We start from the raw sequence: 288,358 nt of genomic DNA on the forward strand, positions 1-288,358 counted from the left end.
CCTAGAAGACATAGTAAATTAATTAGCACCATTATATGAATTACAGTTCCAAGAAAACTACCCACTACAAAGTGATTCCTCTTCGCAGGCACCATTTAACAGTTAATCTGGGTGATTTAGAACTTGATCACTGGATGTTGCAATGGGTTGCAACGTTGATTTACTTAAATTCATGTCTAGATCATTATATGAACTTATGACTACAATAACTGTTACTGATTTATACTATGAGAAATAAATATAGGTGCATAAATATTAAATTTGGCATCATATCTTCATTTCAAACAGACTTTTTTTTTTAATAGAGATAAATAGTTCATGAAGATATTTTGACTCCTTTTTCAAAAATTGTGATGAATGTGTATCTGGTGAAACGTATTCTAATAGCTGCATTTATCAAAAATGAAAGAAAAAGAATAAACAAATGAGAAGAGACTACTTTCTCAATTTCAGGAGTCAGTCTCTGTAAAACAATTCATTCCTATGTTACACTAACTCTTCCAGGTAATCTTCATGTGAGAATAGCTATTCATTTCATACTTAATAAACTCCAAGAAATCTGTTGTACTAAGCTCCTAGCAGCTAGGCTGAATGATTTAATAATGCAAAACCATCAGGAAAATGCCAAACAATCCTCTCAAGAAGGTGTTCCTTCCATGCACAAAACCAAGTTTTCTATGCCTATAAAGATGCTAGGTCATTAGATTGAGAATGCAGTTTCCCTAACAGAGCGTTTAATGATTTCTTTAATTATCTATCAATGTTTAATGTTTTCCATGTTTGATGATAATTAACATTATAACCTAAAGTGCACAGACAGACATTCATCTACTTAATAATTTTCAGACAAGGAATACATTCACAGTAACTCCCATTATGTTTTATGTCTGAAGCAGAATTTTCACATAACCACCTTCAGTTCTAATCTTATCGTGCTGAGGCCAAACACCATTTTCTTATGTTTGCAACAAGCAAAATTACTTACTTATCCCTAATTAGCAAGGCTTAGCCTAATTCGTATGTACACAACAGGGAAAATATCCTGCACTTCATCATCCTTCTCTACACTTTCCATGTAAAAAGATCTCCATATAGAAACTAGACTGATCTTGCTTGATAGGACATTATCTCGTTCTCCTAGCAATTTCTTTTCTTTATTTTTGCTGCTTTAACTCTTAACATACTTTAAGCCTATTTTCCTCTTTTATGAAGAAAATTGAATTCCTCTTTGTTCATGTTTATGAATAAAAGATTGTAAAAAACAAAAACGGCCAAAAGTTGGACTAAAAGTGCACAGAAAATCAGCCAAATACCATTTGGGATATAAAGTATCAGAATTATTAACTGTTTCTACCAAAATATTATGGATATATCAGTTCAAGGTTTTGCATTTTGTTATCCTCCGTATCTCCTGATTCTCAAAAAAATACTGATATTTTGGGGGGATGAACTGACTGGTATGTGGAAGTGGCTTAATAAGAAACTGGATATACATTACTTATATGTGAAAACACATGAAGAGCTCATGACAGCAGCCAGAAGCAGCAGAAAGAACACAGAATCACATATCAAAGAACAGTTTATTTTCTCATGCACAAAAATAAATTACTGACTTGGCAACTGATTATGCTCCTGTGTGTTTCAAACAACTGCAAGTATCTTCATGACTCTGCAGCAAGGATGTGAATATGTGTTGGCAAATTTGCTGAACAAGGAACATAGGGATCACACATTCAAGTGACACTACGGATCATCTAACATGCTGAAGAGAACATTATATGCGACTAAGTATGAACAAGTGGACAAATTACCCCATCCATCAACAGAACTGATTGAATAAGTTCAGCAGAATAGTTCAAATTCTTTGCAATACGTGGTCTAAGAAACTGAGGCATCTACTATCCTGGAAAACTATTCAAAAAAGGACTTCTGAAATTTCTTACATAAATATTTCAAGCAAAATGTATTTCCACTCTGTGAGAGCTCAGACAGCGACTAGACAACCACAAACATTTCAAACTTCTGGTATAAATGCACATCTTCATGTGAATACATACCATAACTGTCATTAATATTGTCTCACATAAGATAAAGAGTGAAAGTACCCAGGACTGTTCTCTACTCCTGTCTGGGAGTCAGGAAAACAGAGAAAGGACAGCCGAAACCACTAAAGTGTCAAAAGTACATGAGAAACATTACACCATCTGCTGAAAAATGTGAATTCTGTTTGGAGGTCACAAATAATTTTTTTATTTCGTCAGCATTTTGCCTGCATGAGTTATGTTACAAGTTAATTTTTAAGAATAAGCATGAAATTACACAATAAATATATTGGCATGTGGATAACAAAATAGGGAATAAAAAATTGAAATCAAAACAAGTGAAAGTTGGACATTCATAAGCTCCAATTAATACTGCACTAAAAGATTGTTTTTATATGCAATTTAGGAAAGAGAGAAAACTTTCCAAAATTCTTGGATTTATTTTATTTGTTTTTTAAATTTGAATTTCCAGAGGACTGGAATTTTGCTTTGATAAAATATAAAAATATTTGAAGGGTTTTTTTTTGTGTTTGTTTTAATTAGCAACTAACATGTTAAGCAGTTATGAGAAGGCATTTAATGTCTTCTACACAACAGGTCCTCATAGACTTTGAGAAACAACATATATTCAAAAAAATATGTCACCAGGAAGATAATCTTCAATATCTGTTGAATTATGTTGGTCCTCTTTTCTACAGCTATTATTGCCCAGCCAGACTCAAATATTAAACATACATTTGAGCTAGACTAAATCAGGACCTATTCACTTTCAGCAACTCTTTAGAATTCAGTTTTATTTTCTGAAAAAATGTAGGAAAAATTCAATTTGTTTTTCTATAGTTAAAAATTTTAATTCCATATTATTAAAATAATAAATTCTGGTTATGATATCATATATAAGTAATAGATGGAAATTAACTATAAATATTTTACATAAAGTACATGTTATTGAAATATGAAGCATCAGTGTCTTAATGTCACAAACTATTTAAAAAGATTCAGCACAATTTCAAATTCCCCTAGTGACTCAAATCTTTCTGCATTTGAGAATTATCATACTGTGTGTATTATGAAGAACAAGCATCACAAAAACCTTCTGGTCTGAACATGACCTCTTGCTGCTCTCCAGAGATAGCCTATGCCAGCAGTAACAAAACAAGGCTGATAGGCTTAGCTTGGGAAAGATACAGGAAAGTCAGGTCTCCATTGTTTTCCCTTTGACAATTAGGGCAAAAATGAGATGGAAGAAGTGTGGATGGAGTAATGACAAAGATTAAATTCAGGTTCCCCTGTTCAAATTAATTAATCTTGCTTTTTAATCAACTTGTCCTCCCTGCATAAAGAACACACCGTTCCTTCCCATTCAGGTCAGTAGGAGTTTTACATATAGCCGTTTGTCCCCAGAGATCATTACTTAATTAATTAAAACAAAAATGCTATGATGGTGTTCATTAATTTGAGGGCTAGGTCAGTGTTTAAAATAACATAGAAATAACAATGGATTTTGTACTCATGTCAGTACTGCATATTTAAACCTCAGGGAAGAACTGTCATGACCTACATGTCCAACTGTGAAAGGTGGCCTCCTCGAGCTATGTTTTGAATCACTGTCATAGAAGAGCAGAGTCTTCTTCAGAGCCTTAAGGTCCCTGACTGTTTAGTCTACCATGAGGGTAAAAATTCAGAGGAGATATTTGAATGAAACACTTTAAAGTTACGCCTGTGTTATTTTGCATAAATATAATTTCACTCTTTGTGTCAGCAAAATCCACTTCTGAATGTATTTGAAACAAAACTTCAGACACTAGAAGGGAAAAATATGACCAACAAAAATACAATTATACTTTCCATTTAGTATTGATGCAATGTATGGTTTAAGGTGAATATATGGTTGAATATAACTTAAATGTAAAAGACTTCTTGTATCAAACCCTCCCTAAAATATTTGTCATCCCCGATAAAGGAAAACACATTAAAAATATTCCATTAGCTAACAAATTTTAAATCAAATATTAATTTTAAGACCAATATTTTATTAAAATACGTATTTTACGATAAATAATGAAATTTACATTTCTATATACAGAAGTCTCCCAAAATTGGATTCTTTCTATGATTTTAGACTATAAATCCAGGAGCCAGACCTGAAGCTGCTGCTTTTTCTCTCAATATTTTTTTTCTATTGCAACGAGCATCAGAATTGCCTTCTAATGCATCAAGCTAATAGATTCTCTTCCTGCCTACCCACATTTCTGTTCTCTGGACAACAACCAGGCTGAGATGAAAGGACTTGAAAAAATTTGGATAAAATATTTAGCACACATTCCACAACAGAACTCTTATTTGGTGACTTTGGAAAGCAGAGAAATGAGCTGAACAAATGATAAGCACTAAAGGCAAAGCATTGACCGTACCATGCATCAATTTCTTTCCTGCTTCTTTAAGAGCATTTGTCTACTCTTTCCCTTTTCTTTATGTTGGCACAAACTAATGATGTTCATCTTAAGAAACCCTCAACCATTCCCACATAGGATTTACCTTTTGCTCTGTTTTCCCCATTTCTGCTTATAGGACAATATCCTTACAAGACACAAAAATCTTTCATGCTCATTCTATACATCTCTGGTCAGAGTAATAATATAGCAACACTGAAATGTTCAAAGCACAAGTAAGCTCAAATATGAACTGCAGTAAAGCAAGAGAGGACAGTTCCCATTTTCAGAACTGTTGGTATGCCCATTAAAAAAAAAAAAAAAAAAAGATTTGTTTCTTCAGATGCCTCATTTCCATAGAGACATCCAGGGTGTTTTCCATTCAAAAAACACTAATTGTTATCCCCTGGAAAATTTTTCCTACTGCTTGAAACAGTGTTCTGCAAAACAAATGTGCTTTTCAGTCTCAAAATATTCCATTGCTGCCTTTACAACTGACTTTTACCCTTAAAGTGTCTACAAGTTCTTGAGCTTGTAAATCTGACTATTTTCAAAGGAAGAAGTTAATTTTCTTCATCATGTGTATTCATATTTAGCACAGATATCCATATATAATTTTTGAAAAAGCTTTTCAAATTAACGTTTCAGTTTTTTACAAACCCAAAACACTCAAAAAACTACTCTTAAAAACATGTTTAAGGGCAGATTAAGCTGTAGGCAGGTTAATTATTTTTCTCTTCTGTGGATGATGTTGAACAACAATTTATCTCCTGAAGTAATTCTTTATCAAAACTGAGCATTTTCTAATGATCTGATTTATTCCAGTCCTGACTCCAAGCCAGTCAAAATGGTAATGCTTAGGTTAGGCAAACCAAGATGAATTCCTTTTATAGTGGTCCCACTGCATTCTGTTTTTCACTTCTCTTTCCTACTTTCATTCTGCTTTGGTGATTCTGTTTCAAATGGCATCTGCCAACATATTGCCTGTAAATACATTCAGGCCTGGAACCATCCTGCAATATGCTATGTTTAAGCCTAGAGATTTATGTGATCAGTTTGCACTTCTTTTTGAAAAGCAACTTCCCTTCCAGAATTGAATTACTTTCAAAAAATGAGATGCACAATAAAAAAGCTGTGTACATCACATAAAAGTGGACGGATAGTGATTGACATCACATGTAATAAGTATGCATTCATGCTCATTTACAAATACAAATGCTGTCTAGTTTTGTACTTTTTCCAGAATATAAACATCCTTCATCAACACATTATAGCAAACTGCTTGCAGCTGTCATGACTGCCGCAGCACATGAGCTCTTCTAATTCCAGAGTTCTGCTCTACCTCAATCTAGTAGCACCATGAAGGCATGTCTTAATCTGAAATACAGGACTGATGGCTAGACAGGGTGACGTTTGGTAAAATACTTTTTCTTCTCATAAAATGCAGCTAGAAACTATGCTCCAATTTCAACAGTCATTTCATTTAGACAATGAAATACCCAGAGGTAGACTAACTGCAGTTCAAATCCTGATCTCATCTGTGTATACAAATGCAAGATTATTTTCACAACAGTGCTAATATATGAGAGACACTGCAATCATCTGATGCATATAATTTCAACTAAACATGGATTTGTCGGAGGACATAAACAGTCATATCTGTAAGCGGCTGAACAACAATTCAGTCAGAACTTGCCTTTTTCACTCCTTACTCAAGGATAATAATGTAAAATACAACTGAGTAGGAGGAAAACAAATATTTGACTTCTAATACCATACTTCTTGCCTTGACTTTTATTGTGCCTGACAGTAGAAGAACAGTAGCATTCTGAGCAAAGCCTTTGATGCTGAAATGAACAAACAAAATTACCAAACACGTAACTTACAAATCTTCAGTTTATTTAGACAGATATTGAGATTTTTTCACAGATACAGTTATCATCCAAGGTGTGAATCACAACTACTGAAATGGTACTGGACATGACTGAAGCTTCTTAGCAAGGGCTGTGGCCTGTCCCAGGAGTAACCAACCCAGGCATGCCACTATGGATGACCTTGCTAAATTGCCAGGTAAACTTTGAAAACATACCAAATATAAACTACATGGGTCAGAGAATATGATACACAGACTAACTAGAAATACAAATGAAAGATCATTAAATTATAAACAACTGGGCAGAAAACAAGAAAAACTAACAAAGACTGGAGGACAAACAAAAACAATCATTTACCATTTGCACTTCCTAACAGCAATCTGATTTGAATCTGTTCTTAATAACTCATGGAGCAAGTGTGTAAAAAAAAAAAAACCAAAAAACAAAAGCATCAGATTCTGTGACAGGAAAAAACTCAGTAGCTAAGAGTCCAGAGGCCAGAAATGAGATGAAAAGACTTCAGATGAAAAAAGCAGGTAACTTATTGCTCTCATTGCTAGTAACTACACATTTTGTGCAGGAAAATCTCTAGAACTTACTACTTAGATCTGCAATGTAGCAAAAGACAGAAAAGAGAAAATTTTTAAAGTACTGTCATAGTTTTGGCTTGGAAATATTTGTTTTTATTGTGTGGAGGCTCATATGATGTTGTGTTTTGGATTTTCAATAAAAATAGTGGTGATAATACCAATATTTTAGTTATTGCAGATCAATGCAAATTGATTAGTTCAAACTGTCTGGTATTTAATGAACGTAGAGTATCTGCAAAGTTCATTAACATTAACACCTGTTTTCAACCTATTGAATGTATATTTATCTATATTTAAGTGTTTCTACTGTTCTTCATACTTCTTGAATGCACCCCTAGAGTCCTCACGAGCCAGATTTTTGTCAAGAGGAAAATATACTTTCCTGCTGATTGAGTGGTGGCCCACAGTGATATGCTTACATTGTAAGAAAGAGACTATATATTGATCCTGAACTTTGGAACTTTAAATTACCTTTCATAAAGGTAATTTAAAAATCAAAAATCCACCCACTGAATCCTTCACCCCCATCACTTCCCAGAAAGTTGCCCTTTTTGGAAAACACCAGTTTCTTTCCTCTGTGCTGTCATTAATCTCCATATTAACACCTATCCACACCTATCTTTTTTTTTAAATCTTGTTTCTAATCTACTGTATGTTCACATCTTGGAAAACGAACACTGATTTTTTTTTTTTTAATTATTTGAAATCAGCATGAATTTGAATGATAAAGTATATGTAGTCACTTTGGTTTCAAGCCTCTTGCAAAAAACAAAATCAGCAGCACAGTGTATGGTTTACAGACACTTAATATCCATTTACACATCCACTTACACTGTGCAATATCAGGAAAGAGGATCTCACCATTTATAATAAATTTGCAGTTTTGTTACTGAGGATGCATTATGCCATTACAAAGTTTGAAGCTATAAATGCAAAACTAAAAACACTCTAGCAACTTACAAAATAGTTAAATTATCACAAAAGAAGAGCAACAGGCTTAGATGAAACCTATTCAGAAGTCTGTTAACACTTTTACAAGGTCACAATATTTACTTAGACTCAGGGAGAATAAATTAGGTCGATACAACTACAATAAATACTATCCAGTACAAAGATAGCAAATTGTGGAAAGAAGAATTTGGACTATAACTAATATTCATCAACAGCAAGTACAAAAAAAATCAGTACAACAGATTTCAACTGAAGAAGTGCAATCATATACTCATGCACAATTCATAAATGATATCAAGCCACCAGTCAGGAAGACTAGACTTGCAAAACACCACACAAAAATTTTAAAAGGAAAAAACTTAGAACTCAGCCTTTACACTTTACACTTGTCTGTTCTAGAAGTATCATCCACAGAACAGGCACAAAAAACCTGTTGAAGTATGAAAATATACATAAATACAGTGAAGACTCAATTGTATATGAAAATTATAACTCTGCTTATTAAAAAAAAAATAAATGTAGCACTGCAGTCAAGGTCAGGAAATTCTAAAGTATCATTTATTTATTTATTTACTTGTCTTCTCTCCATTATGTTGTATCCACAGAAGTTAGCATGCATCTTATCTAACCACCTAGTAAGTAGCCAGAAATTTAAAAATAATAAAAATAGATAGCAAAAAAGAAAAGTTCATCAAATTTCTTAGAATTTCTACATTATGATTATCAAAACCAAATAGGACAGAACAAAACCAACAAAGCAAAACCACAGAGAAAACATATACAACAAGAGAATATAGGGATATGTTTCTCTGGAATTCTAGTAAGCTCTTCAAAATTCAAATTAACTACAGTAAGGTTTTGGCTCAGCATTTACTATATTTTTAATAGTTTTTTTTTTTTTTTTTTTTTTTTTTTTTTTAATGTACTACACACATGCATGACTGTTCTGTTGACTTCATACCCCTGTGAAACTATAGATACTTGAAATAGTAGATCATAGATTTGTAAATGAATTAATAAAGTAGCAGTGAGCACTGGGACTGTTTCCAGAACTCTCCTATTCTCTTTCTCCTTAAGCTCTTCTTAGTATCCAAAATATATTTCAGAAAGAAACAAATTGTAAAATCACCCAAAAAATCCTAATTTATTACAAGAATCTGTTAGCTATATTTATCAAAAAGAAAGTAATAAAGCAATCCACATTGAGCTATTTAAGTGGTGGGATATTAATTACCCAAGATTCAGTCTCTAGCAAAATATTCAAATCATGTTACTTTGAATAGGTGATAAAATATGCACAATAGGCACAGTGCAAAGCTCTGCCTATGAGCATTATTCAAGCCTAGTGTAGTGCAGAGGCGTTCTTTGAAAACTTCATTGATCCTGAAAATTAGTGATCAGTGGAGCGTGTGGAATATAAACAACTGAAAATAAATGTTTTTTCAATAGTGGAGAAGAAACAGATGGATCTCGGGATGAATATTTATGACATATTTGTAAATTTTCTAAAGAGAAAAGTTCAGATGGTTTGTAGTTGAGTTAAACAGAATTGATTTTATTTTGCATAATCTCAATCAACATTGTTTTGACAGTCTAACTTGCAAGCCGTTTAATTTCAGGGCAATTCTGTCACTAATATAAAATTAAGGTCTAGCAGTGATAATGCTTACAGGACAACATAAGGACATTATCTAGAAACACATTCTCATAATACTGCTCTCCAACTGACTGTTCAGAGATCAAATTCTGTTCTCAGTTTTACATTAACAAGTGACTATTTGATTTTATTCACTGCTTTCCAAATTTCCAAGAAAAAAAGATGATTAAAAACAAAATAAAACAAAAAAACTACTCTGCCTACATTTAGAATAATTTATGAAAGTATGCACATTTAAAAACAATAGAGGCTGGAGATAATGACACCAAGTCAGGAATGGAGTTTGGAGTGAGGCTTGAGTGGTAGGACAGCACAGATCTGGTTTATAGCGTGAAAAAGATGCAAAACAAGTGTCACTCCCACACACACAGGCCTGGGAACTTAGATGTGGGGTCATTTATTTTAGGAATTTCATGTTGTCTGCACAACCAATTGTATCACAAACAGTACCAATAATCTAGTGGTACACTTGGCAAGTAAATAATAATTTTACTGTTGCTTAGCATGCACAAGTACTGGGCCTAGAAGTACGAGTATATCTAGCAAAGAATAGTTTGATTTAATCACATTCATACTATGTTCCCATGTAACATTTCTTGAGAGATTAAATTGTACTGCTACAGAAAATAATTGCTGACATTAAATTCTTTAAATCAAAGACAGAAGTATCAACTAACATCCTCTACAGTGAATAACTCTTTTTAATACACTGAATGTTATAGTCACTATGTTATCCATTTAGAAATACAGAGAGACAAAAACAGTTTAGTAATCAAATTGTAAAACAAAAATAAAAACAACAGAAAGCATAACTGGGAATGTCATATTGAAGAAAAGCATATTTGTGCCTTACAGTATCAAAATCATAGCACAGAACCAGGAAGAGTCGAGTTAAAGCCTGTTACAAGATATCTCTATTGTAAGATCCTGTGTCCAACTGTACTAACTGTTGGACATTTTAAATATTTTCAAATAGCTTTCTACAAAGTCTTGTATGATATATAGGACTCCTTTATTAATCCCTACCAAACCATCCTAGCACCACAAGCCATTTCAAATGTTCTATCTTCAATATCAGGTGCTCAAACTTAAGTTCAATGGCTAGTAATAGCATAACTTGAAGTTTTATATTATGTAGACCAGGGAGGATTTAGAAAGGACAAAGTTCTCCTCTTGAATTACATTCAGCTATGCTGTTCTGTGCTGCTGAATACACTGCATTGCATTTCCACTGAAACCCTTAAATGAGCAGAAAATCACATTAAGTATTTCCTGTTGCTGAACTTATGGCTGCATCCACCTAATCCAGAATTTAATTATTTAAAAATAGCTTTTTACTGTACGTCACTAAAATACAGGAAAAAACCTGGAATTTCTGTCTTTGATTAAAAAAAAGAAAAAAGAAAAAAGAAATCTTAAACACTATTCATAGCAAATCTTCACACCAATATTTTTGAGTGGAAAAAAAATGAAAAATTCAGATTATGACAACATCTGGAGCAAGAATGGATGTGTAGAAATAATTCTAGGACAATACATAAATAATTCACTTTTCTAATATGTCTCCCTAAATGGGGATATTTGTTTAGAGCATCAAATCTAAGTAAACTTGCAATGAAAATCTCTTCAATGAAAGAATTTACTGGCTTACATTTGCTTTTGGCCACAGAATTTGATTGTTTATAATGGAACATCAATTTTCTAGTAAACTTACTTCTAGCATTGAATATTGGATGCAGAGCACATACATCATTTTCAGCAATCTTGTTTCAAAAGGTGATTATGGGTAATTAGTCATGAGGTGAGCTATATATACAGATGAGAGCACCACATGCTGTTCAGGTAATCTATTGACAAAGTCATACTGAATCCACTGCCTAAGGGCAACACCTTTCCACGTAGTTTTGTGATGAATTACCACTATGTTATGGTATAAATGAGGGCATAAAACTGGAGAAATACAGAAATCCTATCAATTTTAAGAGTATCCATCCACTCTTTTCTATTACAATAATCCATCTCTTTTAGTTATGGTTCTTCCTTCATCTTAGGTGTAAGGGATGATTTCTACACAAGAAAAGGCTATTGCCTATACAGTGAAGGAAGACCATGCATTTATAGTACAGCACATATAAAACAATTTTTTTAAGAATGGATTCACTCTTAGTCAAATATCTGAAGTCCAAATTGCAGCATGTCTTGGCATTATTTCCAGTCAAAAAGTATACCCTGTCCTTCAGCAGGAAATGTCTGGTTTTGTCATTATCAGTGGATTTTTCTTTTAATGCTAGTGCACAAAGTATTTCAGAGGAGTAGCTTATTAGGTGGAGGGACTTAACTGCTGCTCATCATTACTAATAAGCCTGTATGGGATGATGTCATGGCCTTAGCATATCAGGTACAACATGAAAGTATTTTTTTCCCAGCAAAATCAGTAAACACAGCATCTGTTGTCATCCTGAGATAACTTAGCAACAGCAGCACGTGCCCACATGACAGAAACATGCAATTAACACACACTTCACAAGGTTTACAACTCAGCAGCTCCACTACCTGCAGCTTATTTCAAATGCCACAGCACTTGAAAGTGATTTGAGCAGCTGATTTGAGATGCACACTTTTTTTTTAAATATAAAGTACTTCATAAGTTTAATCAGCTACCGCTGCTTTGTATGAGTTCATGTAAACTGGATATTTTTAAGGAATTGTAATCATTTTAAGCTCTTAATCATCTCAGTATTTTTATACCCCTTTTTAAGAGCAAAATCACATTCATCCTTGAAGGAACAATTGTTGATTATCCACCGTTTGCAAGTTGGTGCATTCTCAGAACTTGACAAAGCCAAACAAGCCAGAGTGGCAAAACTTAAACTGGCCAAGTTTATCTCAGAGAGTATAAATACAGACTTTTTACATCATTACCTACAGCCTGGCTTCTCATTCTGCTTCCCCAAACTGTACCTGTCAACAGTAATCCTAAGCATCCTTGAAGCAAAGCAGTCTTCACTTGTGTCCAGGTATGTGCTATTCCTAGCCAGGCTACCCATCTCCCCAGCAGAGGGCAAAGACTACAGCTGAACTCCTCATGACACATAGCAAAGTAAGAATATCTTTTTAACGTAATAAAAGCATCCTAGCAGAAGAAAACCATGCAAAGATGAAGTATTTCCTCTTGCACAACCAATTGAGAAATCTAAAGAACCAGAATGACTTTGAGTTTCTGTATTTTAGTGAAAGAAGGAAAACTATACTAACAAAATTCTTGAAAATTACCAACAGCAGATGCAGGAATAAAGAATATCTTTACATATTCTAATGCAACAAGGTAAATCTGTAAACATCTTTCTGTTCTTGAATATGTAGATTTTCCAATAAAAATGGTGAAATAATAAAATTGACACGCAGAGTAATTACAATCTCTCTTATGTGTCTTCTTAAACAATTTCCAAGTTATAGGCCTTACCCAAGCTGCCAAATTTCAAAGCTAGGGAGTTATAATCCCATCTCAACTATATTTAAGCTTTCCTTCTTCAGTTCTACTATGACAGTAATTGAAAATAGTAAGGATAACTCCAACTATGTTCTCATCATAAGTCAACCGTAATAGAAAAATGAACATTCAACTGATATTTAGTTGTCTAAACAAAATAGATTGCATTCAACAGTACATTATATTCAACTGTAAAAACCAATGGATTTAAGTCCACTTGCAGGATGGTCACAAGCTGTAAAACCCAGGGTTCTTTCTTGGGATCAGTGCTTTCTATGTCAATCTCTTGGTTTGTTCAGATTGCAGAAGAAAAAACCTCACCAATCCTGTCATCTGTCATCTTTTTCTATATTGCTTGTTTTTATTTTTCCAGCTATGAAATTCTCAATTATGGTAAAAATGGAACTTGGTTACAGAATAGCCCTGATGAATTGAAAAAGGCTGCTTAAATCATTCAAGTTTGACCAGCAGCTAGGGCACCCTTGAAGTAGCCCAATTATTACTATCCACTCTACACAGACAGTTTTTATAAATGAATAAGGTCAAAGTCATCTTTATTAAAAACTTGGCTGCTGCTGAAATATGTAAGATGCATCACCAGAAATTATTAAAGCTATCTATAAATGAGGGAACAGCAGGAACTCACGCTTACTTTCCCTCACTCAGAAGCCAACCACATACACTTAATCTCTTAATTCTATCCACAAAAACAGTTTTAGCAAGTTTAATACAAAAAGTCATCTTCTACAAAAACAAACTTGCCTTTTATTATAGTTTTTAATAAAATGATTACTACTGCCAAATGCAACTGCAGAGAAGAAATCAACAAAGTACATATGGTACATATAGACAGATTTTCTCTCCTTAATGTCAAAATACGTAGTTCAGCATAGCTGCATTTAAAGAAAGGTGCCTCTTCCTAGTTTCCAAACTGCCAAAAGGGGTACATTTCAAATCTTATAAATAAATCAATATACAAAGGCTCGTACTGACTTTCTTATCACACATACAGCTGTTAAACACATAGGCATCCCTGCTATTTATTTCCATGGAAACTATAACAGATGAAAGGTAATAATAATACTATTTGATAAAGCAAATTCTAGCTACAAAACACCTTTTTTTAATGTATCATTACTATTAAGAGATTTATATGGATCAGCTGATCTAGATGTTCTTCATTTCATCCTATGAAAGTTGTATACGATCATCTAGAACATGGCTTGTCTTTCATGCCATTGTTGCCCCACTGAAACACATCACTCACCCACCATCTCACTGTGCTCACAACCACTGACTGTTCACCATAAACAATTAGCAAGTATGAATGAATTTCACTGGGTGCAGTTTTTTTCTGCTTTTTCCTGCATGGAGAATTCAATGACACCCCTTTGCTTTATACACACTCCTATGTCAGATACCATTCTGTCAGACTGCCCCTTTGCTGCCATCTGTTACACAGCAATAAAATATAAAGAAATATCGTTGGGAAGGTTTAATCTCTGCTGTCATACCACAAACATCTGCCTCTAACATCATGGGCCATCATTGTGAAACAGGAGACATTGCTTTCAGGGTAGTCCTCATATATTATTTGCAAATATTTTGGACATTATATTTGGAAAAAAAAAATAATGTTGAGTTTGACTTGATGACTTTTATTACCAGGCTTTTCTTTATATTAAATAGCTTGCAGTCATTCTTCTGGAATGAAACTTAAGGGAACAACTAATAGATAGAGGCACCTAAGGGAAGTTCATATAACAAACAGAATTGATTCAAATGTAAAGGCTGAGATATAAATCAATTTGCACTTTCCTATAGAGATCTTCACCTTGCTATTTTTGGCAGAAAATCAGGATTCTGATTATGTGGGAGTGGATGTACAGAAAAAAATACACTAAGTATTTTGATGATGTTTTCACTTTTGTAAAATAGATCTTACTGTTGGAGGGTCATTTGTAGATATCATATTGTTTTATGATGAGGACATGCATTTTCTCAAGCCAATTAGCTAGTCTACAGTGGCAAAGGCAAATTCAGAGCAGGGGAATAAAATCAGCTGAAGAGGCAAATATGGACATCATTGTAACTCACCCTGAGCCCAAACAGGGAAGTACAGTTAGAAACCAGCGCCTACCAATGTTAACCATTAAAATACTTATCCAGTGAAAACATTATTTTATAGAATATTCATTTTTAGCATTAGCCAGTTGCTGCGGTTTTAATAACAGGCAATTCTGTTAAACCAACACAGGGATATTAATCTAACTAGCAGCTGCAGTAGTTATAGCTAACAATACAGATCTCTTCCCTCTTCCTACAAACAGTTGCAGATAAATGCACATTTAGGTACAGACAGCTAACTCACGTATAACTGAGTTAAATTATTCACACTAGTTATTAAAGGGAGAATAAAGATGAGTATTTCGCCTTCATTAATATTTCATGCAACAGAACACAAGGAATGCAGGTGTTGTATGATTTAAATATAGCATAAAAAAATTCAGGATTTCCTAAAACCTCTGATTTTGCCATGATAGTAAAAATAAATAAATAAATCACTATTTTTATCCCAATAGCAAAAATTTGAATACTTGCATGTTTCCTATTATTTGATTAAAGTAATTTTCTAAAATGAAACATGTAGATATTTATTCTATTTAATTGTTTGAAACAAATATCTAAAGAAAAAAAAACAAAACACAAAAGTAGTATCTGCTACTTAATACTCCATGATACCGAGCCTATAATACATTAGCTGTTATTGTTCTGCTGGAGCTAACTGACAGAAGTTATATATATATGCCTGCACAATTTGTCAATGCGTTCATTTTCCAAAAAATATGTTCATCCTCACATAGGAAAAGGAATTTGAACCAGAAAACGAGAAGTAAAAATAAAAAGTTAAACGTCTTTATTTCTACTTCATGATTCAACCACCTGTGAACTTCAACAAACTTCCTCATGAAAAATCAGTCTCCCTCACTTAAAGAAATGTACCAACAGCATAAGCTTTGCTTTGTACAGTTCCTGATATTCACAGAAATTACCTAAAGTCTACTAAAGTTCTCAGAAAGCATAATAGCCATGATGCTAATTTGCTATCATCAGAGAGAAAGTGATGCTTGAAAGCATGCTATGAAGGAGTACTCTGAACAGCTCATGACTTACTATATATCAATCCTCTTGTATTATAAATCGTCTTGCATAAACATCTTCTCCCTAAGAGAGGCAGCATCATTTGGCCTTCTGTCTCATCACAACCACTTGCAGCCTATTACCATGTTCAAAAACAAATTAGAAAAGATAAGAACTGCTAAATAAACCACAGAAAAGTTTTAAATCTGTGAACTTAAAGGAAAGTTCATTTATTGAAATGGAAATTATTTTTCCATAGAACACAGCATCGGAATCAGAAAAACTTATCTTGACTGATAAAAGAAATAGAAGAAAAGCCTCTGATCGAAGAAATTTTTCTGATTACATTTCCATTCACCTATTCTTCATCCTATTATTTATATTCTGAACACAGATTTTGTGTTAATTCAGAGGACAGCAGCATTAATTTTTATTTTTTATCTCCTTCAGATTCCCTTAGAATACTCAGCTCTGGCTGATGATGGTTATGAATTACTTTGTGAAAAGATTATAGCTTTCTATAGTCATTTGAAATTATTTTTTCATTTTTTACTATTATTGCTAGAAATCATATGAATATCCATTTTACACAGGGTGGTTTAACTTCAGCAGAAGGTTTTTCAGTTTTGTTTTAAAATTATAAATTTTACATTAAAATTGAGTTTGTATTTATAACACACACCATGTCATAATTCCGCATAGATTTGAAGCTGTCTTTGTTAAATTAATTTACAGTCCACAACAAATACTGATGGAACATTTTCTAGATCACTGCAATTTAGAAATACATGCATATACACATATAAATGCAAACATGTATATGAAAAAGGTGCACAAAATAACTAGCTTCTGATTCATCTGACAATGGCTGCAGCTTCAACAAAAACAACCATTTATTAAACCAAAAGTATAAAGGCTGCAACTAATTTATAGTGATACAGTACAAGTAATCTTTCACATTTGACTTGCATATTAAAAAATTATCGACTTAGAAAATTAATAGAGATTTGTCTCTAGAGAACTTGAACTGCTAACTTATCTCTCAAATGAAGGATTTTTATTTCTTTTTTCAGCAGTATCAATGAACTATTGTTAAAAATTCTCTTAAGACTTCTGGCAAATTTTCTTCAATTACAGAGCAAAAGCAACACTGAAAAACATTTCTCTAGTAGACATTCTTTCAAACTTGAGAAAGCCTTGAGCTAAGTACACACAATGAAAAGAAACAAACATATATTCCCTCTAGACTGGGCTGTGGAAGGAGTGGGACAGTACAAGAATGTTGCTGCACAACCTCCATTCCCATTTTCCAGTAATAGAAGGAAAAATAAGGAAAAAGTCTCATTTTCTTGCAAAGTACATCTTATCACAGAATCACAGAACTGTAGGGGTGGGAAGGGACCTCCAGAGATCATCGAGTCCCACCTCCCTGCCAAAGCAGGTTCCCTACAGCAGGTCACACAGGTAGGCATCCAGGCAGGTCTTGAACATCTCCAGAGAAGGAGACTCCACCACCTCCCTGGGCAGCCTGTTCCAGTGCTCCGTCACCTCACTGTAAAGAAGTTCCTTCGCACATTTGTGCAGAACTTCCTATGCTGCAGTTTCCAGCTGTTTCCCCTTGTCCTGTCTCCACTCACCACTGAAAACAGCCTGGCCTCGCCATTCTGCCCTCCACACCTTAGATATTTATAGACCTGGATCAGGTCTCCTCTCAGTCTTCTTTTCTCCAGGCTGAACAGACCCAGTTCACTCAGCCTTTCCTCATAGGAGAGATGCTCCAGGACCTTCACCATCTTTGTGGCCCCCCGCTGGACTCTTTCCAAGAGATCCCTGTCTTTTTTGTACTGGGGAGCCCAGAACTGGATGCAGTACTCCAGATGAGGCCTTACGAGGGCAGAGTAGAGGGGGAGGATCACCTCCCTTGACCTGCTGGCCACGCTCTTTTTAATGCATCCCAGGATGCCATTGGCCCTCTTGGCCACAAGGGCACACTGCTGGCTCATGGCCAACCTGTCGCCCACCAGGACACCCAGGTCCCTCTCTGCAGAGTTCCTCTCCAGCAGGTCATCCCCCAACCTGTACCAGTGCATGCGATTATTCCTCCGCAGATGCAAGACTCTACACTTGCTTTTGTTAAATCTCATCCGGTTTCTTACTGCCCAGCTCCCCAGCCTGTCCAGGTCTCACTGAATGGCAGCACGACCTTCAGGCACGTCAGCCAATCCTCCCAACTTCGTACCATCAGCAAACTGCTGAGGGTGGCCACTATCCCCGCATCAAGGTCATTGATGAAGATCTTGTGCAAGACCGGACCCAGCATCGAATGAACTGCAGCATTTTAAATTTTCAAGAATTTAATTACAATATTCCCAATTTCTTCAAATGCTGTCACTTTTATGTAATAGATAACACAGTGCAGATTAACCTTCACTTGTCAGATAAGATGCATGAAACAAAGGGTTTATTGTAGAATCCGGACCTATAAACATCTCTTTCCTGTATATAGTTTATGTAGCATACGTAGATAAGAAATGACTTTTTTCCAGCAAGTGCTTTTGTTGGTTTCACATGGTTTCAGTTCTTTATTGTAACTCTTCAGTGATACCAGACAAGCAAAGTCAAATTCTGACTCCCCTCCTGCTGCCCTAGGACATTTTATCTACAACTGAACTATAGGGGATTAACCAAATAGGTTCAGTTGTCATTGTTGGCTGTCAAATATGAGGAAGATGATTTAGTGAAGGAAGTTGACTTTGCCAAAAGCAATGGCAAAGAATGGACATCAGAAAGGAAATAACTTTTTATAAAGAAAAAAAAAAGTGTGAGAAAAAAAAAAACACATTGCTAATTACAGACAGATTCTCAGTAGCATATTTCATTAAAAGCAAAATATTACACTCTCATATGACAGTTCAAATATTGTGTGGACTTCTAGGAAGAGATTAAGTGAAAAAAAGTACAGATTTGGATTGTTTTATTTACCACATGCTAGAAAAAACAATCACAAACAATAGGTGCCAGTATTCAACAAACTAAATTCAATCACACCAAGATCTAAGTACATATTCTGCTTTATCTCTTTTAAGCCTGAACATAAGTAGTATGAAATCAAGGTTTTGTAAAGCTAAGTTTAGTAACACCTAGATAACAATTTAAGGTACATATCAGAAACAGATAGTATTGCATATGAGGATAAAGTACAGACACTTTGCTGCAGGTTTACAAGTAAGAAAAAAAAGTAAAAAAGCCTCTAGAAGATTTCAAGATACTGAGATTTTTTTTTTTCCCCCCCTCAGATAAAGGTAATTAGCATAAATTCAAAATTGAGAGTTATTCTACCACAAAAGTATTTTCAAGAATCTGGAGGTAATGTTACTTTTATTTGTTTTTTATTATGTTTACACTGTTTTGTTAAAAAAAAAAAAAGTGTATATAAAAAAATAAATAAAAATAAAATTAAAAAAAAAAATGTATATGAATAAGGAAGTTGAATTTCTTCTTCAAATGACATCTCCAGAAGCTTTTTGAGATTCAGACTTTTTTTTTCCACAGCATCAAGAATTTAAAATCCTAAGCACTGAAGATAACACTGTTTTAAAGCCTGGAAAGAAAATCCTCTACTAATAGCAATCCCTAGAGCCTTGTTTATAAATGTTGTTGGTACTAGGTTTAGAAGGAACTATCAGGTTGCATTTCCCAAACAGACCTTAACAGTTTTAGAGATTTCAGCATCAAGAGGAGTGATGAAACTGTCCACAAGAACTCTATTCTCGTGTACCTCCCATATTAGATAGCTGATTTTTTGCAATCTTAAAAGTGAAAATGCAGGCATTTTTCATAGAGGAACATTTGAAAAACAAAATGAAAAGCAAATTGTTAGTCATGTTAACGTTGCACTTAAAATTTGGTTAAAGTAAAGGTAATCTTTAAAGTTACTCTTGGAGTTTTCTACTCAGAACAGTACCATACACACCAATATTAATTATTAATAATTAAGTACTATAGCATCAGATTTCTGAAGACTAATGGAATTTTTTTTAATCTTATAGCTTTACAGAAAGCATGAAAATTTTGTCATGTAGAGCTAAGTACCATTATGAGAATTTTTGACCTGTAAAGCTGTATTTTCACTCCTTAAATTCCTTTAACTGGTTGGGACTATTGTAATTTTGTGATATGATCTGCATAATAAGCTGGAATTCATCATTTTCAGGGCTCAGACAACAATTTTTTATACTATGGTAAATATTAAATATAGTTATAGCCTTAAGATAAATTAATTTTGTTTTTGAAGTTTAAAAATGTTCAATAAACATTGCTTAACTACCAACATACAAAAAATAGTGAACAAAAAAACTTTCTTAAAGGAGTTTAGATTTTCTTTTAACTTTTAGCTTTTCCAATCATGAATAGAATAGTCAATATAACCAAGAGAATTTCTTAATCCTCACTTATGAGGTCAATTATTGGGTTCAGTAAAACAAAATATTTCAGATATGGGAAACGGTCACATTTGTCCTTGTCTATAGAGGACTGCTGCCTCTACAACTGAGTGTCTAGAGTCAGAAAGGTGAGCATTTTTACAGAATAAGATACAGTGTTTGCAGTTCTTTCTAAATAAGGGTATTAATCTTTTTTTCATGCTTTGATCAGATTTTTTTTTTCATAGTCTCATCATATCATAGCAAGCCCGTAATAATAAAATACAGGATCTCCTGTGTGAATGCAGTGACACAGCCCAAAAAGCACATATTTCTCACTTCCAAGTATTTTCAATGGATAAAATTTTCCCAGTCAGCAGAGAAGAATGTTTCCACTGCCGCAGTACAGATTTGAGAACTCATCCACTTCCCACAGCTATTTGCTTTCTATTTCACTGAAATATTTCTCTTTCAAGAAACAAGGGTGATTCTTTTTTTTTTTTTTTGTTTTGGTTGGTTGGTTTCTTGATCATTTGAGAATATGTTTATACATTTATCTTTCTCTTCAACAAATCTATTACTGGCTGAGGCACACAGGTCACAAGTCAAAGTTCTAGAGTCTGCAATTCTGCAAGAAGCTCAACACATCAGCATAGAGTATCTTCTTTCTTCGTCTCTCCAATTTTAAAGAATTTAATGAAGGCTACAATAGGATTGAGGAGAAAAAAAAGACTAGGGAGAGATAATGTTCAGAGTACTCAACAGCTTGATAATTAGAACAATTCCTTGGGTAATCAAACAAAATAGGCTTATTTACTGTCATGATTTAAACCTCTAAGTCATGTTAGCTTAGACCCAAGATACAAAAATTTCAAACACATCCTGAATGTTTAACAACTACTACTGCAATTAATAAAGAAAACTGTTCAGCTACTCTACAACTTGTTCTTGATCTTTATATTATACATTTCTGGGAAAATTCATGAATTCATGAATTAGTTGAGTTAATCATGACTTATGCTAAAAAAACAAAACAAACAAACAAAAAAAACCCACACAACTATGTGTTGAAAAGAAATATCACCCTCCAAAAGTTGAAACATTGAAGTGAAAGAAAAACAGCAGTTTTTCTAAAAGTTAAAAATAAAAATCAAGACCTAGAAAAAAAGAAAATATTTACTTAGAAACTCAGTGTAAATGAAAGAAGCTAATCATCATGACTCACACATCCGCACTGAGCTCTAACATATTTATGATACTGCTGACATCTCTCCAGCCCTACAGTCTTTAATCTGTGGTCATGTCTAAAATATGCCCTTTAAAACAGTCTAAGGAAATGCTCTAGGAAGGACTGAATAGTATAAACCCTGATTTAAATAACTACTTTTACTGTAAAGCAACAATACAAGTAATACATCCATATAATTGTCAGACTATAGAATAATAAACAACAGTTTCTTTAGAAAACTTTTTCTTCTAATTTTTATCTTTTGCAACTTCATAGATTGTGCTCAGAGATAGACATGGAAATGTTATTATCATCTGAATAATAATGGGAAAAAATTATCTTCCTCTTAAATGTCACTAACAAGCCACAAGCACAAAAGAACATTTCTACATTCAATCAATAAAATCTTTCAAGAAAATAAAATAGTAGTAGTTTTGACACTTTGTAGACCTTCCAACCACTGTCTTTATGATATTTTAGAAAGGAATAATTTTGTACAAAGCTGTGAGAAGCTGCTTTCTGTCTAAATAAACCAGACAGATACTGGTTTCTGTTTTTGTACATATTTTGCAGTACACAGAAAAAGATATTTTAATCCAAAAACAAGCCATCTAGCAGCATCTTATTATTCTGCCTCTGTATTATTCCAGATTTAATAATTTACTGCCTATAAGTTACGTCTAAAGATACTAATGAAAATATCCAATATATTGAATTCATCTATGAAGCATTATAAGTAAGTTCTCTCGTCACAGAAGTATCTATATTAACTCTGGAAACACAATTATTGCATATTAATATTCATAAAGTAGCTAAAAATACTAAAAGCGCCAACTAAAGCAATGTAGAGGCTTAGGACATTTCTTTCTGATCACTGACAGTGTATTCAGTGATGCAAATCATTTGCAAAGACTTGCCATAACAGCTGTTTACCTTAAAAAACATAGGCATTTATCTGTAAACAAAAGGGTAAGCAAAATTGTAATGGCTGTGTGACAGAACACAGAGCACAAATGTCTATTCACAGCATAAATTATTTCCCATTCTTCCACTTGCTTGCAGACATGTCCCAAACTAGTCACAAATACATTGGCTCCTTGTGTTTTCAGTACACTTAGGCTTCCTTGCTGCTAGCCCTGCAGCATCCTATGTCTACATCCTCTGGGTGCTCCAGCTGCTCTCCAGTGCCAGTACCCACATCCCTTTGTAATCGTTTGTTTCCCTTCCCACTCAAGTTCTTTCTAGCTTGCTCTCTCTCTCTCATAGCCTCAGTCTTTCAGCTGCTTTTTGCTTATATTTTCTATATTTGTTAACCTCACAATAACATGAGATCCATAGCTGCTCCTCATTAATATCTCCATAATCTTCCTTGTCCATTTCAGGCCATCATCCCTATTCATTTTCAGATAGTCAAATAAAAGCAGCCATGTTATTCATAGTTCCAGCAGTTCATTTGAGAGAATCATATAGAAATAATTTTTACCTCAAAATCCTTGAATCAGCCTTTGAATTCTTCAGAGAGGTACTGAAAACCCATTTGTTAGGAACTTTCAGACTCAACTTACCCATGCAGAAACTTCTCCTCAATATTGCACTCTTCATTGTGTTCATTCCACCTCATAATACCTCTTGTATGTAGAATAAAAGGATGCCACTGCAACTAACAAATTACCAATTTCACTGGTGCTTTCCAAAATTCTTTGTATTTTCAGACTAATCTTTTACAAATTTGATTCAGTAAGTTCAATGAATAGAAACTGTAAAAAAAAAAAAAAAAAAAAAAACCAAACAGCATTTTACCATGTTACAAATTAACTTGTATGTTGATACGAAACCTGCTAGTTTCTTTACCAGTTCTCAACAGTATGTAGAACCCAGAAGTGAATACAAAAAAGAAATTTTCTTGGAAACTATCAAAAACTAACAAAAGCCATTTTAATCCAGCAGTACTTCATTTGTAGTACAAAGAACAATTACTACCAAGTCCAGTACTCATCATATTCTTCCTTGTAAACTACCAAATTCTGAGTCAACAAAAACCTGAACACTCAGTTATGCATAGCAAATATCAGAGAAAAAAAATGTCTTATTAGCATTACAGAAAGACTTGCAGCTGACTAAGAGATGAACATACACAGCAAATCTTAGAGCAAAACGCAAGACAGAACTTGTTTCAGAGAAGCACAGTGTTATTTAGGAATGAATTTTCAGTTACACTCTTCAGGCAATTACTCCAGGTGATTTCTTATTTTCCAGGGGAGAAGGGAATGCTGGAAGTAAGACTAAGTAGTACATAAACACTACAATTAAAATTCATTAGTCCTGAAATATTAATTTTAGCAATTTATTGAATAAACAGAAAATCTCTCAAGTATGCAAATCTTGATTTCTATAAGTCATTTTCAGAATTAAGCAACACCAGAATTTGCACATTTTTGAATGAATTATATGGGACATAACTGAACCAGGAATAAAAGTGGATTTGACTAGTCAGTAGGAAGGTTTTTTGTTGTTGTTGTTACTTTAAATGTGACGGAGAAACATTTAGAACAAGTTGTTATGTCTGGCAAGATTTTCTTCTGTATTTTCAGATCTAACTTCCGAAATTTATCTTCATATCTTCTATAACATAGGTAACAACTGTCTGGTTAAATTACATCTTCAACTCCTTTCTTATTACGGTCTAAATTTTATGCTTGCGTACCACTTAGGGCTTTTGCTATGCTAATGCAGCATGTCTGATACAGACCAAAAAAAATCTGAAGACTATGCTACTAGATCATGGAGTCATGAAACAAGCTGAACAGTATTTTTACCACTTACTTTTGCTGTCACATGGAATTATCCTAAGGCACTGAGAAGGACAGTAGCACTTAAATACTCTTGGCTGTTTTAAAAGAGTCACTTTTTACGTTGTACTCTTCTCAATTATTTTTTATATAAATCACGCTGATTTCTCATCTATTCCTCCCGTCCTCCCCTCTCGAGGTCATATCTGCCATCATATAGCAGACTAGATCACAAGGTGGATTTTGTACTTTAGTAACCCCTTACTTCTCAGACAATTAACTCAAAATGATCAATTACACAAGCTTCATACAATTCCATCTCCCTTTCTTAAGATCTGCCATCCAGACTAATACAGTAGTCCACCAGTAAACACGCATCAACTATTCCCTTGTGATACAGTGGTTTTTAACTACACATTTTAGAACTTTTAGCTACTAAATTGTTCAGTTAGTGCAATATAATAGACTTAACGGTTTTAGTAGTGTTTGAATTGTCTTGTGCTTTCACCAGTAAGAAATATTCAAGATAACTGATATTCATTGAACTTTTATGTGTATTACATCAATAAAATTGATGCTTCAGTCCCTAAGACATGCTCACCATACCCTAATTTCTTCTTTTGCAAAAATTATACATGCACAAGACAGGTTTGAATTTGAGATCTGACTGGGTCAGACCATAGACGTAAAGTGATTCTCTTACTCTTGAGAACGTAATTTTTCTGCTCTAGATGTGCTTCTTTTGACAAGGGGCATGACTTGCAAATAGGACAAAAGTCTCACATTTTGCTATGACAATATTTACATTTGCAAACTTCAATTTGATAATGTTAAAATTCCTGTTTGAATATCATAGGAACTCACACACTTTCTTTTCTGAACAATAGATTACATTTGGCAATGAAGTTCATGAAGTACTTATTCTCTTACTGATAATTAAGGAGAAACTTTTTAGGCAAAGTCTGCCATCAAAATGAATTTCTGTACTCAACTCTTTTGCAGATTTATTTTTGTTTCATTGAAGAAATCTTTGAGAATAGAAAAGCAATCAGATTTGCTCTCCAAATGGAGGAATCCACAGGGCTACACGATCCTTTATGTTCAGTATTTCTCAGCTCAGTTTAAATTTTTTTGATGCATCAGTGCTCTGTCAGTACCAAAGTGCTCCAGAAAAGAAAACTACTGCTTAAATTTCACATCTTTATGAACAGACTGACATGTCAGCATGTCTTTCTTACCAGAGGATAAGATTTCTTGCTCATTTTCCAGAATAAGCATTTTATATTTGAAATTTCTGAAGGTAGACTAAAAAATTATTTTAAAATGCATAAAAGGATTTGAGTGTGTTACAAAATAACATTGCATGACAATACTACCTGTGCCAACAAAATTGGGCAGAATTTATTTTCCATTGAATTTCACAGGAAATAGGAAAGAAAGGCATAGCTTTTCTCATTGTACTGTAAATTCTAGTCTCCAAGCTCAAACTACCTAAAAACAAGGCAAGGTAGAATTTTTTCCTGGCTGTTCTTGTTCCATGCATGTTCCAAGGCAAGAGACTACAAGATGTTGGGCAGAATTCTACTGTTCTTTTCCCTTCAAAGTAATAAATCAGATTACAAAGAGAGACACCGAAGTCCTTTCCCATAAATGATGCTCTTGGTTTTCATTTAAGATATACACAGTCAGGATTTATACAACAAGAAGTGAAATATCCAAATATTATGAAGTTATTAATACATTATTAAAGGACAATCTTCTATTTCTAAGTTTACAGATCTCAAGTTCACCATCCTGCAAGATTAGGAAGAAAAATATTTCCTTAATCTCACAGCAGAAAAGGTGACTGGAAATGTTAATCTCAAAAAGCCTTGCCTTTTAAACAAATCTTAACTAGTACTTAAGGACACCATCCTTGTGAGTTCATCCCCTGCTCATAAGACTCAGTCCGTGAGTAAATGAAAATCACATCAGTGTTTGAAATACACATACATAAGTGTTTCAGAATTAAATGTAGGGAGTTCAGTTAAACTGGACACATGCTTTGGTTCTTAGTATTCAGTATAAAAGAAGGATAAACTTTTAACTTTGTAGGACCATGTGCAATCACTGGAGCACCCGCTCATTAATGCTGCCTCACCGTATGCATGCTGCCAGGGTACAGAGCCTTTGACATGCATTGTTTCAGGTTATTATTATTGCTGCCAAATGTGGTCACTCCATTTCTGAGATACTCCCTCGGGTGGTGATTCTATATAAGCAAAAAAAAAAAAAAAAAAGAAAGAAAGAAAAGGAGGATACTCTGCAGTAAAAACAGAACAGACGAATTGAGCAATGACATGGCAAAAGGAAACAAATAATATAGACCCAAGGCAACATTCAGTCTGCCACAAGTCCCATCTTCAGTAGCATCATAACTAAGCATTAGTAAGAAGGAAGCTTTGAAGAAAGCTCCCAAGCTCTGGCTCCCCGCCAGAAAGAAGGACTGGCAAAAAATAAATCTTATTTACACCTTCTTATTTATAGATTTCTGCTTAACAAATAAGCATAAGCAGACATGAAACTTATATCAGATATTAAATCAGTTTTCTTTGTAAATAGTACAATTAATTTTGAAATAAGGTGAATGTTAGGAAATAAGACCAAACATTCATAAAATAACTGCATATATTTCTTGCAAATACAACAGCCCAAACCAAAAGTGAGTCTTTTAAAGTCTCAAAAGTGTTCATGCTAAAACCTACTCTATTTTATGTACCATTGTAAATACTTATTAATTCTAAATTTCATGGAGTTAATCTCCTGCAGTTATAATGAAGAAAAAAAAGTTTTAAGTCAGAACAGATCATGTAAAATGGAGAAAAAGTGCCATCGTTTTTTTTTCCACAAGTTTTGTTGTTTGTTCTTAGTTAAAACATTAGATAACTATTAATTTTCTACAAGCTTATATTTGCATACAACATATAGCATAACTAACTACAGTGATGTCTAATCTTTTTACTTTAGCTTCTGAATGGTGAAATAAAACTCAGTATAAGATAAATGTATTTATTAGTTTAATCATCTTGACACTGTATATTAAACTCAGTTTTTGATTTTATTATACATGTAATAGAACATACAATAGTTTTGAATTATTCTATTCTTGACCCAAGGTGCCAAATTTTAGCATTATTCTGTAACAATTAACATACTATATTTTCTGAAATTTCAGTTTCTCATGTATTACTTATCAGAACCTTCTAATTGTTCATAATGTTAAGTGTCTATTGAAGGAAAAATGCTTTAATTAAATCAAAGATGAATATATGATCCTTACTTAAATCCTCACATCCTTACTTTTAAAATCTTTTTCCAAAATGCTGCTAGCAATTCTGTAGTCTGATGTATTTTTTTCTAGCTTTTAACACAGGCAAATGACATCTGAACCCTGCAATCAAGCTGCATCAGTATGTTTCAGTAAAACAGTAGAATACCTACTGCCAGCTGAAAATATTTTTCATTAGAATGGTATATGCATTGCTATAAAATGCCAAAACCTGTTTTACTTGAGCTAGTTCAATTAAAAAGAAAGCAACAAAAAACACAAATACACTCTTACTGAAATACCTGTTACATCTATAGTATTCCAAACAGCAGATGCTGAGATCTGGCCTCTGCTTTCCCTTAAGTAACACACATTTTTAGATTTTTAAATGCAAATAAACCCATGAGCCTTTTAAACTTATGCAGCAGTCATTCTTCAAGATGCATATAAAATCTATGACTCTTTCCAAATCAAATCTAACTCTGAATTACATTGGCTCTAATTCAAAGCTAGTAACATGCTACAAGTGCCTGTCCACAGGTTTTGGCTTCCTACCTCCTGAATGTTTTACTTTGTAGAAGAGGGAGTATGTTATCTGCTGGAAATGAGATCATCATAAGCTTGCACTCATTTTCCCTTCATCACCCAAAATCAGGGCTGCCAACCTCCAAGATTAACCATTTACCTATATTTATCTAAGATCACTAGACAATTTTAGAATCAGATGCCAACAGAAGTAGGTGAATTTTGCAGGTCACAAGTTCCATCTGAAGAGACCTACACATAACTTTCTGGATCTGAGCCACTCTGCCATCATGTTCCCAACATTCTGAAAGTAGAATCCTCCCCCAAACCCACCTCTATTCCCAACCCTAACAGTGTTTAAAAAGCAGAACTTTTCAAACATTTTTCTAATCACTGACCACTCAGAAGACTCAAACAGGATTGTAACTGTGGGAACATAAATTTACCTCAACTTCAATTAGTAGTTCTTAAAACTTCCTGATTAATAAATAATCAGCTATTAAGATATGATTAAGCCATGACTCACCACACTATTACACACATCTGATCATACAACATGTTTCTTGTTGAACTTTCCTTTTTGCTAGTGGCTTAAATGGAAAGGAATTGTTTTCTCCACCTCATGCACTTACACACTCCAGTGTAACTTTTAGGGCAGAAACAAAAAGCTGACCAAGTAAAATTATACTTACACTAACATCTACACAAAAATATACTGCTATATATCTGCACAGCACTTCAGCACTCGATATACAGTAAAAGCCCAAATATCAGCTACGAGTTTTAATTTTTCCTCATGTACAGAACACTCTCCAAATTCTACAAGCTTATTTTCCCGGAAGATGCTTTTATCCTTAAAAAGCAAAGTACTGGCAGAATGCTGCTGCTCAACACAGAACTTCACAGTGATTTAGTAGATGATGTATGTGGCTGTCAGCTATGTATCATTTTATGAAGATGCACAGTCTCCATTTATTACATAGAACTACACACCAAAGAAGAATTGCAACAAGTTCTACTGATTTAGTTTGTAACAGTCTGAGAAACCACTCTGGATTTTGATAGTTTATAAGGAATATTTTTCAGTAGCTAGCTAGACACCACCTAAAATGGAATTTGCTTCTCTTTTTGTGTATTCACAGCATCCGGATGGAAAAAGACCTGGTGGCAAATATTTCCATCTTTAATCTGCTTCAGAGCAAGCAATAGAACTGCTTATTCTCCTCCAGTAAGAGCTTTGACCTAGCCTTGTAGCAAATCAGGTCAAAGACAATGCAGAAAGAATATGACATTGTCAGACTGACATGCAAGCTGCATTTAATAACCCATATTACAATGAAGTTCACTGTGCTGTTGCTAGTCACTTCAGATTATTTTGACGAATCTGGATAAAAGCAAATAGGAACACATTTATGTCTTTCCGCTTTTACTACAGTGCATAACTTAATGATTCCATAAATAGCTCCAGAACCAGTTTTCAAGAAGAAGAAATGTATTTACCTAATCAGAAAAGTCAGGTTAGTAGTTGGTAAGAAACCATTTCTCTCATCATTACTTCTTTGTTGAGTATGGTAGGCACACGAGCACTGCTACAAGCAATGAAAGCATGAAGGGCTTCAGCATCGATAAAGTTGCTTGTAGAAATCACATTGCAAAACTAACTTTATTTTCAGGAGTAAACATCCTCGAACTTGCTTATTAGTTTGTTCAGAAATATGTTCTATTTAATTCTAACAGTCCTAACAACAAGATACAAAATAGGTAAGATTCATTTTTTGGCTCATCACCGTTCCCTTCTGCACTACATGAAAGCAACATAAAAAAAAAAAAAAAAAAAAAAAAGAGATCTTCCACCAACTCCTCTACCTGAAAAACACTTATGGTTTTCTCTTTTTTTCTTTCTGCTTCCACATGTCTTTGTGCTTAGGTCATCTTTTGGTCATCTCACCAATACTGCCATAAGTTCATATATATCCTATATAACTTCACACTCTACTGAGAACAAAAAGCATTCCCTGCCCTCCTTGGGGACAGAATAAATATCAGCATCATACAAAGCTCATCAGTCACAAAAAAACAAACAAACAAACAAACAAAAAAAAAAACAAAACAACAACAACAACAAAAAACAACTTTTATTTAAGATGAATATGCTTAAGAAACAACAATCAAAATGACTCTTGGTTGTTTTGCGTTTTATTTAAAGAAAAAATAATATTTTGGTTTTGGCTGGAAGATAATTACTGGTATCTTAGCAACAACCACTTAATGATAGGGCTGAATTTCATATTAACTTGGTGGTATAAACTGACATCTCATTTTCCTGTTATTCAAAATACTTGCTCCCAAACAAAATATAACCACCAAGATTAGAGAGCTGAGAATTCTACCTCGTCTCACAGCAGGAACAGAGCAGTCCCACTGTTTCAGCCTGCTGTTTTTTTGCTATTTACTTCCTCTTCTAGATAAAATATCAAGAGAACTAACCACAGGCCATTAGTCCAGATGCTTCTAACTCTGCTCCTAACTCTCTTGCTCTTTTTCCTTTTCTTTTAAGTGTTAGGTCTGCTGGTTTTAAATTAGTAGGCCAATAGATCTGTGAAGACAGCTCCATAAAGGGAAATTTCCCCAACCACCCACTCCTATGTAATTCTGATCCAATGCAGCTAGTGCATATATAATTCTCCCCTGTCACTCTTCCCAAGCTGAAGGGAAACTTGAATGGGAAAATCATTTATTAAATTACTGTTTGTAGCTGTTTAAATAAAGATAAAAATCACTGTTTTTCTGTCTGTGCTGTTCACATATGGAACTGTGTGAACAAGAGTTCTACCATTACAGCTCATGTCCAAACAAGTCCCTAACTGCATACAAGATGGCAATACAATCTGCGAAGCAGCCTGTGGCTAAGAAGCTATTGTGAATGAGTAGCCTAACTTCAGAAAAGGACAAATTTAGGTAAAGATATTTGCAAAGCCTTACAAAGAATTTCACATGCAAATGATGTCTATAGGCTTAGAAACAAGCAAAAAACCCACCATACTAGCAAACGTACAATAACAAATTCTGTTCATTATGACAAATACTACTGAAAAAGTATTTTTCTGTTCACCATCTCACAGGCTAAAGCCTGACTGCTGGTTTGCCCTGGTTGCATTTATTACTTCCAAAAACAAAAGTTATCTAAACGTTAGGCTTTTTCTTTAATTAAACTAGTTTCCTAGTTACCAAGTAGCAGTTCAAGCTTCTACAAAAAGATATTGCTACAAAACCTTTCAGCTGTACTGGAAACAGACAAAGAAAAAAATCACACACTACTAAAATATTAATGCATCTTTCAGTACAACATTCTTATATTAATCTCATTGCTATCCTTTTGATTAAAACATTGTTCATTTGTTAGAATGTCATCTCCTAGGGAAAAAAAAAAGTACAAAAGAAAAGCTTTAAGGAAATATGAAAACAAAAAGATGACAAAAGTGTGATCACAGGACGCATTTCCACTGGCTGCAAAAGAAGCTCCAAAATGATCTGTCTGGTCATGAAATGAATTGTCTTTGAAATTCATTAAGTCGGACACTATCAGCCCAATCCTGCAATTCTGACTCAGGCAAAACTGTCATTGACGTCAGTGAAAGCTTTGCCTTCATGAAAAAGCGAGAAGAGAATTCAGGACTGGAACCCAGTTGTGTTTCATTTCATTACCATCTTATTTCACAAGCAGAAAAAAAAAAACAAACAAAAGAGAAACATTAAAATCAGAATGATATTCTGTTCTTTAAGAAATATTGCATATCCACAGAGTGTACAGGGTATGAACCGCAGCAGAATTTCGTTGTGGTTTTTATTTTGACTTTCCATTACATGTCAGAATGGTGCAGAAATCAACATATATTTACTTTATGAGTGTTGGCTTCTCTCAAGCTGATTTAGGAAAACAGATCTGCTACTAGAAGTGCTGTAGGGTAGACAGAAGGTTTTAAGGAAAATACCAACACACTGAAAAGGCTAAGGAAAAAAAGGCAAGAACAATGCATAAATTAAAACTGCAGGAATAATCAAGTATTCAAAAACTTCTTAATATCCTTATTAACATAGAAGACAACAATCCATTCACATTTGAAAGTAGAAGGAACAAAACATACATTAGATATGGAACCCCAAAGGACTTTTTTTTTTCCTTCTTTTTTTTTTACTATTGACTCTTGACTTTTTTTTTTTAATGTTACCTAATTGACACTTGGGATTGTAATATGCAAGATACAGGTGAGGGTTTACAATTTCAGGTTTTACCTCTGAGCTTATTGAGCAGTTAAATCTGATTATTGTGAAATTACTAACTTCACAGAGGTGCAATAGCACACTGAATGATGGTACAGAAGAACATTTTTTAAAAAAGCAAGGTTTCGCAAACCAGACTTGACAAAGCCAGGCATCCATATCTTTATTCTTAGAACATAAGATTTTCTAAAAGATTTATTTTTCAAGAAGTTGTTCACATTTTCTAACTCTATCTCAATTTTCCTTTAGAAAAACTGTTCCTTAATAAGAGGCAATGAGAAAATGTTCAGACCAGAAGATAGGTTTAAGTCTAAAATTACAAATTCCAGAGATTTGAGACTTTGTACCATATAACTGGAAAAAGCTAAATCTACAATTTGTTGTATTTATGTAGTAAAATATCTGAACAACCAAAAAATGTAAAGGAAAAAGAAGGTAAATTGTACTGGACTAAGGCTTCACTAACTCCTGCAACAAAATTGAGTGCATTTATGTCCTCTTCAACTCTGTGTTTATTTGTACTCCATAGAAGCATTCTTATTCATAGCTAGATGGATGCACAAGGTAGCTGACTTGCTCCCACAGTGCAAGTGGCTGACTAGTTAATTGCATCCAAGCATTGGTTTATATCTAGAAGACGCATAGTACAACTTACTGTTCCATATAAACTTCATAGTTTAATGGAAGAAGGTGTCAAGTTATTCTTCTACTTCAAAAATTCCTCATGTAAGAACTTTCACAAGTATTTCACCATGTGGTTTCTAGTATTCATCTTACTGTTACTGCCAACGTACAAAGACAGAAAATTCACATCATTCTCATCTCTTTTCCCAGTTGAATTTTTCTCAAGTCAAGGACCACTGCAACTACTTCTGACCATCTAGGTCTGAAGACACTCAACATTTGGCCAAGTTCTTGGTTAGAGTTTGACTTTAATGGTAGACCCACTGTTATGGAAGAACAAGTGAAGCAATCTCCAACATTAATACAAACATGGCAAGGGTACTAAGTTTTCCCCTCTTTGCCTCTCCTTCCCAGCTGCCTCCCACTTCTGCTCTACTTTTACCCTCCAAGTATCCTCACCACTGAAACCAAATTCCTGTTGGAATTTCAAGTGCCAATACTTTCTTCCAAAATCAGATTTCTAAACTTAGACTTTATTTACCATTCTATTTTGAGTATTGTAAAGCTATCAGTATTCTGGACATCTTCTGTAAGACACTGAAACGTTAATATATATTTCTTTTTGGCCTCTCTTATAAATTCACTATGCACTAACACTGCATTCAAGAAAACAAACCTTGTATGACCTGGAAAGCATTCACAAGGCTGCCTATCTTATGCCCACCCGTTTTATTAATGTCTGTAGAGTTGAAAAGCAGGGGAAAATAACAAGGACTGCCCCAAAGAGGAAAAAAACCTGCTGATGAATATTCTAGTGCATCTCCAATATTTTTAAACTGTTAAAATTGAAGATACTGAATACCTTAAGCGTGCATGCCATTATGATGAATATATGCTCTTATAAAACCTGTTAGATTTGACACAAATTTAGGATGTATGTGAGCAATCAAGTCTGTGATGTCTTGTACAACAATGTAGCTCAGCAAGTAAAGCATCCAATGCACAGAGAAACATATGTGCTGTCCCAGGATATATTTTATTACTCACTCTATTACAACAGTTCTACCTTTCCAAATACCAACTGCGTGTGGAGAAAATGCAGGTCTAAACTAAACTCCACAGTATTATTATTATTAAATCTAGTCATCATTCTATCCAATTCCATAGGATGTCAGTCAATCACATGTGATGATTTTAGTTGTGGCAATCAACTCAATATTTCTACTGTAAATTAGAGTTTCTGTATTTTCTTTAAAGTTTGGCCAATTATTGCAGAAATGTTGATGTAGAACTTGACACCTCAGAAGACACTTTTCACTCTGTAAATATACAGGTAACAAGAGAGCACTAAGCAAAAGTTGTCTGCAACTACAATAGCCAATACAGCTAAATAACAATATCTCACTGCTACCAGTCTATATAAGCCATGTTTCCTGATTTGAAAAGGAAAATGCATTAAAATTTTTAAATGTAACTTTTCTTTAAATCTACAAGGAAACATTTTCGTGCACATCTTACATAAAGACGTACTTGTCTTTAGGCAATTTTCCAGTGGGAATACCCAAAAGAAATATATAAAATACAGAAATAATGTAACACAAATGATTAAGCACTTGGAATCAAGCTCGTGAACTACTAAACAGCATGTTTGCTGTAAGAAGTGTTTTGAAAGTTGCAATGAGCAATAGAAATCTTGATGAATTTAAATAATGTACTTGTCAACTTAAAAAAAGAAAAGCGAATATCTCTCCTGGAGGCTGTTCTGTTCTTTAGACAACCTTGTAAAGAATTATTTCAGTCCTTAATACTGCCTGGTGTTCAGTTGCTTCTTTGGTTGTTCTCTCTCTTTTTTATTTCTTATGTTTAATCTTGTTGTTGTTTTTTAATATAATGCATTCATTTATTTGTTTTTAAACCATCTCTCCTCCCCTTCCCCCCCCCCCCCCCAGTATCTTTTGTAGGAAGAAAAGTAGCAAGGCTTAAAAACAACTAGATATTTTCAGCAGTCAGATGATAATATCATAGGTGGATTGCAGTAAGATTTACTACAAGATGATATGAAATATTGATTTTTATTTTTTTAATGAAGATCTTAGAAGTTGAACTAAGTTGTTTATTAAAAGATTAGTTAAAGTTGTTTTACATGTCAAAAGACAGTTTCTCTCCTTTTATTTCATTGCTAAGAAAGACATCTTATAAAGGTAAGGGTACATACTAGATACCTATAAAGATAAATCTCCAATACCCACCCAATAATCAATCTTAGGAATATCTAACTTTGATATCATAGTAAGTTGCTCTTTAAAGCAACCTTCAGTCACCTAGTCCAACTGCCTAACAGCTTCAATGCTAGAAAAGGGCTTGCTAAAACTTAAAGCATGCTATGCTATACAATGAAAGGCACGGGGCATCAACCACCTCTCTAGAAAGCCAATTTCAGTGTTTGCACATCCCCATGATACAGAAGTGTTTTCTAATGCCCAGTCTGAACCTCCCATGGAACAGTTTTATACCATTCATATCCTGCCACCAGTTCCCAAGGAACAGAGCCTGGCACCTTCCTCTGCTTTCCCACTCCTGCAGGGAGCTGCAGGAAGCAATGAGGTCACATCTTGGTCTCCTGTTCTCTAGACTGTACTGGATGTTCCTCCAACTCTATTACCAGTTTTGTTATCTTTTTCTGGATGCTTTCAAGGACTTTAACATTAGTTTTGTGTTTTGGAGCCCAGAACAGCAAGCAATACATACATACATTAAAGTATATGTCTGTGTGTGCATGTGCAGTTATATTTCCGTTCTTTTACTCTGTTACTTCTCACCATAACTAGATAGATATCTTTATTCATCCCAAATTCATTTGTTCAGGGATTGCCAGGTAGAGGATTCGCTCAAGCAATCTTAAGCTGTAATGCCATACAAATGTATTCATATCTGTGTGACCAACATGTGACCACTAATTCTTTAAACAGCGGTTTGCCAGATATTGTTATAAAATAGTCCAGTACTTCACTGTAGTCAATAAAAAAATTACAAGCAGATTCTCTTCCAATAATCTTTAACCCAATTAAATGAGTTTCATTATGTTCCACAGCCCTGGGAATTACTGTTCAGCTCTCCCATTCTGAGCACAAGAAAGCAAAAAATTTTGTGTGTCCAACTGAGAATTTGGTTTATTTCTGTAACAGCTTTACAACTAGAAACTGTCATAACACCTGCAATATGTAATCTGCCAGTTTCATTTTTTTTAACAGGTCTGATCCCACTTCCTGAAGGAAGTGGTGGCTTCATCCACACATATTGCTAAAGAGGTTCTTTTTCTACTTAGCACAGATGCTGTTTAGCCACCATCCGTGGCCAGGCATCACACTGAAGAAATCACTTTAGATAACAACCCATCAATTTAAAGCAATTTTGTATCTCTTTAACACTAGCACATTAGCAGTTTTCCCTGTACAACTACAAAATTGGCAGTTAAGCAACATGGTGTCAGTAATCTCAAGTGCAACACCATATGTCAGGACTCTGTTAGAATTAGCAATAACAACAGATAAACGCTTGCAATCTCTAACATGCATAAGTTCCTGAGTGCACACAGAGTCAGTACACATAAATTTTTACACGCTTTGAAGAAGTCTCTCCAAGACTTGGGTGAAAGTTTGTATTAAAAGAAAAAAAAAAAAAAAGAATTACACCATCCTGAAAAAACAAACAAACAAAATATATATATGGCTAAGGCATTTGAATTTTTGCTCGTATTTTTCCTCAGCTGAGAAGCTAATACAATTGTAATGCGAATTATCTCCAGAGATATCATAAGTGTATGACAAAAGAAGGCAATGACAGCACCTTCAAATGGGATACAGGCATTATGAAGCTGATAACAGAGAGGAAAAATTGGCTTACCCCTTCCAACAAGTGACAGCTTAAGACAAGAAACAGGATCTCTCTTCAGGGAGATGGCGTTCCCTTAGCTGCTAACCATTAAACAAACACACTAGGTATTTCCTTTATTTTTAATCCTCCTGGATACCATTGCCAACTTATGCGGAGGTAAAACTCAGCCTCTCTGGTGTATATATTTTACTAAACCCGTGACAAATACAGAAAATGAATTAAAAAAAAAAATTGGCTCACTCCTTCCATTGATCAAGCTTTTACCAGTGATAGTTGAGAAGAGTGTAATCTTAATTCACAGAGAAGCTACTCTCTCAGCTGCTAACCCTTAAATGAGGGTGAGGAGGGGTGGATCCTGAATACAGCCCTTCTGATCACTCAGGTACATTGCTCACACCTGAGCTCCCTGGGTTAGCCATGCCTTTTCACGTGGTGCTCAACCATTGATTCAGGATGTGACCTTGCAATTCCACTGCAGTAAGCCATTAAAAATTAGTGTTGTTTTCTCTTTGTGTAGAGATATTTTGTGAAGACAGTGGAATTTTTGGAAATCATGTCTTACCTGATTAAAGACAATACCAAAAAGGAACCCATTACAAAGATCAGTTTTCTGAGCATAAACAAATTTCTATCACTGCTTAATTTTTCAATTAGATTTCTCATACATAGTATCTAGACAACAGAACTAATTAGAAAATTAGCCTATAATTATTTGATTTGAGTTTCTCACTTCTAAATTTTATTTAGAATATGTACATATACTTATAAATTTCATCAATAGGCTATCTTTATTTTTATCAGAAATAAAAGATATACTCATCAATATAAAACTTGAAAAGTGTAGTCAGTATTTGGTTTCCTTTTTTTCACTGAAGGAACACTTCCAGGGGGGAAAAAAAAAATTGAGGAAAGTTATTTTCCTGGTCTTTTCACTTTTTCAGAAGAAGGGACAAATTTCACGTTAACTTGGTGCCCTAAGTAGTTTCATGCAAGAACATGGTTTAAAAAAATTTCCATAAAAATTTAAAAAAATATATGGGAAACCAGCTGGCACTATTTATAAGCAAGAGTAGACAACTGTAGCTTTAAGCTTAGTGTTAAATATCAGCGCTTAATATATTTTTAATAGCAAATCCTTTACAGCCTTATTTGTATAAAATGATTTTAGAGATCTTGCTGATATCTTCTATAGTATATTCTGCTTTTAACTAGAATTCAAGACAGCTGAGAGACCAAACAGTTTGGCAGGATGATGAGGCCAGAGGAACCATCATCTATTTTAAAAAAATATTCTTAGTCTCCAAATTAAAGGCATAAAGCAAGATTTTTGAAGGTACTAAATTATCAATCCTAAATTCTGAATTATATTATGAATACTTTAATATCTGAAGACTTGATTATGAATCCTATGGACTCCCTCACTGCTAAATAATTTTGCATTTCTTTACTTCATAAGCAGCCTCGAAAGGTGACATCAGGCTTTACCCAGATTCACTTCAACTATCACAGAATGGTTGAGGTTGGCAGGGACATCTGGAGGTCACCTGGTCCAAATCCTGCTCCAGCAGGGAAATCTAGAGCAGGCTGTCCATGCCCATGTTCTTTTGAACCTGTCCAGGCAACTGAAGTATACATATATATATATATATAAATTGGCAAGGAGGTCCAGTGAATTGGTCTGTCAGAATGGTCCTGTCTTAGAGATAATCAACTAAGTAAATTGTACAAGTTTTTCCATAAACAAATAAAGCTGACAGAAAACTGATAACTTGTGGTGTGTTTCACTGCCTGGAAAATGAGTAATCTCATGCAAAGTATTTCAGTCACTATTGGTCATAAATTAGAATTGATCTTGACCAGTTGCCATAAAATAAAGGTGTGAAAATATTCTTTTAAGACAATTCTAAGACTCTTGCCTTACCTACATATCAATAAACACAAATCCTTCAGAAGTCACTGACAGTGAGCATCAATATCTGAAAATGTTTAGCCTGAGACACAGTATGACAAAATTCTTGCAAAAGCTAAATATTTTATTCTAGGGTATTCACACCATGCTGAAATTCCTCCCATTTGCCTCTTTTCAACATATAGCAATGTTTCTTTTACAAGTGTTATTTTCAATTATATAATGTTTTTAATATAATTAATTGTAAGAAATTGAAATATTCACACAGCTTGATTCATTTGCTTCTAATAGCCAAATCTTGATAAAAATGTGAACAACGCGCTGAAAAAACCTGGGAGACACTGAGGCATCTTACTGACTGCACTCTTGCTCATCAATGCTCCATGAGAATAACTTACTTTCAGAGAAATGTTTCAAATATATGACTTTCACCTTTCTTACTGCTGGAAAAATTCAGTTCACTGTCATGAATCTAAAGAAATTTGTTTATTGCTCAGCACTAACAGGTTTTGCCAGGCTCCAAATGTCTCAAGGTTTCCAAGGGGAGCTTATTTTCCCTCCCTGGACTTTGCCAGATGTCTGCACTGTATTTAACTTCAGATGTTATTTGTATATGCACCATTTCCATAAAGGATTTTGTGGCTAGCCATTGCCTATAGCCATTAAGAAGCGTTGTTATCGACTCTGATAACTCAAAACTTTTTCCATCTTATATTTGTTGACATATATATACTTGAATATATACTTCACTTATTCAAGGCAAGCTCCTGCAGGTGTATAGAAATGCATAATAATTAGGAAACATTTTTCTGCAGGAATAAGCCAACATGTGCTATCTTTAAGAAAGAACACTTTGAATACTGATTATATTGAACTGAAATACTCTTCAAAGAATACTGCTTGATCTCACCTTTCACCAATTTTAAATACAATAATTAAGTACTACATAACAGTGAAATCACAAGTGACAGGATAAGCTCAAATGTGTTTCTGAAGTTTTTACCCTTTCTCTGCACCAGAAACAAAACTACGGAAAAGTTTTTGCCTGGTGTTTTAGCACTGAAGGAAAAATAATCATTGTAGTTGAAGTCTGTATTGTTGATAGATTTATTCAGATATTCAGAATGTGGGAAGTGCTTACATCTGATTTTTAAGCAAAGTTTGAGATATACACATTTTAGTAACATTGGAGTTACATTGCTCTAATTCACTGATGATTTTTGTAAGATTCAGAATTAGATTGTAAAACAAGTAAATAATTTACTGTACCTGAGGAAATGTAAGATTGAGCTGTTTTTAAGAAGTTAGCAGAAGTAGTTTGGGATATATATAATAGATATATTGCCACTTCTTCATGAACACAGCACTTAATTCTGATTTTCTCTAGTTGTTCAAGCCATGCTCCTGACAATTCATCTGTTACTATTGCTACTGAATTCTGCTCAGATTAAGCTGAGGTCATTTTTTCCTTAAATGAATTTTATTAATTTACCTTCCAACAAGGAGTTCTTAATAGCTTTTGTAAAAATGTATAATGCTACTAAAATATTTTAATACAACAAAATTATTTTATATTTCTTTAGAAGGTGGATCCTGACATTCAAGAAAAACTAGTAGTATTTCCAGCTTAAATCTGTACATTACAAATATCTTACAAACGTGATCTCATCTTTACATCCATTATTGGGGTTGTCAGCAAACTGGACTGATCTAACTTATATCCAGCCATTCAACTATGTCAAGAAGCAGATAAGAGAAAGGAATCATTCTACTCCCACATTAGAGCTTGAAAAGAATAAAAAAAAAAGTACTTTTACTATAGGATAGATTCTGAAAATCTCTATCTATGTCTTACATACATTAGAGAGTATTGTGATATCCAAAGGATTTGCAGACGTTTTCTTTCAAGGAGTAAAATCCAGCTCCTTTGCTGATTTTAGTATTTCAGCCATTTCCTTAAAAGGGGCAGGAATCAGTGCCATAGAGATTGAGACAAGAAAAGAGCTGCTGACAGAAATGGTTTCAATTTGTATTCATGAAGACTGTATTCCAACTCTACTGAGGCCCAGGAAATGCACAGCAGCTTAATTTACTTTTTGCCATTACTACCTTTCTGTTCCCTTGGTAATAGGCCTCATACTCTTAGTTATTCTAATTGGTGAACTGACATGCTACATTTGTAGTGCAGGGTTACTGACATTGCTATTACAATTTTTCATCCGACTTTGCTTATTCCAAAGAACAGTTCCCAGGCAGCTTGTGCTCTGCATAGTCACATCTCCAGACTGACAGTATGAATCACTCTTAACATCGGTTTTGCATATAGACCAATTAATGACAGATCTGAACTTGATCCACCTGTTCCAAGATCTTCCTGTTCCAAGCCCAAGAGAACTACATGTCTATTTCACAGAATCACAAAACTGCAGGGGTAGGAAGGGACCACTGGAGACCATCTAGTCCAACCTCTTGCTAAAGCAGGTTCCCTGGAGTAGGTTACACAGAAAAGCATGCAGATGGATTTTGAATATCTCCAGAGGGGAATACACAATGTATATAGGCAGCCTGTTCCAGTGTTTTGTCACTCTCACAATAAAGATGATTTTCCTTCTCATGTACATATGGAACTTCTTATGTTCCACTTAGTGCCCAGTGCTCTGCCACTGTACACCATGGAAAAGATCTTGATCCCACCCACTTGACACCTACCTGTTAGATACTTATAAGCACTGGTAACATCCCCCTAGCATTCTCTTCTCCGGGCTGAGCAGTCCCAGGTCTCACAAGCGATATGCTCCAGGCCCCTCATCATCTTTGTGGCCTTCCTCTGAACTCTCACTAGAAGTTCAAAGTCTTTTTAAGCTGAGGAGCCCAGAATTGGTCACAGTACTCCAGATGTGTACACAGGACAGCGTAGAGGGAGATGGTCATTTCCTTCAACCTGCTAGTGATACTCTTTAATGAACCCCATTGGCTTTCTTGGCCACAGTGACATAGCTGACCCATAGACAACTTGTCCATCAGGACATCCAGGTTTTTCTCCACAGAGCTCCTCTCCAGCAGATCAGCAAATTTGTTGAGGGTACATTCTGGATTGGTAGAAAATTGTCTGAAAATATGCTATGGATATGACCAATCATTAACTCAGAATTAAGTATTTGTTTTTAAACCATAAGAAAAGCTTAATTAGAAAGATTACCAAATAGTTGCATTAAATGTGCCAATTAAGCCAAAAAAAGACTGTGCAGAACTGCCTCTCTTGAGGCTTTCCTTAGTCCCCTCTCCTTATAACATAATTTACTACAGATGAGCAGAAGCTAAACAGAAAGTCAGAAGTAGAACTTAAAAAAGATATCCTGGGATCAAATACTGAAATAAACTTCTCCCACTGTCAAGCTATTGTAAGGAAGAGGTACACACACAGCCACTATTTTAGTCAATACATTTCAGACCATTTTATGTCTGGTCATCGATAGAGTGCCTGTATTCTGATACCAGGAAAGCAGAGTCTTCCTCCAAACCCTTCTTACACAAGTAGAACACCCGTGCATCTACAAAGCAGCTGAACCAGCTCCCTAGAATTCAAATCTTGAATGAGATTTTGTAAATTTCAAGACACTTCTGGATTTTTCCAGAGATGTATGCTACAAAGAAACATTGAGCTTCACTAAGGTAAAAACATCATTGCTAAACTTGGTGGGTCAGTAAGAAAGGCATGAACAATCTGAGTTGGCTTACAAATTTAATTGTAAAAGACAGAAATACGAGAAAAGATGATAGCAGTCTTACATCCTTTCTGATGCAGAGTGTGGATAGAGCCCTGAGATAAGGCTGCATCAGGAGCATTAAAACCCACTGATGGAGTTACAGTCCTGAAAAGTGTCTTCAGAGACACGCCATTTGTGGCAGTTGTTGAGAGGCCTGACATTTTACTCCTCGCCTACTCAGAGTTCAAAATCATTTGAAATATGACAAATAAATTAAAATTAATTAATGAATCTTAAAGTAATTCTAATGCTAACGGTAGAGAAAGTTGTTATGTAGCTGAACTGCCTTCACTTTAATTTGAAAAAGGCCCTGAAAAACTGTAGCAGCCTTTTTTGCATGCCTACTCCATTTTCCTCTGCTGACAATCTCACTAAACTGTAGCAGCATCAATATATGTTCTCACATTTGAGCTGTTTTTAGTAGACCAGAACATCAACATTTAAAGCAATGTAAGAGTATCTCCCAGTTCTATGTTAAGCATAATCTTCCTGATTCGAGTGCAGGCAGATCAGGAACAGGCAAAGGAGTCTTGGCTGTCTTGCTTTAGAAAAGCTTGCATTCCACTTGCATTCAGAAACTTGTTAGAGGAGTTATACTGACACTAAAACTGACATTAAACAGAATAGCTAGAAATCTATATAAGTAGACCATGACCTTCATACAGTACATTTAAAAGCCATTGAACCTTGTTGAAGCTTTCATGAGCTCTGAAGAACAAAGATGAAGGACCAAGACAAGCATGGCACCTACAGTAAAATCTAAATATGATCCAAAGCCTAAGAACAGAGATATTTCTGTTTATGTTCTTTTATTTCATTCCAAATGTATCTGTATTTGTCCAGAACATATCTTGTGTTTTTTTTTGGTTTTTTGTTTTTCCCTCATATGTTGGGAAATATTCTTTTTTTTCTTTCTTAAGGAAAAATATTAGTACCATGGTATAAAGTCCTAAACTGACCTTATTCAGAAAACTATTATATTCTCATCATTTAGTTTTGAGAAAGATAAATTCAAACTGGAAAAAAAAAAAAAAAAAAGGTGAGAAAAGCTACTCAAGAGACTGAGAGAGCTCAGTTCGCCTTGTAAATGCATTTCCTGAGGTAAACACAAAGTAAAAGAATAAATTTGTTAGGAAAGAACAAAAACAAACCAATCAACCAGAAAACTTTATGTGAATTTAAACTTAGCAAGAGTAAAGCAGGGTTGGGAACTAGAAAAAAAGTTTATTGTTTTCAAAGCTATAAGATAGTACATCTCTAAGAGGAGACAGTAGCCTTCTCAGACCAACGACAGAAGAAAGGTTAGATAATTTCACTGCAGAACTTACGGTCATCAAACTGTAGATCACTTTCCACACTGTGATTGTCTGAAGTAGCTGTGGACTGAGCCTAATGTCTCAGAAGTTCATTTTCAGACCTGTGTTCAGCTTCACAGTACTCACAGGACCTCATTAAGTAGAGGAATTAGCATTGTGCAAACAGATGTATATCCCATTCCCTTCCCAGTACCTTCCCACCTGACTAATTAGGCCAAGGCAAAGCACTGCAATAGCACGTTATGGTTGCCAATTTATTTAACCTTGGCTCAAGTATCTAAAATGAAATATGTAGAATCACAAGTAGTATTCCTTTCATTTTATTGGTCCTTGGACCATTTTGTCTGTGAACTTCAAAGGGTATTCCTCCTCTCTGTCCCAGACAGTGTTTTTCCATTCACATTCAAGATTACTGAAAGCACTCTGAAAATAATTGAATCGAAGATAGGATAAAAATAAGATAAGATAAAAGAACTATGGACATGGCTCATCATTCACATTTCAATGCTGTGTTATTTTTCCAGCTTTTAATGCATTATTGATTTAGGAATTAATTGTAAAATTAATAAATAATAATAACATGTGGTAATTAATTCCACCTGTGAATTATGCCACTGTATGGCTACACTAAAACCACTGCTACAAGAAACATTGTTAATTGTAAAATATGCAGGTTGCAAAGGAAAATTTTGAATCTTTTGCTAATACTGTTGCAATCCTTTATCTTAAAGGCCTGATGCCAGAGATTAGAATGATTTATGAGAAGCTGCTTGCTGTTACATGTATAATTTTGAAAGAGCGTGCACAATTGACTTTGATGCTTCAAATCCTTTTCCCTGACAACCACAGATTCACATTAAGAACAACTGTTGTCTTTCCATAAAAAGTAGATACAAAAGTAGAATCTATATTGATTTTGTTCCTTTTGAGCTGCACCTTTTCCTCCGAACCTTGCTGAGACGCACATTCATCTCTGAGTCAGCCAGCTGGAACTTGTCCCACCACAAGGAAATATAATATTTTTTAATAAAATAAATTAAATTTCTTACTGGTTTTATGACAGCGAGTAACACTGGAAATACAAATATTTGTACAATAATTGAGGTTACAAATTTTAAGGTCCATTTGAGAGTTTAGAATCATAGAATCGTAGAATGGTTTGGGTGAAAAGGGAACCATCAAGTTCCAGCCCTCCTGCCATGGGCAGGGTTGCCAGCCATTATATCAAACAATAGATCGGGCTGCCCAGGGCCCCATTCAACATGGTCTTGAACACCTCCAGGGTGTGAAGGGCATCCACAGACTCTCTGTCAAGCCTGTGCCAACACCTTACCACCCTCTCAGTGAAAAACTTTCCCCTGACGTGTACTTTACTTTTTACTTTTAGGAAAAAAAAAAAAAAGAAATGGAAGAAATTATCTGGGATCACTAAACTGGAAGTAATTATCTCTGACTTAGAACATGAACAGATTCAAATCTTGTGAGCTATAAGGGATCTTATGGTTTATGGCAATCTAATGTATTATGTGATTAAATGCTGGGTTTACAAGGATTGAAGAACATTAAAAATGAAACTGGTTCTTAAGTCCAGTTTTCTTTTAGATTCTTTTTTCCAGACTCACTCTGTAGCAAATCTGAGGGGTATGCATCTTTCTTTGAGAAATTTTCACTGGTACTCCAAAGTTCCTTTGTGGAAACACTTCAGCAAGTTTAATGAAGATTCAGTTCACATTTTACCCTAACAGGATTACTCACACTAATACATTTTCCAAAATCCTAAGGTATTAAGACAGTGTCTTAATGGTAGAAGGAATGTTGGTAAGGATGTATTATAGCAATACACTGCCTGTACCATTTTTCATACTAAGTCCCTGTTCTTAAATTTTTGTAAATCATATTTTGTCCAAAATGGAAATGGCTAATAGATCAGTTATTATACATTAAATAAAGTATGATTCCACCTTGTTCTGTTTTTCAAATTTGGAAATAATGTTTATTGCAATTCTTGAAAAAGCTTCCAAATGCAGGATTCTTGGGTACTTTGGTGAAGAGGTGAGGTCAGAGAAATGGGCAATTACATTTCAGTGCAAATGATCCAGGGGGCCAAGACATTACAGACAAGTCAAAACATGTTGTCAACCACTAATTCCATACAAAAAAAAAAATACTATTCATAAGAATAATATTATGTAATCACTTATCACAATGAAAATATATTTCCCAGCAAATTAATCAGCTGAAATACCTGTTAGATGTTAAAAGTAGTTTGAGAAGAGCTATTCAGGAAAAAGTAGATGTAAATAGTTTTGTTTTCAATAGCAGCTCTGAAATTCAGTTTTGAATAGAAGAGTTTATAAAGTAACAGTGTGTTACCAAACTAAGCTACCTCTGTTTGAGGCTTGTCTTTAGAAATCACGCTCTTCCTAAGTTCCTACCCATGTCTGTTGGTTTCCAAAACATGCTGCAAAACCTGCATTCTCTCTAAAAGAGAATGAGAAAACTTGGATAAAATGTGTCAGGTTGAGAAAATCTGGGGTCTCAGGTTTGGTTCTTGTTTTTTCCTGTATGCCTGCTATAACCATGACTTTGCTGTTTGTGTTTCTGGGCAGAACATGCTTATTTGGAGAGATTTTTTTAAACTTCAATTTAAAATATTCCAATAGGAACAAAGGTAGTTCAATACTAGCGGATTTTGAAAATGTCATACCTAACCTATGCTTTCAAGCACAAATATTGATGCAGCCTAAACTACAAAACTCTGAGGTATCATCATTATAATAGAAAAGCCCACAGATGTTTTCAACTGTATTGTTAAAATACATGCAAACAAATATATATTTAGCATAAAAATCTATGTGATTTAATTTATGTGTGATTTTCTTCACAAAGGCAATTATTTGTACATAACTATCCCACAAGTGAGAAAAAAAAAAAAAAGCACTCAAAAGATAGAAGAAACTTGATAGAAGAAACTTGATAGAAGAAGGGAAAATGGCAGACCACTCTGGGTATTTAAGCATTGCTGTGCTATGATCACAATGAGCAATTACCAAGGAAAAAAAAGAAGCACTCACTACCTAGTAGGCACTGTCTCCCCTGAGGCTCTTACCACCAAAATACTAATAAGGCTGCTGACTCCAGGAGAACAGCTTACTTGCTTTGAGCTAAACACAGTATTTGAGGGATTGAAGCCTTGATTGATAAATTGAGCTAATAACAAAGTATGAAATTAATTTGAAAATCTTTTCGATTTTGACAGGACTCTGTATAATGATTCAGACATTTCTGCATCTTTGAGATCACTATTTGTTCTATTCTTTTTGGAATACAGAAAGAAAATGCTCATTTTCCATTGATTGTTATCTAACACAAATTCTTTGTTTACAAGCAAACAAAGAAGAGATCAAATTCTGCTCTAACACACTATGCTGAATATAAACATTTCACCTATTCCTCAACATTTTTTTTCAGTGTTGCCTGTGGAGTACAAATTTTGCATTCTACATAAAACCTTGCTTAGTCGTATGCATATACAGTGACAGTGTTCTGACAGTGTTCTAATCACATATTTAATAATAATGCTGTATTTAGATATCAGACAATTTCAGAGTACTATTTTTACATATATAAATGCCAATTAAAAGAATGTGATTTTTTTGCTTGCAGTTTCCTATCTGTTCTCCATGTGCTGATTTTCCACATTCTGCTGTATATACATTTGATATTTATAGATTATACATTATTACCCTAAAATATACCACTCATTAACAGAAGATGAGCTCTAATAGTGAAAATAAAATATAGATCATTTATTAGCATTTTAATTTCTGTTACTATTGTTATCCCATCAGATATTTGATTCTTGATTCATTTAGCACAGATCTAAAGAACATCGTGGACAGAGGAACATCAGTTGTCAATGGATCTGGGCAATTCCATTTGCACAAGAGAATTAATGCTTAATATGTGCATAAGTGTTTGAGAGGAAAACTTATCTGAACTTATCTTTGATTATTTAAATTAATTAATATAATGATTCAATTAAGTAACAATTTCTTTGCACGTATGAAGAATATAAATGCAGCAGCCAACAGTTAAGCAAAACAGACAAAAATTTTGCTCATTTTTGTTAGCCCAAGACTGACTCTTGAGCTAAGACATCTTGAAGAATGTTATGTTTCATTTTTGTGGTGAGCACCTATACTTCTAACAGAGAAAACTGGGAATTACTCCTATATTGACTCTTCACTTTATTTTCAGAGAGTAGAATGTGTTGCTAGGTATTTAGATACTTACTGAGGTAGAGCAAATAAATATTTTTCTTTTTAGTGACAATTACTACAGTAGTTTAAGGCTGTCCTTTCTATTTTAAGGTTGTGATTCTCAGAAACACAACAACAACAAACACTGCTCTATTTGTAGTTTTATGTTTAATAATAGCTTAAAGCCTCTGGGGTTTCACAGTTGAATGAGTTACATCCTGGGGAATCCTGTGTACTGAGGAAGCCAGATTAATTAACATAATCAAACATGTCTCTGTAAAACCAGGATCTAAAACAACAGTGATGTCATATCCCATCATAACACCTTCTTAAAATGTTGGAATGTACAAACTGGCAATACAAGTGTGGTAAAGACTGCACACAAGAACTGTATACTTTACCATTATGATGTATTTCTCTTCCAGCATTGCCACTTCAGAAGCAATTCAATGTTCAAAGGTTGATTTATCACTTTTCTAAGAACATAAGTATCTTTAACTTTTTAGCTGAATATATCATGACAAAACATTGTGGTTTTATAGTCATGTTTTAACACTGCAAACATCATGTGGTTTGAGCTACTGAATCACAAGACTCATCAAATTTTACCCAGTGGCTTCTGGATCAAATCCAGAACTTACAGTTGACCTGGATTTAAAGACCTTAGTGATCAGCTCTGCTCCCTCTTTAGCTGTTTCAAGCTTTTATTTTCTCCAAAGTAATATTTCTTAAATTATTATTCTGAATTCATATTGTCAGTTTCAAGTCTGGCTAATTTGTCATCTCTACTTGCTTAAAGAATTACCTTAACCTCACAATCTTTCATACAGGTATATAAAGTGCATCTCAACCTTTCTGATTTAAACAGGCTGAACTGCTTTAATTTTATGTAAGAAATCTATTCCAAATTGTAGTATTCTTTTAGCTCTTTTCAGAATCCTTTTGAGTTCATTAGCATCCTTCTTACAGAGTGATTATTTAAACATTATGAACTATAACATATTCCAGGAATGGACATAATCCAATGATAATAACAATTTCAGATGAATACTGCTACAACTAATTTGTCTTATCCTATTTTCTACAATGACTTTGTCACACCAAAAAAAGTACATTCAGTAATCCCTTAATCCATATCTGCACATTAACTTCTCGGTATGATTATTGTTGAATAGCAGCATGATCTTGCATTCAGTTGTATAAACTGCATGTTATTAAAGCAAGTTATTCTACAAAATTGACCAATAATTATGTCTTGTTAGATACACATACAAAAAGTTTTTCAAGTATCCCCACCTTCTAGGCAAAAAAAAAACAAAACCAAATCAAAACAAAAAAACAAACCCACCACCACCAAATGATCTGCTGTAATAATACACACCAGGTTTGTGTACATCCAGCAACATTAAACCATCATTGACTTCTAGGCTACCATTTCTGAAGAAATCTCAAGCTCATAAATACAAATGTTTCTCTTTTAAACATACCTGAATACTTTGCAATAGAGAAAGAGTAGCCACTATACATGTTGCCGATTGTGATGAGAATCACAGCTTGATGTGAACTAACATATTTTGGTGATAATTTTTCATTTTGACATACTAGTGTTTTCCATTTATAAAGAACGTACTTAATCAACTTCCAGTGCTACTAAAAGTAAATTACAGAGCTCAGTTTTATAAATATATGGCACATATGCACCAGATAAATTGTTATGAATGAAGAACAATATTTTATGATGTTGTTATCCAGATATATGAGGCATCTAGAAATAAATAATATTAGCATTGGACATAGGGTAATATCACGGTCACATTATTTTTAAAATGAGTGTTCAAATCTTTGAGTATGCAATATCTAACAGAAGTATCTAGAAATACCATTACTATCTTCTACATTGGACACAGCCATGTATTCTGCTTTGTATAATGGTAGTCAAATTTTCCAGTAGTAATATGGAAGAAATAAAAAGATGGTCTTTAAAACAACAGTGAGTTAAAACACTTAAAATAATCAGGTAATATTTTATCAAAGCTTATGATTAAATACAGAATATGCTACTAGACTCACTAATCTCACTGAAGTCAATGGTATGCACTTGAGTGTTTGTTGAACTGGAACATTTAATAAGTTATTGGAGGAGTGTTTCAATACACAAAGAAGTGAGAATTTTATTATCCAGCACTACTTACATGGTAATTTTCTAAAGTTTGAAGACCATATTTGAATTTTGTAGAACGAAATGATGCAACAGAAAAGTTGCTACTTACAGCACAAGCATGTGTTTTTCCCACAGAGATTTCAAGAAGTTTGAACTTGACATATCTAAAGGATGGCCTGTATTTATAATTCATAGAACTGCTCCTGTTGGAGAACAGGAGTATTCATGTGGGTAACATAGAACTACTTGCATCACCAGTAAAGGCCTCTTGCCTCAGTGCAAATGACTGAAATGTAAAATCAATTCACTGTTGAAGTACACAATGCACAAACAGCCTTAAGGAACAACCTCGCTAAATATCTATCAAAAGGGAAAGAAAAAGAGTCAACTGTTCTGAACACACAAAGTACACTGATTCTGTAGAATGCATACTTTGACAAGAATGTGTTTGAGCAAGTAGAGGCATTCTTTATTTTGATCGCCACTGTTAAAGGTTTGAACAGCTTCTTTTCAGGACCATTGTCATCAATGCCAGAGTAAGACCAGGAACAAAAAGAAAAACTTTTTGCAAAGTAGATCTAGAAACTTAGAGTACTGAATACAAAGAGTATGTAACCACTACTTAAAAAAAAAAAAAAAAAAAAAAAAAAAAGCTCTGAAAACAAAGAAAATTGATAGGAGAAATTCTATTATCTTCCTTAGATGCACTTGATTGGTATCAACAAATAAAGCCAAACTAAATCTAAAAAGGAAATAAGAGCCATAATTTACTGATGTCTGTTTGAATAGCTTTGAAGAAGGAAAACTAAAGATATAGGGAAAATAGAAAACCTAAATTGAGATCTGAATTGAAAACTACTTCAAGGATTTTTTTCTGAAGCAGAATAGACAACAGACAATATTCCTCTGTAAAGATTTCCGATGAGAAATATCTGTATCTAGCAGACACTCTAACCTTAGATAAAAGGAATGCAAATCCCCCACCCAAGCAAACAAAATACTTATTCATTTCTTATTTCACTTCACGACCTTTAGTCCATCTTTTTATGGTTTTTTTTCCTATTCTATGTAAAAATATTCTTCTATATTTCACTTTGTATTTATTTTCATCTTCTGTAATGAGTTTATTATATTTCCATCAAATTTCAGTTTTTTCTTCTACCCTACTTCTTGTGTCTAATCTTGCTGAACCTTTGCTTTTTTTTCTACATCACCTCACTTCTTCAGCACTTGAACTTCCTGTGGCTTTCTCATGGTGTAAGTAAAACTCTGGCCTAAGACCATCATGTGATTGCCTATGAATCTGTGTAGGTAGTAGAGCTGCACAAGTAGTTGGGCTGCTGTCCAGTTATTAATCAGTGACTACAGGAAAAAGCAAGCCAGTGGATTACATTTAAGCAGACAGAGAGATTATGTCCAGCCATATACATTTGTACATTATACATGTGCAGAGAGCTGTCCCTCTGCTCCCAGATTTTTTCTTCCAATGGTCCTTCAATGTTATGTGTAGGTCTTCAAAAGTTCCTTATTAAAAAACCTCTCAGAGTATTCCCAGTCTACACTCTCAAGCATACTTTCCTTATCTGTCCCCCTACAGGTATAGCCTTCCTCATACATTTTTTATCTTCCCTCATGGACAAATCATACAGATTTTCTCAGTATTTATCAGTATGAGCTTATAAATCTTTATTCTTTTTTAACGCAAGCAGCTCCTGGCTTTAAAAACTGAATTTGTTAGGATTTGACTATTAGACTGCTATATGTTACCTGATCTCTTTTCACTAACGATTGGAATAATACTTTTCCAAATTCCATCGGCACTGCAGTTGCAAAATAAATGAGTCTGAAATACGAAAGGCTTTCCCCCATTAATTTCATAAGAACAAGCATGCCAACAGCTCAGCAGGCAAAGCAGAGTACCCACCACACACACGCCATTCCCCAGCCCTTTCACGGACCCAAGACTCTGTGAATACCCCCAGCACCCGCGTGCAGAAGGCACCCCACAACCCACAGGAGGGAGCGCAATGGGGCAGGGGCTGTTCCGAGCACAGTCCGTAGCCTACGGCGAGACCAGACCATCTCCCCTTCCAGCCAGACCCCCCGGGGTTCCCTCCCCGCCGCCGTGCCCGCTCCTTCCCATTTGGCTTCCGGGGAGGCGGCGCGCTCGGAGGGGGGGGAAGACGAGGGCCGGCCCTCACCCAGCTCCCGCCCGCCCCACCGCCGCCGGGTCCGCGGGGCCGCACGCACCCGGGATGCGGCCGGCGGCGGGGCGCCGGCTGTTGGCAGGCGCTGGGGGCAGGCGGACGGGGAGGTGGGCTCCCGCCGCCGCCGCGGTTCGGCGCCACCGCCACTCCTGGGATTAGGCTCCTGCTCGGCTGCCATGCGGAGCGGCGGGGACGGAGCGGCGGGGCACAGCGGGAGGGCGCGGGGCGCAGCCGGGCGCTAGACGGGCGGCGGGCGCGGAGCCGCCGGAGCTCTCCAGGGTCCCGGAGCGCCGCCCGCCGCGGCCGAACTCGTCGCGTCGATGCCGCGGACACGGGCGCTCCAGGGCTCCTCGGCGGCTCCGAGCAGCATGACACGGCTGAGGTACCTCCGCGCCGCCGTCTCGGGCTTCTATTTGTGGGAAGCTGCGGTGCTACTCAGGTGAGCGTCTTTCTCTGGGTCGCTTTTCGCTCGCGGCGGAATGCTTGTCGGTGTCTCTCTTCACCACTACTAGCGGCAACAGCTGCACTCTGGGCACGGAACTACGTGCATGGGGTCTGTGTCTCGCGAATAGTATTGCACTGCATTGAATTTCATTAGCGTTGGGGAAAACAAGGGCTCCGTATTTCCGTTGCCTGTTCACAGGTAGAGTCTCCCTGTTTCACCCAGGAATTTTATCACTATGTTTAGCAGGAACTGTAGCGCTATTGATTCTGAAAATTCTACACGTGCAAATTGTCCATGCATAGAAGTTATAGGTGATCAGGGATGTAAACATATAGATGCGATCTATTGCTACCAGTTCTTTCTTAGTAAGAAGAAATTCAGGGTCTGCTCTAGGTCAAAAAAAAGTCCTATCCAGAAATAGAAGTGAAAGTAGAGAACGTGATCTATGGGATTTCACTCAAGACGGAAGGCACTTGCTCTACGACACTGACAATCTTGGATGTGTATTACAAACGATAATGATCTATCCATTAGTTGCAAGTCATGTCAAAGATTTAGGTTCATAAGGCTTTTCTCCACTTTCTGCCCAGCACACTTTCACTCGCTAAACTAATGTTATGATATCAGTGGACATTTTCTTTTGATACATAGTTCTGGAAGTGTGGTGATAGCAGGCTACAATAAATTTGAGTCCTCCATTGACTCAAAAAGTGAAGGGAATCTTAGCAAAATCCTGCATACAAAGAAGCAGACGTGTTATCACAGACTTAGTGCTGATGGTGAGTTAATTGTGCTTGTTATCAACAAACAGCTGTAGTGCTGGATAAAAATAAATAGAATCATGGCATATCTTATGGCACTGATAGATTGTTTTTACATACCGTGTTCTTATTTTACAAAAATAAATAGAGAAACTTAAATTTGAAAAGGGGTTGTCCAAAGAGAATTTGTGAATTTTAGATTAAAGGGGTTTATAACTAAAAATTTAAATGTAGTGTGTAGTGCCTCACAGATTCTCAATTATCTGTTTTGTGTGAACATGCATAATATAAATATAATAATATAATATTGTGTGTGTGTGTGTGTGTGTGTGCACGAATGAGATTTTGCATAGAGCAAGAGATTTTAAGAAATTGGGTCACATGGGATGGGATTAATTGACATTGGGAGGAAACAGTAAATACATGTATATGATAGTTTAACTTTTCCAGCTGCACTGAAAATTTAATGTTCAAAGTAGATAACTAAGCCCCTGGGTAGGCAAAGCAAACAATACTGTTATCATAATTTTGTTTCAACATGGTCATAATTAATATTTTTTCTCATTATATTATTTAAATACCATTCTACTGTAGAATGATTAGTCCTTAATCATACCAATCCTTAATATTTTTTTAAATTATTAATAATAAAAACTCCCTTTATGAATGTGAATAAGTAAGTTTTGGAAAGCATACAGGTATTTTTCATCATATAATCTTGGTCTAAGAGTGACTTGTTTCAAAATGCATACATGCAACTTATTATGCATAAATTCAGATTATCTTCTTCAGTGTCCAGAAATCCTATGTATTAAAATAACCTCATGCTCTTAAGTTTTCTCATAATGACAAATAATGTTCCTGTGCATACGGATTCTTTCATGTAGTGTCTGAGAAAGACTTCAGAAAACTTCTCAGTCTCTCAATACAGGGATTGCTGGACACGCAATAGGACTTGAGAACCCCAAGTCAGTTCTTTAGGATCCACAGGAGTCTCCTCCATGCCCAAGACAGATTGCTTTACAATTGCAAAAGTGTATACGTGCATGCACATGCACACACACACAAAGTTTAAAACATTAAAGACTACAGCATTCCCAAGCTTTTAATTCCAGTTCTCTTCCAATTTCAGCCCTATGAGCTGATGATGTACATCAGAGCAAAGAGAACGGGGAACACTAGGACACCGATTCCACTCTAAGGCACAGAACGCCCAGCCTACATGGATCTGCCAGGAATTGCTATGAACAACCGAGTCTTAAGTTTTTGACTTCTTCAAACACTATGGGAAAAATAACATATCTTTTCTTACACTGTACAGCACTGAAACATTTCTGCCCTTTGTTAATGAGCATTAAAAGCTGTATGAGAGAGAACTCTAATGGAAACCTATGAGGAAAAACTTTCAATTCTTGCCCAACAGATGTGAAGCTGAGTAAAGTGACTGTTTAAATACTATGCCTACGAAGCTAGTTGTTCAGTTTTATGTTCAGTAGAGGTTAAAGCAAAAAAGGATTTTCTAAGTATGGGCATTCTACTTTAATGAATAAGGACTCTGGATTTGCTCACTTTACAAGAGGAAACAGATTTTTCTTTTTTGCAATAATTCATTTTTCATTTCATATTTATAAGTTTTTCAGATTGGAGTGACTGAAACAAAATGTATATTGGCCTTTTCAATTATTAATTTGATTTCTGAAAGACATCACAGAAAGATAAAAAATCATTAATTGTAATTCATAATAGTTTTAGATTAATAACATACTTATCAATAATACAACAATATATTATATATAAGGAAAACAAGAATTTAAGCAGATAACACTTGATTATATTTTCACTGTTACTTATGAGGACTGGGAGAAAAGCTATCATCAGACTACAAACAAACAAACAAAAAATTATTAATTAATGCCAGGCCAAGTGCAGTGCTACATTAAAATGTGGGTAGAGAGGTAAAAAATTAGGGTGAGAAATTAAGGGAAAAAAGAATAATGGAGCCTAAGCAATAACTGTAATTCACTACCACACAAGGAAAGTAAACATTTCTAAGGCAGAGTTTGACATCATAGTTATATCTAAGACTGAATATTCCTCTGAGTTTTCATTAAAGAAATAAGGTAAACACAAATTCCTTTACCTGCTTGGATTCCAAGGGGTCACGCTGAAAGCAAGGCGGTTGTAGAGTCACACAAAGATCATATTTGTGAGCCAAGGAGGCTTACAACAGTTCTCCAACTTGCATGGGCTTAGAATGACACCATCATGGACTGGCCAGGAATTTTTTCTTTAAGTTTTCTACTTTCAGAGTACAGTATATGCATTTTGTATATAGATCTGTGAAAGGGGAAAATGGTATCAATAAGAAGGTGCAGAAATGCAAAATAGATTGCCTCTATGTTTATTTAGATAACCATATTAGCAGAGACTAGGAATCATGCTTGGTTAAGTTACTGCCTCTTTTCTTGTTCTTCTCACTGCCCCATTGGCCTTTTGTTGGAAGAAACAGTATCATAGAGACAGCTAATTCTACTTTGAAGCCAGATTCTTGTTTTAAAAAATCTCCATGGATGCTAACTCTGGGGCATGTCTGAGCTCATAGTTAAATGATTTTGAAATTATTCTTGCATTGCATTGCAAATTGATTTCAGATGAGTAGCTTTAAGAAGCAGAAGTCAATGTCTTTTAAGCTACCATCGTTTGTCTCTTATACAAATAATGAAAGAGACACAACACCAAAGAATTATTAAATCTGAGTTAGCATCATTAACATCTTAGAAAATAGTTTACCTGATGCTTTAATGAGATTTCAACAGTTTATTAAGATGTTAAGTGTTGTATCTATCATAGTATTCAAGAAATAAAATCAGGATGTGAATAAAATAGTGTGTGGAAAAAAATAGTGAGAGCACTGAGTCACAGGATCTTTCCATAGCAGTCTTGACTCAATTTGAAAAGTTTCTGTGGAATAGATCAGACTCCATATCCTAATGAAAAAGACCTGATGCAGGTCAGAAAGCAGCAAGAGAAGGGAAGGTGAACAGTGAGTTCAGAATCACAGCAAGTCAGACAGGAGCCGGTTCCTGTCAGTAAGGTTTGCAATTCCACAGAACCAGCACTAGAACAGAGCAGATCCTGTCTACACACCACTTTGGATTACTAAGCCATGTCCACAATGGTGATGTAGGTTCAAGGTCAAGCCAAAAAGTCAGGTCAGCAAATGAGAACTAGGAAGGTACAAGGCTCAGTGCAGGTGCACCCAGTTGGCCTGAGCAGAGACCAAGAGCTATTCCCCAGCAACCTTGATAGGAAAAAAAAAAAAAGAAACCAAAAACAAACAAACAAACAAACCAAACAGAAAACAAAAACAAAAAACAAAGAAAAAAACAAACCAGAAAGAACAAAAAAGAGACAAACAGCTCCTGAGGTTTCTCACAGATTTTATCAAATAGTTCTGATAAAACTGGGCTTCTGCATTATCAGAGCTGGCACTAAGCCCATGTAGCCAGATCCTTGGTAGGAAGGCAATGTGTTCATGGCCCTTATAAAATGTCAGGAGGAGAGCCCTGGTATTCCCTTGCAGGATAAAACCACAGGGAGATACTGTACTTTTCAAAACTTGGATGAAGAAGGGTTTTATCTGTGAGCAAGCATTCGGAATTCAAATTCTGTGTATTTCAAATACGTAGGTGAAAACACTGAAGCCCCTTTGAACTGAATTTGAGTTTTGACACTAGTATGAATTCAGTCAGCACTTTTACTACCTATTCTTAATTTCTATAAGAAAACAATTATTTTCCTAAATGATTACTATGTTTATAACATTAAGAAAGAAATGCATGCAGAGTTTTGACGTATAACACAATTAGCTGTAAGAATATATAATTGAATAACAAAACAATTTCAATTATGAACAGGAGACTTTCAATTCTTACTGTGCTACTGACATTTTCTTACTTTCCAGCCTCTCCTAACTCATTACAAGCCAAATGATGCTAACAACAACTGAAAGCTAGTAATATTTTGAGATGAGCGCTGTGCTGTGCTTCAGTGTGATGAAAAATGTAATAGCTCCTCCATCAGATTAGTCTTGTCCAGCTATCCTACTGTGACAATTACAGAAAATGAAAATTTTTATAAGATTAGAGCTTCTTATTTTAACAGATTTATAATACAAGCTTCAAATGACCTTACTGAGTATTATATAATAATACCTATAGGAAATGATTCCAGTAAATCAGCTTTTCTCTAATAGTGAGCAATGAAGAACCCTTCTATGTGATGCTGCATCTTCTTTTTATTGCTTTTCCTAGGGATCTTTATGATGTACATTGGAAGAATCAGTAGAGGCAGACAGAAACTATAAGGAAGTTTTACTGTCACTGATACATGAGCATTGTGAACAAACCAAATAAAAGGCACCCTCTTGAGGACAAATATTAGTTATCAGAAGAAAGGGAATATCTCAGAGGGCAGGAAAAACATAGCCAGAAACTGTATGTAACAAGAATGCAGGACTAAGGCATGAGACTAAGAGCAGCATCAAGAAGATGAAGAGTCTGCACAATAATGTAGAGAGAGAAAAGAAGGGAGAAGTCTTTGAAATTGTATTTTTTTTTTTCTAGCAGGAATTACAATTCATTATTTGTTCTGACTTCTGAAGCAGTAAAATCCTTCCCAACTGGTGTCTTTAGGTGATGTGTTAATATAAATGCTAACAAGTAATAATAGAAAGAATGGAAGGAAAGTGTACAAAAGTAGGCATGACATGAAGTAGGTATGGCATGACATGAAGTAATAAAAGAATATATTTTGCTATTGCTCTCCCGACCACCTGTCTAGTGAGTTGTTCCAACATTATTCAGCAGCAAGCAGGGTAATGCTTGGTCCTCACTTCAATAGATTTTTTAACATGATGTACACTTCCTATATAATTTTCCTGCACTAGAGATTATCCTGTTGTCCCTCTAGCTCTACAGTGGATATACAAAATGAAAAAGGACAGAGAGAACTGGGGTAATTTACAAGTAGGAACTTCCCTTTTCCCTTAAGAAGATCAGTTCTTTTCAATATTGTCTTTACTGAAGTTTGTATTTGGTGACAAGAACTAGCTAAATGCATTTTCCAAGGGAAGCAGTTTTGAGAGAATGTAAAAAAGCTGAAGACCCCCCAGAGCTAATTGACTACACTGTAAAATTAATTTTGTGAAACAATAAAGTAAGTAGAAAGCAAACACAGGAGTACTAAATTTTTCTAAACTGTGGGGCTGTGAGTTGCTATTAATCTTTATGTCACTCTTGGAGATAAAACTAATTTATGATGAGTTTCATAAGCAAAATGAGCATAGATATGTCATTTAAAAGAGCAGGGTAGGTTTTTCCCTCTGCCTGATTAAAAATTCAAGATGGAGTTTAACTATATAACCTATTGTTTTAGGATTTTATCCTTTGTTGCACTCCATATTTTATTAATATATTAGAAGGTGCTACAGACTTCACTGTTGTTCAAAGCTTTACAACTATGTACAGCTTGCATAAATCCCTACCCTGCATAGAACTATCTCTAGTTTCATATAGAATATGCATTCTCTTATAGAATCTTGAAAGGTAAAAAATGAACCTAATGAGAACCAAAATATCATCTGTAACTATCCAAGGCTCTGGAGGTACCAGAACTAATTGTTTCCAAGTATTTTTCTATTAGATTGGCTCTTTAGAAGTCTACACAATTTTTAATATGATCACTTTCAAATAACTTTAATTTTCATGACTAACCACTGAGTAAATATAGTTATGTCAGCATGATTCTTTAAAAAGTTGTTTTTTAAAAATAATTATTATTACATCTTAATGGGTGATGCAGAGCCTACGGATTTAGTGGGTTGATTTTTTTTTTTGTGAAAAGTTTCTTTGTAATGTGATACAGTGGCCTTTGATTAAAAAACAAAACAAAACAAAACAACAAAAAAAACAACTTCTATCTAGTTCCTGAAAGGCTTTTAATTTCATAAAGTTTAAAAATGCACCATCATCTGTTAAATTCAGTAACACACAAAGAGGTCCATGCTCTGGGCATATATAGGCTAAAATGTATTCAGCTGCAGTGACCATCTAAACTTCCAGTTTAGTTAGCAACATATCTGCTGGCTAAGGGTGCCCTACTAGATAAATAAAATAAATGTCACAGAGTGGTAACTTTCTGAAAACGGTAATGTAATTCTTTTTCATTTTTGAGGTCAAAAGTAAAAATTATGTAATCAATAGTGATTTACTGTGCTTGGCTGAAAGAAAATTGTTTTAATTGCTTTTTAGGAAAAAAGTCTTTTGCTCTGTGAGATATTGTTTTCTAGGTGTATGAAGAGATATTGATATAGAGAAAATCACTCTATACACTACATAAACCTATATGTTATATAAAATATACATAACATATAACATACATATGCAACACATAACAGCTTTACAATATCAGATTGTAGAAAGAATGGCCATAAGAAAATTGCATCCTAATCCACCAGCATTACATGAGTCTCTGGGTTAAAACGCATCCTTTAAAGCTGGGAAGTCAATCTGAAAGTTATCTGCCAACCTTCTAAACTCCAAAGAGTAACTTAGAGTGGGACACTGATGAGGGGCAGTGGTCCCTGAATGGGACAGCAGTGTACCTCAACTCTAGTCATGCATTCTGAGCACTGGCTTCACATAGCTGAAACATAACTAAACACTGTATTCTATGGTAGATACTCATTCTGTGTCTAAGTACCTATAAAATGCCTCCATGAAGGGATATGTTTCTGAATGATGATTTCTCCACTATCTCATGCTATGAGATCAGATAGTTTATAGTGAAAAAATTGCAGGAGTTTAAGTGAAATATACTATTTTCTGTTCTTGAAGATTGGAGAGCATTCTCTTGCACACGGAAGATAGGATTCTCAACTGTTTTGAACACAATATTGAGACTTCTACTGTATAAAATGAACATGAATATGGGATACACCCACCTGAGACAGTTATATATGATTACAGAAAGTACAATACAGAAGAGAACAAGAATTAAAACAGATACTTGCGTCCAGTTTCTCAATATACATGTTAAAATGTTATCTCTAAAACATCACAAAATTTTAACACTGCAAGTGAACTCTAAGAACATACTTAAGTTTTAAATTGTTCTTATTATTCCTGTACACAGATGGATGTAAAGGTAATCAATTTTTTTTTCTGCAATCACAGTGTATGTATTTGATTAGATTCCCTAAAATATATATTCCCTAAAAATATCTAAGTAACAGTCAGCAGAATGGTCTTTTTCATTCTTTTTAAAAGTGGCTATTCCTATAAGATCAGACTGCATTTGGTATTTTTTTTTGTTCACCTGGTACTTTCCCATTTGTTTGCAGGAGATTTAAGACTACTGAGATGACAATCAAGCAGATACTGCATATGGGGCATAAACAAGACTAGTGTAGCAAATACAAATACAAACCATTTATGTAAGGGTAATACTACATGCATAAGAGAATTCTGTATGTAAGAGAATATGTGTAAGTGTAGTGACTCAGGATAATTATGGTAAAAATATGAAAGGCTAGCAGCACTGTTTTTTAACCTTCACATTATTTTCCCTGATTCATTCAGTAAGGAATACGCTTCAGTACATGTATTACAAACACTGGGTGCTGTCATTACGCAGCATGAATCCTGTCATTCTCCACATCACCCTGAAGCTCAACTCTGTTGCTGCCTTAAAGAAAGTCTTATATTGAATTATAGTGTAGATCTAGATAGAACTAATGAAAAGAAAAAATATACTTAATTTATCTCATGTAAATTAACTATGCTCGTTGAACATTATAATTCCTGTCTCATGGAAATTTCCAAATATCTGAAATAATTTTATTGCTTTTTCTATGCAAGAAGGGAAGTCAGGGAAAAAGCCTGTTTTTAGTTTCCTGCATAAGGAAAAAAGTCTCTGTCAATTCCAAGGGGGTCATGTTGAGAGAGATTTTTGAACGTTAGAATCTGAGATCCCTACTTCAGTTGCTGTCATCATTAGGAAATTGATTGTTGCTGAGAAAATAAGCAAGAGACCTAACAGATTCCACGCAAGCCTGCCAGCTTTTCATTACAACAGCATTAAAACAGACATGTTTCTGTAAAACACTTGGATAATAAAACCATATTTTCCCATCTGTAATATTTATCTTAATTGTAAATCCTTAATCAATAGTAACAACAGTATCTACACCATAATTCGCTGACTAAGCAAAATAAATAATTTCATAAGGACTGTTTCAGGAATTAATTTTGCACAGAACTAAGTTGTATTTATTGCTAATTTTTTTCTTGTCTGTGGTTATCATGCCTGTTGAAACTCTTTGTGCTAACGTGAGTCACTCTTTAAGCTATACTCTGCATCCCTGTAACAACTCATGTCTTATCAAACTTATTTTGGACAAAAAAATCTCATCTTCAAAAGAGCCAAATTATGTATGCTGTAGATACAGGACAATACTATTGTGCTGTTGTAAGCAGAGTTTCACTAAGGCAAATGGAAAAGTGTTCAATTTAATTCTGATTCAGTCTTCAAGAATCCTGGGGGTTTCATTCAGAATAAAAGTTTTATCTAGTTTTGATATTTTTCACATTTCATTATATTTTAAGAACTGTGAATTTTTTTTTTGTGAAGAGTAAAAAAACAGAAAAAATTATTTGAGAAGATACATGAAAGAAACACCTGTATTTTGCTTTCAGTATTCCTGGATTGGTCCTAGATTTGTGCAAAGTTTGCTTTAGGAAAGAATAGTGTAGAGTATTTAGCCAGGGAAAAGTTTCTTTTTACTTAATTCATCTTTTAATCTATTGTTTCCTCACTGATATCAATTAAATTACTATTCATTAGATGAAAGACACCAATCATTTCTTGCACGTGTTCAGTTAGCTAGAGGAATCATTCATTAATCACAAAAATTAATGCAATTGTTCAGCTCTGACATGCATTTATAGAAGAATATCTAGTGCTACGAAAGATAAAATTCTGAAATTATTTTGCTTGGCACTTTTGAAAGCTATCCATTACACCAATAACTTTTTTCCATTTTTCAGTTAATAGACAAATTAGTCTTTATAATGAGATAGTAATGCAAGCTCAGACTACTGTAGACTGAGGATTAACAATGTCTATATTCAGATATATTCCATCAATTCAAACAAAAATTAACCAAAGAAAAACAAATGGTAATTTTATTTTGGAAGGATCTATCTTTAATTTGGAGTTAGCGGTGTCAGAAATGCCTATATAGTAGGTCTGTGGAAGAGTTATAAATATCAGAATTTTGAATATTTTTCAGCTTTCTGTGCAAATACTTGATGAGCTTCTTATTCCCAAAAAAGGAGATTAAAAATAATTAAGAAACTAGGACCCAAATTTATATCACTGATGAAAATAAGTTGAACAACATATATGAGATTACTAAGGAAAAGGACGCTTCTGGGAAAGTTAGGAATAAATATTTAATATATAGCCAGAATTCATAAAATATGTTAAGCAAAACCACATGCTGCATGACTGCAGTTGGCAACAATGAATTTATCTTAGAGAGCAAAATTAGAGAGACAACATTTATCAAATCCATTTCTTAAGTTGGAGAACCATATCCAGCGGATTATAAAGAGTGCTGAAAAAAGAAAAAAAAACAGTTTTCCTCCTTTACTCAAAGAAATACACGTTTTTCCAAAGGTGCGGAGTGGAGTAGGGAAGGACAGAGCCAGGAGCAATCACTACACTTAAACATGTGTACAGTCACAAAAAAAAACAACAATCAACAACAAACGAGCATATCTAAATTGAGCCTCATCTAGACTGCAAAGCCCTTTAACCTGGAGAATGAAGATTGAGTCTGAGCGACCTAAACTTAGAAACTCCTTAGTGTTTAAGCTGAAAAACACAACAGCAATCCAAATCTTTTTAAAACATATTGTAAAAAAGCTATAATATATACAGCCAGCTCACTTCTATGAAAAATAGTGTTGGAGGAAGACTGCATTACCAGAGCAATGGTCAGCTGCAAAACAGGAACAGATACAACACTGTAAAGGTATCAGAAACTTCATAACAAAAAATAAATGTTGCCTAGACATAAAGAGCATTAAAATGCAACATTGCTTCAGTCACTGAACAAGAAAAATGAATGTGTTCCAAATTTGAAAGAAAAGACATTTTGAATAATAGAGATGCAATCCTATTTATTTTTCATTTATTTTTCTTTTCAAGGCACTATCATAATAAATAATGGATCATTAGCATTCTTAAAAAAATGAAAATTCATTCTTTGCAGCACATAAGCATTACTTTTTCTGAAAATATGTCCAATGATTTCTGCTGTGACTCTAATTATGTCTGCAGTGTTATATAAAAAAATTAATCTGACCTTTTGAACTTACTCAAAGAGGACAAAAAGGTAACAAAAAAAAAAAAATATCTAAAAGAGTGAAAAATCTGTAGGAGAATCTAACCTGTCACAGAAAATATTTGAACTTCTCCTGAGAACTTTTGTTAGAAATCACCTCTTTAAAATCTTGGTGAGATACTGCTTCTGCTCCTGTTATTGGAACTGACAGTCCTTTCTCTGTACACAGAATTTAAGAGTTCTGTGTTCCAATCTGAGCTAATAACATCTTTAAACAGTGCAGGACATGAAAATCTGTGTTTATATTGCATCAGAAGTTGATGACTTCATGACCTACAACAAATGAAAGAACTGTCATTTTTAATTAGCAATACTTTACTGCTATTGCTAGTATTATAGATCCTTTATTTTCAGTTTTAACAGAACAAAAAGACAGCTAGAATCTCACTCTTTTTGAATCATGTCAAATTTAATTTTCTCCTTCATTTCCTATCTTTGGGTTTAGTATATGTCATGCTCTTCCTCCACATACTCTTTCACTAGTGGAAACTTGCTTTTCTTTTTTCTTGGTCCCTCGGGATTAAATTCATTCATTCATGAATAAAGCTCAAGTAGAATTCTTTTTTATTGCTAAAATAGTAAGGAGTAGGAAGAGGAAGAATTCCTTGCACAAGCCTTAAACAGCAGGAACATAATGTTATCTAATTCATGTATTCAAATTATCCTGGGCTCAAAGTATAAGTAATGTTAAGAGACTGAGACTTTCAAAATATAATTTACATCAGGAGTCTAATTTTGAGTCTTACTTTTCTCCTCAGAAGAAGCTGTGTGGGCTGGAAGAGCACAACAGTGACTACAGATTCTTTCAGAACTAGATCTATGCAGCCATGATCCTCTGACACTTCTCAAGAGCACAAGTCTTAAGGAGAGTGGCTGAGGGAACTGGGATTGTTCAGTCTGGAGAAGAGGAAGCTCAGGGGAGTTCTTATTGCTCTCCATAACTCCCTGAAAGGAGATTATGGCAAAGTGAGAGTTGGCCTCTTCTCTTGTGTAACTAGCAGTAGAATAGTGGGAATAGGCTTAATTTGCATCATGGCAATTCAGGACATTAGGAAGCATTTATTCTCTGAAAGAGTGGTCAGGTACTGGAATAGGTTGCCAAGGGAGGGGCTGGAGCCACCATCCCTGGAGGTGTTCAAGAAACATGTAGATGCTGTACTAAGGGACATGATTTAGTGAGGCAACAGGTGGATGGTTGGACTGGATGATCTTGAAAGTTTTTCCAATCTTGGTGATTCTTTCTCATAGCTTTCAAATGGCCATGGCTTTTTGTGAACCGATATTGTCGATGAATGGACTCAAGTAATAGAAGTTTATCATCTTTTTTCTTTAAGGGATTATAATTGCCAGAAGAATGAGAAGATTGCTTAAAAATGTCTTAAAACTGCAATAAAGTTTTTGCTTTAAACATATTTAACCTCCTTCTCAGCACCCATTCTGCAATATTTGTCCCATCTCCAAAGCTTTTGGAAGTTTAAACGTGCTGTCAAAATCTCAAACACTGAAAATCATTTCTCTTCTAATTCAGTTACTTCAAGTAGCAAATTTAAACACATCACACTACAGAAGAACATGTCTATTATGCTACAAATATATTTTAATGAAAAGCTATGCAGAAAAAAAGGAAAAATTTTAGAAACAGTTTCATCCACAGAAATCAAACAAATTTTCTCCTTTACATCTATATACTTCTCTAAAATTGAAAATAGTTTTTAATCTTTCTGAAAGAGTGGGATTTTTTATTTATTTCTTTACTTATTTATTTCTGAACCAAAATAAGCTTTAATTTTGAAGGATTTGAGGCCATCAGAATTTTGGGTTTTGTTTTATTTATTTATTTTGTGTAAAGCTATCACATTTTGAAACTTTTTCCTCTCAGAAATGTCTTTTTTTTTTTTTTTAAATCAGGTTCATGTTCACTCTTGAAATAACGAGCAAATGCTACATACTATAAACTGTGATCGCTTTGGTTCTTTAACAACTTTCATGAACAGATCAGATAATTGGAGAGACTCCCTTTTTGAAAAAATAAAAGCCTTAATCTTCTGACTTTTTCAAAGAACATTCACTTTTCTCATTAATCTTATTCAATACCCCTAATACACAGAAGAGGACTTAATTTTTTCTTAGTAGGAAAACTTACTACCACTTACTACTTCTCAATATGCAGTATGAAGATAATTGGTGCTACCTATTTGTGGATAACTTTATTTTAGCAGACCTTGTTTATTAAATGGTTGAAGTGAATACTTTTCATTTGAAAATTAATCAATTCAGTCACCGGAACTTACTTACTGGTAAAGAATTAAAGGACATACTCTTGAGATTAATTAATCTAATCTAATTTATTACTGTCAAACCTCTGTGTAAGTACTGACTCAGATTAATTTACTGAAAAACTTTTGTGTGCTGCTGTTTGTGGTATTCATTTGAGTACAAAATGGCTGGTTGTAGTTATGAGTATTCAATTAATTTCTTTGAACTTGTCTGCAGATTTAATGAAAAGTGCAATAAAAACATTTAAACAATGCCTGAAAAGAATGGACCATACACACAAATTGGATTGCTTCAGGGGTTTGGCCATATCTGCTGTCTCAGAGAGTTAAACAAGCTAAACACTGAAACAAAATTGCTACTAAACCACTATAATACATCCAAAGCATCATATACTGCTCTGTAAAAAGTTCTGTAGTATGTGTTGCTAGATGAAGTGCAAAATTTCTACCTTACTGGATGGCTAAGATGGTCAGTATTTGAGATGAAAGAAAGGATTTATTGTCAGATTGGAAAATTAGCAAGTCAAAACTGACTGTAACTTGGCATTAAGATGGGATCTTCAAGATAAACTACATAGTATGTTTAGTTAGGGATGGAAGAAATAGCTATGTTGAATTCAACATGAGGATAGTAAAACTCAAGACAGCTTTCAGAATTAGGTAAATTTGTGGACTGCTCTAACTTGGACTTAGTAACTATTCTTTGAGAAGCTTCTAATGAGCATTCTAATTACAGCACACTACATGATCCATTCATCTCTAATATCCACCTGTAGCACCAACAGGAAAGAGAATATTTACCTCTTAAAATAAAGCGTGTTTGTAAAGCAATTCCATTTGTAAAATTCCTTTCCTTCATTGTGCTTGTGTAAAAACATGCACAAGTTTGTGACAGATAGGAAAGTGACAAATCACAAGTAGAAATACTGTGATTCTTAAAAAAAAAAAAAAAAAAAAAAAAAAAAAAAAAAAAAAAAAAAAAAAAAAAAAAAAAAAAAAAGGAAAAGCAGTCTGATATTTACAGCTTTAGAGGAGGAGACATTTTTGAGATTGTGAAATTCTCTTTGCAGAGTTTTTCTCAACCATTTTGCTTTGGAGGAATGGAAGAGATGGTAAGGTTTTCTCTAACAAAAATGTCTACTTTAAATAGTTTCAGGAGCACAAATTCATGACCCACATTTCTTCTGCTTGCTAAATTGTCAGCTTCTAGATGGATTCTCCTATTTAAATTCTGTAGATGTCAGTGCTCTTGTGTAACTATGTTAACTAAGTTAGTTATCATTTTAGTAAATTAAAGGAATCAATAATTACATATCCTCAGTAGAGGGGTTAGAAAAGAGCTGAGTCCCATCACCTGCATGTCATACATGTCAGAGCATTCCATATTCTTATCAAGCTTCATCTCAAAAAAGAAAAGGGTTTTTGTATCCCTGCTTAAACTGCTGGACTATTTCTAAAGTGTTTCAGTGTTTGAAAGACTTTTGATTTACAATCTAAATTTATCCCTGGCCACTTCATATTTGCTTTCATGTCAATGTTATCATCTAGCTTAAAACTCTTTCCTCGGTGCAGGTGCATGTCTCAGATAGACTAATAGCTCTTCTTTTTTTCTAGCTGTGGTCAATCTCTGATTTTTAAGCTGGATGTAGTTTATGAGCAGCTCAAGTGCATTTTCCTTTCTGGAGCTTAACTTTGTACTAAGCAGGAAGGTGGTGTCATACAATTGCTGGTTAAGTCAAATATCCAGCTGTGAAAGTAAATTAGTAAAATAGGCCATCATTACCCCATTTAACCTACACCCCAGATTACAGGCTATAGGACCAACAGCTGCAAGCCTATTACCCAGCATCAGGATAGAAAAAACATTAGAAGGCATCATTTTCTACTTTGAACTACTCTCACTGCTTCCCTTCCTTAAGCTCCTCAAGTCTATAGTGTGTCTTTTGGCAATCTGAAGTTTTCTGTGTGAGACTTGAAACGTATACTCTGAAATAAGCCCTCTCTTCTACATATTTCTTTTCATTCTATCTCAAGAAACTATGCATACGTGAAAAGCAGTATCTTACATGTTAATATTTTTTTCTTTCAGAAAACCTTGAACGTGACAGTCTCACATACTCTTAAGTTAACTTTATAATCCAAACTGTGCATCTAAATTCCAATTTGAATTTTTCTACCTCTCTCTCATTAATTATTCTGCATTTTCTCCTTAGAATAAATGCCCACTGCTTTCTGCCCCTCTGAGGTACTCAAGCACTTCAGTCACATTCGTTTTCAATCTTCTTTCTGATAAGCTAAGCAGATTAAACTTTTAACATTTTACTGTAAGGAATTTTCCCTTCCTCTCAGATTATGATTTACTAGTCTTGTTCACTATCTTTCCTAATGCTCTGATGTCCCTGCAAAACACAGGATCTGATGCAATGTCCCAGGACTGGCCTCATTAATATCATATGAAATAACTGACCTTCTTATTCCTACTCTTTTAACCTTTCCACACCAATGGATAATACAGTAGCACAGATAAAACTTTATCACAGAAATTGAATTGTTCAATTTGAATTCTGAATTGTCTTCTGAATCACTACTTTCTCCAACTCTATCCACAGTTCTGATCGATACACTGCTAATATCCTTCCTTCACTGTAGTACCCTACCTTTCACAGTACTTATTTTACTTAAATGGATTGCATTTAAGAAGTCAGGTTACCTCCCTGCCCTCATCAGAACGTAACTCAGTGGGTTTTTTTTTCATGATGTTGTGATGCTTTTTGATTTTAACTCCACATCATAGATGGCAGTACTGGCCATCATTCTTACCACAATTCACTGCGTAGCTTTTGTGTAGTATTTAGGATGGAGGTGTGGACAGAGAAGCTGTGTCTTGGCTGTGACAGATTGCAGCTTACTCTAAGTAACATTTTCATCCCACTTAATCTAACCTAACAGTTTCTGGCTCAAATATGACTCATGCAATTGTCACAGACCTGTGAATTCTGGATGTTTCCTTGTTTCTGCCCATGAATTTCCAACCTGACAATCTGAAAGATATGATGTAAAGCTTACTTCTCTCTTCAAATGGTAGGTGAACACTGATTGAATGGACAAAACAGATGAAAGATATGTAATTGTAGCCCTGATGGTTCTAATTTTCTGTTTATGCCTGTTTTTGTAGAGCAGTTTATTTGAAACAAATATTCCCACTCTAACTTTTGATGGTCTAAATTCAGCAACTCAAAAATATTTTAAATAAATTTTTGATAATTTTTCCATGAAGTTGTGATGCTATTATAAAGCAGATCAATTAAGAATATTTGGTAGTGAAAATAATGTCTGAGGTCAATAAGAACAGGATGAGAAGCAATAATTTCAAACTGCACTAAAATGAGAAGAGTTGGATATTTACTGGATTAGAAAGAGAATGTGTTCTCAAGCTACAGGAAGAAATGAATGAGGTTAGCTACTAAAGGAGACTGTAGAAGCATTTACAGAAGCATGATACTGAAGGTGATAACAATTTTTTCATAAAGATTTAGAAAGAGAAAACAAATTCGAGATTTATAAATAAAGTAGAAATATGCCAATCAACTTTCACATAAATACCAGATCAAGTTTACTAGAAATTTTTAATTCTCTTCACTTTTACTATTACAAATAAAAGATGTAATTACCATTTTTCAATTAAAATATGAACAAATGACAGTAGTCTAGAGATTTCTATGTACGTATACTGTCAGTATCCAAATTTGCAATACTTAATACTGAGGAATTCTTTATTTAAGTTCTGCTAAGAGAGTGAATTGGTATTGTTAGAATGCAATGAAAGAAGTAGAGAAGAGATTCATATCTTCCTGCAACACGGTTTTTACCAGAAGTCAGCACAAACAGCAGAACCTGTTTATTGTTTTCTTCAGAATTCAAAATCAAAGAATCATAAAGGATGGAAAAGACCTCCAAGATTATCCACCTAGCACCTATCACCAATATTTCCTCACTAAACAACGTCACTTAGTACAACATCTAAACATTCCTTGAACAGCTCCAGAGATGGTGACTCCACTACCACCCTGGGCAGATCATTCCAGTACCTGACCGTTTTTTCAGAGAAGAAATTTGCCTAATATCCTACCTGAACCTCTGTTGGCACAACTTGAAGTCATTTCCCTCTCATCCTATTGCAAGCTATGCAAGAGAAGAGGCCAAATCTCACCTCACCACAACCTCCTTTCAGGTAGTTGTAGTGTATAATAATGTCTTTCCTGAGCCTCCTCTTCTCCAGCCTGAAGATCCCTCAGCCACTTCTCGTAAAACTTGTACTTCAGTCCCTCCACAGCTTCTTTGCCCTCTCTGGATACACTCCAGACTGAACACAGCACTTGAGGTGTGGCCTCTCTAGTGATAAGCACATGAGAAGACCACCTCCCAGCTCCTGTTGGCAACCCTATTTCTGATACAAGCCAGGACGCCATTAACGTTCTCAGCCAACTGAGCACACTCCTGACTCATGTTTAACCAAGGACTGACCAATAGCTCCAGCTCCATTTCTTCTACAGTCGTCCAGTCACTCTGCCCCACGCCTGTAACGCTATCTAGAGCTGTTGCAGCCAAAGTGCAGGATCCAAAGTCCAGGAGTGGCTTTAGTTATGTAATGCTACTCACAATTTTATTGATATATATTTAGCTGTGTTGTTTTTATAATGATTGCCAGCTGTTAAGTAAGATTTCCATGATAATAAAGACCTTTTCTTCAGGTCCACATGGCTGATCACAATGCTGATATTCTTCTCTCCTGACATGTGCAGAACACACTTTAGAATGTCAGTGGGAATTCTGCACACACATGGAGAGGAGGCTACAGGAGATGACATTTTCCATGTGGCCCTGAGATGAAAATTTTGCCCTAAGATAGTTCATTCAGTAAGTTTTTTTCTGACTGCAGCAGTCACTTTTGCTTTAATAGAAAATGAACCTTTAAGACAATGTAAAGGAATACCATTTGCCAAGGGACCGTTTGATGTGTAGGTTTATGTTTAAATATCAACGTGAAACATTCACTGATGAAAAACTAGTGATGGTAGTATTTTTCCATGAATGATCCTCACAGGTTTTACTTCTGATCAACATCATACCCAGTCAGACTGACCAATCTTAGAGCAGATTCCAAACTATGATATCCCACAAGCATAACTCTAATACATTTTTTTTAATTCTGTGGTAATACTTCAAAAAAATGTTGACTAGAAGTGTAATTAATCTCAAGTAGTCCTGAGGAAGAAGTAACAGAGTAGGTAGCCTAAAAAATAACATTTGCATATAAAATAACAAATTTAAAAAAACCACTGGTTTCTAGTTCTTCGCTATTACTATTTTTTGAAGGTTGAATATCATGAAACGCAGTATCAACTTTGCTGTTTTCCTGTTCATACACAAACGAATAAAGTGATTGACTCTGCAAAATCAGTTTTCCTAACAAAATATCTAACAAAATGTTTTGTTTCTGTTGTTTTTTTCTTCCCCCCACGTCTTCTTAGCTTGGTAGCTACAAAGGAAACAGACAGTGCAAGATCCCGTAGCATGCCAATGTCACCTTCTGATTTCTTGGATAAACTAATGGGTAGGATGTCGGGATACGATGCAAGGATCAGACCAAATTTCAAAGGTAATTTCAAACGTAAACTTCCAAATAATTCAGTATTTCTTCTTACAAAAAAGATAGAAAGAATATGAAAACCTAGAAATATGCTTCTTTTTTAAAGTGAATTCCCTTTTCTGTTACGGTTTCAGTAGTATTACGCTCTATACCTATCATTTTCACAGCTGAACTAATGCAGATTTTTAGTCTTGTACCTATTTTTGGACTGTCTAATAGTTTTCTTTTTTCTCTTTCCTGAAATATTTGTTAATGGATTTGAATTCCCAACTAGCACAACAGTAGTCTGAAGTAACCTAGAAAGGAAGTTGCATGAAACACTTGCCTGATGCTGGATATAAGGAGTATATTATGAACATAACATCGGAATCAAACTCAAGAGTTTGTCTTAGTCATCAAGTCTATAATGAAATTCTCCAGTAACATTAGATTCCTCTTGTGCCTCAAGTACTGTATTTCTTCTTGTTCTTTACCCTTTTCTCAGTTCTCCTCTGAAACTGCAAGTTCTTGATAACTAGAATTATTGTTGTTATATGCCTTGTTGACATTCATCATAAAGAAGATTCAAGTAAGAAGTACAAAGTTTGCAAATGCAAATATTGCATGTTCTTTAGCACAAATCATACTACTCAAATGCAGGCATATTTAATAGAAAGATAATACATACATACCTGATATGTTATCATGCAATTACACAAACAAAAATACAAAAACGCTACACTTTCTGACTTTCGCAGTCTGGGAATTTCAAGTAGATTTGACACCTTTTTTCAGAATGCAGAATTCCAGTAATGTAGTGGAACTATACTTAGCCCTAATTCTGAATCTATATCTCAAGCTACTAGTCTTTAAAATTCTCCAAAATATGAACACTTTTATAGAAAGAATAAAACTGTTGTGATTTAAAATATTACTTATTTTGCCTTAGTTGCCTCTCCCTTTGCTTTGATTGCAATGAGTTCTCTTAGCTCCAGCTTTTTATTATGTTTACTACAAAACTTTCCTTTGAGCAGACAAGCCTTCCCCCTCTGAATCATCTGTTGCTACCTTTACAACTTAATTTTTGTCTGGCACTGATCTTTATAGTTTGAGATCACCACACCTCAGTAACTTCAGTAATAATGACTCTTAAGCACTGTTATTTGCTAATTTTGCCAAATTTGCCCAGAATAATTCAAAAGTACAAGGTAAGTAGTTTGTCAACTTACTTCCTCACCAGTAAGCCATAAACAGTCAGTACTGCATGTGTAAACTCATTATCAAGGATTTACCACATCTGGAAATACTTCATTTTTAGTTAATTACCACCGCTGATCTTTTTCAAGTAAGATAAACACGCATTGGGAATTCAAACACTTCACTGAAAGATTTACAACAATGACCAATATCCCTCATGTCTATACAGTATGAGTCCCTCAGGCTAGGCTTGTCTGAAGCACCCGGGGGAATTGAGGAATATTCCAGTGATGTGCTTTCCAGAGGGTCAGTGTATCAAACAATACTTGCAAAGCAATGCAAAACACTCCACATCTAAAACTGCTTTCTTATATGAACAGAAGCTTTTAATTTATTTTTGATCTTGTCTTAGTTTCAGCTGGAATGAATTTTTGCCTGAGTGTCTGGTGTGATGCTATTTTTTTATTCTAGGATAAAAACAATGTTGATAGCACACTGATGTTTATAGCTGCTGCTAAGAAATATTGTACATAGCCAAGGCCATTCACAGTGTAGGGCTCAAGGAGCTGAGAGGGAGCAGAATTAGGATATCTGTCTTACACTGTCCAAAGGGATCTCCCATACCACATGACATTACGTGGAAGGATTTTTGAAGGGCATAGGAGTTCATATCACCTTCTTCTGCTGCTCAGGGGATGGTAAACAATTGCTTATGCATCACTTTTTCTATATATTCTTATATATGCATATATTTATAATGCATAATTATTATCTTTTTTGCTATTTTAGTAAATAGTTTTATCTCAATCCACAAGTTCTACTTTTTCCCCACTCCCCCAATTCCCACATCCCACTGAGAAAGGGGCTAAGTGAACAATATGTGATACTCAGCCACTTGCCAGGTTATATCACAACCTTATTAAAATTATCGTGCCTTGTTTCCATACTATTCCCCTTAGCATGTAAACTACAGGTTCAACCTAAGCTAATGCTTTGAGAGGCAATGAAAGACCTCAAGAAAAATCTAAGCACTGCAGTTTTTCTTCAGTTTTTGGGTCTCCTGAAGCCCTGCAAATAAGGGCTAAAAATTTGGAGATTACAGTTTAGGGATTGATTTGGGGATTGGATTTTGGAGTTTGTCACAGACACAATGCAGTCTTCTGCTGGGACTACACTGAAGAGCAGACAGATGTTTAGAGATTAGTGAATTCAGTGTAGTACTTCTTGAATATATAATTCAGAAGACTCAGAGCCTTGTTTTGTAACTATTGGAATTTAAAGAGACAAAACCTAATTTGACATTGTTCTTTTTCAGAAAGTGCACATTCTAAATCTTCTAGACAGCTATGCAGTTTGAACAAATCTGCCCAGAATGATTCAGATCTATCACTAAGAATAAGTGTCTCCTGAAGTGACTTTGCCACTTTCTCGTTAGCTGTGTTTGTCATAGAACAAATACTGTAGTTTTGTCTTTATGAGTTTTTAATTTGGTAGCAGTTTTAAAGAAACAGACAAAAGAGATTTCAGATAATCATTTTATGTTGCTTTTTTTTTTTTTTTTTCTTTCTTTCAATAACATTTCTGCATGGACAAGATTTTAAATTAACATTCAGTTTCATATAGGAAAATGTAATTTGTTCTTTGCCTTGATATTGACAAACAACACTCAGAAATCATTTATTTAGGAACTTCTTAAGTTCACGTAGGTCCTGACTTACTTTTGACTCAGTGTTTTATGGCAATAAAATTGTGATGTTTTGCACTTGTGCAAAGTATTATTTTTTTGTTCAGTTGAATATGGTCACTACTTTATTGCCACATGCCTTATTAAAAAAAAAAAATGGAGAAAATTCCTTTTGACATTTACAGACTTTGTGTTTATATATTGCTCCCTACTATATTCCTTTTTCTTTTTTCCCCCAAAGTTAAAACCAGCCATCTACTTATGCTGGTTTTTTTTTTTCAGCAGTAGTTTAGAGAGTTTGTCAACCTTGACTTTCTTCTTGACGTTTTTTTCTCCCTAATATATCATTTTAAGGTGGACAGAAATTTTCAAGTATTCAGGATGGAAGTTCATGATCTACTTCTATGGCTATCCATCTATCCCAATGTCTACAGAACATGCTTTCCAGTGAACCATTGATAATGCATCTACTCCTTTCTGCTCAGAAATCATTAATTTAGAGCCCATTAGTATAAGCGCATAACAAGGATGGTTTTGCATTTGATTAACACTGAATGTCTTCAAACACTTTATTGTTTGAGTTTCTAAACCATTTCTGAATTGCTTTTAGTTTCTATTTATGCTATTTTTAACTAGATATTAACTGTCTTCTTGTAATGCTGCTTTTAAAGTTATACATCAGGGTTTATTTCCTTTATAAAAGCAACTATATTGATAAAGAAAAATTACACTTCAAAACAGTGCTATTTTAAGCAAGATAATATCATGCCAAATTTGAAATTATGACAAGTATTACAACATAGATATTTGAGAAAGGAAAGCTGCCTTGGAATCAAATTATCCAATAATCTTACACAGCAAGGAAATACAATTTTGTCTGACAGTTGTTAGTAATTTCTAGTGACTCTGCCTTTGTTCACCTGCCCTGTTTTTTTTTCCATTTCCCTTGATCATCTTCAGGAGTTCGTTCCATATGCTATCAATGAGAAGCCTTTACTGAATTGTAAGATCTATTGAATACACTCACCTGCTCTAAACAATTAACAAAGTTGCAAAATGACTGCAGTGTCAAAGTGACTGTAGAGTAATACCTCTTTACCTGAAAATTCTACATTGCACATGTACCTTTGTGCATTAGAATGACTGACGTACATGTAGTAGTTACAATGTTTTGTTATAAAAGCTAGATGTTCCAAGATGGTCCTGTTGGCAGAATTTTCAATGAATATTCTGATTGCTCAAATATGTAATGTTAACTTCATTGGTCACACTAAATTTTACTAGTTCTAAAGCACCAGTGGCAGAACAGTCTATTACTTCAGTGACTCTTAACAAATAAATATTATATAATTATTTGCAAGACCAGGTATAGATTTTTCATTATTAATGATTGCTTACTACTGGAAAAAAAAAAAAAAACAAACAAGCATTTCCAGTTCTGAAATGGATAGTTGATATATGAACACAAAGGTGCAGGAGAGTGACAGAAGAGCCTTAAGATGGAAAAACCTTGTTTCCATTGCACATAAGCAGAGATTGATAAGAAATAATGGAGAAGTTAGGATGCTATGTCACAATGCCATTTTTACAGAGATTTGCAGAGAAGTAATTTAAAACCTTTTCCATGAAGAGATGGCTTATTGTTTAGTTATTGTAATGACTGCTCTACCAGTACTGATGCTTCACAAATGCAAGATAAAGCAGAACAGCAGTTGGCTAAAGACCCATGGTAACAGAAAAATTCAGCTTAAATGGATTCTTAACTATTTTTTGAATTTAAGAGAAATGAGAATAGAATCTAAGTCATTCTTCCTTATTCACTTTTGTTCCTGTCAGCAGCAGAGATAAGAGCAACAATAATGTATTTCAGTTACCAGTGATGACAGATAATGTCAAAAGCTGCCTTGACAGAAAAAGGTCACTTTTCCCCCTAACTGTTGTAAAAAGTAGCAAGCATTTTTCACTTAAAAAAAAAAAAAAAAAAAACACATTAAAAATACACATTTCAAATTTAGTTGATTTTTTGCTGTCTTTTTTTTTTTTTTTTTTTTTTTTTTTTTCCCTCTTTTGTATATAATCCTCACACTGGCCAGTCTGGTAGGGTAATTGTGAGAAAAATTGAAAGGAATAATCTCTTACATACCAGAAATCATTCAAATTTTGAATTAAATGAGTTTTGAATGTAACAGTATTTCCTCTTAAATCAACAAATTTTGTTTTATAATAGTTTATCATATCAATTTGTTTTACAATCACTCAATATGCATTGATTCTGAAATAGACATTGATGTTTTTTTGTTTTCCCTCTTTTGCAGGTCCTCCAGTTAATGTCACATGCAACATATTTATAAACAGCTTTGGATCCATTGCAGAGACAACCATGGTGAGATATCTTATCTCAAAAAAATGTTTAAAGTTCAAGTTAAATATATTTAAAAATCAAGATAGAACTTCTATTAATACAGAACTAAGTGAAATAAATCCTCTTCTGAAAACAGAGCATTTAATTTAGCAATTGAATTTTTTTTGAATTTTTGAATTGTTAAATGAATTATATTTTAAATTTCACTCCGTATAGTGCATATGAGGATATATACTTTATTTAACAAGTTTTTTTTTTGTTTTTTTTTTTTGTTTTGTTTTGTTTTGTTTTTTAAATAGACACGGTGCAGAGAGAGTAGAGTCATAGAATGGCTTGAGCTGAAAGGAAAATAAAGGACTGTCTGGTTCCAACCACCCTGTCACGAGTAGGGTTGCTTTCTACTACATCAGGCTGCCAATGGCCCCATCCAGCCTGGCCTTGAACACCTCCAGGGATGGGAGTCCACAGTTTCTCTGGACAATCTGTGCCAGTGCCTCACCAAATAGTTTCTTCCTTATCTCTAATCTAAATCTCATTTATTTATTTATTTGGAAAACCTTCCCTCCTTGCCCTATCACTAGCCTTGGTCTTAGGGGAAGTGTTGCATCATAATGCTGATATTCTGATCGTAATATTCACTGACTGCTAAGTGCAGAACTTTTGCTTATGGTCAGCAGCTGTTGAACTCTTAGAGACTCAGATCTCACATTTTAGAACAAGTGCCTTTATGCAGATAAGACTTTTGATTGTATGTATTATTAGCTACTTCTCCGCTGAACTGAAAAGGAATATCTTCTGAAAAGATGTTAGCACCTTTATCTTAAAATTGCAGTTAAAAATATCTTGAATCATTTTAAACCTGAAGTACTGCCTTACTAAAGGAAAATAAATTCACCACATTTTTACCAATTTTATCTATTCTCACTACTTTACCAATTGTTATTTACTATAATCCTTACAATTCAGACATCTTTGTAAATCTTACACATTCTCGATACGTACTCCTTTTTCCAATCTAAAACAAAACAAAAGAGCTTAGAAGCAAAAGGTACAAAATAAGACCTGTCATGTGGTATCTGGAAGTTTCTCTGGAATGTAAAAGGAGCAGCTGAGTAATGGGATATGCATACAGTGCATTATCTTACAGAAACCTGTATATTAGTTCCTATTCTTCGCTGCCATTTTAGTTGATCTTGGTACTAACTTTCTGTTTCTCTTATTGATGACCAAAATCTTTGAGCTCCCTCTGCTGCCTTGGTTACAAATAACACAATAAACAATTACAGAAAGAGAATGGGTTAAAAAACAGGCAAAAAAGAAAAAAAGAAAAAAGAAAAAGGAAGGAAACCAAGAAGTTTGTCAGTGGGATCTTACAGTGCACAGCAGGGCTCAAATTTCTGTCAGAGGTTGTCTCAAACTCATCCACCTCCATCTACTCTTCTGCAGTGAGGTCTACTAGTTCACTTGCATTTTGTTAATGGTTGAAATTGGTACTTTTCACCTTTCCTTTTTTTCCACAGTTCTTTAAAGCACAGGCTATAGTTATTTCCTTTATCTCAGAAGACAAATCAAGTGCTTTTTAGCACGAAAAATGGTATGCCACTTCTTACTAGGAAGCTGTGATTCAAATTAAATCTAAGTAATTTTAATTCATCAATGGCAATGAAAAATAAATATAATTTTAAATTCTCTTTAAACAAACTTTCATAATTGATATATCTTGAATCATAGAATCATCTAGGTGGAAAAAGACTTTCAAGATCACTAAGTCCACTCATCACCCAAGTCCTGTCATGTCTTTTAGTACAACATCCAAATGTCTCTTAAATACCTCCACCACTTCCCTCGGAAGTCCATTCCAGTGTTTTCTGTCCTCTCCATGAAAACTGGTTTCCTTATATCAAAATGTAAACTGCCCCTGATGAAACTTGAGGCCATTCCTTCACATCATATCATCACCTAAGAAAAGAGACTGACAACTTTCTCACTGTAACCTTCTTTCAGGTAGTTAAGAAGAACGATGAGGTCTCCTCTCAACCTCCTCCAGGGAAAATAATCGCAGTTCCCTCAGCCACTCCTCATAACACTTGCATTCTAGTCCCTTCACCAGCTTTGTTGATCTTTCCGTACGTGCTTGAACAACACAGTAATCTTATAGTGAACTGAACACAGTATTTGATGTGCAGTCTCACCAGTGCTACAAGTGTCCAGCCTTAACAATCTGTGTTACTGAGCTGAATAGCAGTACCAGAGCTGAATATGTCTCAGTCATATTGACAGAATGGCCAGGGTTGGAAGGGACCTCAAGAATCATGAATCTCCAACCCCCCTGCCACATGCGGGGCCACCAACCTCCCCATTTAATACTAGACCAGGTTGCTCAGGACCCCATCCAATCCAGCCTTTAACACCTCCAGAGATGGGGCATCCACAACCTCTCTGGGCATTCACATTCATTCTCTTGCCAAATAAACTCTTACTGATCTGCATTTACTGATGTAAGTGACTAGGTCCAATCCTTCACTTCTTACTTGTTGTTACTATTCTTTTTTTTCTTTTCTTTCTACTTATAGATTTAGAAATCTAAGCAACAGCAGGATGTTAACAAAACATGGAAGACAAGATTTTTTTTTAAATATAATTGCACAATATTATCAGAAGTTTTGTATTTAAGATAAAAGGAAAGTATCTGCACACACAACTTCAAAAAGCTGAGAAACCTATCAGATTGCTTGTCCGTGTAGAGTTAAATATTGATTGGCAACATGGAAACTAAATCCTGCAGAAATTTATTTATTGTTGCACTGTAGTTTAAGTTTCAACTTCTATTACAACATACTTAGAGTGGCTTACAGTTTCTCTACGTAGCTTGAGTTATGTTCCACTTTGCAGTGCATAAGCTACTGCTTAGAGATTCTGTTGTTTCTAAGAGCAGTGTTAATACATATTGCTGGTAGCTACCACTAAAGCAGTGGTTATAGAACACTTGCTTAAGCTGTGGGACCAACTAAACAAAACTACTGCTTTCATTCCAGTAAGATTGACCAAATTCCTCAAAATTTATAAGTGTTAAAGGTCACTTAACACTCAATACAGTAGTACAGCTATATTTACTATGTATTATTATGCTTAGATTAATACATATTGATTGAAAAGGACACTTGCTGAGAAAAGTAATAGCAAATAACTTGTTAATTATCTGCATTGATGTCAAAAAGCATGTTTGTTATTTTTTCCTGCCACATGCCACATTCTGCCAAAGGATATTTCTTGACTCAGCCTGAAAAGACGTGTTGTCCCGAATGTTGTTAAGAAGCAGGTGGCATATGATCTTGTTACATCTGAGAGCACAGGAATATCTTGCATTTACAAATAAAATGTACTTTCAACTTACATTAACCCATTTTTAAGCTCTTTCAATTATTCTTCTAATTTTATTAGTTTCATCTTCAAGAAAGCATTTCTCTTTATGTTCTATTCTACCTGTTTTAGGTTGTCTTTAAATAGAGTATGTGAAAGGAGTGTTCACTTGGGTGTGTTGCAAAGTTCAAGGTAGATGAGTTCCACCAACTAATTTTTTCCTTACTCAAACATTTGGAGATGAGGAGAAATAGTTTCACCATGTTCATCTCCTGTCCTCTGGAAAGGTTATGAATATGACTTTATTATTTGATCACTTTCCCTAACCTTTTCTTGCTGTGTTATGAAATAACCATGCTCTCATATTCTTTGTAAGCAACTATAACTGAGGTTTTTCCTCAGAAGATGACTCCAGCTTTCTTCAGCTCATCTTATGATTCTGAAAAAGAAAACGTCTATGTTCACTCCTTGCTTCCTTTTAAGACTGATGAATGATTCAGTATGAAAATATCAAGACAACTGGGTTGGACCATTCCAGAATTAAATTCCAGAAATTTGAACAGCAAATGGGCTTTGCATCAATGAATACAACCTTGACTGTTACTTATTTGGTTTAAATGTAACAGTAAAAACAACTTATTAAATTGATTTTTAAAAAGGATCAGAAGCTTTCCTTTTGCTAGAATGGATGCCTTTGCAGAAGCTTATGGCAGGCTTCTTTCCCTAGTCCTTCAAAACAGTGGCTTTTAATCTGTTTCCAAATGCAACACTCCATGGAATTATTAGGCAGTAGAAGAGCTTAACCATTGGATAGTAGAGTATGAAATAGCTATCTGAAAGAAAGTTTTAGTTACAGGGATGATATCAATGTATTTTGTGTTTTTGAAAGGCAGTATATTTGATATGGATGTAAAGAAAAGCAGAAATATAAACTATGAATAGAAGTAAAATCTGAGTAGATAATTTTGCCTTAAAGAACAGCATTCAGTTAATTTTTCTTGTTTGTCACCATAAACCAGCAACAAGCAAACTGAAGACCAGGTGCCAGGTTTATTTTAGACAGAATCCTGAGGCCAAATTCTGCTGAATACTCTGGCAATAAATTGCAATTATACCTTCTAATGGAGAGCATCTCTTTTAGAAAATACTGGGAAAACTTTGAGGTCTCAAAACTTGCCCTAAATAATCCAATTCATGAGGAAGTGGATTATGATTTTTTCATTATTGCATGAAGTCAGCATCTCCACACTGACTGTGAAGTTACAGTCTAGAGTAAATGATACTGCAATGATAAAACACTGCTTGAAAATACTCTGAATATTTTTGATAGCTTTAGATGATTCAACTTAGTTGCAGTGTGCATCTTATACTAATGAATGCAATGCAACAAGTGAAAACAATTATATTCTTTGCATGAACAATTCATAGATGTGAAGAGATCTTAAGTTCAAACAAGTATTTGCACTGACTGCAGCAATATAATTGGCACAAGGAGAATAAAAGCATGCTTCTTTTTGCTGAAAGACGCCTTAAAAAGATAATTTAGGAGTGTAATGTACCGCGTGGTTTCCACAATGAAAAATTGAGATTTTTTCATTAAAAGCAACCAGTAGTTTACAGTTTACAGTCCTAGCTGTCATATATAACCAGGAAAATACTAATACTCCACTACCTCCAGCTAGTGCTTAAGGCTGAACTCAGCATTCACAAAATCCATCTCTCTTTTCATCTACTGCTGGATTCATACAGTATCTTCCTTGGCCTGGAAGAAATATCTATCCATACCATCTGTAAGTGTGTTAGAACAATTCAGCCAGAGTTTGCTTCACTCACTCCGGGAATAGGCAGCAGTGCTAGCCTTGCACTTACATACCAAGTCATGTTTTTCTTAAGTTCTTAATTATGAGGGAAACTAGTTTCAAACTTTTTATTTATTTATTTATTTTTTTTAACACCTTATTTGCAGAGAAAACTGAATCCGGGTCTACAGCAGCCCTAGTACCCTAAGCATATGAAAATTCAGCCTCTACATATGACTCACGCAAACCGCTTTGGTTTTTTACTAAAAATATATGTGTTTACCAAGATAGGTGTTACAATCAGATCCTCCGTGAATACTGCAGAAAATACTGTTGCTCGTTCTCTCTGATCCATTATAACAAACATTCTTGCAGATTTGTCAAATCACTTGTATTATACAGAAAACTGAACAGCTTAAATGAAATAGATCACAATTTCTTTTTCCCACAACCACACACTGCAATTATCAGTAAGAAAAGGACTGGAGAGGCCCTTTTGTATCATCAGTGCACGCTGATTTAACTTTATAATCCCACTCATCAGTTGTTCAGGTGTTGCCTAAGGGTTCCTTCATATGACAGCCCTCCGAGAGGGTTCCTTATGCTCATGTAAACTTTACTTAACCTTTAGCTTATTTCTCTGTATTCTGTGTTTGCCTGCACATATCTGATCTTGCTCTAGAAATGTTGCAGAAAAGCTCAAACTTCCTATTATCTCTTATCTCTTGTTTCATTTAATGCTCCTTTCTCTTGCTTTCTTTTCTTTTTCTTTTCTTTTTTCTTTTTCTTTTTTCTTTTCTTTTTTCTTTTAAAAACAGAATAAAAATATACACAAGCCCTGTGGAACAATAGGAGGTTTTAAAAAAAAAATAATAATAATAAAAAAGGAAAATTGGCTCACCCCTTCCAACAACCAGTGATAGCTTGAGAAGAATGCAATCTCTATCCAAAGAGAGGCTAACCTTTAAATGAGGGCTCACTCTGCTGTATTGCTTGCACCTGAGCTCTCTGGGTTAGCCACTCCTTCTCACTTTGTGCTCAACCATTGGTTCAGACTGTGACCTGGCAATTCCGTTGCGCTCTACTCCTTCACAGAATGAACCAATGATTGAGCAGGTAAGCTCCTGCTGTTTTGGTAACCCCCAGCCAAATCCTTCTTAAGTTACATGCACATCTAGTTTGGAAGGGTTGTATCAAATGGGCCTGTTTAATGCTTATTTTTACCTGTTGAAAGGCTTCTTGTTCTGTTCTACCCCAATCACATACTTTGCCTTTTATTTTTTAGCTGATACAGAGGTTTTTACAGTTGCCTATGTGGAGTATAAAAGATCGCCAGTATCTTAATATACCCCAAAACTCCTGCAACTGCTTCAGTGTCATGGTAACTGAGAACACTTGGACAATATCTATGATCACATCTGGTGAGAGCTTAGTCTTACTTAACCAGACAACACTGAGGAATTTAACTAACATCCCTGGTCCTCATGTTTTCTGTGGGTTTATAGCTCAATATTTCTCCTTTAAATTAGCAGTTAGAGAAGTTACTACCTTCCCTAATCCCTCTATTGAGTCAGACATCAAATTGTTGATGTAGTGGTACATTTATATGGTAGATGGTTTCTTTCAATTTGTCAAGTCACGAGCCACCAGATTATGACAAAAGGCAGGCAAATGCACATATTCCTGAGGTAGGACTTGAGAAGTCCACTGCCTTGCCCTTCCATGAAAATGCAAACTGGATTCTGAATGGAGTTTGTGCCTTTTCAGATTTTGCTTATTTCCCTGAAGTGTATATAGTGGATTTTTTTGAGACAGCCAAATTAATTTCCCAAAGACCCTAGGATACCTAGGCTGATAGACATATAGAATTACTGCAGATGTGCCTCTTTCTGAACCAGCAGATGAAAGGGAAAATATCTTAGGGCTTTCCAAATTCCATGTCTTTGTGTGCACAAACAAAATTGTATCCATTCTCCACAACCGTAATACAGTTCAACCTTAAATTAACTTTTAAGTGTTACTATAATGTCAGTGTAGAATCTATAAAACATCTTGAATTTCTGTACAGACTTCTTGGCACACTTCATGCTTACTAACAAATTTAAAGATGGCACATATCAAATAAAAGTTTATTTTTAATTAGAGTTAGATCCCTTCATGCAGCTAATTTTAATCCTAGTTAACATTCTGGAGTTAGCAGACACTGCTTTGGGATATAAGCTACTTCAGTGTTGGTTCTTTTTATTTTACCCTATATACCCTACTCTAGACAATATCATGTTTAGTTCCCAGCAGATGGATTACTGAGAAGAAAGTCAGTATGGAATTCCTCTTTGATCCTTTGTATTTCCTTGAGGAGACTAAACAGAAGTTGATTTCAAATACGCATTTTCAGTGAAGATTTCAACTGTTATTCAGTCAGTCACTGAAACCACTGATATTCTAAGTGCTAATGTATAAATTCACTGATAAGAACATGGAAGGTGTAGCACTGAAAGATAATCTGGACAAGTGAATCATCTCATTTAGCAAATATACCTTCTGGTGTTATAACAAAAGCATCTTCAGGGATACATAATTTCTCTGGAGAAGGAAGAAAATGATTTTGTTAACTGAAAACATGGCAGTTTTAGAGTATGATGTTTGTTCATGTAATTGTCATATCCATTTCCATCTAATCCCTAGTACAGCTCTTTTAAAGTGCAAACATTTTAAAAGCCCCTCAGCTGAAGCTTAACAACTCAGTCATATTGAACAAGACGCAAATGCGATTTTAGTGTAATATGTTAGGAGTTGGGAACACACAACTTCCATTAAGAATTTAAGAATTATATTCAGCCTGCAATTAATATATATTCTACAACACACAGTAAGAGCTGTGACAAAGGTTAACATATAATATGTCAATACTGCATTTAATTTGTAGAGTAAACAACCCAGGTGTTTTGACTTTTGATATTACAATTATTTGTGACACAGAAACTTAAATCTGGACATTACTACTCATAATAAATCAGAAATAATAACAGTAACAAAATTAATAATAATAAAAATAAAATTAACTAAACCGATGCATTTGCCCAAAACCTGTGGAGAACAGGTAGATTTTGCAGAACACTGTTGAATTCAATGAATATTGACTGTTTTACAATAAAGACAAGAAAGTCAGAATCTGAAAATCAAAGATTCCTCAGAGAAACTACTGTATAGACTTTTATTTTTTATCTATGGGTTGAATTACAAAGACTCAAAGCTCTGTACTAATGAGCATCCTCTAAATTACCCATGCTTTTAGTAAGGAGAAGACTGAACAAGAGTAGTGACAGGACTGTTCACACACTCCAAACCATTAGTAGTGATGGTGAAAGTGATTCCAATCCAACAGGTAAGCAAGCAAGCTACATTTATTTGTTCCAGGAAGAACATTAATAGTATCCTTATTACTTCAGAATCCACGGATGTGAAAGCAGGCAACAAACTTAGAAAGAATATTTGGTGCATGAGTAGTGCACTGAACTCTGAATTTCAATTTTGAAAAGGAATCTAAGAGTTCTGATACTATAAGCAGCAATTTCAAAGTCCTAGTTTCATCTAGTTCTTCAGCAAGTGAGTTCTAGTTCTATTGACTTCAATACGAATATTGCGGGCCAGGTATTGGAGTTAAATTCTGCAAAGAATTAGATAAAATTTAAAATATTTACTAAATTATTAATGGGATACCTGGACACTTGGCAGTTTTGATAGTAAAGAAAAGAAAAAAAAAAAACTCAGAAAAATTGAAACATTAAATAGCTTAAAATGTGGTTTTGTACACCTATGGATGGAGAAAGAGAGAGATCGTGATCCAAAATCCATCAATAATCTTTTCTGAATAGCTCTGAATAGCTAAAGCTTCCTGAGAAGCCTTCACCCAAATCCTCAAACCATCTGGCCTGTCCTATTTAATGGAGAGGGTAAGGGCACCCACCATTTTCAAATTACTGTAGGATTACAGCTTTTATCCAAGAACAGACTGGTGTTACTGCTCATCCTCAGCCTGTGAGGGCTCAGATCTGAAGAGGTGAATTGCCAACAAAGTGCTTAGCCGCATAACTCGAGGCAGGACCAGACAGGAAAGCTCTCCATCTCTGCATAAGGAACTGCATACTTGACCTCACACAGTAAATCGTAAAGGCAAAGGCCTAAGAGTCACAGTCTTGGCAAGGAAAACTGTAGGAAAGTGTCTTCCTCCTAAGGAATATGAAGACTCTTCTTAATGAGGGAAGAATCCTCCAGCGCTGGAAAATTCAGAGTTCTTACTAAGAGAGAGAGGAAAAAATATGCCAGTTTCTCCCAGACTCAGGTTTCTGTATGCCAGGAGCAGGAAAATTATTCTTAGTTTTATTCATTCCCCAAATCCATTCTGGAAATAACATTTCCATCATAGAATTATTACAAGACTGATAGTCAAAAAGATTCAGTGAGTCAAAATATCATATGCAACAGTGTATCTACACTGCTTCTTGTAATGAATGCCCTGTAGCTATTCAGTACAGAAAAGCATGTTCTTAGGGATGTTTGACATTAGTCAGATCTTGTTACTCTGACACAGATTTGACGTGTCAATTAAAGTTAAGTACTCAGCGATCACGGTTAATTTCTCTTTAGCTGCTATTGTAAACCTCTGACAGATTAATGGGTTGCAGTTAGTGCTGGAGCATGGAGTCTACTGCAGTTTTTTTATCACTCATTAGTTGAACTGTCCTACATCCATAGATTGCTACTAGCCTTGCTGCAATTCAGACCTGTAATACTGGAAAGACCTATTAAAACTAGGGAGGAGTCCCACTTTTTTCAATAATAAATCATACCAGTGAAAAGATCACTGATGTTTATTAGCAGAATGAGTTGAATTATGAGCCATTTCCATCTATTCTAAATTTGTTGTCATAAATATTTTTGTCCCTAATTTAAACTGATTTCCCCCTCTAGTATCTCCTTCTCAACATATTTTGGAGGGCAAGTGAGTCTTCTGTTCAGCTTTGCATTACCACTTTAGAGAAATCAAGTTTTCTTTTTTCCCCTCACAGTACTGGCTATCCATTCTGGTCCTATAGCATTCTTTTGTGAATGTTCTACTTATTCTATTCTTTCAACATGCATGGTTACAGATGAGGCCTACCAGAAATAATCTCAGCAATCATGGAATTTCAACTACTAAGAAGGAGAAAAGACAAGGGAATTCTTCAGGTTCTTTAATACAACTGATATTTACATTTCTTAGATGTCAATGCAAAGGTTCTTCTCTTTTGATTTTGCAGTGATATTGGTTACCTGCAAGAAAAATGACCTACTGATATGAGGGGCTTACTTAAATTTAAATACTTTAATTTCTGTACCTGAGAAATATCATCAAAGAAATATTGAAATCATTAGTTAAATAAGCTTTTGGGCCAGTCTGAAATTTTCAGATATGCAAAGGAGAATTAAGGAAACTCAATCAATTTAGTCAAAGTAATTTGGCTACCTAAAGCTTAGCCACAGTGTTTATGGCCAGAGCATATTTTGGGGAAAGCTCATATGAGAAAGTGAAAAATAAAAAAAAAAAGGGAAACAGGTTTTTACTCTCCTCTCATGGTAACAAGATCAGTGGAGTGTGCAGCATTCCTCTGGTTCCAAAAATAAACATTTTCCATTTTATATGCCAGTGGTGGACTTAGACCGATATTTCTTTTTTCACCATAATATTCCATCAAAATTAGAATAACAAATGGAAAATATGCTGAAAGCTGGTAATTAACCTGTTGCAAACGCACACAACTGTTTGAAGTCTCATTCCCCATACGGTGATCCACAAGTTCAGTAAACCCATTACCTCACTATGCTTACAAATTTAAGCTTACTATGAGATGCTTCAAAACATTGAAAACATTCAAAACAATGTTCATTTGTTCAATTCATATTTGCTTGGGTCTTATTTTCCCTGATATTGATTCCAATCTCTTGTAACATATTTTTTAATCATTTATCTCATTCCCTGCTTCACCATGCCTTTGCCAGTTCCCTCTTGATCTGCCCTCTCACTGCAGTTCACACTGCTACAGTTTGTCCCTGACTTCAGCTTTAATGGGAACAGCTCTATTTAGATCTGTGATAAATTCTTTCATACTAAGGATCAAATTCAGCATCTATTGTAATAAAGTAAATTCTAATCCACTCCATCATGTGCAAAAAGCTCTGCCAGCGTTATGTAAAACTGAGCTGTTAGCAACAGATGTAGAAACCTAGGAAGGCAGAAATATAACCATTGTAACCTATTGCCCTATGCACACGTATAACTTAGAAAGATGGGGCCTGATTTTCAAGCACTTGCAATACATGTAGTTAATTAATTTATAAAAACATTTTCCAATGAGTCTTTACATTTTATATTTCATTCATTAGCAAATACATCAGTTTTGTATGTGATTTTTATGATTTCACAAGAAGCTTATGTATTTTTCAAGGCAGAACTTTCACCAACAAGAACTGAAATTCATAATGAGTCGAAATTTAAATATTCTTCAAAAGAATGGCATTTCTCATAAGGGCACTGTATTTACTCCTAGCAACTTTCTTGGAAAGTACAGATTTTCATGTTAAAATTCCATAGTGACCTAGAACAAATCAAGCAAGTATCAGTTGATTTCATTATGCAAAAGGCAAATTTAGATTTTACACAACGTGAAAATATGCTGGACCAAATGACAGTATTCAAAAATTACAAGAGCAGGTAATCTGAATTACTCAGATAAAGTGCATATTTTGGAAATTTTTTTAAATATATCAGTCTCTGGAATCTAGAAGTATCTCACATTCCATGTACTAGGGAAATGTAAGTCTACGTGTATCAGTATAAAGAAGAAGAAATAAAAATATTCTGTAAATATTTTAGATTTCACTGTGTGCTGGAAATTGCTAATCAAACACTTGTACTGGAGCCAATAACAGTCTTGGTCTCAGCATAAATAGCAAAGAGCAGCTACTTGATGTCCATGTGTAAATTTTATTGTGCCTGTGAAGCAGATGACCAATATCCTACCATATAAGAAAGTTCATTCTGTGAATGTGAGTTTTGACAGACAGTGGAGCAAGCGCAGACCCAGAAATCAGCCTCATTCTGCACAACCAGGTCACAGCAGCTGTTTGATAATGGCAGCCTTGAGGTCATAAGGAAATCACACAGCTTAAATGATGGCTTCTCTCCCCCCACAAAAGAACCTTCTCAGAACAGAATAATTTGAGTTAGGAGTTACTTCTCTGTACAAGTAGCACACAGATGTAGTAATCCTCTTGCAGGAAAGCAAATCAATTTGGGCAGTTTAATTCTGTTCACTGTGTTGGCATCAAACAACCCTACTTGTTTAAAGCAAGTTACTACTGTGTTCACAAGGTATAATTACAAGTTAAATCAATGAATGCTTTTTCTTCATGTGGTAGTATTCAAGTGTATATCTTTTTAATTGATTAAGGGTTTTTCTTGGTTTTCCTTTTTTTTTTTTTTTTTGGTAATGGGAGGCAATTTAAGACAGACTTTTCAGGGAAGAAGGAAAGAAAAATCGCTTCGGTACAACTTAAATTGGATTTTTTTCACCTTAATGTCTGGAAACAATTTAAAACAATTTACTTTGACTCAGGTTAGGCAAATTGACAGACAAAGTTACATAACATGGAATAGATTCCTCCATTTATCTTCCTCTATTTTCCTTTTCCTGCTATATGTTCATTTATTCTGTTTTACACCTAATAAGCAGCCCCTAGTTGTATAAGAAATCCATTCATTCCTCTGTTGCTATCACAACTGCTGAAATGCACCACCCAGCACCTCACTGTTCTCACATTCACTGTTTGGTCTCCATAAACATTCAGCAAGCAGTGAATGTCTGTGGTGCCATTTTTTCTATATGGAGGAATTCAGTGACACACCTTTACTTCATGCGCACTTCCATTCAGTCGCCATTCTGTCAGAGAGCTGCTCTGCTGCCATCTGTCACACAGCAACAACATGTCATGGAATACTGGTGGGAAGGTTCAATCCCTACTGCCACCCTCTAACAACATCTGCCTCTGATGTGATGGGCCAACTTGAAGAAATAGGAAGTATAGCTTTTGGAGTAGCCTTTGTAAACTCTTTACCACATCTGAACAGAAGAGAAACAAATACATCCTCCTCAGACAAAGAAACATACTACTCTCACAGAATTGTTCAGAAGGGAGCTGAGGCACAGAAACACTTAAGTGGTATGTCTAAAATATGTAAGGATTAGAGCAAGAAGATGTGAACTGAGGTTCCCTTACAGCTGAATAGACTGACTCACTGTCTAGGAGAGGGAAGTTGAACAGGAAAAGATTATGCCATTAAACTTTCTGCATGCTTCTGTCATTTCCATTTCAAGAAAACGCTGTGGAAGGCTTAAAGTTATGTGGAATGATACAGACTACATAGAAGTCAGATTTCCTTATCTTTGGATTTTTTCAATTATCTTGAAATTATGCTTATCCACTGTGATCTTACTGATACAAATAGGTATCATTCTGACAATCAGCTAAGTAATTCTTTTGTCATCCACAGATGGACAGGGGATTACATGGCTAAGAAATGAAATAAAAGCTAAATCCCTATGCTTGATAAAATTTGCTTGTTTTCTCTTTCATTCAGGATTACCGAGTAAACATCTTTCTCCGTCAGAATTGGAATGATCCACGTCTTGCATACAGTGAATATCCAGATGACTCTTTAGACTTAGATCCATCCATGCTGGATTCAATTTGGAAACCAGATTTGTTCTTTGCTAATGAAAAAGGTGCCAACTTTCATGAAGTTACAACGGATAATAAGTTGTTAAGAATTTTCAAAAATGGAAATGTACTTTATTCCATCAGGTGAGTCTCTAATCACACAATTTTTTTTCATAGAGAAGTTCATAAGTATATCTAAGTTAACAGCTATTTTCAGTTTCTTGTCATGCAGTTCAATTACTAAAGTAAACATGAACTCTGAATATTGAATTTTATCATAATTACTGTTCATTTTTAATGCAAAAATAGAAAGAGATCTCTAATTTGAAGTAGTTTTAGTAAAAATAATAAGAAAAGCATCATTCTGAATTTAAATCACAGATACTGAGCCTAGAAGAACTCAGACTCTTGCACATGGTATATATATATGCTTGGAATATTACAGTCTGAACAGATCTGTGTATGAGCTTTACATACTGTAGCCTCCAATGTCATAACAATCCAATGTAATTTCTCTTTCACTTTTTTGGATATTGCAGTCACAGTCCAACACGTAAACATGAGCCACTTGAAGCGTGAGGTTTTAAGAATAGCTCACTTACTGCAGGAGGTGGGGAGAAAAGTGGAAAGTAAATTTTTGAAAAGTTCTAGGAAGCTGTAAGCAGCATCTTACACATCTAAGTATTGACAAGATACAATTGTTCCAGTTCTTTTCTCCACACTTCCATTAATACAGACATCATTAGACTATAACAGCAGTAAAATCATTCTTACAGTTACCTTCAAAAATGTAATCAAATGGGAAATTAATTTTATATAAGTATACTAATGTTATAGTCATGGTATAGATTTGGCCTACTTGAAAAAAAAATATTCATTTTGAAAAATATAACATCTCTTTTCCACTTAGCATTTGGTTTTACATCATACTGCGTCAAAGGGTAATTGAAACATTCTGAAGAGACATCAGGACTCTAAAGAATACTCTGTATACCAGGACAAAAAAAATACAGTGTTTGTGACTTGTATGAATATACCAGTGCAAGTGAGCATCACACTGTCAAGCTTACATTAGAACAAAGAGTTTGGTTAAAGCTTTTATTCATATTTCATATCCAAAAGGAGCTTAGTATGCCAGTCCAAGTACATAACCATTCTTCAGTGTCACAATGTGTATTCTGTCACTAGAAATATTCAAAGAAAGCAAAAAGGTTTCCTTCCCTCAACCAAAGCAAAATATAAAGCTAAATCAATTATCTCCAGATTCAGTCAATCTGAGAGACACAGGCAGATTGAATGAATAACCCTTCCTCCTTGCCCTACTCTCTCCAAATACATACAACACAGACTATAAACACAAGCACTCTGCTGAAGCAAACTCAGATACCAACTTTAATAGATTTCTGACCAAGTTCACAGTCTCATGAAATGGGGGTGAAAAAAAACACCACACTAAAGGTATAAGAGCAAATGTTGACCACACTGCTTGTGGATACCATATTCTTGTGATACTAGAATGCTTAAACTCCCATGATTTAATTAAGAACTATTACAACTTCTGAAACATTTAAAATTATTCAGTTAACACCTCAGTTATTGTGTCGATATGTAAAAATACTTTTTTACTATAGGTTGCAAAGCATTTCAAAGGAGATATAATGGCTAATGCAAAACACAACCACCTTTCAAACTTATGGGAATATGTAGTCTACCACTAATATAATGAAATGTTATTTTAAATCTTTGTGTTGACAATTTAAGCACCTTATTTTAGAGCAATAACACAAATTACTTTGGCAGCACAATTTGCAACTGACATCTGAAATGAAATTCCTGCAATTCTGAGTAAATTTTATGGGTAAATGTCAAGGATTTGAAACACTGTAACAATATAATAGTAATAATTCTACTGTAGCATGAAAAAACAGGCTGTTGTTGCATTCTTTTAGATGTAAATTAGACATCTCTACTGGGACTCTCCCTTCTAAGAGCTTTCTAATGAAAAACTACATTTTCTTTTTCTAAGGATTCCCTCTGCTTTTATGCACTCCACCTGTACAATTATACAGTGTTTTTGTGATATATTTTTAATATATTTTTGTGTTCTTTCAGATTGACTTTAATACTGTCCTGCCCAATGGATCTCAAAAATTTTCCAATGGATGTGCAAACATGTATAATGCAGTTGGAAAGCTGTAAGTTTGTGCAATGTATCATCTTATAAATACTTTACAAGAGATTACAGAATTCGGCATGGAGTAGAAATACTCCTTTCTAACGACATAAGGAGAACAACCTTTCAAAAATGAATTACCTATTTTAATTTGTAAAACATTGCTAATTTTCAAGGGAAAAGATTTTTTCATTCTTTTGGAGACAAAAAAAAAGTTTCATGTAAATCAAAATTTATTGCTAAACTGACCCATTCAGTACAGAGTTTACCTTTACGTGATGCTTAAGTGTATTGTGATTCACTGTGAAATCTGTGTTCACACACACAGAAACACAGTTAAATGGGAGAACATAAGGAAAATATGAGAATAAATTAAGTGATTTATGTGCAGATCTTGAAATTAAAAATAATTTGGTATACTAAAACAATGGGAACAAGATAATTTGTGCTGAGTCCACGCTCTTCAGATTCCTGCATTAGCTCTTCAACTTAGCTACATGTATCTGTAGTTTTTACTTAATTATCTCAGAAATGACTAGAGAAAAGGCTTACTGTAAGAAGGAAACGTAAAAGGTTACACTATATATATATATGTGTGTGTGTGTGTATGTATGTATATATATATATATACATATATATATGTTCATGATCCTATATAAGGTATGCCACCTACACAGTCCTCAGCCTCTCTACTGGTGCAGGACCTTAAATCACTGAAATATGCCTTAGAAAAATCTTGGAAAGGGCTGTGAACCTTCTAGGGTACAAAGAGGAAGACCACACAAAGTATCATCCAGCAAGGAAGCAAAATTTGAGCACAGCATTACTAACAGCCATAACAGCCAAATGAGGCTTTCATATGAGGACAATTGCTAAATCTGACAGCAGAAATTGCTGTGACAAAAAACAAGAGATGGTTATTCACTGCAAATGTCAAAGAACTTAGGGCAATATTACATATTCAGCATTTAAGCAAAATTCCACATTCACTCAAGTGAATAATTCTACTAATAACTTATATCATCTTTATGATCAATACCACTGAATAAGAGATTAAGGTGAGGAAGATGTATCAGAATACATACTGTTTGGGGATATATTCAGTATATATCACTATGCTTCAGACAGAAGGTATCACATAGTATTTAAGTAGTGAAGAAAGAGATACATATATATATATTTATATAGATACACACACTATTTTAAAAACTGTTGCTTTAACAACTTCATGAAACTCATCTGTACTTGTCTCTTCCAGCCCATGTGAGGAGAGGCTGTACAATAACTGAGCATTCTTGAGAAAATGGGCATTTGTTTTACTCTACAGATACCTTGCAGGAGCCCTGAGTTTCCATAGACTGTATGATAAGGAACACTTGTTAGTTGAATACCACTTTGGATGTCTTGCTGATGAGTTGCTCATTTTCTCATCTTGCCACCATTCACAAAGAAAGACTGACATTTACTTAAAAAGGACAAATAGTAGATTTTTCCTCTGCTATGAAAAAAAAAACTAATTTTATTCAGTAATAGATATTTTCCATCAATATTGATACCATTGCTCCAGCACAGAATGCCCTAAGAGGGAAACTCATGTATAGCTTTTTTCCCCACAAATGATAGTTGTATTTTTATGTGGCTCATCGAATGGTTTTTCCAAGGTCAGTATTTGCAGCTGTGTTTGCCCCTTCACTTATATCTTGAATCACGTAAAAGGTATTTAAGAGAAAGTGCATTCTACTTCAAAAGTATTTATTTAACCAAAAGACTTATCAAAAACTAGAATGAGCTGCTTTTGTATCTTTGAAAAGAAGCAAAAGAAAACGCAGTTAGGACATAATCCCTTCCACATTTCTACGGTTCACGCTGGGGCAGCCTACAGGCATGTTAGATAATTTTAGTTTTATTCTGCTTGAATAAGACACAAAGAAATGTCAGCAAGATATTTATTTCCAAGGCTTATTTCACAAGAAAGATTTTTTCTTTCTTTCATGTACTAGATCTCCTTGTCTTTGTCTTAGATTGTATTTATCTCACAGCATTCCTTTATTCATATATTACAATTATATATACACGTTGTATTATAACTTTGTCTGAAATTCAATATTCTTAAATCTTCAACCAGTAGTACCATTAAAACACTACGCCAGTCACAAAAGAAGAAACATGCCATGAAAAGCACTATATGTAAGGGATAAAAATCATTTTATTTTGATGTTTTGGCTCCCTTAAAAAAAAAAAAAAATCACCTTCCCATCATCTCCCATTTCGGGGGATTTCAGAGAAAATTGACTCTATATTGCAAAATGCTATTACCTGAGCAGTACAATTTCTTTCTTCCCAGCCTCAAAATTGGAGGGATAGAGATTGTTGAAATAGAAAGATCTGTATGCAGGCGAATAGATAGTCAGCATCATGGGAAATTATGTGCATATTATTCCTCTCTCATAAAAACACAGATGACATGGGAAAGACCAGGGCTAGATTTCTTACCCACCAGTGATCCTAGGATATGCACTTGAATGAGTACACGGCTTCTATTCTGTAACAGGGTGACTCAACCCACTCCGTGTACCTAAAGTATGACCTCATACACAGCTACCAAAAAATAGATATCCACACACTCTTCAGTTCCCAGCTAACACAGGATGAAAGGGCAGGAGCAACTTTGCAATTGCTGCTGAACCTACAAGAACTAATGTAAAAGTAAAACTTACAGTCTTTAGCACATGTTAGATTTGAGAGAGGTGGGAGAGGTCTGTGCCTGAAATGCTGTTCTTTTCTAAAAATCTAGTAAAAGATAAGATCTAGTAGAGATAAACCTGTAACAGTGAGATTCCATCAGAGGACAATCCCCTTGAAATGTGGCTTAGAAATACATAGAATAATGCTTTCTTGGTAATCCAGAATAAGTTTAACCTACAATCACAAAACAGTTGATTTTCAGAGCTAATATTTTAAGTGGGTAACTTATATTATAAGAATTTATACTTACCCCAAGCTGAAGACAGGTTAGTTAGTTCTGCGAAGTCCTCTCTGTTGCCTAGTTGCTTGAAATTTAGGGTGCAGTCCAAAACTCTCCCACGTTCATTGCAGCAGTAATCTGTAGGCAGCCTGTCCTATTCTGCTGGGATACCTAATGGAAAAGCAGTGAAATTACTCTAGTCAACATGACTGCTGTTCTTTCCTCAGCTGGATGCCTACAGAACAGCTCAGTTTGCTGAATGAGTCCAATGTTACTCTTGCACTTCTATTTTTCAAAACACTTAGGAAAAAAAAAAAAAAGAATGAAGTTTAGGTTAATCACTGGGTTTAAAAGAAACAAAATAAAACCTCTAGTCAAAACAAACTCTCTAGCACAGAAATGCTAGATATTTAGGGTTGGTTGTTTTTTTTAATGTTATTCACATGATTGCATATTGAAGAAGAGGTTTTAATGTGTATATATGTATTTTAAAAAGATGTATGAGAAGCAAATACTTTCAAGAATAGCACAGAATTAGCAGAAAATTTACAAGATATACTGATATAAAGGCAGATCAGAAGTTAGCTCAAAAATATTATCTTCATGATTTGGAATGGTACTTTAAAAATGGTTAGAAGGAAAGAAATTCACAAGTAAGACAGTTGTCTGGTATTAAAATTTGTCAAGAGATTTCATTCAAAGTATGTGTGGACTACAGAAGACTTGTGGGAATTACTTCTCTTGAATACCGAGCTTTGTTTTTCTCTGGAGTAGTCCTTAAACAGCTTGGAGAAGAGAAGTCCACACTTTGAAGACACTTTATTTATAATTCTTCAAGACAAACTTGTTGGGTGTCTGCTGTTTTGCTTATGAAACAATAGGCTTTTATTACCCAAAGATAATATTGAATTAACAAAATTAAAATCTTCAAACTCTCAAACTCTTTGCAGCTGTCATAAATTGCTTAACTCTATTATGATGCATTCTGTATAACTCTATAGATCCATTCATGAAGATTGAATTGAATCTTACTTAAGGTTGGTTTGGATCCTCTTTCAGAATTGGATGAATGCAGAAGTTATATGTATTACTAAAAATGATAACAGTGAAGAAGAAAGGAAGAAAACAGATTCAAATGATATACTCCTCCAAGGATTTCATTTGTCTTTATAAGTAATAATTGGTAATAATTTGTCAATATGTTTTTCAAAAAATAAAATTTTCTGGGAAAGATGACCAAGCCCAAGAGAACAGTCTAGTTTTCTCTCTTGTAGGCACCGTGATTACCCTTGCTACTTTGAAATATTTCAGTAAGATTACAATCTTCTTCCCATGGATCTTTCTTGAAGCACATAACTGCACACACTGAAAGTTTCCAACTTAACTAGAAAATTTTCATTGTGGGCTAAAGATCAGATTTTATTGGTCTTGTCTATCTTCTGCTGAAGAGTTCTGTGCAGATTATGTAGATAAATTAAATAGACTGTCACTACAGTTTATTTTATTTGATACCTAGGTTATTCAAATACCTACACCAAATGTAGCAAGCAGAAGTCCTAATAACCACTTTTCATCTCCTGTCTTGTATTTTCTTATATTTTCCCCTTCCTCCCACCATACAGAGTTTTGCTTTCATTTCTGCACATTTACCACAAGGTCTCTAATAGATCTAAAGATTTAAAGAAAAACTTCTGCAGACCAAATCCAACTTTACTAATTGTTTCAGAGCCTTTACACCAAAAACTAATTTTACTCAGTTTTCCAGTTCTTAATACTCATCTCAGACAGAGGTCTCAGTCTGCCAGTACACTCTTTAGTAGCTACTAAAACCATGTAAGGATTCATAAAATGAGTTACCTCTTTAAAAAGCTGTTTTTCTGAAAGGCCACAGTGCCACACATACACAAAGTTCTTGACTACTCCTGAGAACTTCTCCATCTAGCAGCCCCTCCTTCTAGGATTATAGTCTTGTCATAAGCGCAATCAAGGAACACACAGATATTATAATTAAGAAATATACAGGAAAGTTAGGCTAAACAGGTTATCACGCTACAGAAGAATAGACAGAAAGCTTACCCTTATCCTAGGCTTGCTGAAAAAAATTCAAGAGGAGCAATCTCCAAAAGAGATTCTTCTCTACTAATAGTCAGCTTTTAAATGGGGTCTAGGAGAAGTGGAGCCGGGCTCCAACCCTTCCGATAGCACAGAATTGTCTTCACCTGTGCTACCAGGGCTGACTTATTGCTCAGCTCAGGTGGTCAATCAGAGGTTCAGGCTGTGACTCAGCAGTTCGCATACATCATATAATTACCAATAATTTACTATCTGCTTTTTCATTACAGATGTGGAAGACTTCAGACTTTGGGTTAACATAGTCAGTATTAACGCAATCTAACCAGTCCTGTTGAATTGCTATTCAACAAAGAAATGTGTTTTTTTTCTTCCTTTTCCTACACTGATACACTTTTAGCAACTTGAGACTTCCTAACCTGTAAGTGATATCTTCAAAGTTAGTGTCTGATATATATATCAACAACTACCTTTGATTTTTTTCTGCCAAGCTATGTTCATAAACAGCAAAAACTCTAAAGCCCCTCTTTCCATTTGCTGGGTGAGGAGGTTACAGTATTTGCAATGCTACTAACATGCCAGTGAAGTTTTATGTCAGTAGGAGACTAAAAATCATAATGATCCTCTTTAACCTCGTATGATAGTCCTTATTGCCCTTCTATGTCATCTAGCATCACAGAAGATTGTATTACCAAATTAAAACAAAGTAGTTTATTCTAATTTCAGGGGGAAGGGAGATAACATGCAGTTAATCTAGGAAGAAACTGGTGCCAGTTATATCAGACTGCTTCTAATTATAGAAGGCTACATCATAGCCTTTTTACATGGAAACTAATAAGGTACTTCTATAGGTTTGTTGATTTCTGGTTCATTCTATGATTAACTTGCCATTAGAGGCTTCCTTGTCTATTTTCTCCTCCTTTCCCTTGTATCCAAAGTGGCACACCTGAAAATAAAATCTTACCTACTCTCACAGCACCTGATTCTCTTTCACAAACTTTCATTCTGCCAAGTGAATGCACTCTACTTATTCAGAGCCTCAATCAACATTGTGGGTCAGTCACTATAGCAGTTTCCTACTTTTTGAACATGCTCTTTCTTCCATTTGTAAAAGAATCCTACAGACTAGAAAGAAGACTCACTGAGAGGAAGTGAAACAAGCTGTACATCAGTGATGTCAAGTGTAGAAACTAACAGAGCTTCTTCTAACATTGCCCTACTTTTTCACTCTTAGAACATGTAAAAGACACAGACAAAAAGCATAACTAATGGACCCTTTCCTCTCCTAGCAAGAGTATCAGAGAAGAAATCTGTCTTGTTGAATTATACTATTGAATACAGCTGCATTCAGATCAATTATTTTTAATTGCAGTTGTGCTTCAGAAACACTCAGCTCTAATTACAAGCTTGATCAGTGTAGATGGTGCTGTATAAACCTAGCACAAGGAGAGCTCATTACTCACTTCAGCCATGCATTTTTGCTCAACTAGGAGTAGCTTATCTTATACAGGCAGTGAACTACTTTATTCACCTTCATTTTTATTCCTGTATGAGTTATTTCAGCAGCAGATGGCTGAGTGTACATTTTATTCCGCAGCTGAGTAAAGTAAATGCAGACCTGCTTTGTTACAGTATCTAATCAAATTTCCATTTTGCAAATGTAGGCCTCAGTTTGCCACATACATATGAATGAATGATATATATAGCCCCACTGAACTCAAGTGGTGGCTTCAGGATTTTAAATTTATCCACGATTTCAATATTGTAAACATTTATGACTGGCAATTCTAGGATCCTGTATCTAAAAAAAATAACATTTTGACCTTGAGACTCCAAAATTTTCCTTACCAAAGCTCCCTATGTTTCTGTGACTTGCTGTGCACACAACCCACTGCATTTGATGTTACTAAATACTTTAGTGCCTTATTCATATCAAGACCGTAAGTCTCTGCTTGGCATTGTTGCTGAGATTGAACCTCATGGTAACTTCAAAATATGCCATGATGTCTTCATGGTGCTGCGCCACTTCAATAAGAAACATAAATTACATATTCAAAAGAGTTCCCAAAACTAACATGCTCCATATCTGATCTTTAGGCTTCTTATTTATATAATGTCATGCACTTAAATCGTTATTGTATTTAAAGCACAGAATAAAAACTACTAGTCTGCATTTTAAAAAACACTTTCATAGATGTTCTTCTATTCCCCATCACGCCCCATGCACCCAGCTATACCCACCAGCACTAAGTGTTAACTACTGTGCTATGCATCTGATCTTCTTCATGAAAGCAGTTAAGAAACAAAAATATTTTTCTGTTTTGAGATACCAAAGAAGCTCATTTAGCTCTATGAGCATTCCGGTTACTCTTGAAAAAAAATACTCTAATGCAGAATAACATGGGATTTAGCTCTTTTTTGCACGGAATATTTGGGGAGCTGCAGTTTGTTCTTGCACTTCTTTCTTAAAAATTCTCTGATTTTGTTTCATATCTACAAATAACAAGATATTTTCCACTGTAGTGTTTCTTGCTTTCTTTCATGCAGAGATGAAAGAATTATGTGGTAGGTGGAAAAGAGAATGTATTCATCTAATTGTTTGGAAATGCATCAAACAATAGCATATTTTCATTTAGAAAATCAAGAATAGATAACACTGCTCAGTAAAGAAAATCCGGAGACAAATTAGTGTTATCAAGTAGTTCAATATTCAAAATTAATTAGACTGTAGATTTCACTAATTCATTGGGCACATTTGTTTGGTTTATTTGTATTTCACATTGAATAAAGGGACACAAATTTAATAGAGACTAATTTGATATATCTAATAGAAGTAAGATATACATTATACACTTTATTTTATTTTATTTGGAATAACATAAAACTGTTTCTCCATTAAGCTCCTCTGTGTTTTAGGACGCATTTACTGCACCAGTATGGTCTTAGAAAACTAGAATTACTGTATTGAATGTTAAAGCTCTATTTGGGTATTTAAAATGTAGACAGTAAAAATAAACTGTTATATCAGTACTTTGTATATAGTTCCTGTTGTTCATATATTACACTATTGAAGAATTATTGGCAGAGTAGATATTCAAAGTTAAAAATGCATTAGAGATGAATGAATTTGATTTAGTGAAATACATTTTGACGCAGCAGTTGTTTCTTGTCAGTTCAATGAGTTTTACTCAGGGGATATCACTTCTGGCCATAATCTACATGGTTCAAATGCTAATCTTTACACACAACTACTTTTTGTCTGAATACATGCAAAGTTTGGTAAGAGCTAAATTTTTGAATTTTTCTACTTTATGACATTTGATATTAAACTTTAAATCTGTGTTTATACTGTTGTGCATGCAAGTATTGATGAAAAAAGTACATTTAATACAAGCATGTAATGTCTTGCGTAATATCTGATCTTACTGAAGCACTTATTTAAAAGGATATGGGTTTGTTTTTATTATTTTCATCTAGTCCCAACAAAATACCAAAAAAGATAAACCAGTATCATCCTAAGCGCTTGCAAAAACCTTAATATTAAGGGTACTCTCCAAAAGAAACAGAACAAATCTGAAGGTCACTGATTCTTAATGTGCAGTTACATTCAACAAAGACAGATTAGAAAGGATGAAGTGTGTTTCAGGTTTGAGGCCAGTATATCAAAACAGTATGTCTGAATAGTATTTGTAGATGTATTCAAAGAGTAATGAAGTCACTGAACATAAAGGGGGAAAGACGGACGTCTGCATAACAGAGTTTATTTCCCTCACTAGAACTCAAAATTTCCGTATTTTCTGAACACGATATTTAAACACTAAATTGTTACTGAAATGCTAAAAGATATTTCCAGTTATTTGCAGATTATTCTTAACAGCTAATTGGCTTTGGAGTAAAGCAGAAAAGAAACATTGCGAAGAAGCTAAATGGATGAAAACTTTATAATTTAGATGTAAAAATTACTCCATTCTTTTCCTCATGCTTCAATCTATTATATATGAGTCAAGTGTACCCTTGTGGGTCAAACTATTTCAACAATAATTTTAGATTTCAGTCTTAAAATCTCACATTGTCTCAATTAATTATGTCCTGAGAAAGTCTAAATGAAACCTTAATGTGAATAGGAAGCAATTTTATTTTTTTTTTCTGTTGTTCAAACAGACAATTTATCCAGAAAAACTTTGGAATAGAATTCCAAAGATATATTTTCTGACATATATACAGAGGATATAGAACAGCTTTTCCCCATTGAAAGTTCACGCACTATTCAGCTGAGAGATAGAAATACAAGGAAAAACTATTTGCTCTTTACAACGTCTTCCCCTTGATTAGCACTTCAGCTACAAATGTTAAGATTTTATTTAATCATACATCATGAGGTAAGAGTAAATACCAGAGTCTGAATATGGAGTGCCAGTTCGTTCTTCACAGTCAGCTTGCATGAGATTATGATCAATTGCTTTTCTATGTTTTCCACCAGATTCAGAGAAAAGTATTTTTTTCAGTTCAACTAATACCTCACTGCTGGATAAATTTTCTTTCTTCCTTTCAAGAATTTGTATCTAAATTGATATAAATTGACATAAGCATATAAATATAACTTTGACATCTAACATTTCACTCCATATAGAATGAGAGGGAGATATGATGGTGCAAGAGAGGATAAATTCATAAAAATGAGCCAAACATAGCTGATTTTGATGCTACATAACTATTAAGATTTCAAAAAAGAAAGCTTTCTTTTTTTCTTACCTCAGTGTGGCTTAGAATGGTAAATAATGTTTTTTTTGTTAACTAGCCCAAAGAGATCTGGTGAATTTTCTACTTTAATGGCATTTGCTGAAGTCATCATTATTTGGTATGTCCCCGCTTTTCAAAGTTTACCACTGACTTAAACTTTATATATTTTTTTAGTTGGATACACAATGAATGATCTCATTTTTGAATGGCAAGAAAAAGGAGCAGTTCAAGTAGCAGAAGGACTCACTCTGCCACAGTTTCTGTTGAAAGAAGAAAAGGATTTGTGTTACTGCACCAAGCATTACAATACAGGTAGGAAAGCATATTAGTCATTAAAACCAAAAAATCATCATTTTACATTTATTGTTATTTTGGAGAGATTTATTTATTTGTTTAATATTCTCAGTGAACTCGCAAGACGTTCAGATGCATTTTTCAGGACAAGATTGTCTTAAATAATTGACACAATGAAAAGCACCTCGCAGCTGAGAAAACTTCTATTTCAGTAAGCTTAAGAAAATACATATTTGAAATAATAAAGAAGCAATTTAGTCAGGAGTTTCTTTTTTTTAGTGAATGGCATGACTACATATACACTTCAGGATATGAAGCACTGCCAAGACCAAGAAGTCCATATGCTGTGCACTAAGCCCTGCCTGGCTACATCAGGAAAAGCCTGTTACTTCTTCCAAGCCAGCTATCCCTTCCCTATTTCTTAATGGCAATGGAAAAATGCAGACCAGCTGAAAGTACCCATATTGTACAATAGATGAGTGTCCAAACTAGATACGGCCTTCCTGAGTTGAGGTCTTTGTAGAACTGTGATGTTATGTTTAGCTTATGTCTCTAGGGTACTGGGAAAAACAAAGTTTTATCAATACTAATTCAGTCATCTTGTTTGTAATTGTAAACAAAACTGCCTTGAAAATTGAATGATCACAAGCATAATAATCCTCCAAAAATATGTATAGCAAATGCTAAGAGTGCACAGCTTCCATCTTCTCAAGTTAAAAACAAACAAAGCACACAATTAAGATTCTTTCATTTATCCATTCTCTCTTAAAGTCTGCTCTCCAGTGTGATTATCGATATGTTAAACATAACTTGAAATTTAAGTTTCAAACTACTTTATTTAGATTCTGCTGAATTGACAGAGGAGGGAAAATTCAACGGGCAGCATTCATAAAGAATGTCCTGCTGCAGTGAAAATAAAATAAAAGTGCTTTTCAACACTGAATGTATCACAGCTGCGTTGATACCTTAGGGGTAGAGAACTGAAGGTTTTCTAATGGTTTCTATTTAGAATGGATAGAAATACCAACATTCAAAGTGTTCTCTGAAACAAAGTAACGTGCACCTTTACTGTACAAATAGTAATGTCTGTCTGATCCTTGATGAGCTTCCAAAAGTGGAGATACATGTCATACAGGAAGGTAATTCTTTCACTCAAACATATGTTTGTTAATGATGCTTAAATTAATATTATTCCTTTATTCTTTTTCGTATAATCCTTAAGACAGACAAGAAAACTTATGTGATTCATCTCTGTCTTTTAGAAATAAAGGCAACCACTGCTTCATTTTTAGAGCTCTCTTGATTTTGTGCTTTTTACATGTGCCAATATCTGTGCTTCCATAAACCATATAATGATATTATCAAAGAAGAACCTATGGTGGAAAGTGTTCTCCACATTTCTCCAAAATTCATTAGAACATTTCATGAAAAAATTTCTAACTCAGGAATTATAGTATTACTTAATCTGATATTGAATGGAAACTTATTTTAAAATGCCAGATTTTCCAGTGATTTCTCTCTAAATTTCTCATCCAAAGTAGAATCATATTTTAAATAGTTTGCCTGAGAACTCTCATTAAAATTGTCATTTAAACCTTTGACTTTGACAGAAACTTCATTTTTTCAGCATTTTTGAGCTTACACCTTTTTCTTCATAACCTATGAGTCATGACCATGAGTCTCTAACCTTGTGGCTTGAGCCACGGATAAAATATATAATATAATTAATGTGTATATGTAGCAAAACATCTTTTATTTTTTTTACTGTTGTTTACTAACACATAAGTGAAAGATAGCAACAACAACAAAAGGTTAGAAGGTTGAACACATATCCTATAGACAGATACCCTTTTAGAATACTCCAGAATAAACTCCCATATAATTCATTTCAAGTGACCAAATATCGGTTTCTTGATTAAGTTTAGGTGCATCACAGGATGGAAAGCTTTTGAGAGACATTCTGTAGAACAGAAATAAATTTTTAAAAATCTTCCTGTGAAACAAATTAACTTGAAGTTTCAGGACAGTATGTAAGAGCTAATCAGTGCATGCACTCATTAGAGTTTCATGTCCAATTGAGAATGGATTGCTGTAACTGTAGCTTAAAAATAACATATATAAAGTTCTTCAAATATAGGGATGGAAGTGTTTCAGCAACAGCACAGCATAATGGCTCATAAGGTCTTGTGTTTAAATTGATGCAATGATATTTATGATCATTTTTATCTGTTTTTACATCCTCTGGCATGTCTACAGTGACAAATTTAGAAAATGAAGTGAAATCCTAGTAACCAGAAAAGTCATATGTGACTTCTCACATTACAAGAATAGTCCTGCTTTACCCTGACTGTGTCACATGCATGCTGGGCTTTCATGGAACACCCAGTTTTCAACTGCAACATTCATACATAATGAACATTGACTAGCAAGCACAAAAGAAATTTGAATAATTCCATTACCACGGGTACTATACTAATCATAATCCTGATTAAAAATATTCAGAGCTGTGTTGTCAATAGAATGGTTTGGGGTTTTTTTTCACTCTAAGTGTTGTTTGTAGCAATCCTGGAAACTGCACAGACATGGCTATTGCTCACCAGCAGAACTGATAGATTCTGTAAGGGACAATTTCCGATGTCTCTGTATCTGTAATTTGGTAAATATGCAATCTTGGTGACCTGCCCAATTCTTTAACTTCATCTTCCCCATTCAACCTATTCAACTTCTTAATGTATGTAGTCCATACACAATTTTTCCCATGGTCTTCTTTCTTTCCTCTTAAAGCCAAATAAATCGCTTAACAACCTGCAAACTGTGCTTCTTCTAGGTCCCAGCTACTACTGACAATGTCTTACATTGGGCCGTTTTGCTACTAACATGACAGTGCCTAAAGAAGGAGAAACAAGCTTTGATGCTTTCCTCTGTCAACAAGAACTCAAACCCTCATGTTCTTTGAGAATCACCTAAGACACTGTTTCTGAGATTGTAGTAATGATTTATAACCCATGGATCTGCAACCTTTTGGGGTTGAAACTGGAACATAAGAAGTTTCATCTAATACAAGTATTAGTATTACTAATACTTTACTGGCAGAATGACAGCATGCTGAACAGGTTGCTTTAGTGAGAACCTGAATTGAGAGGGGATCTGATCAATGTCAGTAAATATTTAAGGTGCAGGAGGCAAAGGGACGAGGGACAAGAAAAGAACAGGATCTCACAGCTAGATGATGGCTTCAGCTATAAAAAACAGCACAGCCTCTGCTGGCTGCCTCCTAGCTGAAGCTCACATCTGCTAGTGCAAATGCTGTATTTCCATTCTGCTTCATCAGCCAAGTTTATGCAGGTGGTTCTGATCTCAGCCAGGAAGGGCAAAAACTAACAATACCCTTTCCAAGCTTAGACCAAGAACTGCTGCAAATGGTCTCTGGTGAGATGGTCTCTGCTGACTTCTGTCCGCTGCATTTGTCCTCTGATGTCTCTCATGGATGAGAAAGCCCAGTAATCTGTGCAGAAACAGAAAGGTTTCTATTTGGGTAGTCACCCGTCTTCCTGAGAAGTTGCCTCCTATTAAGTTAATTCTTCAGCACTACATGGGAACAGAGGAGAGGAGGAACACAGAAGTCTTGGCTGGGAAGCACACTACAGCTGAGGGGGAAATCCCAAAGTCAATGTAATTCCATCAGCTCCTAACATGGACTGGCAGGTGCAGAAAATCACTGGGCCTCAGAGGAAGGCAGGAATATTAATTCACACATTCAGTGGAGTTAGATTTACAACTTGTGCATTTAACATTTTATAACTACTGCCTTTGTAAATATGGTGGATTGTTGATTTTCTTTTTTCTTTCTTTGGCAGAATAAAGGTTTCATACAATGGAATTTAGTATAGCACTGTAGAAATAACTAAGGGCATGTTAGAAGAAGTACTGTGAAAACAACAAAGTTCAGAATATAATTCCAAGCACTAATTACGCTTGGAATTAAAACATTTCACTTTGACTTTATCAAGTATTCCTTTCTGAATGCCTAATGTTAGAGCATAACATATAGTACACTGAGTAAAGAATAAGCTTATTCTCTGAATCATTCATAAATCTGATGCATAAATGTCATTAGTATGATAAATATTAAAGCACTGTTAATGGAACCATTTCTTATAAAACAGATAAAGCTGGATTAGGAAAGTGCTATCAAAAACTACTCGAAAGCATAGCAAAAAAGAAAATCCTCCTATCAATTAAGAAATAAATAACTAAATGTCTTTCCATGTTAAACTTGGAATTATGAAATGCTCTTATTGAAATAGATAAGAAATCTGTCAAATATATATTTCTTGCTACGATAAACTGTCATATATACAGTATTTATTGTAAGAGCATTGCCTTCAACAGTATTTATGTCTGCTTAATGTAAACATTGAGTAGAATTAGAAAATATAATGAGATTAGGTCAAGATCACTGAAAAAAATATACAATTTACAGAGTAAAATATCTTGATCAGAGAAAACTCTGCTTATGCATGTTTTGGCACTGCTATGAGCAGACAGTAGATTTTTTTGTTCTAGCTCAGTTACATCAGTAGAAGTTGCTTGATGCTCAGTATTCAGAAAAATGAGGCCACTCAATCAGTTTCCTGGAGTAGCCCATTTGCAAGTCTTCTATTTCTGATTTAAGTCAAAACAATTTGAATGGAGGTGAAGGGAAGTACTTTATGGGATCTCTTGTTGATGACCTAGCACCTTCACTGTTGTCACTACATTTTCTTCCAATTCATTGGAATAAAGAAAAAATTGTTTAAGCATAAAATTGGACCAAAACATAATGGGATTCTTTGCATATATAAGGAAATAAGTGTTCCAGAGCTTATTGAATTTTAAATTTGCAGTTATTCAGACCACTTTCTTTCCAGTAGTTAATCCTTTTGAAATGGCATAATGCACATATTAAAAGTCACAGAAGGGAAATTAAAACACTCACCATTCATTAGAGAAGAAATGTATTTGATGCAGTATACACTCTTTAGGTAACAATATATTTCTATTGAATATTTATTCTTTGTTATAAAAAGGAAAGTTTACGTGTATTGAAGTCCGATTTCACCTCGAGAGACAGATGGGTTACTATCTCATCCAGATGTACATACCAAGTCTTTTGATCGTGATTCTCTCTTGGGTGTCATTTTGGATCAATATGGATGCAGCTCCAGCCAGAGTGGCTTTAGGCATAACAACTGTACTGACCATGACAACACAAAGCTCAGGCTCACGAGCATCACTTCCAAAGGTAGGTGGAATTTCTTCTATGTGTACTGCATTAATACAAAATAAAAACATCATGTGGCAAATAAAGTCCTTAAGTCAATCTTACATGTTTTAATTAATATCACTTATTATTTTGAAGGAAATAAATAGCTTTGAAATATTAATCCCACAGCATGCTAAACAACATATCCCAACAAGCGATGAAAACAATGTTTTTCTGTACCAAATGTGTGCTGCTTTACATCAATTGATATCAAAAGCTTGTCCTTTTCTGGATTCCAATATCTAATAACGTGCTATCAAATATGACTGAATTTCTTAAGGGAATTGCTTTAAAGACTGTTTTTCCTTTCAGTTGTTATTCCTCGACCATCTTCATTGCAGTTAGTGGGAAAAAATGTATGCAGTAAAAACAAATTCCACTTCTGTATGAGTTTTAACATGGATTTTTTAAGTTTGCTGATTACGTTTTTTCTAGGTAAAGTAAAAAACCCTAACAGAGGTGAATGTGCTTTGTACATTGTATATATGGATCACAATATGCCTGAGTGTAGCATTAACAGATGAGAAACTGAAACACATTAAAAACCCTGAAAAGCAAGAACGTAAGGGGTTACCAAAGGGAGATGCAGATGTATTTGTCACATTCTTGAGGCCTGATGCTAGCTCTGCTGTCTTAAATGATAAAACTCTTGTAAATCTCTACGCAGAGAGTGTTCCATATTCCCAGTTCAGATTATGTCCTGCAGCTGAGCTTGGCAATGAAGGACTGCAGTGAGTTCATCAGCTCTGTAACTCATTTTCAGTACTTATACTGAATTTAAATCTATATCTTTAATTTACTCTGCCCGTATTGGCAGAAAAAATGAACATAAAATGAACATATCAGAATTTTGCATCTCACTTCACCTAATTTCTAGTCTGGGAACTTTAAATAAGTATAACAGAGCGATTCTTAGCATCATTCACAGATCTCACTGGGAGAAATGGAGGACGTGATCCTTGTGGATTATTTTGTTTATGATAAAATATACAGTACATTAAGAAAAATTGTTAGGGTGAAAAATAGTAAACATCTGTGAAAGCCGACACTTAAAAAATAATCATTAAAATATAAGTATTCCACTGTTTTCTCTCTTATTATCAAACTTCCATGTGAAAATTTGTTTCACAAATGAGTGCTAGGTTTGGAGATATTAACGAGCTTCTTCCTGACATGAAATGCTAAACTTTACATCTGTGCTTTGAAAATATTCAGTCTTCTGCTCTATTTTCTTCTTAGGTGTCATATGTCAAAGCAATTGACATCTGGATGGCTGTGTGTCTGCTCTTTGTATTTTCTGCACTTTTGGAATATGCAGCTGTAAATTTTGTGTCAAGGCAGCATAAAGAACTCCTACGATTCCGACGGAAGAGGAAGAAGAACAAGGTAAAGCTAATAGTACTCACAGCTTGGAAGGGAGTCTGATGGACTGATTATGCTGGAAGATGGGCTCAGTTTGGTAAACACGCTGCTGCTTAAAGTGGCAATATAAATAAAATGGCAGCACAGAACAAAATCCACTCTAGGCTGAGGGTCACTACAAGGACTACGTGCTGCATAAATCCAACTTGAATTCTCAAAAGGAGGATTAAGAGGGCTTTAAATGAGGCATGGGCCATGTGGGAGCCATCTGCACAGACATGAATTTCTCTCTGTTAGAAGAGTCAGATTATACTTCAGTGGATCAACATGACTGTTACTTGCAGCACTTTGTACAGCATTAAGATTCAAAAAATATTGTTCCTTATTTCACTCCAGATTTAACAGCTGTATTTCATGTATTTTAAACATGAACATTAATTTTTGAATTGATTTTATTTGTGGGATATATATTTTTAAGGGGCTGAAAAGAGTGTTTTCACATATGTCAATTTAGTGTAAATTGTTCATACAGTTAGCAAAGAGCTTTAATAGAGTAGTGGCTACTTATATTTATTTGATGGCAGAAGCTATCTAAACTGCTGTTAAGGGAAGTCACTGGTAACGTGTAAAGTCAAGCAGCTAATGTTACAAGTTTAAATTTGTGATAATCAAAGTGTTTTACAACAGCATGCAAAAATGCCTACTGATTTTTCAAAGAGAAAATACCTCTATCGACTTCTCATTCAGTGAGAACCCACCACTGGTGTCACGCAGAGCTTTTCACTGGCATTCAGTGAATATCTGTAGTGTGGATGAAAGTCTGACTGTAGCAACATGACAAGTTCAGGCATTTTTAATTTCTGCAGACTAACCTCAATTTACTCCTTACATTGCAAGAGGTTCCTTTCCAAGTTTTTTGGAGGCCCCCCAAGAGGGGGCAGGTGGGCCATGACAAATGTGACCCATGTCAAATATAAACAACTTTGTTAAGTGATATTTAATGTGACTGTACTTTTAGTCTGTTTTTAATGGAATTAAGTGTTTTGCTGGACTAGTTTGTATAATCTTTTCCCTCAGGGCATGTCTCCCACACTTTTGCTTATTGTCATTCTCCTTCCCTGGAAATTCTGTAAGCCACATAGTTCCTAAAAATCATATTTTCAACATTAGGAATAGCCAGTAAGAGCTGCCAACAGTCAAAGGACCAAATCCTGCAAGTTATATACACATGATTATCTAAAACAGTTTGCTATTTGCTTTTTTAACAACCGCATAAGATTCATCCATATCAAGATTGTGATCTTTCATAAACTTCAGGACTTTTTCCAGAACTACTGCAGAACCATTTTCTTTCATGAAGTTGATTATTCTGTGATAAATGTAGCACCTTGTGCATTCTCCTACTGATTATCCCCCTACATATTTTTTGGACTCTTTGTTCAAATTTTTGGATTAAATCTTTGTTCCAAACATATCCTCAAATAGATTTGCTTTATTCTCCAAGCTTGATATCTTTCATAAATCTAATCAAAATAATTGGTTATTCTTTGTCAATACTGATTAAAAACATAGGACGTATAAATACTGTTACAAAGTAAATGATCAAGCTCAGAGAAAAATAATTGAATTTAAAAAAAAAAAATTATAAAATTGTACAAAGTACAAGATACAGAGCTGTATCAAGAGGTTTTGGCATCTAAAGTTCATCTGTCTTTGCCATGATGATATTTTATTTTTCTTACCGAAAGTCACTGCTTCCTTCTTACCTATCTTAATACAATATTTGCTGCCTCTCTTCCTGGGCAGCAGTAGCTGCAACATCAAAGATGATTCTTAGATATAACTGCAGCCTCTGGCTACCACTTTTATTGTTGTAGCTATGGACCTCACTTAATGATTCCAAATAACTGAAAGGCATATTGCTTTTTAGAAGCCCAATAAAATTCCTACAGAAGTGACAAAAATTTGTAGGTAGTTTAAAGAAATCTGGGATTTTGTTATAAATACACTTACAAAAAAAAAAAATAAAAAAAATCCAAACAATGGTTATTGGAGCATAATATGCAATCTATCCATTACTTTTTTTCTCAGTAAGCATCACAATAAGAGATTATTTTTTTGTTTCTTTATAATTACTGAAATGGCAAAATCTTATGAATATGTAAATTTTTGCTTCCAATTTAAAACTTCATTTTTAGCATCTGATCTATTGTGCTTTATTTCTGTCTGGGAAGTAAATCTAGTCAATGAATGTAAGTTTAACAAATATTGCTGATGTGATGGAAACACCTTCAGAATGAATGAATATGAATTATTTATTTAAATATACTCTCCTTTAGGTTTTGAGAAACAAAAGAAATATGTCAGAATTAGAAAAATCATATAGGACAACCAAAACATACCTATGATCAGCACTTTTTCTTAGTTGTGTTTTTCTGTATGGGGAAAAATAGCATGAACTGTGTTCCTATGCTGAATACCACTGATTTTAGATTAGCTTTTAAAATAAGATATTTAGTTTTCAATCAATCTTTGAATTCTATTTTCCAAAATCTAAAGATCACAAGTATCTTTAGTGAGGAAAATAGACATGCAAACTAGGTTGTCTTTAATGGTAATCACACCTCTTTTCTTTTGTTTTCTTTTTGGTCAACCCATCCATTTTGATGAAAGTATTTTGAGGGAGTTCTTGATGGAAATGAAATCATTGAATCATTACAGCATAGCAATGGCTTGAGATGTGCAGGACCTATAGACGGGACTTTGCCTCAAATCTACAGTACAAATTTAAGGGTAAACTATGAAGAAGATGTCCCATTTGTCAAAATGTGATATCCAATCATTAACAGAGGCCCTGTCCTTTTGTCTGAAATAATGTCTTTCCATGTGGATTCCATTCATTGCTACCTGTATGTGATGACGTGAAATGTTAAGAAAGGTATCTATCTCATCAATTTTGTAATCTTTTTTGATCTGTTTAAATCAGGATTAAAACATGATATTAAAATTTTGTTTTCTGCAATTTCAAAGAAACAGTGACATCAGTTCAAGAGGAAATCAACTGGTACCAGATTAGTTTTTAAAATCAAGCTGTTTGCAGTTCAGAACAGTATAGTGGTAAACAATAGTGTTCAAATAACCAAAGCCACAGCTTCAAATAAATCCTCAAAAACTTACCAAAACTTACAGTCAAAAGGCCACACAGATATTTTTAGGATTTATACATAATATTCCTCAAGAGATGTGTATTATTAAATACACAAAGAGAAAGAGCATAATCACACATGGCCACAGAAACGGAAAGCTTTCTAATACTTTACAGCTGAGCATAATAATTAGGATTTCCTTGGGCCTTGAAAAAATTCTACTTTTTAAATAAAAAATGTTATCTAAAATTATCGTTCTTTGATTACAGCAATTTTAATAGAGTTAATAACATATTTACATGTAGCCATACACAGAATAACTTTCGAACTAATAGTACCAAAGGAGTATTTGTGAAAAGCACATTCATACCAAAGCTTTAATGAAGTTCATTTGCATTAAAAATTTGGAAGTTTTATCTAAAATAAGAAAGGAAACCTTTTTTTTTTTTTTTTTTAACAGTAATGCCCTAAAATGAATACACGCACACACACACACACGAGCTTCATTAGTACGTTTTGAAAGAAAAAATCACCCCGTATGCAATGGACTCCTCTGTCCCTGTCCAGATATTCCACTAAAATGTACAGGGTATCCATTAGACGACTTTAACAGCTGTGACAGCTGTGACCAACACATGGATTATCAGAAATATTTCTAGTCAAAAAGAAGGACTGTAGCCAAATCAATTTATAAAAGCACATGGAGTTCTGCTGTCATTTTATATTAATGCCCTCAAAAAAAGCACTCAAATGTTATTATCAACAATAATAGCAACTGCATCTTTCCTGCTTTACAGGAGCACCCTTAGATATGAATGTGTTTACAAATTATTGCTTTTTATACACAATGACCCTGCTACAAAACTTCCAGAACTACAAATATTGCATCTGGTACCCCAGAAAGTAATTATGGTGATACCCAGTGTTCTGGAAAGTGCCCTTTCCTGTGTATGCATTATATCCCTAGCACTTGAGTCTGACTTGGCAGGCTCCAACCACTCTAACTGCCATTGTGGAGACACTATCCATCCAGCATCACTGGACTAGACCTCTAGAAGGATATTCACATCAACTGCTCAACAGAAAAGAGCACTATTGATCATCCTGCTTGTAGATTAAGTAAAGAATGTCTGCAAGTAAAAAATAAGCAGGAGCTTGGCCTTTAAAACTATTTTGGGAAGATTGCTCAACTCAGGTAGACATAGAATAGAGACAGTAGAGTCATAGCAGAGTGCCTCCAGAGTGCATCCAGAAAACACAACCAACTGAAAGCTGCTACACAGCAGTATTACTTTATAATCATTTTGAGCTGATGCAATCATAAACGTTATCTTCTGGAGAACCATGAGAAGATTTAAACCCCGATTTACAGATTTTCGTATGTGCAAAGTTGCTGAAATAGCAAGTACAGTATAAATTCTCACATCTACCATATTTGTAACTCCTGTTAACTGGAATACATAAGTACAACACTTCTGGAATACAACTACTCTTAAAATATTATTTCCTATTGTCAGTGGTTTAGGGACTGGTTTTGCCCGATTCCGCGACTGGCGAGGCAGGGGAACCCCTGGATCCAAACCCAGGAAAGGGAAAAGGGGAAAAATGGGAAATGGGTCTAAAATCAAAACAGTGGTTAACGATCTGAGCAGAAACAAACTTATCTACTAAATAAGATATTGGAATGCAAGATAACACACTATAATACAATAAAATTAGAATTGGAGCTAATAAATGAAATGAGAGAGAGCGTCTGAAAGCCGAAGGCCTTACTCTAACACTGTGATGAGATGGCACCTGCAACAGAGACAAGCCAGGTGATTGAAAGGGGAATCTCAGCTGCCCAGGAATCCTAAAGTGATGACGGACTGGCCTGAAGGTAAAAAGTTTGGAAGCACTAGTATCATGAACTACCAGAAAATGAAATTTGCCCTGTTCACAGATGGATCATGTCATACTGTGGGCAAGCATTGCAGATAGAAGTCTGCTGTGTGGAGCCCTACACAACAAAACCATGACACCTTTTCTGACAGGAGAGGAACACTGATGTAGTTTGTTTTATCACGTCATCAAAATTCATCCTAACATTTTGTATTTCTGTTATTCATCACCATATGAAAGTAAATCAACGATTTTTTTTCTTCATCCTTTGCTTTCATGTTAATTTTCCTTTATTTTTGTTGTTAGTGTTTTTATATAAGAAATATGATAGAGATTCAAAGCATAGCAGTTTCAGTGAATTGTAGTAGTCTATCAGTTTATTCAGTTTACATATATGAAAAAGTATTGTAATTAGATTACATCTACAACAGTTGGGTGATTCAGCCATGCTGAATGTTCATGCTGTTGACCAGCTAGTTCACTTCAATTTACTAATTTATAATACTAATTTATATACATTCACTTGCCGATAACTGATTCAACTAATATTGCTAACAAAGTTAATTGATAGTTTCTTAAATGAAGAAATCTTTTCCTTAACAAATTCTGTATAATCAAAACTTTAATATGTTCAGAATTAATCATTGATTCAAAAACACTTTCAAATGCATTGACATTTTCAAAATTGAGAATTTTGAAGTTGAGATTTAAACAACGATAAGTGGGAAGTTAGCTCAAAAAATAAAACAAAGAGGTTTACATGAAACAGAAAGGCTTCAGAACTATTAAACCAGAACACTAATTACTTTATTTACTGTGGTAAACGTAAAGTTTGTATCATTTTCTTTTAAGCAGAGTTTAAAAATATCAAAATTTCTTTCTCGTCAGAAAAAACTGACTGCTTCTGCCCCTTATTTGAATAATTACAGAAGTGGATTTCCAAAAAAGAAATAAAATGTTAAAAATATTTTTAAAGAATTCTTTTAAGAAATGATGTGTTATATTTTGTCATGATTTACAGAATTCTAGAATGTTAAAACAAGTAGGATAATTAAACATAAAAAATAGGAAAAGATTTTTTTTAATTGAAATGCCATCAAAATCATAGAACTATCTTTGAGTAGCATACACACTAGAAATCTATGTTGAAATAGATTTGAAATAAGTCCAGGTCTTATTTGCCAGTCTGTATTTGTGCCTGCTTTATAGAGAATATTTATAACAGGATAAAGAGATGTACAAAATGTGTTTCCAGACAGAAGCTACACACCAGATATTTATGCTGTGAAAATATATATGTCTTCAAGATCATTTACATTTGGTTTGTATCTTGTGATTTTAAAACTCTTTCACTCACAGCTCCTGAATTCAAAATATTTTTGACAGTTTTCACCTTAATTGTCAAATCAAAATTCTGGCCTTCAGCTTTCATTTATTTTATTTTAAAATTTATTTTTATATATTTTTAAGATACTAACTTTATTTTAAATATTTTATATTATTTCTATGTCAAATTAAGATACTTTACATACTATTCACTTTATCTGACATACAGGGAACAGCAGCAATAACAAAACACAAATATAAAATAGGCAGAATTCTCACTAATGAACACTGTTACTGCTTGTGTGATAGGTATCACAAGAAGCCATCCCACCCTTTTAAGCAACATAGAGTTAAGGGCTGCTGTCTGAAAGAACCCTGAAGTCTTCCCAGTTGAAGATTGCAGGCATTTACCATAAATGTAGAAAATAAAAACAAATCAGATGTGTGCCTGATTATCACTAGTTTCCTAAGCCAGTAAATTCATTTACTAATCTTTCTTTTTTCTCTAAATAGATTACGAAGTGAAACAAGTAGAAAAACTCATTAGAGCTGCTACAATATTTTGACATGAACTTTGGGCTGAAATTTCAACCACTTAAACAGTGGATTCAAAAATGTCACTGAGCTAAAGATGTAGTAAATGATATTTAGTAACTGGTAAAATTTCTGTAAAATCTTGTGGTTTTTTTGTTTTTTTTTTGTTTTTTTTTTCATGCAACAGGATGACGATGCACAGGAAAGTCAGTTCAGTTTTACAGCGTATGGAGTGGGGCCATGTCTGCAAGCAAAAGATGGAGTGGCACAGAAGGGGCCAAATAATCCTGCTCAAGCTGCACCTAAAAGCCCTGATGAGATGAGAAAAGTATTCATTGATCGAGCGAAGAAGATAGACACAATTTCCAGAGCTTGTTTCCCTTTAGCCTTTCTAATTTTCAACATTTTTTACTGGGTAATTTACAAAATCATAAGGCACGAAGACATTCACCAATAACAAGATTGAGGCTTGCAGCCCTAGAGATCTGTCTGCCATGATCAACAGGAGGCTTTCTGAGAGAAACAAGTGAGTGAGGAGTGACTGGGAAAGAAAAAAGCACTAAGGAGGGTAAACAGATCCTGCCTAGTTTGAAATGCCCATTTACAGTGCAATGGAAGAATGACACAAGAGAAGACACTCTGCAACTGCAAACTTTCTAGATCAAATGTTAGCAACTCATCATAAATCACTCTCTACTCAAGCTTTACTGCCAAGTGTTTATACATACTGTTACATAGTAGTATAATTGTATAGTATTATTTGATGTTCCTTAATGTTTTTTTAAACTCTCATGTATTTTAACGATCCCAAATCCAGAATAGTCTATGTAAATCCCATATTACTAGAGAATATACTAGTATTTCTACCTTTATTTCAGTTTTACAAGATAACGATAAATTACTTGAGTTTAGATTTTTAAAGACTCTTTCTTGTCCTAAGGACAGGACCTGTGGTTTTGCAGTGAGCACAGTTGACACATTTAATTAATGTAATTTATTCAGTATGCTTTTTATCAATCTCCTGGGTGGTATGAGTTGAAATAATCTTAGCTAACCCAAAATATTTACAGCTAAATAGTCTTTGTATCACCTAGAAGATACATCAACATTTATAAAGTATTGATTCCTGCAAAATACTTTTTTTTTCTTTTAATTACCTATGCTTTGGCAACTTAAAATATTTGTAAAACCTTTTTAAAAGTTCACATTTTTTTCTTAATTGACAAACTCATGCAGTATTTGAGATAGACAAACTATATCAAAATTTTGCAATTTTAAAATTTTTTGCAATATTTTGCTTCATTTTAATTCAGTGCATAGAGATATTGGACCAAAACTAAAGGCAAATAATCAACTGCTTCACTGAAATATTATGAGGATGAGTACAGCTGCGTTTATTTACATACATTTCCTACATGTTACATATATCACAGGAAGCTCAATGTAGGAATAGATCATATAGTAGCTTTCTGTAGTATTCTTTAAGTGTATTTATATGATAGAGGCATTGATTATTTAACACTTCACAATTTTGGAAAAAAAAGCATGTAGCTCTTCTAAAACATGAAAAGGGATCTGAATGGTTTTTTGCATTATTTATGTTTTGTATAATAAATAGAAAACCTATTAATACTTAGAGACATTTTCCTTCTTTGGGACTAAATCAGTCAATGGTTTCTTCTTTAAGTTATAAGACAATAGGTCATATTTATGACAGCTTGTAGACAGGTGTTTAGTCTTGCCATTTTTGTCCACTGAAAAACAACAGTATGCTAAGATATAAATCTAATATTTAGAATTATTCATTACGTAAAAGTCCAGTAAACGAGGCTGTTTCTCATTGCAAAATATTTTTGTTTTGAACATGTTTTGAATTTTTGCTTCATTATTGCTCAGAATGTGTATACAAAAGCAAAATACAGCTGGAGGCAAACATCTGGTGCGCTGCCAAAGGCATGTTGCGTATGAAGTAATGGAAGCAGTGTAACTCTGCACTGAGGATTATAACATAGCAACCTTGGGTTTGGTAGAATTTGTTGTTGTTTTCCTCCAAGGATTAGTTAGAGAGTTAAAATAGTTGCTCTCAGATTTTATTCAGCTGTGTGAGAAAATGTATAATCCTCCAACATTTTAAATGCTATTATTTTAAAAATAATATTCTAAAACAGTATTTTTAATAGTTTTTCTTCTTTTATGATCTGACATAAACTCAATTCACTTCAAGTAATATTTTTTATGTTACTTCTTCATATTTATAAATTTATAAATTTATTTATAAAAAATCCCATTCATTTATGAGCACAGGTGCTCATCCATGTATCATGAGCTTACATAACTAGATGGATTATATTTTTTTTCCCTTAAAATTGTCGTAAAATGTGCCACGTGAAAAGGGATATTAATTTATCCTTGTCAGCAGTCAAGTCAAAGTATCTTTTTAAGGACTGTTTGAAGTACTGGACTGGACTCATAATCCATAAGCAACCATATTAAAAATTGGCTTATCTCAGTTCTTTCCCTACAAAACAGCTGGCTTCTCTTCAATAAAGAATTCTTAATTGAAGTGGTAAATGCATAAGACCAGATCAGAACAACTGCTAGCAATTCTGTTTTCTAGCTCCTAGTTATTCTGCTTTCTAGCCATTACATTGGGAAGCAAAGCAGAAAACTTACACATAGTGTTCAGTTTTCTAAGAAGGCATATCGAAAGTAAAGAGATTTAAATATTTTTATAGCATAAAAGCTCTACAGCATTACTGAACTTTATTTTAAGTAATATATTAGTAAGAAAGCATTTCAAATAGGGGAGAACTGAAAAATGGTTCTGTAATGATGTTTTCAAATGTAAATACATTTGGCATGTAATCTGCTGCCCTCAGTTAAATACAGATTTTCAATTTCGATGTAACGTAACCAAGAACTCTCCCCTAATTTTTTTTAACAGAAAACATAACATTTGCCAACAGAATGGAAGCCTCTGTGATATACTGAATACTGGGTATACCAAAAAAGATTTAAACTTCATTTAGATTATTCCTAAATGACTTAGGATGAAGTCACTTAGTAGAGAAAGACAGAAATATCAGTTGAGATTATAAGACAATTCAAGGCAAGAATGTCTGTTACTCACCACTGACTAGAGATATGTGACCAAAACCATGCTTGTCTCAGTAAAGCCAAAAAGCTTCAGGTCCTCAAAAGGATAAGAAATGTTGCTCAGAGATGCAGTGGATATATTCGACTACCAAATTCCTGCTTAAATTCCACATAGGAAAATGCATCTTATTTTTAAGACCATATGCAAATATCAGAGAAATAGAGTTAGAGGGTTGTCTTTTTTTTCCTCAGTAATGTTGATAAATTAGAGGGGCATTGAGGGAGAAAGGAAAGAAGAAATAATAGTGTTATACTATTTGGAATTTAGCAATTTTTAGATGAAGTACATATTCTTTTTAAAGAATTTTGACAGCAAGTACTACTACTTAATTAGGTTAGAGGAATGCAGGAAGAATACAGGATTTAATTATCATTTTCAGTTTAATAATATATTACTTTTCTTTCCATTCTCTTTATTAGAGTTGGTTCCATAAACTTTTTATAGACTTCTCTATAACAAATCTGCTGTGATCTGTGAGAGATGATTCTCTTTAACCACTAGAAAGTATTATATTTAAGTGATTTAGCTGTGCACTTCACATTAAAGAAATTAGGTATTTCTTCCACTTTGTACTATAACCCGTTAGAGAACTGTAGGTTGCTAATGTAGATAAGATAAATTGTACAAAAACTTATATTTTTGATAGGAGGGAAAGTCTTCCTTTATCCTTAAAATGATTACATTTATTATTTTTAGCAATAATTTTATATTAGATGGAAATGGACTTATCTATACAGTACCCAGCCCAAGCTGAGATGTTTGGTTGCAAAAAGTAGATATATTTTATGTGTAATTTCTGCTCTCCTTTGAGCTTTCATAGGAATTAATGCAATCCAACAGAGCAGAATTTGGCCTTATACTGTGAAACTGCTGAGTGAGCTATTAATTTTCAAAGTACCCCCTGGAAGGTTATGAAATAACTTTTTCCACATCTTACTGTACAATCAGAACTATCAAATCATCATAATTTTTTCCTTTTTGAGAAAACTAATAAGAAAAAGATATAAATCACAAACTAAGCTCCTTGTTAATAATAAAATGGGTGTTTTATTTGTAAGTGGTTATGGAAAACGTGCCTTCAGGCAACATGCATCACCTACAGTAGTTACTGAAATATTATCAGTTTGGAAGGCTTGTGGAAGCAGGTTAGATTGCTAGAAGCAGTGGGTTAAATGCCAGAAAATTGTTGGCTCATACTGTATTCTTGACATTCTTGAATATTACTGCACTTCTTCACTTTTATCTTTGTGAAATATGCAATAAACATTTATTATGTTTATATTTTGTTGCATAACAGAGTGAAGTTAATGGATAAAAATGGACTGAAAAAGTTACTGATGTTCCAGAAATGTGTAATTGTGAGCTGTATTAAAAAAAAAAAAAAAAAAAAATTGTGCCATAAGCTTTTGCCATAAAGTTTTAACATTATATACATATTTTGTGTGCTAGTGATCCCAAAATTTTAAAGGATCCAGAAAAAAATAAAGGGAAAAATATATATAGTGTATTAATAACTTGTCTGTAAGTTTTAAACATATTCTCCTGTGAATTCTGCCTAGTAACATCCAATGGCAATTTCATCTCAAATACTTCCTTTTTGGTAAAACTATTAATGTGTTATGCATGGATTTGATTAAAGTTCTTTTTATCGTATTATAGTATCATATTGCACTTAAACTGACATTCTCTGCAGACAGAAGTCTTAAAATATGTGAAATTTATGGCGTTACCCATGTCAACGTAGATATTTTGTTCAAAAATAAAGAACATTTTTTCAGAAACTGCAATTATTTTTATGACACTTTAGGCAATGTGTTTAAAACCACAGGAGAGACTATCAATACCATTTGAAAAATAAATTGAAACCCTTGCCAGTAGTTAAGGTGCATTACCACTTAAGTATTCCAGGATTGAAAACATGAAAGAAAAGGCATGGCAGGAATGAATGAAGAGAAAAAAAAAAGCCCATTGTGAAAACTTAAAGAAAGTTATATTGGTAAATGCCTACTGAGATAAGTCTAGACATATCAAAATAGTCCTGCTGACATTTTTAGAAATGGAAAGTATTTTGCTGCCTGATGGGCTAACAGACAGATCTATGGGATCTGCTAGCTATTTCTTCATAGAAAATGGTTTCTGGAAAATTAACACATTGGTCTTTTGAGAACAGCTTGAGTTCTGCTAATCTGATTATAACAGTGTTTATATACATATAAATAGCATAGAAATCGATGTCTCAGTAACAGCCACACGTCACTGTTATGCCACCTAGGCTAAAAGTTCTTAGCAGCCTCAGTGTAGATGCCTAGTCATGTCACCCTTATATGACAAAGCACAACATCAGCTTGACACTGTTGTTAGGATGCGTTCACACACAGTCTTCTAAAACTACAGAAGCAGCTGCTTTCATGTTGAGATGCATAGTTCTCAGAGCACGAAAACTACAAAAACATAGTATCAGGTAAGAAACAAGCAGTTGAACAAGAATATATTAGCCAGATAATGCAGTGGAAGGTCAAAGTATAAACAAATACATGTATAGATACACAATACATAGATATATTGCCATTTTAAAAAAACAAGCATTTCAATATTTACTTCACAGAATTACAGAATGATGGAGGTTGAAGAGACCTCTGGGTCCCTCTGCTCCAAATTCTCCTCCAGCAGGGCCACCCAGAGCAGTGTGTTAGGCCCATGCTCAGTTTGCTTTGGAAGATCTTCAAAGAGGAGACTCCACAGTCTGTCTCTCTGGGCAGCCTGGGCTAGCACTTAGTCACATTTCCTGATGTTCAGAGGAAACCCCTTGTATGTGAGATTGTGCATATTGCCACTTACCTGGGCACTGGGCACACCATCTGAAAATGGTCTGTCTACTTTATACCTTCCCATCAGATATTTGCACATATTGCTGAGATTGACCTTGGGTCTTCTGTTTTCTAGGGTAAACAGGCTGACACAATCTTTTCTTATAAAAGAGGTGTTCCAGTCCCTTAGTCATCTTAGTGGTCCTTTGCTGGACTCACTTTAGAAACTCCCGTACTGAAGTGCTTAGAACTGGAGCCAGAACTACAGGTGTAGCCTCATCACTGCTAAGCAGATTCACCTTTCTCAGCCTCCTGGCAGCACTCTTCCTAAATACATGGTAGCATTAATTGTCATTCCCACAACTGCTGGGGGAATGCTGGCTTATGTTCAGTTTGTTGCCCAGCAGGATTTGTAAGTCCTTTTCTGCAAAGCTTCTGGGTGGCTCAAGCACATGCTGATGTATGGGGTAGTTCTTGCCCAGGTGGGGGGTTTTGAAATTCCCTTCATAATACTGGGAAACAAACAAACAAAAAAATCTTGTAATCTCAGCCACTATTTAGGTAATAGTCATTTAAAATCTCCACTGACAAAATGAGCTCATCCTAAAACATGCTTATGTCACACTGTAATTCTTTTATTAACAGGCCAAATAGAATACCTCACCTATTTGAAAATCAGTGTTACTACATTTATGTTTAGCTCTATATAAAGCTCTCATTAGGCATGTACAGTAGGTACAGAAGAATAAATAACTTATGTAAGTATATTAGAACAGAGTAAGTCCACACAGGTCTGTAACTAGGCTGAACTTATTTAAGGAGAGCATCAGAAAAATCAGTGAAACCACAAGATGGCTCCCTCTGATACAAATTAAGGGATTACACGAGTGCATTTTTTCCAAGGGGATGAACTTTAGCAGAATTAATACTTCATGCAAGGACTCCAAACACTGACATTTATTATAAACAGTAAAATATACAAGGTAATTAGCATTTCTGTTGCAAATTACACTTCAGTTTGAAAGTAATACAAATTTTTTGAGGTGATGCTATCTTAGAATGAAAAATAGCTAACGTTAATTTCTTAGGTCCAGAAACCAAGTATTCATGTCTAAAGACATATACAAAAAATGTAATTCTTTGTGTACCTGTACATTATATTTAAATAGTACTTTAGAACAGAAAATAGTCTGCTTTTTTAAACTGCCTGTTGATTTTCAACTGTTTATTGCTAAAGATAATTTTGTTACACAGGAAATGAATGGCTAATCTGTTTTTAAAGCTGTCTTTAAAAAACTAAAGAAGATAGCCATAATTTACATGATTCACCCAAAACCATCATAGTTGAAAGCTCTTTGGATAGCTTAAATGTTGACATGTTAACGCATGTTAAAGTCCTGTTGATATAAAACAGACTCCAAGAGCTTCTTATTTAATGACCTAAGTTAATTTCACCTTTACACTGATACCTTTATTTCTTAATGACATCCTGAGATGTCATGATTTGAGTGATAGTACATTCCAACACCACTTTCTGACAGAGGTTTAAGTGTATTAAAGTGGTGTGTTCCCCTTCTAATTGTTTATCCCATCAGATGACCATCTTACACAGCTGTGCCACTTGTAGTGCAGTTACATTATCTTTCAGACTATAAAATCTCTAATGCTTCTACAAGTACTTATGTTCAAGTTCACACTGTGGCTCCCCCTGTAGAGGACACTATGGACATGGCTTGACATGAAATTCAAATCTCTTCTGTGAGGAGACCAGCAACCACTTGCACTAAGAGCTACAAGAAAATTTCAGTGCTTCATTTCCTTTCCTTCCTTTACAACCTAATTCTGGAAAAAATACAAACATTAATTTTAACATATCTGAGATGACTGGAAAACCTAATTATTTAAAAGCACCATCGTCACAACATATTTGATAAGTATCAAGGCTCTGTCAAAATCCTATCATAATTTACAGAATTTACTCAGTCCTATTTTCTTCTGAGGGGCACAGTTGCATTGCTGCCAAAACAATTGCTGCACGCGCTTGATAAGCACAGAAAGAATCATATATGCTATCTTTTTCTGATGCTGTTCATAATTTCTACTGAACTTGAACTAGCTCTCATAGAATCCTATCACATTCTAATGCTTAAAAGACAAGTATAGATTAAACAGATAGTGGCTCTGCCATACAATTAACAAATAGTGGCTATACTAAACCTTCTTTAAAATTAAAGCAGAATATTTCACATGTAGCAATGAATGCAACATTCTCCTGTCTGTTTCTTCTGGCATGTACAAAATCATCCAAAACAAAAATATTTTTTTCATTATAATAGAAAGAATGTTTTCCATTATTTGTTCCATTCATAGTAGTTTTTTGATTCAGTGCCTAATTCAAGCCCACTAAGCATAAGTCCAACCTGCTGTAAGTTTGTTTGCTCCTGTGAGATTCTACATACTTTAGTAACAATTATCATATGCATTTGTTTTGCAGCTCCAGATAAAGTAGATGACTTGTTCACAAAATTGAATTGAGCACATAAATTCACAAGCTGTGTTTACATACTTGTCTTGAACAAAATAGGGTACAATGCTATTCTATCACTGATTTTCGTGCAAGAATCTCTTACCACAGTGTGATCTAATTATTATGAAAGCAAGTGGTAATATTCTCACTCAGCCAAAGGAAAATGATTCTCAGAAGATTTATTTGCATCTTTCTTACCTCTCTTTGTACCTTGCACATGCTCACCCAGATATACCATGAGCTTATAGCAGGAATGAGGACAAACTTTGAGAAACGCGCTGTAAGATGTCAACATTACTGAAGTGCTGAAAATGGTTTGCTTATTTTTACATTCCCAGCAAAGCATTCATTTGGTACTTTGGCTGCTCATAAGCACACCAGAATACAGATTTTCTACAAGATTCCCACTGATTTGTCCACTGAATATTTTTAAAAGAAATATATGAAAATATGCCACAAATCATGGTTCTACCATTTTTCTTTCCAAAAAGCAGCAAATAATCGCAAATGTTTTTAAAATAAGTTCTGCTAGAGGAAAATGCTAGTAGGCTTGCTTTTAGCTCCCATTGAAATGTACAAAAATGTATCATTAAAAAAGTAGATTTTCTCCTGATGTTTAACCTACCAGAGCAGAAAAGACAGATAAGTTATTACTGTGTGAAACACTTCCAAGGTATCTGAGAAGAAAACAAGATTTCAGGCCATTTAGTTTGGCATATTTTACTCTTTTAATCTCAGTAATGTTTCTGAACCCTGCTCGTTTCCCAGCACAGCGTGGCTGTGGGAGTACTCTGAGCTATCTTCCTAATATCACCTCTAAGGAAAAAAGTCACAAAGAATATAAAAACCCTAAAATTTTTCAGAATATGCATTCCATCTTAACTTCCATAAGCCTGAAAAGAAAGATATAAATCATTTTCCTAATTGTCTAGTCAATAGCTTAAGGTCAGTGAGTGACAGTATTAATACTGATATTGCAACATTGCAAACATACTATGCTTGATACTGTTTTACTAGCTGAAGTTTCTGTGAGTCTGGTTTGAATAAGAATATGCTGTCAAGCCTGTTTGGGTAGTTCCAAATAGCCCTGTTCTATGGGTCTGAAGTAAATGGAAAAATGTCTAAGGAAATTGAATTAGACTGACATACCTGCTTGTCATAGACAGTGGTTGTACATCTCATTGTAGGTGGAAGTTTAATTATTACTTTACTAAAGGAAATTGAATCACAACCTTTGTCATCCTCATTCGAAGTTTTCAGTTTGCTTCAAACATTTAACAAATATTTTGAACTCAATGTGTTAAGCAAGTTACGAGTCTTTTGTGGTGTTTAAATGTTGTGTGCCTGCAAGTTAGTCAGATGTTTAAAAAATATTCTGTTCATAAAAATAATATGCAACAAAATCTAAATCTAATTTGAACATCTGAACCCAACTTGAACATCTGTAAAGTATTCTCGCCATCTTGAATCTTTTAATTCTGCTGCAATCCAGTCTTGCTCTGTTCAAAGTTTGAGTATTTCTACTGATCCTAGCAATGACTGGAGAGATCTAAAGATTCATACATGTGTAATTTCAATAGTTTCAATTATACTATAATACTTAATATATTAGAGCAAGTCTATAAAATAACTCTTAGAGATTGTAAGATTATAGTTATGCAACATCCAGAAATATTAAACAATTCCTTTCCATTCTACAGCTCTTCACATCCTTATTCTACTCCCCATTTCCTTTTTAAAAAATAAAAATCTGAGAGTAAACATGGAAACAGTCTGTATACTTTTGTTTGTATTTTTTTCATCCAGACAGAAAATAAATATCACAGGAGATGGAACACAGAAATAGTTGTTAAGTGTCCAAGCTTTAGATAACTTATGACATTACCTAAGTGGTCTAGAAAAAGATTGCTTAATTTCTTTTTGTTCATCCTGTTTTTTAGAAAAGTCCTGTAACTACACTGAACAGTTTAGGATTATTATTCCATTCCTGTTTGAAAGTCTGAATTTTTTTCCACTGGCATTTTTTATCTGGAAGAGGATAGCAGTTCATTTCTTTTCATGGATACTTGCAGGAATAGATCCCTGGAGAGTAATTTCCGCTAAATGTGGAAGGAAGTTGACTCTTTCAGAATATGGATATTGTCTGCAAACAGACATACCAAGGAAGAGAGCTCTCAGATCAGTAGATAAGCTGCCTCCCTAGAATTTCTGTGTTGGTAGAAACATCTTTGATCAGATTCTCAAGCACATGGAAAAACAGTTTCTCCTAAAATTTGCAGAAGTAATTATATAGGTTTTACCTGTATCCTATCTGCTGAAGAATCACTCCAATGTTGTTGAGCTTTTTAGGAAAAAGTGCCAAACCAGGAGATCTTCAATTAACTCTTCCGCTCTGTTTTTGCTTGGAATGTATGAAATTCGTGAAATGTGTGGATTCTACTTAGAAACTAGGAAACTAGGAAAGCCATTTAACTGCATCACTATAATATCCCAAACGTTACCTAGACAGGCAAAAAGATGAATCTGGTAGATTTACCACTACATAGCCAGATTATGGGAAGAAGTCAGACTTCTGCTGCTCTTCTTTCATAAGACAGTTGATTTCAGAACAGGTAGAAGAAAAATGAGTACATATAAAGGTGGAATGCTACTGTGACATAAGTACAACAGTGATTGAAATTGCTAAAATTTGATAATGATTCATTTTGCTCAGGATCTAAAACATATATGGATTTTCATCAAAATGCTCCAGTCAGTAAGGTGAATAGCAACCAGTCTGTCTTTCCACTCCTTCAGTTTGCCAATAGGAGGCAATAAATTATCCTTCCATTTCTCCCACCTGAATCCTCTGACCATTGATTTGAGGTTGCAATGCGTAAAGTGCGTGCATGTAACATACCATGCACACATGCAGTCTCTATATGCACACATATAGAAACCAGATGGTTTAGTCACCTGCTGAATTACAGAATATTTGAAAGGTTATTACTGTATATGAAACAGATCTGCCTAACGTATTGGAAAAATCATCCCGATGGTTGTTTTTAAGCAAATTAAAACTTATTTTTCATATCAAATGAATGGCTCTCTCAAATATTTTTTTCGATTAAATTGAGTAAAATTCTTAATTAAAATTTAACTTTGTGCATTAAAATGCTCCTAAATTAAAAGTTTGAGTTTAAATAATCAATTTAATATTCAATTATAATTCAATATATCTGAAGCAAATTGACACATTCACTGTCAAAAATTTTCATTGTGAGTGAATACAGAATCAGAGGGGGCTCTACTTTAAGATAGAATCAGCCATGTAAGACTAAATACATACCCGTTAAACCTGTTTTTATACAACTTAAATAATTGCAACTCCACAGTTCCTTAGGAGCTTGTTCCAGGATTTTGTTTTTCCTTCTGCTCCTGCAAGTTTTTCCAAATATCTAACAGAACTCCTTTTTGCAATTTAAGAACATTATTTCTCATTCCATCTGCATTATCCTCTTCCTCTCTGCTAGTATATTATTTACCACATTTCTTTTCCACACTATCTTCCTTTAGTTTCTCCTCTTTAGAACAAAAAGTTGAAGTATTTTGGAATGTATTTCTTCTTTTCTCACAGTTAAAGGTTTCCAGATTTCAAACCACTATCACAATTCTCCTCTACGTGCTTTTCAGCCAGTACTCTACCTACCTTGAAGATCAAAACACAGAACTGAGCAAAGCATACTATCTGAAGCTTTATTATTTCTGAGCTGAGCAGTGGGATTACTTCACATATTTTGGATTTCTGCTTATGTGGAGTTCTTATGTTTCCCCTTTTATGGCAATATGCCTCTGTTAATTCTTGTTCAGCCTGTAAGCCATACTAATCCGTATTCTCTTTTCTGCAAACACTAGTTAAAACAGTTGTTTTGCTTACTTGAGCAAAACGTTTACTTCTACTACTGTGAAGTGACACGAAAGCAATGCAGTTTGAATATATTCCAAGGAATGAGAGGCCCTTGTAAAATTCTTTCCTCAGCTTCAAAAGACTTTTCAAAATGCTCTATGACTGTGTTGGTAGAGTTCCTCCCATCACGCAATAGTAATGAAATACCCATGCCACAGCCAAGTTACATATTATTTGCATGCTATAACAACAAGGCTTTTAAGGAAGAAAGTATAAAGATGAAAACATTTTGACGAACTATTTATTTGATGCTGTGTTTCTTTCTGAAAATACAGAAGAGATTTTTTCATCCTTTCCTATCCATTCATGTATGTTCACTGGCACAAAATATGTAGTGGATTTTGACCTTGCAAAAGAGCTGTTAGAATACTTCAGTATATCACAACTTCCTGGAGAATGGGACTTTCTGTTGCTGAATGGAAAGTGTTTGTGATAGAATCAGAAGGAATATTTTAAGGTGGAATTCCCCAGTATTTCAGCGCCGTAATTGCGACACTATTTTGGAGGCAAATAAAAAGCACTTACACATTCAGGTCCTAGTCTTAAAGAAAGATAATATTTTTTGATATAATTTTGATAATTTGATTTTTTTTTTTTTTATAATTTCGACATTTTGATATAATTTCAAACATCTGAAAAAGGGTTCCTCATATCAGTAAAGAGAGACCTGATTCTAATTGCCTTTAACTCTACTTTAGTTGTTAGTTGTGCAAAATATGTATGCAAAAGGATACTGATTTTAAAATTGAGAGGGATTGCAGTGAAGTATTTATTTTTCAGTGAATAATTTGTTCTAAGTACATGTAGTTGATTAAATTACATTTAACTACCAGAACACAGCTAATCTTTTGACTACTTTAAAGTTCAGAGCACAGTGTCAGATCAGCATTACCAGTATACATGTTCCATCACAGCAACTTCTGCAACTTTTTCCATTAAAGTGTGGATTAAAATTCTGTTTCACGTCACAGCTGTTTAGACACAGTAATTTAGAAATACGTAAAAAAATTCCCACAAATATCTAAAAAAAAAGAATGGGTAAAAGACAGACTTAACAAGAATTAGAAAACAGCAGATTAGGAATGAAAACATGAGATCCCTATCTTAGTGGCAGAAAGGAGACAAGACAGTTGTACAAGTCAACAGTGCAGCATACCTTGCAATGGGAAGTGAACTGCATACCAAATGCTCTTCAGAAACGTACATATTTGAAGACAGAGAAATGTATAAAGAGACCAATATAAAATTAAAGATTAGGAAAATCTTAGCATTCCAAAGTTCTTAAGTAACGTTATAACACTAGAAGCACTGTTTTTATTTGATGTTTTACCTCATGCTTTTGTCATTAGTATCAGCAAGAACAGTGTACTTTCAATCACTTCCGATAGCTAATTTGGTGCAAAACCCAGTAAGAAGTAGGAAATTGGATAAAACTTATTTTCATAACTGGTCAAGACAATTCTCATATTTACATAACATCTTTTAATAACAAAAGGCATCTTCATGTTGATTTATTTACATTTTTGTCCTACCTCAGTCAGTTGACTGAGTACATCTTAGCACAGCAGACCATGTTGTAACACTGCATGACTTTACTAAAAAGCAAATTCACTGTTTTTCTGCTGTAGTTCACCATTTATTAGTCCTTTGTTACTTGTACTGATGGGTGTTCCTTGCCAAAGAATGAAATGCTCTCTTTTTCTGGAATTTTAAACTGACTAGTTGTCATCAGACCCAGGAGTCTCTCAGTTAACCTGTCCTTTTGTGTCTCAGCAAACAGATTGAGCTGAAAGTAATTTATTACCATGGAAACTACAACAGATACATAGCAAGTGCACAGCTACAATACACTATTTTTCAGCATAATCACCACTAATAGCTATGCATTTTCACCAGCAATGAAAAGGAGCCTACTTGCCCTACTCATAAGAATCTGCACCAGTAGAGGCTGACCCACATTTTACAGCTACTATGAGACATCATTGCTAGGAAAACATTGCCCATACAGCTTTCACTGTGTTCACACACACTGCTTGATCTCCAGAAATGTTCAGCAAGCATTGATGCATGTCAGTGTGTGTTTTTTTTTCTTCATGGTGGAATTCAATGATAGACCTTTGTTTTGTACACAATTCCATCTCAGATGATATTTCATCAGACTGTCACACAGCACTAAGATGGAATGTGGTTGGAAAGGTTCAGCCTCTACTGCCATACCACCAACATCTGTCTCCAACAATGTGCACCAGTGTAAAATAGGAAGCATTAATTTCATATCAGCCTTCACACTTTCATTTCCGTTAAATCCCTTAGTTTCTAATTTCATAGTTATTTTTGTGCTATGACTTCTCACTGTGAAGATAATTACACGAAAAGTACAAGTTCTGAAGGTGTGTTGTGGAAATATTTTTGTGGTTTGTCATGAGTCAGACTGGATGCAGTCAAAATTCACAACTTAGGAAATTCTGGCTAAAACAACATTGGTAATCCCAAGAATACATCAGCTTTTATAGAGTTAATAACATCTAGAGCGAAATTATTCTATCATACAATTACAAATAATTATACACTATCTTTCTTTGTTTTGGATATAGTCTAAGTTTTAAATTGATTAATTTTATCATATAAACACAAAATATCCAAAGTTGGAAGGAATCAACAAGGATCTTTGAGTCCAACTCCCAGCTCCACAAAAAAAAAAACAAAAAAAAAAAAAAAAAAAAAAAAAAAAACACCTTATGTCTCAGATCAGTCTAAATGCTTCTTGAGCTCCAGCAGACTTGCTGCTATGACCACTGCCCTAGGGAGCCTATGGCAGCATTCAAGAAAAAAAAAACAAAACACAGATTTCTGTGTAAAATTATGCTGTCTACTATCAGAGCAGCTTCTTCATTTAGATCTTCTTTCATATATAGTCAGAGGTACTCTTATTGACTACATATGACATCAAGAAGCCTTATCTCACATCACAGTAAACAAAGCACAATAAGTAAGCGATAGATACCAGCTTCCCTCTCAGTATAATCAAAGCCAGCGACTTATGTTCTCTTTCCTAGCATCTTTAGCAATGTTCTGAGATTGCTGATGCCTCTCTGAACTTCCAACACTCAAATATGAACTTGTCTTTTATTATTTCAAAACAAATCCTATTTTCAGATCTGTATGAAAGATGACGTTTTGGAGTGTTTCTACAGGAAAAATAACAACAGCAAGGAACTAGAAAATTCATTTCTCTAAATGTAGAATACAGGTATATGTATGATTTTGAAAAGCATTTTTCAGTATTGTATAGTTCTTTATAGCTTGCTTTCTTGCACCTCTGGCAATTAGTCTTCTGAATATAGTGATAGAAAGGGGATTTCTGCGATAGGCAAAAAAAACTGGAGACCAGACTTACAGCTGAGTAAGTCATGGTACTTGGAGATCTTGAGAAGTGACAAACTATTCTCCTTGGGCAATACCTAATTTTTACTTGAGCATGAGAATGCTTTCATTTATCAGCAGTTTCCCTTTTTGACTTTGTTGTCTTCTAAATTTAACCATGGAAAACTATGAATGATCTATTTGTATATAAGAATTTGAGTTCATCTATTCAGAGATTTTTTCTAGATAAATGAAATATAACTCACACAAATTAGAGACAGATCTGTCTTGACCTGAGTGTTTTTATTTTATCATTTTCTTATTAGCTTGGTCTGTTTATTTGATGTACTTATCAGCTTTGTATCAGATGCACTACTGATTCTTTCTTACTCTTGCAGCCTCAAAAGCTTGTAAGAGGCAGTTCTCAATGCCACCTAAGAGCCTTCCTTCCTGTGATAAATAACTCATTTCATAATGCCTAAGAAAAAAGACTCAGGGACACTTTCTCACTGAGAATTCCTGTGATGAAGAATAGAAATAGTATACAATATGCTTTACAAAACAGATTTGCTTCATGTGGACTTCTGCTCAGTTAAATCAAGCAAATCTCAAGCCTAAAGTGATCTTATAGTTAAATTTAGGAGTTCACTTAAAAAAATAAAAAAATAAAAAAAAATTTTATTTTTAACATCTTCCTGTAGGAGATGTTAAGACCCATATGAGATGAAGAAGTGAACTGAGACAGCCAGCACAGCTTCACCAAGGGCAGATCTTGCCTGATGGTCCACAAATAAACTTTGCTTTAACTCCTTGCTTTAACATGTCATCAGCTCCAAGGTTTTTTTTATGCTCTGTTTTTGCTATTTTGGGGTTCAGCATTCTTGTTTTCCATAAGTGTTTTGCATTACTAGATAAAGAAATTAATCAGTTCTATTGAAAATGCTTTATAAAATCTTAGTATGATTTTTATTTTCACATTCTACAGGCTTGTCTGCTTGGGCATTGCATAAGGTAAGGTTAAGTCAGGCTTTACAACCTCAGTGATAATAATAATTGAAGTAGAAAAATAATGGAATTTTTGCTATTTTCATATTCAACAGTTTTATTTGAACATATCATAACAACTCCAAAATGGTATCATCCCCTTTAAAAAAAAAAACAGGCTGATGTTAGTCATGGATGATATCCTGCTTCATTTAAACTTTCAGACATAGCAAGAGTTTTTTAAACTTTTTGCCTAAATTATAATAACTATGTTTCCAACAATAAGAATGAAAGAATTGTTACAGTAGCTTGAAAGTACTCTATTTTTAATATTATATATAATTGAGCTGAAATTGTTTGTTTTGTTGCAGATAATTACTGACAAATGCAGAACTAAAATTTTATATATACTGAGAAGAAGGATATAAATGTGCTAGAGTTATGCTAGCTTAGACCAAATGTATACAAGCTCCAACAATCTGCTTGTGAAAAGAGCTAATAGTATATACTTCCTTGAAATATAAGAACAGGAAAACATACAACATGCATTCTCTGAGTTTTCTTGATTGCCAATTATCTGCAGTTATCTACAAGACATAGAGAATTTTTTTTTGGTGTTTAGAAGTCCCTAGTAGGGTTTTAACCTGAGAACTTTTTCAAGTTTCCCTCGAACAGGACAAAAAAAAAATTATCTTCAAGAGCTGTACAACAGAATTTAATTTAGCATTGTGTGATTTATTTTAATTAAGCATTGTGTGATTTAGATTCAGGAATTATGAATGATTATGAGACAAGGAATTTCTTGTACCATGAAAAGAATCCATAGCTAATGTGGATTCTTGTTTTTGTTGCTCAGCATTCATACATGCAAAAAATCTAGCATACGTTCCTTAAGCGTCACTTATTTTATAAACACTCCTAAATATCAGGAGTACTAAACTACGTTAAAATCTGACTCTGAGCATAATTGTCATATTTCTTTGTATACCTGTAACAGATCTGTCCTGCGTGAGCAAACTGCAAACACGACACACTCTTCAGATGGTGTAAAATATCAAAGGATTCTATCTAAAAATACCTGTAGCAATGAAAAGCACTTGAGTATATAAAAAGCTTACATGACTGCACATTCTTACTAATATCTTCAGCTCACACCAGTGATTTATTATCTTCAAAAAACAATAATGGCAGTTTTGTACCACATACTGAAGTTACACCTTGATTTTGTGTGTGTGCTTTTCTGTATTTAAAAAAGACAATATGGAGAGATGCTGTTTGTCATCATAAAAGGTACTACATAGCGCCCATTTGCCTACTGTGACTTCGCATTTCTAAAGATTGCCTTGCCATTAGGGCATCTCTCTTATTCTGTAAGGCAGTTAAGTAAAACAGTGCTATGGAAAACCACTTGTTTGTTCTACCACCTCATTCTTTTATGATCAGTTCTTCAATCCAATTTAACCTCTCAAACCAACACCTACTCTTTATCTCTGTGTATCAAGAAAGATCATTTAAGAACAGAACACAAAAAAAACCCTTCCCTTTCATTGTGACAGTCACTACTAACTGAATTAACTAGTCATGCTACATTATTTTCTGTGAAACTTCCAAAAACTTATAGCTCAGTCACCATTAATCCTCAGATTTTCTTAAGTAATGTCACTGTTACACAGAATGGTAGAAGTTGCATGAGGTCTTAGATATTGTCTCTACAGCATAATAAAAATCTGAGTTTCACATACATGTTTTCTTACATTGGCTTATATTAGCACAAAGCAACTAAGAAAAGCCTCATGAGTCTTTCCTGAAAGTAAAAAAAAGAAAAAAGTATCACTAAAAGCAAGAGTTTTCTCCAAACGTTTAATTAAAAATAAACAAACAAACAAAAAAAAAAACAGAGGCATCTAAAGAACACCAAACAAAGAAGTCAAATCATAACCACATCAGACCCCATACCCTATAAACCCATCTTTTTAACTTGTTGGATGATTAGCAGGGATGAGGCTACACCCTGCATGTAAGTTTTTATTTAATTCAACTCCTTCACTTTCCAGAGACTCCATGCTTTTCATGAATCATGTCTCTAAATGAAATTACTAAGAATCATGAGACCTATATTTTTGAAGTTTGTCTTTAATTTAGTACATTGGCTCCACTACAGAAATCATATGTAATAACACTTAGCAAGAAAATTATTCTGCATTTTTCAACCTGGAATGACAACATGAACACAAACAGACTCTTGCACAGAACAGCCCTGTTTACTGAACAGTTTGACCCAGGAAAAAGGTATGTTCAGATATTTTTCAAAAAGAAATTTAACCTAAAATTGTAGAAAAGCTTGGTATTTTAAACAAACACTTCTATTCTCAAACTATAAAAATAACAGTCTTGCAGTTTAAAAGAAATTCAAGAGAAATTCAGACTCAAAATAATTTAAATTTGTGCATAAATTTTAAATCCTTCACATGAAGTTAAACCCAGAATAGGGAGAGCAACCTCATTTTCCTGTAACTCAGCAACTGAAATAACAGCAACAATAAAGTGCTCTGATTCTTGATGAGGATAGGTAAATAATTTTAAAATATTTCATTTATGTTTACCTTAACTTTCTCTTACATAACTGTACTGAACTGTCCGTAAGGAAACTTCTATGCTAGAAGGAACTTGTGTACTGTTTTCTGTTTTGTTTCCTTTGTTTGTTTGTTGTTGTTGTTTAAAAATAAATAAATAAATAAAACAACAACCTTTCTAAACCCTCAAAGTGGGGGAGAGAGAGAGATACAAAAAAGGGGAAAGAGTGAGAAAGTTACCTAACCTCACTTTTCGGTGAGGTTAATTTTAAATATTCTGTAGTCATATAGTAAGGCATGATGCACAATTGAAGTGTGTAGGCTGGATAAAGCATCAAATTAATTCTAACTCTGGATATACTCATCATCCTCCTGCAAAACATTTGTGTCGCCATATTACGGTAGATACTAGTACAGTTATCAGCAAAACTGCACCTCTGAAAATTACTGCTGGAGATTTCACACCCAAGTTTCTCATTTCCTTTTGGCTAGGATCAGTAGGTTGATCAGTTAAACATGAGAACATATATTCTTCACATACATTAGCAGGCATTTCTGTGTAAGAAAAATGTTTATATATCAGTTGTCAAACTGTATGCACAATAACAAAAACACTTTCTACTCAAGGAACAAACTTTCTTTGAGTATGTAAAGGAAAAAGCTTTATAACTTCATATCTATAAAAAAAAGCTCCTTATTGCTAATTGCATATACACATGCATATAAACAGTAATGTATATGTTAACTACTTGAAATCTTTGTTATTCCAGTAAGCCCGTGGGAAACTTATTTAGTCAGAAGCCAAGAATTTAACTTTGTATTATTAGAGACTGGAAACATGTGGTGTGGTTGAGCTATGGGCAAGTTACCACTACATGATTGACACAGTCATTACAGAAGATGTCAATTCAACTACACCTTTTCTCTCTGCCCTAAACAAAGTAGAAGTATTCCACAACCTTATCCATTTTCTGCATCCCGTTCTTTCTCAGTTTTATAACAGGGATAGCAAGACAAAGTTTCCATCAGTTATTGTTTTTCATAACAAAAGAGAAAGATTGAAATCATTCACTATATTAAATAGTTATTGCAAAATGTAACATCGTCTGTCAAACATCAGACAAAAACTACAAAATTAATTACATGTTCTAGCTACAGCATTTGGAAGTTTGCCATTTATGAAATTTGTTTCAAGTTACACCCTTGGAAAATAAGAAGAAATCCACTGCTTGTTGTTTAGATGTTTCTTTCACTTTCCTTAAAAAACACCTGAGGCTGCTATCTGCCCTGTAGTATTATTAGTACTTGCTTAAGTTTCCACATAAACTTGGCAGCTCAGCATGAACATATTCTCAAGTAAATGAACAGATACAAGTCTGAAACAAACAAAAAAGCAAAGAAGAAAAAAAATAAAAGCATTATCTATCTAAGTTCAAGAAAGCCTTACCGTATTAAGATTTCTAAGCAAAAGTTTAACAGATGTGACACCATGCAGATTCATAAAGGTTTTGATGGCATGGTCTTTCAAACCAATGGGGAAGGAGAGTCCCGCAAATTCAAAAGTGCAGGCTGGGAGTCAAAAGCATTTAGCAGCTGCTTAATTTGAAGCAAAGAGTACAAATACTCTTTGCAGTACAGTGCTTTGCAATACCATGTAAACTCTTGAGTGCCTGATCCTTCCTGCAGCAAGCAAAACCTTTCCTAAGTACAGAAGCCATTTTCAGTGCAGACATGTCTTCTCCAGATAACTAGGTATGCTTTCACCAGTGATAAAAAGTGCCCAGTAGCTTCCTTACGAAGGCAGGCAATTTGCAAATTTCACACATTAGTAATTGGACATAATAGATTTAGTTGGAGCAAGGTTCAGCTTAGTCTGTAATCTAAAAATTAACTTGAAGATCAATTTATCTTCATTAGGACTTTACTGGTGATTTCAGTTATCATATACTGGCTATGAATATTAAAAGTTTTCTTTCTTTTCAGAAAAAACACGATATATGAGATTGCACATCTATTTAAACAAAGTCTAAATAAAAACTTATCAGGAAAAAAGTCTACTAATAAATATATTGAGAATACCCAGGTGATTTTTATCATCTGTGTCACAAAATAAGGAATTTTTTCCAACTGTTAGGATACAAATCATTTGTGATTACACTTAGAGTTGTTTGGTTAAGCAAGTATGTAGATAACTGTACTTTCTCAATGACTTGTCTGGATTTCACCCAGAGTCTGTGGATACCCCACCCCTGGGGGGATTCAAAGCAAGGCTGGATTTGGCTCTGTGCAGTCTAGTTTAATGGCTTCCGATCCTGCGCATAGTAAGGGGGTTGAAACTAGCTGATTATTGCGGTACTTTTCAACCAAGATCCTTCTATGATCCCATGATTATTCTTGGTTAAATTCTGTAGGATTTTTTAAAGGAAAATAATGTTGTCTGCAAGTTTATATTCTTTTAAAAAGTTAAGCCAGAATGCTAATGATATGCTTGACTTCCCAAAAAGAAATACGCACATGTAATGTTCCTAGAATCCTGTCCTAGTCTGTTGTGGCTCTTAGTTTTTGTTTCTTTTGCTTGGTGTGGTTTTGGGTAGGTATTTGTTGTTAATGGTTGTTTCTTGTGGGCTTGCTTTTGTTTTAGGTTAATTTCCTTTTTTTTTTTTTTTTTTTTTTTTTTTTTTTTTTTTAAAATAAGACAAAAACTTCAGATGGTTTAGGTTTTTCTGTTGTTTTTCTTCTATTTTACATCTAGCATTACAGACCTTGTCTGAAATGAAAAGGTTCAGTGGAGGCAAGGTTATTCAGTTTTGCCTCTAGGTAAAATAAATTAGGTCTTCATTTTCTCTCTGAAAAGCTGAAGTTAGTTGTTACTGCATGCATTTTGCTTGTAGTAATTATCCTGAGGTAAAAGCTTACTTAATGAAAGCCAGCCTAATGTTTTTATAATTACGTTCCGTGGTGCAGTGGTTGCACAAAATTTTTAAGAGGATAAATCCTGATGCCTGTTCTAGTGGTAGTCTGAAATTACACTGTTTAGTAAATTCTAAGTCCTCTTTTCCTTTGCAAGAAGATTTGACATGAAACCATTTTAACTTCTATGCGACTTACAGATAACAAAAAAATCTTCTCAGATCATGTCTTCAGGTACATTTTTCCTAAAAGTTTAAAGCAACTTTGTACTATATCCCACAGAACCCCACTTCGACCATAGCTCTTGAGCTGAGTAGGCAAACCTACAAGAAAAAAAACGACACATGGGAATCCATGCATGACTTTTTTTGTGAGTAAATTCAACTAGCCTAGTGTAATGGCAGTAATCTCCAGCATGTAAACACAGGTTTTTTTTTGTTTTGTTTTCCATCTGTAGTCACATAAATGTTCTTTGACACTTTTTGCCTTTCAAAAGTTCATTGGAGAGGCTGGTAGCTTGCTTGTGCCTAAGAACAAAATTTGGTTTTTGTATTTAATGTATTTAAGTGACAAACAGTGTGTGTAAGTAACAAACAAGGACCAAAGTGCAGAAAACTTGAATAGCATAGGTTCAGAGCAATCCTTATCCTGAGTGTCAGGGAAAACAAGTACTTTGATTTAATTTAATACTTTCCTGGCCTCAACTATTTTCTGTTTATGGAATTTCTCGTGCTTGAGAAAATTTATTAAATAAACTACATCAAGTAATTGCATCACATTTCTAAATATCTTTTTAGCTGTCTTCTTGACCTCATACTAATTTTCGCATATAAAACATGCCTTGCAGAATGTTCAGTAGAAATAAAATCCCACTGCATGATTGATCATCTCCTTCTGTTTTTTGAACTTGATTCATACTGACCTCATTCATTATTTCCTAGTTCTTATCCTGCAAAGGACAGTTTATAGGTTACCCACCCAGATTTTCCAAGATAGTCAGACTTCTTTACCACAAGCCTAGCTTTACCACAAGCCTACCACTACTAGCTTTTACAGTCTAGTAGTGATTAAACTAAATGATTTTAATGTTGTGGCTATTCCATATCTTCAATAATTTTGTTGTTTGTTTCTGTTGATTTACAGCTGCTACTATAGGCCTATATTCTGCTATTAGAGCATTTACAGTCTTTTTGAACATGAACCACTTATTTACACAGGGGTATGAATATTTACTCAGTTTTTATGACTTCTTCCATTTGTAATAATTATCATTCCTATTTGTCCACTGTTGAATGTGGAGTCAATGTGTTGATAGAACTAATCATCATACTACCAGTAGATCACTTGTAATGGCAAAGTAAAAGACTGTCACTTCACTTCTCAAGTTAGAAATTTTGTCCTCGTGTTGTGTATATCTACAACGAATACTAACTTCTCATTTATTACATAGTCACGAAGTTTTCTAATGTCCTTAAAGAATTCTGCAAATATAATGGCAAATACCATCTGACAGCAGTTTCACCCACTAACAATATCCTTTTCTACATCATTTATAAATGTATGAGTACAGCTTCAAAGGAACTACAATTGTAACCTCTTTCTCTTCTGAGAGAAAACAATGAAACCACCTTGTTTTTACTTATGTATTTTTTACACAGATATTTATCAATGTAATATATATTTATCAATTTAAGACCTTCCGTCTTAGTCCACGACTTCTTAGTTACCTTATAAGTCTTTGCATAAACATAGATAAGTTATCAGCTAGATCATTCTTAACTACGTATTTGATAACACAATGTAATACACTGTACTGATGCTTTATTATGAGCCATTTCTCATCAGCATACTTTTGTTAGAGTAAGAAGTTGGATGAACTTTTATTCAAAACAGATACTCAGCCTTGGGGCTGCAGGTAGAGTAGCTAGTATTTGGCAAGAGATGTTCTCAGCATCCTTTTATTTCACTCTGGATTAATGATTTATGTGAAGGGAAAAAAAAGTGTCAGAGGTGACATCTGGCTTAAACAAGAGAACGTTATTTTTTTCTGCATCTATAGACGCACAAAAAAACACCCTAATGCAAATAAACAAAGGCAATGTTAAAAAAAAAAAGGCAAACAACTACCACCAAAAACAACACACGTGGCAAGAGAACTGTAAGCCATTTCCAGCTTAATTTTTCCTTGGTTTTACAAAGAAGTGAGGCGATTGGAACAGTTTAATGTTTCAGGAAATGATACAGTAGAAAAGGATTTAAAAGTTCTTTTTTACTGCCCATAGAAGCAGTTTCTCAATGCTCATAACAGCCTAACATTACATGTGATGGTCATAAATTCGCTTTGATTTGTATGAAGTCTTCAATGTAATTACAAACTATCAGTTTTCACATATAGGAAGAGTTGTGTAACTTGTGTATGTAATACTTTTGGAAATATCAAAAACTATGTAGGGGCCTTTACAAATACTATCACAGTGCTGGTTTGGAATAGAAAAAAAGCAGCAATACTCATTAGCTATACCTTACAAGCCACAGGCAAAAGAACAAAAATCTTATTCAATTCACACAATTCTTACTTCAAAGCATCCCAATACAGCATTTGAGAGTCAGAGATTAAATCCACAGTAGCTTTCTACTTCAGCTCACAATTGAACTTGTGAAACAAATGCTGCATGTGTATCCAGTTACTACACACTGGTTTGCATTGCAGGAATCTTTCGGAGTGCATACGCTGGTTTTCTTTTTAAATGAAATTGAATTGCAGTGCAGGTCAACATTTAATGCACTTCTACATAATTTATAATTTAAACTAGAGCAGCCATGGAGGTGATGCTCAAACTACCCCACTTTGAGATAGGTGATGGTAATAGATGCCCTGGGCCTGGATTTAGATCACAGGCCTGTAAGACATTACCTAAGGTGGAGGGTAACGGAACTCCAATTGGTAATCAGCTTCAATAGGAGCCCAACCCAAACGTCACTACATTATTGCATGGAGCATGGGGAACAAGCAAGGAGAGTTACAGTGTACCTACTGTGCTATGATATCATTGGTATGACTGACACATGGTGAGATGACTCTCACATTTGGAATGTAGGAATAGACATGTATGTACTCTTTATGAAAGACAAGCGTAGGAGAAGGAAAGGGAGTGTTGTCCTCTACATCTGCCACCAGTTGGAGACCATAGAGCTCCATCTGGGGATTGATGATAAGCTAAGACTGATGATAGCACTTACAGATGAGGGTTAAGGGAAGGCAGGGGAAAGAGCCAGCATAGTGAGAGTCTGCCACAGGCCACCAACCAGGAAGATCAAGTGGATGAACACTTATAAACACATAGTAGCAGCTTCACATTCACATAACATGGTCCTCATGAGGGACTTCAACCACTCAGTCATCTGCTGGAGGAACAGTACAGCAGGGCAACAGAAATCAAAGAGGTTCCTGGAAAGCACTGATGATAACTTCTTCTCTCAAGTAGTACAGGAAGCCACAAGAAATGCTATGTTGAACTTTGTCCTGACAAGCAAGGAGGAGCTGGTGAGTAATGGGGGAGTAAAGGGCAGCTTTGCGCTGACCACAAAATGGTGGGGTTCTTGAACCTTAGGGCATCAAAGAGGTTATGCAGCAAGCATACCTCTGCACTTCAGGAGAACAGACCTTGAACTCTTCAGGAAACTGCTTGGCAGAGCAACATGAGATAAAGCCCTGGAATACTACAGGCATTTCAGTGATAAAAAGGCGGCCTGGGAAGACACAGACCCTCTCCAGAAGGAAAGAGAAGACCTGGTCACAAGGGATATGGAAAAATGACTCAATTACTTCTTTTCCTCAGTTTTCACTAGCCAGACCATGCAAGCTGCAGAAAGCAAAAGTAACAAATAGGAGAAGGCAGATCAGCCTACTGTAAGTGAAGATCAGGTTCAAGACCAACTGAAGGTGCACATGTCCACAGGACATGATTAGATTAATCTACAGGTCCTGAAAGAACTAGTGAATGAAGTTGCCAAGCCACTATCCATCATACTTGAAAGATATATCAGTCTGGTGAAGTTTGCACTGACTAGAAAAGGGGAAGCAGAACCCTCATTTTCAAGAAGCTGAAAAAAATGTAACCACCCAGGCAACTACAGGTCAGTCAATATCACTTCTGTGCCCGAGAAGTTCACGGAGAAGCTTCTCCTGAAGGCTCTAAGGCAAATACAAGTAAAGACAAGGTGATTGGTGGTAACCACTGTTGCTGCACCAAGGGCAAGTCATGCCTGACAAATTCAGTGGCCTTTTATTATAGATTTCTTAAGTGGAGTTATTACTATATCATATAAAAGGTTATGTATATGTTACTGTGTTTAAGTGACAAGTTTGGCTCAGCCTTAAAAGCAGCATACAGAAATCATAAAATTGAATATTTACAGTTCTACCAGCATAGAATTAGGATTATATATATGGTAATACTTAAAACTCATGGATGACATCAAACTTGATTAAACCTATACTTAGAGTAATGCTCAGCAGAAAAATATTTTCGTTATGTCCAGCAAATCTGTTTCTCATATTTTGTGAATCAAGACTGATAGTGGGCCTAAAGTAAACTTTTTTCACAGTTCACCTACAGAATCAGATGCTGCATCCTATCTACTTTGATGTTTCACATGTAACAGACAGCAATTCCAAGCTAAGTCCCTTCAACACTAGTTTAAGTTGTCAGCTCTTTATCTCTCGTGTATCAACATTACAACTATCGGAACAAAAAACTACAATGCCTTGAAACCTAATCTATTTAATAGATGTGTTGAGTATTAATGCAGCCAGTACATACACAAGAAATCTGATCTTACGATTCAGAAGGCCTTTGAAAGCCTGTAAATATGCTAGCAGAGCGCATATATCATTCAGCCACTCTTAACAAGCTTGATCAGAAGAATAGCCTATTTGCAGGAGGGAGACTCCCGTCTGTACCCAGACATCTAGTAAACGAAGGTCAAAGCCAGAATAAACATATCCACAAAGTCTTACTATTTAGTCATAACTAATAAAAAAAAAAGTTGTCATTTATCTTAACCCCAGATTATGTAACAGGTCTTAAAATGCTTGAAGTACTCCATTTGCTTGCTAGCAGATATTCAGCACAGACTAGTCGATGAAAATGTTTACTCTTTCAGATTAAAGAAAAAGTGAAATATTTACAGTGGCAAGCCTGTTTAAATGAGGGACTACCTAGATTATGGAGCTCCCAAAGCAGCTACAAGATCTATAATATCTAGTTTTTGGAATAAGAGCAATGGGAAAATTGTTTCAAAAAAGCAACAGTGGAGCTGCTACAGATATCCAACTGGGGACACCATTATTACTGTGCTTGGAGAAAGGCAATGCAAATAATCAGTTCTAAATTACCCCACAAAAGGTGACACTCACAACACAGTGAAAGAAAGAAAGATTTGCTTACTTGTGCAAGGGATCAGGGCTAACAAAATAACCCAAGAGAAAGAATCTTCAGGTAGAGAACCTTCCTTTGTGACAGCCAGCCCTTAAATGAGGCTTAGGGAGGGGTGGAACCACTTTCCATCCATCCAGTCACAGAGGTGAATTGCTTTCACCTGCTCCCAGGGCTGCCTGTGTCCCTTCACCAGGTGCTCAATTATTCGTTCAGGCCTTGACTCAGCAATTCTCATACACATGATCAGAAACAGAGGAAAAATAGGGCAAAGATCCAATTAAAAAATATTAATTTAATTCAAATGAAGGTTTAAATATCAAATAAAAATGGGTCTAGCTAGATGACAGACCAGATGAAGACTTTAGGAGTAGTAAATAAGAAGATTTTGTAGTACAAAAAGTCTAGCTACAGAGGTTACCCAAGGGAAGAATGTTCTGCTAAGACAACGGTTGAATAAAGGATAGTAGCAGTAGTAATGGAAATATTACAGAGTTCTACAGCTACCAGAAACAGTGGGATTGCTCCAGGGACTCCCTGCTAAAAAAAATAGGCATAAACTCATAACTTTAACACTTTTAATTTCTGATTTTCCTGTCATCATATAAATTATGGTGTGCACTATACACAACTCCCTGGCACCGTCATCATGCAATTGGACATGTGAAGACAGCTTGAGAGCTTCTTGAATATAAGAACTAAACATTATGAGCCTCATTAAATACAACAAATCTTTCTTGAAACTAAGAAAACTGGTTGTCATGTTTGCCAATAGGAAAAATAACAGTACTTCAATAGCAGGAAATAAGGCAGGCGTAATGCTTTGCTGTTGCATTATCATTAACTGCATCTAATGGAGTACTTTGCAGAATGGTAAGAACTCTGTTAACTTCCTCTCTACATGCAAGTACAAATCAGAATATACAAAAACGCCTGCATATAAAAATCCTGCAATGTTAACCTTAAAGAAAACTGAGGCCAGACTATGGAGATGCAGAAATTACAAATGGCCTGTGAAAAATGCTATTCTTTTACAATACCAGTTGTAGGTAGCAAATGCTAAATTTTCTTACATAAGGCTTTCAAAACACAGGAATTTATACTGAGTAGATAATGTATTAATTATAACTCAACAAGTAAATCAATTTATTATCAAACAAAGTAGAGGGTACTTTATCAAAAGTCTATTATGTAATGATGAAATTTACAATTAGCAACTAAATAAAGCAGTACATTTTTCTAACAATAACAACATATATGGTTGTCTTTTGTGAAGCCTGAAAATCCATTCCACATTTTTCTGAGTTCATTTTATCTTGCACAATTGAATATATCCTATCATTATTGTAAAATATATTTAAAAGACAAGGAATAGCAGAGGCTCACACTGAGACACCCTTCACAGATAGGGAAAACCATGGTAAAACACTGTGGTTTGATGGGATGAGGCAAGTGGGATGAAGCTCAACAAGACGTGCTGGGTCTTGTGCTTTGGTCACAACAACCCCATGCAGTTCTACAGGCTTAGGGCAGAGTGACTGAATGACTGTGCAGACTAAAGACCTGAGGACGCTGGTCAACACTCAGCTGAATACAAAGCAACAGTGTGCCCGGATGGCCAAGAAAGCCAATGGTATCTGGACTTGTTCAGATTGGATATTAGGAAAGATTTATTCTCCATAAGGGTGGTCAGGTGCTGAAGTGGGCTGCCCAGGGAACTGATTGAGTTACCATCCTGGAGATGTTCAAGAAACTTGGAGTTCTAGTAGTAAGCAACTGGGCAATATTGTTGGTAAGTAAATGGTTGGATTAGACTATCTTGGAGGTGTTTTCCAAACTTAATGATTCTACAATTCTATGAGTCTGTGCACTGAAAAATAATCTGTAGCTCACATTCAAATAGATGAATTTGCAAAGTGATGGGGAATTAAATATTTTGATTGACTATTTTGACAATGGTAATTCACATGTCAGAGCATTCCTGAGATATATGCATTTTTACATCAGAGGACTATGCTCCTAACAAATACTAATCACTTTTCTGAAAGCTTTACACAAGCAAGACAATAAGAATATCTTTTTCTTCTCAGCACATACTGCATTATTTACAAGGCATTAGTGAATTCAGAGGAGTAAATGTCCAGAAGTTATTATAAAGTAAAGAATCAGCCATGTTGTTTATATGACACAATATGAAGACCTGCACAAAAATTTTAAGCATGGCACTCACATCCAGACTGAGTCAGTGATAAATATCTACAGGTATCACCAACAGGTTGTCAGAAGTACTACTCAGGCCTAATGGTGAGGACATGATTTATCTGAGATATTTTTAATGGGAAATGGCAGAAGTAGTGTACTGTGATACTATCTTTTTAAATTAGTTATGTATAATCATCCAAAAACTTCCATTTGAGAGGGGCGTCTCACGTGAGGCAGAAACTGGCTCAGAGTCTGTAAGACTGGAATATCTGTACATGTCATGGTCAAACAAAATCTCATTAGAGGAGCTCTAGCTGAAACATTACATTCTTGATCTCACTGCATCTCTGACAGTCCAACAGCTATGAAGATCATTTAGCAAGTATAGAGAACAGTGGATCACATCCCATGGCCCATGAAGCTGAATTACAAAATATATTGGACTGACTGCAGAGCAAGCAATGATAACTGAAGAGAGAGTGACGAAAATCAAAAGCAATCAATGATATTGATCCAAAGCTAAAATCTAAACAAACATCACAATTAAGAACAGATTCTGTGCCTCTTACTCAGCATCAGAAATCTCTAACAAATTTTGTGTGCTTTCCTTTTACAATTACTTCTAACAATGAAAGTAAAGCTATTTAAATAAAATAAGCATTATTTTCCAATTATGATATCTTTGCTGTCTTTGGCACAACTTGTATATATTCTAGTATGCATTGGTTTAGGTTTTATTGTCTCAAAGTGTTTTTTTTAATTTGATAAAATATAAATTTTAGATTTATCACATACTTTAATCAAATAGGACTCATACTGTTGCAATTGGTCTCTTAATAGGGAAAAAATCAAAAGAATCTTTACTTTATTCTTTTAATATTTTTTGTATATAAAGGAGAGAAGGAAGGATGTTCAGGGTTGGAATCAGGAAAGCAAGACTCAGATAGAATTGAACTTGGCGAGGGATGTGAAAAGAAACAAGGAGGGATTCTTTAGATATATTGGGTAGAAGAGACAAGCGAAGGGGAGTGCATCTCCCTCTGGTAAACAAAAAAAGGAAAACTGGCCTTCTCAGACATGGAGAAGATTGAGGTACACAATGAGTTCTTTGCCTTAGTCTTCATGGCCAGTCAGATTTCCCACACCTCTCATGTCCCTGAACTTGTAAGCTGGGGCAAGGGGAACAAAATCCCTCCCACAGTAAGAGCAGAGCAAATCCAAGATCACCTTGTAAGGCTGAATGTGTACAAGTAGCTGGATTTTTCATTCTGATACATTTCATATAAAAATAATATAAAAAAATATAAAAATTATTCTTATTTGCTTGACATAGAAATTCCTTTGATTTTCTTGTAGTAAACTAAAGAAAAAAAGGGAGATCCAATAATTATGCTCTGTTTCAATGTGTTTTTTTTCATATTGTCATTACTCTGTTTAAATAAAATCGATCTATTTTGAAGAGACTTAGAAAATTTATTTTAAAAATTAACAGAGCCGTTAGAATATTTGCTTTCAAGGAACCCAATTAAAAATACAAAAAAAAAAAAAAAAAAAAAAAAAAAAAGTTACAGAAGATAAATATATATAATCTAAATAAAAACAGGTTAGAGAAATAGTTTTGCTGTATATTTATTTACACACTCATACAGGATAAAGATTTTAACTATTTAAAATAATAAATATCTCTATTATTTTACTGACCTACATATTGTTTTATTTCATTTCTATTTCCACATATTATTCTTAAGAAATACGTGCATACTATTTACACACCTATATAATCTCTTTTGTGACACAAATTTTATAAATCATAACATCAGAAATAAGTATGCTTTTTAACCACTGAAGTAAATAGAAAGCACACTTTGAAAGTACCATTCCTAAGTTCCATCTTAGCTTTAGTGAATACTTAAGGAACGGGTTCAGGATAGCTAGTATGGACCATGGTGAAAGGTGATTGAAATTTTTTGTTGATGTTTAGATGTTTCATATGAACATCATTCATCTTTTTACAGCATGTCTTGTTTGCACATATGGTTTAGATGAATTCTAAGAAAGATAGTGCTAGAAACATATGAAATCTTTATGATATTGCTACTGAGAGAGGAAAATGGTTGAGTTCATCATGTTTTGAAAACAGCCCTGCATACTGAATTTCCTGTTTTTTAGTTCCCTGAAAAGGCTCATTTCCATCCTGTATCTGCTGGAAATGAGCTGATAAATAAAAGCTAGAGGGGTCAAAAAAGAAAGACCAGCAATTAGATCAAAGCAGGCAAATATTAAAAAGAAATAAGATTGTTGTAAATCCCAAAGTCTGTTTTCACTTTATATAAAGACACAGCTAACAATGTGTACATTGCTATGTCTCCCTCTCACAGATATGATCTACTTTTTTCTCACTCTGATGGATTTCAAGCCCTCATTACCTATCACTTCTTTTTCAAGTAAGGCAATTGTCCACACCTGTTGTTGAAAATGTACCACAGCACAAAGGGCAGAGGCAGAGGCATTTGCAAAAAAAAAAAGGTTTCTATGTTAAAAAATCTTCTGATCAAACTAATGAAAATGCTTTGAAGTGGAGATTAGAATCCAGAATTCTGACTATCTAGGCTAGAGCTCAAATCATTATGAATTATTACAAATACATACTAGCTCATTTCTTCTGGTATAAAAAGATCTTAAGATATTATCTGCTTATCTTCCACACGTCTGAAGAGGGACACAACAAAGGTGTCATGTCTCCTTCTTATACAAATAAGAACAGTGCTCTGGCATTTTTATTTTATATGAGTGAAGATAGTTAATTTATGCCATATGTTGTTCTAAAAAAGTAAAGAGAATAAAATTCCACTGTTGTAAATTATAGACTCAACGGGTCAGAATATCTGCTCTGTAGATCCAAGCATGAAGTGCATTGGTTAGTTTTTCTTTTTAAATTTCTGGCAGTTGTATAATCCTGAATTCACAGAAAAGGGGAAACATATCAAGTTTTCTCCCTTCCTCCTCAGTGATGATTGTGTCACTCTTCTTGGAAGAACCAGAATAATCAAAAGATCTTGTAAACTATTTCTGATACAGCTAGAGAGAATATAAACTAAATGGCAAGTCCATACAGAATAGTGTCACATATAGCATACTCAGGAAAATTTACCTCATAAATGAACAACTGCACACACAAAGAATTACTTGATATTAAGTAACGTAGGACAGTTCTACTACAGTTCATAGATTTTTTTTCTCTCTCACACATCTTTTCTGTCCGCATAACACAAAATACTTCCCTGCAAGTTTATTGTCTTGCAGAGAATTGTTGTAACTTCATACTAATTTTTCCTTATTGTTTATTCCTCAGATGTTTAGATCATGCTGCTGTATTTTCATTATTCATAAGGCTGTGTTAGTTACAGACTAACACACATATGACAACAGTATTAATTCAGACACTTTGCAAATAATGGTATAAAGAGACAAAAAGAGAAGTAATATATTCCCAAAGGACTTCAATTTACAAGTAAACATTATGCAGAAGATATTAAATTGAACCAATTAGAAACTGCTTATCTACTAAACTTAAAGCATATGCTTACATGTTTGGAAGGTTTGATCTTTAGAAGATTTCAAAGAGTTTTGTGTATCAAAAATATATTAAGAAGTTCCCCAAGATTTTTTTTCTGAGGCAAACTAGTCACAGTTCTTCAGAAGAGAATATTCTCTGCTTTATTTTCATATCATTTTCCTTTGGAAACAAATATTTATGGCTGACCCCTGTCACACTGTCACCTGGGAAAAGAATGGTCATTTATTCTTAACTTTGCAAAATTAGGCTGATAACTTCATCATGTTGGACGAACACAAGTCTGAATCACAGTTACGATATACTGGGTGTGGTTGCAAATGAAAGAAATACTCTTTACCTTGACAATATCTGTTACATTTTTTAGTGGGGGTGGTAGAGGGAGGAACCTGGATGTTTTTATCTGTGAACAAGTCTGTTCCCAGCAAAATTAAGTGGGTATGCTAATAGAGTAGAATTCTCTACAGATGTTTGGTACCAGGAGCATTGAAGCGAAATCAAACAAATAGTCGACAGGAAATCACAAGAAATCTTGATGAGCTATAGGAAAATCCCTAGAACATATGCAAAAAATCTGAAAGTCCTTAAGAAATTCAAAAAAAGGATTCTGTTTTCACAACAAACATTTTCCAGCTTCCTAACCCCCAAGCTGCCAAGTGATTCCAAGAATCTACTACTATTCAGTGATGGTTAAATCACACATAAGCAATTAATATTTTTGCCCATCTGTAACTTCCAGCTTACCCACTTAAATCCAGTACCTGTATGTTTCCAGGGTCAGGATCCCAGACCCATTGATGAGTCTGATCTGGCAGCAGTTGTCACTCAGACCAGCTCCTGGCCCACAGTGACTCCCAAGCACCAAGTCCTGTCATGGCCTCCCCTAGAGATCTTTGAGGTCTCCTCTCCTCTATGGCCCCAGCAATACAATACAAGGTCATCTCAGTGGTGCAGGTCACACATCAGGTCTGGGTCCTGCAACCAGACCTCGGAAGGAAAGCTCTGAGAGCTGGGGTGGCTGCCTTCACATGCAGGTGACTGCCTGGGGCCATAAAGGATGCTCTTCACCGCCTTTGAGGTCTTAAAAACACAGTCTGTTGGCACAAAAACAGCGTCAGAAAAGAATCAACAGATCCCAGAGGTATATGAAAACAAAGTAGGTATGAAAAATGGCTTCTGCCTTGAAAGCAAATCAATTTTTTAGAGGAGATTTTCCCTTTTAGGCTTATTTCTTTTTCTTCCCATGGCATTCAGTGAGTGGGATATAATATCAGTGTGTACACCTGCTTTAGGCAGTCTCATCAGTAAGTTCTAACAGAAGCTGGCTCACTTGGTGGTGACTACTTATTGTATCGGGTTTTTCTACTCCAAATAGAGCTATTAATCCACCTAACCTATCCGAAACTGAAATAAATAAATAAAAATAAAAATTACCTACTTTAACATTTGCACTATTGTAGACCTTTGTAATATTAAGGCTGATTTAATTTATTTGGCTAAGCATGTTTGTTTAAGGTACTGAGGAACGTTTGACAGATTTTGCATACGTATCTGAACAGTGCAATCAGAATTAAAGTGCCTTTTAAAAATATTGGAAATATGAAACTGCAATGCAGCCCTGTAAGCGTTGTTGCAAGACTGAAAACATTTATTCTGCTTTAGGGTCTAACAGAGGGAAAGTATGCTGAGATGACACACAGAGCACAAGGCAGGTGTCAGAGTTACAGCTTGTTCTTCCAGATCTCAGAGCACAGGAAGTTCTGAAAGTTTCTCTTTCTTATATTCTCATACTAGCATGCTTGTTCTGTGTCTGTTTAGTATTTGGCTCTGTCAGTAAACACCTTTCAGCACAACTCCTAGTGATAAATCATCCTTTGATTCAAAGTGCTTGGGATACATTTCACTGACTCACATGAAGATAATATTCACCCCATACTGTCAACATAACCCAGAGCAATATCTGCATGCCAAAATTCAGACCTGATGCTTTCCAGCTTAAGTTCTGTAATTTAGTTCCCCTATAAAGCTTCTCACTTCTCACACAAGGATGTATAAAGGCACAGACAAGAGGAACTTCAGGCTAAGAAGACTTCAGATCTCTTTCTATTTTTTAAGGTTCTCACACCCAAAAACATTGCCACGTACTGCATCAAAATCACAAGTTCTCTTCCTAATCTTTTTCTTTTCAATGACACACACATACACACACATACTCACATGAAAAAAAAGAAAAAAAAAAGAAAAAAAAAAGAAGAAGGGCAGGGGAGGGCAGGGGGCAAAACACTGTTTCATTATAGTTTTTCAGTGTTAAATGGATTATAAGCAGCATGGGGACCGACTATTTAGACTGTCTGATAGTTATAGGACAAGGGAGAATGAATTTAAACTAAAAGAGGGCAAATTCAGGTTAGATTTCAGGAGAAAATTCTTTACTTGGAGGGTAGCAAGACAAGGGAATGGGTTGCCCAGAGAAGATTTGGATACCCCTTCCTTAGTGGTGCCCAAAGCGAGGTTGAATGGTGTCCTGGGCAGCCTGATCTTCTGGATGTCAACTCTGCCCATGACAAGGGTTTGAAGCTCAATAATCCCTTATGTCCCTTTCAACCAAAGCCATTCTATGATTCATAATTGTACAACAAAACATTTCAATACAATAAGAAATTAATTCTGGAGCCTCATAAATGATTGCCAGAAACATAGTTCATGCTCTGCTTATATATAAGTCAGGAATATAACACAGTGAGCACTACAGATTTGTTGAATATTTCCCATACAACCAATGCAGCAAAGGAGTCATTCTGAACTAGTCTTGTTTTCTGTTTTAGACTATGTGTCTCTCAAGTTTCACTTCCTTTCATTTCTGCCTTGAATATTCCTTCTGGTCACATTCTAAGAACAATGTCAAAATGTCATGGTTAAAATTCCAAATTTTCTAAAATAATATCTCCATTGAGGTCCATGGGAATGCTTCCTTACTTTCTGATGTCTGATAAATGCTCAGTGTACTACAGCTAACTGGACGAACATGCGCGAGTAAACATCTGCATTAAAATAATAATGATGATAACAATAATTATAATCATAATGATAAAGAAAAATAATAAAATAAACTTTTTAGAAACATTTGTGTCTTCAAGGGCTTAAATGAAGAGGGAAAGAAGTTCTGTGAATACTATCTTCAGTTCTACATTAAATGATGCTGGCTAACGATGAAAAAAAATTAGTATAAAACCACTATCAGGATGAGCCGCCAGAAGAAAGCAGGACAACAGAGCATAATTTCAATGTGTTCACATTAAGTTTTAATACAATTTTCCATGGAAACAAAATTTTCGTGAATGTGTTGTCAGCGTACCTTTCTTCTGTCTTGTTTCTCCTAATAACTTGTGAAGAGCTTGGCAGAAACTAAAGAAATTTCTTAGAAGAATGGTCAGACAGAAAATAATGACCTTGCATTTTTTTTTAACTTTGAGAAAAGAGCAAGATTGTACATTATTAAACACTTACAAATCTTTATGGCAGAGAAATGCTTCTGCCATAGGAAATGTTGTCGTTTCTAGAAACCAAAACAAGTGAGGCCCACATTTCTAACAAAATAGTGTAGTCCTTGTGATCAGAAATCTACCTGGCTCAAGAAACTGCAAAATATTTTAAAGAAAGTAGAAGTTAAAATATCTACCACTTTTTTTTTTTTTTTTTTTTTTTTTTTTTTTTTTTTTTTTTTTCTGACAGGTTTTTTTTTTTAATTTAATTCCCCTATGCAGAAAAAAAATGCACCCATTGAAATTCAGTGATGCTTGCTGAACATTTATGGAGATCTAAGAGTAGATGTGAGCACAGTGAGGCAGTGGGTGCTGTTTCAGCAATGGCAGCATGCAGGCTCTTAATCATCTCCGTGAAAATGCATAGCTAATGGTGGCAATTACATTGAAACATAATGTTTTGTTGCTGAGAATTTGTTCTATCAAACTGTTATTTTTCTCTTTGTAGCTGTTGTAGTTGCCATGGAAATAAGTAGGAAGCATTATTTTTGGAGCAACTTATCTAATTTTGGAAGTGCTTGTAATTAAATATCTTTAACTTATTTTCTTCTGGAATAAAGTTTGATTTTCTTCTATCTAGGGATATCTATGCTGTTCTCAATAGAACTTTGTGTTTTTTATGCCTAGTGTTTTCCTCTGTATTCCCTGTAAAGGCAAAGATATCATAGAAAAAGTCTTCAAAAGCTGGATTTATTTTTTCTCAGCATAAAGCTATCAGCAACAGAAACTGTACCATCAAGGAAAATGTACAGCACATGACAGTACATCTGTTATTAGCCTCCTAGATAAAACTAGAGGTTTTAAGTTCATAACCCCTAATGTTCTGCAAAACAACTAACGTAGAGTCAGCGACAGCCAAAAGTAAATAATCTTTTGTAAATGATGTAATTTTCAAGGCTGCTTTACTTTGTCTTTGTGGATATCACAAAAATGCTTGATGGCAGATTTCATGACTGATACTTCAGAAAATCCCGGTTGGAAAAATTAATTTACTGTGTGTTAAAATAGTGCTTTCTATCTATACATACCGATGAAACCATGGGAAGATCCCCTTGGGTTCCAGTGGACTTCGGGTCAGATCATTCACGTTTTAATGGACTTTAAGACTAGGAGGGATTATTAAAATCATTTGGTATGAGTTGACGCACATGTTAGAGCAGTAACAGATTGGCAAGAAAATGTTGCCTAAAGTCAGCAAATTACTCTTGAATTGGATTATGCCAGTTAAAAACAAACCTTAACGTCAATACAGATACCATTCTATTAGATATGTTGTAAGAGCTTAATGGAAATTTGATGGGAATTCCTTCTGGGAAGAGAGCTTGGAAGAGGCTCATTATGTCTGGACTCTTGCTCCTTGCAAATAAATCACACAGCATTACTCTGATTCCATAAACCACATTTAAAGAAAAAAAGCTGGTGCTAGAGAAGTACACATGCATGGTTCAATTTTCTGCTACTTTTGAGGTATACATTCTCATTCAGACATCATAGAATCATAGAGTCATTTCAGTTGGAAATGACACTCAAAGTCATTTAGTCTAGCAGTATACAGACATCTACAGCTAGATCAGGTTGTTCAGAGCCTGGTCCAACCTGACCTTGAATGTCTCTGAGGACAACTTCTCTGAGCAACCTGTGCCAGTGCTTCACTACACTTATTATAAAAAACTTTTTTGGGTGTGTCCAGTCTAAATCTTCCCTGTTATTCCCTATTATTACGAAACCATTTCCTCTTGTCCTACCATAACAGACCCTGCTAAAGAGTCCATCTCCTTCTTTCTTGTAAATCCTTTTGGATGCCAGAAGGCTGCTATCAAGTCCCCCTGAAATCTTCTCCACACTAAACAGTCTCAGCTTTCTCAGCCTGTCCTTGTAAAAGAGTTCCATCTCTTGGATCATTTTTTGGTGGGCCTCCTCTGGATGTGCTCCAACAGGTCTATGAATCTCCCGTACTGAGGATTCCACATCTGGACACAGTACTCCAAGTGAGGTCTCACCAGCACAGAGTAGAGGAGTAGGACCACCTTCCTCAACCTGCTGGCCATACATATTTTGTTGGCTTTCTGTGCTGCAAAGGCACACAAATGGCTTATGTCCAGTTCACCATCCACCAGTACTCCCAGGTTAGTTTCTGCAGGGCTGTGCTCAATCAGTTTTTTCCCCAGCTTGTACTGACAGCATTGGTTGCCATGATACAGGTACAAAACCTTGCACTTTGATTTGTTGATCCTCATGAAGTTCCTCTGGACCCACTGCTCAGCGTGTCTAATCTCTCCCTCAGAAGAATTAACTACACCACAGAGCATGGTGTCATCCACAGACTTGTTGAGGATCAACTTGATCCCACTGCCAGTGTCACTGATGGTTATACTGAAGAACATTGGTCCCGGTACTGATCCCTGAGGGACAGCACTCATAACTAGACGTTGAGCCATTGATCACCACTCTCTGGGTGCAGTCTCACAAACATTTCTTTGTCAATCAAACATTATTCCACCCATTAGTCCACCCATTATATCCATATCTTTCTAATTTGGAGAGAAGGAAGTTGTGAGGGACATTTTCACAAGCCTTACTAAAGTCCAGATAGATGACATCAGTAGTTCTTCCCTTGTCCATTTCAAACCTCTTTATTTCAGGTCTATGCTGGTCATCCTTGGTAAGTGGCTGCGACAGCTTGAAGAAAACTTTTTTAATAGTCAGAAATTTTCTTTTAACATCCAACACAAGATTGTTCAGGGTCAACCTATATCTATTTGTTCTTGTGCCAACATTGTTCTTTCACTTAAACAGTTCTGTTCCCTTAGGAGAGAAATCTTATCCCCTCTCAGCCTTCCTTTCACAAAGTTAAACATGTCACACCCTTCCACATCTCATTTGTCAGGTTCTCTGCATGTATTTGACCAGAGCTGTGACTGTTCCACATGACTCCACACCAAGGCCAAGCACCATCCGCCTACTCCTCAACTGTCCTCCTGAAACTGTTTTGGTGAAGAATTTTTCAAAGCTACATTTGATTTTCACAAGATTCCATGGCAATTCATAGGTATGCTGTGATTGTACAATAATACCTTGTATTTTTTAAATATTTCCCACTGAGAAGATGCAAATTTGCAAACCATTTTTGTTATTGGACCCCAAATCATATCTTCCTAAAAATAAAGCTAGATACAGATGATGTTCTCAACAAAATATCCTTTGAATAGATCAAGCAGTAGCAAGAGACATGCATGCATGGGTAGGGCGATTAAAGATGACAGCGTGGAGTGAAATTGCCAAATCTTCTCATTTAACCACAATAGGATTAAGTGTAAGGCTTGCTCATACAATAATAAGCATTTACAGTGAGACAGGGGAAAAAAAAAAAAAAAGAAAAAAAAAAGAAAAAAAACCAGCCACAATACTCCGCAGCATCCAAATGCAGAGAAACAAAAACAAATAGCTAGACTTTTTCTGGTAAAATTTGGTGGGGCTTTTGTTGAGCATCAAAATACTGAATACAGTGAACTTAATTCTTAATGCTTCCATAACATACATATAAGCAGGAAAAGAAATATTTTTTTGTTTTGTCTACAAACCAGCCCATGTAGAAAAGATTAAAATTGCAGAAAATGACTTCACAGCTAACAGGCTGTTCTTATTTCCCACCTTGTAAATGAACATCTTTAGCAGTGGAAAGTACAACCAGTACTTGCACCCCATATTAACTAAACGCTGCACTGAAATGAGAGACAATGTATCCTATTTCAATAGTGAATGCCCCAATGCCCAAAGACAGGCACCCTTTTCTTTCATGTTTAATATGTCTTGATGTCAGCTTTTTTTTTTTCCCCTGCATTTTCCACAAGCTGGACAGTTAAGTAGTTAGGATTACTTAAGACAGCCATTCAGTATCTATGCAGTCAGAGTACTCCGAGGTAAAGGACTCAATTTCAAAATCCTCCAGGCAGAACAGAACACTAAACTACCGAATCTGTGAATTTACTATATTTTTAAATGATCTGATTCAGAGTTCAAAACAGAGAATTTATTTTCTGTTTTTTTTTCCAAATCTTAATCGCTACAGTTCCTCGCAGCTTTGTGTTTTGACACTTGGACAGAACCTCCAAGAGCTGCCCAATGGGTAAGGAAGAATGATTCTCTCTCTTACAACTACTGTGTGAGGCAGGGGCATGTGTAACTGTGTAGCTTTTTAAAGAGTAACTCTGAAGCGGAGACTGAACAGTTTTCCCTGATATAATTTTACCTATTGAGTTACACCTCAGGCACTGCCTTTAGCTATCTTAAAAACTGCTGCTGATCAGCTAGGATATCTCAACAATTTAAAAAAGTGAGGCAGTTTCCTTGTGCATTTATGCAAATTTAAGGATAAAATACTACCTCATAAGGATAACTCATTTTGACAATTTGTGCTAGATGAAGTTTACACTTTCATCTCCATGTTCAAGTATTGAGGCTTTTTTAAATGTATATATTCTAAAGGAACAACTGAAGAAGCATTCCACATTTACACTGAAGACATTGACCACAACTGTGCTCACCCTGGCTTTTTGTTTTAAGCCTTTTTATTCAGAATTACCAAACCACTGACTCTGGCTGCTTTAATAGGTAATTCTTCACTCTTTTCAGTTGTGGTCCGAGATGCCTTCAACTCAAAGCATGTCTTCTGGCAGACTTCAAACATCTTCACCAGACTTCCTCCAGATACACACTGATAACTTCCTCAGAGAGGGCCACTGCTTTCTCTTTTAAAACGTTCATTGTGAACATTTTATCTAGCCATAAGAACTGTGTTTTTGGTATCAGATAGTTTACTTCCTGTTATTTTCTGTATAGTTCTGCAAGGTCTTAAGAGGTTATCTGTCCTTTGTCCTAGTTTAAAGAATATATTTTTGTAAGCAAGCACACTTGGCTACTTGGCTAGAGGTGTAAAGCTGAAGTCATTTTAGCCTTTTTAAGAACATGGGATATATATGATTTTTTAATTCCTACTCATTACATATTAAATATGAATTCTTAACAGAGTAATGCCAGCTTCTCAAAGTAATGACTAAATTTGTATTGGCAGAAAGTTTACTTTCCATAAAACAATGTTTCACAAAGTTACACTATTTTCAGCCCAAATCATTCCTTTGGTTTTTATAAGAGAAAACTAAGCGTGAAGAATAGTTCTTAATTACACCATTCAGCAGTGATTTCTGATTGGTTTTTAATGATATTTTTGATTAAGATTTCTATTTCCTGAAACATTTTTGTAATTGCAGTTATTTTTTATTTCTCAATTATAAGGTAGCACATGAATTTACCTCAACTTGACAATATTTAATTATAAGATGCAGTCAATATGGTATAATTAAGTCAGAACTAGAAAACTATCTTTAGTTTTAACAGTTGGAAAATGTTTTTATACCTTTTTCCTAATCTTTTCTTCCTTGTTTTGTTTCTTTTCTTTTTACTGAGGGTGGTGAGGTGCTGGAACAGGTTGCCCAGAGACTGTGGATGCCCCATCCCATCCCTCTCCCTTTTCCTTTCTTCCTGCAACACTGTCAGCAAGATAGAACTCCTACAGATGGGAAGAAGTAACAAATCATGCCTTACTCTGCATGACAAGAAGGATCATCATTAGTAACAGCAGAATCTGCTCTGGTAGTTCTTTTTCCTATATCCTTCTTGCACTTCTGCTGTGATTCTGGTTAAAAGGTAATACTTTTATGAAAGCACAGATTTCAGTGATGCCTGTCAAGTTTCCTGGACTTCTTTTCCTTGCACAGTAAATAATGCATCAGTGTTCTGACTCATGAATGCTCAGAATGTCAGTTTCCAAGAAAAGTAGACGTTATCATTCACTTTTACATTTTAAAGTGAAATCATCCTCTTGGATAATACGTTTTAGGAAACCTCTCATTTGTCATGCTAGAAGTTACTGTTTTGTGTTGCATCTGAATATTTATTGCCACATTTCAAAACCCACCAGTATTTTTGCAGGCCCACTCATTCATGACATCATACTTTTCCATAGACACTTTTGAGAGCAAGTTATTCTTCACCTAATAAAAGCATACAACTTGGTAGGCTGTTCTTGTGGGACCTGTTCTCCTTACAATATGTTTTCATTTGATCCATGACCCAGCACTACTCTATAGACAGCTGTTAGCACCTGTGCCAACATCCTCTCTGCACAGCAGTGCCCTTCTCATGGGACCAAAGGGCAAGTGCCCTTTTTAACAAAGCAGTCTATGAGGAACCTGTCACTGGAAACAGCAACAACCACAAAACATCGAATATCTTCTCTATTCTCAAGGAAGCATAACTACAATCAGTATCCACACGCTACATGGTCAAGTTCACATCTCCAGAGTGTTTTCAATCATGTATTTGCTGCTTCTGAAAAGACATGCTGAAGTCCGTTGAGCCACATTGCTGAAATGAGCTGATGAAATCATGAGCAGCAACAGTGAATGCTGTGTTCAGATTACTAGCAGACACAGAGCTTGCCTATTCTCCTGAAGTAACCCTCTGGGGCATATTTGTTCTATGATTTTTTTCAATGTGTTTTATCATGTTGGATGTCCCCACCCTTTTGGGACCATAGCCAAAACCATCAACATCTACATAGTTGGAAAATGGCCAGCATACCATTCAATAGTATTGGTGTGAAAAGCTGAGAGAGTCTAGCAATTAAGAGGAGGTGGTTTCTACCAAGTAATATGTCACTTAGTCCTCTAGTAGGGAACTCCTTTAGCTAAGGGCTATGGAAAAAAATTATCTTGCAAGAACTGAAAGTAGACCACTGTTACAGAATGAATTTGTAACCTCTGGGAAATGGCCAGCCATGGGACTGACAAGAAGTGATCTGAACATACTCAAAATGATGAGCTGTGTCTCAAGGTCAAAGTTTGGCTTAGGCTATCTCATACTCACCAATTCCTGGGATTTATGTTGCAAAACTTACAGATCAGTGGAACAGCTTCCTCTTCTTTCATAAGAGGACATCTTTCTGTTTCTCCTGAATTAATGCTCAGAGGAATGCCATCTGTGAACAGCCTGTACTGCTGTTCCTAGAACCATAAACACAGCTTGTGGATTTGGAAACTGTGAGGCTGCCAGATCAAGCAGCAATATTCCATTATCAGAGGTAGTTTTCTCCCTCCAGTGGGACAATAAAAATTAACAATACCCAATACGTTTTTCATCATTCAAAATTATAATTATTTATGCAACCAGCCTGCTTTTGTGCTGCTTCTATTTATGCTCCTCTGGGCAGTCTCTTCCCTTCCCAACTACAGACAGGTCCAGCTTCAAATTTTCAGTTACAGCGAGGATCAGACTGCAAGCGTAATCAGAATTTGCTACAGTGAAACAAAAGCATCCTCTGTGTAAACTCACAGAGTCAACAAACACATGAACTAGTGTGTAACAAAAGTAGAACTCCAAACTGAGCTGAAACAGTAAAGCCACAGCAGTATAAGATAAACATAGTAGTGATGAATCTATTCAGTAAACCAAAGTGAATAACAGGCTCAGATATGCTAGAGGCAACTTTTTTTTTTATTTAATTTTTCATCTACCAAATACAAAGGTGATACTTTCTTGGAGTCATCCTGATTTAATAATTCATTTCATACTCTGTAGCTGTAAACATCCTGGTATGACAGACAAAATATTTAAATTATTGCTTGATTTATCACCTTATTTTTTTCCGTGACTAGGATGCCTCTGGCATGAGTCGCTCTAAGGTGAGAGAGCATTAGGCATAATCTAAAATCACTTCACAAGTGATTGATAATTAATCATTTATGTGATCTCAGGCATTTTACAGTACCACAAACTCATTAACTCCTTGTCTCCACCTATGCGTATGTATGACACACACAGGGAAATATATGGTCTGTCACTTCAGCATAGTCCTCAGATCCCGTGACTGCTAAGACTCTCAGCAGAATATAACAATCTCTATGGCACAGAGAAACTCATCTACTAACAGTAAATCTCCACTTGTTGCATTTGCACAGGGTTGTGTCAAGAGTACATAATTCAATAGTGTTATTCACTGCTGTTCCAGAAAATCTGGGTTTCTTGTACACGCCATGTCATATCTGTCAGGGGGTGTCTGAGATTCCTTTAAGCAATTAAAATAACCTTGAATGTCTGTGTTTAAGTAATAGGAAACTTCTCATTGTAGTCTCTAAAATGAAGTAAATCACATGTTATGGAGTAGAGAGTGGGTCAAAGATTTTATTCATTGTTTGACCTGTGAGCATTAACTACTTTTCTGCTTAATTCTTAGGGAACAGAATGTCTGACCAGAATAGTCACTGTTCAAAAGTCAGGATACTCACCTTCTATTTTAGCATGTATAGAAAAATCTGTGAGTAACTTGTCATCTACAGACTGAAGGAAAACACATAGTAATGAGGGAGTAAAACCATTTTTATTGATTACTGCTAATTTTCCAGTGTCTGTACTAAGGAATTTATAAATACAAAATCAGAATTCTTAACATTTCAATATGAAGTTGACATTTCCTTCAACCTATTTGAATAGCCCAGTTTCTTGAACATCTGGACATAAGGCATGAGTATATTTTTCTTTGCAAATTTGGAAGAAACAGAAATTTGCAACTTCCCTATCGCCAAACACTCTATCTACTCTGCCTTCATGATTTACTAGATGATGGTTACCACATATTGCATATTTCCTCTCCTGATTTTCAGTCTCTTTCTTCCTGTTTTTTTTTGTTTGTTTGTTTGCTTGTTTGTTTTTTTTTTTTGTGCTACATTGGGTCTTACTCTACATGACTTTTATAATTACAGCATTGAAAATTCAGCTGGATTATGTAATAAAAAATGCTATCCAATTCCAGGCGAGCAATCAGAGAGAACAGAATATTCAAAATGAGATTGTAATCGGGTGATTTATTTATTTACCTCATTTTTTCCTCATATAAATGATGTTTTGAAATGCTAATCCCAGCAACGTGTTGTCACGATAACTGACATTGCCTGCTCATATAACTTCTAGGTCAATCAACCAGTAAGAAGGCTGAAAAATTCAATAGATTCACACAGATCTTTCTTCTACGTTTGCTCTTATATCTATCCCTCTTTATATTCTTCCTAAAAATTATTTTTGCATGAAATCATTCACCCTTAGTTACCACAGGACTGATTATTTAATTGCAGTTGGCAGTTTCAGGATTTTGTTTCCCATAAGGTGGGAAAAAAAAAAAAGCCTTTGCAAAGAATTATTGTTTTAGCATTTAAATGAATCATGTTAGTGTATATTTTAACTTAGATTATTTTTTGTAAATAGCACAAAATTGACAACTTTTGCACTACACAAATTGTTTATGTAACCTAAAATACACATGGATTTATCAGGAGTTACTAATTAAAGTGCTCAAGTTTCAAACCAAAAGCAGTCCCCCATGCCAGAACAGTATCAACAGAGCCTGACAACCTCACAATTATGATACTTTCAAGAAAGACATAGATTTCTGTTTATTCATAGTGTGAAAAATCTTGACAATCTTGATACCATATTCTACAGAAGTGCTCTAATTGATATTTTGCAAAAAGAGAGCACAATTAATCACTCATACATTTAAAACCCAAAGAAAATGGCCAAAACACCCATATTTTATCTGAAGCAAGCATGAAGTGGGACAGGTGGTACAGAGACATCTGTTTTGAAACTACTGATCAGATTTAAGTTTCAAACATCCACCAATATTCTTAACAAGATGACAGCCACTGAGGAGAAGCTCTGCTGCCACTAAGATTATCTGTGACAGTGTTAGCATTTGTTTTGAGAAACACGGTCTTGTATTTAGATAATTAAAACCCATCTGCAACTCTGTTTTTGATTTTATAATATATATATATTCTTAAGGATCTTGGCCTGAAACCCCTTGAGCCTCAATTTGAACTAAAGTAATTCTAGAACTACAATGAACTGGAGAATCGTACCACAGGAAAGATGCTACTAATTTTCACCAGCTTGTATCTGCAGTGAGGCCTGCCAAGAGTTACTAGAGCTAATAGTACTATATCAGCTCCCATTAGGACTGGTATAATAGCTGAAAGATGTTGAATAAGAGGCTAGTGTAGACACAGATCTGATTTTTTTGGCTTGTAATCTGTTCTCAGTTACAGCGATTTAAGAAAACTATACAATGAGTTTGTGTAATAAAGATGTTAAGCAAAGAGGTTTTACATTCACTGGTGTTTTTTCCAACTTTGCTAATTTCTCCAGCTCTTTCTCCCTTTCTAATTTGCCACTGCTTTAGCTCTGATTAGTCACACACTTAAGTGATTCAAAATAAAATATGTATGTCATTTAGTCATTCAATATTTTATTTGTGTTTGTACCTAGATTCCTAGTTTATTATTTTGAATTCATACATGTCACTCTCTAAATTTCTGGAACACTTCTCTGGCTGTTGAGAGATTTTGCCTTGAACTTTCTGTGCTCCAGATGTGGTTAATAACATTGAGCTAAAGCCCAGAAAAAAAAAAAGAAAAAAAAAGGCCAAAACAGATCTGGAAAAAGAACCTACAGTGCTGCCAAGATCCATCCTCACTTTTCATGTGTACTCTGAAAACTTTAAGCAAACAAATGCTCCATCCACAGGCCCAAAGCTGCAAAGAATAACTTCAGAAAAAAACTGCCAAAAGAAACCTTAGGGCTTTAGCCTAGAAGCACAGTTTGTACTTACGGGTTGCCTTTAATCCAACACATAAAGATCTGACTTGCACACTATACCCAGAAAACTTTTACATAATTAACTTCAAGATGCATATTTCAACGCTACAGATGCTAGATTTTAAATAATAAAAAGGAATAATCAGGCATACTTGTAAAGGCAGAAAGTCCAAAATAAATATATGTGTATTTAGGAATGAACTACACTACGTTGTACTATCAGTCTTTGTGAGAAATCTCATTCTTTTATCAGAGTCAAGAAGGTTGGTAGACTTCACAGACATTGAGAAAGTTTTTAGCATAATTTAATATCTTCTAACTTTATAATTTGCAAAAATAACATGTTTAAGAAAGTCTGTTTTAACACATCTATTTTTTTCCTTTTGCCTTCCACCAAATATTGGCCACTTGTTTTCTTTAAAACATGCAAGTTCTGTTCTTTGGGATGTGGGGTCACTATCGAGTATATTCTCAACACTTAGAAGTTTAAGAGGAACAGCCTGTATTAAATTAATTTAGAGTCATACAGAAGTCAGACAAGAACTTAATGCCTGACCTTCATCTCTGGAATTCCAGGGGAAGGAACCTTCTACACTATAAAAGTGCCAAATATATTGCATATCAGACTTGCTCATTCAAACAAAAGGTGTTTGGGATTGTTTTTGTTTTTGTTTTTGTTTTTTGAAGTATTGAATCAGATAACTTCATTAAAAGGCCACTTTGAGACACATATGCTTTTCTTGGCACTGAAATATATAAGCCCCACCTAACGTCAACCAAGCCAGAAAGAAAATCCTAAACTTGTTCTGTAAATATTGTTTAAATATTGTTGCCATTTTTCCAGGTTGCACCAGTTCAGGGAGTTTTAATGGTCTAACTTACTTTTCAAATAGAAATTAGTGACAGAAAGTACAAGACCATTATTCAGGCTATGTGTATATAGAGCAAACACATGAATGTATTTTGATTATTGAATGTATATTGATACATAGAGGGACAGAATAGTATATACCTAAACTGAGATAAAAACTTCAAACCAGCTTCAAGAATTAACTGTATTATCTTCTGAATCCACTTGCGACAGTGAGCTTCACAGTCTAACTGCATTATGCATGCTGTAGTAATCTGCCACCATTAAAATGTCTGTGCTTTAGATATACAAATATTCCCTTCCAGTTGAACTATGATACACAGAAGCAGAGCTGGAGCCAAATGGAAACACCCAAAGCACAGGACTCAGGCCTATGCAGAGTAAGTGTAACACCTATGTTTACTCACAGGCTCTAAGCAACTCACCAGAAAAGTTCCATCTTTAGGTCTCCCATGCTCAGAGATATGATTTTGTGGGGGTTTGAGAGAGTTAGGATAGTATGGTTAGGTAGCAGATGGACTTGATAATTATTAAGGTCTTTTCCAACCTGAACAATTCTATGATTCTTTCCAAGAACTGGATTAAAAAAAAAAAAAAAAAAAAAAAAAAACCCTAGATGCCTCACTTAAGTGATCTGAATCTAACAGTCAGGACAAGGTGCCTCATATCTTGCACTGCATCACTTACTTGGGAGTGGTTGAAGAACCATTCCATATTTTGGTCATTAAATGTAGATTCATACACATGATACATACATATACATAGCAATGCCATCTGGCATCATGAGCCTGAGAAAAAGTTCTGTTGATATGGACTTCTTTGATTTCAGTGCTAAATTATGGGTATCTTCAGATCACCAAAACATTTTAATTAAACTATGTTGAAGACTTCTGCTGCAATACTGTAGATTACCTTACAGATTTTGCTGTCTCAGCTGCTAAGTAATGGATTATGTAGTCCTCTGCACCTAGACTGCGATTCTCAAACCAGCCCAAAATCTCCCTCAAAAAATGGTGGGATGATGTTTTATTACATCCTTGTGTATCTAATGAAAGTTTGAGCAACACATACTTCTATATCTTGTGGGAACTTCATGATTTAAAGCAAAAAGTAATATATTAGATTACACTAGAAACTACGTAGGTGTCACTCATGGGAATGCAATCATGTAATATTATGAGACACAAGAGTTTACTTTTCTCCAGGTAGGCAATCCATCTAAACACATGTCTAATAAGTCTCAAAAAAAAAAAAAAAAAAAAAAAACAACCCATGACTAGCATGGCATAGAATTTACACTTCTATGGAAGATTACCATATTTCACTGTTGTTTTTTTACTGGAAAGGAATTCACAATCAAAAGCTCACAATGATTCTTGGTATGTAGATTCTGGGGAAAAAGAATAAAACTGATGGGAAATTGAAATATATAAAGAAATATTATATATAATATAAACTATATTACGGTATAACAACCCTGCCCACCAGAAAGGCGTTGAAACTAAGTGGCCCTAAATGTCCCTTCTGGTCCAGATCATTCTATGGTAACACAACTGGTAGAATATAAGAGCTTAAATAAATGACAACAAAAATTCAGAACTGAACATTCATTTTGCCAAAAAAAATCTTGTGGTTATTAAAGAAATAACAGTCTTATTCTAGAGATTTTTTTAAAAGCTTGTCAAAATACGTGTGTTGCCATAAGAGATTTGGGATTTCCTAATAAAGAAACATTGGATATCCTTGTTTACGCAGAATAGCCAGAGAGATCATGTGGTGCAGGGAGCAGGAAGAAATGGAATGATCTGTTTTGATCCCTTCACACTTACAAAATTGCACATCACTGAAAAACATGGTTTTAGATACATCACAAATTATTCAGAGTACTTCTCTACATCCCTTTTCACGCTCTTTGAATTTTAACTTTGTAGCTCTCAGGAATTTCTTTTTGCTTACCATTTGAGAAGACTAGTAACTGATCGTTTATGTACCATATATTCTGCTGTTATTCAGAAATAATTAAAATAGAAATATTTCTCTTACTGATAAAGTGTTCAACGAATTTGGAATTTTTTTTTTAATATTATACTGGCATAGTATTAATTGCCACTCAAGAAGTGCAGTTCAGATATATGCAAGTCAAAGAATCACAAAATCATTAAGGTTGATGCTGTGGTTTAAGCTGGTTCAGCACAATACATTCATTAGCTCACTTCCCCCATTCCCAGTGGGATGAGGGAGAGAATCAGAAAAAGACACCACAAAGTAGAACCAAAACCTCACCATTCTTTCTGAGAAGAATTTTTTTTCCAGTATGCAACCTGAACCTCCTGTGCTGCAACTAGAGGGCATTCCCTCTTGTATAATCTGTTATCTGGGAAAAGAGGCCGACCACCACCCTGCCACAACTTCCTCTCTGGCAGTTGTAGGGGGCATTAAAGTCACTCCTGAGCCTCCTCTTCTCCAGAAGAAACAATTCCACTCCCCTCAGCCACTTCTCAGACTTGTGCTCCAGACCCCTCATCAACTTTGTTGCTCTTTTCCAGACCAGATCCAGTGTCTTTCTTGTACATAAGGGCCCAAAACTGAACACAGGATTGGACACTGTACTTGAGGTGTGCAGATCCATAAGACTATGTCTGGAACTAGAAGTTTCACTTATATAGATGCAATAAAGCTATCAACAACAGTGGATTATGAAATACATGAGGGGAATAAGGTAGTGATTTACCTGTCTCAATATGAGATTGTTCAGCTCATACAGTGGACATTTCTAAATTTAAGGCAATAAGTTGAAAACAATGAAAGGGAGGCATCTGTTAAATCTTCACTTTTATTTATTTTGTGTCTGATCTACTGAAATTGCAGTGTTGTCCTGTACAAGAAAGCCAAAACCACTGTTTGAGTCCTTGAGAACCTTAAATTAGGTGGATAAACACCCCTCAAATGGGAAAAGTGTTGATTTGCACCTTACCCTCCCTCCTGTTAAAGGAAAAAGAGGCAGGAAACAGACTAAGCAAATATTGTACCATGGAATTATTTTGACAAGTAGGAGTTGCACAACAGGCAAATCACTGTCACAGTATTCTGTACAGAGCCCAGTTCAGTCTGTGCATACCTCTCCTACACCACAGCACATAGAATTAGTTAGGGGACTGGTAGGCTATGCACAGATGTTTTTATGCACGTACTAGAGAAGGATTAACACAGTCAGTGAGACAGTTTTCCTGGTAAAAACAAAAAACATCAAACAAGTGCAGTAGCTGAACACGTGTTTGAAAGCTGCTGAAGTCCTTTGGCAGCCAGAACTCTGCATAACATGGCCAAAGTACACAAGGAACATGCAGCCGAGTGAGTCCATGTTTCAGTCTGTGAAAGGTCACAATGTTTCGTTCAAATAGGAATCACTAGCAATGTTCTTACCTATTCTCATGTACTCATCTTCTCCAAGGCACCCACTGCTTCATGATCTCAGTGGTGACGTACTCCTTCCTTAATTCCACCAGCAACTGCATTTCAAAGGAAGATGAATTTCATTCAAACATCTCTATGTACCTTAGTTCCATCTTTAACTTACCCCTTCCTAAATTCTGGGAGGGAAAATGTATGAAATAATTCTTTAGTCCTCAGCATTCTAATGTATGCTTAAATATGCAGTTTTAACACTAACCATCATCTTCAGAATGCTAAATTAAAGAAAAGGCTTAGGTAATTGAATAATATTACATCACATTTATCTCCAAAAGAGATTTTACTGGTTTGTTCATTCTCATCCAGATTTCTCAAAACTGCAGCGATACAATAACTAGAATGAAGAATTGGAAAGACAGCAACAACAAAAGCAACATCCAAAAAAATACATCAACATTGTATCAGAAACTGAAGTTTGTTTTTTTTCTTTCCAGATTTAATAAGCACCAGATTCTTTTTTCAAGTTAACTGCTATAAAATGAAACTTGGAAAAATATTCTCTGTAAGATGTTATTTATAGTCACTGTAATTTTGTACAGCAGCTTAAGCATAAAATGATATAGCTATTATTGGGGAATCAGAGTGGAATGGGCAGAAGAGTAAAGCCTATACTCCACAGAAAGATTTAGAGCCATGTGGTCTTTTAATCTGCCTTCTGGTCCCCTTTTTATTGAAGCTCTATGGCAGACCAGAGCTAACTCAGATGCCTGACTACTCTTCAATAGACTTAAATATTCTTAATTTTTGCCTAACTTGTATTTACCTGCACATTACCACTTCGAAGGAAAAATCTGATCTGAAAATTTCTTACTTGTGACATAATAGAATTATAAAGAGCTTTAAATGGATTAATTCTAAGAGAGATAAGTATTGGACCTACTTAAATTGCTTCATATAAAAAAAAAAAAATCCATACATTGTAAGTTTACCATCTCCACAAAGCTATTTGACAGAATTTGAGTTTTATAACAAAAAATATGATTTCTCCAGTAGGAATCCATAGCTCTCTTCATAGAAATAGCATATGCTGCACTCCAGACAGATTTGCATCAAGTATTTCCCATTATAGCTTTGAGTATGGACAGAAGACTGAATGTGTATTCTATGAAGGATAGAGGTTCTTGTATCAGCACATCATACTTCTTTTCCCAAGCTGCATAGGTCACAAGCTCCTCCAATGTCAAGATTCACCCAACAACTTCAGCTAAAAAGCCTATAATAAACTTATGTAGAATTAATAGCTACAGTTTATTCTGTGGTTGTAAACACTTCAAATAATAAGAAATGATAGTCATTGACTACTGGTGATTGAAATAGTTCAAAACAAACAGGTTAATTAGAGTAAAGAGGATGTTTTCTCTGAAATTTTAAGTGTTAACCATAATCTTCTCTTTGATATAGAACTGCTATATTACACTTACTAAAAAAAAATCTTTCAATAACTTTTTATTTTATAAATATCAGTAACATATTTTATAAATATGTACATTTAAAATTACTATGTCTGAAACAAACTTGCCCATATTAATGAAAAACAAGGCTAATATCTGTACTTGTATTTTCTTCAGAAAAAAAAGTTTGGTAAATTCATACACTTATTTCTTTATCACTCAGTTATTAAGCATAAAAATTAGATTTTCAACTTATTTATTGATTTCATCTTAACACTTTGGGCCAGGAATTGGCAGCAATATACGAAGCACCATTTCTTAGATTTTAGAATATACATATAAAGCTGCAGAAAAGTATTCCAAAACCTGCTTAAGAATTATTTCTTGTGAATATTCAGCTGTCTGGTATTATCACATACCTTACAAATCAACAGTATTTATTATTAATATATGCCTTTTAAAAATGAATTATTTGTGCAATCATTTACCTTCTGAATATTTTTTTTTTTTTTTTTTTACCAATCTACAATTTTTCATTTTATTTTTTATGGTGGAATTATCTGTAAGTCTATCAGCAGCAGTTTCTTCCATGCTCAGATGCTCTAAACTCTTAGAAACCAACAAAATAATAATTTAAGATCAAGTTAATGTAACTTTTTTTTTTTTTTAATGTTAGACTGCCTTACACTTTGGGTATCAGAATATCTGGTCATTTTCTTCCATATTTGTCCCTTCCAAACAGAGTTAAATTAAATAAATTTAAATTAAAAAAAGTGTTATCCAGAGTCATCACCTCCAAACATTTGTGGTTTATAACCTATATAATGTTGCTTCAGTCCTGTTCTTCTTCCATAAACTGAAGTAACAAAACATTCTGCCATTACCAGAGAGAAAAAAAAAAAAAAAGAAAATGACTAATAAGGGAACTTACTTCCCACTTTCATTTTGTGCTGTGCTAAAGTATTGCTCTTGGCTCTCCTGTGGAGCAACAACATAAGCCTGTAATGCAGAACACCCCCTTCACACACTCTGTGATAACAGGAAGACCACAGCAAGTGCCAGCTCCAATAAGCACATCTCCTTTTATTTCTTCCTTTTTAATATCTTGTGTTTAAGATTCAGCTCACTTTCCATATTATTTCTGTACAGCTCTGACTAGATAGTTCAGCTGACTGGACAGGAACCATTTACTTTACATCATAGGTACACAGACTTCCAGGCTTTTGCCCACAGAACTGTTGTGAAAGTTCTCTAACTTCCATAAAACTTAAAACTAACAATCACTTCACACAACAAAATTTAGTTTTGTTGCTTTGCAATCACCTCAAAAACATCTGCATATGATGCTGAAATATAATGGAAAGCACAGCAACAGCAGCACAGCAGCAAGATCCTCAGCTACAGAAAATGAAGATCTGCTCAAATACAACAGCTACAGGCACAGAGATAAAGGAAAAAACACTACTTACTTAGAAGGCCTCAAGCACGCAGGAATCTCCAGCAAAATACTCCTACTTGCACTTCCAGCCCTTAAATGAGATCTGGGGAGGGGTAGATCCTGGCTCCCTCCCTTCCAGTCACTCAGGTACATTGCATGCACCTGAGCTCCCCTGCCTTCCCACCAGCTGCTCAATCACTGCTTCAGGCCATGACTCACCATTTCTGCTACGCATACCTTTTCCTAAAACAAACATGCCAAAAAATTATGTACCTGGAGAGTGATTGGATATAGAGAAAAATAGGACGGAGCAACAACATTAGCATGGAAAAAATTATATCTGTCTGACCTTACAAAAAAAAAAGAATAACGAGAATTCATTAGATTCATGGCTCCTTGCTAATTCATTATTTTTGAAAGTTGGAGTGATTGTTTTCTGGGAATTTCGCTTTTTTTTTTTTTTTTTTTTTTTTTTTTTTTTTTTTTTTTTTTGTGAGGTTCTTACTTATTTGAAGTTAAAACATAATAAAAAAGTGACTCTCCTTAACTGCATGTTTGTCAAAGAAAACATGTTAGTATTTATCCAATAAATATTAACAAGAATCTACATTTCAACCACTAATTAAGGGAATGTGCTTTATCTAATAATTACAATCCTTTAAGGAGACAGACTATACTGGGCTACGCTAGAATTGTACAGTTCTAAGAAACACAAGCTCCCTTATTGGATGGCTGGTCTGATTTTAATCGATCACATTAACTTCTTAAGAAATCTTGCACTTTAGGCATGCAACCATTTCCTTCCAAATATTTAGATATTTGCATTGCTTAATGAGCTGGTAATCAAATGAATAGGCTAGACAGTCCTTTGCACAGTGTGTTGCCAAAGCTGCAAGAGGCATGGGAGGGGTTCACATATTTTTGTTTTGTTTTTATTGCCAGCTGCCATGCTGCTGCAGTGTTTAAAGACACTGCCAAATACAGGGTTTTAAAGGTCCTCCTATAATTATATCAGATAGAGAGAGGGCAGGGCATACTTTAGCATTCAATTTTGCCTCAGTCATTTAGAACCTGGCTACTGCCTCAAGAAGCTTTTGGCCTGGCCGAGCTGCCTGCAGGCAAAGCCTGTGCGGCATTGGCAACGCGCGCTCAAACTCACATTCATACTCCTCTGGGAGCCTATGCCATTCCAAAATGTACTCTCACTACGTTTAAAATACTAACTGTGAGAGTGCTGAGTGTAAAACTGGGCTGCTGGGATTGCAAAGAAGAGCATGCTGGACTGGAGTGCTTGAAAGTCTCCCACCATGATGGGATCCCTACATTCCCCTGTCCATAACTTACTAAGCAGTTATCTCCCTCCTCACCAAATAGTTTCAACTGAATAGTTTTCTTTACCATGGAACTTTTCTTTCAGCTATAATAGGTGTTTCCACCTACTTCTTGTTGTTCCAGCTATGTGACAGAAGGCTCTCTCTTATTATTTCTTCTTCTATCGTGTCAGTTCAAGGCAATCTAAAAACCAGTCACTACTTCCTTTTCCTCTTATTTTCTGTAACATCTTCCTCATGTGGTCTGGCAAATCTTTTCACACAAACTGCATACTTTTAGGTTTTCTTACAAATCAGGAAATTACACTGTACAAGATTTCATTCCCTTTTTGAATGTACCCAATGACTTCTCTTTTCCACTTCATAAAGCAAATGAACTAAGTCTTTAATTTCTGACCCTCTTTCTGCTGAGAAACCAGCCCTTCTTATTCTCATATTCTGATAAAGCATTGACTTTCATTTCTATTCTGTTAATCCTGCTTTCAATTGCTATTTATCATATTTCCATAAAATATGTTATGCTTACTCCCACAGTCTGCCTGCAGTACTTGAGCAGCAGTTTTAATGTTTTCCTCCAAATCTTACTGTAAAGGTTTTGACATCTTCAACAGCTTGTACAGTATGACCTTTGGTAGCAGATTTTTCACAGCTAGTTTCTTGTACTCATCTTTGATGTAATGTCTGTTCTCTTCTTGTCCCCGAATATAAGAAAATTTTGTGCCTGTACTGCTGTTGTCCTGGATGAACAAAATATTCCAGCCTCTGAGTCATCATGGGCTGATATGGTTTTGTGCTGTAAGTATGCCTTTTGGCAAATATCTGAGCCTGTTTTTAAGTCAGTTTCTTGTCCTGTAAGTGAGTTGGACACCTCCGGCAATCAGTGTATCTGTCTTGAATTATTCTGTATATTGCTAGTTATAATATTTGAAATAAAGCATAGCTGCATAGCCTCATATTGTTATGCAGCAATTGCCACTTTTCAAACTTAGAGTGTAACAGAGTGATCATATAGAACTGGCATCAGGAAAACAACTAGGACATGAAAAACTGTTACACTTTCTGAACAAGGCTCCTTGTTGAAGAATATTTGGTAAAACCACACTAAGTATGTGACTTGAAATTTGTCTTTCAATGAACCCATACATTATTAGACTTGTGGGACATTTCTCTAGCTCTGTTTTCCACTTTTTCTTCTCAGTAGAATGTGAGGAAATGGGCATACTCAAGTGTTAATGCAGTGCAAATTTCCTTGAATGCCCTCTTACATTAATTGCTTCATAGTTCATTCTGTAATGTAATATCACTTATCTAGTTATCATAGCAACTTGAATAGCACCTTGCAGAGTATAGAGATGGTCACAGAAATGAGACGTTAGTCACTTTGGGTTTAGGGTTTGGAGGGAGAAAAAAAAAAACAACACACACAACCATTTAGAGTGACAGAATGACAAGTCAAAGACAGATCGTACCTCCGTCTCCTTAAAAAAATGAATTAAAATCAATGGAATCTCTTCAAAAGGAAAGCAAAACTAATGAAAACTTGCTAACCATAATTTATATTAAGAAACAATAAAGTGAAATCCCACTCTGCACATAAGTAACATATCAGTATTATATGTATTTGACATTGCATTTAGTGAAATATGTGGGAGATTTTAATCTGAACAGCTTCAATATCTAAGGCATTTCTTAATGTTTTTGATACTTCTTAAATTGGAACAGAAAGTGCAGAGTATTAATATGGAATTACTTGTCATTCAAAGCACCCAAACCAAACATTCCTGAAAATATTCAATATCTTTTCATGCTTGTGATTTCGGACAATAGCTGTTTGTGACATTTATGAGTCCAGTTGGCGTATTGTATGACAAAGCTCTCTGGCAAGTGTTAATGTACATTCCAGAGAGAGGAACTGGGGGGGGAGGAGAACACACACATGTAAAGACAGCATGATTTATTTGACTTTACCATTAAATAATGCATCAAGAGTTTCAACTCTCTAATGTTTTCTTAAATTAGCAGATCGGTTTCCATCATATATTTCAAAGATACCAATCGTATGTGCTTAGTCTCTGCAATCCACCTTCTTGGGATATTTGGGTCTTCTTGGGATATTTCTTGGGACTTCTCGGGAATACAGCATTCATTGTAGTCTTTTGAAGCAGCTCTTCCAAGTTATTCTGTGAAGTTTGATATGGGTTTTTCTCATGGACAGATTATGTGAAAATAAGGACCACTAAAACATGGAAGTTCTTATGCTTCTTTATTCTTTCATGAACATTGAAGACAAGGTTCAAAGTCTGCCAAATGGATCATGTAGAAAATATCTTCCCACCAAAATTTCATCGATAATATGTGAAGAGATGCTAACTCTGGATTTCTAACAATGCGATTGTCTATAAAAATCTTTTTCTATGGGAAACATTTAATTTTTATGCAGTTGATCATATTACAGACCTGTGTTAGTAAAGGGCTATGTCACGATGAAGTTTTTCAGAGTCAGTGTGCAATGAGTTAGTAGCAAATCCAGTCTGAAGAAGCAGAGTGTACACATCCCTCACAGCCACATCATTTCTACTGGGCCTACGAGTAAATCAGCATGTCATCTCTCAGGTATTTCCCCCTGTATTTGGATGAATTGACACTCTGCTAGCTAAGAATGTGTCTCTAATTTGAAATGTATTTTGCCAAGTTTATGAGTATTGATGTGGAACACTTTTTCTGTCTTCTTATGTGAGAATGATAATGGACCCTTTCCATTCTTTCATTCGGTGAACAAAAACATATTTAGAAACCCTGAGTTAGTTTATTGTAATATTTCTAAACAATTTCAACCTCTCATGCCCAGGATTATATCCAACCAATCCACCTGCTGGAGCACTGACTTGCAAGATTTGTTTGACACAGTGCATGCACTCAAATCTTAAAGCACTCCAGCACCGCTGAAGAGTTCATCTTGCTCTCAACATTCATGCAGAAGTTATCAACAGTTTAGAAAATAGCTGCCAAAGGTCATTCTGACTTCAACAGTTTGAAAACTCATGGTTTGTTGGTTGTTTTTTGGTTGTTTTTTTGTTTGTTTGTTTTGTTTTTTATTTTGCTTTCCATTGATCTTTTCCTTTGCGTAGCACTTCAAAACGATATTGGTACATTATGAAAATCAAGACCATGGCAGATGGCCTAAGGTTTAGGATAGGGGGAAGCTGTCAGGGTTGTCTTCAGGGTGATAGACTCCAACTACAATGCTATTAAGTCCATATGTGGTAACACTGTTCTCCCGATGTGCTTTGACCAGGCACTGTCCTCGCCTCTGAGCAAATTAGGGAATCTGGCTCAGCTGGTTGGGAAAGGCCTTGTGAGGCAGGGCAGTTTAGGTGGCACAATGTAATCTGGCATCCTCCCAGAAATACAAGTGTCACAGTCAAGAAAATCACTAATCCCAGAGGCCAGCTCTGACTGCTTTTGTGAAGCACCGTGAATCATGATCTTTAGGAAAATTAAATGGCTGCTGTCCAATTTAGCAGCTGGATTACATTAGTTCACATTCTTAAGGACAAAGGTTATAATAACAAGTCCTTGTGTTACTCAATTTACTCAATTAAGTAACATTGTTACCTTAATGGTTCTGTAACAGTTTGCTGGTGTTAGGAGTAATATAATTTGTTTCTTCTATGTAAAAAAAATGAAAGAAGGGCATCCATTATGAAGGCTGCGTAGTAGAAAATGGGGAGGAGAAACAAAATAGATATACTGTCACTGGGAGGTAAGGGCAGACTGTGCAGAGGGTAATGGGAGAGATGCAGTCTGAGTCAGAGTACTTAAGGGCCTTGAAAACACAAGTGAAAAGTTCAAACTTGGTACACCATGCAAAAGAAAACAGACCCCGAAAGAAAAGCTAGTCTTAATACGCACACATGCATACTCAACATATGTATGTTTATGGAGCTGAAGCTTAAGAATGATGAATTTTTCCCATCCACCCAACACTGCATCGTATTGTGCTTTCTGTTGGATAATGTTCATGAACTTCCAGTAAAATACCAAGGAGCAAGAAACTTGATTTCAGCTATTAGATTGCTAAGGTTTTTCTTGTTCATAATGTACATTGGTATATGTTACTTGGCGTTGATAGATTTGTTTTTAATCAGATACAACTTGTATTATAGCAGGATCTGGTTTCCTAGCTGTACAAGAAATTAAATAATTTTTAAAGCACAAGCTGCAGGTCTGACCATGTCTAGAAAGCTGTTATCTCCATACGTTCCCAGCGTTTAGTCACTATGTTTTCCTTCGAGTCTCCCTGCTGGCTGAGGGGAGAGCACCGATGGGCCGACCAGCGGGGTGAGAAGAGGCTCTGTTTGTTTTCTCCGAGAGAGAGTTTGTTTTCCCTCGCCGCTCACGCAGCTCGGGCCAAGCAAAGCACTCACGGCCCGGAGGCGTAAGCAGTCCTCCGCAAAGCCCGAACTGCGCCGCGTCGCTCCCCGCGCTCCCGAGGCGGCTGCCGAGACCCTCCGGGGGAGCCGCTCTGCTCGCCGGCTCTCGAACCCGGGGTTCACGCAAGCACCCGGAGAAGGCGTGGGAGGGGCACGACCCGCTCCCCCCCCGTTCTTCCCCCCCTCCGCGGGCAGCTCTCGGCGCTGGGTCGGACGCGAGGGGCGCGAGGGGGAATGAGTCGCGGCTGCACCGGCTGGAGGAGGAGGAGGAGGAGGAAGAGAGCAGGAGGGAGGGCAGGAGGGAGGGAGCGACGGAGGGAGGAAACTTGGGGCAGGTGACACCGCGCTCTATTCCTCCGGCTAGGCGGGAGACGGCTCCTCTACGCCTCGCGGGCTGGCAGCGCCATGCACGTCAATGGCAAGGTGGCTCTGGTCACCGGCGGGGCTCAGGGCATCGGCCGAGCCTTTGTCCAGGCGCTGCTGGGCAAGGGAGCCAAGGTAAGCAAGCCCCGCGCCGCTGCTTCCCTCCCTCCGGGAGCCGGCAGCCCCCATCTCGGCGCGGCCCCGCTCAGCCTCTTCCTTCCTCCCTCCGTTCCTGGGCAGGTAGCGCTCCTGGACCGCAACCCCGAGGCCGGGCAGCAGAGCAAGGCGGCCCTGGACGAACAGTTCGAAGCGCAGAGGACGGTGTTCATCCAATGCGACGTTACGGATACGGAGCAACTGAAAGGTAAGGAGGAAACTGCCGGCGCGGCTCCGGCTCGACATGCAGCGACCTGACGGAGCCCGGGCTGCCGCTCCGATGTGTGCAATTCGGGGTTCTGGAGGGCAGCCTGTTCTCAGCCCGACCGTGACTCAAAAAGGATTTGTTTCTGAACCTGCGGACGTGAAATATTATTACCAGCTCACGTGCATTTCACTATGTTACTTGGCACATCGTAAAGAAAAGCCAAAGAAGTTATTTCCATTGAGTGTCGTGTGATATTTTTCCATGGAAGCCTCTGCAGAAGATACTTGTTATTTTATGAGTAATATATATGAGCTTTAAAGCACGGACATGCTTTTTATGAGGCTTCGGTACAGAATCCAAGCAGCATTCTCTCATCACAGGAGCAATAAATTCTGCTCCAGGTTGCAGTGATCTTTCCATATGGCATGCTTATGTCCAACATATGCTGCTGGAGCTGAAAGAAGAGTTGACAAAAGATAACGCAGCACTTCAGCCTGGTTTTTGATACAGATTGATAGAATTCTGCATGTGTCTTGCATATGCAGGTCATGGGAAGGAGCTTTTCTCCAGTATGATTGCCATTATTTATTGCCTGGATTTATGATCACCTTTTTTTTTTTTTTTTAATGTAGCGAATAAATCCTGCACCCTAGTGAGTTCTTAAAATAGCTTATAGTGTTGATGTACTCTACACAATATTTCATAACTACTGCATCACTTCATTGAAGTTCCATTCTTAAGAGAAACATTCACAGGTAATGAGTCAGTCAGATACAGAGTTTGACGTCACTTTTGTCAGTGTCCTTTCCAGGTTCATTTGTGTCATGTTGGATGCGTACCCTTTACTTCTGCTTTTACACACCGCACTGCTCTTGTTCTTGTCTCAACAGTGGAGGTGAAACACAATCATTCTTTTTACAAATACTGTACCTTGTCCATAGCTCAGCAGTATTATTCTTAGCTCCCAGATAGTGTCATTATGCCTGATTTAAATGTTTTCCATTGGAGATGCTGGACAATAAATGTGGGAGATGCACTAACCAGCAAACATACTATTTATCAGCTAAGCTAATAAGTGATTTTTTCTCCAAGTGAAAGGAGTAACTCAGGAGAAGAATAAGCCTCTTAGGAGTAGGAATAGCATGTGCTGCAGCACAGCTTTTACTTCAACTTGCTTTCTCTTACCCTGATCCCATAGTTCCTCTACTTTTTTACACCAGGCTAGTGCACGGCCTGCAGGCAGAGCACTCAGAACTGGAAGGAGCAGGATGGCATAGAGAGGGAAATTCTGCAACCAAGTTGGAAAAGAGAGATCAGAATAGGAATGGAGGGATGGCAAGGATCAAGGGCAAGGAGTTGCTATGCTTCTCTAATACAGCATTATTATCTTTGTGGGTTTCTTCCCTTGCAATTGAAAACTACTGCATAATAAGCCTAATTTCACTCAGAGTTTTAAGTACTTAGTGGATGTGTCATGTCCTATATCTGATTTTTACATTCAATGTCACATTTTTAATAATTTTATTCCTACTTGAACTCTTACAAAATGAAGCAAATCACAAGACTAGAACAAGTATCTGTAGGTACATAATGCTCACGTGCAGGGAATCCATTACTTTGTCCGTATCCAAATGTTTCCTTGCTTTTTCCTGCGTTGGCTTTCTTATGTATATCTTCACCTTCAGTTTAAAAAAATGACCATACATTTATTTTTGCTTACCGTGAAAATTTAGGAAGCTCATTTGTGATTGGTGTTTAAGACATACTTTCCACTGTTTTTCTTACTTGTTAAAATTGACCCCCTCTTTCATTTTAATGATTAGCATTTTGTATGATCATTGGTTTTTCTTTTTTATGATTTAATAAACTCAAAGCAACTACTTTGCAGTGTAAACACAAAGTTATTTTACATCCAAAAAGGGAAGAACAAGTTAGTTTACAGTGATCTTAGTGATCAACAAGGCAGAAAAGAGAGGTTTTAAAAGTATGAAAAACCATAGTACAGATTAAGAACACTGAAAAATCTGTACAGTAAGAGCAACTGGATGGATAAAACCTTTTCCAACAGCTGCCAAGCTCTTGTTCTGATGTCAAGATGATGACTGTGACAAACTTGCAGCAGCATTCAGATCTATTAAGAAAACACTGTCAGAGCACCAACCATATGGTAAAATCAAAGCAAAATAAAAGTAACATTGTAAACTCTTGCAATTGTTGGAAAACAAAACAAAAACATAGAAATGTTTATTTCAAAGCTGCAGCTGTACCCTTGATTGATGCTAGTAGCCAAAGATGAAAGACCAGAGAATTCAGTGTCATGGTATCAGCTTTTAGGAAAGTAGTTTCATTCATTAAGGCCTTTCAAGCATAATTTCAATATACCTGAAATAATCAAGATTTTCAGTCAGTCATTAACTGACGTTTTTTAAAAACAATATTTGAGGGAGTGGTATTTTGCATAATAATAAAAGATAAGTGATGTGTATCCATTTTTGGAGGAAAGAACAACCTGTGAAGAAACTGTATAACTTCAGGTCTGCAGCCACGGAAAAACTTAGTTTGGAACAAACATTTGGAGGTCATCTCATCCAACTATGGTGTCAAAACAGGGCCAGCCTAGATGATTTTGCTCATCACTATGACATCATTGCCTTACACATCTTTTATCTTAGTTCAACACAGTGCCACTGTGGAAGTTTCCCTGTTCTTATTTTCAGGTTCCTTGGAAGACAGGTCTTTATTTTTACCACTAGAACAAAGAATATGTGAATTTGACAGACAAGTCATTATTGTTACCCGATGCATAAAAAACTATTAATAAATTAAAAAAAAAAAAAAAAAAAAAAAAGTAAAATTAATCAAGAACACTTTGTACCTGAATAATTTGTATTGGTTACATCACTGAATAAGAAGTGCATTCTTAAAATTAGTTAAATTCAGGCCAGTCAATAAAACCATTCGGAACAAATAAAGCCTTTATTTTATACTTAAAATATATGGGGACAGTTCTGGAATTTATTACATCAAAGTCATACAGGATCAAGCTATAAATGTTTATATAATTAGGTGCTATATATCCAACCTAATGCAAAATGTATGAGTGCTAAGAACTTTCATTTGCTCATGTTATGGGGCATTGTATAACTGAGTGAAAAGTGCTAAGAAATGTCACCTTTGGATTTTACTATAGGTGCTTTCAAAAAAGTAATTGAGCATTTTGGAAGGCTGGATATTGTGGTTAATAATGCTGGAGTGAACAATGAGAAGGACTGGGAAAGCACTATACAAATTAACTTGGTAAGCATTTATCTCTTCTCACATACTCATGCTTCAGTAATTGACACTGAAATGCACTTAATCTGTACAAACCATGGAGAGTTATGCCATGTGACAGAACGTGGATTATTAGACTGGTAAGCACAGCTGTCCAAAATATTACCACCTAATTGCATATGTATAGACAATTAAATGTACGTGCAGTGGCTTCTTTACGTCATCTATCCAAGATGTATGGCACCGTGTGGAGTTATAGCAGACAACGTTCTCCTTTCAAAGCCCAATGAAATCCCACGTAGGTGTAATAATATGGCACCTAAGGCAATAGAGCTCCACCTACATGAGACCAGTCTGTTTATATGAATGCTTTAGAACATTTTAGCTACCTGAGAGATTCAGCTGACCTGTATTAGGGAATAAGTCTAATATATATTGCAGGATAACTGTGATACTATAGGAAAACTTTTTCATCCAAGCTCCATGTTTTCTTCACCACTGAAGCAAGTATATAACCTGAGTTTTTAATATAGGCCATTTCAACATCGTGACTAATTGAAGCACATCACTTAAGAGCACTTGCTAAAACAGAGCACATTCAACAAGAGTAAAATTTATTTTCAGACTGTAACTAGTTCTTTGATATTATTTGGCTAACTCTACAAAGAAGTCTCATTCCTTTCACCAGGTGAAATCTATTTCTCAGTTGAAATTGTTTTGTTTTGTTTTGTTTTGTTTTTATATTTAGGCTACAGTTAAGAGACCTAAGCTCTATAGGAAAGGCCAACTTTCAAGGTTAACAACGTTGTGGTCGGCTTGTGTTCTACCATATATAATGTTCTGATTGGATGTTATCATTCTTATGAAAATGCTTACAAAGTGTTGCAGCCTTGATCTGCTCAGAAAAAAAAATTTGGTAGAGTGCAGCGTGGAACTTGAAACCAAATAGTCATTTGGAATGTGTCAGCTGGACAGGAGAGCTCAGGATATGAAAGTGAAAAGCTTGTTTTTTTACAAAATTCTGTGGATAAAGGTATCTGAGTCACTGTATTTGAATGCCTCTCTGAAAAGAAATAACAACAAAATATACCTGGACATGTAACGCAAGCTGTATCTGAGATAAAATCTAGAAAATCAATTGAGAAATATGTATTTTAAAAAACGTTCTGATTTAATAATACTTTACCTTTTGTATCTGTCCAAGGTTATTGTTTATTCTTGGAATCACACATTAAGGTTTCCACAATAAGAGAAACATTGTTCATTTTCCTTTCTCATTCCTTTAGATCTTCCTTACGATTTAACAACACATGATTCTCCATCTTTCACTTCTGAAATATTCTGACAAATTAAAAAGTAGGATGTTTCACACTGTGAACTGACAAGAGTGTGACATCATCAGTTCCATGCATATGTCTTAGATTAATATAGGGCTATAATTTACTGTAGGCAGCCATCCACTTGTCAAATGTGCATGCACAGGTAGTTAGTCATGACCAAAAACAATGAAGTCTGTGTGAGAAACTCATTTGTCAGTGGTTATTCACCTACAAATTTAGCTCAAAAAATGAAGGCACTTAGGGTCCGCAAATCTAAAATATAATTTAGTGCCTAAGTAAATATCTTCACTTACAGATGGATGTACAAACAATTTTATAATTGCAGAGTAGGAGGAAGGTTTACCTCATATATAACTTAAACATGATTATATAGGTTAATTCTCCATAAAGTTCTCCTTCGTAGTTGGAAGTTGAATAAATGCATCAACTCATGCAGGTGACTAAAATAAGCACATTTAAAATGATTAAGCTGAGTAAAAGCACAACCATGCACATTAAATTAAGGACAATTTAAGAATTACATATTCTCGTTTATCTTTTAATTGGAATATTCATTAACTGTCTAACCTTGAGCCAACAACATAGCTGATTTCCATAGGTCATTTCTAACTAGTTACAATAATTTCTGTAAACCAGGATATTCATGCTTCATGCTTATTAAATATGAAAAACAGAACAGTAAAACTACTTCATGTAATATAGTATGTTGGTCGGGTCCATAAAACATGTTTTGCTTCTGTTAGAGAAAGGAAAAAAAATGTATGAAAAATGCAATTTAAAAACATGTCTATTTCCCCAGCATAGGATATTTGATTATCCTTTGTGTTATCCCTAAGAATAGAAATAACTTCTACAGCCACATATTTTGATATACACAATGCAACAATTAAAATTAAAAAAAAAGGGGGGGATTGGGGGAGAAAAACCTCTACATGCCAACTTTGGTCTTCATGACATTATTTATATATTTATACAACAAATATTCCCTGCCCCAGTTTAAAGTACGAAGTACAAAAGTAGAGCAGTACAGAGGAAGATAAATCAGAACAAACACATATGGGGTGTGTTCTTTATGGCTAAAACAGTTCACAGAACCGGTTGGTCACCAGGAACATTTTTAAAGAGGTGTAAGGAAGTTCCCTGATAGCACTGCTTGAGAAAACATGAGGAACAGAAATGAAGAAGCAAATTTAAAGAATGGGACATACTACAATAGGAAAAGGAGAGAATAAAAAACAGCTCTTGCTTGTATTCATTAAAGTTTCCTGTGAAGGAAACAAGGCAGCTTTATGGTGAGGAAAAAAAGGGTAACAACCACTAGAATGATTTCTCTTGTGGTGTTTTTCACAATCCTGTTGCATTTTGTGCTAAGTATCATCCATCTTTTTTTTCAGTATTTCTTTCAGCACTTCTAATTAAGCATGCCAGCAGTATCATCCATGCCCCACAATAGAGCTTTAGGTCTGGAAGCACTGACTTGATCAAAATCAGCTTGAGCCATTTTTTAAGCTACTGATATCTATACAAATGCATGGTCTTGTTAATATAGCATGCAGAAAGGAACCTGGCTACCATATAGGAATTTCATTTTAACTGGGTACTACCTATGTAATTTCAACAGTCCATCACAAACAAAAACCACATACAGAAAGTTATGAGGATGTGTGACATGCGCATTTTTATGAAGAGTCCTACCTACAGCTATCTAGAACAACAAGAATACTGTTTCTTGCAACCTGCTTCACAGAATTCATGCTTAAGGAATCCAAAACTTTTATAACCTTTTTTTTTTTCCTCTTAAAGACCTCAAAACAAATTTAAAAAAATTACATTTTAAAAAAAAAAGATTATGTTTTGATAAGCTTTAGATGCGCATTAGTTAAACACAATTTGGTGTCCTTTTTTCTTGTCTTGTAGGCTTTCTGGAACTGGTAGTGGCTGGATAGTGGGGACATGGTTTAGTGGGAAATAGTGGTGACAGGTAGATGGTTAGATTGGATGATTATAGAGGTTTTTTTCCAACCTTGATAATTCTGTGATTCTACGATTCTAAGCTCCAAAGTTTATATACATTTACTGATACATAAATTTGATCCAGAAAGGTCATTTGTGAGCTTTCTAAAATTACTAAATTATTCTCCTAGAAAAGCAAAAACTACTAATTAACATGTAAGGGAATACGTTTTTAGTTTTATGCATTTCTAAAGTTAACTTGTTTATCTTGTTTCACAGGGAAATAATTATGAAGTGTTTTTATTTTGATTTGATTTTATTAATGCTTTATGTTTTTAAACAATGTTTTTAAACATGATGTTACTGCATTGTAGTTAAAAATTTCTGGGAATTGTTTTAGGGAATTCATTTTTTAAAGAGATTTGAAACATATCTTTTTTTTCTAAAACTTAAAAAGAAACAAAATGAGTTTTTAGGCAGAAGTAGAAAAAATGGGAAAGTTGGCATTCTTTGTCATTTGAAATTCAGAAGAAATAGATTTTGAGATTCAATTATGCTCTTATGTAATCTCATCTGCATTTTATGCAGTAGGCATATATATATCTACAAAATGTGTCCGCATAAATACCAAATGCCTTAAGACAGCTGTCAGAGATATGTGAGTAAAATATTCTCAAGGCAAACCAAATTTTTATTTCCTCCTATACTGTGGAAGTGTGGATAGAGAGGCAAACACCGCCTGTGACGAGATTTATTCTCATCTAGAAGGGCTTTGAAGACAGTCACAGAAAGAGATGTAGGGAAATGGTGAAATGATAGCTAATTCTGAGAATATATATTCCTAAAGATTTGGGAAGCTGGTTTTCATTTGCTCTGATAAATGAACTAGTGAGATCTGTCTTGCTCTCTTTGTTTACTCTATTTGTATTGCTCATTCCCTGGGTCATAAGGAGGTAGTTGAGTATAAAAATTTCTTGTGCAAATGATGAAGTACATTAAGAGAAGCATGAATGTGTGGATAGGTTACATATAGCTTATGGTGTAATAAAATTTCTAGCAACTAGCAAATCATGCAAAATCAATTAATTCCCTCATCAGTAAGGAACTATCCTTCGAAAGGCCAATTAATGTGTCAACAACAAATTTAAAGCTAACTAGGCAAGCTTCATCTTATTTACTTCTGAGACAAAGATGTAATGATCATTGCAGGGCTGTTCCCTTGTGTAAGTTAGATAAGGGCGTATCTCTTCTGGTCCATACACCTTGCTTTCCTTTCCCATTTTATCAGAAGAAATTACACAGGTTGAACTTCCACCTCAAAATAACAAACCAGGATACAACTAGATTCAGCAGCTGGGTGTTGCTGCTTGGGCTCACAGTACAGACAGGAAAGCAATTTCTTAACACTTCTTATGTAATTGTTCAGTGTGGAGCACAGAGCTGTCTGTAGAAGAGTAAACTGCACAGTTAACTAGTGTATCAAGATTGCATTCTAAGAAATACACCAGCTCTGTTGTTCAATGGCTTAGCTGCCTATTCCTTAAGTGTGTGATGTCAGAAATATGACTAAGTGCTTACAGAGAGATGTGGCTACCAAAAGGTGAGAAGTAGCTATTATCTTGAGATCAATGGCATGAGGATCAGCCCTCCCAATGCATAAAGAGAGCTGTAAGCATACTAAATTTTGATGTCTATATTAGGAAGCACATAGATAGACCTTAATTGTCCAGTAGGCCAATGAACTTCACAGCCTACCATTTTAATGTATGTTTACAGTAGCCAATGTTCAATTAAAATAAAGACCAATTTATTTGAACCACGCACCACCTGAATCCAGTTACTCAAAAAATAATAATATTCCTTTATTCCTGAGGAATTTAGGGGGCAAAAAAGTACAGAAGACATGGAGAAGACAGAAAGACAGAAGAAAGGGAATTAGAGCTCTGCTGAAAACTAGGAGTCTTACTAGAATCAGAATTTCAAAATACTATTCCTTTAAGAACAACCATTAAAACCATACAGACATGTATGGGACATGCAGACTTGTAATGTACTGTAGATTTTGTAAGTTTTGTTTCAGATTTTGGCACTGATAGTGAAATTGCCAAACAATTTATTATATAAGTTGATGATTACTGATAAGGTGCTTCCAATTGCAATTACAAACATTTTGAGTAATAGCACAATTATTTTTCAAAGACCAGACATCAGAATGTCTGGTCATATCTAAGTCAAGTCTGAATTTTTTCAGAAGCTAACACTAGGAGATATTAAGATTTAACTGGGAAGAATCTTGAACTTTCTTCTGGCGGGTACAATATAAAACTTTCTCCCTTAGGAGCATGTTCAGACCTGCAGTGCACCTTGTCTTCATTATTTGCTAGAGTAAATAATTGTATTTTGATAAGAATACAAACAGCAGTATCAATGAGGTCAGTTTTTTCAACAACTAGGAAGATAACCATTCCAATTATTTTCAGGTTTTAATGTTAGTTCTCAGTAGTCAGCATGAACATGAAACAACATGAACAGCCAACATGAAAAGTCATGGCAATCAGGAGAAGTCCCTGGTGATTGGAAAAAAGACAACACCACACTCATTTCTAAGAAGGATAAAAAGGATGATTCTGGGAACTACCATCCCATCAGTCTTACCTCTGTGCTGAGAGAGATTATGGAGCAGATCCTCCTAGAAGCTATGCAAATCCTGTTTGACCAACCAAATGGCCTTTTATGATGGTGTCACTGCATCAATGAAGAAGTGAAGAGCCACTGACGTCATCTATCTGGTCTTCAGTAAGACCTTTGACATGGTACCCCACAACATCCTTCTCTCCAAATTGGAAAAATACGAATTTGATGGGTGGACTGATCAATGGATGAAGAACTGGCTGCAGGATTGAGTCCAGGAAGCGGTGCTCAGTTGTTCAATGTTTGGATCAGTGGTATCCCATGGGGATCAGTGCTGGGACTGGTACTCTTTAATATCCTCATCAATGACATTGTCAGTGAGGTCAACTGCATCCTCAGCAAGTTTGCTGATTACACCAGTCTGTGGGGTGCAGCCAACACACCGGAGGGATGGGATGCCATCCAGGGGGACCCAGACAGTCTTGAGCAGTGGACCCGCAGTTGAACCTCAAGAAGTTTAACAAATCCAAGTGCAAGATTTTGCACCTGTGTTATGGCAACCTTTACTACCAATAAAATCAGGGGGATGAAAGGATTGAGTGCAGCCCTGCCAAAAAAGATCTGTGTGTACTGCTGGATGGTAAGCTGGACGTGAGCCAGCAATGTGACCTCACAGTCCAGAAAGCCAATCGTATCCTGGGATGCATTAAAAGATGCATGGCCAGCAGGTCAAGGAAGGTGATCTTGCTCTTCTTCTCTGCATTGTGAGACTTCACCTGGAGTACTGCATCCAGATGTGGAGTCCTCAGTACATAAGAGATATGGACCTGATGGAGTGTATCCAGAGGAGGGCCACAAAAATTATCCAAGAGATGGAACACCTTTCCTACAAGGCTGAGAAACCTGGGGTTATTCAGCCTGGAGAAGAGGAAGCTTTGAGGTGATCTGAGAGCAGTCTTTCAGTATCTAAAAGGGATCTACAGGAAAGAAAGGGGCACACTCTTTAGCATGATCTGTGGTGATAGTACAAGGGCAAATGGCTTCAAGCTTAAAGAGGGTAGATTTGGGTTGGACATAGAGAAAAAAATCTTCTACAGTGAGGTGCTGAAGCACTGGAGCAGGTTGCCTAGCGATGCGTTTGATCCCTGAATGAGGCTGAATCAGGCCTTGGGCAACACCTGATCGAGCTGTGAATGTCCCTGTTCATTGCAGGGGAGTTGGACTAGATGACCTTTAAAGATCCCTTCCAACTCTAAGGATTCTATGATTCTAGTTACACAACCTGAAAAAAGAAAGAAAAAAAGGCAGATGGGAAACATTTTTCATCATATTCCAAGACCAGGAATGCATCATTCTTTGACTTACTTTTTATTGTGCATGACGCACTGAAGTGATAGTTTATAAGCTTTCTCTTGGAATGCAAACATCCAGGAAACTAGTGTCACATTCCATAAAAGAGGAAGCCTCAGACTGCAATTTGCACTTTTCCAAAGATGAGTTTCAAAGCAACTCCCCAAAAATATATACACCTTTTTCTTTGAAAAACATCTTTCCCATCATAGTTCTTGGCTCCCAGATAGAAGAGCCAGCCTTGGTTTGTTCACCCACCTGGATCCATGGGCTTGGCTGGACAGTGACACTTAGATTCTAAGAATAAACTGCAAGCTCAAAAAACAGTGAGTTCAGCTACTGCCGTTCTATCTTTGAAAATTATTGAGATGACTTTCTTTTCTGGAGAGGGAAACGTTGGCAAGTGAATGGAAGATCTATCACAGAACACCTTCATCCCGAGTGCCATCTGATGAGTGTGCAGACAGCTAGGTTCTTCTCACTCTCTCTACTTTTTTTCAGTTTATTCCCAGAATAATTATTTGTGTTACAAGACCAAACACCAGAAATAGCCATGATCATGCACATTTATAGAGCAGTTCCATGCAAGGATAACAGCAGTTATTAGGGTAATATCCAAATGAATGTCTGCATTAATTCAGAATACAACCTCTCACAATACCTATAAAAGAAGGCTTCCTCCAGCTCACCAAGAGATGCTGCTAATGGGGTACAGAGAAAAAAAGATCAGTAATATGATTTTGGTAGAAAAGTCAAGCCACTCACTATTCCCATTTACTTGTGGTTTGCCCAAGGACTCCTCTTGCTCTTTTATCTGTTTGAATGAGAAGGCTGGAAGAATAGAAAAATTCTCAAGGAGCCACAAGCTACTTCCTTCTCCAACTGATTTATTTCTTCTCATCATCAAGTGGAATTCTCCTTTTCTGTTCAACAGGCTGAGCCACTGCTCCAGGGCATGATGGGGCCTGCACCTGCTTTCCAGAGACAGCATTAACTCTCGCTTTTCTAAAATGTCCTGTATACAGCTTATCTTATTATATATCTAGAGAGAGAGAGAGAGAGAGAGAAACACCAATAAATAAATCTAATTTTTCTGTTAAGCTGTTAATGAGTTCGTTCTAAGAAGAAATTGACCTTACAGCAATGCTACCAGGCATAAATAATCTTATTTTCTATACATTCTTTGAAATTTAAATGTGACAATGAACATGAAACACTGCAAGACCACATTTATAGTGTCTGCTACTTTTCAGGGCATCAGATCTAATTTAGTGAGACGCTGAAAACAGAACTTTGAAAAGCTTCTGTTAAAGTATTTAGAAAATAGCTTTTTCTTATATTAATCAAAATGTTACTAGTGATATGCTGAAAATATATTGATATTGAAAATATAAAATACTACATCTGTATGAATGAAGAAATGAAGAAAATTAAGAAAAAAAGAGCTGATTCAATATCGATACTACAAAGCAAACTTTGTAATGAAGCTTCAAGTTTTTATATCTCCGTCACTGTGCAGTTCAGACTTGTGTTACTTGGATACAGAAAAAAAATAAAAAAAGGAAGACATTCAAATCTTCCAAATATGTTTCCTATTAAAATAAACAAGCACGTTTCTTGAATACAGGACTTTTTCCCAGTACAATTAACCACTAACCGAAAGGTTTTAGTAATATAATTTGGGACATTCCTACCTCAGTGGTACAGAGTCCTTTAAACCTTCCCTGGCACATATGTGGACAGATGTGTAGGGCCACTTTATCTGTTGAGCATCTTAGTTCTGGTCAAATAAATGGCACAGACAATAAGAAAATATGAATGGAGTTCTTGATTAAAAACAGAAAGAATATCTCTGGAAATATAAAAGTGATTCAGTTCTGAAACTGTAAGCCAAATACAAATTGATTATGCGGAGATCTAATGAACTTGCTAAATAAGTATGAAACTTATGAAGTTATTATCTTTCACTTAGAGCATCACCACAGCTTTCTATTAGTACTCCTCAAAATCTCTGGTAAAGCAACTTACTCTTTTACGGAGACTCATTTGCTTTAAATATCTTAAGTTTAGTGGGATGAATCCCAGCAGTAGGGTTCAAAACCAGGTCTTAGGTAATCAAGATATTAAGTCACAGTAAAACTTTTCCTTAAAGTTCTTTCTTTAAAAATAAAACAAATTTACATACACCAGTTAAAATTACGCTAATACCTTCCTTCACATCTTGTAAAATGTTTTGTTGCTGTTGGCTTTTTCCCGTAGCTGTATTTGTCTGTTTGAACTAACCTTCTTTTGACAGGAAAGATAAAAATGCACTAATTTCAGCCAGAAAATACAAATTTTAGGACCAGAAATAGACTACATAAGTTAATTCTAAGAAGTGCAAGTTTCTCATGTCGTGAGTCAAACAAAGACATAAATGTAACAACTTCAGATTCAGTCTGTACATTTTCTAAAATGAATAATAATTCATCTCAGTAAAAACACTGGGATTATGACCTGTTCATCCAATTCTTATGTCCTCAGACAAAGCACGTATTTGGTCTATCAACTGTTTACTTAGTATACATTTTCTTTCCTTCACAGCACTTATTTTAGGCTGTATGTTTCAAATTATATCTTTATTAGAAAAATAATCAAGCTATTATTTTATCTACAGCAGTTTTGCTTTGGAAATTATTGAGCTGAATTACTGTGGAATGACTTCTGTGTTTATAATCTTCAAAGAAGAAGTTAGATCACAAGTCAAGTAAAGCAAAATTACAGTTAAATATAAAAATTAAAACAAAACTAATTTTTCAGGAGTAAAAAAGGAACATATTTTGAATATAATTGTACTTTTTCCCCTTTATGTTAGACATCTGTGATAAGAGGAACCTACCTTGGTCTAGAATATATGAGAAAAGGAAATGGAGGTGATGGAGGAGTAATCATTAATATCTCATCATTGGCAGGTGAGAATATTTTCTATATAAACACTTTCTGTTCACTGCTTTGTATCTAAAAATCAATGGATTGTACTATTTGCTCTCACTTTTTTCTTTTTTACTATGGCTCTTCCCTGTTTATTCTCATTTTGAGCTAGTTTTCATCACAGTAACAGAAATGGTAGGACAAAACCTAACTTGCCTCATTTTATTCTACATTCTGAACACTATTTAATAACATTGCTAAGTTACAATGATACACACTCAAAGGTGGAAACCATAATCTAATTTATAGACCTAAGAGAGTGGTGGCCTTAGGTCCTGATTGTGGATGGGCATGACTGTTCTGAGGACATTAAATTAACATATAAAATGGGTTTCTGCAAGGAGAAATCCAGTCCACCCTATTGACAAAAATCACACAGAGGATCTGATTTCACTCATATACATACTTCATATGGGTGAGGGGTTTATAGCAGATTGTAAATTCATCTCCATTAGCTCAAACTGACCTCATATCAGGACAAAATTAACCTGAAGAAAACTGCTATCGCAATAAAAGATTTCATCAGACCAAGTAAAAGATTACACATTTCTAGAGAAGTGCTGATGCACGCAGAACGCTTAAGAAAGGGCAAACCTGGCAAGAAGTTTGATTCTGTTTTAAGTATTCTGAACTGATTAAAAAGATTTTGCTTTTATGATCTGACAGTTTGGCTTTCCTCAGTTTGTATCATTATAATTATTATAATTTTCATTTATTTAATTAACATTATGCTCTAACTATTGCAGCCATCTATCAGAAACAGTCTCTTTTGCTCTGTTTGCTTTTACAAGTCTTCTACATAGCAACTTCTTTCTAGATCGTAAGGAAAGCCACATTATAAAAGCTGACACACACTAACTTTTTATAGTTTATTTATTTTTTTACTGTTTGTGCTTTGTGACTCTAATTCTCCTTTACAGTCTGAAGGTCTAAGTCCCTAAATTCACTCCATATACAAAAGGCAAGCTGCCATTGGCTTGTTTAACATTCCCTGCGTGTGTTTTCTTTTCTCAAAGCTAGCTTCTGTTAATGATTAAACTTTGGAGTGGTTTTAATTTTACCCTCTCCCCTCCACCCCCCAAGCCAACTCCTCTATAAGATTGTATCAGCTGTGCTCTACAGACTGACAGCAAGTGTCTTGTTGAGCAGCAGAGAGTTATATGCAGTTCTTGTGTAACATTCAATAATGTTTGCTTCACGTATTAATTAGTTCTTAACCATGGGAATTCTGCCAATGATTGAACTAGAGACTGAATCAAACCTTACTGTTTCATGCTTCCAAAGAACACCCACAGACATACTTAAATGCATCCTATGAAATGGATGCCATAAGTGTTTGGCTGGGTGTAAGCCATAGGGTCCACCATTTCTTTCCAGTACTGAATCGTCCTTTCTTTAGAGCATTCCTGCAAGACAGGGCTAAATGTGAGAGAGGAAATACATAAGCTTGCGTAAAAGAGAATGTCAGTTGGGGCAGGATTTTGAATATATAATAATATACTTAATTTCAAATTTAAAAAGTAAACTTTTCTAAAACCCATTCAGTAGGAAACTACTTATGTTAATTTATTTTTTTTTATACAGAGTATATAGAAGCAACCGGAATAGCACAAAACACTAAATTTAACTCCTGCAATTAATTACATGACTACATTTCACATTCTCTCTTACATTTTTGTGACTTATACATATACACTTGTAGTAAATAAAGAGGAAAACTGAATTTGTTTGTGTGAGCACTTGCTTCAAGAGCTTTCATTCTTTCATGAAGTTGTTCTGTAAAAATTGAATTTCTATTTGCCTGGATTCTACCATATTTAAAACAAACAAACAAAAGCAAAGTTCTTATAGAGATATATAGAAATAAAATAAAATATTTAGCTTAGAACATGCTAATTTATATTGCTCAGTGAGAATTTGTTTGATATGTAGTCTATCTGGCATGTACAACTGCTGTATAATAATATCAACAGTTTGATTTAATTTCAAGCATTCAGGCTCCACATGCAGCCAGTTTCCCCTCTTATGTAAAGCTTCAGCCAAAGGAAATGTGTAAAGCATTTCTTCACAGCACAGCAGAGACTTCTTTAGGATCTGAGATATATATATATATATGTGTATATATATATATATCACAAGAACAAAACTATATGGTTAATTTCATTTGAGTAAGGACAAGACTGTGTCACAGTAATGGAGAAGAGTAAAGGTGCAAACAGCTGCACAGTTGGGTATCCAGCTCAGCATCATAGAAGAGCTTTTGTTCCCTCTCTTATTTAAATTAAGAAGTTGCTGAGCAGAATCTATCAAGGCAAGATTAGAAAATTTAGAAACTATTCCTTCAAGACTATGGTTCATTGTTATGAAGTTACCTAAAAATAATGCAGTTTACAATTTGCTCTGGTTTTGGCACAGATCACTGCGGACATAATGAGCATAATCTTTTATTCCTCCATACTCTTAAGAATAGAATATTATGTAAACCCCTTAAAATCAATTCCCTCATCACTCCGTAGGGCCATCATGCCTCTAGCTCATTTTTCTGCTTACATAACTGCTTCTTTTCAAGAAGCTTTGACCTTCAGAGAGTGTTGTGAGCATATCCCACACTGCAGACTTTTGCCCCAGGATGACAAAGGAGATTTCTGTGATGTGGTTTGAAAATACACTTAATTTAAATAAATATGGCTACATCCTGTGTTGTTATTTATTTGTAAGTATTCTATGTGTTACAATAAACTGTTATAATTCATAAAGCAAATCTAGTAGAGAGAGGAAACAAATTACTTTGACAATATTTTCCAGTAGAGATGCACTCTTATGGCTTGCATTAAAATAGGTTCCATCAGTTACCCAAAACTTACACTTAAGGATCTTCACCTCTTTCATTAAAAAATAAAATAAAATTACAAATTTGGGATGGAACAATATATTGAGGTTATAAAAAAACAAAGTGAAAAAAATTTGAATAATTATTGGAAATAAGCTTAATCCCTGCATAATAATAGTGTAGAAGCACTGCTTTCTAATGAGCTCAAACCCTCTGTGAGATGAACAGCCATGTTAGAAAGCAGACTTTGGTTTCTTATTCTCTACAGTATGTTCATACAAACACGAAGGACGCTTCTCAAAGAATTAGTGAAACAAAGATGTTGTCAAGCAGAAACAAAACTTGTCTTAAGCTGCCTAACAGTGTGCACCCATGAAGAAAATAGAGGGTAGAAAGGTCATCAAAAAGCTCATAAATCTTAGTCAAGGAAGGAGACTCACTCAAATCTCAAAGGACATTTCAGTGGAAAAGCATACCTGGAAAAAAAAAAAAATCCCTAATGCTGTATTCATTAAAGATTTTCACAGATGTAGAAAATAATTCCTTCAGCAAAGCTTAATGATAAATTAAAGCTTATTGATACAATTCCCCACATCCCATATGCATTTATCAAGATGTAGACCATGAAACTTAATTAAAACTATTGACCATGATTAACAAGCAGCTGTATTGAGAAGCCTCATATCTGAAATGAGTCCTGACACCTTACCAAGGAGAGGACTACCATATAACCAAAGGTACAAGCTGGCTGTCATCCTGCTGAGAAAAAAGAAAAGGGAAAATGAGCACAGGATTATTGCTGGTCTACTCAAAATGTTTATGGTAATCAAAAAAGCACCTTCAGTCATCATGAAATCATGTCAAGTTCACCATCTAGTTCTTGATTGAGATCCTTTGAGGAGGAAGGAAGTTTCCTGTCCCCTTTCATTGTAACAGTTCTGTGCCATGACAAAACCCAGAGAGAGGAAGCTCTAGGTATAAGTTGCCTCCCCCTGACCCAGCACACACTGCTTCCATCATCATCCATTTGAACATTCTCCCCACACAAACTTTTTTTGCAGATAATATTCCCCAGCCTCTTTCAGTGATGCTGTTTCACTTTGCATTAGATAATTAAATATCTACAGAAGCAGCAAATAGAATCCAAATGTTCTAACAAATGAATGCCCACTAGGAAAACACAGTCATGAACTGTTAAATACTCAGGCAGAACAGAATCAATGTCACAGAGCAGTTCCCAAAATATTTTCCAGCAAAGCCCTAGGATACACTGTGAACAGATACAGCTTCATATCTCCATGGGGCTGGGGAAATCAGACACTGTGGTACTAGGTGCATAAGTCAGGAACAAAAGCAAGACAGGAGTGCTGTTGTGAAGGATGCGAGGACTAGCTTTTCACTGTTACTTATTACTGCTTTGGCTGAAAGTGAGTTGATTTCTTTGTGGTTCTCCATGTTAGCAAAAAAAAATTTCAGTTATTCAGAATGGCTTTAATGTTTTGATTTAACCAAAAAGATGAGTTACTTGTTCTGCTCTTCCTGCCAAGTTATTCCTGCTCTCTTATGACATTTAAGTAAGTCTTTGAACCTTCTTCAACTTCATTACAGTGAACTGTACCCTTCCTTTGTTTATTTCTGGATTTTCCCTTCCTTTTCAAGTAAAGTAACTTGTCTTACTATATTTACTTGTGTTTAAAAAAAAAAAAAGCACCAACAAAATCTTTGAATTCTTCCTTTCCATTTCCAAGTATATTTTGTCTGAATCATGTCCATTACCTGTAGCTTCATTAGGATTGCTTTCATCTTTAAAATGCATAAAACCTCTAAATGGCTAAAATAATAATAATGATACCATAGTATTTCTAATGAGACAGTATTCCGGTGTTTCCAATTATCACCAGAATACTGATGATGGATGACAATCAGAAGTCACCAGAAAGGAATACTGTAATCACAATCCATAGGAAACATATTTTTCAAAAATAGATTCTCAATCAAAAGTATAATGAATCAATTCAAGCTAAGAACACAACAATGTTAAGTTGTTCATTTCCCATCACTGAACAGTGCTGCTTTCACTGGCTAAGCAAAGTGGCATTTAAACTAAGACAAAACCTTGAATCTTGTCATGTTACATTTAAAGTTTTCATAGTAAACATCCACTGAGATGAGAAATACTCTTTTTGATTTTATCATTTAAAGATGTGAAAGAAATTATTTCTGTTGAATTAAAATATCAAGGCATCAAAATCAGACTTTACAATACTGTATTAAGGAGCACAGACAAATGTCATCCTTTAACTACGGAACAGGTGAGGTTTTGCTTGCTTTTCACAGGACCTTCACATTCAAGTGGAACCAGAGCAGCCATGTGGTCCAGTTCAGGTGTTACTGCACAGCAGATATTATTGGCTTAATGTTTAAAAATACACATATATACACACATGATCTATCTCTTCTTTATCAGCTTTTTGCCATCAAACTCAGTGTTACTAGAATTAACTTCTTAATTTTTTTACCAAAGTCTCTGCTCTTCTTATTTTACTGTAAATAATGATTTTATGCTCTTCCACTCCCACCACAAATGTTCACTATTATGGCAGTCACTTTTCATTTTGCTTCTCCTTTTCCTTACAGAACACATCAATGTTATTGCCAAGTATTGTTCACTCTTTTTTCTGTCCCCTGCTAAATATCATGCTGGGTTTTTATTTCTGAATAGGGGCCACTATAGGAGGTACCATACAGTGAAACTCATTTCATACAGTTTAACTTAGTGTAGAAAATGCTTTGAGAATATCTCCTATCCACATCTCTGCTTTTGTTTCTTTCTGCTCAATAAGGATTTCATATTATTTTCTCAGTGTTTAATCACTCATCTCCATACACTCTGGTACATACATTGCAGGTCCTGCATTCATTTCTTAGTACTTTTTCCATTTGCTTATTGCAAATTGACTTCCCTATTCCATGTAAGTCTTTTCTTAAAAACCTATGAAATATTATTGGAGCAGCACTGTAGGTAAAATAAATTTTGCAGTGCCTCACGTTAAGTCTGAGTTATTCTATTATACTTGCTTCTTTGAGCGAAACCCACTGTGCAATGTAATTTACTCTTTGTTGTAATTCAAACGACATTATCAAATAAACAACAACATTATTTCATGGGCAGTTGAGCAGCACATTCATTTCTATCTCTCACTAGCATGCAGGGGAAAATTTTTCTCAGGTTTTTTTTTTGATGTTTTTTGTTTGTTTTTACTATCTGAGAGAAATAACTGAAGGGAGGGATGTAAGTCAGACATTTTATTTATTTATTTGTTTAGTGGAGTATTACTAGCATAATTCTAACTCAGTTACAGTAGCCAAAATTGACTTTGCTATTTCTCTCATCTTGACCCACATTCCTTCCTTAAAATCACTGCAAATGAATGCAGGTGTCCAGTTTGTGTATCAGCAGTTAAGGTTTAAGTAACGAAAGTATCTGAAATACTTTACATATATCAAGATTCATTTTAAAAGGCTGTAAAATTCTTTTTCTTGAGTGTTTCCTTTCTGTGTTCTTTCTTAGGTCTTGTCCTTTATTTTTGTCTTACTTCAAAGACAGTACATTAATCTTAAAATTATACTTTTTTTTTCATTATTCCTCTCTTGACTACCTGTGTTTTCATCTATTTCATCCATTTTTCCCCACTTCACTTAGATTAAAAAACAGAATTTGCGGATTTTTGATGAACTATTTTGTTGCATTTCTATGAATTTGGTGAAAATTGATCACATTTTTTTACATTATTAACGTACATTTGTATTTAAGGTCATCATAAGTAGGGGTACCCAACATCCTTATTCAGATAACTTTTTATTTTAAAGGACTCATGCCTGCTGCATTCCAACCTGTGTACTGTGCTACAAAGCATGGTGTAATTGGATTTACACGCTCAATAGCAGTAAGTATATGTTTTTGAAAACAGTATCAGCATCTCCTAGGGAACACCCTGTTTCTCATGATCCCTCCTCTTTTGTCACACAACTGGAACAAACTGTCTTAAAGCAAATGAAGAATCCAAATTGCTAGAGGGTCCTTTCTTTCACAAAGGGTATCTGAAGATGGAATAAGTAAATTGTTTATGGTAAGTTTGAGTTTTAGAAAGGTTTACTGAGCAAAGGAGAAAGAAACTATAAAATAGTTTAAGGACAGATGGAAGAGACCAGAAGTCATAAAGTCATAACTCCATCTCAATCATTTAACATTTTGCTTTTCTTATTTTTAAGTCAAACTGAGAACGTTGTAATTATAAATAGGTGCTAAAGTGTGGAAAAAGTGACTGGAACACAAATTTGTTGATTGTTATTTATTCTTGCCAACTCTTAACACACTAAAATGTAAAAACACATTCAGGATGGGACATGTTAGGTGTTATATGAGCACATAGTAAATCTTACTCTGACTACAAAATTTTCCAGTTAAGTTGAACAAGCTACGTGAGAGAATAACTTGGAGAGAGTGAAGTATGATTACACTTTCATGGGTTAAGCTTAGAGAAGATAGCCCACTTATAAAAGGCTTCCACCCTAATTTCCAGAACAAAGAACCTGAAAGAATCATTTGCATGGTTGTCTAGATTTTACTCCCCTACTCCCCACACAAATCACTCCTTTTTAATATTAAGCTAAACAGATAAGTATGGTTAAATGTTGCATATCACATAATAGCCACAGCACAATCCTGAAACCTGGTTTTCCAGTTTCACTTTCTTATGAGAGAGTAATTAAACACCATCATGTAAGTTCAAAAATAAAGGGGTTTGCAGAAAATCAGAGCAAATGCCATCTCTATGCTGAACATGAGAAAGTCAAGGAGAAAATGAAAAATCAGCACAGAATCACTGTACTTACCAGGGAATTAGTACAGCCTAGCATCGTGGAAGCATGATGCAAATTATATAGGACTTTCTTTTCTTTTTCAGACCGAAAACGCAGGCTACCTTATAATGAAAATGAGATAGGATATACGTAATGTCAGGCAGGGTTTCTGTTAAATGTTATTTTACTTAGCTACACAATACTCTTTTAAAAAAATGTTGATGTTGAACTCCTAACTCTATTTCTTTTCTAGTTAGCTGCTAACATGGAAAACTATGGTGTGAGACTCAACACAATTTGTCCAGGATTTGTCAATACACCAATTCTTCAATCAATAGATAAAGAAGAGAATATGGGACAATATTATTCATATAAGGATGAGATAAAAAATATGATGCAGTTCTACGGTGTGATGGAGTAAGTCAAATCAGATACACTGCTTTTTGACCTTTGTAAATAAAGAACAAGTTTGCATTTTCAATTAATTCTCAGCAGGCAAAATTAGAAGAATGAAAGGGAAACACTGCCTCAGACCAAATTCTGTTAATTGTATTCTATAAATAAATGAGTAATGGCAGATACTTCAGCCTATTTCAGGAGCATCGTCTACGTGGTGATGCTTCCTCTTTATGCATTCCCAGTTCCAGCGAAGTGCAAATCAAATTCCTGACTTAAAGATGGTGTATTAGTTCTGAATAGTCCTTAGTGGATCATTCCATTAATTTGCTAAATTAAAATCTTTATGAGATATAGAGAATATAATTTTTATTTGGTTTCTACAAAATACGGACATGAGACAAACAGAAATCAGACCAAGTACTGGATCAAATTCATAAATGTACAGTAACAACTATGTGGATCAGATTAAATTTACCTAGTCCATCAGGGAATTGCAAAGAAAGGCCAAAAGCCTTTCTAAAAATAAGAACAAGTAAAGCCTGAAATGACATCTTAATACTTCCTCAGTTTCTTAACAATTAGCTGTCAGCTCCTTCTACACAAAAGAAACCTGTGCTGTTTTGCCCAATATTTTTCATATTTAAAATATCTATTTCATCTATGAAAATATCCAACTGATATGGCAAAGTTCTCCATGCACTAGCTTGTACCAGTCCTACTACAAATAAAACTAAATAAAAAAGCAGCAAAGTGCTGCAGAGGGTCTTGTAAGGGCTGCAGAAGTATGTGGATTACAACAGGAATTTAGCAGTACCTGCAGCAAACACTAATGATTTGCAAAGTTGCAGCTTTATGTTCCATCTTCTTATTAAGGAGCTTGAATTTCTCTGCTAATACAATAATACCACCTTTGCTTTTCTGAAAATAAATATATTCAAATATCAGGCTAAGTTTCAGGGTATATAGACTTACTTTGTGCTTTTATAATTACGCTTTTCACAGTCTATTATTATTATCACAGTCTATTACATCATTATTATTGAATAATAGCCTCTTTTTTTTTTTAGCCCATCAATAATTGCTGAAGGACTGATAACAATAATTGAAGATGATACTCTGAATGGAGAAGTTATGAAGATTACAGCATCCCAAGGGATTCATTTTCAAGAATACAGCCAAACACCTTTTACGTCAAAGAGATAGATCAAATTGTTTAGCTCTAATTAACTTTTGATTTCTAAAATATAAAAAAATGTTGGATAAACTTTTGGAAAAAAAGTTAATGATGTATCTAAATCAGTGACAGTATTCCAACATTCACACCCTAATTGCAGAGATGGAGAAAAAAATCCAATATGGGGAAAATGTTATCAACTTTTGATTCCATATACACTAAAATATTTTATTCAGTAGAATATACACACTGCTATAAAGATTTCTGATTGTATAGAAAAAAGGGCCAGTTTTTTCCTTCTTGTAGTTCTGTGCAGTTATCCAGTCTATGTACGCCATGCATATTTTGGTGGACCTGACTTAGAACAATTCTTTTCATAGAAGTAAATGTATTGTTATTTACATTTTGAATTCTCCAAACCAAGAATTCAGTTCAGGATAAAACTTTAAAAATTAAGAATTTACTTTTTCATGTATGTACACACAAAAATAGAATAAGAGGCAAAATACTTTTTCCTCATTTAAACATGCAACTGAATATGTAGCATATCATACACAGAAGAATAGATTTTTTTCCTCTTGGATTATACCTATTTATAAATTACTTCTATTCTAAAATATTTGTTTTCTTTTTTATATATAAATATATATATATATGTATTTTCAGTCTTTGTATATACAAGGATCACTACTTTGGCATTGATTGAAATGTCTGTTTACTCATTAAATCTCATTTTCTGAATCTTTAAATCTAATTTCCTGCCTTAACTGATTAAAACCTGAATTAAATCCTGAGCAACCTGCTTGTTTCATATTTGTGCATATCCATTTCGCTATCATAACACTTATTTTTAGATGGAACGTATCAAACAAAGGCAACAGAACTGAACTGATGAGTTTCCTACTTCTTGTGCTCCCCTAGACTTTCTGAATCAATCCCCAAACATAAATATGAAATAAGCCTTGCTATTCCATGGGCTACATACCTATGTAAATGTATGTAAATGTAATTAAAATGTAAAATACATTTTAATACAGTAATTTATTTAGACTTATAGCATAAGAAGAGGTAATAATCCCTATGAAAGCTGGAAAAAGTTAATAGTCACCTTCCTAGGGAATACTGACTTTAATTTCACTGATTTAAGCATTGCTTTTTTTTTTTTTTTTTTTTTCCAGGATTGTAACTAAGAACGGAAACACTAATATTTATCTTCTGTGGAAGTCATCAAGTAATAAGGCTGTGGGGAGAAGAAAAGAAGCAGATACACATACCTTGAATTACTCACCATTCTTCCTTTGCATCTATTTTAGGCTATGATAACACAGATATTTTTAAAGCCTATTTTGAACAAACACATGATGCTAGCCATGCCATCAGCATCCCTTAAGGCATCTGTTGATCCCTCTGGACTAGCATCTACTATCTAACTTGGTTATATTAATTTCTACATTTATTTCATTAATATCAGAACACAATATAAAAGATCTGAATATTTCCTAGAGTAGCACTAAAGACTTGATGTAAGAAGCTAGTAAGCTTTATTAGTCAGGTCTTAACACTGATAATTGCCTACCTCTGTTTCTCTTCATGTTAAACCATAATACAGTGCAGCTTATAAAAAAAGAAAAGTAAAACAATAATGACAGCATATGTAAAACCATGCACCTAGCAAACAGTACACTAAATTAGATACTAACTCAGCAGTTGCCATTAATAACATACTTCAAATACTGCTGAGAATATTGTATATTATCAGCACATGTACCGCTGGCATACTGATGCTTGGCTGCTTTTGTTCATTTTTACTCCTTGCTGCCCCAAAAGAAATACCTGTTAAACTTGAAGGATTGAGTTTTCTAGGGGATGAAAGAAAAACATATCGTTGAAGGGTGTAAATAATAAAAAGTCAAAATTTTGATGCATACTCCCTGGGGAAAGAAATAAAGAGAGGAAAGAAATTTAAAGTTAATTAGAGCAATCACTTCATACGTTGCAAAATCAACTTCTTGTACAAAATTCTAAATCTGTGAACAGATATGATTCTAAGAATTGATTCAATTTACATGGGTATCACATAATAACCCAAGACAAAATTAGATTAATAAAACATACAGTTAGACTCTAGGACACCTGGAAAACTGAAACTATATTTAGGAGAAAAAAAAAAAAAAAAAAAAAAAAAAAACAACAAAGCCTTATCTTTCTTTTATGTATAGATCATTTATTTGGATTATTTTTGTAACTCAAAGACAGAAGTTTTCAAAACACAGCCATATAGAATTCCTTCATGAAAGGTAGAGACTACATTCATTTCCATCTGCTAATCTGATAAGGAAGTCTCAGAATGCAAAAAGTTATTTGATCAAATAAACATTTATACTAAGATAAATCTCAAATGATTAGCACATTTGGAACTCACTGAAAGAAACAACAGAATAACAAAGAACTAAGCCTCTTGATGCAAATTCTAACAGGAAAAATAGCTATAAAGTCTCCATATTTAATTTTAAAACATGCCCCAAACCAAATATTGTATTTTCCAGCTTCATTTAGTCTGTATTAAAACACATCTGAGGGTTTTATCTGCACAGGAAGAACAAGCCCTAAATATGTTTTGGAAAGGTTTCCTGGAAGACTTCCCCCCAACCTTTGGAACCCTTCCATACAGCAAGAGAAAGAGCACATGTTTGACTTACAGACAGAAACACCCAGAGTAGTACTAGGCAGAACGATTAATTAAGAGGTGAAAGTGAGCTTCATTTTGCACAGATTGTTTTGAAATTCTTTCTTCAGTTAAAAGTCTTTACATAGTTCCAAGACGTAATTTATTTTGCTGGGGAGATCATCATTTTTAAGGCAAATGTTTCAATTTTGTAGAAAATTCAGCAAAAGAAAAATAAATATTTTAAATAAGAGATACTCATTGCCAAGTACATAAAATAACAAGTAGTAATCTAGACTACAATACTGCTCATTAGTTGCAATGGACATTGAATGCTATGGTTCTGTAAGATATGTAATGGAAGTTTATTTCTCAGCATGTCCTTGCAGTCTCAATTAGGAACTTTTTAACAGGAAAGAATGAATATTACTAGTGAACTTCATTTTTTAATCCCACATAGAAGCCCTAATCACAAGGCACTTCAACCTCTATGCAATACAGCAGTGTTACTTTATCAGCACTATTTAGTCCCTTGATTCAAGGAAATCTTTGTGTAAGGGTATATATATCCACAGTTATCAAAGTAATTATTGTTACATACAGATCAGGAACCCAGGGTTGACTTGCTTTATGCATAACATAAAATCAAATGTGTATCAGTTTTATTAGTGAAGGGAGCAATCAATGCAGAAACTCATCCTTGTTTTTTTCAATTAAGGGAGTTTTGATATGGAAGATTAGACCTTTTTCTCTCATTTAGAACAACATCTTTGCAAATAGCAAACCAAAAAAAAAAGCAAACTCAAACTCTGTTTTTCACTGAAATCCAGACTTGAACAATCTTCAAAGCACTAGATATGTCCTAATGCTACAGCTTTGGGACAGGAGGTTGTTTGACAGACAGTGATTTCTTTCCTTTAGCACAGAACTGCTCTAAACTTTCTACAGGATGATTCTCCAGCTTAAACTTCCATTTTAGCCAACTCTATTTGCTTTCCATCAGGAGATGCTGACAGTTTGCAGCTCCATCTCCAGAACTCCAGATGGTTCAATGAAAGTGAAGGATATCATCATATGACATGGTGTTTTGGATTTTTTTTTTTTTTTTTTTTTTGGCCAGTACAAAAAAGGAACAGTTTAATGTCAGGTCAAATTTGTAATATAAACTGAGAGGGACAATAAACACAAAGTTATGCTCTTTCTTTCAAGGGTTCAATAAACAGGAAGAGAACAAGTCAGGTGAAGAGAAGTAAGAAATAGGGCTAAAGAAAGGCTAAACCTACAATAGATCTCAAAACTAACTAATTTAATACCATTTCTTATATTGGAGACCTTTATGTTGAGTTGTGGATGAAATGTAAGCCTGAATGTTTTCTGACTTTTATAGAGAGACAACCAAACACATCATTCTCAGGGATTCAGAGGATATGATGGAGATCATGAGTAAAAACCAACCTTAATGAAAAAATGCTTTAAGCAGTGAAGCTTTCACAACAGTTATGAATTCAGGTCACTTAATTATTCATAAGCTCTATGTTAAGTCACCGTTGGCATTGAGAAACTTCACAGAGATTACCAGCACTGCAAAGGCAGAGTTGATTTCTTCGTATAGAACTGCACTTCCTTAGCTGTTGCTTTTACCAGAGGCTTTCTAGTCTACTTACTTCTATTCACAAAAAAGATCAGTTGGTAGGATGGTCATCTGAGGACAGGTGTGGCAACTGAGGATAGGTGAGACAAAGCTTCTGGATGGCTTAAGGCTCTAGGCTTAGCCTTGTGAAGCAGAGATTTACTGTAGTCATATCAAAGCACAATGTCGTAGATTGGTTGGACGTTCTGATCAAGACCTCTGACCTTGTAACTGTCCTCCTCTGGTATCTCAGCTCTGTTCTTCTTCGTGATGTGTGCTTGCCTCAGCAGCAACAATCTTGAGAAACTAAAAAAAGAATAGGAAATAGGGCTCCAAGTTACACATCTTTGAACTTCTTTTTTCCCATAATAAATGAGAATGAGCAGACTTCTGCCTGCTTTCAGAAAAAGTTCAAAAGTAATTTTCAGTGCACTTTCCCACAGTTGCAAACAGAACCTACAGAAGAGGAAGTAAAACCATTTTGAAAACATTTAAATTTAAAACTGTTCACAAAAATAGCTATATTTTAGCCCAAATGACTAATACTTCAGACTCTTGTACACCATCTGACCTTTAAGAGCTATTGCAGCAATTAATATGACAGGCAGTTAACCTCACATACGCATGAATGCTGCAATTCTCAAGACCCACAGATGGGCAGAGAGCACAGAAATCTCTATCATTTATTATGGTACAGCTCTTATCAAAGTGAATTGGCTTTCTAGGATAGTATCCTCCTGGCAAATTCACTTCAAACAGATAGAGTATTCCTTTAGGGAGCTCTTTTCTTCTCTACCTTTGTCAGGCCATTTAAATACACTGCCCTCAGCCATGCTCACAAATTAGTCGACACTTATCAGAAAGATTCCTGTTGTTTTGATGTGAGAGTTACTTTACTTGGTATGCATTAATGAAAAGCTAGAGAAAACAGGTATCTTTTCACAAATTCCCATTGCTTGAAATGAGCGTTATGCCAAGTACTTCATTTTGTACTCACATTTTCCCCAAGGAAGGATAGTGCACACTGACATTGCACCAGAACTACTACACTTTCATTTTTACACCTTCTGCACATGTATTATATTTACCTCACAACATGTGTATGTGTCTATATATCTACATACTGGCAGAGTACACATACAGTAGAAATTATCTTTTGTTCTAGAGAAACTTACATTTTCTATGTAGGTGCCTGAAGCTAGTAACTTCTCCAAAAGTTGTAGAGCATTTTTCAGTAACATTCACTAGACAAATCTGTTTGGAGTTCAGAGAATATGACTAAATCTATATGAGATATATTTAAATCTTACGACAAGCAGCTGAGGGATCTGACAGGCAGCTGAAGAATTGTTTTGTCTGGAGAAGAGGCTCAGGGGAGACATTCTTGTCCTCTACAACTCCCTGAAAGGAGTTTGTGGCGAGATGGGGATCGTCCTCTTACACCACATAACTTGTGATAGAACTACAGAGTTTGGCCTCAAGTTGCACCAGGGGAGGTTCATGTTGGGTATTAGGATGAACTTCTCCAAAAGAGTGGCCAGGCCTGGAATGGGCTGCTTAGGGAGGCGGTTGAGTGACTGTCCCTGGAGATGTTCAAGAAACTTAGATGTTGTATTAAGGGACATGGTTTGTTAGGAAATACTAGTAGTAGGTGGGCAGTTGAAATGAATGATCTTGGAGGTCTCTTCAACTCTCTATCCTATAATTCTATGATTTCACTCAGCAGGCTTTATTTAGCCAAAGTCTAATTTGCCATTTCATTTTTCATCTCAGATTTTAATTATACCAAAATTCAATTTTCTCTTTCTCCCTTTAACTGACATACAGTCTTAGGAATACATACTACGTTAAAAACTTCACTGTCACGTCAAAATAAACACAGTCTTACCCTCCTGACCAGGAACAGGTAATCGAGTCTCCAGGTACAGAAGTCAAAAACAGCATTCCAGAAGGGGCAAGGAAAAATAGTTGTCATAAAATTACTTCTTCACAGGCACAGATTAGCACCTACCTACCTGCAAAGACTCCATTATTATAGTATGAAATCCTTCTAAATTTTTTTAGGGATTTAGCCCTAGAGAGAGCTTACTATCAGTTTAAGCAGGCAATGTGACACTAGCACAGGTATCCTCAACAAGGTGCATTCCATGAACTGATAAATGTCAGCATTGTACATTAATAAGCAGCATGTATAATCCCCCCTTGGTACTCAGCTATTTTTATAATATTACAGCACCAAGGCAAGATCTGACCTACAGAATGTTAGCTATTATGTTCTATTTACTTTTTTCTGTTTTGCATGCTGGGTTTCTCGTGTTTTGTTTTAATTAAAATGACAGATTGTATGAACAGGCCTCTAATCACACACTAAGCAACCTGCACTACTGGATCCTCAGAATTTTCCTGATAAGAACAGGGTTTCGTTGGTGTTAAGCAATTCTGACAATGGTACTTGGCAGAGAAGCTGGAGTCTAAGTCCCAAAGCAAAAATGCAAATTACTGTAATACAAAAAGAAAATGCATTTTCACTTGCAAATCCTTGCTGTGGATTTAGCCTCTACTCATGTCTGATTAAAACCCAGAGACTGAAGTACAACTATTATAACTGGATTTCTAAAGCCTACTATAATTTTTAAAAACTCATAAGGAATTCGTATTTTTTGACCACATTTTCACTCTCTAGTAATTCATTAAAGCGTATCTTTGCAAGTGAGCTGCATAAGAAGTTTTATGATTAGACAGATTCAAACCAATTCAGTAGCTTTGTTTATGGGGCAGCTGCCAAGACCTGAGTCACCGAGTCAGCCTGTGACATGCCCGCTTGTATAACTTGTGTTCTTTGGCATTCTTAGAAGAGTTTGTATATCCGTTGTTGGACACACAACCCTACTCACATATGAAATAATTTAAAAAAAAAGAAAAAGAAATTGAATGACAAATTTGTATAAAATTAGTTTCAGGATTGTACTCGTTAAACCAGTATATTTTTTTACATTCTGCACCACTCTTTTACTTGGTGACTGAAGAGAAAATCTGGCGACGTAAAAAGCAAAGTTCTTACTGTACATTACACTTCTGTACAAACAAAGAGCTTTAAAATCCACAAGGACGTTGTACCTCCTCTGATAGCAGAACCTGACAGACATACAGAAAAAGCCAATTGAGCCAATTCATCAGCTGTAACCTGCTGCAAAATCATATCCACATGTGCAGAGAAAAATCCATCCTGCCTGTCTCTCTCCTTCAGCTTAATCAAATTAGGGAAAGGACAGTAAATTTCAAGTAGATTGCATTGCCTTTTAAGAAAAAGTTGGATGTAATTTCAAATACAACAATATTCAGCCTCCACCATTCAGAGATCATGCAAATTTCACACCTCCAAGATTTGTTTCCTAACTAAAAGCCTTGAGAACAACAACAATAACAAACAGGCTTTGAGAGACAACTGGAAGGACATTAGAGTTTACTTTGCTTCCTCTAATGTCTAGAGAAATTTTTATACCTTCAGTTTTTATTTCCGTATACAGCTCTTCAGTTCTGGACCACTAAAATTCCTAATCAACAGTTACTTTTTCCTCCTAAAAGAGAGGTTTATTTAGTGAAACAACTAATTCTCATCAATTTGATTATTTTGATATCATCTTTAGGTGGTATAATACAATCCAATTCCATATCTGACTTTAAAGTTTGTCAGAGTTTGTTCCTATTTATCTTTCTCCAGAAAAGAAAGGAAATGTTTTGTTTGCCTTCTTGTCACATTCTGCCTTTGAGGCTTCCAGCAGGTCAGGTTGAAATCCAGAATATTAATTACCTTGTACACCATGACGTCAACATGATCTGAAGGAAACAGATTTTCCTGGGTTTCCTGTTCTAAACTGATGTGGGTTAAAGTCAGATTGAAAATTTGATAGCTAAGAACTGGAACCTCTCTAAATGCAGCTGGTTCTTCCTTACCTCATACAATATTGATTTTAATGTTGCATTATGTCAGTGTCAGGCTGAAAATAAAATACCTTTCTAACCCTCAAACTTTGCAATTCTGCACTTGGAGAAAGGGTTGTGTGATGGCCAAGGATGAGAAAATGAAGTAGAGGCAGGCATTAAGGAAAGAAAATTGCAGAGTTTAGGGACACATGTTTACCAGATGACTAAATACAGAAGAATTTGAAAAGCAGTGTTTGGAGACCAGTCCAGAGCCTGTGAGATGAAGTGTCAAAAGTCATATGGGAAAAAGTACGCAAGCCAGTTTCAAGAAAGAGTCTTGAAACAGGTAAGAGGACAAGCAAGATTTCACCCAAGCTATAAGAAAGACTCATTTGAGGCATCTTATCTGGGATAGAAAAGCTGTAGTGTTCTGCACATTCTGTACTCTTTGAATACTCTCTACACCCTCTTACACCCAGGAGAATGTCTGGGGACGTTACTGTATCTTCCACCCTCCTGTTTCCTTGACCCATGCACCAGCAGAAACTGATCAGCTGACCTGCAGAAAGTGTATAACTTAGCTGATAGCTCTGATCCTGATTCTGCACATTGCAAATCATGGAGAAAGTATGCCTGCAAGCTTACAAAGAAAGGTGATAAGAAGGACTGAAAGATAAAGGAGGGAACTCACAGTCATAGGTCCCTGCTGCAACACTGACTGAGATTTCAAGATGGAGGGCGAGTACTTTAGTAAGTCAGGAATCCTCATATAAAAAGATCAAACTGTTAATTAACAAAATCCTGTCAAACCTCTAATTTCTTTATAATCTCATATTTCTCAGAAGACATAATTGGCTGTGATAAGTAAAGGCTTAATATTTTTCAAGCAGTAAGGGAAAAAAGTGGAAGTTTTATTTTATCCAAACAGTAAAAAATCACTTAATATACTTAAAAAATTGTCAACAATAAACACAATTCTGAATTTTGTTTTGTGGTCAAAAGTAATAGATGCTTTTGCATTATTTTTGAAATGTTTATTTTTGAGGAAGCTCAGGGAAGAAAAAGAACAACAACACTCTTTCAAAGAGAATATAGAATCATTTAGGTTGGAATTTGTTGTGGCTTTTTGTTGTTGCTATTTTTTTTGTTTTGTTTCAATTTACATATAATCACTTTTACTACGCAGGCTCATAGGAGAAAAACTGAAATGTGTATGATGAGTTTTGTTTCTTGAGTAAAAGAATAACACAAGTTACAGCTTTGGAGGTCAACCAGATATGCAGATAAAGATGAAATTTAGGATGGTGGTATAGAGTGAAAAGTATGAAGAATCCACACTGCCCATGTTCCTACACTGCCAGACATTCATCCCATTTGGTCAAATTATGGGTTTTTTGAATGAGCTGTTCCTGGGAATAATCAGTTGCTGAAAAAGCAGCAGAAACAATCCAAGAGATTCTCCAGGGTTTTACATAACATGCATGAGAAGGCCGACGAAGTTCACAACACTAGGCATCATTGCCATCAGCTTTGGTATGGGATCATGGAGGTATGAGTGTGACTTATAAACCCACATCCTGACCATGCAATGCAGGAAGATGTTTATGTATAAGTAGCCAGGCTTGTAAGTTCTGCTTTTCTGCCTACAGAATGAAGAAGTGTCAAAATTCTTACAGTAAAGATCATCAACCAGGTTCAGTGAAGAGCATGACAGATAAGGGGAGAGGCAAAATTCCACCTCAGCTACAGGAAAACCTCATTAGAGACATCTTGTCTGCAACAGAGAATCCTATTCTGCACAAGTTTCAGAAATATTTATTTTCTAAACCATCTCTGGATGGTACTTGTCAAGGTAGAGTTGACATGTAGAGTAAATTTTCATGAGTTAAACTGAACTTTTCTAATTCTGTCTCTCTCTTGACTTCTTGCTTTCTAAAATTCCTACTTGCTGGGACATTTCCACAAGTAATTCTCAGCAGAAGTTGTACAGTGTAAAATCAGTAGGCCTAACTTAAAAAAAAATTTCACAGAAAAATGCAGACACACATTATACATAAAATCTGGCTTCTGTCTGTAAGAAGCTTCTCAAACCTTGATGCTAAAACTCTTTCTCCAGTTGGGATCACACTAAGGACAAGGAACCCTCAAAAGCAGGCCTTTTATTATGGGAACCATGATGAACCTTGTAGAACCTAGTCCTGTGGTTAGGATTATTCTCAAATAATGGCAGCTTGGACTAGCTTTTGGAAGACTCACCACAACTTTTTTTAAGAGACTTTGAATATTTTAACTGCTAATTTAGATTGCTGTAGTTAATAATAGCCTTATGTCAGTCTGTATTAAAGGCTGCATTGCAAACTTACCTTACATTTTAACACTGAGCCTCAAATAAATTTTTCACATTAAACTTGCTGAAGGTAAAGTGCCAGTACACTGTCACTAAAACATTTGGAAAACATGTATAGATTTTGCCAGATTTTGCTTTGACAAATATTTATAAATTACAAAAAAAAAAAAAAAAAAAAAAGAATTGAAATGGTTACAATGGTTACATATATCAGTTTAAAAATATTTCTTTGCAGTGAATTTGTTTTTGTCTTTTTTTAATTGAAATGCTTCAAATTAGAATAGTATATTGTTTCCCTTATCAACTGTCAGCTTTCATTTCCATTCTGTGCAGCATCATTTCTAAACGAAATGAAATATATATTACAAAGTTTTTAATCAATCTAGATAGTCTTCTAGTTAATTATTAAAATGCTTAAAGATCCTGCATATACTTCTTTGCAATTAACCTAATGGAAAGAGAATAAATTTTTATGGGATGCATTTTTTTTTATTTGTTTGTTCATTTTCTTTTGCAATTCGGTGAACAAATATTCTTCTCAAAGCAAAAAAGCAGGAACATCCTACCGCAGGATCTGCTGGTTAAGAAGAGAAGTACTGCTAAAAGGATATTTAACCCTGTATTGGATGCTTGTGTACAAGTGATAGTGTCTAAAAAAATTAACAGGTGTTATAAATATATAAACATGCAAACAAAAATCATTCACCTTTTTCAAAGCTTGTCTTTGTGCCTACATATAGCCTTTTTGCCCAGACACAACTATGATTTCCAGCAAACTCCAAAAAAATCACCAAGTTTTATTTGTTTTAATATTCCAAAAGCATCCAAGAGAAAAACTACTTCCTGCATTTATGATGCAATTCATAATAGCCCTGAGCTATGTTTGCAATGACATTCCTTATCTTGGCTTTGCTTGCTACTTTTTGGGAACAGTTTCATAGAATTGTGCAGGTTGGAAAGATGACTACAATCATCTGGTCATATCATCAACTCATGCCTGTCACTGCTATAGTCTATGTCACTCAATGCCACATCTATCCTTTTTTTTTTTTTAAACATCTTCAGGCATGGTGACTCCAAAACTAGTCTGGGCAGCCAGCTCCAATACTTCATACTCCTTCTCAGAAGTTTTTCCTAATATCTAACCTGAAGCTCTTTTGATGCATTCTTGAGGCCATTTCCTCTTCTGTCTCTAGTTACCTGGGAGAAGAGGCCAATCCCCACCTCGCCACATCCTCCCTTCACATAGTTGTAGGGAGTGATGAGATCCCCCCCTGAACCTCCTCTTCTCCAGACTGAGCAATCTCAGTTCTCTCAGCTTCTCCTCATAATACTTGTGCTCCAGACACTTCACCAACTTTGTTGTCCTTCTCTGTCTTATAACAGTTCAGGTGAAAGAGCATGTCACTGTTTCCTCCTGAATTGTGGGGGGTTAATTTTGCCCTTGTCTCTGCCTTCTGGCTCAGGAGGCTGAGTACCCTGAGGATAACTGGCTTGACTATTAAAAACTGAAAATGGTAACGAGATCCTCAGTCTAATCTTGATGTTTAAGGTTTTTTTTGTTATTTTTTGTGGATTTTTCTCCCCAAAATAACTTCCTTATACGAAAAGTATTGAGGCACAGGAGAACTATTTTACATTGCTATAAACCAATCCAGTAAACTAGGAAAATTCAAAGATATCAAACACTGTAAACAGTAAAGCCTGGAAGCCTCGAACAGGCTGCACATAGGTGACAAAAGTTGGAACATTCAGTAGCTGCTTTGCCTGCATTCTTTTTTTCTTAAACAATCCCCAGATTTAGGAAAAATAGTATTTTATGATCCGTCTGCCTGCAGGAAAAAGAATATATTAATTTTTAAAAAATTGAAGGTCTGAAATGCATGTTTTACAAAGTATTCCTGTAGCAGACAGACTTTCCATATAGCCTTTCTAGATCTGTTAATTCCACTAAAGCTCAAAGCAATGCAGAGTGAAAGTATTTTCATCTGCTTTACATAAACACTGTGAACATACCAGAGTACACAGGAACTTGCAAACTTCCATATCCTGTCTCTGATAGTGGTCACTATCACTGCTATAAGAAAGCAGGAGACAGCAATGAGATAACCCTATCACCACAGAAAACTGTTCCCATCGTCTGAAATTGATTTGTGCTTTCTCTCAAAATAGCTGTAAAAACTATGACTAACCTTGACACTCCTGCAAAGAAACTGCATGCTCTTTAGCCCTCTGGCATTTGTGCTAGATCAGATTTGTTGACTTCCCGGTGTATTTCCAACAACATCTGAAGTTCACACCTCTTACTCAACTATATTGCCAAATGAAAGAAGAGTTTTCTTTCCTCAGCTAGGAGACACACACCTCAAGTACAAGATTTTCAAGTGCAAAATTGCAGACAGCAGCAAACACAGCCAGGGACAAACATCACACCAGCAGCAATAAATTCTTTACAATGCAAAAACCACCCTCGACAAGGTTCAAATTAGACAGTGGTTTTGATCACTATTAAAATTCACATTAAGTTATTTACTTTCTTTCTGCTTTCTACAGAGACATCCTAGCAATCTCCAAGACATTTCCTTCATATTCCCTGCCTTATCAGTGACTATCTACTGGAGTATAGTGAGATTAGTGCTGCTTTTCAGTAACAAAAACATAATTTGGCAAAGGCAATCTGAGCTCCTTAAAAAATTTAAGGCATGATCTAAAACCAATCAGAAGTATCTCTTTTTTTTTTTTCTTTTCTTTTCTTTTTTTTTTTCACAGTTCTCATACTCTGCTTACCTGTAATAAGTCACTCTTCTTCAAAGTAAGCTCAAAGGTGGACTAAAAAATAAATTAGAAAATGGAACTTTTTCAGCATTAGCAAGCAAACTACAAGGAAAATTCAGCATTTTTAAAAAAGTGTGTAGAATCTGTAATGCTGCCTTTTGTAAATTAACTTAAATTTTCCTTATAAAACTTCAAGAATGTTATTCTCTGATACTTGAGGTCACACAAACTTCATTTCTTGTGTATAAGTCACAGTTTTCAAAGACAGTAATGAGAAGTCACAAGGAAAATGTGTTGTATTGAGTAGGAAAATAAGTGAGCTAGTAGTAGGATTCAGACAAAACTTCGGAGTGAATTTTTGATTTTGCATTTTACCTTTTTACCAAGTTGTATTCCCCTTGTTACTGGATATTAATTAATCAAATTAAAACATTAGTATAGAATTTCAAAGGTTTTTTTTTTTTTTTGTAATTTTTATTTATTTATTTATTTATTTTGATAATAAAAGAGAGGGAGAGGATTTTTGACCTTCGGAGAGGACAAGAAAAGAGACAAGAGTCAAGATGATGATATCATAGAATAATAAAATGCTTTGGGTTGAAAGAGATCATAATATTACCTAGTTCCAACCCCCTCCGGTATACACAGGGCACCTCCCACTAGGCCAAGTTGTTCAAAGCACCATCCAGACTGGAAATCATCCAATATATTCAGCAAAAACTGTTCTGTGTAGATATGATTTGGTGTAGTTTCTTCTATAAAAGTCCCCCCATGTTGCACTATTTTTTGCACTATTTTTATCAAATGTCCCTCTTTTGGTAAATTTTACTCTTAAGAATCTTTTACATACTCATATCCTAATTTTATTTAATGGATTTCAACCTGCTGTATTGGCTTCTAGCTCAATGGACTGTATTAAGTAATTCCTTGTATTCTTTGTATGTGTACATGCGAAACAGGTAAGCAAATACAACGACTTGGTTTTCACTTTTTGTTTTCTTCTTCTGCCATTTTTCTGAAATGATCTTTATCAGGACAGCAAAGAGGCCATAATGTGCTCTCAGTGTAGGGGGAATAGCTTACAGTTAGTATGAGATACACTAAGAGCCAGCACAGAGACATAAACTTCCAAAATAACTTGCACTGCCAACAATTCTGTTGAATAAATAATTAGCTACTGACTAATCTACTTTAATTTTCCAAACTAAATAAAAACAATGTAAAGACTTATTACATAATATAGAGGAAGAAAATTCTGTTTACCTTCCTTTCATATAGCAGTATCACTTTGTGTACAATGCATGTGCAGAACTAGATGATTAAAAATAGCCAGTCCTAAAAAGAATTCAAAAAAATACAGTTCTTTTGAGATGTTGTACACCTGCATAATTTTCTCCATAAATATTTTGATTAATTCAGATCCTCACAAAGAACAACCTTACTATGAATCACCTTCTGTTTGTCTGGTTTTCTCAAAGCCACAGGAATGTTCCCACTCTGAAACGTATGTTTAATTGGAAGGAATTCATCAACTGTTTAGAGTAGGAGAAAAAAAAATAATCTCCATCTGTTTGAGAGCACAGTACTTTTTAGGATACTTGACTCAATAGTAAATTGTCTTGAATTTTTTTGATGATTTCTCTACCTTAATAAGAACTTGAAATATCTTCAGCACAAACAGAAGTGGATTCTAATTTTTCTTTTATATTCTTTTTTCCATTCTCTTCTCACTGCACAGTTAATTTATATACAGAAGCTTATAACAATTACCTAAGAAATTTTTTATCCAGGAAATCTAAAATGATTGCATTTTACCCCATTATTCAAGCTACAAACATTTTGGCAAGAAAACTTTCTATCTGGCAGCACCTATTAATGCCAGAAGATGAATGGGTTAAATTTTAATGTTATGATAGAGTCCAGTACTGCAGAGCAATCTAGTCATCCCACAGTGAAAAGGAACACCACATTGCAACATAAAGGTCTCTGAACAGCCTGTACAATTGTCAGTTGATATCACGTCAATGCTAATTAAGTAGAGATGACACAACTTTTGTAAGAGGGTATGGGGAAAGACGTCTTAACTGGGGAAAACTTGCATTGTTTTCTCAAGTAATGTTCAGCTTTAGGAAGTATCTTATTTATATATTGCTTACCAGTTCTTCCTAAGGAAGAAAACAAATATGTACTCAAATCTGAATGGAAAGATAAGTTAATCTTGAATGCTACAGAAGTAATGTGCAACAAATAGATACTGTGAGGAAGAGATACAAGTATTCCTATAAGCTAACTGAGTTTACAAAGTATAAAGGTTCCCAGCGCCTATGGTAGACAGAAATTCAAATAGATTATATAAATTATTGTAGTAATGCCATTCTTTTCAGAAGAGCTTCTAGATGGACATAACTACTTACATACCTTATTGATATATCCATTTAACTGATTGGATATAAGATGCTTTAAGATTTCATAAAATAAATTGACAAATGTTCCTAATTTCATCCCTCTTTTAGATGTCTTCTTTCTGATAGCTAGTGAGGGATCTGGAGTGCAAGTCTTATGAGGAGTGGCTGAGAAAACTGGGATCATTTAGTCTGGAGGAGAGGAGACTCAGGGAAGATCTTATTGCTCTCTACAGCTACAGAAAAGGAAGAGGGGTGTCAGAAAAGGAGGTAGGAGTCAGCCTCTTCAATCACATAACTTGTGATAGGATTAGAGGGAGTGGCTTCAAGTTGCACCAGAGGAGATTTGGGTCGGATGTTAGGAAATTCTTCTCCGAAAGTGTGATTGGGCATTGGAACAGGCTGCTCAGGGAACTAGTAGTGTCACCATACCCAGAGATGTTCAAGAAATGCTTAGATATTGCATTAAAGGACATAGTTTAGTGGGAAATAGTGGTGGTAGGTAGGTGATTGGGCTGGATGATCTCAGAGGTCTTTTCCAACCTTGGTGATTCTATGATTCTATGATATCTTAAGTAATAGTTACCAATACAGTGTCATGAACATTTTCCATATGAGCAAATTATTCATATGAAGCCAAGGATTCTGTGCTCTTGAGTGGGTAAAAAAGACAGATCAATAAACTCACATGCAGAACAGTTCTCCTGAGTTTACAAGAGCCTCGATAAGAATTTAGAGCAAGTCAACACACATACACACTTAATATAATCAGAACAAACAAAACCAAAAGTCAAAAATGCACTGAGCATCATCTCAGCCCAGTTTATAAACTATGTTATAAGTAATGAAAAGAAATTTTTAAAAAAAAAAAAAAAAAAAAAAAAAAAGGAGGGGTGGAAACAGTCCGTTAGAAACCAATATCTACACAATACTGATATTCTACAGACTTTTTTTAGATTACCTTTTTCCATGAAAAAAGACATATATACACAAATCAAACAGCTCTCTCAGGGTCTTAAGCCTATAGGATTTTTTTGGAGGGGAGAGATTAGTGAACAATTAATGTGTGTCATTTGAGATATCTGAGTATTGAAAATGATGACAAATTGAAAAAGTACTTTTGAGTTCAGATATAAGAAAAATACAGCTTAATTGCATGTACTGAAGACGTTAATTTTGCAATGACTCAGATAAAAGGACTGTCTGCATAGTAAGAAAAAGGAAACTTGCAGTGGTTGACAAAGCATTTCTCCTGGAAATATTTGTGAAGTGGGTCTTGGCCACTTAAACGCGGTAACAGAATAAAATAAAACAAAACAATATAAAATAAATTAAAGGACATAAACAAAGCAAGCACATAAGATTATTCTTGGTGCTTTCTTTTGTGCGTGTATTTCCAAAATAAATGGAACTTACTCATTCACAGAATGAAACTCCTGTGGCTGGACAAAGGAAGACCAGTGGTGACCATGGTTGAGGTAATGCACAGCCAGCAAAGTAGCAGCTGAATGTACATTAAACAAAACAGAAAAGGATGACAGTCAATGGCACACCAGGCTAGCTTCCACTTTGAGAAACGTGCAGGGAGGATCATAATTCCTCAGGGCAGAAAGCTCTATATCACTTTGGCAACCAGCGGGATTGTATCAAGATGTGCTCAGAACACAGTGGTGGTTCTCTTACAATACACCATACATCACTAATTGAAAACCTTCAGAATTTTTTATAGAAGCTCTCCCTTGGACTCATAATATTGCTTTTTCACCCTTCTGTAATTTAACACAAGTTCTTTTTTTTATAACGATACTTTCTAATCTCTTTCTGATCTCTCTCTTTTTTTTTCTTTTTTTTTTTTTTTTTTTTTTTTTGTTAGGTAAATATGTGTGTATATACACACCATTTCAATGATAAGAATATAGAAAGGCTCTCTTAAAAATGAACAAGCCAGTAAGGAAGTCCAAGATATCATCTGGACAAATAACAAAATAGTGTCAAAATTTTTCATTTGAAACAAAATAAATTTTTCACAAGCTGGAAGCATGTGGGACTGCAGCTGGGTATGATTCACTCTCAAATTGTAAAGAGATTCAGTGCAGTAGGGGTGCACAGTGAGTGCCATAGCAGGCAGAGAAGCATGAGATCCCACTCAAATAATATGGCAAACAGACAAGAACTGTTGCAAGCTGAAGGAGAAAAAGTATATTCTCTGTAGAGCAAATTCACTCCTGTCCACTGAATCTACTTTCGAGTAGTCTTCCTTATAATGAAGTAAATTGCCACTTTAAATTCTAAATCAAATTCTAAATTAAACATATTTGTTGTTAATAATCTATATGCAATATACAGTAATGCAGCTGTTGCAATAGCAAACTGGTGAAATTTGTCACTGTATCTTAGCTCCAGAGTGCCAACCAGAGCACAATCAACTCAATATGTGCCTCTAACTCATGATGTACAAAGCAGTTATTGGTTTATTTTTTTCAGATCCTTGTGTTGATTACCCAGTATATGCAAGAGGTGGTACACTGCAAACAAAACAGAAAATGTCTATTAATGTTTATTAGCAGCTTCTCTTTATTTCAAAGGATGAATCATCTCTTGGCTCCCCGAAACTGTGAGCCACTCCTGCACTGATTCATACTCACTATTATTATTATTATTATTATAGGAATTGCAGTGAGATACGCCAGTCCGTATAACCAATGCCATAACACATCTGATTCATCCCAGAAGGCTCACAAACAGTGAGCACAGCATGATACCAGGATGCACACAGCAACAGAAGTGTAAAATCAGAAATCTTAAATGTATTTGCTGTAGGACTAGTGACTGTATAAGGCTCTAGGTAGCTGTCAGCAATATGCTGCTGCTCGGAAGTGGTTTCGATTGAATTAATAGGTGCAGAGCCCTACAGGCTCCTAAGGCAACAGAGAAAGAGACCACTAGCATACAGGCAGGGCATCATTGACAGAGAATCTTCTCATCTGTGCTCGTCTCAAAAACAAAATTAGTGCAGGGATCTTTGACCTCCAGAGATCAATTCCACCATTTAGGTTTCTCCAGAATTTCGAAAAATCTATCTATAAATGTGCACATACCTGGTAATTCTCTACTTAAGAATGTTGCTATGAGCCTATCACTACCACAAGTGATAGGAATTTGTATCTGGATTCAGAGTAAATTGGAGCTCCAGTGCAAATCTTGGAAACTCCAGAAATACCTTCCTGGAAACAAAAGAAATAAAAGGTGCAGTTTCTTAAACCTATCAGTTAAACACGCAGTTGTGAATGATTTTAGCAACAGGAGAAGTGAAATGTAGTCACATAACTTCTAGCATAGCTTCAAGTGATAAATATCCTGCTGTGACTCCCATCAGTACAAAGCTGATATCCAGGTTACAGGTAATACAGCCTCAACTCCTCATTTCCCATCCAACTCTATAGCAGATCAATTATGTGGTCTACTACCTCTAATCTAAAGCAACTTACAATTCCAGTAGAGCATGTTTTTTCCTTCAAGTGATATTACCCTTTTTTGTTCCTCTCGCCAGCTTTTATCTCTTGGAAACTGAATAGGAGAATAATCCACAGGTCTATCAAGATGCAAGTTAAAGAGATTGTAAAGGATATACCTGAGCTTCTTTAGTCTAGAATGCAGAAACCTTGAAAGTGTTATTCTAATGAATGTAAAAAAATAAAACAAAACCTCATTTTATTTGTACTGGATATGGAGCTGGGTAGTCTATGAGAGGGGAGAAATATCTCAATTCTGTAGTAAGTAATCAAGACATTTCCCTGCTTCTCATACATCCCGTTTGTAAATAAAATGTCAAAAGTTTGCTACTCAATATAACACAGTGTGATTCTCAGATAGGAAATTTCGCCTACATAATTGAACTCAATAGTCACAAACAATTTTCTTAGATAAATCAAAACCAAAACCAAACTTTATTTTATTGTAAGAAATAATTGTCATTGAGTTCAATGTTGTGTCTTACGCAAAGGCTGTATGGATTCCATCTCATACTATGTATGTACCATACATACTATGAACCAGTCAGTAATCATAGAAAAAAAATCATACAATGATTAAAGTTTGAAAAGACCTCCAAGATCATCTAGTTCAACCATCCACCTGTCACCACCATTTCTCTACTAAACTGTGTGCCTTAGTACCACATTTATACACTTTTTTAAACACCTCCAGGGATGGTGACTCAATCACCTCCCTGAGCAGCCAGTTCTAGTGCTTGATCAGTAATCGCTAATGTTCAGTGTTCTTTATATTCTGCTACAGGCTAAGTCAGATAAGAGAACTGTTTATGAAGAGTTTCTGCATAGAAATATTAACATAAGAAAGCATGTCAGAAAGAACAGTGGACATTTTGTTACCTTTTGAATTAGAATCTATACAAAAATTGATTTAGATGTAATCTTTTTCAAAGCAGAGAATATTTTCACCCTCTGAAGAAGTAAAATCTCAACAACTTGACTTATGATCATTTTTAAACCTTTAGTTCCTAACATACTTCCACTAATGCATCTGTTTTTTTAAAAGTGCCTCTGATCGTTCCCTTTTTCCCCACCACACAATAACTGCTTTTCCACAGAAAAAGCTCACTAAGCCTTCCTTATCTTCATTTTAGTTCAACTCTTATTTTCATTAACTATCCTGTTCACTCTTCTTTCTACTTACCAGTTTTTCAGTTATTTTCTTTTGTGTTTTTAAGTTCACATCTTCAAAGCTCCCAATAACAACTATGTGATGGTGTTCTTAATCCAAAGTTTTTTCTACAAGATTTGAGGAATAAAGATTATTGCCTCTCTCCTTATCCAGTGCACAGCTTCCCCCCTCAAACCCTGGTGTTGTTGAATAAAAAAGAAAATTGTTAAATGCAACGAAATAGCATAGAACAGTAAACACAATCAAATCTCGCAGTATTGTAGAATACTTCTATGAATGTGAATATTAATACAGAAAAACAAAATAAGAAGCTCACAACTGATAAAAAAGTTGTGAGATTTCAAACTAAATAGACAGTGAATAAAGCAAATTAGGATTTATCCAATCCCTCTACCTTATCCATCTTCAAACTTGAAATTAAAGAAACAAGATTTCATTTTGTTTATCTTTTCATGTAAATGTTTGAAGCCACAATAAATCTCTTCAGTAACACAAAGTAAGAATGAAGTGACCTTGAGAATGGATCTGTAACAACTGTATTATTTATAACTACGGTTTCACTGACAAGACATCAGATTTCTGTACAGCAATGTTCTTGTAAGTGATAGAAAATGTCACTATCACGGTTAGACGAGATAAGAAAGGACAGCTTTAAGACTGATTGAAATTCAGTGGCCAATTTTAGCATATAAGTACGCAAATTTGCACTTGAATGCTCTGCGAAGTACCGTCACTGATGTGATGAAGTAAAATGTTTTGAAATTGAGCAAACTGAGCATGGAACAGGCTGATGTCAGCTGGCCAAGTTATTGACACACTTAGTGATTCAGCTTCGAGACCGGATGCCATTGTCCCAGGAAACAAACACAGACATCTCTAATTCCCACTTAATTCCTCTTACATTATTACTCCAAACATTGCTTGAATACTTCAGTTTTTCATTGGCTCATTAATACTGGAATGAGAGTTATATGCTATCTGTCACGCCTCATGTGTCATCTTTGGCTTGGCTAATCAATTTCAGCCAAGTAAACTCAATGTGAGTTTGTTATCTCTCAGTATCTTTGATTATAAATGCCTCAGGGCAGTGACTGAGACCTCAACAGGTACTGAAATCTACTAAACAAACATCAGTAGTTAACCTGTACAGTAAGTTTCCATGACTTCACTGATTGCAACACACTTTTCACGACAACAATTACCAGCCAGTTACGGAAGTTCTTGAACATGCTACTAACTTCGAAAGCCAATTTAAGTTTAAGCAGCATATTGAAACTGTTTAATAGCCAGTGCAATATAATATAAATCCTATTGGCACCAAAATAAGAAATATCTTTGCAGAAGACCTTTTTGACAGATATTTTTGGTTAGCTACCTTCTATATCCTGGCAAGTTGTTCATTCCACACCAATATACTCACCGTCACACACAAAACATGAAACTTCTGTATCACTAATAAGCAACTTACCTGTATAAAGCACTAAAAGCCTCAACACTTCCTTGAAAGCCATACAGATTTGGCTGTGCCAAAAAGATAAGAAGAGGCCAAGAGGAGGAAGATAAACAAGCTTGTTATGCCTCCAAGATTGTAAAGTAGTTTTTGTGCACTGCTACAACACAGTAGGGTAGTAGATACAGCTAAACACAATAATATTTTATAAGGTGATGACAGATGGCTCTTTCTCACTTAAACACCACTCCAATTTTTCCAGTTTCCCATGGCTGATGTCAAATCAAATTGTAGGAAGTCCAGGTTTTCACATTCTTGCTTTTCATTACCCTTACACTCAGTAAGAAACAATACAGGTTATAAATGAATTAATCACATTTTAAGAGCATATTTAAATGTGTATCTGTTGGCAACCCTTAGGCTGCACTACACAGTAATCACTTATGGCTCCTATCTGTTCCTCAAAACAAACAAACAAAAAAACCTATTCTACTTCATAGATTATTAATTGATAGTTCCACAAACTGAAATTTACGGAAATTATATACTGTAGATTCCATATACTATTAATGCCTTCCTTAGGCAAGGCACACTGATGATGGTTCGACCTTCATTCTTTTATACCTATGTCCTCTTGTTTCCAGATACTGAGGAACATTTGAGTGGTAGGGCAAACATTTTAAACTAAGAAAATGAATCAACCAACATTTTGAAAATAACGAGATTGTTTATCTTAACTGAAAAGTCTCAAGCATTGTATGTAAAACCCCTCCAGAGTACATATCAATACCCTGGTAATTCAGATTACAGTGAAATACCATGGGAGGCAGTGTGTAAAAATTGTCAGGTGTATCATTACTGTGTGATAATGGTTCATTTTTCTCCTACCTTTCCACTTGTAGTTAGAGAAAGTTCCTTCATCATTTTTCTAAAGAACTATGATCAGGCAGCCACATGCAATTTGCAGCCTTATATTCTCATAAATGGACTGGAAGAATCATTTATCTTTTCTGCTCTAAGACGCATAATGTGAATATTAGCATCAATTACACATTGCATCACAATTTCATTACAGTGGTTTATGATGTAGATAGCTAGAATCTTTTTGTTTGAGTGCTTTAAGATTATTTTACATCTGTTGCTTTATGTTTTTTTTTAAACTGTTTATTTCCAATTCTTCAAAATATTCTACATCAAGTGTTTTCAAAACCCTTCATTTTATTTTAAATCTTTGCACCAGTTTTGCACTGGTAACTCACAGACTCACCCCCAAAAATAGAAGAAATGTGGAAATTAGGAGATCTTATTTGCCCCTCCAACTTCTCACTTCCCCATGCACACAGGATAAATCCCTTTGTGTTTGGAACAACCTATAAAAAAATTGAAGTTTAGAATAGCAGAGTATTTCTCTCAGAATGGAATATTTCCAATTCCCTTTCCCTAAGATCAGTGTAGGCTAGACTCTATTGATAAAGCTGAATCTACTCCTTGTTCCTGCTTTTTGTTTTTTCCTCCTTTAAATAAAGAACAGATTTATATGATTCTCTGGCTTACTTGCTCAGTGTGGTTCCATGTTCCATAATGTCTTTTCCTAATAGCTTCAGATAGATTCTTAGTTCAAGAAATCGCACAGTTGCATTTGAAATCCATATTCCACTTGCATTTCATACAACTCTTCTACAATCAGAGATACAAATAATAACTTCACCATTATTTACATGCTTTTTTCAGCTTGAAGATTTAGAGGAAGAGTAGAACGCAGTATTACATCAGAAATGTAGGTAGATTTTTGCATTAAAACACATACTCCTAATATTTCTTAAACAACAGTCTAAGCTTTCTCTAAAGTAGCCTTATGAGTCTTTACAGTCTTTGGATACATCTCAACTCTGCTCAGAATATCTATCTGCACTGTAAAAGCCCTTCTTGGTACTCCTTGATCACAGAATCTCTTAGATATTCTGCCCAGCTTTCTGTGGAAAACAAAGCCAACAGTTGTCTTCAGAAAGCCTCCCAGATGCACTTTCCATTCCTTTAGAGACGCAGCACTTGCTGTTTAGCAAAAGGTGACAGTCTCAAAAGAAATCCACTGGACATCTTCCAAAACACCACATACATATTTAAAAAAAAAAAAAAAAAAAAAAAAGCCCACAGACATGTACTTTTGTCAAAATACAGTTTTATGAATTTAATATTCTCCAAGATGGATTTCTACTTGCAGTACAGGCTTTCTAGAAATTCCTTATAAGATACTGTATTTCCATAATTACATAGTTTTAAATATCAGGAATTAGATTTGTGAGTGCTCATTAATTCCAGTAAGCCTAAGAGACCAATGTGTTGAATGAAATACAGCAAAATTCATACTGGTACAAACACTGTTAATAGGCAAGGTGCCTATTACTGAACAGAAGCAGTTAATTTATGCTCAAGGACCAAAACCAATACTGTGAGCACGGTTATTTTTGTTTGTTTGCTTCTTAACATCACAGTCTCTTTTCCAGAAAACCAAAATGTTTTTTCCTTTCAGAAATTTACACTGTGTATGTCTTGATGAGAAGCCTTAGCCCCAGTTTTACCTTTGGGGTAAAAGGCATACAAGTTTCTCATCATCTTTGGTGTTCCTTCATTCTACAGTATAGAAATAGCCACCTCACTGCTCAGCGTGCTTACGTCTTCCAACCATAAAATGAAGAAGGCAAGAAAGTTGTTATGTATTTAAATAAATAATGCTAAAACCCAGTGTTAATGGAAGTTGCTAAAATTCTCTATCTCTTAAGATTTAACTAACTGCAATAATAAAACATCTACTCTCTAATTATCTTGGTTATAAACGTCAAAGTTATCACAATACTGCTTTGGTTTCTGCAGAGTAGTTTAGAGGTTAGTTTATAAAATGCACATACACTGCCATCTTGTGGGAAGTATGAATTTTGCATGGATTGGACACTGGCTGGATCGAACAGCTCATCAAAGGGAAACTGCCTTTTAGAACGGTGCTGTTTCTTATTGAAAATATGTGAGAGTTGGTGTCTTTTTTTTGTTGTTGTTGTTATTGTTTTCTTTCGTTTTGTGGGAGTAGCATGGAATTTTATTATTGTTTAGATGGAAGTTTGTTAGTTTTCAATACGACACCGTAATTTACCTTGAACTAACTTTCCTCTAAGATACAGAGGACAGGATAGATTCACACTGAATTTGCAGCTTTAAGTGTAGCTGGTCCAAAATTAGTAACTGAGAGATGAAAAAGAGTCATGCTGCATGCATCTCAGTGCCAAACTCATTTAACACCCACAGTTTCCAAAATCCTTTTGAATCACATCCACATCTCTACAACTTTATCTCTAAAGAAAACCCAGCAAGATATTTCCTTGAGTAGCATAGCTTTTAACTAACATACTCTTAGATACTTATTGTGCAGACCTGCCACAGATATCATTACACATTAAAGGAAAAGTTAAACTGGTGAATATTGGTACTCAAACAACCTTATACATTTGTGCAAGACCCACACGACCATAAAAACTTCACTCATCTCTAATAAATCACTCAATTTATTTTAACAGTACTAGCATAAATCCAGAGGATAACATTTTTTCTGCCAAGATTTACAGTGATGTCACTGAGGTCATCACTTGGTTTCATAGCTTTTAATGCATACTTATTTCTATGTAAATTTAAAGTTTTGCATTCATATAGAAAGGATGATTCTGCAAACAGAGTATAAGCTCTGTTTTTAATTTGCCTATATGCTTCATACTGCTTTGTCTGTGCAGAAAGAAACGCAGGTATATAGCAATGTTAGATTAAACTTCACATTTAAAGACATACCCAGAACAAGAAAAGCAAGCAGAAAGTACAGGAAGAACAGCAGTTTCACAAGTTGCCACCAAACTGACTTTCACTACTGTCCTACACTATTTCTACATAGAAAAGTGATTTTATTTTTTTTCCCGGAGTCACAAACTGCATAACTTGCACATTAATTGTGATCTAAGAACAGTCCTGGAAAGAATGGAGCATATGCAAAATTCTGATTTCTGGAATTCCACATCAAAACCACATCAAAACTTTTTCACATTCTATTTAAAGTCATTAGTTTCCCTACATGACTAGAAAACCTCTACAAACACTACTCTTGTTTGTAGTACGTGTCAGAGATCAGCAAGAGTACATTGCTTGCAAATCCATTCCCAAAGGAAGATAAATGCTGTTTTTGGCCCCCACATTTATACGGGGAATCATGATAGGTTCAGTATTTTTTCCATATATCAGAGTATCACACCTCAAATTTGAAAAGCTGTATGAAATGTTTGCCAATTCTTAAGAAAATACACTTGGATTATATAGCAAAACAAGCCACTAAACTCCTACTTATGCCTTCAATGTTCTCCTTGTGGTACTCACATGTATCCTAACATATCAGATTCTCACAGCCTAGAGTAATTCCAGAGAGTCTCCAAGGGAAAAACTTTAGGAGGCACTTGTTAAAATATTGGCAATATATAAACTTATCTTTTTAACAGCAACCACTCTACATTGTTTAGCACATTTAGCAGGATTTAAGGGTCACCCTAATATTGTCACAGACTTTCAAAGACGCCTGTGAGGTGGAGGGAAAAAAAAATAAATAGAGATGAAATACACAGTCACAGCCAATAGGTCGTGGGCAAGCACTACGTTAACAGGTGAAAAAAAATCTAGTGATTGTGAAGAGTCTGATGACAGCTTTGGGTCTGCTTCTCTTATTCAATTGTTTCCATTTATATTCACTTCTGCATCTGTTACATATTTAGGCACATTTTTATTAGTAGGTTTGAATCCATTGAAGCAGGAGAGTGTGTTCAAAATACAATTAAATAAATGAAAAGTTATGAAGACATGAAACGGTCCAGAGAAATAAATGAACAAGGCATGCTCTCTGCAAATAAAGGCGTGCTCATTTTAATTGCATGTACACCACCTGAATGGAGACAAAGTGAATATAAGTTTCATTTCAAAGGAAACCATGTGAAAGTAACTTGATTCAGGTAATCTCTCTTGGTATCTATTGCCCAAGTTGAATAATAGAAAATTCACAAACACTGTGTAAGTGTCTCCTCTAGGATAAGCTTTCCTTAAGCAAACTTCCCTTCATTCTTCTTACTTTAGATATTATTTAAAACCCTTTTTATACTACTACTTGTTTTCTCTGTGTTTACAGAAGTGCCAGTTCAGGAAAACACCTGGTATGCACTTGAGATCCACAGTTGCAGCAAGAAATTCCAAACAAAACTCTCTTCTTGAACTTTGGCCAGTGGTGTTGCGTTTTTGCTTTTGTTTTCAAGATATTCAGTTATTGTTTTTTACATATAATCATATATTAATATCTTAGCTGGTAGTCAGGGCAATATTTATCTCTAATATTTGGAGATATATGTAAAAGTAGTAAAATAAACTATAACAAGGATGCATTTCCTTTGTGCTCCTGGGAGCACTCAAGTCTGACAAAAATTTTGAAGAACTGCATAATACAATTAATTATATTTCCACTTCTAAAAAGTTTAGAGGCACTGCAGAACTTCTTAAGCACTAGCTCCTCTCTCAAAGGAATCTAAATGAATCCAAACATCTGTATTAAAGTGTAGTTACATGATACACTGTCTTGTCTCCAGACAGCAAAGTGTTTTTAGTCTGTTCCCATACCTTTTTTCCCTGATTCCAACCATTCCTTCCTTTCTTTCAGCTGCTCCCTGAAATTAGCCAATTTTAGAGAGCACTTATTAAAAAATAAAAATGATGATAACTAATTTAGGACGCAGGTGTTTTACCTGCAGTAAAATATCTCCACATAGGTTCACAAATCAAAACACTCTCCAGACTTATGTCTAATATTTCCTAGATATTGTTTGAAGGGATCAATTTTTTTTCTTTTAAAACACACAAGTGATGTTGTCTATAATGTAATCTAGAGAAAGTAAACTGGGACACAAAAAGCAGACAACAAACATGAAAGTCTGGTCTAGCAGTCAGAGAGACGGTTACGTTCTGGCTACTTTTCCCAGGACTGCTTACCTTGTTACTCTGCAGTGCAGTGCAGTGCAGAACAATGAAAAAGGGCTTGTGAGAAAAAACCCTCACACTACCATAGGTACTCTGATGGGGGTTGAAATGAGCAAGGAGGGTTGTTTGGTTTTTTCTTCCCCCCTTGGTTTCCTTCAATACTTGAAAAAATTTGGTTTTCTCCAGAACATATTTAGGGAGGCAGACAGGAATAACACACCCCAATATCATCATATAAAGAAAATCAAATAGAAAATTTTCATTAAGTTTTAGTGATATTTTAACTATTTTAACCTACCTGTTTCAGCAAAAATTACAAAAACAGATTTGCTGACAGTCTTAACAAAACCTTATTACCCATTTTGTGAAACTGTTATTAATCACCTTCATTTCTGCATACGAAACATTTCACACAGCTGCTGAAATACTTGGAAACACTTATTGGCTATCAGGATCTTGAAAGCATTTTAAATATATTTCAAAACTCCACATAGAAAATAGTTTGGATAGAAGAGATTAACTCCAGATATTTTTGTTTCTCATTCAGGAAGCAAATCATCTTTCTTAAAAGAAATATCCACACACAAATACATTAATGGACACACCTCTCAATGATGTTGTTATGATTAAGCCCTCACTATTCTGCTGCTGGGAAAGACTAGTGCTATGTTCTCAGCAGATGTAATGTTGGGATTGTTTCATACTCTTCGGAGAAATTGCATCGTGTGATTTATCACCCTAACGCAAGTGAAACAATGCTGACTGGAGTGCTGTCAGGGATAAATGACAATTCCAGCTGATTGAAATTTATTTAAGAACAACAAAGTTAGCATCTTTGTACAATCTTAAAGCTCACAAAGCAGTCTGGAGAGCTGAAATTTGCCAGATCTTCCTACAACTAGCGGCCATCCAACACCTACTATAAGCAAAGGAATTATATAGAGTAGATTACAGGGCCTGAGGCCACACGCAGTCTAATTTTCATCATCGCTGGAGAAAGATTTAAACATCACAGCTTCATGAAGATAGAAAGTTTCCAGTTGAGATGGCCATACAAAACCACTCAATAAAATAGAAAATTTTAAAAAGGGCCAATATCTTTGATTAATACAAATCCTTCAAACTTGAAAAACAGCTTTAAAATATGCTGCGTCTGAATCTCTCTACTACCAAAAAAAAAAAAAAAAAAAAAAAAAAAAAAGAAAAAAAAGAAAAAAGCTAAGCAAAAGGTAAGGTTTAGTAAAAATGAGATTTCAATTCTTTAAGAAATAAATCAGTGTTCCAAGCCTCTAAGCAGTGTACACAACCTGTGAGACTTTAAAATTTCCATGCTCTTATTCCACTGAAATAGTTTTCAGTGGACTTGAGGTCTCTATTTTGAAAAGCCAAATCAACAGAGAGTAAAGAATCTTTTTCACATTGCTGATTTATTTTTCCAAAAGAATAAAACAAATAGAAAGCAATTTAATCCATCAAAGAGATCAAATATTAAAGCCTCTTTAAAAAGATTTTGATCCTAATATCTTGGGTTTTTAAGTTCTAGTCAACATCGCATTAACTGCTGCACTAACAAGTATAAATGCAGTTCCTGCCTTTCCTCTGAAGAGCCATAAAAGTGCAGTGCTTTCATAATTTAGGTAAAGATATAAATCTCAGATCCAGGTGTTCCTGAATCACTTTCCATAATGGGCAGTGAAACTACTCTTGTCCAACGCTGACTAAATTTTGAGTGGTTTGTATGAATAGATTTGTACAAATTTGAGTTATCTTAAGATGGGATATGTAAAAAAAATTGAAACTTACTGCTATATCTAGTTTCTGGAATGCATATTAAATGGATTTTAAAACCAGCTTTGAAAATCCATCTACAGAAGCAATATACAAAAGTGATAAATGAGGACTCAACATCATCCAGATCACAAATTTAAGTGGAAGAAATACAGTAAGCAGTTAAAAAAAAAATAAATCACAACCTGGACTAACAATTCAGTTTAAATTAGAATTTGCAGTTATTTTTCCAGTTGAAAACACAGCAATTCTGAGTTTTGCTCTAGATCAGAAAAGCATGTTTATTGAGTGTAAAACAGCTCAGGATAATAAATATTAGCAGTAGTCATTTCAAACGCAATTCCCAAGCACAGAGTGTAAACCTTCTTCAGGGCTGACCCTAACACCATTCATGCTTCTATTTTCAATGAGATTCTGAAACTAACTCCTACTACTCCCTCCTTGTTCACTAGAAAGTCCTCCCTCACTATCTTGATTGAATGCTTCAATTAACAAGAAACACAGATGCTCACACTTCATTCCCAGGAATGTAAAGGTTCAAGGATACACTTCCAATTTACTTAATTAGAAAGAAAATTAACTTAAAACACAGTGTGAACATGGTGCTAAGGTAGATTGCATGAATAATTCTCATATAACATTAGCACCACCCAAGACCCTCCTTGACCACAGATTCATTCTCTATATACTCATGGATAAATGGGTTTCTCTAGATGCAAGCGCTGCTCCAAAAGTAATGCCTCCTACTTTATTATGTTTATCTACAACATCAGAAGTGGATGTTGGTGGTGTGGGAGCCCACCAATATTCCAATGCATTGTTGCCACACAACAGATGGCAGCAGAGGGACAGTCTGACAGAATGATGTCTGACATGGAAGTGCATGTGAAGCAAAGTTTTGTCACTGAATTCCCCTGTGCAGAGGAAATGGCACCCACTGACTTTTATTGATGCTTGATGACATCAGTTTATCTGCCAATCATTTGTCACTGATTCTATGCTATACTTAGGACAGTAAATTCCAATTCTAAATAACTTTAACATCCAATTTTGCTACCACATTTCAGATTTTGGGCCTGGCTTTCTGGGTCTAAAAGCCTGATAGCGAGCATGCGCACATACTAAAAAACAGCAGTACCTTCTAAAGATTCTTCTTTCTTAACAGCCCTGAAAACTAGTTAGCAAGATTGAGTCCTGCTGTAAATTTGACATTTATTATTCACATGAGTCAATCACGTGTGTACCACTAATAAAGTGTCTTGCAAACCTATGGTAAATATGTGAAACACATTCTTTAGTAGCATTTTTGCTATGCTTTTAGCATTAAAGTGAGAAAATACATTGGAGCACTGTGCATTCACTTTGTAATTTGGTGGGCTACCAGCAGTCTGAAAATGACTTTAAAAAAAATGTTTATTTGGATTTACACATTGCTTAGCAACCACATGAAGGGGAACATTACCTGCGAGAAAAATATTTTATATTGAGAAGTGACATTTTATATTTTAAACAGTGGAAAATTTACAAACACATATGGGGAAGAAGACAAAACACGCATATTGTTAAACTTACGTATTTTGCATCAGTAAGGATATAAAGCATCATCTACAGAAATAGGAACAACCATTCCAAAAAAGATGTGTGCCTAACAGTCTACAGTTACGGGTACTTTCTATTCTGAAATCAAGAGAAGTATTGTCAGTAAACACTAGCAAATGTTGAATAAGCCAAGCACAAAAGAAGGTCATTGTTAAAGCAAAGCCTGGAATAAGTTAAGGCACTTCTTCAACAGGAGCCAAGAAGAACACTGCAACACCACACAAAAACACGCATCACAACTCATGTAAGTCTTGTTTAACTTTCAAGAACAAAAACAATACAAGAATCCCAATTAAAACTACACTTAACACAAAAGCCTGTGTAGAATCCATGCAGGCAACTTCAGAAGTTTAAAAAAAAACCTCAGATGTGTCTTATACTGAAACTCTCAGGTTTTCAGTAGGAGTCCCATGCACACAAGCTCAGATTCGTGGTAATCTAAATCAACAGAAGATATGCAAGAAGAAATGTTAGGTTGGAAGCACATATAAATAAAATTATTTTAAAAATATTTAAGAAAACCCTCAGTTGAAATGAACCACATTGTAAAATAACTTAGAGTCAGCAACAGCTTTAATTACGAAGTATTTCTTTTTAAACTTCTTAATGGTAACACCATTTGAAAGCAGAAAAAATGAGGCAAAGGTCCTAGTTTTATGTGTGACATTAGGAAGTTTTTCCTCAAAGCAAGAATAATCTTCCAATTACTAGCAGAATAGTACTAATTACTAGATACTATAATACAGTATGCACAACTGTTAACAACCTTTGTCATGCCTTTTCGGAGTAAAAGAAGAGAGCCATCATTAATCAAAAGCAGCAGTTTCTTCGGCTGTCATCCACTACCTTGCTAAAAAAAAGCCCTTCACCTTTCTCCTTTTACACCACTTGGAAATAAAATTTAAAAATTTATCTTATTTCTCAACTTTTAAATCAACTTGAGCTTTGAAACATTTCTGGAAGCAACAGGAAAGGTGATTCTATTGAGGAAAAAAAAAAAAAATCCTCGATAAGAGATTTGATGAGCAGGTATTTGCACTGGAGTAAAGCAGAGGAAGGAGCCAAAGGGAATATTATGGATTTACGGATAAGCATCAGAACATTTTCCATTTTAGAAAACCAAATAAATGGCTTGCCGCAGGACAGGGAAATATAATACAGATCAGAAGGTTTCTGCTTACCTAGAAAGTTATGAAAGGCAAAACTGCTTTAGAGGTAAAAAAATAAAAAAATAGGGTGAGTTTAAAAAATTTTAAGGAAACACACCTGGATACATCTGTATACAAAGCATTTTAAGGACCTGAAAATAAATAACAAAGTAGCCTGAGGAAGAAGAGTTAGTCTGCATAAATTAAGTCAAAAAGATTATTTCTAGAAAGTTATTTTTTCATAAATGTGACCTATCTGTACATCAAAGAGGTGCTGAAGCTTCTTGTAAGCAGAAGCGGTTTGGACCAGCTGTGCTTCATTATGAGTTTCTAGCTTAGCTGAGGGTTAGACCCTCAAGTCCCTGCTGACAGACGTTTGAATAATACTTTATCTGGTTGATTTTGTAAGAAAGGGCTGAAATGATTGCCTTTGCTGACAGGAACCTTAATGGTAACTTGAATTTGCAATGTTACCTGTTTCTCACAGGTCATCTGACATAATTTCAGCTATGTAAGTTAAGTAGCTTTGAATCTTCCTTAATTTCAAAAGAGACTTCTGGGTAGCCTTAAGGTCTCAGGCAGACAAGATGCCAAAACTTAGGGAGAAAGGGCCTCAGAAACCCAAAAGTGAAAGGAAAAAAGCATAACATCTTTTGTATTAAGCAGATTCCATGGTCATGAGGGGTCAGTTTCTTCTTTAAAGGTGCTTATCTTTTTAATAGGAATTTAAATGTATAATGACTTCTTCTAAGCAACTTTTAAGTGCCAAACAAGAAGTTATACCACTGAAGCTGTGAAACCAAGCTCCTTTTGAAGGGTGCTGCACTTGTTCTGAAGTTGCAATTTCTGCAATTAACCATGAAATAGGCATTCTTGAGCATCTTCATTTTTAAAGAATATTGGTGAGAAATTGTTTCCAACATTCTATATACCGTTCTGCCAATATTCCTTCCAAATTGATCACAGTTCATCTACGCCTAAGATACTAAAAAGAACCCAACCTCTGACATAAGAATGAAGTAAAATGTACAAGAAGACTGGTGAATGTTAGGACAAAGATTTAATGTGTACTATCCTTCTTACCAATACAGCTCAGCAAAGCTAGAAAGTAGAAACATCAACTTCAAATGTATGCATAAAAGTTCTTTACATGTTCTATCTGGTGAGATATTTTTATGAGATAACCTCAAGGTTGATAAGATTACGAAAGCTAAAAAAGGAATGAGAATCTGTTTTGAAAATGCTCCCGGAATGAAAAAGAGTTGCTGACAAATAGAAAAGAGGATAAATGATAATTCTAATTTGCATTGATAGTCCTGAGCTGATTCTGCCTACTCAAAAATGAGATCTGGAACATACAGAGGGGTTTGGGAATTAAAATAGCCCAGTTTGAAATCTCAGAGATATTAAACTTTGCTATGAAGAATTCTAGGACCCAAACATAAAATAAAAAATCCAAGATAAAAGCATGATTTATGAAGAATCCCAGACTAATATCTCTATAAATAATATTGAAAATACTTGTGCTAGTTTCCAGATGACACATTTATGTTCTGTAAGAGTTGTTTTCATGTTTGGAAGACTATTATCTATGAGTTTACTCTCTTTTATCTTTCTCCAGTCTTGCAGTTTATTCAAATGTAGTTACCATTTTACTAGTATACTCAAGTACAGATTCCCTGATGTATTTCCCAGTATTTTTCTCTCTAGTCCATCACATCTCTCATGATTCCTGCTCTTGAAGTTTGCAGAAAGTCCAGTTGCTTCCTTATTCTAAAAATATCCTAAATGGTGTAGAATCTCCATCAGTAAAATAGGATGAGGGAAGAACAGAAATGCTTTAGCCATAGAAATTGACTAATCTTGTTTACTTGTTCTATTTATTGAAGATACTCACTAACACAGATGCCACTGCATTAATAACCCTCTTTTGCTGTAATGCAAGGCAGAAAAGAAAGTATTGGTAAGTCAGATACCTCATTAATTAGTAAACACCACAAACAATTTCTTTCTACTGGAGACAATAAATGTGTCAGCTTAAGTATAATGTTCTTCAAAGATGATTTAAGGGACAAAAGTAATAGATGTGCTCATAACCATAATATGGAAACTATCTCTGATGTTTTGTAAAGCTCTTTCTTTTGGGTTACTTTTCCATTCCCCACCTGCTCCTCTCCAATAAACAGAATAAATTTAGTTGAACTTAAAATACGGTCATTATTGATCTCCTTTGTTCTTCACTTTTTATTTTTTAAACTTTCAACAAAAAGACACAGATTGAACCAAAAGAAAACTGGCTTTAGTTCTGGTAGTAGAATGAACAAGCCAGACATTAAACCCAAGAAGCAGTTTCTGAAACAAAAAAACACAGCTTCAACTCATAGAAGGAAAAATAGCCAGCCAGACATGAGGAAAGCGGAGGAGAGAAGGAGAAATGAAAATAAATCTCCCTTTCAGGCAAAAAATTAGTTCTAGCTGATCTTTATGTGGACTACGTGGTTGACCTGGTAATACTGATAAAAAGAGAATTAGATGTAACTGGGCCCATCCACCACCAGGTGCAATTGAATTCCTCATTAATATCAGGAAAATATTTCTCACCAACAGATAAAGTACACATTTACAAATGCAAGAAATGCAGAACAACAATTTCTGTAGAGTTTTTAAGAAAATGCTCTTGGGCATCAAGCCTTAAAGCTAGAAAATAATTAAACAAAATTATTAGGATTTTACCTGTAACGCTGGCTCTGTTATAAATAAGTGCTCAAAGAACAAAAAGTGAATATAAAATTCAATTTTTATTAAAAAGAAAATCTTGTAATTCTGAAACGCTCTCTATACTGCAGAGAGCTTTATAATTTTTAAGATTTAGAACTTTTTAAAATAAGTATTATATAATTTCAAATGTTAACTTAATCTTTGTCCAGAGCTGTCGAGAATTTTTATGTGGAAAAGATTGCTGATCTTGTCAGCTTACTGGGATGTTCTTTCGTCTTAAACCTTCTCCCAGACACAAAGATCCTGCTACCAACTCACATCGTCTCTCCATTATTCAAAGCTGTTATCTTCTCCATGACCAACAGAACTGTAGCTGACCTTTTTCCTGCGAAGGCAATGTTAGCTACTGTTATCTTGAAAACGCAGCAAGTATCAGTCTTATATAGAGGAAAAAAGAAAAAAAGAAAAAAAAAAGTAGCTTAAAGACTAAACTGTTTATATTACAGTAGACATTTCTGTCTACAATTTCCAATAAACTAAACTGAAATAGAAAACTTGTTTCATAATTTACGTGCTTTATTTAGATGAACATGCTATATTTCCAAGGTTCTGTTTGCAGTACGTGTCCACTTTTTCTTTTGTACAATGAGACACTGGAGCAGTGACAAAAGAATGATCCTTCAGTAAATTATCTGACTCAGCTAGCTAAGATTGAAAAGCATTATTCCTGCACTAATAGCATGTTTCCTTTTCATGGAAAATGATATTATTCTTTAAATCACTCCAAATAATATTCTGTTAAATTTTTAACAGAAGGGTACTGAGCCTATTTTAAAATAGAAATCTTGAGTTCAAATAAGTCCTAGGTTAGCAAAAACTCATTCATCTTAAGGTATTACTAAGCAAGAATTATACTACAGATGATATTACTAATTCTGTTAGATGCTATTTATAAACTATATTAAATTTTGAACATTTTTCTTCATGTTTAACTATTTTTGAAGTATGCTTCTTACTGTGCCAGTGTTTGGTTTACCTTAATCTGTTTTTTTCTCTTTTCTCACCCCATTAGAAAATCAAACAGTTTAGAAAGCATTGAAGGGTATTTAAAGGATTAATGGAAGTAACTGAATGTTACCAGACCAGTGATTAAAGATACTACTAGGAACAATGATAGCATCAATTCTGCTGCACTTCTGACTACACTGTTTTTATTATTATACAGCCATGTAGTCATAGCTGACTTTTCAAGACAGAAGAAAAAAAAAAAAAAAAGACTTATCTCAGAATACATAACTCTAGCTGGCCAGCAACACCTCAAAACAATGTTTTAGTCTTCATTGTACTCAAGGTGACTGTGACATTCACGATACTAGGTTTGACCTCAGCTATATCCTAAAACATAACGGCACTCAGAAAGCACACAGAAGACCTAACAGAGGTCAAGAAGAGCCTCTCTGAGGAGGTACTATAAGAGGAGACGAAGTACCAAAATCTTCACTCACCTCGTAAATCATAAAAGAAAGAAACTGACCCACGCAGGCAAGCTATTAACAAGGAAGCCCTTAGCAGTGAAGGGAATTTTAGTCCCAAGAAACCAAGTGTGATATGCAAAAAATACTGCGAAAAATGGATACCTTAACCCATCTCACTTCAGGGTACTCCAGCTGCATATTCTCATCCTCTTTCCCCCATATTGGCTTAGCTTTGTGCCTAGCCAGTGAGTTCTGCTTCTCTTTTGCTTCTAGTCTCCCCTAGCACAGCTCACACTGTTATGTGTACAGAGCTTCCTAATAAATAAACTAATTCATTCAGATTGTCATAGGGTCACAGCCTATCAAAAAATGATATTCCTTCAACAAACTTCTCTGCAGCATGAATACAAAGCAGAAAATAAAATACTTCAGATCTTTGAAACTCCACCTTCATTGTCAGAGGGAGAAATCTGACGCTGACTAGCTGGCAGTATAGCTGTCATCACAGAAGGAAAACATATTAACAAACAATTTCTAATAAACTTGAAATTAAATTTGAATTGAAATATTAGCATAAATTAATATTAGCAATGAATATTGGATTTATATAATTTTTTCTTTCCCCGTTCCATTACTCACAAGCCTTTGATATACTCACAAATCATATATACACTGGAGACAACAGAAAGCTAAATGCATTCTGATAAAAATATGAAAAACGCAGAGGAGATTAATTAAATCCAAAGAGAATAACAAAAGAGATTTAAAAAACAAAACAAACAAACAAAAAATGCTTTGAAGAGAAACACTGATTCCAAACCTAAGGCCAACCATCCCTCTCCAAAGAGGGCACATTCGTTTTCTTCACTTAAGTACAGAAGAGAAATATGTCAAACATTTTCATTTTTTATGCCACTGTTCACCACATCCACATTTTTAGAGAAGTTCTTCAGTAGAACGTTTGCTGCACTTTTGAGCAGCATACGGGTCTGAACTATCTCCTCTCCTGCTCATCACCTTTGAAGATAAAGTTGTAGTAATTACTTTTCTCCCTGCACCAATTTTCCCTACTCATTTGAGCAGTTTTAATTTTAAACAGTTCTCAGTACTAGCATAGTTTTAATTAAATGCAGCCCCCTTTGTATTTTGTGTTGCCTGACTGTACGACACATCACATTATGAACCCATCTTCTTACGCATTATTAGAAAAAAAGTTTTCTGCTGATACCCCAGGGTAAGTGAAACCTGGACATTTTTTTCTGCTTCCCTTGTAATTTCATTTTTAGCTCATCTAGAAGAATCTTCTGTAACTGGGCTTCAATTTAACAAGGGTTGACCTTCATATTCTGAATATGTTTTTTAAGTCCATAAACATTATTAGGATCTCAGCTTGCTTTTCACTCAAAACAACTTCTCTCCTTAAAAAAGAAAGGATTTATGGGTCACAACAGTTAGCTTGCCTTCACTAAACTACCATAGGCACCAGTGAAACTGTGCCTTTACAGCAAAGTTCATAACCTATTCAAGAACACCTAGAGATAGCTCACAGCTTCCTGGGATTACAGATCAGTCTTAGTACATACTTACATCAATCTTTTATGCTGGGAGAAAGACTGTCAGATAGATCACTAAATAAAAATTCTAACAGTGTAACAAAATCATGTCTGTAACAAAAATTCCATTGAAGGCCAAGTTTCTGAAACAAACTATGAAATAACTAACGACAAACAATGTCTTTCAATCCCTTTCAAATAACTAGAATTTATTATTTTATTACTAAAAACTGAAACTACGTGTCCTCTTACTGTTCAGGTATGGGAGTTACTTTAACTAAGAATAGAACAGCATTCCAATAGTGGTGTACAAAAAAAAACAAAAACAAAACAACAACAGCAACAACAAAACAAAAACAAAAACAAAAAAAAAACCAAACTTGAGTCATGAGATTCAAACTGTTGTATCACAGCTTGCAAAGAGATTTGATGAAGTACTCTGTCTAGCAGTTCCCCACTGTATCAGCACCTATTTTTCTGAAGCTCACACAAAACCACAACTACTTTATCTGAAATTATCACAGCTGTCAACTACTTTTATAACTACAAGAAACTGGAGTTTAAGTTACTACTAAGACATAAGCTCAAGTAAGTTCATGAACTCACCCTTTAGTTCCTTTCATAATTTCCAATGGAATGGTTTCAATTAACAAAACTTCTGAAACCAGACTACAATTTTTTTCCATTAACTCCTTTCCTCAGTAATTCCTAAAAGTGGGCATAAACAACAAACCAAACCACGTAACAGTCAGAGGAGGAAAACAACAGGAATCACCTCGTTTTACAGTTACAGAAAGCAGAGAAAGTTACTATACGTAATTTATGCAACAATATTAGGATGCAGATTCTATGTAATCCCAGAACACAACTGAGTGTGATAGGAAAGACACAGTCAGTTTTCTCAGTTAAGAAACAATAAAGCACATGAAAAAAAAACCAAACCTGGTGTCTTCATGTATTGTAAAATTCACTTACATTGATAGTAATTAAATATTTCAAACTACATTAATAATATATTCAAATTCCCACTTCAGAATCAAACTCAGCTTGAGAAGAAGATCTTCATATTTTTGTAAAACTGTGTGACCATCTATAACAAATACTGTTTTAAACACAAAATGTTTCCAAACATGTCTTTTGTGAATTTGTTTTTTATTTGACAGTACTTTTTACATCCACTTTACATAGCAATAGGCTAAACTTACCAAATTGGTTAGGGAAAAAATACCAGAAGCACATGTAATACACAGAGCTACATTAATACCTGAAAACTGACCCAATTCTGAAACGCAGATTCCCTTTTATGTTATGTGTTTTTTCAGACATATATCCTGCCCTTTCATTTGATAATTCAGACATAAGTTAAACAAATGCAGAATAAACAGGTTTCAGGAATGTATACACTGAGACATCATGTAGGAACTTCTTTATTTCTAGTTCACTGTGCACTCAGAGAACAAATCCTTCAACAGCAAAGCACTAACCTGACACATCCTCTTTCTCTCACCCTGTTGTCACCACATCAAGATGCTTCAACTGGAAGTTCAGAGAAATGTTTGCATGTGGATTTGTAAAGTAAATTACAGAATGTGGATGGAAAAGAAAAAAAAAAATACCCTGCATGTCATGCTTTTAGTATTGTACGCTTAAGTCAGTTCAGTTACTAGTTCATAGCAGAGCCAGATGGGAATGAGAAAAGGTGGGAGGAAATCCCTTAAACTGGTACTGCCAAAATGTTCAGCTTTGTTAAACTACTCTCACCATTCATGGAAATTATTCTAGGCTCTTTAACTGGAACTCTCCTAATCCCATATCATATTTCAACATACACTCAGTGAAGCATAGCAACACCAGGTAAAACGAAAAGAGCAAGTGTGGAAAATTTAAGCTCCTCTCACAATATCTTGCAGGAACATAGCAGTATCATTCTTTAAAATACCCTGAGGTAAAATAATTTTAAACTACTTATAGTATAAATTAATCATTACAAAAACAAAACCCCTCCAAAATTATACACTGCTGACTCTAGAGTCCATCACAGAATCATAAAGGTTGAAAAAGACCTTCAAGATCACCTATCACCAATATTGCCCACTAAAACCATGTTCCTTAGTATTACAATTACATGTTTCTTGAATACCTCCAGAGACAGTGACTCAAACCCCTCCCTGGTTAGCCTGCTCCTGTGCCTTTAAGGCTTCTTTCACTAGGAGCAACCAGCCTTCTTGGACTCCTTTGCCCTTCAAGACTTGAATCCCAGGGGGGACCCTCCCTTCTAGTGTCCTGAATAGTTCAAAGTCTGCCCTCCAGAAGTCCAAGGCAGCAGTTTTGCTGACTTCCCTCCCAGTATCACCAAGAATAGAGAACTCTAATAATTTTGTGTTTGCTCTGCCCTAGACAGCTTCTGACCTCCACATATCCCTCCAGTCCTTCTCCGCCTGTGAACAGCGGGTCTAGCGGGGCTCCTCCCATGGTAGGCTTTCTTACCAGCTGCAGAAGGAAGTCATCTTCCAGACACTCTAGAAACCTCCTAGACTGCTTCCTCTGCACTGTGTTGTATTTCCAGCATATATCAGGGAAGTTTAAGTCCCCCCCATAAGAACAAGGGCAGGCAGCCACATAACTTCTTCCAGATGCTTATAGAACACCTTATTTGTCTCTTCATCCTGGTTAGGCAGTCTATAACAAACCCCCACCAAGATGTCAGCCCTGTTGGCCCTCCCTTTATCCTTAACTATAGTGATTCAACTTTATCATTACCAGCCCCAAGCTCAACAATATCAAAACTTTCTAGGACAGATAGGCACATCACCACCTCTCCTTCCTTGCCCATCCCTTCTGACGAGCTTTATAGCCATCACTGCAGTATTCCAATTCTGGCAACCATCCCATCATTATTGTTTCAGTAATAGCAACTAAGTTACAGTTTGCCTGGGGCATGATGGCTTTCAGCTCTTCCTGTTTGCTGCCCACGTTGTGTGAATTACCATAGCTGCAATGCAACTGAGCCATTTGCCACACTCCTCACTCTGGTATTGCTCTCCCAGGCTCACTTCTAGCAAGCCTCATTTTATTTATCCCTTTTCCCCTTCACACCTAGTTTAAAGCCCTCCTAACAAGCCCTGCCAGCTCCTACTCTAGGTCAGTTTCCCTCTTTGAAACAGAGGAGACACATCAGACTGCCCCCCAGCTGAAAAAGCCGAAATTCCTGCAATGGCACCAGTCTCTCAGCTATGTATTTATCAGCTATGTATTTATACAGGTTTTCCTGCTCCTCTCAGTATTTCTCGCTGCCACTGAAAGGATAAAGGAAAATATGATCTGTACTCCTGCTCCAACAACTAACTGCCCTCAATTCCCCTTTGATAGCCCTCAATCTAATCTGATCATCCGAAGTTGATTTCTTTTTCCTGCTTAAGAAGTTTCCTTTACAATATCGGGAAGGCTAAAGGAGAATTCTACACTGGAACACCATTGCTTCACACTACTATTTAATGTTAATTAAAGCAGTTTTCTCCCAGATAATTTAAAGCCTTCCTGATTTCACATCAAGTATCTGCTCTGGATACAGTCTAAAGAAAATGATAATTTTGCAATAAAAAATACAGCATCTGCTAACTTAAATTGCATATGCAAAATTACTGTCTACTACACTTCGAAATGAGTTGTGCAATATCCAAGCAAAGAAATGTCATGTACTTCTTAATAACTGCTTTTCATTGCTTGGAATTCTGAAGACACAGGTGTTTTAATTTCCTTCACCTGCTCTAAAGTCTCACCTGCAACATAGGATTATCTAAGTAAAGATAGAAAGTTTGCTGTTGTTTATCTGTTTGCTTGTTTTAGTTGTGTTTTTTTCCCCCCCATGTCTGAAAGAGGTAAAGCAGCACATGTTTGACCAGAAATCAGTATTGAGCAAAACCTAAGTCTGCTGTATTTAAATTTCTATTTTTATGCATACTAAAATGAGAAATGCATCCTAGGCTTAAATCGCACTGAAATGTAAGGCTAAAATTAAAACAAAAAACAAAACCCACCAAAATACAAGTATTCTTAACAGAAAAAAATAGGAATCTCTCAGATTTGTTCTTAAACTGTAATGAAGATGCAAAACTCTTAACACACGACATTACCAGACTAAAAGCAGTGACAAAATTATTTTTTTATATCTTCAAAAAACAAGTTTCATTAAAAAAAAAAAAAAAAAAAAAAAAAAAGCAGGTGCCAGAAAATATCTTTAGAAAATCAGCTGCACTGCCCTAATTGTAACACACTTAGCTTTACTTTGAATGAAGTGAGACCTTGCTTTGTCCTGGAAACAGGTGAAGCAAAAGGTTGCATCACATCATATAGGCAAAAGCACTACAATAGGAAATAGTTGAACTACCCTGAATTCTCAATTTTGCATTAGTGAATATAGATGATATTAAATTGCAGACTAAAAACACCTCTTCCTAACATCGCATCACTCACACGTGTTAAAGGATTAATACCTGCAACTTGAACCATTTTTATCTTTTTTTTTTTTTAATCAGTATTTCCCCTACTGAGCACAATACCAACATAAACAGATTCATTGCTCTCCAGGTTCCCGCCATGAAGATTAAATATTAATAATTATTTTAACTAAATTGCCCTCCCCCTTCCAAGCCAATGCAAAGAAGCAGCATTAAAAAAGGAGTTGGTAATTCAAAATATTTTATCATTGCTAGTTTAAAGCAATGGTTTTAACTGTATAAAATGCTCTTTATCTCTTCCTACTTTGGTTATTATTTTGTATAAAGATTTCCACAAGATGGTGCTGCAGTCCTATTTTGGAAGTTGTTATCTTATATCTAGAAAAAAGTATATACCTTATTGTAAAACTAATGAAGTAATTTCCAAGATCTATTTTTAAGCAAAAGAACAAGTTCATGCCTTCTTACTCTCTAAGTTCTTTTATTTTCTGGAAACAAATATATTGAAAATGGAAAGTTCTAATGAAAAATTCCAAAAATCCTTGATTAAGTTTATACAGTACGTTTGATCAAGCTATGTACTTGTTTGTATGTAAAATAAATTGAAATTCTGTATGATTACAGAAAAAAAAAATCATTACTGTTAAAACACAAATTACTTTGTACAGCATAACATGGAACAGCTGGGTTTTCTCCTTCATTTGCAAACTGTTATTTAAAAAAAAAAAAAACAAAAAACAAAAAAAAACAAAGCACTGATTTTATGAATCAAATTCCCAAAATCTTTTATGTAAAGTGGGCATTATAGCACAAAGAAATACTGATATGATAGGCCACTAATTTACAAAGGGAAATAAATCTTGTCACACTCAACATATTTTTGTTTGATTATATGTTTATGAAAGTCTTGCATCTTACATTGCTAAAGAGAAATTTTAATGCAGCTTCAAACCATAAAAGTCTTGTGCATCTTCGTATACTGGATGGTCTCCATCTGTGCTGCTAGTCTTAAAACGTGTTGGGTAAGAGTACTAAAACACTCAACACATCTCTTGTAGTCTGTGGACTTACTCACACATTTTAATGTTTAGGATCAAACTGACTCACACTTTGTTTGTGTTAATGGAAGCCATAATGCATTGGTGCTCTCTAGGTGCATACAAAAATTTATATTAAAAAAAGGTATGTATTTAAAAGTGTGCTTTCATTAAAATTTATTCAACAGCACAAATAGCAAGATAGTATGTAATAAAGCCTCTTGGGTACAATATGTAAGTACCAGCTGGAGTGTTTCCAACAGGATGTAAACCATAGTCCTCGAGCCCATGCTTTAAAAAACACACTACTTAGCACACTGCTAACAAATGTCAACACAAAAATGCACTGCTGTGATGACTTTGTTCTACAGAACGAAAGAGGGAGAAGCTATTTCAACAGTTTTACAAAAGTTAAAGTCAGTGAGGTAAATTTAAAAAAAAAAGATCATAAATACACAGATGCATTCAAAGATATTTACTCAAAGAATATAAAAAACAGTGAACATTACAAATTTGATATATTAAAAATTTAATGTTGTACAAACATACATATTACTTTTTATATCCATGCATCTACAGGGAACAGGTCTGAAGAGCCGCTCTTTCAGGCCTTTTCAGAGGTGTTACTTGAGGTTTTCAACAACTCTGAGGTTTCTTCAATGCTGAAAAATAAATTGTTTACAGAGTCACACATACTTATTAAAATACACAAAAAGGCAAATAATTATTTACCTTCAAATGGATCCACAATACTAATATCCAGCAATAAACTAAGTATCTCTCATGCCCCTCTTCCTCTGCAATTGGTTTGCACACAAAATGTCTATCAAATATCAAAAAACCTCAAGTACACACAGAAAGAAGTAACCCACACAAAAGTAGAGAAGATTAAATCACAAAAGAAGGAACAATTTACTCAGGACAGGCATTCATAGAATAGGAATTAAATGCATTGCTGTTTCCTTAGCAATAATCAATTGTAATGTAAGAATTTCTTACAAAAAAAAATTACTTATAATTCTCAGTAATATCATTAAACACACCTTAATGTAATGCTTAGGCTGAAATTGGTTTTTCTTTTTCTTTAATAATAAAACAGCAGAGCTAAAACTTATTAGCTACTTTTCAGGAAGAAAAGTTGCTCATCCTAGGGGGAACTCCTATCAGAAGATAAATAACATTGCTATTCCTTGTCAACTGAATTCTAAACACCCTTTGATCTTTAGCTGATACTATTAAGAATGCTTCTGTTGCTTTTTAGAAATCAAAACAATGACTCATCCCACAAATACAGAACTGTAGGTGGATTTATTATCCAGTGGAGTCATAAGGAAATGCCACACCTGATGCAGAGACCTTTGAGGTTTGGAACACATGTACATTCTCTGTAAGTCTTAGTCCAGTACAATCCTCTCCTGGGAAATGAATTCCTGCTGCCCTTTCCCATTACTTACATTTTACTTATCCTTTCCATTCTTTGTCTTGTTGTCTCCTGCAATTTAAAAGCAACAAGTTTAGTGAACTCTTCAAAGCTCACATTCTTCAGATGGACTTTCAACCTGAAAAATTCATAGAGAATGCAACTTTAAGCACAGTTTACATAGCAAAAGGATTTTTTAAGAGACAGATCTAGAGCAGCTTTGCATAGTTTCCTTGTTTTTCCACCAGTAGCATATACAACTGATATTAATGCTTACTTGTTCTCTTAACATCAGAAAGGAAATCAATGAACCATTTACCAGTTTTAATTACCTTTGAAATCTCTGTCAGATCATGAGAACTGATTATCATGGCTTTGGGAAATGAGACTGTGGATAATGATGAACTGTATCCAGATGACTGACGAGGACACTCCGTCATCTCCTCCTTTTTTTCTGCATCTACAGAGAAAGGCTCATTTTTATGCGATCTTTGTCTTTTTCCTCTTTCATTACAAGGACAGCTATCAAATAGCTTGATTTACCATATGTAAAAACAAAAGACAATGCATTGTTTAGAAAGGAAAAAAAAACAAACAAACTACTTGTGAAGTTCCAAAATAGTTTTCTCATTCCTTAAGACAAGAAAAAATGAAGTATATTAGGTATTACACAAACAAGACAAATCCAAAAAAGATCATTTATATCTTTTACAATTTTTTCAAGGAAAAGAAATAGTTTAGTACATAAAAAAAGTGTTGTGACCTTATTTTAAATAATATAAGCATCTTCAGATTACGCCTTTGGAACATGTTCAGCTAAGCTATTTTGTAATTCAAATACATTATTTCTAATCGGTTTAAATTTAAAGTGTTCCTCCAGAACAGCAGTGATTCTTGAAGAGTGATACAACAAAAAATGCAAAAAAAACCCCACAAAATGCCAACATTTTCAGTACTGTATAGCCTTAAACATACAATTAAACCTGGCTGCATAATCATTAAGTTTACAGTGACTTGGATCACACAAACCAGAATAATGAAGTCAAAAGAATTCTAGAAGAAAGAAAACACAAAAATTCTCTATATAAGACCATCATCCTATCTCCTGAGTATGAAGTCCTCAAATGTCAGTAAAGTATCATTGAACATACAAAGGAAAGTAAACATGGCAAGCTTTTTAAGGTCTGTATAAAGATCCAATTTCTAAGACTTTAAAATAAAAATAAACCTTTGACTTAATCAAGAAATGGCCTTCCTAACTGATGTGGAATCTGGATTACTCAGATAAAAAGAAGTAGATTCTTCACTTCCTGTCTAATTCCTATGCAACACCACAACACTGGATCAAAAGGTCTAATAAATGAGAATGTCCTCCTTACTAATAGCGGTAGGAATAATAGCTGCTGTCATCCAGGCAAGTCATATTAATAAGTGATGAAACATAAGGGATAAGCAGCTACCATTGAGGGGAAAAAAAGTTACTAAGGCAGCTGGGAAATTTTTTCTTTCCCACTTAAGGCTGTTTCATTTATGCCTGGTATATTACCAAACTTCATCTGGAAACTGAAGAAAGATTTTGTTGTGCTCTTCAAAATAAGAAAGCTGAACAAAAAGGCTAGCTGCTGTTTCAAGAGGGAAAAACTACAGAGAATGTTCAGCACAAATTATGAACTTCTTTTTGCCTCAATTTTCCCTAAGTCCCATTATAAAAGCAAGCAATGTAACTGTGCCAGTATTTTATATACAGTAAACTGTGGCAGCAAACGTATGTTGTGCACCTTAAGTTAGCATCTGAGACTTTTGGTCAAGTGTCATTTGTAAATTAATTATCACGCTATGCATATCCATTTAAGCTTAAAAAAAATATTTCTGTAATTTATTTAGTGTCTGTATTTACTAATATGAAATTGCTATTAGGTTCATTTCTTATCTAAAGCACGTATTTAAATTAGAACTGCGATAGATTGTCCACTTAAGAAGACTGTTTTAATCAAGTCAGCAAGAAGCACTTAGCATATGACTTTAATTAAAGAAGTCATTAACACTCACCAGGAGAGACTGGAATTATACTGGAAGTATCATCTTGACTTACACTGTTGAACTCTGCAGATAAGTCTCTCTGAAATACAAGTTTACTGCATTTTAGTCAAATATAAAAAACATCTTCTGACTGAACAAATGAATACTTAAGTACTAAACATGAGTACTTGTTCTACAACAATCCAGTTATATCAGCACTGCACACGTGTTTTCACAGGACTATCCATTCCTTGGAGGCTTTATTAATATTGTGGGTCAAAAGCAGGTCCAAATACAGTTTCTGTAACTTTGGTATGAGCAGAATGAACAGCCATAATATTCTTGACCTGTGCTGACAATTACATCTTGTTTTGGGCTGCAATTAACATTAATAAAGTGTACCTTCCAAACTCAGATATTATTCAGAAACGTAGCATTTTAGTCTTAAGAATTAGCCTACAGATGAACTGAAATTAATTCCACTTAAATGCTTAGAGGTCAAGCCTAGCTAAGGCTAGTTTTCCAGACTCCTAAATGAGAGGGATGTTTCTAGAAAAGTTCTCAGTTCCATTCAACCTAGCTTCAAAAAGGCTGTTCATAAACAAGAAAACAAAACTGATGTTCCACTAAGAAATGTATGCAATTTCCTGACCTCAAAGTCTTTAAAAAAAAAAAAAAAAAAAAAAAAAAAGCCTTAAAAGCCTTGAGCAATATCCAGCCTTTATTAACCAACAAACTGTTATTATGTTTGAAATCTTACCCTTCAGTAAAGTACAGTAATTCATATACTGGAATATGTAACTGTATCACTTAAGAGGGGATTATACCCAAGTAAGTAGATAAGGGAGAAATAGTAGGTGCTGTGAGTGAAAAAGCTAAGAAAGACTGCATTTATGAGTGTTTCTCTAAGACAAAGGAGGGGGGGGGAAGATAACTGCACTGAGTGCTATTGCCCAACTTGTCTCATTGAGAGGGATTTGGTAGTCTTGGTAGTCTCTCAGATTTTCCTTGAGCTAAACGCACTGCTGCTACTTTGTGGCAGCACTGCAAACCAGTTCTCCTGCTATGCTGACTAGACGCCAGACATTCCCTGAAAAATCCTGAAGAAAGGAGTAACTCTAAGTTGCTTCTGTATGTATGAAGAGCAACTTGGATGGAAAAAAAAAAAAAAAAAAATACAATGCAGCAGCAATTCTCTGGCCCAAACAATTATTTCCTTGCAGTTTTCAGAAGTCTATTGCAAAAAAAAGAAAAAAAAATTAAAAAAAAAAAAAAAAAATTAAAATATATACTTTTAGAGACTCTTTTTAAAACCCAGCTTCTTTTGCTTTGAAAGATGTGCTAACAATGCCAGGCACAAATTAAATTCAAACTTCTTTCTGCGACAACTACTAACAGTAACAGGTACTGCAGAAATAAACTCATTTCCAGTAAATTTTTGAATGACACCAGTGTCAAGTATATTCACAGTGAATATTCACTATTCCAGACCTCTGAACTACTTCAATAAATGTTACCAAAGTAATAATAAACCAAACATAGATGGATTTTTTCAAAAAAAGGCTTCATTTTAATTACAAGCCATTCTGCACCACACATGTAGTAATCACCTCTTGACAATACATTTGAAAAAGACTCAAATCTGTTTGGCAGTGTAGCTGAAGGGCCCTTAAAACTGACCAGAGGAGAAAAAACATAATATTGGCTGACTCACTTGAACATACGTCTGCTGATAATTAAATTACAACACTTATGCACAAGGAATTGATTTCAAATGGTAAATCCTTTAAGCCATTCCTGACCTGAGACTATTAATGATTGACATAAATCTTTTTTTTTTTTTTTTTTATTTTTGAAGGATGTAGCTCAAAGAATCCCATGGTCAGTCTGAAAATTTGCCCATTTCTAAGCTCAGCATAACTAGCAAACTTTCAAGAAAAGCAATTTTAAAAAACTATTCTATATGAGTACTAGTGATATCTTCAAATTTTCAGGGCCAGAAAAACGTTCTAAGCTCCAGGTTATGACACAATTCAACATTCTTACAACTACAGGGAAGAAAAAACAAAAACCCCACACCTTTCAATAGGTTTTTCAACTTCTGAAAGAATCTGACAGCATTCTTTGGATACATGTGCAAACACATTTTGAAATTAAGCATATGATCACAAAACTGATGTTATGATTTACTCTATCTTAGAATACAAACGTGCAGTCATATATGAAATAAAACAGCATTTACTTAGTAAAGATTTTTGAACAGCATGAAAATAAATACTTGATAAGCTTTTAATTATTGATAAATAATTGATAATACTTGAAATACAGCCACATCACAATTGTAATACCTTCATACTTTTAAAAATACAATGAATACCACAGGCAAGGCAGGAAAGAGAAAGCAAAAATGAGAAGAGCCATCAATTAGACTAGATATTTAAAAGATAATCATAAAGTAAGTGCAGGATTAAAGTAAGAATCAACTTCTCCATTAATCCTCTATTTTCCACTGTAAATGCCACATATATAACTACTGAAAGATTAAGAATTCATTATATCTCACAAAGGGAACAAAAGCATCTGATTAAAGATCAGTCTGGACAACTAAAAAGGAAGTTTGGCTGTATCAGTGGCAAAAGTACCACACTCCAGACTACTGAAACAACATTCGCAGCCCAGAATGAGAAATCCAAAATTGCATGGGCAAAGGAGCCTTAAATGTACCCCCATCACAAGGAAATTCTCCACTTCACATATGGTAAGCTTTCAAAGACAGTACAATTTTAAGTCTGTGGAAGTTATCTCAATGAGCTCACTGTCATATAAAATCACACAGTCATTACTTTTGAAAATATACTGAGCTACACCTGCTGGAAAGTTTCCAAAGGAGAAGTTTGCTACAGAATATCAGGAAGCAACAGAACGTAGCAATTACGTTGAAAAAAAAAATCCTCAAACAACACTGGCATTTGGACTCTTCCATTAAGAATAGTGAAAGACATACATCAAGACGTAGGAAAAACAGAAGCAAGCTGAGTGCACTGTGTTTGGCAACAGTCCTGTCACCTAGTAATAACTGGGAAACACTAAAAAAATTGTTCTAAACAAAAACAACACTAAACTGTAACACTACAAATATTATTCTGATATCTGCTTTTACTATAGCAATAAAATTGATGTGTGTGATACCTTTTTGGACTGCAGCAACAGTTCTGTTTCAAGAAGCAAAACTCTGCTCAACAAATTATTCCAGTCCTTCTCATCTATAATCACCTTCCCTTTCAGTTTCTCTTCCAAAACACGTAATTTATCTTCCATCCAGTCCAGCTTATGAAGCTTTTCCTGGCAATCAGCAAGTTGACTCCTTAGGAACTCCATCTGAGAATTGTCCTCTATTACCTGAAAACATGGATAAAAACACATTTTCTAATTATGGCATAGATGTAATTCATCCTTTGATCAACAAAATTAAATGCAGTTTTCCTCAATTTAAGTAAGCACATTATGCTACATTAGAGAATTATATTTCAGAATTACTATAAACTAATTATTCATTGAACCAAGCTTTTACAGAAACTGTTAGTAGACCTGGCACCTGAAAGGTCAACACAATTTGACATTTTAAACCACTGAATATATATATCTACTAGTTACATTTAAAGAGAATCCAACTATTATTTTAAAATCTCTTCCCTTAAGAAAGGTCCTCTGGAAGAAAAAAAAAAGTTAGGAATGCACGTGGAAAACTTAAATATTCTTACTTGTTCTTCCACAACATCATCATCTAAGTACAACTCTTCTTCATTACCTCCCTCTTCTGGAAGAGATGGTGGATTGAGGGGTGTTGGATTAATAGGTGCAAGAGGAAGGTCATCCCTAACTTCATTTCCTGAGTGCCGTTCTACAAGAGGCGCCTTTTGAGCATGCTTAAAAATAAAAACAAATAAATAAAAACCCGTGATGTTTCTCAGTACAAGAATATTCACATGCATCAGGCAGATAACTGACACAAAATATCTATCATTCTAGCATTTAACTGTTAAACTAAAATAAAAAAGTTTTACCACAATAGGCTGCAAAACACAGAAACCCACAAAAAGCAGTTTAATTAAAAAAGTAAGCCATATAGACATGGAAGAACTGTAAAACAAATATGCACACAAATTACTATGTTTACTGAGTATACTGGTTCCCATCTATACACAGTGCTGACACCATCAATGGCCTTTCCTGCTATTAAAACAAACAAACAAACAAGAACATTGTATAGGGTTGTGAAATTTGAAATTGTGGACTAGAACTCTCTAGTTTCCTATGTGGTAACATACACATGGATCAATCCAACAACGAAGTTACCACTCAACCTTTCAGAAAAAGAATGAGCTTAATGGGGAAATTTGGAAATCTCTTTTCCTTCACTACTTCTGAAGTACTGCATGTTATCAACGTTTCCCCCTTCTTTGAATATTTCCCTCAGAGAGAACAAAAGACAATTTATGCCCTTCTTTGCAGATGGAGCAAGTCTTATCATCGCTACATCTCACAAAGCAAAATATGTTATCTAATGATTAAGAACCCACAATTAGTAATTTTCTGTAGTAGTAACCTGCAAGCGTTAAGACATCACGTGTTTTAAAGTGACACTGAAATTCTTCTCTTCAAGGGAATTCTTAATACACTCACATACATTCCCATTAATTCCACTAATCTGGCAGTTCATGGTTGATGAACAGTGATTTCAAGTGCTTTCTTTGTGAAGTTTTCCTCACTGCTACGGGCAGTATTTTCATTCTAAATAGAAATCATGAACCTTTATTGAGCTCAGTCCTAAAGAGAGCTATGCAGGATTTTACTTTAACCAGGAAAAATGGGGAATACTGTTTCCTCCACAGCACAAGATAAACATAATGTATCAGCTCAAATATTAGGCTCAGAAACTGAAGCCAAAAGGAATGATACATTAAGAAATCTTTGCTTCCAGATTTTTGCTTCCAGGCTTTGCGAACAGATTCCAGCAAAAAACCAAGAAGTATTTTAAATGTAGCTTTCAAAACAGCATAATGTCAGGTCAGATACAATTCAGTCTCAAAAAATATAATATTTTTCCAATTATACCTTCATTTTGATTACTGCTCCTCATTTTTCTTTTGTATAATTCAACAGATAACAGTACTAGATCATTACCACCAGGACTCAATCAACTACTCAGTAAAAAAGAAGTAATAGTTTCTGTAGTAGCCATTATTTCCATCAACTGCATTTTGAAAAACATATCAAGCATGATCAAATGTTAAAACCTACACAAAAGCACATATTCCAGGAAGAGCCTGATTTGCTACAAGTGAGACTACCTTCTAGACACACAACATAAAAACTATTTCATACCTGTTTGGAATTCAGAGTGCTGCCACTGAGATCAACAAGAACATCACCACAATTTGACCATATTTCACGTTTTGAAGGTCTGAATTTCTTTCTTGCTTGGGATTTAACCTTCAGAATAACGAGGAGGAAAAAAAAACCTCATTCTAATACATTTTTCTGGGAGGGAAAGGAAGACACTACGTCTAAACACTGTTGGCAAGCAAGAAAATTGCATAACACACACACAAAGGCATTTAGATCTCTGAAATGCAGTATGTATGTATAAATATGTATTTAAATTATATCCCAAATTAACAGAGAAAACAGATCTCAAAGTGAATACCACACACATATTCTTAACACCTACACAATGTTGTATGAAAATTGATCACAAATACTGAACTTGCAAGGTTGAATGTCAGAGGATGAAAGTATGTCACTTTCAGATGTGCAATTAGAAATAAAGCAAAGAGAAGTTCTCAAGATTTTTTAGACTCAACTGAAATATAATATGAAGACAATCTTTTATTAAAGTACCATCAAATGTGATTAATAAAAATAATCAGACTTAAAATGTATACTAACAAAACACAAATACAACTTTGTATTATTTATCATATTTAAATTGAATGTTACCAGAACTTTAATATTGCAGAGGATTTTGTTTTTATATCTACCTGTAATGTCTGAGTTACATAAACACTCACTGCGTTAAGAACCAGAAAAGTCCAATTACCCATAAAGATAGCAAGTATTTAACTGATCTTTGTCCCAGTAATTTTATTTTGTTTATATGACAGCACACTGGCAGCTCATGTCACATATATACTCAACAACATTCAAGAATCTCCGAAAGAAAATTTATACTAATTTTCCCCCTATTTTGACAAAAATAATCTGATCTTCACCTTCTACCTCAAGGACCAAAACTACATCAAAAATAGCATCCCTCACAATGAAGTTACTATTCGATCAGTACCTTATTCAGGTTACTTAATTCCTTATGTTTTTTCACCACGCAGTTGATAATGTCACAAACAATCTGCATTTTTCTTTCTGCAAAACCAAACTGAAGAAACTGTTCTTTTGTTAGGATTGGTTTATAGTGAAATTGATCTCGGAGAAGCTGGAAAAAAAAAAAAGTTTGCTTTGAAAATCATTTTTAAAAACCTATTGTAGAAATAACACACTCAGGTTCTTATTCTTCTACAGTCTTTCTTTTATTCTGCACTTATTCAGCTCAAAGCACTTGATTTGATTCTAATTTATAAACTGTTAAACATAAAATTATTTTAAAATATCATGCCAAATTAATTTATTAGTTGTTTTTCCATCATAATTATTGAAAGTTACTTTGACTTTTTTCTTCTGCTGGTTATGATTTCTCTGTGTCTACTTCTGACTGCATAACTCGTTCAACAAATATTTCAGCACTCCTCACTCCTAATACGTAATGCAAATACATTACTGACTCTGTGACTGTTCTAAAAATTGAAATTCCTTTAGATTTTCCTGAAAATGAGGAAGCCAAATACTTTGCACATCCTTAGTTACTACTGATGCTAAATGTTAATCAAATTGCAGTTCTTATTCACAGCCAAAAATGTTCACTCTCATTAGGTATTTTTATGAGGTCATACACAAAATTGTGCCTCTTTTTTAAAGAACATGAAGACAGATACCTTATAAATAGCTTCAATAAAGCGCAAGTCACTCTTTGCTGTAAGTTCCACATCACATTTCACCAGAAGTTCTGCTACGTAAGTTGAGAACGATGTAAAGGAATAGCTAATTATGGGTAAAAATGCAGCTGGATCACCCTTCACTAACCTATTGAGAAACAAGAGTACTTAACATAGCAAAAGGGAATAAAAGACTTTGCACAATTGCAAACATTTAGCTTGAAATGTTAATATAGCATACGTGTTACACTCAAATTACATATACTCAATATAGCAAGCATGTTACACCTGAATTATATTGTTACCCCTTCATTTCCAAGTTTTTTCTCTGGTTCCCTTGATTGCAAGCACCTTTCCATGCATATCTCATTCAGCAGTCTTTACTGTCATCTGTAAAATGCCTGAAACAATGCTTTTTGTGACCTCCCCACATGATCCCAACACGGTCAGGTCTGAAGCCCAAAAGCTCACTGTTAAACATCTTGTTCTACCATCTTTACAAGATGAAAATTCCTGAAGAAAGCATTGTCAGCACTCACAAAAAGAAACAAAGAGAGATTAAAGAAGGGGGGGGAAAAAAACTGCTTAAACTAGCAAAACTGCATTATTTCACTTTCCATTCCATGTGTATCAAATCCCAACTTCACACAGTCATACCCTCTCTGCTTACTCATCACTGGATGCAAAGCCAGTATCTTGCTGTCATCCTGTATTAGCATAAATTTATTAACACTTTTTCTTACACTGTATAATCCACATCTCTTGGATAATTTAACATGCGAAGTCCTTGCTCTATTTTTCTTAAACTTCCTTTTAGGTCTCCTGTTGTCATTCTTCCAAACACTGCTCTTTCAGATTACGAGGTAATTATATTATAATACTGTCTGTTAAAAAAAAAGAAAAAAAAAAAAGCACATTAAAATTACTATATATATCATTATCACTGAAATTTCTCTTTTCTAGAGGTGACTATTTCTGATGTTACAAAACAGCAAAGAGTTAGGGCTCAATACTAATTAATACCAGTTATTTCCCTCTTACCATCCATATCAGGACTTAGTAGAAATGCCTAATCCCATCAACTATCAAAGATCTTTAAAGATAGGGATGTGAATGCAAATAAAGAATTTAGGGCTGCTAAACCAAACAGAAAGGATTGAATAAGCTTGTTTGATATTTCAAAGAAGACGATGGTTCTCCATTAAACAATCCACTAAATCCAGTTGAAATTGTTCAAGCAGAACTGGTGCAATAAACTAGGCAGCCTATGTACTTTAAGGTAGGTCTAAGTTTATTGGCACTATAGCCAAAAGGTCCAGTTTTAACCTCTGCATCGTAACACACAAGTCAAAAATCTGCTTTTTAATTGATCATTCACAGGAGACTCATTTAGTGACATAATGTAAACTACAAAATGATGCCCCTTTCTTTGCAGAGCTGTCCTGCAAGAAAGAAAAAAAGAAGAAAAGGCAACGGAAAAAAAAACAAAAAAAAAACAACAATAATGCATTTTATCATCAACATCCAAATCAGCTTTGTCAGAGGCATAAAGAAGCACAGGAAGCTTTTACTTTTAGTGTTATTTTCTGGTCAAATTGATTAATAAATTCCCAAGTGGAGGAGAAGACTAAGTTAAAAAAAAAAAAAAAAAAGTCATTGGAGAACTAAGTAGAAAGAAAAGCATAAAGCTGATACTCCTTCAAAAATACATCATATTCACAGACACTCTATGAGCACTGTTTAGTATACCTTGCAAGCACGTGTTTGTAAGCAAATGATGTCAGGTCTTCTCCAACACAGAACTTTAAAAGCCCCCAAATTACAATTCACAACAAACAGCCTACATCCTAACTAGACTCTGAGAAAGTCTATTAGCAAACTGCCCAGCTCAGCAACTTTGAAACACTTGAGAGAATGGGTGAAAAAAAAAAACAAACAAACAAGAGCACCAACAAAAACGTGCTAGACACAATATTCAGAGTTATGGAAATGATGTTTCTTCAGGGCATTTCTCACATCCTTGAGATCTGCTTCTGATCAACTGCCACAATTGTAAACTGTAGATTTTGCTGTGTTAAGGCCTGGCTGGAGGTTTGGGCCCAGAGAGTGTTGGTGAATGGGATTAAATCCAGCTGGCATTCAGTCTGGAGTGGCGTTCCCCAGGGACTGTATCGGGGCCTGTCCCATCTCATACCCTTATCGGTGACTGGGATGAGGGCACTGAGTGCACCCTCAGTAAGTTTGCAGATGACACCAAGTTGGCCAGAAGCGTCCACCTGCTCTGGGCTAGGAAAGCCCTACAGAGGGGCCGGCACTCACCCCCCACGCTTTCCGCGGCCGGAGCCGCTCGTCTGCTCCAGACACCCGAATCTGCCGCCGCGCGGCACAACGGCCGCTTCCGCTTCCACCGCGTCCCTCCCCGGTGACGCCACTTCCAGCAACAACAGCGAACGTCAAACCCGCCTGGCAGGAGGTGCGGCGGCGGCGACTCCCTGCGCGCTGGAGGGGTCTCACCGCCTCCTCCCACCGCTAGGGCCGCCTAGCCCCTCTCTGTCCGGTGAGGCTCACGCACCGACCCGCAACAAGCTCGTCGCGGCGGCGGTTGGACCCGAGCTCGCACAGGTACGGAAGGGCTCTCGTGGCTGGGCTCCGTCGGCGAGCAAGCGGCCGGGGGATGATGGACGGGCGACGCGGCCAATCAGAGGCCTGGCCTGGCCAGTGCAGGCCAATGGCACTCGGGGGCAGTACCACCCGGTGGTGTTGCGAGGGGCCGGGGTCGCCGCCTCCCTCGGCGCGGACCGGCTTGGGAACTGTCCTGCCGTGAGAGGGGCCGGTGCGGCCTGTGGAGCGAGCGTGCTCGTTGCCTGGGGGCGGCTGTGCCGCTCACAGCCAGGGCGCCGGCAGGCCGCCGCGCGGAGGGCGGCTGTGGGGAAAGAAGCTCGAGACGCGGAGATGGACTCCCCTGCACCGCAGGGCTCGGTGCAATGCAGAGGCCTCGCGTGGAGCATCCCCGTGTGCTTTGTTGGTGACGGGGCTACCAGAGCCACTGCATCTTTGTCCTAACAGAGATGGCATTTAGCTTGTAGTTTTCTGTCGTGAGCTCCACTGCAAAAAGGATTTATTCTGGAACACAGCAACAAGAAGCAGACCTGGTTCTGGGATAGGCCAGGCAGTGCCAGGGGAGATAAGCAGTCAGCAAAAAATCTTAGTGTCACTTCTTCCTGTGAGAGTTGTGACAGCCAAGCCATTGGAAGGTTGCGGGTACTGGCTGAAGTTACATCAATCACAAGTTTGGAAACATACGTTTGAGTGGCTTCCTGAATCTTGGGCCTGAAAATGGATGCTCACAATATTACAAAATTATATTTTTGGACACCCTTACTCTCCATATGATGATAGACTGGCCTGTGTTGAAAAGAACACAATGATCACTTTCAACCCCCCTGCTATGTGCAGGGTTGCCAAACAGGCTGCCCAGAGCCACATCCAGCCTGGCCTTGAATGGGTCCAGAGATGGGGCATTCACAACCTCCTTAGGCAACCTGTTCCAGTGTGTCACCCCCTCTGAGTGAAAACGTGATGCACTGACTCTCTCTGTTCTATGAGTGAGATCTCAAAGCGTTATCCTGGATTACTGCAAAGCTGAAAGCATTTGCTTGACAGGGAAAAGAAGGTTGGCTCTACAAACAGCACGTCTGCTGCTGAGCAGCCACACACTATGTTCCCAGCAGTCAGCTTGAATCGAGTCTTGCTTTTTGTGATCCCCAAAACTCATTCAGTTGGTGCTTAAAATAGAAATATGCATTTAAAATCAATGTTTTATTTTAAGAAGTCTTTCTAAGAGATTTCTCTACTGATACTTTCTGCAAAAATATGTGAGAACTCTGTAAGAAGTCTAATTTCTTGCATACCATAGCACTGTTGGTTTTTTGGTTGCTCTTTTTTCTTTTTTTTTTTTTTTTTCCTGGAACCATAACGTTGAGTAATCTATTAGTGACTGGGCTGTAAATGATGTGTCACAATTAGCATTCTGTGGCAAGATGAACCCTGTGAGCACCAGCAGCAAACACTGGTATTCTTGTTAGCTCGGTATTGCTCAACAGAATGTAGTTTGTAAACAGGAACTACTAGCTAGGTATTGCAATAAAAACATTAAGCTAGCAAATGAAATTTGGATATTTGATTTAGGGCTAGGAAAACTTGGTCCTTTGCAACTATGACCCCATTTATAAGCGTGGCCTTCAGAACAGAAAGATAATCTGACTGAAGAAGCTTGAAAGCTATTATAAAATTGCCAGATCCTTACCTAATGGAATAAAGTTCACTTGATAATTCCCTGGGTGCAGCCTTTTGATGATCTGTTTCTGATAATGCTGTTATTCTCTCTGTGTTGCCATCCTGGTGTGTTATGAAATTTGTTGCAATGTGATCTTATGTTCTTTAGAGCCTTCAAAATTACCTATTATATTGTTGTTTTTTGTTGTTGTCTTTTTTTGTTGTTGTTGTTGCCTTAAAATATGTCCAAATAGCATTTTTGAAAGACTCATTTTTTAATCAGTTAACAAATGTATGTGGAAATATAGCTCTGTTAAAATTATATAAACTAATGTCAGAACAGATAGCAAAAATATTAGCAAAATGTGTTCCTTAGTCTGACTGATAAAAGTTACAGAATCAAAGAATCACAGAACTGTAGGGGTGGGAAGGGACCTCCAGAGATCATCGAGTCCAACCTCCCTGCCAAAGCAGGTTCCCTACAGCAGGTCGCACAGGTAGGCATCCAGGCAGGTCTTGAACATCTCCAGAGAAGGAGACTCCACCACCTCCCTGGGCAGCCTGTTCCAGTGCTCTGTCACCTCACTGTAAAGAAGTTCTTGCGCACGTTTGTGCGGAACTTCCTATGCTGCAGTTTCCGGCCGTTTCCCCTTGTCCTGTCTCCACTCACCACTGAAAAGAGTCCGGCCTCGCCATTCTGCCCCCCACACCTTAGATATTTATAGACTTGGATCAGGTCTCCTCTGAGTCTTCTTTTCTCCAGGCTGAACAGACCCAGATCACTCAGCCTTTCCTCATAGGAGAGATGCTCCAGGACCTTCACCATCTTCGTGGCCCCCCGCTGGACTCTTTCCAAGAGATCCCTGTCTTTTTTGTACTGTGAATTTAATGTCAGTGTTTTCAGCCTCTGTGTTTCTTCACTGCTTTATTCTTCGTCATAGAGATTAAGAGTTAAACAAGGTGGCTGTGTTGCTTGCAGTTCAAAAGAGTTCAAGAGGCTATTAACTTTTTTGCTTACTACACATGTGATCTACCAACCACCTGGTGGATTCTTATTGGTCTTTTGTAATCCGAAGTGTCTGAAAGTAGTCTTTACACGTCCAGACCAGCACTGCATAAGAAATACAGTAGTAATGCCTCCTCTCTCAGGGCTTAAGTGCCTCTTCATGTACTGAGCAGGATTGATCTTTACTTAAAGAGTGATACTGTGTTTCAGATGTACTGCTACATTGTGTTTCCAGAACAAGCAACAGAATTGATAAATAGCTTAAGCTGGAGTCCTGGCTTCAGTACACTTACACAAACTCCTAACCTTTATGACTTTGAAAAAAAATGCTTAAGGAAGTGTTTTGGGTGCTCAGAAGCAAGGAAAAAAATACACTGAAGTTGGGAATGGCTTCTAGCTGCAATATATTTAAGATCCTAAATGTTTTCCTTATGTCAGTCACAGCGTGCTTCTGTGTGTTCCCCATTTCTCTGGATGATTTTGTCTGTCCTTTTATTTTGTCGCACTTCATTGTTTCTAAATAAACTAATTTAATTAAATGTTAAAGGAAATGCGAGTATGACAACATTTAATTTGGCTTTTTATGTCCAGCAGGCTCACAGATGGGTCAGGGACTCTGGAGGGTTGCTAGGAATCAGCAACTGCAACACCAAGGATTCAGTGGACAAGGCTATCTTACCAGAGAGCATGGTAGGAGAATAGCCACTAACAATGTCTCCAATACAAGCCACCGGAAACAAGCCCAAGGAGGTATTGACATCTACCACCTGCTGAAGACAAGAAAATCTAAAGAACAAGAAGGATTCATTAACTTGGAAATGCTGCCACCAGAGCTTAGTTTTACCATTTTGTCATATCTGAATGCAACTGATCTCTGTCTAGCTTCGTGTGTTTGGCAGGATCTCGCTAATGATGAGCTCCTCTGGCAAGGGTAAGCAAAAACAAATGCATCACCTGGGAGTAGTAAAAATAATTGTCTCAAATTGTGCTTTGTATTATTCCAATTTTAGCAAAGGTTTTCTAAGTTAAATGAGATTTGGCATAGGGGAGAAAATGGACACAGTTTAAAAATGTGTAATTATGGATTTCTAATTACTACTAAGATAGTGGAATAGGTTTCTGTATACACAAGTGTGCTGGTATAAGCACATGCATTTATTACTAACAAACCTGTTGTTTGGTGAAAAAAAATCAAGGACTCATTCACTTTTGTTTAAATCAAAGCACAGCTGAAATGTTTGAAGTTCAGAGAAATAACACAAATACCCAGCTTGAGCAAGTAAATCTGTTCAGCTGAAGCTCTAGCTAAAAAGGAATAAGAACTCATCTACTTTGGTTGAGTTAGAGCAATATATGCCCTTGTTTTTTGGAAGACAGCAACAGAAGGGAGGGGGAAAGAAAAGGCCAGTTCTGCAAGCACACCATAAAATTTCTACTGAAAAATTTATGCAACATGCAGAGGCAATTCTGTCTGTTTGTATGCCCAAGAAATAAAGGAAAATTCTATCAAATAAAATTGTGCAAGATGAAATTTTAATTAAAAACACCACCTTCCATTTTGGTGTTTTAGAGCACTAGGAAAGAATCCTACGAAAGCACACCTATCTTTAGAGTAGGTTGTCAGTAGAATTTGTCTTTCACAAAACAGCCTTATCCTTTAATTTAACTGACAGTGAGTAGTATTAATGTAACAAGTGGGTTGCTGTTCCAGGTCCTGTTTATTTTCCTTTTATTGTGCTCTAAGTTATTTCCTTCTCTCAGTCTGTTTACTTCTCTGCATTTGAAGCAGCTTCTCCTCAGTTCACTTCATGAACTTCATCAAGAGGATAATGCAATTATAACTTCTTAGTCACAGCTGTTCTTTCATTCAGGACTGTGATCTTGGCAAGAAGTAGTGGCTCTAGTGAAGGTTTATTTAAGCTTATAAGATTATGTGCATAAAATAACTTTGCAGTTTGTTATCATATTGTTCTTGACCCTTGGTATCAAAATTGTGCAAAATACAAATAAATTTCTTGTTCTAAAGCACAAGTATATTATGTTCTTAATTAAACAATATATATGCTTAATATAAGGGTAAAAAAAAAAAAAAAAAAAAAGCATATTTTCCTCAGAATTCACCTTGGGAAACAGCTCAGTCATTTTTAGTGAAATCTTCCTTAATATTCAGTTCAAGCATATATTTGTTTGTGAAAGTTTGTCCTGGTTTAGCGCATTTTTTTTTAAAGTCTCAATTCACATAGATGTCTGCTAACATCTTAATTTTTAGTAATCCACATATATTGAGCTTAGAATTTAGCAAATTCTACAGTTGTGTTTCAGAACTCAGTTCAAATAAGACCCAAGATGCTGAACGGAAAACCAAGTTTCTTTCATGTTCTACCTCAGCCATCTGAAGAATTCTAACCACTGTGGCCAGTTTTTTGGTTTCTTTTTTTTTTTTTTCTTTAAAACAAATATGTTAAAGCAGAAGTAGAACTGAAATAAGGAACTTAGATAAGAAACAAGGTGCCTAGGAAGTGAAAGTTCAAGGGGAGTTTAGACGGCATCAACAAGGAAACTGAGACGAGGAACAGAAACTGATGAAACATGGAGTCAGAGGCAGGATAGAAGAAACAACCTTGGAACTGATGAAAAATATTAATAAAATATTTATGCAGGCATGGGGTTTAATCAAGTAACCCAGAGTCATCAAGACTGAGAAAAGGATGGATAGAAAGTAGCAGGTTGCATATTCTGGTGCAGATGTGACATTCCACTCACTACACAACTAGAGCACAAGAAACAGATTTTTAATCTGATACTACTGCAAGAGAATTATTTGTCACTTGTTACCTACTGTTCAGAGACTAGGAGTGGTAGAGGCTCCAACTGTGTAGATGTCATTACAATGCCACCTACTGGAATACATTTTGAGGTTGCACTAGTATATGCCAAAACCTACAACAACAACAACAACAAAAAAAGTGTCATTAGATGAAGACTTTAGAAACAAACATACAGAAAAGTTAAGAATTAAGTGTTACAATCAATCTTATTTTCAAGTTTCCTTATTGTTTGAGTACTTGGCTTTGCAGTGTTAGTTATGTTTTGCGTCTGTAAATACATAGAAGGTTTTTGATAATAGACTAATTCTATTTTCATAGGTTGTGCAAATCCACTTGGGGTCACTGTTCTATATACAATAAGAATCCACCTCTAGGATTTTCTTTTAGAAAACTGTATATGCAACTAGATGAGGGCAGCCTCACCTTTAATGCCAACCCTGATGAGGTAAGTGAACTATTGCTGACAGTAAGAAACATATTAAAATATTTGTAGCTGCTATTATATAGTCCTAGATATATTAGGAGCCAAGCTTTAGTATTTCTTCTTCTATAGGAATGGTTCATACTAAGTTATAGCCCTATCCTGATTTTCTTTTTTTTTTGGCTACGGTACCTGTGTGCATCATTTACACAGCTTGCCTCTTAAATGCTTGGTATAGCAGTCTGACCTACAGATGCCAGAAATTCCTTACCATGTGTTGACTTGGGAACAAGAGGGAGATTCCTAAGTGAAGAAGTGGGGTATTAAAAAAAAAAAAAAAAAAAAAAAAAAAAAAAAAAAAAAAAAAAAAAAAGAATGCTTACAAATGCAGTCAAATGCTGTTTCAGAGTATGAGTTTGCTCCCACTTTACCTGACTTATATATATATATATATATATATATATATATATATATGAGAATGAGGTATAAAGTGAAAGCAATTACTTTTGTGACAATTGTGGTTTCTTGTAAGGCATTTTTAAATACTTCTGTGGTCAAGGAGAACAGTGAAAAAGATGTATTGCTGAACTACTATCAGTTCGATTTTATTTCTGTGCATTTTTGTTCTTTGTTAAGAGAATCTTCTTTGTAGTATGTAACACCATATTTATTTTCTAAAAATACCTAAAAGGTTTCAATTTATTAATTTGCTTAACTAACTGGAAAGACAGATTGTGCCTCTCTCTCGCTTTTCAAAGAGGAAACATGTTTGAGAGTAGGTAATTAAGTCTTTTCCAGGCAAAAGCTAATACTAAAGTGATCAAGACAGTATTCTGTACATAAAACTGGACTTCTCATGCTGCATGTTTATTAGGAAAAGATGGTAGACAGTTTTGAACAATAATAAACATTAACTTCCTACGTATGTTTATAAGTATACGATGAAGTAACAGCTGAACAAATCCGAAGTAGAAAAAGTCATGAAGAAATATACTTTCAGGAAACAAATAGTTTGCACTGCTGATAAGATGCAGAGAACAAGAACTTGAGGCTACAGGGTGAAATAAAGTAGTCATGCACAGATCATTGCAGTAATGGGATTTTGTTTAAACTCTTGCTTTGTCTCATATTTTGTTTGGTAAAGAAATCCATTACTCCTATTAGTCATAAATAAGTATTCTATAATTTCTCTCACAGAGCTGTGCTTTGAACTTTGTTATGTAGAGCTGAGAACTTAGCACCTGCCACTTAAGTGATTAGCACTGATTTTCAGCAGGATTTTAATGAGTTTAGTAATAACTGTAAAGCTTTCCAAATAAAAATGTATCTCAAGAATATATCAAGTTTCAGTTGGCAACAGCCTTGCCTAACTTAGAATAATTACAATAGGTGTAAAGCATTTGGATCCTTCACAAAAGGCATTGAATGAAAGCGTCAGTATTTTTCAAGAAAACAAAGATAAGCAAACTAAAGCTATCTTGTAGTATATCTAAATTAAGTATTAAATTTGTTATACTAACATGCTTCTTAGGGCTTCATCATGGTTATGTTGTACAGTAGCCGTACAAACAGCCTGCATCAGGCCTGCTGAGAGATGAGAAGCTCAGGGTATCTCCTATGCCTTCTGTTCCTCTCTCCCTGTGAAGCACCATAGCCTGGTAGGAATTATTCATGGCCTGAGTTTCAGGAGAATTCATAGATATCAGTGCTTTTCTTGTTACAACTGTGATGTTGGCAAACTATTATTACAAGGACACTGTGACTGGAATATTTGACATTCCACTATTACAAATTATGTCTTGGAATTTCCTGCCAAACTCTGCTTTACATTTGATAACAGACCTGATCAAATACTATAAAAATAGGAATACTTACAGCCACAGGAGCAAGATTCTCCAAAGGACAGCGCCCATGTCATGAAAATGGGTAACCAGGCTCCACAGCAACAGCTCCAGTGCTAGCGGTGGCTCACGGGGTAGGGAAGAGCATCTACACGCTTTGTGGTAGGATTCTCTGGTTAGCCATTGTTGTGTGCATGGTGTTGTGATATCAGCTGTAAATTTATGTATTGACTACATGCATGAGCTTGTATAATTCTTACCAGGTGCTCACATTCTGCTGAAAAAAGATGTGCATAATCACATTACATATGATCTGAAAGTTTTCCAGTGCATGTTTGGTTTCTGATTTTTTGTTTGTTGTTATGTTTTATCATAATGGCAGAACCAGAACCACCGTAGCCAAAATTTTGGAACTTGGTTTTTGTTTGGGAGAGGGTCTAGTTTAGAGTTAGCATTAAGACTAATATGAATATGAATATGAATACTAATATGAATATGAATATTTTGTTGAACCTGCCGACATTATCTCTGCTGTATTTTATTTGGAAGAGCATATAACATATGCGAAATGTTTTTTATGAAGTGCTTATTCTACATCATGTATGCTTATGACATAGTTTGTAAGCAATCAGAAGTTATTTTCCACTGTTCTGTATACAGTTTCCAGTTTCCCGCAAAATACACTGTCAAGTTAATTACATGGGTCTATGCTATGGAGTTACGTTTGGAATGGAAAGTGGAAAAGAATACTTCAGTCAGAAAAGATCTAATTTTTGTTTCATTTTTAGCAATAGTATTTCTTACAGATTGTTTAATAGCATTTATTTGTATGGATCTATTGGAATCTGGACAGTACAAGAATACTCAGACTTCAATGAGATCAGGATTTCCCATACATAGTATAACAACTGTAGAGAGCAGTAAGCAGAGACAGTGCTCACAGTATGACTAGTGTAACACGATGGAAAGTGCAACAATGACAGCAGAGCAGCAAGATCCCACACTGTAATAAGTGAGGATTTGCTCAAATACAACAGCAGCAGGCACAAAAATAAAGGAAAGAAGCCACTTACCTTTAAAAAGCATCAGGTACACAGGGATCTCCAAAGAGATCCCCTTGCCTCCGCTGCCAACCCTTAAACATGGTCTGGGAAGGGGTGGATCCTGGCTCCACCCCTTCTAGTCACTCAGGTGCATTGCATACACCTGAGCCCCCCTGGGTTGGCCCTCCCTTCCTACCAGATGCTCATCAAGCCATGATGGCATTTCCACTACATCTGACTTTCCAGTTTTATGGGAATTGTCTTATTCATTAGCAACTGCCCTTAGTTTTGCTATAATTTTCAGTCCTTGGTTATTATATAATTTGTAGTGGCTTAGATAAAGCACTGTTACTTGGCTTTTAATTATAAGTAGTCTGTAGATGATGGAATGTTTACTGTTCTGCGTTTTGTTAGCCAAATTTCTGGAACACTTATTCTCTTTCATAGTGATCTACTGAGCAAGCCAAAGCTGACATGCACTATGTTATTTGTCCTAAGAATGTTAAAGTAAGTGACAGGGGCAGGAAGTTCTTTATGTGATTCCAACTTCCATTCTAAGTGTGTGAAAAACTGGAACGGACCCAACAGCTGAAACCTTTTGGAAACTGTACTGTAAAGTCAAAAAATTCAGTTTTCCAAATTACCAGTTATGGAAGCTGCATGACATGAAAAATATTTCTGGAAATAAAAGATTGCATCACAAGTGTGTATCACTGAGAATGCACTTAAAAGGCATACAGTGAAAACAATGACATTCAACATGCATGTTCTTCACTGTGTTCACATTTGTCAACAAATAACATGGTCAGCATATGACTTCATAACTTAGGAAAACGATCTTATAAATACCTATTAGAAAATATCAAATTGATACTGTATATTTTGTTCTGGAAGAAGCACCATGAAACATATTGACACTGTATTTCTCTAAAAAATGATGATTAAAAAAAAGATGATTAAAAAGTGATGATTAATACTGCATATATCTCATTATAATTAATTGTTTACTAATCATGTTAGTATTACCTAGGAGCTCTGATTACAAATTGATGCCCTATATACATCATAGAACAATAATCACGGACCTGCAGAAATTATCTGTATATTTGACCTAGTGTTTAAACTTGAATTCCCATATTTCCTAGGCTTTAAGAATGTTTTACCTTTTAAAATTACTTAAGTTGACCAAATTGAGCAGTTGTAGTGTTTGGTGTTTGACAAATTTCAATTTTTAAGTGAAATTTATCTTTATTGGCTAATTTATTTGGCACATATTTTGCTGTAGTATTTTTAAACATGTATTAGGTAAAAAGCTTAGTGGTGTCCTAATTCTGATTTGGCATCCAATTCCATTTAAATACTGAAAAGATGGAATATGTGTGGGAAAAGATAACGTGATTTCAGAAAGTTCTGTCACCAACTTAGAATGCGGTTGTTTTCTGTGCGTATCTAAATAAAAAGGACAAAAGAAACTACAAATGTCTGAAGTTCAGCAGTGGCACTCTTGGCTTGGGTGGAAGGCAAGGTATCTTTAAGGCATCTTTCCTAAATCTCTAATGCTAAGAGCATTATAATGCCAACTAGATTCCACAGAGAGCTACTGGAAATCTTCACCCTTGTGCTCTTCACCTAATTACTCGTCAACTAAGCCAGCTCATCCTGCTGTACTTCGGAAGTGTTTAAAACACCTCTTCAGACCTCATAGGTAGTGGCACAGATCTGCCTGGATGAATTCAGGCAAATGCTGCCTAAGAGAATCACCAGATGACTGAAAAATAATCTTAGCATAGGATTTAATAGTTCATAGAACTACTTATTTCAGTTAATGTACCTGTGACAAGCAACCACGTTAGCTACGAGGTGATTTATTTGAAACATGGATTCTGAGAGGAATCCGAAGATGCTTATGGAGTTACAAAAAATAGATTAGATGACATGCCTTAAATCTTAAAAATAAATTTAATTTTTAAAACTTAAGAACTATAAAATAAATCAGATTTATATTGTTGCAAAGTATTTGTCATTGCTTAGGAAGAAATAAATAGCAACTTTAAAATGATGCGTGTTGCAATATATTTACGCCCTGTTTATTTGTGAAAGTGATAAGGAGAATGAATAAAGAGACTGTACGCACTAGGAGGTATATGGTCAACTGTTGTGTGGTGGGGAAAGATTGGGAGTTAGAGACAGGGAACACAGTCATTTTGCAGAGACTCAGTGGCATATCTGGTGAAGATCCTTTCTTGAGTAATGTACTAAAGAAATAACTTTTGACATTTACTGGCATAGAGAAACCAACCTACCATCTATCTTAAAGCAGACATTATTTTCATTTTGCTTCAGCTATGAAATGCCAGGTATTTTCCAGATATGTTGCAAATGCATTTATTAAATAATTGCAGCAGAAATATGCTTTTAGAAGTGCTACTGACACTCCCTTGATAGGCCTCAGTTTGTACTACCTTAAGCAAATGCTCATTACTGAAGCAAATACTGAAGTCTCATTGAGGCAGGAAATCCTTAAAGGAGGCATAGATAAGCTGAAAGTAAAAAGAACTGATGAAGCCCTGATGTCCTGCTGGTAGTCATGTACAAACTGCCACCGAAGTGTTTGAGGAATTAATAAGCAGTTGATACTCATTTTGATTTAATTTCATGTTTAGCTCTAATTCAACAAAGTACTCAACCTTATGTTGCCCATCCTAACTACAGACAGACTTAAATATCATCTAAATTGGACCTAAATGCAAGCTTATAATGCAGTGCATTTCATTACTGTCTCAAATTAGAATTCTTCCTAAAATCAGAGGCTAATATTGCTAGTTTTTCTTTTTTTCCCCCTAAGTGTATGAAACCTTCAGATTTGTATTTACTTTAGGGAAAAAAAAAAGCCTTTTAACAATAGCATGTGATTCTTCACTGCTGTTTTCTATGAAATTCAGCATGTGTATTCCATAAGAAATGTATGCTTGGCAAACTGTGGAAAATTCTACAAATTACAAAATGAATATAAAATATACACACTAGTTCTGTCTTTCTTAAAGCATTTTTATATTATGAAACGTTCTTATTTTCGTCTATGCATATTTTTATGTCTATTTATATGTTTATATTTACCTACGCTTTGAAATCTGCGTGCTTGTGTTTATTTGCAGTATTACACATTTAAACAAATGCATTTAATGCATCTATTTGAATGTGATGCATCACATACATGTGTGAACATTAATGTTTTAGTCAAAGATATTAAAGACAAAACGTATTATGGCTAAGATTTTCTTATCTTTTAAAGTTCTGAAATTAAAATCTATGGTTAAAATGTATGGTTAAAAAAAAATTATACAATATTAAAACACTGTAATTGAAATACTGTTGAACTACCGTGCTTGTATGAGATTCATAATTTTAAGTGTCCTACTCAAAGTATATGTAAAATCTCAACCATAACAACGAACTAGGTTCCTTTGCATTTGATTTGTAATTTTAGAATTTATTGTGCATGTTGAAATGTGATTGAGAGGAAGTGAAATTATTCTGCTAGAATAAAATGTGAGTAATTAGTGGGATAATTTTCTTGTGTTGCTAAATACAGTGCTTGTTCCATAGTATGAAGATGAAACATGTTTATGCATATATATCTTTTTATCTCAGGGAGTCAACTACTTTATGTCCAAGGGCATACTAGATGATTCGCCAAAGGAAATAGCTAAGTTTATCTTTTGCACAAGAACACTAAATTGGAAGAAGCTGAGAATCTATCTCGATGAAAGGTAACTTCAATTTCTTGTGAGGAGAAAGCCACTATTTGTTTTCAATGCACAGCAACCCTGACAATAGTTATTTTGCTTGTAATATTATTGATGTAAAAGTACATGGAAATGCAACCAAGTAATGCTGGTGCTAAATCTGAACAGTTCCTTAGTTCGGAAATTTGATCATACAGGAACCTCTGAAAATACTACATATAACCAATGACTCTCACACAGTTTACTATTTCACTATTTTTGTAATTCTTCTTATAAATTGTTTGGAAAGTATAGTGTGCATTTAAGCTGCACAGGATAGTCTCTACTATATGATGTTCAGATTTCATATATATTTAGTTGCTTTTTTTTTTTTTTTAATGTGGTCTTCCTTTTTTTCATATGTAGTATGAATGTTATAGGAAAAAGCAGTTGTTCTACCAAGTGATTGCAGCTTTTTAACTCATGATCAATTCTCTAACCACTATTTGATTTTCCAGTGTTTCTCAAATAGGAGATATGCTCACTCCCTAAGAGGTAGCAGAGCACCCTCTGGCTGAAAGCAGCAGGGTACATTGCCCCTGCTGTACCATACTGTCCTATCCCCAGAGTGTTTTCTTTTGCCTATCAGGATATCTTCAGCTTTGGGTGGTGCAGTATTATCAGGAAAGAGGAGTACAAACTACGAATTCAAACAAATTTTATAGAGGAGGAAAGTAATACCTATACTTAAATAGGAAGAGCAGGTGAACAGCAGCACTTATAGCAGGAATCCTATCATGCATCTCGTTCCCCTCAGTCTTCACTGCTAAACAAGTAAAAGCAGTCATTTTTTGGTGTCACCATCAGAGACAGATCTATGCTGTAAAACTTCAGATCATCATGTTTTAGAGCAATAGAAAAAACAGGAAGCCATTTACCAGATGACACTGCAAATTAATGATTACATGTAGCAATCCCTATTGCTATCATTCTTCCCTTCATAAAATGAAATCAGGCAGAAGAAGTAAAAATTAGATTTCTAGACATTAAAACACTCCATATGGTATTGAAATATATAATAGGAAGGATCAACATACCAAAATATTCTGTTTCCAAATTTACTTCAGATGTCTTCTGCACATCTGTTTATACAGGCTAGTTTGAATCACTTCGTTGTTCCTGTGTTCAGTGGAAAACACTTGGTAGAACTGTACCCTGATGGACTTAACCTTTCAAGAGGTTTTGTGAGCAAATTTTATCTAACTGAAACCTTTTTTTAACAAGATGCTGCTATAATAGTTTTTACTTAGGCACCAGAATATGTACAATATGCACAAATATATTCCCTTTACTGCATTTTTAATGATTTCGTCAGATAATTAAATTCTGTTAGCCTTTATGTGTACTGTAAGTGAATACACATGCAAAGAAATTTCTATTCTATTCTATTCTGAAGAAATTTCTATGGCTATTATTGCAAGTGTCTGATGAGTGTGTATTTGTTCTTTGTGTTATTCTACAGAAATGAAACAATAGAATAAAACACTCTGAAGCTCCAAAACAATTCTAAACCTTCTATTTTGATTTTTAAACCTACATTTTCATGATCAAACAGGCTTTAAAAAAAAAGTTACTTTTCTAATTACCTGAAATTTTCTTCTACTAGGCGAGATGTTTTGGATGACCTTGTGACGCTGCACAACTTTAGAAATCAGTTCTTGCCAAATGCACTGAGAGAGTTCTTCAGACATATTCATGCCCCCGAGGAGCGCGGGGAATATCTTGAGACTCTCATAACGAAGTTCTCTCACAGATTCTGTGCTTGTAACCCTGATTTGATGAGAGAGCTTGGCCTTAGCCCTGGTAAGCAAAAAGAGCTTTTGTTCAATGAATCACTCTCTGTATTTCTATGTATGTTTGGATGATGTTACAGTTCACAGTAGATTTACAATCAGCATCTAAACAAATATTTCTCAAAGTACAAATGCGGCTTAATAGCATCCTTCAATCTTTGCTGAGTAGTCAGTCGTCATCTCATTTGGGTTGAAAATGGGTAAATAAATATCATAAAGTTTATTTTCTTTGACCTAGTTGATAAGGGTGGAGGTATTTTCATGTTAGTTTTCCTTCACTTTTTTTCTGTGCTTAAACTCTGTAGTATCTCTAAAATCCCTTCTGCAAAGACCTGCACATTTAACATTTTGCCCTATGAATAGTCCCACACAAAGGAGAGGGAATTTTGGACCTCACTGAAATTAAAAAGCATTTCTAACGGGTAGTAGGGAGCCAATTTTTAGCAATGAGACTGCTTACATATTAAAGATAAACTTAGGAGGATGTTGGCTTTAGATTACAAAGACTTTAGGATTCCATTTAAATGAATGTGTATAATGATATCAGTGGCTTTTGGATGCTGTAGGAATATTGAGAGATTTGTAGAAGTTTATTTAGCAGTGTGCTGATTCTATTACTTTGAAAATGGTTACATTAAATTTTATGACAGTGGGATATTCCTTTGAATTCTAATATATTTTTATATATGCAATGTTAGGCCCAAATGCTGAAGACTTCATAAGAGTTTTGGTCAGGCAACAATATTTTTAATGATCATAATTCCCTTTATTTTATTTTATTCTCTTTTGTCTAGATGCAGTTTATGTACTGTGTTACTCTTTGATTCTTCTTTCCATTGATCTAACCAGCCCTCACGTGAAGAACAAAATGTCAAAGAGAGAATTCATCCGGAATACACGACGAGCTGCACAGAATATTAGTGAAGATTTTGTAGGGCACCTTTATGACAACATCTACCTTATTGGCCACGTGGCTGCCTAAACGCACAATTTACTAGCACAGTTTGTAATTTTCAAAAACTACATAGTTTCAAGAAATAGATTATTTTGTAGAGATGGGGGTTATTTTAGTGCTGGTCATTCTAACCTCTGTATGCAATCAAAGTTTGTGTGTAAGTGTATGTATGTGTAAACTACCTTTTCTATCTATTTACTGTGGGAATGGAAGGATTTGGAGATTTGTTTTTCATAATTTTTTTAATTTTGCACAGAATAGTGCCATTAGTCTGACACAACTAATTACAAATGTTAAAACTGACATTACAGTCTAAGCTGACAAAGTGGTGGATTTGTGCATTAGATCTGCTTGAAACTTTAATAATTCCATTCTTTTTAAGATACTGTGTAATGTGTATATATTTAACTAAAGAGATTTATAATCATAATTATTTTATTGTAAAATGTTTTAACTAAAATTGCTCCTCTCTCTTAAAAGTGTACTTCCTTCTTTTGCATTAAACTTTTTTTTTTACAGTGCTAATTACCTCAGATACATAAGTTAGAGAAACGTAGATCTCAATACTGTGATAAAGTCTGGGGTTTTTTTTTGTTTGTTTTGTTTTTTGTTGTTGTTTGTTTGTTTGTTTGTTTCTGAGAGATGGCAGAACACTTGTAAAGTATCTAAGTTAATATTTAATACTGTATGACTAACTTGAATAACCATATTGGTCACATAGGCATAGCCTAGGGAAAATGTGCATGTTGCACAGAGATAGAAAACTTATTTTGCTGGCAGCAGTTAATGGTGGTATAGAACACCTACAATCAGCTATTCAGCCCTGTAAGCAAGGAAAACTTAAACAGGAAAAGCAGTGTAGGGAAGCTAACGTTGCTGCTTTCAACCATCTCCCTCAGTGTGGAAGTGTCAATGATGGAAACGGCCAGGTAAATTTGTAGCAGATGAGTCATTGTTAAAGCTGCTAAGAGCTGTGACCGAATGAGCTTAGAATGGTGACTGTGCAAGACTGGAGCTGTTTCAGACTGTTTTGGCCAACTCAGACTCTTCCTAAATATCTTCTGTAGCTAGATTTTAAATAGTTCTAAACTTTCAAAAATACTTGAAAAACGGTTTCAATCAGGTTGTGTCTTATATTCTCTGAAACATGCAGAATATTAGCCGTGCATTTGCAGTGCAAGTGCAGGAAGTTATTAAGCATTTGCCTTGTTTTAGTTCATACTGCAGTACTTCTCATAAACTGACATTATATGTAGTTGAAATAAGAGCCATTCCTTAATCTCTTCCTGATTATATTTGTTTATATAATACTCAGCTATCTCTAGCATCTGTTTTTATCATAATAACTAATAGATATATCATTTTTACATACCACACCATGTGATGAGGTAGGAAGATGTTCTTAGTTGTGTTTTACAAGCCTCTGTAGAGGTGGTTGTTGTTTGTTTTTAGTGCAAGAAGCTTATGGCAGAGCCAGAAACTGAATGCAGCTCATACTCATAGACATATACTTTGCCTACACTACCGCTTTCTTTTTGGCACTGAGTGGATATTACATTTGTTTTAGATGTGAGAAGAATGATGACTGACAGTATACTAATTTCAGTCTACATAAGGGCTATATAAATAATGGGGGGAAAAACAGAGCTACTGCTGGTACCTCAAGTATTTAGTAAAAACAGTTATACTCATCACTCTCATCCACATGCAAAAATGCACCCAGAAAGAATTGTATTTTTTAAGTAAATTACCTCTAATCAAATTTAAACATAATTTGTATTTGTGTGACGTACACAACCAAAGTCAGGAGCCAGCAGTATTGCAGCAATCTTCCTGTGAAGTTTTACAGTATTGCTTCCCTCTCTCAGGGTAAGCTCTCATCACTTCATTCTGGGTCCTTTCATATATTTCAGAAGGCTCAAGGATACATTCCTTAATCATTAGTCATCAATTAATGTCAAACACAAAATGTTAAAAGCATAATATTAAACATTGCCTTAGGCAAAGGTCTCTAGTCCTGTTTAAAAACAAAAAAAGTTGTTAAAAAAAAAAAAACAAGAAGGGTAAGTATGTGCTCCTACTTTTACATGAAGGCTGCAGAATACCACTTCCTAAAATACACTCTTCAGATGTTACATACATACAAATAGGAATTCCATGAATTCTGAAGTTTCAACAAGTTACAGTCTTATCAGGAAAAGTTTTCTTCTGGGACCACAAATGCAGCTCAGAGTCTAATTCTCTTTTTCCTGGCCCCTCCGTTGACATCAGAGATAGTGGTTTTGATTTTACACTGATATGAGAGTACAGTTCATTAATCTACATTTCTCTTAATTTCTAGTGACTCTCAGTTCCTATCCTAAAACAAAACAAAGCCTCCAGGCAGGCAGAATGTGTTCTTTCTGGAGTAGTTGAATACATCTATTAACAAGGTTTAGAAAGCTTCAAGGCCCATGTAATAGCCAAGAAGATAAATTAGAAACAGGAGAATATGCTTAAAGTTTCTGTAAATCCAGAAGGAAAAAAAAAAATTACTCCTATAAATAACAGCTTCTGATCTTCACAAGAAATTTTGAATAGTATTAATTGATTAGCACCTATCTCATGTTATACATTATATTAGCAGCTCAGAGTGGATAGAAAGCATCTAACTCAATGTGCCATGTGTGAATTCTTTTAGAAATATCCAATAAACCAAAACTGACAATAAACATTTCATCTGTTCTTTTTTCTCTTGAGATTTGAGTCATTCTGTACAGTGGTAGATAAGCAATTTTTTCATTTTTAAGGATCACAACTTTTCATAAAGTTAGACAGTTTTCTGCTTTGTTTTAAAAGGGATGGGAGGGTGCATGTAAAAATTAAGCATATCATCAATGGCAAACAAAGTTATCTTACTCATGCTCCATAAGTACTCTATAATGGAAGTTTTGGGCAATTTCTTTTTCAGTGCACTGCTACTTTCTCCATGTATGTTTTAAAAGAAAATAGTGATAGATACTTCATTGATCCAGGTGTTACTAAATCTGTTCATTGGCATGCTGTGACGATAGTTACTTGATCAAGCATTTTGGAAGATTTAGGTAGAGGATCCCAGATCTAGTTACATGAGCATGATCATGCTCCCAAGGTACTGAATGATTCCACTATTGCATGTCCTTTGAGTTTTGGCCATGCATCTTACCAGCTTGTACCAGTACTCTGCGTTCCTCAGGAAACTATGAGATAACTTCGTTCTGAAGGAAGAGGCTGCAGCCCATCCTCCTACAAATTCTAGTTATTCTGCTCTTAGAATACCAAACTTGTATTCTGAATGGCCATTTCTAAAATTTTAGTTTAGTATAGTTTAGTATAGTGACAAAAGGACAACTGTTCTTTGTTCATGTAGAGGAAAGTAATACACCATAGTCCATGTCAAATGTCACACTATACAGCTCATTTTTGGCTGAATTAAGTTCTGAGATTCATTTGTTTAAAGAATAGGATGTATATTACATATTCATGTGGCTTAGTTATAATCAGTTTCTGACATTCTATGTTTTCTCATGTTTCTAAAACTCGAATAGTTTCCACTCACCCTCCAAACTGATTTATACTGGTTTGACTACTCAAAATAAAACAAAGCTTGTTCAGCAAATGAGAGCCCAAATTGCTGTAGGCTAGAGACAATTTTGTCAGTTTTGAAGTGGGCAAGAAATTCTCACTAGGGAAAAATAAATTAAATGTGTTCTCTTCAACCTCTCCTTCCTATTCCCTCTAGTGTTAGGAATCTACACTGGAAAATAATATATTTAAAACAGCTTCAAAATAAAGATTTAGAAAAATAAACTTCAAATAGATGGGCAAATGGATGTGACTATTTCCTCTGCAGTATACCAGAATTTAGTAACATCTATTGCATAAGCCTTAAGAGAAGGAATAGTTCTTTTTTTGAAGTGGCAGTACTTTTGTTCTCTGTGTAAGGCTGTGCAATCTGATATTTTTCTAATTCTATTTTCTCAAAATAAGTATTAAATTATTTTTAGTACTTAAGCAAAGATTGAAGTGCAGTAACTTTCTCATGTTAAAATAATGATGTTAATTGTTTAGAAAAGTCAAATTTACTTGCCTTGTATTGTATCACAAATGAGAATTTAAGATAAGGGTTATTCTTTCTTTTCACATTTTTCATGTAAATGCTGAGAGTAATAAACATTAGGGTAGATGATTCGTCCTCTGCCATTGTAAAATCTATCACTAATCTCTAAAGCTATTAAAATGGACAAAGGACAGACTAGGGGTTTTCCTGTGTCTCCCAAAGGCACATTATGGTTTTGTTTTGTCTTAAAGAGAAATAATATACAATCTGTTATAACCTACATATAATAGTGATTTTAGTAAGATCAAATTTTATGTGATCTTTTCATATTATTTATCAGATGTTAAGACAACATATAGCGTTTATAGTTACACCATAACCAGATAGCTAGCATTAGTTATACAAATGAATGTATATGTAAAAGGCTGCAGGGACTATATTGCTCCTTCATCACTTCAGTGCTTTTGTTGATAGAGGTCTTCATGAATCTGCAATTTTTCTTTCTTATTCATCTATTTCTTCTCAAAGGTTGCTTAGATTATAAAATATTTAACAGAACACTTTCACTCCCTCTGCAATTTTATTCCATCAAGAAGCAACTTTCTTTTTCTGTATTTATTATTGAAAAGCAAAAAGCTGCAATTCATTGAAAAAATGAAGCCAGTCTAATTATCAGAGATGTTCACACAGAACATCTATTACAGAAAACATGCAAAAAGCACTTCTCTGTTTTCTAGCCATCCAACAAGCTCTTTATTTTAAAGTTTAAAAATAATACCTATTGTGCACATGACAGAAATTGGGAATATTTGTCTGGAAGCAATACGGTCAGGATATTGGTTCTTTTCATAGAGGGTATTCATTTGTAAAAGTTAGCTTTCTTCTTGGCAGTGTAGGAGAGGAATGTTGGATTTAATTTAAAATGATTAATGAGATTTTGTCAGACTCCCTGCCTTTACCACCGCTGCAGTTTGTCAGCACAACAACTTGGGAAACCCGGACGCCACTCTGTCGCCCAAAACAGCTTTCCAGGAAAAAATAAACCTGAGTAACTATTGCCAGGTACATGTCAATGGGACTGTCTTTCAGCTGTTGACAGCTTAACTCTGAGTCAGGACATTTACACATTCTGAGGAAGTGAACCTCATTCATTATTTCAATGGCTGCATTTGACAGTGGATAGCAGCCTAAACTTCAGTTTTCCAAGAAGGCATAGCCTTTGTTATTAACTTTCTGGAAAAACTTATAATCAAGGGAGCTGAGGAGTTATTTAAAAAGAAAAAAAAAAAAAAGCAAAAAACGTTTTGTTCAGTTAAGTTGTGTTGTTGTTTGTTTGTTTTTTCCTGGAGAAAGACCATCCACACAACCTGTCCCATTTTCAACTACGTTAAAGCCTGAGGCTCTCATTCTCCAAGGCCTGCTCATGCTAAGAGGCTGCTGAGCTGCAAGGGATGCACTGCTGGGCTCAAGGCAGACAGATCTGTGTACATGTGTATGCTAATAGCCAAAAGCTAATCTGCTCACAATATCTGCAATATGTAATCATGGCATCAGAAAAAGAGTAAGTCTTTTGAAACGTAGAGACTGAAAATGATTTATGATTTTCTTCTTCCCCTTACCCGTGGGAATATGATCAGCTGGACTATAGCTAGAGCACTATGTTCTTCTCAAACATCAAATATACAAAAACTGAAAATGCCGAAAGCAGGCCTTCCCCTTCCAAGCAAACACCAATCTGCCTGCAGTGCACAAGACTTTCCGCAGTCAGATAATTTACTGCCAGCAGCACTCAGCCCTTTTCATTCAGTCCTGTGGACCTATGTATAGAGCTGTTCTATCCACTAACTCAGTAGGTATCAGGGAGGTTTAGCTGGTGAAAGAGACTTGGTGCTACTCTGCCACATCAGGGAGAAGATGTTTCTTCTGGGCACAGTGCCTCAGGTGTCCTTCATATGACTTCCATGTAAGCTATTTCATACATGTTAGAAAAAATATTTTCACAATTACCGTTTCTCTGTCTTCACATCAAGAACACAGAATAATTACTGCTGTGTGGGTAACACAATTAAATAGAAACATATTTTTATTACTGGAGAAGATTTAAATAGGCTCACTTGATTGCCTTCTGCAGCATTAATCACCTGCATGATAAAACAAGCCAGGTTATCACTGAACTGCTACTAAGATCTGGCAAGGAGAAGTGCGTCTCAATTTGCATACTACTCACTGACAGTTGAGGTCCTGCATTTTTCCCTATAAATGTAACTTCTGTTTATCAGTTCCAATTAGGAATAAATTGATAAATTGATGAATAATATAATAAATGCAATAAATTTATTTGCTAATGTTGCATGCTGTCTAAACTCTGACAGTACCATTTCTGATTTGTAATAGCAAAATGTGTTCTATATATTCTTGAATTTTTGTTTATATTTTGAATTTTTACTACTATGTAAAACATAGTAAATGCAAAAGATTTCCTTACCTAGAAATATGATAACAAACATTTGAATCTTTTTCCTATGTATAGCATTTAGACATGTAATAAAATGCATGTCACATGGTTAGTAATCAGCTTTTGTTAAGACTTCCTTTTCAGCTTTTGTTAATATGAATTTATTAATACATTATTTCCTTTTCTTGGTATGAATTGTTGCCAAAGTACATTGCACTGCATAATATATACTGAAAATCACAGCACTTAAAGGCCTAATTTGGAAATCTAAGTAGCAAGTAGTTAGACTTTCTATATGAAGTAGATTTCATTTAAAAAGGTGAAGACTGAAACATATTGAGAATTCTTTAAATAAGTATTGCATAGTAATATTAAGTTTATATAAATCAAGACTGGGCCTAAAGACACATTTAGAGAAGCAGAGAGCCTAAAGCAAGAAATTATCTTTAAATGATAAATCTAGGTTTTCTTTGCTTATGCACAGACTGAGAAAGAATGAAGAGTAGTTTCTAGAGAATACCTGGTCCCAGTCCTGCTCACAGCTCATCCTCTCTCTTGCCAGAGCTAACAGCATTCCAGCAAAGCTACTCCTCTCCACAGCTGCCCAGAATTTGGCTTTCTCTGTATCCCAGCCTTCCCTTCCACAGATTAGCATGTGTAAGCCTGTTATTTTTACATTTTAAAGTGTTCTCAGGAATTTCTTAACACTAGCTAAATAACAGCAGTTAAAATGTGTTCTCAGTGAGTGTTGATATTTTCTAAGTATAAACAGTTGTTCCTATTATACATAGGAAAGGAAGCCCTTGTTGCCAAACATACAGCCTTATGTCAATAAATTCAGTCTCACCCCCATTCCAAATTCATCCCCAAGTCAGTTCTGCTAATGCTGGTTTACAATCTCTAGACTGTTCTGGAAGCTGTTCACTGCATACTTGATCTAAGCAGAGTCTTATATAGAATATGGGATCCTTTAGTGACTAAACAGATCACTGAGATATAGCACTTGAGGAGGCTTATCTACATTATCCTTGCAGTGCATTTAACAAGACACACCCTAGTAAAATTCTGACCCCACCACTGTTAAAAGCAAATGAGAAGTAGAGACAGACTGTCAGTACAGTTCAGAAGAAGCAAGAGCTTAGGAGTGTCTTTAATGCCTCACCTCCAGATCCACATCCCAGCTTAGCACACTGACTGAGTTGATGAATGTCCCTGTGTTATCAATTGCTCTGTAGCAGCATCCTCAAATCTTTTTGGGTAGCCTACTCTCCATAAAGAGAAACAAAACTGGAAGTTTATGTTTACTGGAAGTAGGCTGTTATTTAGTACAAGTAATTTTAGTCAAAAGTCATTTAACCTCAGAGAAAAGACGTATAGTACATTTCAAATGTGTATAGAAAAATGATACAGTACAATTTGATGCCCATAATATGTAGGAGGTCTGTAAAATAAAGAGATCTCCATGTGTACTGGCAGTAGCAGAATACTGGTCTGAATGAAAAGGCATCTCACTGTTAGCAAACCACCATCTAATTTTCTTAAATAGTCATTAAGGTGCCCTTTTAATTTCTCCTCCAATTATTAGGGCACAGGCATACCACATGATCTCACCGAGGATGGTTTGTCTGTCTGTAGGCAGATAAAAAAGGAGAACGTGGCTGACAAAGCCACATATGTGGTCTTTGTAGGATTGCTCTGGTTGGCACTTAAAGACTTTGGAAGGCAATTAACATTGTCCTTGGAAGACCTTCCAGGCAGAGATTTGTCTGTAGCAGTATCACAAAGCTCAGAGGTTATGCTCAAAATGTTGGTTTGTTGAGATTTTTATGCATTTCCAGAAAAAAAAGTATGTGCTAGCGGAAAGCACACAGAAATAAGCCAAACTTGGCCATTAACGTGTGTATTCAGTTGTCCTAGCTTTCTGAAGGGAGCTGAGGGTTCTTCCTGAAGTAAGAACCTTGTACTGGGTCACTGGACAAACACTTCACTTTGTTTGCAATGCTGGCATCTACCAACTGTTGCTTTTCTCTCAAACTCAACACAATGTGTAGCTTAAAGAATTAATTCCAAGGGCTTGCTTTGTTTGTATCTTAACAACCATTTATCATTGGAGTGAATGATGGTGAATCTTTAGAACGGAAAAGAGTGTGAGCTTTCACAATGTTCTCACAACATTAAAATACCATTCCTACAGTTGCCAATAGCTTTTGCAAAAAAAGACTGTGAACTTAACATGAACCTGAATTAATCCACTGATGAGAGCAGATGGAAATCTCCTTACTATTACCACCCCAGAAGATTAAAGCGTGGAACTGGTGTTGTGGTGACTGTGGTGCTTACAAAAAATACCACTTACGTCAAAGTTATTAAATATTTCTAGACTCTTCATCAACTATTTAAAGCATTGTTATTTATTTTATGTACTATTTCAGTGGCAAATTGTCTGTTGAGGCATCTATCCCTTTTTTGTGTCAGTGTTATCCACCGCAGATCAGAACATGTTTCTATCAAAGGGCTCCATAATCCATTCCTACAGAAAACCACGCATCAAGTTCGCAGGATGAAGTTCTGATAGATGAAGCACTCACTTATATGATGACAAGTAGAAATGGCTATATAACATGAAATATCCTTTAAGCAAGTGAGTAGTCCAATCCATTTTAAACACAGTTCTTAATGGGGAGGATGAGAGGCATCTGAAACGTAAGCAGCTGAATAATCCAATCCCTGTTGTGCTGGCAATACACATATTGAAACACATCATTTTAAATTTCTCAGAGGCCAACAAAACCAACTTTCTATACTATTTATGCCAATCAGACCAAGCTAGCTTGCAGGGCAGCCTCAAAAACTCCTCTGCTGATATCAGTAGTGTTTGGTTTTGGCCTCTTATACAATTTAACACCAACAAACAATAGAGTAAAAGTGAGTTTAGCATCAAATTTATTCTTGATTGGAAAACATACACAACAATTGCAGCACAAGAAAAAAATGTGCCTGAGAGGTACTCCATAGAGAGGATGTGGTCACAAGGGCTCTCTTGAGCAAGAACACTGTGCTCCCCAGCTTTACAAGCTGTTTTGGCACATGCGCTGACAACTCATGCTGAAACACAGCCCCTGCCTTCTGAGATCATTCTCTTCCACCAGGCCAAAGCCCAGAGCCTACCAGGGCATAGTTCAGGATCCTGCAACACAGGAAAGCAAACCTGCTATTTTGCAGCACAAACCATTTCTCCATTTCAGTGAAACTCCTACATTACCACAACATAATGTACACCTTTCTCTTTTAAGTCCTGAAACTTAATTTTGCCCTACTTTGATATGTCGCCCTACTTTGATATGTCACCCTTCTCTCCACATTACTGGGATGCCCAGGATCTGCAGCATACTTCATTGTAGGGATTCCACCCTGTTCACACACATCCTTCCACCAGCAAAGCTTCAGTGTCACAATGAGGGGCACAGACCCCCTGCTGCACAGAGCTCTTGTTATCAAGAGATTGTTAAAAAACACAGCACAGTTGCAAGGACCTATCCCTGAATGTAAATATGTTTCAAATTAAAGTAAGACTAGAAATGACTGCAACATAAAGAATGCTCTGCTGACTGGAAAATCTGGTAAACTCATGTTTTTTCCAGATATATCTATCGCATCGTATTTTTAAACGACTGGTTTTCATGTTTTTCAGCCACATAGTCTCCAATTTGTGTTCCTGGCTGTAAGTGTAATAGGATTTTTTTTAAAGTCTTCAGCTTCAGGCATTTTTTTCTCCTTCTCTTCCTTACATTTCCCTCACTAGTATTAGAATAACTAAACTTCCTTAGCACTGTCTGCTACTTTTTAATCTTGATTTCATAACTTCCGATACCCTGGATTTGGTTTTTCTTAGAGAGAGCCTTAGAAAAATTATGTGTAAATACGACAATGATGACGGGGGTTTCACATCTCTGTATTTATGCCTTGTATATACTCTCGGCTCCCGACCTGCTTGCTTGCCACCGTGATTGATTGGCTGTGTACTGAGGGATGTTTATAATAGCGGGCAGGTACAGTATTCGAACACGGACGCCAACACCCGAGGGCACTGAGCGGAGCGCTGCCGCTGCGTTCTTGCGGCTCCGAGGCCGCTTCGCCAGCACGGATCCCGAGATGCGTCGGTGGGGAGGGAAGTTCTCCGTTTCTCCATCCCGACAAAAGGAACCAGCCCAGAGCAGACAGTGGTCAGCGGCGGGGGTGAGGGAGAAGATCAGAAAAAACAACAACAGACAAAGTATGGCAGTATTTTATTTATTGTAAAGCCTCTGACCGAGGCGAGCTCCGCCCCGCCGGCTCCACCTGCCCGGGCACGGGGCCGGGAGGAGCTGCGCCGCCACCCCGGGGCTCCTCCACATGGGTCCCATTAGCGTCATTTACTCTTGGCAGAAGGGGGGGGGGGGTGAAATTAAAGAGATTAGAATGAAAATAATTAAATGAGCTTCCTATTAGCAGACCGGGCTTCTTGCAATAGAGAAAGGGGACTAGCAGTTACTGCGGAAGCATTTGGGATTATTATTTGTTTTATTTTTCGAAAGGTTTATTTTTAAAGGATAGGAAACAAAGGAGAAGGGGGGGAAAGAAAAAAGAAAAAAAAAAAAAAAAATCAACTTTGCAACTGTCACCGTTTTGCAAGCGCCAGGTTACCGCTTTGTCGTAATGTGACCACACTGTTTCCGATGGGTTTTCCAACACTTGATCGTTTGTAACGTCTCAGCGTCGAATCAGGAAAGCAAAATAAAAATAAAAAACGTTGTGATGCTTTAGGTTCTTTTAAAACGTTATTCTAGAGCGGGAAAAGTGGAGGTATCTATTTTCTTGCGGCAGTGAGAAGCGAAATAGCCGCGTTTTACCATTTGGAATAACGCCATAACCTTGACGAAGGGGTTTAAACATGCTTTAGTCCGACGGAGCGGTGCCCGTCTCACCATGCTCTTCTCTTTTTCAAGGTCAGCTCTGAGCAAGCGGCAGCTCCTCTCGTACACATCGCGCAGCGCACACTGCACTGCGGTGGCAGACACGGAGCTAATCCAATCCTTACCTCAATTTTCAGCGTTTTCTTTCGCATCGATAAAAATAGAACTGCTTGGAACCGTGTCCACGGTAACAATGAACTAGCGGCAAGCGCTTTGCCTCTGCTGCTTTCTTCTTGAAAGGAACGTTCGCATTAAGCTGTGATAACGCCAAGGGGCCCGCTTCGAGAAGTTCTGTTCTCAGCAGCACACAGAAGGGAGAAAGAAAGGGGAAAAAAAGGAAGAAAACAAGCACGGAGGACGGAAGGAAGGGAGCCGCCGTTTGTGGCAGCCCCGGCCTCGCTCCGCTCGTTGGCACCGTGACCCCAACCCAACCCTTGCAGCTGAATAGCGCTCGGCAAAGTGGCAGCTTCCAGCCGTCATGCCTCTGCTACCCGAAGGCACAGCTCCAGAGCGGGAAATTCCATTTCCTCGTTAAAATCTCGTCGGAAGAACTCAGGGTTCTGCGCTTCTGTATAAGACGGGCGTGCGAACACCGCCGCAAAATCAGTGCGGCTTTGGGCGTGCTCTATGCGCCTGCTTTGGCTCAAAGGGTCCTTCTGAAGCTGAAAATTTGCCCTGGGGTGCTGTTATTTCTCAAATCTTTCAGGGTGAAATTAACGTACAGACGTTTCTTTGATACGGTGGGGAGGGAAAAATCTCGCGTGTTGTCAGAAGTTAATTTTCAGCTACTTGAGGAGCTCTTGACTTTAAATATTTCTCTTTCCTCTGTAAAAGTTACTAGCTTGCTTTCAGAGGTCATTCGGCGGGCCGAAGCCCCCATGCCAGCATTCAGCAACGAGCGCGGCCCCGTCCAGTAGCGGGTGCTGGGACCCTGCCCCCCTCCCTTCGTGCCAAACACTTGCCTTTCTCATTACCCATAAAACGTTTACAGCCTCTCTGCCGAAGGCGTTTGTTGGGAACGCGCCTTTACGCGTGGTGCCGCTGCGGCATTCCGCCTAACGCCTGTCTTCCTGATCCTATTACCGGCCGTGTTTCGCTGCTTACGGGCAGTAAAAGTACAGCTGAAGAAACGGGCAGGGTGCCGAGCAGGTGCCCGCTCATGCATTAATAATAACTGTTCTGAACCGCTCTTCAAGGAAAATAGCGAATCCGCCTGTTCCTCCCCCTCCCCCCGCACTTCGAGCCCCTTCCGTTCCACCACCCCGCAGGATGGAGGGGATGGGGAGCAGCGCCCGCTAGAAGAAGCGCTTCGCGTCTCCTCCGGCTGTGGGACTTGCACGCAGCTCCGCGCCCTTTAGCAAACACCGAGGGGAAGTGGGAAAAAAAATGCTATTGACCGAAAAGGGTGTACCTTTGGTGGCCGGGAGCGATGCTGCTGTTCTCCCTTATTTCGGGACTGATGCACTCGGGGATCCCGGGCTCCTCCGGTAAGGCGCCTCAGTCACCAACAACGGCACGAGGTTGGGTGTAAGGCACAGCAGCCTGCACGCACACACATGTTTTTGGCTGCTGGGGGAGGCCCGCAACCCACTGATGCCAGGCAGCTTCCCTCCGCCCCTGAGCGCCCTCATCGCATCTCAAACCCCAGACCGCGGGGAAACCCTCGCCTTCTAACAATTCCGTTCCTTCCTTCCTTCCTCTTTTTTTTTTTTTTTCCCCTGCCTTTCCTGAGGGCTGTACTGCAGCCGGGCTCGTCCTGCCCCCGACTCGCTGCCAAGCAGCCGCCCACCCCCAACCGAGGTTCCCCGGCCGCCCATCAGTGCGGTGTCCCGGGGGGTCAGGAAGGAGAGACCTGGGAGGCACCCTGAGAGCTACGGCCCGGCCAAGCAGGGGGGTCTCACTCAGTCGGCCCCCGCAGGACACGGTGCGCCCCGACAGCTCGCCCTAATCCGGCCCCACAGCACCGCAGAGAGCCGCCGGCCCGCTTTAAGAGCCGGGCGGGACGGAGTCCTCCTGACACGGGCGTTTGATTTAAAGACGTCTCCTGAGAAACACAAATAAATAACTTCTCGAGGAGAAAAGGAACCCGAGACCAAAGCTGACAGGGGCTGCAAACGCTAAAGATGTGTATGGACGGGAGAAAGAGCAAAAGTAAATAAATCTTGGTTACCTAATTGAAAGGCAGAAGCGAGCCTTTTGTGTACACAGCATTTCAGGGAGAAGAAAACCAGAGCTCGGGGGACGCGAGGAGCGCGGCGCCCGCCCGGGGCTGCTCTGTGCCGTCGGGGAGGCTCCTCCGGCGGCGGGAGGTTGACCCCCGTTAGCTGAGGGCGGCCTCCCTCACCCCCTGAAAAAGGAGTAAAAAAAGAGCTATAGGAAGAGCAGAGGAACTTCCCTGGCTTCTGGGTTATTTTCCTGGGAGAGTACAGAGGGGCACTTCTCCCCCAAAACAAGAGCAAAGTGACATGCGGGGAAGCTGGAAAGGTATGAAGGTTCCCGAAATCGGTTATAGCTTTATCGTCCGGAGGCGTCTCCGAAGCCGTCTATTTCTGAGCAAGTACGGTAAGGGATCGACAACGAATGTCTAGAGAGGACTGCTCGGTGTCTCTTGTAATCACCGGCAAGTTCTTCTCCCTGTCTGTGCAATCACGCCCAGCACCTCCCCAAACGTGCAGGCTGACACGTACCACAACCCTTTGTGCTGGTACTGTGAAGCAACGCCATGCCAGTGCGACGAACTCAGCATCGTGCACTCCGGTGTGAGAAAGTGGTACTGGGGGATGCCCTAAACACATTCTTCCTTTAACCCTCACAGTAACTAATAACAACTGCAATTAACAGCTTCAATTTAATAGTGCGCAGTATTCTCCTCTCCCTACTGTTTTGCTGAGCCAATTGGATGAGAACTTCCCGATGAGCTCCGAGTAACCCCTCTCCAGGACGTCAAGGACAGCTTCTCCCACCAGCCGCGAACCCATTAGCAGCAATCCCACCCTGTCACGTCAGCCACCTTATGGACATTGATTCCAGCAGCACTTGCAGCAAAGCCAGCAGGCTGCTGCCTTCATAAGCAGAGCGCTCAGATCGGTTCAGCTATCTCTGTTACAGACAAAATCAGTCTGTTAAGATTGAATTGATGTGCAGATCTCCATACCTCTAACAACAAAG

General features: G+C 35.4%; 4 protein-coding genes and 2 long non-coding RNA genes across 18 annotated transcripts; 3 read left to right on the forward strand and 3 right to left on the reverse strand.

Moving 5' to 3' along the window:
- The first annotated feature begins 52,953 nt into the window (after nucleotides 1–52,953).
- Nucleotides 52,954–118,672, forward strand: GLRA3 (glycine receptor alpha 3). Of its 2 annotated transcripts, XM_052682325.1 has the most exons (10): nucleotides 52,954–53,307; nucleotides 72,353–72,480; nucleotides 77,647–77,714; nucleotides 91,530–91,753; nucleotides 93,722–93,804; nucleotides 103,732–103,869; nucleotides 108,921–109,135; nucleotides 110,396–110,542; nucleotides 113,192–113,311; nucleotides 117,593–118,672. In XM_052682325.1, exons 1-10 carry the CDS (start codon nucleotides 53,189–53,191, stop codon nucleotides 117,860–117,862), a joined length of 1,512 nt encoding a protein of 503 aa, XP_052538285.1. In that variant the 5' UTR covers nucleotides 52,954–53,188; the 3' UTR covers nucleotides 117,863–118,672. The 2 variants fall into 2 exon arrangements, with proteins under 2 accessions (XP_052538285.1, XP_052538286.1); XM_052682326.1 differs by lacking the exon at nucleotides 113,192–113,311 and having other exon boundaries at nucleotides 52,956–53,307.
- On the reverse strand, nucleotides 96,783–159,876 carry LOC128080289 (uncharacterized). Its single transcript, XR_008206580.1, has 3 exons — nucleotides 159,842–159,876; nucleotides 108,996–109,160; nucleotides 96,783–96,918 (listed from the first exon to the last, which is right to left on the reverse strand). It is a non-coding gene; the product is annotated as an uncharacterized LOC128080289 (long non-coding RNA).
- An 18,500-nt stretch (nucleotides 159,877–178,376) lies between these two features.
- Nucleotides 178,377–202,374, forward strand: HPGD (15-hydroxyprostaglandin dehydrogenase). Of its 4 annotated transcripts, XM_052682334.1 has the most exons (7): nucleotides 178,387–178,568; nucleotides 178,674–178,797; nucleotides 181,988–182,094; nucleotides 192,199–192,295; nucleotides 199,015–199,091; nucleotides 200,261–200,424; nucleotides 201,474–202,374. In XM_052682334.1, the coding sequence occupies exons 1-7, from the start codon at nucleotides 178,476–178,478 to the stop codon at nucleotides 201,607–201,609; spliced, it is 798 nt and encodes a 265-aa protein (XP_052538294.1). In that variant the 5' UTR covers nucleotides 178,387–178,475; the 3' UTR covers nucleotides 201,610–202,374. The 4 variants fall into 4 exon arrangements, with proteins under 4 accessions (XP_052538295.1, XP_052538297.1, XP_052538294.1 ...); XM_052682335.1 differs by lacking the exons at nucleotides 199,015–199,091; nucleotides 200,261–200,424; nucleotides 201,474–202,374 and adding an exon at nucleotides 193,899–194,037 and having other exon boundaries at nucleotides 178,377–178,568; XM_052682337.1 differs by lacking the exons at nucleotides 199,015–199,091; nucleotides 201,474–202,374 and having other exon boundaries at nucleotides 178,380–178,568; nucleotides 200,261–200,378.
- LOC128080281 (uncharacterized) lies at nucleotides 182,694–202,814 on the reverse strand. Of its 6 annotated transcripts, XR_008206566.1 has the most exons (5): nucleotides 202,689–202,814; nucleotides 195,854–195,903; nucleotides 193,581–193,720; nucleotides 191,039–191,124; nucleotides 187,834–190,386 (listed from the first exon to the last, which is right to left on the reverse strand). It is a non-coding gene; the product is annotated as an uncharacterized LOC128080281 (long non-coding RNA). The 6 variants fall into 6 exon arrangements; XR_008206562.1 differs by lacking the exons at nucleotides 195,854–195,903; nucleotides 202,689–202,814 and adding an exon at nucleotides 182,694–183,411 and having other exon boundaries at nucleotides 188,019–190,386; nucleotides 193,581–193,886; XR_008206565.1 differs by lacking the exon at nucleotides 202,689–202,814 and having other exon boundaries at nucleotides 195,854–196,105.
- A 42,919-nt stretch (nucleotides 202,815–245,733) lies between these two features.
- On the reverse strand, nucleotides 245,734–258,197 carry CEP44 (centrosomal protein 44). Of its 3 annotated transcripts, none has more exons than XM_052682329.1 (11): nucleotides 258,078–258,197; nucleotides 256,502–256,642; nucleotides 255,759–255,906; nucleotides 255,056–255,202; nucleotides 254,098–254,205; nucleotides 252,474–252,638; nucleotides 251,902–252,111; nucleotides 248,743–248,812; nucleotides 247,026–247,153; nucleotides 246,728–246,765; nucleotides 245,734–245,935 (listed from the first exon to the last, which is right to left on the reverse strand). In XM_052682329.1, the coding sequence occupies exons 2-11, from the start codon at nucleotides 256,588–256,590 to the stop codon at nucleotides 245,878–245,880; spliced, it is 1,161 nt and encodes a 386-aa protein (XP_052538289.1). In that variant the 5' UTR covers nucleotides 256,591–256,642; nucleotides 258,078–258,197; the 3' UTR covers nucleotides 245,734–245,877. The 3 variants fall into 3 exon arrangements, with proteins under 3 accessions (XP_052538289.1, XP_052538288.1, XP_052538287.1); XM_052682328.1 differs by lacking the exon at nucleotides 245,734–245,935 and adding an exon at nucleotides 245,943–246,096 and having other exon boundaries at nucleotides 256,502–256,638; XM_052682327.1 differs by lacking the exon at nucleotides 245,734–245,935 and adding an exon at nucleotides 245,943–246,096.
- Nucleotides 258,198–258,259: 62 nt separating this feature from the next.
- FBXO8 (F-box protein 8) lies at nucleotides 258,260–276,416 on the forward strand. Of its 2 annotated transcripts, none has more exons than XM_052682331.1 (6): nucleotides 258,260–258,380; nucleotides 261,631–261,970; nucleotides 264,186–264,312; nucleotides 270,824–270,942; nucleotides 272,564–272,760; nucleotides 273,545–276,416. In XM_052682331.1, exons 2-6 carry the CDS (start codon nucleotides 261,642–261,644, stop codon nucleotides 273,730–273,732), a joined length of 960 nt encoding a protein of 319 aa, XP_052538291.1. In that variant the 5' UTR covers nucleotides 258,260–258,380; nucleotides 261,631–261,641; the 3' UTR covers nucleotides 273,733–276,416. The 2 variants fall into 2 exon arrangements, with proteins under 2 accessions (XP_052538291.1, XP_052538293.1); XM_052682333.1 differs by having other exon boundaries at nucleotides 258,262–258,380; nucleotides 261,634–261,970.
- Nucleotides 276,417–288,358: the final 11,942 nt, after the last annotated feature.

This window comes from Tympanuchus pallidicinctus, unplaced genomic scaffold (genome assembly GCF_026119805.1).
Source record: "Tympanuchus pallidicinctus isolate F22 unplaced genomic scaffold, pur_lepc_1.0 scaffold2, whole genome shotgun sequence".
NCBI classification, from domain to species: domain Eukaryota; kingdom Metazoa; phylum Chordata; class Aves; order Galliformes; family Phasianidae; genus Tympanuchus; species Tympanuchus pallidicinctus.

Coding starts and splice junctions, on each gene's coding strand:
- GLRA3 (XM_052682325.1), top strand. CDS start 53,189: ATGCCGCGGACACGGGCGCTCCAGGGCTCCTCGGCGGCTCCGAGCAGC. Junction 77,715..91,529: donor CCATTGCAGAGACAACCATG/GTGAGATATCTT, acceptor TCTTTCATTCAG/GATTACCGAGTAAACATCTT. Junction 109,136..110,395: donor CACGAGCATCACTTCCAAAG/GTAGGTGGAATT, acceptor TTTTCTTCTTAG/GTGTCATATGTCAAAGCAAT.
- HPGD (XM_052682334.1), top strand. CDS start 178,476: ATGCACGTCAATGGCAAGGTGGCTCTGGTCACCGGCGGGGCTCAGGGC. Junction 178,798..181,987: donor GGATACGGAGCAACTGAAAG/GTAAGGAGGAAA, acceptor ATTTTACTATAG/GTGCTTTCAAAAAAGTAATT. Junction 192,296..199,014: donor TAATATCTCATCATTGGCAG/GTGAGAATATTT, acceptor TTTATTTTAAAG/GACTCATGCCTGCTGCATTC.
- CEP44 (XM_052682328.1), bottom strand. CDS start 256,590: ATGACAACAGGAGACCTAAAAGGAAGTTTAAGAAAAATAGAGCAAGGA. Junction 255,203..255,758: donor TTATTGAAGCTATTTATAAG/GTATCTGTCTTC, acceptor TTTTTTTTCCAG/CTTCTCCGAGATCAATTTCA. Junction 254,206..255,055: donor AATTAAGTAACCTGAATAAG/GTACTGATCGAA, acceptor GTTATTCTGAAG/GTTAAATCCCAAGCAAGAAA.
- FBXO8 (XM_052682331.1), top strand. CDS start 261,642: ATGGGTCAGGGACTCTGGAGGGTTGCTAGGAATCAGCAACTGCAACAC. Junction 264,313..270,823: donor TTAATGCCAACCCTGATGAG/GTAAGTGAACTA, acceptor TTTTTATCTCAG/GGAGTCAACTACTTTATGTC. Junction 272,761..273,544: donor AGAGCTTGGCCTTAGCCCTG/GTAAGCAAAAAG, acceptor TCTTTTGTCTAG/ATGCAGTTTATGTACTGTGT.